Source organism: Mus caroli, unplaced genomic scaffold (assembly GCF_978045245.1).
Source record: "Mus caroli unplaced genomic scaffold, Mus_caroli_1 scaffold_16, whole genome shotgun sequence".
NCBI classification, from domain to species: domain Eukaryota; kingdom Metazoa; phylum Chordata; class Mammalia; order Rodentia; family Muridae; genus Mus; species Mus caroli.
Genome location: NW_028227271.1, coordinates 22,412,052 through 22,619,361, shown reverse-complemented (window position 1 = coordinate 22,619,361; position 207,310 = coordinate 22,412,052). Strand labels below are relative to the sequence as shown.

The following is a 207,310-nucleotide window of genomic DNA, read 5'->3' as shown; positions in this document are numbered from 1 at the left end:
TCCCCCCAGATACATACAATATATTTTTTAGAATTTTTGATTTTTATTTTTAGTTATGTGAATATGTGTTTTGAGGGAGTGGGTATGGGCATTTTGTATGGGTATGGTGCAGGTGCCCAACAGAAGCCAGAGGTATTAGATTCTCTGGAGCTGGAGTAAGAAGCAGTTGGGAGCTACCAGACATGGGTGTTGGAACCCCGGCTTGAGTTCTCTGGAAGAGGACTCTTAAACAAACAAACAAACAACATATGCTGGTCCTCTCAAATGGTAGTGGTAGCTGTGATTTTTTTTTTTTTTCTTCTCCTTTTTGGGAGGAGAGACAAATGAGGTGTTTGATTCAAGGTGGCTGTCCTGGAACTTGCAATAATACTACACACATCCCAAGCTGGCCTGGACTCTGATTTCTGGTCTCAGCATCCTCATTGCTAGAACTGCAGGTGTTCAAACAAACAATATACAAACAAACAAATAATCTGCTGGCTTTGAACTAACTCTCTTCCTGCTTCAGCCTCCTGAGTGCTGGGGTTACAGGAGGTGCCATCATGCCTGTCCTGGCTGTATCCTGTTTCTTCCCCTGCTAGCAAAACTGATTTTTTGTAAAGACCTTCCTGAACTAATCCACCCCCCACCTTTTTTTTTTTTTTTTTTTTTTTTTTTTTGCCTGACTGGTTTTCCCAAGCAGAGTGACTTCCGCTTTTTAATTTACATATGCATCCACGCAGCCATTGTGTGACTTGTCTTAAGCTCCTTTGTGTGCGTTGGCTCTGCCTTCCTTTGGGGTCTCATTCATCCCTGTACCTTCGCGCCTTCATTCATCCAACAATTCTATTTTTGAGTGCCTGTCTATCCCAAGCGTGGGAGCAACTCAGTCAGTGACTGCCGGAGGCATGAATGGAGTGGTGAGAGGTTGTTACCTCAGTAGATTCTGGGTTGCTAGGTTACAAACTCTAGAAGAGGGGGTGTGACTTTGTGTGTGTGTGTGTGTGATGTGTGTGTGTACAGCACCAGCACACATTTTCATGCAGGATCAGGGAAAGCAACTGGGTGGAAACATGTTTCATTTTGGCCATTTGATTGCTTTCATTTTGGTTTCAGCTTTGATGTGTGTGTGTGTGTGTGTGTGTGTGTGTGTGTGTGTGAGAGAGAGAGAGAGAGAGAGAGAGAGAGAGAGAGAGAGAGAGCCTAGGTATATAACTCCTGTCTATCCCCCTGCCTTAGTCTGACTTACCACACATGGTTTTTTGTTTCACTTTTCTTTGAGACTGGGTTTCGGGTTGTAACCAATATGTAATCCAAATCTGACTTCAAACTCATTGCAGTCCTCTCGCCTCAGCCTCATGAGTTCTGGACAGACTGTGTGAGCAACTATTCCAGGCCTCTGATTTTTTAGTGTTGAAAAAAATAAAGCAAGGGAACCATCAGGTTTTGGTGTTCTCCTGGCCCCAGGCTACTTCAAAGAGAGAAAACCTTTTATCAGGAATGTCTTCCTAGCTCCAAACAGCCCCTGGTGCAGGGTGGTTGAAGGCAGTCTCTACTGCTGACTCCCACTGTATGTCATTAGATTGCAGGATCACTGAGTTCGCCTCCTTTCTGTGGCAGCTTCTGGGTCCATAGTTGATAACAGACTTCTCTAGCCTGTGAGCATGCCAGGGACTCACTGAGCATGCCAGGTTCCCCAAGAACTGGAACTCAAAGGCTATCTGGATATGGACGTCTAAGAGGGTTGGTTCTGTTTGGGTTTAGTTGGATTTGGGTTTTTCCTCCTCTTTGTCTCTTTTTTGGTGCTGGGTGCTGACTCCAGAGTGTCAAGCATACTAGATAAAAGCTTTACCATTGGGTGGGACATGCCCTTAGCCTATAAGGTGGACTTGATTAGAGGAAATGAGTTTTCCATTACTGAGGTCTGGACATTTCATGAGAAGCTGCATGGGTGCTAGAGAGCCTGTGAGACCCATTGTGTGGTTCTATCACAGTCCAAAGGCCTCAGACTGATCAGGGAGACCAGTAGGGTAGTTCCCATTCTAAAGCTGAAGGCCTGAGAACCCCAGGGAGGAAATGCTAGTTTAAGTTCTGGAGTCCTGAAGTGAGATTTTTGTCCAAAGTCAAGAAGGGAATTCTGTCCCAGTTCCAGGAGAGGGAACAGGGTCCTTGTCCTTTTGTATTCGTCTTGTTTTCTTATAGTGTTTGTTCTCTTTGGCTCCAGCTGATTGGATGATGCACAGAGGGTGGCCTTTTTAGACCCACCCAGAAAAGAGGGCTTGTTCATTTCTTCAGGTTTTGTTAATCTCATCAACGTGGTGTGAAGAAGTAACCATCTCAGGGGGCAGTTAATACTGATGTTTAGTTTTTTAATTTTTAAATTGTGTTTATTAATCTGTATGTGCAGCTTTTTGGAAACAATCTGTTGCGTAGCCCCAATGCTCCTGCCTCAATGCCATAGGTACTGGGATTACTCGAGTGTGCCTCCGGCATGTTCCTTCAGATACATCCAGAAGGAAGCAACTTGGCGATGAGGTAGGTGATCCAGAGGGAGAAAATGAGTTCCGAATCCAAGAGATGTCAGGAGAGGAGAAAGCCTGACAATCACCAGAAGGTGAGGGAAGGAAGCTGTGCTGGGTGCTTGCTGTGGTAGACGGCAACCTACCACACCCTATAAACAAGGCAACTGTGTCTGCCATTTACCCTAAAGTGCTTCTTGGGTGATGGTATCAGCAAACTCTCAGAGAGCCCTTACTGGGCATTTGTTACTTTTTGGTGGCTGCAATAAAACCCCAGGACCAAAGCAACTTATAGAAGAAAGGGTTACATTTCCTTGGGGTTAGAATCCATGATGGAGGTGCCAACACGTGCCAGCAGGATGGGGAACTGAGGGCTCATGTTCTGGCCTGTGATGACAAAGCAGAAAGAGGTAACTCGAAATGGTATGATTCTTTAAATTCCCAATGCCTGCCCCCAGAGACATAGCTCCTCCATTAAAGCCATACCTCCTAAACCTCTCCAGTAGCCACCCACTGAGGACAAGGTAAGAGGCCTCCTCCATTAGGGCTCCGCCTGGTAGTCTGTACTTGTCTGATGGGGTGGAGGAATAACTGAAAGAACCAAGGTAGTCCAAGCCACTGAAACAGTTGTGTGGCCATCTTTGTGTTTGTGACCGAAATCAATGCTTCTCATGTGCTGGACAAGAAGTTTGTCATTGAACTTTAGGTGTGACCCTCACCTTCACCCTTCTTTTAAAAAAAAAAGCTGAAGAGGAGGTGGCTCATGTCTTTAATCCCAGCTTTCTGGAGGCAAAGGCAGGTGGGTCTCTGTGAGTTTGAGGTCCAGCCTGGTCTGCAAAGTGAGTTATAGAACAACTAAGTCTACACAGAGAAACTCTGTCTTGTAAAACCAAGCCAAACCAATAATAATAATAATAATAATAATAATAATAATAATAATAAAGATGTACAGCATGAGTACATACAGCCTGCATGTATGTATATGTATACATATATGTAAACCATATCTATGCAATGCCTGTGTGTATGCACATATATGTGCATCATATGTATGCAATATATCATATGTATCCTGTGTGTGTATATATATATATGTGCACATATGTGTGCATCATATGTATGCAGTGTGTCATATGTCATATGTATCATATGTGTATGTGTGTATACCATATGTATGCAGTACCTATGGAGGCCAGAAAAGAGCATCTTTGCTGCCTAGATTTATGTCAATTTGACACAAGCTAGAGTCATCAGAGAAGGGAAACTCAGTTGAAAAAAATGCTTCTATAAGACTGGGCTGTAGGACATTTTCTTAGTTAGTGCTAGATGTGGGATGGTCTAGCCAATTGGGGGCGGTGCCATCCCTGGACTAGTGGGCCTGGGAGCTATAAGAAAGCAGGCTGAGCAAGCCATGGAGTGGAGCAGAAGCTAGTAAGCAGCACCCCTCCATGGCTACCGCCTCAGCTCCTGCCTCCACGTTCCTGCCCTGATGTGGAAGTGTAAGCCAAATAAACCCTTTCCTTCCCAACTTGCTTTCTGGACATGATGTTTTATCACAGCAATAGAAACCCTAAGACAGCATCAAAATCCATGGAAATGGATTTTAAGATGCTGGGAACAAAATCTGGTTCCTCAACCACTGAACCATCTTTCCAGTCTCCTCTCACCCACTCACCCACTTTTTTGAGATAGGATCTCATTATGTAGCTCTAGCTGGCTTGTAACTCACTCTGTAGACCAGGCTGGAGTAGAACCACAGAGACCTGCCTGCATCTGCATCCCAAGTGATGGGATTAAAGATCTGTGCTACCATCTTCGGACTCTTGTTCATTTGTTTGTTTGTTTGGTTGGATTGTTTGTTTTGTTTTTAAGAAAAAGGATTCAGTGGCACAGAATTTTCAAAACCACCAAATAGGTCCTCAGACTCCTTGTCTCTGAGGCAGCCTAGATGGGTGGTTGCTTGGCAACCACATTTGTTAGAGAGAAAACCTCAGAACCACAACAAAGGAAAAGCTGAAACCTGTGCCCTGTTAGGGGTTTACCTAGTAAAATAAAGCCCTGGATCTGTCTCTGAGAGGATACCAGATCTCCAAAAGGAGGACCCAACCAAGCCTCTGCTCAGGACAGGGTGTGGGGGACCTACAGGATTTTGTCTGTACTTGGCTAGCCTCATGTAGGTGTGTCCAGAGGTAGGACTGCCTTATGCTAAAGTGAAGTGGGAATGCTGTGTGGCCCTGAACTGTCACAACAACCAGGATTTGTAGCATACTTAAGTTTCAAATCTAAGGCGTATTCATTCTTGTTGTTTTTGGTTTGTTTTTTTCAAGACCAGACTTTCTCTGTGTAGCCCTGGCTGTCCTAGCACTCGCTTCTCTAGATCAGGCTAGCCTAGATCCGCTTGCCTCTGCCTCCTGGAATGCTGGGTCTAAAGGCACACACAGTACAGAGCATAAACTTCCTGGGCTCAGAAACATGTATAAGGAGGGGTTGCATGTTGCATTCTGGAAGAATGTTACCAGACACCTCGAATTCATTCTGAGTTAGATTTTTAATTACTTTTGGGTGGTTTGGTTGTGAGTTCAGACGCCTTTTGCTTTGGCTATATTTTTCACCCAAAATGAGTTACATGATCCCATGTGGAGTCACAGTTCACAGTTTAAGAAGCTGGTCTCGGGCCGGGCGTGGTGGCGCACGCCTTTAATCCCAGCACTTGGGAGGCAGAGGCAGGCGGATTTCTGAGTTCGAGGCCAGCCTGGTCTACAAAGTGAGTGCCAGGACAGCCAGGGCTACACAGAGAAACCCTGTCTCGAAAAACCAAAAAAAAAAAAAAAAAAAAAAAAAAGAAGCTGGTCTCAGCCATGTGGTAATGGCCTGAGCCTTTCATCCCAGCACAGGGGAGGCAGAGGCATGTGGATCTCTGTGAGTTCGAGGCCAGCCTGGTCTACAAATCGAGTTTAGGACAGTCGGGGCTTGTTACACAGAGAAACACTGTCTCGAAAAAGTAAATAAATAAACAAAAACAAAAAAAAAAAGAGCCGGGCGGTGGTGGCGCAGGCCTTTAATCCCAGCACGTGGGAGGCAGAGAGGCAGGCGAATTTCTGAGTTAGAGGCCAGCCTGGTCTACAGAGTGAGTTCCAGGACAGCCAGGGATACACAGAGAAACCCTGTCTCAAACAAATAAACAAACAAAGAAAGAAAAAAACCATCAAGAAGACAGGCTGAGCAAGCCAGGGGAAGCAAGCCAGTAAGCAGCACCCCTCCATGGGCTCAGAGTCAGTTTTGGTCTCCAGGTTCCAGCCCTGCTTGAGTTCGTCCTGATTTCTTCCAATGATGGACTATGGTAAGCCAAATACGCCCTTTTCTTTCCAACTTGCTTTTTGGTCATAGAGTTTTGTCAAAGCAATAAAAACCTTAAGACAAGGAAATAAACATGGGGGAGGGGAAGAAAGCTATGCTGGACATTTTCTGTACACACTGAACATTCACACTCATTCCAGAGGAAAGCTTTGCACATTTGGGGTCCCTCTGAATGTCACCTGGGAAAGGCTTTGCCAATCTCCTGGGGCAGAGGCACTAGGGTTCTTGGCATGCTCACATCAACAATACACATTCACTCACAATTCACTCCTTGCAAAAGAGAAGGAGCAAGTTTCCTTTTTTTGTTTTTGTTTTTGTTTTTGGAGACAGGGTTTCTCTGTGCAGCCCTGGCTGTCCTGGAACTCACTCTGTAGACCAGGCTGGCCCCGAACTCAGAAATCCACCTGTTTGTGCCTCCCAAATGTTTCCTTTATTATAAGAGTATAACATAATAATTATTGCCCAGCGGTGGTGGCACACACCTTTAATCCCAGCACTCGGGAGGCAGAGGCAGGCGGATTTCTGAGTTCGAGGCCAGCCTGGTCTACAGGGTGAGTTCCAAGACAGCCAGGGTTACACAGAGAAACCCTGTCTCGAAAAAAACAAAAAAAAAAAACCAACAAAACAACAGCAACAAAAAACCCATAATAATTATTGTTAATTTGCTTGCTTATCTCCAAGTGTGCAGAGATTCTTTTGCTTTGTTGCAGTTTCATTTTTTTTTTTTTTTTTTTTTTTAGACAAGACCCTCAACCTGGGGCAGGCTAGCCATGGTACAATGTGTAGAAAACATAAGGTAAGTGGGGCATTATATTGCATGCCTATGATCCCAACACTTAGCATGTAGAGGTGAGAGAAATGAGTTCAAGGACAGCCTGAGTTACCTGAGATCCCTTTTCAAACAAACAAACAAAAGGACTGAGGGGATGGCTTTAGTGTGTAGGCACACATTCACAAATGCCAGCAATGGTGGAAGTGGAGACAGCCTTGCCTAACCATCAATTCCAGATTCAATGAGAGATTTTGCCTCAAAAGATAAGGTAGAGGGCAATAAGGGATGATGTCTGACAGCTAACCCTGGTCTTTGCAGGGTTTACACATAACACACACACAAAGTTAGAGGAAGAAAATTCTTGGTAAGTTGAATGAGTCTTTTCTGTTTCTGTGATGAAGCATCGCAACCGTGGCAGTCTATAGAAGGAAGGGTTTGCTTGCAGTTACAGTTCTAGAGTCCCTGCTGGCAGTGGGGCTCACCTCTAGAACCAGCAGCAACAAAACAGGGAAGGGCAAGTGGGCTTGAACACTTACCAGGCACTTTTCTATTTGTGATAAGGCACCAAGACCAAGCCAACACATAGACAAGTTTATGTGGGGCTTACAGTCTCAGAGGGTTTATTTCAAATCCACTACTATTGTGGTGGTGAGCATGACAGCAGGTAGGTCCGCATGGTGATGGCAGAGTTGCTGAAAACTCATATGTTAGTACATAAGCAAGCACAAGGAAGATGAGGATAATTGGGAATGCAGTGGGTTTTTTTTTGTTTTGTTTTTAAGATTTACTTATTATATGTAAGTACACTGTAGCTATCTTCAGACACTCCAAAAAAGGGAGTCAGATCTCATTACGGATGGTTGTGAGCCACCATGTGGTTGCTGGGATTTGAACTCTGGACCTTCGGAAGAGCAGTCAGGTGCTCTTACCCACTGAGCCATCTCACCAGCCCCTGCAGTGGGTTTTTGAAGCCTCAACACTCTTCCCTAGTGAGACATCCCCCTCCAACAAAGCCACACCTCCGATCCTTCCCAAACAGTTTCTCCAGCGGGGAAGAGGCAAGTTTTCCATTCCAGGCTCCTATAGGCTTGTGACAAATGCATTTAGTCCAACTTTGAATTTTTTTTTTGTTTGTTTGTTTTTTTTGTTTTTTGAGACAGGGTTTCTCTGTGTAGCCCTGGCTGTCCTGGAACTCATTTTGTAGACCAGGCTGGCCTCGAACTCAGAAATTCGCCTGCCTCTGCCTCCCGAGTGCTGGGATTAAAGGCGTGCGCCACCACGCCCGTATTTTATAGTCTCAGTCTCAACATAGTTTGAAAGTCCAAAGGCTCTTGGGAGACTCAAGGTAATCTCTTAATTGTAACCCCCTATTTTTAAAAAAAAAAAAAAAAGTGAAAATCACATACTTTTCATCACACTGTGGTATAGAACATAAATTACCATTCAACAAGGGAGGAAAGGGGATTTAGTGAGGAAAAACTGGTCCAAAGCCAGACCCAGCAGGACATACTCCAAGTCCTGTAGCCCGTGTCTGCTGTCAAAGGGTGTTTATAGCTCTGCCCTTCATTTATTGCAGAATGAAGCACACCTTCCCGGGTTAGTCCCACTCTCTAGTACAGTTCTTCTGTATTCTTGGCAGATACATCATGACTCTGGCACCTCTAACACAATCCAAGGCTCACTGTGACAGCTTCATGCAATGGCCTCATAGCCTCTATGCAGTGGCACCCCACCCCCACCCGTGCCACATGCCTGGCCTCAGTGGCTCCCCTTAACGTTGGAAGAAGATTCTACAAGCTCTTTACTTCAGTATCCTTCATGACTAAAGCTGGAAGCCTATGACCAACCTTACCAAGTTTGGCTGCCCACTCAGCTGTGAAACCAGGCCTTGAATAATACTTGAATATATGCATAAACTTTGTTTTGTTGCTGCTTTTTAGAAGCAGATAATTCCTATAGGAACAGAAAAAGCTTTTTTCTTTCCAATTTGCAAGACTAGCAATGTGTTTTTTTTCCCCTAAGGGTATCAATCCCCTTATTCCACTTTGCATCAAGCCTCTCCTTATCTCTGTCAGCACAGGCCTTGTCTCTAATATTACATTTCCTGGTGCTCTTTTTCTTCTCAATCTGTACATTTTATTTTGTTTTCGCCCCACTTGCTCTTTCTCTTTGTAGACCTGCAGAAGAGTAATCACTAATAACAACACTACAAAGTCAATATTAGGCTGTCTTGAAATCTCTTCTGCCAATGAAAATAGTCCCTTACTTCTTAGTTTAGCTTGAGGGAGATTCTTAAGATGGGAAGGGCCAGGCAGTGGTGGCGGGCACCTTTAATCCCAGCACTTGGGAGGCAGAAGCAGGCAGATTTCTAAGTTCAAGGCCCGTCAGGACTACACAGAGAAACCCTATCTCAAAAAAAAAAAAACAAAAAAAAAAAACCAAAAAAACCAAACCAAACCAATACAAACAAAAAACAAACAAACAAAAACAAGGGAAGAAAGCAGACACATTCTTTGCCAAAATACCACAAAAATTTAGCTCAGTTGTGACTGTTGTTATCCACATTACTCAGCGTCCAAGTTTAAACTCGATGGGTCTGTTAAGTCCCATTGACAACGTTCAAAAGTCAAATTCTCAAAATTCCTAGTCTAAATTCTCAAAAGTCTTCCATATTTCTCCACAAATCTTCCAGCCTAGTCAGTCCTGACATGGTAATAGCCCAATTCCCAGTACCAACTTCTATCTTAGTGATAAAACACCATGATCATGTCAACTTATAGAGAAAATAGTTTATTTTGGGTTTACAGTTTCAAAGGGTAAACGCATTACTATCCCGGTGGAGAGCAAAGCAGCAGTCAGGCCTTCATGGCACTGAAGCAGTCATTAAGAGCTCACATCTTAACCTGCAAGCACAAGGCAGAGTGAGCTAACTGGGAATGGCATGTGTTTTGGAAACCTCAAAGTCCATCCCCAATGACCCAGCCCCTGTAACAAGGTCACACCTCCTAATCCTTCCCAAAGAGTTCCACTAACTGAGGACCAACTATTCAAACACATAAGCCTCAGGAGGCCATTCTTATTCAAACAACCACAAAGCTCAAAGCCAACCCCCCAGTGACATATTTTCTCTAGTAAGACCACATCTAAAAACCCTCTCCCAAACAGTGCCACCCAACGGGGACTCACATTTTCACATTCCAGAGAATTTGGGAGACATTTCCATCCAAACTACCACAAAAGCCCAACATTTATGCACTGAATGGCCATCAAGTTCACTGTCTCCTAAGGTGTACTTGTCCAAGACAGATCCTGCTGTGCCAGACTCAGGCACTTCCATCTCATAGGAGGTGCTAACATGGGCACCTAATTCTTTGATGGATTTCATCTGTGCATTTAGGAGATGAATCTCTATGATGTTACACAATAGATGTTCCTTTTGCCAGTGGTCAGTTTGCAATTACAGTAGAGGCAGACTGTAATTTCCCCCTCAGTTTGGTGTACACTCATTGTACACAGCAGGCCTCCCAGGGGACATAGTCTGGTTCCTGATTCTGCTACCACAAGGGTCTGAAGGTTCATCAGTGTCTTTGCTCCTTTTCCTTCAGACTGGTTAAAAAGAAGTTTTAAAAAAGTATTTGATAGCTCAGTGTTGGGGAGGCAGAAGCACGTGGATCTCTTGAGTTCAAGGCCAGCCTGGTCTACAGAGCAAGTTACAGGACAGTCAGGGCTACACAGAGAAACCCTGTCTCAAAAAAATCCAAAGAAGAAGGAGAAGGAAAAGAAGAGGGAGAAAAAGAGGAAGAAGAAGAAGAAAGAAGGGGAAGAAGGAGGAGATGAAGAACAACAAGAATAAGAAGTAGTAGCAGTAGGAGTGGTATTTGGCAACCTTCAAAGCCACATTATTGGGGCTGGTAAGATGGCTCAGTGGTTAAGAGCGCTGACTGCTCTTCCAAAGGTCCTGAGTTCAAATCCCAGCAACCACATGGTGGCTCACAACCATCAGTAACAAAATCTGATGCCCTCTTCTGGAATGTCTGAAGATAGCTACAGTGTACTTACATGTAATAAATAAATAAATCTAAAAAAAAAAAAAGCCACATTATTGAGATTCAAACAGTAAGACAGAGAGAGGTGGCTGTAGGTTGATCTGACAATTATTGGTGGCATCTCAGTCCTGAGGACGGTTCTGCTATACTGGTAGAGAGGACCCTGTTGTCAGGGCCACAGCTTGGTGAAATGTGATAGTTAGTGTTGATAGGATCTAGAATCGCTGAGGAGATGGGCCTCTGGGTGTGCCTGTCTGGGATTACATTAATTAGTGTGTGAGGACCCATCTTGACTATGGGCAGGACTACAACCTGGGATTTGTGGACTGCATAAAGGAAGATGGGGAAGGGAGCAGCTTGCATGCATTGATCTCAGACTGATCTTCTGGCTGACAATGAAACACGGCTAGCTGCTTCAAGGACCTGCTACTGTAACTTCCCTGCCCTGATGGACTGCATCCTGAACTATGAGCTCAGAAAAGGCCCACTTTCCCTTAGGTTGCTATTGTAAGACAACAACAGGAAGAGAAACTAAGATGAGAGGCACGGTGGTGGGGTATTGACCCTGTGGGTAGTCCCAGGATGTTGGGAGTAGGTGGTGATGGTCTGCTGGCTCTGACTTGTCAGCTGGGATGTTTGAGTATTTTCTGTTCAAACACTACAGAAACAGGACGCCGCAGTAAGACTCTGTGAAGGTGTCTGGTTTTATTTCTGAGATGAGGCTCTTGTTATGTAAACCAGGGTGGCCCTGGACCCATGGTTCTCCATCCCTAGCCTCTCAGGTGCTGATCTGACTGGCCTGTGCTATGCTTTACATCTCTCTATGTATAGCACCAGCTAGCCTGAAGGTGGTCGACCAGGATGGTCTTGAATAATGATCCTCTTCCTGCCATCTGAGTCCAGGGAATACAGGACTCTCAACCACACTTTCTTCTTATCTCCCCACCAATTCCTTCTTGCATGCATGTGTGTATGTGTGTATACATGTTCATGTATGTGTGCATGCGTGTGTGTGCATGCATTTGAGGCTACAGGTTCATGTTGGGTATTTTCCTCAATCAGTCTCCACTTTATTTACTGATGAAGAAAGTATTTGGCGCCGGGCAGTGGTGGTGCATGCCTTTAATCCCAGCACTTGGGAGGTAGAGGCAGGCGGATTTCTGAGTTCGAGGCCAGCCTGGTCTACAGAGTGACTTCCAGGACAGCCAGGGCTATACAGAGAAACCCTGTCTCGAAAAACAAAACAAAACAAAACAAAAAACAAAAAAGGGAAGTATTTGGCAAACATCTTTGAAGCCATTTATTGGGATCCAGATAGTAACACAGACAGACAGACACACACACACACACACAGAGTCCACCATGACTCCAGCTTGTTGTAGCAATTGACAGCAGTATCTCAGTGGGGGATTGGTTTCTCTCTTTCTCTGTTTCAGGCAGGGTCTCTCACTGAACTAGGAGCTCACCCAGGCAGCTTTCCCTCCACTTTGTCTCTGCCACTTGATATCTAAGATTGACGTTGTGCACCATGCCTGGGACCCCAGTCCTTGCAGCCTTAAGTGTACTTGTCTGTGTAGCCCTGTCCTCAGCCTCTGCACTGGCTTCTTTTAGTAACACTGAGAAGCATGTTACACTAAGAAGTGCCTATTGGCTTAGTGATGTTTAGTTTTTGTTTTGGAGGTTGTGGGAGGTCACAGATGGAACAAGGTTGTAGAGAGCATGTTCTGCCATTGAGCTACGTCCCTAAGCCCAAATGAAACTCTTCTTCTGCAGGAAATCCAGTGTTATTGTTCTCTGTACTGAGAATTGTGGTTTCTTTAAACACACATACACACACACACACACACACAGAGAAATATATTTTCATTTTAATCCCAGGTGTGGGATATGGGGCTGCTTCAGATTATACACAGTAGCTGACTATGATTTGCCTCCTGCAGGTGTGTGATTTTTTTGCCAGATGCAGATAATTTCTGCAATTGTGTGATATCTGGAATACTGGAGACTTTTCAGAGGGTGTGTAAATGCTAGGGCTCCAAGAGGCAGGAAGTTTGTTGGTTGTTGTTGGTTGCCTTTGGTCACAGTTGGTTGCGGTTCATTAAGTGGTCATGCACAAAGAAGACAGAAGAAGAAGAAATTTAGAACTCTAGGTCCCCAATTAACAGTAAATCCACTAACAAGCCAAGCGTGGTGGCACACGCCTTTAATCCCAGCACTCAGGAGGCAGAGGCAAGCAGATTTCTGAGTTTGAGGCCAGCCTGGTCTACAGAGTGAGTTCCAGGACAGCCAGGGCTATACAAAGAAACCCTGTCTCAGGAAAAAAAAATCCACTAACAATAACATCACCTCTTTCCCCTCTAGCCTTTTTTTTTTTTTAAATTTGCTTTCTAGTGTTATGAAGTTGAAAGATTAGAAAAAGGGTGGAGAGGGTAGAAGAAAGAACCCACAAAGAAGCCAAAAATCAGCTACAGTTCTCCACCTCTAATTCTAAATCACAGATGAATGGGAAAGAAGTGGGGCAGGTGACTGTGGAATGCCGTCAAGGCACAGCACAGCCTCTGTCATCTCAGCAAATGTGCTTGTGATGACCTGCTAAGATTCAATAAGAAGAGACCTGCTGATGTTTCTTCATTGACTGAACCAGTAGGTCCTCAACTAAGAGTTCAACTACTTCTTCCTATTCTTGCTGACCAACTGTGTGGAGTTTTATCCCAGCTACACATAAGCTCAGAAGGTGCCAGAGAAACTGTGGGAAATAGCTCAGTAGGCGAGGATGCTTGCTACCAAGGTTGATAACTAGGTTTCATTCCTAGAATCTACACCGAGGAAAGACAGAACTGACCCCCAAAAGTTGTCTTCTGAGCCCAACTCATGGGCCCTAATGTATACACATATACATATATGCAAGCATGGGCACACACATGTAGATAATTGAATATAATTTTTCCAAAATGAAGGTGCTGGAACACAGGTGAGGTAGAATGCTGTCAGAAGCCATCTAGGAAAGGCTATGGCAAGCAAGTGAGTTTTCTGGAGATGGCCCACCATTTTAGATGGCTGCAATGGGTGTGCTCTGAGATGCAGCTTCCTCAGAGGCTTAATCCCAGAAATGCCTCTCACTGCTGTTATTCCTTTCCTGTCACTATTACATAACCTAATGATTCCTGGGCATTAGCCCACCCCATTGGGAAGATCTCCTGCAAAATCAATATGAAGATGTCCTTTAGTGTAGTAATGCTTTGTAGACAAATTGATGATTTCATAATTCCTGATAATGTTTGTATAGAATTCCTAAATTAATGTAAGTAATCTCAAGCCCCCAATAGAATAAAAGCTTCAAACAGAGCTCTGTAAACCTTCACGTGACACTGGATAATTGCACTAGGGAAAGAAAACAGGCTTGGAACAGATTTTTTTTTTTTAATATATTTTTTTTAAGATTTATTTATTTATTATATGTAAGTACACTGTAGCTGTCTTCAGACACTCCAGAAGAGGGCGCCAGATCTCGTTGCGGATGATTGTGAGCCACCATGTGGTTGCTGGGATTTGAACTCTGGACCTTCGGAAGAGCAGTCGGGTGCTCTTACCCACTGAGCCATCTCACCAGCCCTTGGAACAGATTTATGATCAAGTCCTAACCTCGTAGGTTAGGACTGAGGCCACTATCTGGTAACTAAAGGTCATAAACTGAAAATGAGCAATTTATTGTAGGTTCAGGACAGAAATTAAATGATGGACTATTTTATTTACAGATTTCAAAATAGTACCACACAAGGCAGAAGATTTGTCTCATGACAAAACCTTGCTAACTTGTGACATAAAAATTATTGCTTTAAGCTTATACTGAACTTGTGGAGCTTGTAACTGATAATGAATGTTTAGGTAGGTAGGAGTCTTAATGGAAAGACATAGAAACAATAATGTCTTAATAATGTCCTTAAGTCTTTTCAATCTATAACATGAACTGTTGCCTTAAACTTACCATGAACTTAGAAAAATGCTTAGAAACCCATGTGATCAATTATTCTGAAAAAGCATAAAAACTAAGAATAAAAATAAAATGGTAGTTCAGGCCTCCTCAGCTTCCTCCAGTATGCATGTTGTCTATGTGTGTCTTTCTTCCTTCCTTTCTTTTCTTTTCTCTCTGTCTTACTGAGAGTTAAGAAATTCCAAGCCTCTCACCTGGCCAGCCAGAGGCCTGAGTCAAAGAGAAAAATAATCAGGTAACCAAGTTTCTTTTTCTCTGCTATCAGGTTTTGGCCCTGCATTGCAAGAAAGAGCTAACTTGCCAGAAGCCAGTAGCTTTTTGGCCCCAGAATAACAAGAGAGATTAAATGGCCAAAAGGAAGCAGCTTTTGGCCCTGATCACCAGACTCTATACCCTACCTTGGTTTACCCTGTGATGTCAAGCTGGTCCTTGTCAATTGACTAAAGAGAGAATTCCATCTGTGCAGCTTTTGAGTGTTCATGTCATCTATGGTGGAGTAGGACTTTGCAGCTGTTTCAGGGTCACCCACATGCCAGTAAGTTCTCACCTATGCAGATGTAAGTAAGCTTAATAAAGTCACTGGACCACTAAGCTTGGCCTACACAGAATAACTGCTTTCAGCCGTCATTGGTGCCCTATCTAGCATGATTGGATGTTTGCTTACTGCCCCATAGAAAGTTTTCTCAACAGTGGTCTTCTATGACATGCATGTGTGTAACACACATTCCCTTCAAAGGGGTAATATCGAGCCAGGTGTGGTGGCTCACACCTTTAATCCCAGCACTCGGGAGGCAGAGGCAGAGGCAGGCAATTTCTGAGTTCGAGGCCAGCCTGGTCTACAGAGTGAGTTCCAGGACAGCCAAGGCTACAACAGAAAAACCCGATCTCAAAAAACAAACAAACAAACAACCCCCCCAAAGGGTTAATATCATATGCCATAAGGAAAGAGTTTTAATTACAATGACTGAATATTTATGCATATTTCAAAGATATTTCTTTTCTATTAAAGTACAATGTAGTTCATAATGTTTATATAAGCATCTATCTATCTTTCTATCTATGTTTGAGGCAGTGTGTTACTATGGAGCCCTGGCTGGCCTGAAGCTAGGATATGTAGACCAAGCAGGGCTAGAACTCACAGAGATCTGCCTTTCTCTGCCTCCCAAGTGCTGAGATTAAAGGCACAGGCCACTATTCCCTAAATATTTAAGATAGCCATGGTTTGTTGGCACAGTTGGCACACATACTATAATCCCAGCTTTTTAGAGATGGGGGCAGGAGGATCAGGCATTAAAAACCATCTTTGGGGGCTGGCAAGATGGCTCAGTGGGTAATAGCACTGACTGCTCTTCCGAAGGTCCTGAGTTGAAATCCCAGCAACCACATGATGGCTCACAACCACCTGTAACAAGATCTGGCGGCCTCTTCTGTTATGTCTGAAGACAGCTCCAGTGTATTTATTTATAATAATAAATGAATCTTTGGGCCAAAGCGAGCAGGGACTGAGCAAGCAGAGTTGACTAAAGCAAGTGGGGCCAACTGGAACGAGCAGGGTCAACCTGAGTGAGCAGAAGTTCTAAAATTCAAATCCCAACAACCACATGAAGGCTCACAACCATCTGTTCACCTACAGTGTACTCATATACATTAAATAAATAAATAAATAAATCTTAAAAAAACAAACCATCTTTGGCTGGGCCAGAGAGAAATGATGACTCAGTGGGTTAAGGCAATTGACAGTCTGAATTCAACCCCAGAGTCCACGTGGTGAACGGGAAGAACTTCTACCTTTCAAAAAAGGAACCCCTCCTTTGCAAGTTCAAAGCCAGCATGAGCTACATAGTAAGAATCAAATGAAAGTCCAGCATAGTGACACATGCCTTTAATCACAGCACTCTGAAGATAGAGGCAGGTGGATCTCTTTGAGTTCAAGGCCAGTCTGGTCTACATAGAGTTCTAGGACATCCAGAACTATCTTGGGAGGTCCTTTCCCAGAACAAAACAAAACAAGAAAAATAAAGTTAATCAAATTAGAAACAATAACAGCAAAGTAATTATAGGAGAGAGAACTAGTGGTTTATGCCTGTACCCAGCCCCTCAGTGTGGAAGCTGAAGCAGGAGAAACAGGTTCAAGGCCACCCTGGGAATGAAGCTTTCGTCCAGTATGTGTAAAGTATGAGGTTCAAATCTCATTATACATGCGCAGAAATTTGATGAGTTTTCTAATCAAAATTGTACAGTAATAGTAGATAAAAGCTACGGATTAGAGAAGGCTAATTATGATACCATTTCTTCTACCTCAGCAGAAAGGTAAGCAGCCATTGCAAATGAGACTAAGACAATGTTGCAGCGTGAATTGCTACACCTTAGGATGCTGTGTGAAAGGGCAGAACTGAAGATTCTAGCCTTTCCTGTAATTATTCCACTCAATGCCTAGTACCTAGGAGATAAGAGATAGTAGACACTCTTTTTAAAAATTAATTATATAGAACATGCTATAAATCATACATAGGAGTATATATTTCTTTCTTTCTTTTGTTTTTTTTTTTTTTTTGTTTGCTTGTTTGTTTGTTTTCGAAACAGGGTTTCTCTGTGTAGCCCTGGCTGTGCCTGGAACTCACTCTGTAGACCAGGCTGGCCTCGAACTCAAAAATCCGCCTGCCTCTGCCTCCCAAGTGCTGGGATTAAAGGCATGTGCCACCACGCCCAGCTGGAGTATATATTTCTATATTCTACTTTTTATTTTTGGTTTTTAAGAGAGGGCTTTATATACCCCAAGCTGGCCTTGAATTTCTGACCTTTTACTTATTTTTTTTTAAAGATTCATTTATTGTTATAGGTAAGTACACTGTAGCTGTCTTCAGACACACCAGAAGAGGGTATCAGATCTCATTACAGATGGCTGTGAGTCACCATGTGGTTCCTGGGACCTGAACTCAGGACCTTCAGAAGAGCAGTCAGTGCCCCTAACTGCTGAGCCATCTCTCCAGCCCCCCAGCCATTATTTATTTATTTATTTATTTTATGTTTTTTTCAAGACAGGGTTTCTCTGTGTTGCCCTATCTGTCCTAAACTTTACTCTATAGATCAGGCTGGCTTCGACTCACAGAGATCTACCTGCCTCTACCTCTTGAGTGCCAGGATTAAGGCATAAACCAGAACTCCGGCCTAATTAAAAAATTTGTATGTATTCATTTCATGTGTGCTTTTGCCTCATGTATGTCTGTGTACTACCTGACTGCCTGCTTCCCAATGAGGGTACTTTGATCTGAACTTTGGATTCTCAATAGAGTAGGAAGTTCTCATAACCACTGCCTCCTCTCTCCAGCACCTACTTTTTTTTTTTTTTTTTAAATTTGAGAGCTAAGCCAGGCAGTAGAATCAGAAATTCAAGGTCATCCCTGGATATAGGAAACCCTGTCTCCAAAAAAACAAACCAACAAAAATAACCTACTATGGAAGTGTCTGCCTGTCCTCCCAGCACTGGACACTGAAGCATGATCACTTGGTATAAATAAAGATGTAAAAAAATAAATAAATAAATAAATAAATAAAAAATAAAGATGTAGTACAACTTGGACTTTTTTTTGTGTGTGGTTTTTTAAGACAGGGTTTCTCTGCGTGCGCCACCACGCCTGGCAACTTGGACATTTTCTTAATTGGTGAAAAATGGAAAGCCTCTATATAATTCTAGCACTAGGGAGCATGAAGAAGAAGAAGGTGTGTTTGAGTTAGGGTCCAGCCTGGACTGTGAACCAAAACCAAGTCAGCAAAGTATCTTAAGACTAAACCTTGAAGCACACGCCTTTAATCCCAGCACTTGGGAGGCAGAGGCAGGCAGATTTCTGAGTTTGAGGCCAGCCTGGTCTACAGTGAGTTCCAGGACAGCCAGGGCTATACAGAGAAACCCTGTCTCAAAAAACCAAAAAATAAAATAATAATAATAATAATAATGCTGTCATTAGTAACCTCTCTGTGTGAATCAAACAGGAGCAAAATAAATGGCCTGGAACTCACTCTCTTCTGATAAAAGAAAAATCCATCCTCCTAGTGGCCTGCAGGGAATGTACCCTGGGGCTGCATTTACAATTCATCTGGGCTCCAGTTTCGCTGGTGGCTGAAGAGTGCTGGCTAAGGCTGGCGGTGCTGGTCTGAGCTCTGGGCTCCCAGCTCAAAGCATGAGTCTTTCCGATTAGTTGCTTCCGGTTCACACAAGCTTTCTCAGGAGGGTGTTGAGCAGATGGACACAGGAGAGGGCTTGCTGGTCTTCCTGTCCCCGTAGTATAACAAGAAGTGACATTGTTGCAGACACCCCCCTGCCATCTTTTAGCCCAGCCCTATGGTGCTCTGTTGTGCGGGCTAAAGACCCGTGGTTGTTGAGAAAAACATTTTCACAGCAAAGATTCAATGCTGCCCCTGGCTTTAACGCAATGGCTAACGTTGACAGGGGAGGTTCCGGGATCCAGAGCCTAGGTTTGTTCCCTGCCCCAGCCCAAGGAGCAGTGCCGAGTGGATCGTGCTGCTGTCATTAGTGATTTATGACACAGCTGTTGGTCTTGAATCACAGCTGCTCAAGGTTCAGCAGGTCCTGTGTGAGGGACGTGACAAGGAATGGCGCTATGCAGTTGCTCCCCTCTGGGCTACGGGGGCGATTACATCGACAGTTATTATATTACTCCTATCTTCAGCCCAGACAGGGTTTCTCTATATAGCTTCGTTTTGTACTCCAGACTGGCTTCGAACTCATGTAAATCTGCTTGCCTCTGCTTCCTGCGTGCTGGGCTGGGACTAAAGGTGTGCGCCACCATACCTGGCCAGCCAGTGCCATCTTGAGAATTTTAGTGTGCCCCGGTCCTCCACCCCCCACCACCAAGTGAAGACCTAAAGCTTTGCTCTTCCTCAGAATTCCCTGGCTGTAATTGCTGAAGGGGCTGTTCAGTAGACATGGTCCAATCGGGCTGAAACTTATGGGTTGTAAAGTTGCTCCCTAAACTGGGTGTAGTGATACATAGCCTGAAACCCCAGCACTGAGAAGGCAGAAGTAGGAAGATCAGGAGTTCAAGCTATCCTCAACTACATAAAGAGTTGGGAAAAACAAAGCAAAACAGAGAGAAAAAGATTGAGAGAAAAGGAGGGAGAGAGGGAGAGAGAGAGAGAGCGCAACATGGTGAGTTGGAGGCCAGCCTAGGCTATATAGGAAACTGTCTCAAAATATGAAAATCCAGCTGGGTGCTGGCACATCCTTTAGTCCCAGCACCTGAGAGGCAGAGGCAGACAGATATCTCTGAGTTGAAGGCCAATGTGGTTTATAGAGCAAGTTCTCAAACAGCCAGGGCTACACAGAGAAACTGTTTCAAAAAAAAAAAAAAAAAAAAGAAAAAAGAAAAAGAAAAGAAAATCCCGCTCCCGGCCCCCCAATCCCTGCTTATTATTCAGAAGAGGCAGGCACAGGCATCTGAGTAAGGACCAAGGAAGGCAGGAAGGGACCATCCAGTCCTTTTTTTTTTTTTTTTCCTGACTAGGTCTCACAAGGCACAGACTGGCCTCAAATTCACTCTCTAAGTGATGACCTTGGCCCTCTGGTCATCTCATCTCCACTCTCCACAGACATGTGCTACTCACTCAGTTTAATGGGGTGCTAAGGAAGGGAACCCAGGGCTTTGTTCCTGCTAGGAGAGCTTTCTACCCACTGAGCAGCATTTCCTATCCCAGGGACATCTGACTGCGGGGCCTTACGTGCTCCAAACCTTGTCCAAACCTTGTCTAAATGTTGTACTAGTAGTTTCTCTTCTAACTCTTGCCAATAAGCCTGTGAGAGAACCAGACTAGATTTTACCAATATTTTGTTAAATGGAAGGCTGGAGTAACACAGCTAGTTATCTGAGGAGCCAGAACCTTTTAACGATTACTGTGCCTGTTCTAGGTAGCTTGCATACACTGCAGTACTGTTCTCCCTGTATAAAGCTTACAGGGCCGTCAAGACTGGTCCTGTTGAGTAACAATGAATCAATGCAGGGCTGTTCCTAAAGTCACTGAGGCCATCGGCAGCAGAGCTGAGACTATCCCTGCTGTAGGTGACAAAATTCTCTTTTTCTGTATCTTTTAACTTGCCTAACACTGCTTCTGTAGGAGATTTCGGCTGGGCCCACTGCTCATTTTCTCTTAAAGGTGTAGGACAGCTTGAGATAGCCCATGTGTCACCCTGATAGCTACAGCTCACTCAGTATACTTGTGGCCTGTCCTTCTTCCCCATTTTCTCTTGGTTCCAGCCTATCTTGGCACTCAGGAGACAGAGGCAGATTAATCTTGAGTCCCAAGCCAGCCTGGTCTACAGAGTGAGCTGCAGGACAGCCAAGGCTACACAGAGAAACACTGTTTTGGAGGTAGGAGAAGGGATGATCAATGAAAGCAACAACAAAGAGAAATTAAAAACCTTTTCCTTGCTGGACATGGTGATGCATGCCTTTAATCCCAGCACTTGGGAGGCAGAGGCAGGCGAATTTCTGAGTTCGAGGCCAGCCTGGTCTACAAAGTGAGTTCCAGGACAGTCAGGGCTACACAGAGAAACCCTGTCTCAAAAACAAACAAACAAACAAACAAACAAAAAAACCCAAACCTTTTCCTTAAAAAATAGTTTTAACTCCCTGTGACCCCCAATTTCTCCATGTCCTTAGAATCATTAATCTGCTCTCTGTCTACATACATTATTCTGGATGCTCTATATGAATGAGATTATCAACTTGCACACTTTACAGATGCCTCCTTCTCTCCTCTTTCTTCCTTCCCCTTCTCTCCCATCACTGTTAGAGACAGGCTTTTGTGTAACCAAGGCTGGCCTGAAATTCAGTATATAACCCAGTGTGACCTTGAACTTCTGATCATCCTGCCTTTACCTTTCTGAGAGGGACGAGGTGATTTTCACATACCACGTCTTACCTATAGCCATCTGTAGGCGGAAAGGGCGTGAACTCAGCATCTTCTTGCCTCAGCATGTCCTGTGGCTATGACTACAAACCTGTCCCACCGGGGGCTCAGCTTTATATTTGTCCTGCTTCAGCTTCCGTGTGTGTGTGGTGTGTGTGTGTGTGTGTGTGTGTGTGTGTGTGTGATAGCCACCATAATTTTTTGGATAGAACTGCTAAGCTCTTTTCCATAGTGATATACCATTTTATACTTCTACCACTCAGTGATGAGATCCTGTCTTCCCTGTATCTCCAACATTTATCATTGTCTCTTTTAAAAAATATTTATTTCATTGTTTGTGTGTGTGTATGTGTGGGTGCCTGTGGAAGCCCACAGAAGTTCCCCAGGACATTTGGAGGTGCAGTTACAGTGGTTATGAGTTACCCACTGAAGATGCAGGGACCCAGACTTGGGTCTTTTAACCACTTAGCCATCTCTGCAGTTCCTGTTCAGTTTGTTGTTGTTGTTTGTTGTTTGAGGCAGGGTTCCACTATGTAGCCCTGACTTGCCTGTAACTCCCTATGTAGACCAGTCTGTTGGCTTTGAATTCACAGAACTGTGTCTGCCTCTGCCTCTGCCTCCCGAGTGCTATAGTAAAAGTGCTTGCCACTATGACGGAGCCCTGTTTAGATTGTATTTGATGTATACGAGTGTTTTTCTGCATGTATGATTGTGTATCATCTGCATGCCTAGTGTTCTTGAAGGCATCTGATACCCTGGGGCTAGAGTTACAGGTCGTGTCATTTGCTGTAATGGGTGCTGAAAATCAAACCTGGGTCTTCTGGAGGTGCAGCCAGTACTCTTGACTGCCAGGCCCCATATTTAGTCTTTTGTCGAAATCTGACTGTGTACTTCTTCCCTGACCTGGAACTCAGGATTTTTCTTTCCAAGGGGTGGTCTGAGCCACCAGTACTTAATTGTTGGTTTTGAGACAGAGCTTTCTGTAGCCCAAGATAGCCTCAGCCTCAGTATCTAGCCAAAGGTGACTGTGAAATCCCGATCCTCGGGCCTCTGCTGGGATTAGAGACATGCGCTTCCATGCCCAGCTCTTTTCATTCATTTTTTAGATTGTGTGTGTGTGTGTGTGTGTGTGTAGAATGTATAGCTTACCTGTGCATACTCATGAGGAGGCCAGGGGTGGATTTCTGGTTTCTTTTGTTGCTCTCTATTTGTTAAGATAGCATTATCTCTCACTGAATCTAGAACAGTGGGAACTGAATCATGACCCCTTAGTAACACAATTACGGTTATGAAGTAGTAACAGAAATAATGTTGGAAAAATAAATTAAAAAAAAAAAAAAAAGCCAGGCGTGGTGGCACACGCCTTTAGTCCCAGCACTCAGGAGGCAGAGGCAGGCGGGTTTCTGAGTTCGAGGCCAGCCTGGTCTACAAAGTGAGTTCCAGGACAGTCAGGGCTACACAGAGAAAACAAAAACAAAAAAACAAAAAACAAACAAACAAAAAGTTATAGCTGGTGGTCAGCACAACACAAGGAACTGTATGAACGGGTTGCAGCATTAGGAAGGTTGAGAACCACTAACATAGAGCTCATAGTTTCAGCTACAGTGGCTGCCCAGTAAGCCTCAGAATCTGCCTGTCTTGGTGGCCCCAGCCCCCAATCTGCCTCCCAAGTGCTGGGATTAAAGGCATGTGCCACCCTGCCCAGCCCCAACGTTATTTTTGTTACTACTTCATAACTGTAATTGTGTTACTAAGGGGTCATGATTCAGTTCCCACTGTTCTAGATTCAGTGAGAGATGATGCTACAGGCACTTGTTGCCTTGCCTGGCTTTTACGTGCTAGATCTGAGCTGAGGTCCTTAACATCTGCACAGACAGCAAGCGTATTCCACTGTGAGTCTTCTCCCAATGCTGTTTGGATTATTTTCCTTTGAGACAGAATTGCACTGCGGGGCTGAGACTGACCTAGACATCACTTTCTGAAGTGGCTCAAGATGGCCTTAAACTTATGCTGCTGCTGTTTCCTCAGCTTCCCAAGGGAGCCGTGTGTGTGTGTGTGTGTGTGTGTGTGTGTGTGTGTGTGTGTGAGGGCATCTGGCTTATAACTGCTCAATTCTTCACCTTACAGACTTTGTCACTGTATCAGAACCACCCAAATAAGCCAAATAAGCCAATGCAATCCCATTTGACATCTTTAACTACATTTATAAAATCCCCTTGGAGAAATGTGTGTGTGTGTGTGTGTGTGTGTGTGTGTGTGTATACAGTGGTTTATAGGTTAGAGCATTGATATATATATTTTTTCTTTTTGGGTTGGGCTGGTATGTAGTCTAGGCTTGTTAGAAGAAACATTGCTTCTGTAAGGCATTCCAAGGATTACAGACATGTACCATCTGCCTCTCAGGAGTCATTACTCCAACAGATGTCAGTAGTATAGTGATATTAACTGTCTCAATGCTAGATAGAGTTTTTTTTTTTTTTTTTTTTTTTTTTTTTTTTTTTGGTTTTTCGAGACAGGGTTTCTCTGTATAGCCCTGGCTGTCCTGGAACTCACTTTGTAGACCAGGCTGGCCTTGAACTCAGAAATCCACCTGCCTCTGCCTCCCGAGTGCTGGGATTAAAGGCGTGCGCCAGCACGCCAGGCTTAGATAGAGTTTTTCTATGTTAATGTATCAGTGATACAATGGTGAAGACATTGAAGGCTATTTCCTGAAGCCTGCACCTGTGGGAGGTGATTTTGTTTTTATTGTTGCTAATTTCGTTTTGTTTTGTTTTGAGATAGGTTCTCTCCCTATAGCCCTGGTTGGCCTGGAGTTCCGTATGAAGAGCAGGCTGGTCTCTAGCTCTGATATCTCTGCCTGCCTCTGCCTCCTGTGTGCTAGGATTAAAGGTCTATGCAACCATGCCCAACCAATTCAGATTATTTGATTCTTGAGACAGTCTTTTTTTTTTTTTTTTTTTTTGATTGATTGATTTATTTTTTTTCTTTTTTTTTTTTTTTTTTTTTTTTTTGGTTTTTCGAGACAGGGTTTCTCTGTGTAGCCCTGGCTGTCCTGGCACTCACTTTGTAGACCAGGCTGGCCTCGAACTCAGAAATCCGCCTGCCTCTGCCTCCGGAGTGCTGGGATTAAAGGCGTGCGCCACCACGCCCGGCCTTGATTTATTTATTATATGTAAGTACACTGTAGCTGTCTTCAGACACTCTGGAAGAGGGTGTCAGATCTCATTAGGGATGGTTGTGAGCCACCATGTGGTTGCTGGGATTTGAACTCAGGACCTCTGGAAGAGCAGTCAGTGCTCTTAACCGCTGAACCATCTCTCCAGCCCTGAGACACAGTTTTTGTTTTTGTTTTGTTTTTGTTTTTTCGAGACAGGGTTTCTCTGTATAGCTCTGGCTGTCCTGGAACTCACTTTGTAGACCAGGCTGGCCTCGAACTCAGAAATCCACCTGCCTCTGCCTCCCGAGTGCTGGGATTAAAGGCAAGCACCACCACGCCCGGCGACACAGTCTTAATATGTGGCCCAGACTAGCTTTAAATTTGTGGCAATCCATTTGCCTCAGCCTGATGAATTCTGGGATTATAGAATGAACCGCTCAGCTACACTCCCTTTTCTGAAAAGCCCTCACTGTCAAATATAGTGGAGTGAAGCTGGGCACAGTGGTACATGCCTTTATCCCAGTACTAGGGAGGCATCGATGCATAGATCTCCTTGAGTTCAGAACTAGACTTGTCTACTTGTCTACACAGGGACTTTCAGGACAACAGCTACATAGAGATACCCTGTCTCAGATACCTACATACATATATATCTACACCTACATATGTATATATGTGTGAGTATGTGTGAAAAGCTTTCTTTCCTATGATAGGTAGCTAGCCCGCCAATGACCAAAACCTCCCCTATCTTTCTTTCTTTTTTTCTTTTCCTTTTTTTTTTTTTATGTTTTGTTTTGTTTTTTCGAGACAGGGTTTCTCTGTGTAGCCCTGGCTGTCCTGGAACTCACTTTGTAGATCAGGCTGGCCTCGAACGCAGAAATCTACCTGCCTCTGCCTCCCAAGTGCTGGTATTAAAGGCGTGCACCACACACCCAGCTGCCCCCTATCTTTCAATGTGCCTCTTTGCCTAACATATGAACTATGACAGCCTTCTCCTTCACATTGAGTAGCTAGTGATTGTGAGGTCAAGCTCCTACCAATGGGATGAGATAGTTTCCTCTTGCCTTATAATAAAAACTAAGTGAAGCCAGGTGGTTCACATCCTTAATCCCAGCACTGGGGAAAGTAGAGGCAGGTGGATCTCTGTGAGTTCCAGGCCAGTCAAGTATACAGAGTTCCAGGACAGCCAGGGTCATACGAAGATACCTTGTCTCAAAACAAACTAACTAAAACTGTTGCACAGCCAGTGTGCCTGACAGGCAGGAATGTGTAGCCACATCCCCCACCCCACTCCCAAAGAAATTGCCTTGCCAGGTTACTTTCTTGTGTTTCCTTGTGCAACATTGAGAATCTTCTTTTCCAATAGTGGCAAAGCCCTAGATAGACCGAGTACTCAATGGTTAAGGGTCATGAGTTGAAGGGGAGCCTAGGCTACATAGGGACATCCTTCTAAACAGACAAACAAACAAACAAACAAACCAATAGACCAGGCATGGTGGTACACAGCCTCTGCCTCCCCAGGAGCTGAAATTCCTGTAATTCCTGACTAGTGCCAGGAATCCCGGGTCCTCAGAATGTATGTTTCCTGGGACTGCTTGGAGATATATATATATATATATATATATATATATATATATATATATATATATATATATATATATATATAGGCTTGGATCAAAGGTTAGGTGACAGTACTGGGAACTGGTCACTTTTCCCAGTCCTTTGCTTCATCTGGCTCCGTTCCTGGATTCCTATACTATTAGTTCTCACTGGAGTCAGCAAATTAAATTCTAAATTTAATGGAAATTTACCTGCTTTAGGTAGCCAGAGTCACATCATGAACTGTCTTGGGTTATTGTGTTTAGGAGGGCTGTGGCGGCACAAGTCTATATCCCTAACACGCAGGAGGCTCAGACAGAGGGGTCAAGAGTTTGAAATCAAGGTAGACATGGTGCTCATGTCTGTATTTGCAGCAGCTGGGAACCTGAGGCAGGTTTGCCATGCCATGTGTTTCAGAATCGGATCATGCATGTGTGTCGGGCAGGGAACCACTTTGTAGAGTCAGTTCTCTCATTTTTACCTTGAAGTGGTTTTGGGGATTGCACAGGATCTTAGTTAGATTTTTCTTGCTTGTTAAAAACCATGACCAAGAACACGCTGGGGAGGAAAGAGTTTATTTCAGCGCACAGCTTATAGTCCGTCTTGAGGGAAGTCAGGGCAGGAAGTCAGAGCAGGACCTGGAGGTAGGAGTTGAAATGTAGCCCATGGAGGAGCCTTACTGGCTTGATCCTCCCGGTTTGCTCTGTATGTTTTCTTCCTTCCTTCCTTTCATTTTATTTTATTTTAGTTTTTTTTTTCAGCCAGGGTTCTTCTGTGTAGCTTTGACTGTCCAGTAACTCTTTCTGTAAACCAGGCTGGCCTCGAACACAGAAATCCACCTGCCTCTGCCTCTGGAGGGCTGGGATTACAAATCTGAGTCTCTATGTTAGACCAGTGTGCTTTCTTACACAACCGAGGCTCCTCCTACCATGGGCTGGACCCTCCCACATCAATAATTAATCAAGAAAAAAAAAAATGCTCCGGCAGGCAGGCTTGCCTAAGGCAGTCCTTAGGGAGACATTTTCTCAGTTAACCTTTCTTCTCCCAGATCACTCTAGCTGGGGTCAAGAAGCACACATGACTAGTGCTTCACCCCCTGAGAGATCTTGCCGGCCTCACCCTGCTTCTCTACAGCACTGGCTCACTGGGATCACTGGAATCCTGGCCACTAGTCTCACGAGGTCAGCTACAGGGTCTGGTTTGTCTCTGTGCTCCTGGGCTTTGCCTGGGTTCCTTTATGGCTGTGGGGAGATGCCTGACACCTGAAAAAGAACAAAGATTGATTTTGCCTCATGGTTTCATTCCATTGTGGTGGGGAGAGTGCTGTAAAGCTGAACAGGTCACATAATTGGTACTGGGAGGTGGGGACAGGAGGGGAGGAAAGGAGAAAAAGAATAAAATGAGGGAGGGCAGGGGAGGAGGGAAGGGAGAATGAGGGAGGGGGGAAAGCAGAGGGAGGAGGAGGTAAAAGAAGAGAGGAGAGGAGGGGTGGAGGGGAGGGAGGGAAGGAGGATGATTGCTTCATCTGGTAAGGTCAGGGGTAGGTGCTGCTCATATTCTGGGTGAGTCCTCCCCTCCTTAGGTTTATCCTCTTTGGACCTTTGGTCCCAGACACATCCAAAGGTATGTTTTATTAATCATCTCTTAGTCATGATTCAATCCATTCAAGCTGAGAGTGAAGCTCGCAAGCAGGCTAGCAAGTTAGCTAGCAAGGTAGATAGACCCTGGCACACAATATTTGGCCATACCTGGCAGATTAGCATGCAAACATTGATTTTCTTTCCTTTCCCTCCCTCCTTTCTCCCTTCCCTCTTCCCTCCTCACTTTCTCCCTCCTTCCCTTCCTTTTTTATAGGTCTCACTACGTGGTCCTGGCTGTCTTGGAAACCCCCACATAGACCGAGCTGGCCTCCAATTCACAGAGATCCAGAGATCCCCTGCCCTCTGCCTCTGGAGCCCTGGGGTTAAAGAAATTCAAAGACATCCTCAAGCACTGGAGTTTCTCACCATCTGGTTTTCCAACAAAGCGTATAGATTGTTGCTGGATTTGTAGCTCCTACACACAGTAGTTCATTCCAAAAGCCACCTGCTTAAAAAACTATCTTAGGGCTAGGCCATTCTGGCACATGCCTTTAATCCAAGCACTCAGGAGGCAGAAACAAAACAGGTGGATCTCTGTGAGTTCTAGGCTATCTTGGTCTACTGAGCAAGTTCCAGGATAGCCAGGGCTGTTACACACACACCACACACACACACACACACACACACACACACACACACACACACACAAAACCCTGTGTAGAAAAAACAACCCAACTCAACCAAAGTAAAATAAAACAAACAGAAACCAAAATCCAAAAGCCTTTCTTAATTTCACTTTCCTCTTAGTTTCTCAGACTTCTGTTTCCTTCTTTGATTTCAGGCACAGTTGATATGCTAATGATGTTCCAATCACAGGTCTCAACTCAGAATAGTCTCCCCAGCTCCCCTCTCTCTCCCTCCCATGCACCCAGCAGTCCTTTATGGCACTCAATCACTTGGACTTCTGGCAAAGACTTTACATATTCAAATGCTCATCTGCCCTTTCAAACTTTTCTCCTTTCTCTTGATTAATAACATTTGGATAGGGGGATGGCTCAGCAGGAAAAGGGCTTGCAGCCCTGAAAGCTTGAAGACCAGTGTTCAGATCCCCAGAGCCCATGAAAACACCAAGGCACCGCTGCTTGTCATCCTAGTTCTTGGAAAGTAGAGATGACATCCGCAGAGCCAGCTGCCTGGGTAGGCTAGATACATCCTCACACTCAGGACTCAACGGAAAGAGCTTCCTTCAAGGAAGAAGGTGGAGAATATTCAATGAAGACACCTGATGTCAGTTTTGGGCCACTGCACGATCCAGAACACATATGTGGTCACACACTTATGGATACGTACACCCCCTCCCCCCAAACACATGAAAACTAAGATAATCAACTGTTAAGTTATTCAGACTTGACAGCTGTATAGCACCTAGGGCATCTTAGGCAATTATAAGCCTGAACTTGGCAGTTAGACAAATGGCTTTAAATACTATTTCTAAGTAAATAAATATTCTGGCTGGTAGTGGCACATACCTTTGATCCCAGCATTCAGGAGGAAGATTTAGAGGCCAGCCTGGTCTACAGAATGAGTTCCAGGATAGCCAGGACTACCCAGAGAAATCTGGTCTAGAAAAAACAACAACAAAAAAGAGAATATTATCTGCCACACAGCACAAGGAAGTTTCTTACCCTCCTTAGCTTCCTTATGTTTTAATATCACACTTGTTTGTTTGTTTCTTTCTTTCTTTGTTTCTGGCAGGGTCTTACTATGGAGCCTTAGCGGGCCTGGAACTCATTCTGTGGCAGACTGGCCCTGAGCTTATAGAGATCAACCTGTCTCTACCTTCCCAGTGCTGTTATTAAAAGTATATGCCACCATGCCTGGCTTGTTTGCCTGCTGTCATTTTATGACAGGGTTTCTCTGTGAAGTCCTGGCTTTCCTGAAACTGTTTGTGTACACAGGCTGGCCTCAAACTCACAGAACTCCTCTTATCTGTGCCTTCCAAGTGCTCGGATTATGCCCAACTATGCCTTTCTTTTTAAAAATTTTGTACTTTTACTCGTTTTGTTTTGTTTTAAGTCTATGTGTTTGTTGCACCGTGGTTGATGAGGTGGCAGAAAAGTTAGCTACAAATTCAAGAGAAATTCTTGTGTTACTACGGAGTTATTCCAGGTGGAAGCATGTGGGTGTGGGCCTGAACATAACCCTCTGAAGTTGGTTTTGGTGTCAGAGCTTGGTCTGCTGGAGTCTCTCAGGCTTGGGCCTCAATGTGTGAGCAGCGTAAAAAGCTGTACCATGATACCATCCCTGAGAAGACAGCAGCCCAGTGATCTTCTTCTGGTGGCCTCACCGCCTACTCTATGGCCTTCTGGCATCCATAAACATTTGAAAAATCTTACAAGCTCCCAGATGATGCCTGGTTCAGGAGTCCTGACAGGGTGCTGGTACTTCCGTGGTCTCCTCCTCGAGAGCCCCGAGTCCCAGCTCCTTCTTGAAAGTTGAGGTGCTGCCTAGCGTACATGGCAGAGATCAGCTGACAGAGTCTATATTTCTGGAAATGACACCAAGCTGTAAAGACCTGGGTACAGCATCTCCTGTCATTGACCAGGGCAGCTTCCAGACAGCACTTCATTGCTACAGGAACAAGAAGGAAAACGAGCTTGGGAAAACTCCAGAGTTTGGAGTGGTTAGGAGAATCCTGCAATCATGGAACACATCTTCTTTGTAGCATCCTTTCCATGTACTAACACTGACCTGGGGCATAGGCGGCCTGTAGTCACCTTTGAGTGCACGGGGTTTGTTGGTTTGTTTGTTTGTTTGTTTATTGGTTTTTCGAGACAGGGTTTCTCTGTATAGCCCTGACTGTCCTGGAACTCACTTTGTAGACCAGGCAGGCCTCGAACTCAGAAATCTGCCTGCCTCTGCCTCCCAAGTGCTGGGATCAAAGGCGTGCACCACCACGCCCGGCCAGGGTCTATTTATTTACTTAGGAACTCACTATGTAGCCCAGGGCTAGCCTGGAACTCACTATGTGGAACAGGCTGGCATCATACAGAGATCCACCTGCCTCTGCCTCCCAAGTACTGAGGTTAGAAAGTGTGATCATGTCTGGAAGGTTTGGTTTGTCTTGTTTTTTTTTGAGACAGGGTTTCTGTGTGTAGCCCTGGCTGTCCCAGAACTAGCTGAGTAGACCATGATGGGCAAACCCTCAGAGATCTGCCTGTCTCTGCCTCCCGAGTGCTGGGATTAACAGTATGTACTTTTCCACTGCCCAGCTCCTATGTTTCATTTTTTAAAGATTTGTTATATTTGAGACTAGAATAATGACTCAGAGGCTGTCTTAGTTGCTGTTCTGTTGCTGTGAAGAGGCACCATGACCAAAGCAACTCTTATAAAGGAAAACACTTAATTGCGACTGACTTACAATCATTCCCATTTAGTCCCTTCTCATGGCAGGTAGCATAGTGACCCGCAGGCAGACAGTGCTGGAGAAGGAGCTGGAGAGTTCTACAACTGGACCCACAGGTAGCAGGAAGAGAGAGACCGGGGACTAACTTAAACTTTTTTTTTTTTGGTTTTTTTTTTTTTTTTTTTGATTTTTCGAGACAGGGTTTCTCTGTATAGCTCTGGCTGTCCTTGAACTCACTTTGTAGACCAGGCTGGCCTCGAACTCAGAAATCCGCCTGCCTCTGCCTCCCAAGTGCTGGGATCAAAGGCGTGCGCCACCACCGCCCGGCTTTGTTTTGTTTTTTTACACTTATTTATTTAGTGGGGAGAAGGCAGTCATGCCAGAATGGGTATGTCAGAGGACTGTGAAGAGCCAATTCCCTCTCTCCATCATGTGGATTCCAGATTCCAGTTACTGACAGTTACAGCAAATCATCAGACTTGGTGTGAACAGCCTCTGTTCTTTATAATAAAGCTGCTGCTTCTCCTCCTCTTCCTCTTCCCTCCCCCCTCCTCCTCCCCTCCCTCCCTCCTAAAGCTGCTGCTGCTTCTCCTCCCCCTCCTTCCCCTTCTTCTTTCTTCCTTCTTGTTTTGATTTTGTTTGTTTTGAGGATAGAGACAGGGTTTCTCTGTGTAGTCTTGGCTGTCATGAAACTGTCCTGTAAACCAGGCTGTCCTCAAACTCCAGAGATCCACCTGCCTCTGTGTCCCGAGTGCTGGGATGGAGAGTGTGTCCCACCACCGCGGCCGGGCATAAGAAGCTTCTTAACTGATGTGTGTTCCCCCCCCCTCCCCCACCCCCCCACCCCCCCACCCCCCCGCTGAGACAGAGCCTCACTCTGTAGCACAAGCTACCCTGGAACTCACTGTAGAGCACAGACTCCTTTCAAAATTACCACAGTCCTCCTGCCTCTGTCTCCCACTGACTGGAATCACAGGCATACATGCGGCACCATACCCAGCTTGTCTTGTCCTTTCGTTTTTTTCCTCTGCATTATACCTGATTTCTCACACGGCTTCTAAACAGGCTCATGTCTATTTCTGGTTGCACAGAATTTCTTTCAGTTCCTCAAATGGACTTTGGTCTGTTCCCTCCAAAATGTTGTTTCCTCTAATGGAGCTTCAATTCCTTTAAAACCACTCCCACTGGCTCTCTCTCTCTCTCTCTCTCTCTCTCTCTCTCTCTCTCTCTCTCTCTCTCTCTCGGCTCCCAAATAAATCTTACGCCTCCTGCCCACCTACCAAGACCACTGGATGTCCCTGCTGCCTGTGTCTTTGTGTGTCCGGTCATCATGCTTATCACACGTAGCTGCTTTGCTGGATTCAGTGTGTGTCTCCATATAGACATATTTTCTGTTTCGTTCAGCACTGTACCTTCAGACCTTAGCACTGGCCCAGCCTATAATAAGAATTCAGCCAGGCAGTGCTGGCGCAACTTCAAACCCAGCAACTGGGAGGCAGAAGCAGGCTGATCTCTGAGTTTGAGGCCAGTCTGGTCTACGGAGCAAGTTCCAGGACAGCCAGGGCTACACAGAGAAACCCTGTTTCCAACCCTGCCTCCAACATAAAAAATAAAAATAAAGAATTCAATACATTTATTTTAGATTCATTTGTTTTAATTTTCTGTGATATGAATGCTTTGCCTGTGTCTATGGCTGGGCATCTTATGTGTACCTAGTGCCTAAGGAAGTTAGAAAAAGGTATTGAAACACCCTGGCATGGGCCATAGGCATGGCTGTGAGCAGTGTGGGTGCTGGCAACTGAACCTGGGGCCTCTGCAAGAGCAGCTAGTGTACTTAATGATGAGCCATCTCTCCAACCCCAGTGTTCTTTTCTGTCTGCCCAGTTTCTCTTTTTGTGGTACAGGGGATTGAACCTAAGATCTTACATATACTGCCCAAGGACTCTCCCACTGAGTTATACTACCAGTACAGTTCTCCCTACCCATATCATATATCTTGGGATATATTCCTTTTCTTATACGATTAATTTGTATGTAATAATGATGGCTGTTAGGTGGCAACAGGTGGACCTTGGTGCTACCAAGCCAACCAGTCTGATCAACCAGTGTGTTTCAGGCCAGTGTGAGGAACCCTTTCTCATAAATAAATAAAAAAGAAAAAAAAAAAAAAAAAGAAGGCAGAGGAAGACACCTGATGTAGAATGAGCAAGTGTAAGCAAGCATACTTGCACACACACACACACACACACACACACACAAACACATTCAACAAGTTTCCATAGTGTAGTGGTTATCACGTTCGCCTCACACAAACACATTCATCATTCACGACTGCCCTTCAAGCCAAGCAGCTACCATCTTGGAGACTCTACCCCCTTGCAAAAGATCCGGCTTGGCCTGTTAACTGTTTACACCCCCAATGGAGAGGGAGAAGGCTATGAGATCCTCACCCGAATATCCAGCTCCTCCCTACCATGGCTTATTTGAACCTGTGCCTTAACTGAACTTGGCATCAGGGTAGGCTAGAGAATGTAGTCCGGAGAAGACTAAAGAAAATTTTATCTGTTGGGTTAAGAAAAAGTCCTTGCGGGGGCTGGCGAGATGGCTCAGCGGGTAAGGGCACTGACTGCTCTTCCGAAGGTCCTGGGTTCAAATCCTAGCAACCACATGGTGGTTCACAACCACCCAATAATGAGATCTGACCCCTTCTCTGGTACATCTGACTATAGCTACAGTGTACTTATGTATAATAATAAATAAATCTTTAAAAAAAAAAAGAAATGTTTAAAAAAAAGGGGGGGGGGGCCTGGAGAGATGGCTTAGTGGTTAAGAGCACTGACTGCTCTTCCAAATGTACTGAGTTCAAATTTCAGCAACCACATGATGGCTCACAACCATCTATAACTAGATCTGACTCTCTCTTCTCGAGTGTCTGAAGACAGCTACAGTGTACTTACACATAATGAATAAATAAATCTTTTAAAAAAAGAAAAAGAAAAAGTCCTTGCTCTTGCTCTTCTTCCTTGTCTTGCTCCCGTTCTGTCCCCTCGCCCCTTCCCCATTCTCCCCCCACCCCATGTGCTCATGGCCAGCCTCTTTTCCTCTACTTCTCTCTCTGCCTTTCTCTGCCTCTACTACCCTCTTAACTCCCCTCCTCATATCCTGAATAAACTCTATTCTTTAATAAAAGAGGGAGAGAGGAGAGAGGAGAGAGGAGAGAGGAGAGAGGAGAGAGAGAGAGAGAGAGAGAGAGAGAGAGAGAGAGAGAGAGAGAGAGGAAGGAAGGAAGACAAAGTCCTCATCTCTTCTAGGTAATGGCTTCTCAGGTACAGCCTGTTGGGGGAGAGGCACCTACACTCCTCTAAGCAAACTCTCTGTAAGGAAGCCCAATAAACACATTGGCTTCCCAGAATGAACTTTGGCTGAATTGTGCCTTTGGCTTATCATTGGGACCTTAGGAGAAGGGGTAGTTGTCTCTTCGTTGCTTATATCTTCCTGTGAGAAGGAATGTTAGTAACACACACACACACCAAAAACAAACGAAAAACAATAATAAACTAATCTCTTGGTTTTGCTTCTATAAGTTTTTTGTTTTGAGTTTTGGTTTTTCAAGACAGGGTAGCCCTGGCTGTCCTGGAACTCACTCTGTAGACCAGACTGTCCTTAAACTTAGAGATCTGCCTGCCTCTGCCTCCCGAGTGCTGGGTTTAAAGCTGTACACCACTACTGCCACCACTGCCAGGCAGATTTTTTTTAAAAATATGTTTGGATGTTTTGTTTGTATGTACATACACACACCATATGCATGTGGAATGTTCATGGAGACCAGGAGACAGCATCAAATCCCCTGAAACTACGGTTGTCAGCAATTACGAGCCACCATATAGTTGTTTGGAATGGAACCTGAGTCCTCTAGAAAAGCATCTAGTGCTTTTAAATGCAAGTCTGATGACCTGAGTTCAGGCCCCAGAAAGAGAGAACCAAGTCCTGTTGGTTTTGTCTGTGTAGTCTTGGTGTAAATGAGGCACCATGCCTAGTGTGGTGAACCAACCCTTAAATGTTGTTTTCTGACCTCCACATGCATGTTGAAGTGTGTTGTCCCCATTCAAACATGACAATGATAACAATTTTTTAAAAAATATTTATTTATTTATTTATTTAATGTACACTGTACACTATAGCTGTACAGATTGTTGTGAGCCATCATGTGGTTGCTGGGAATTGAACTTAGGACCTCTGCTCGCTCCAGCCCACAGATTAATTTTTATATGTAAGTACACTGAAGCTGTCTTTAGACACACCAGAAGAGGGCGTCAGATCCCATTACAGATGGTTGTGAGCTACCATGTGGTTGCTGAGAATTGAACTCAGGACCTCTGGCCATCTCTCCAGCCCTACAAATGATTTTTAAAGGAATGATTAAAAACCTTCTCCTGCCAGGTGGTGGTGGCACATGCCTTTAATCTCCACATTTGGGAGGCAGAGGCAGGCGGATTTATGAGTTCAAGGCCAGCTTGGTCTACAAAGTGAGTTCCAGGAAAGACAGGGCTACACAGAGAAACCCTGTCTCAAAAAAACAAAAACAAACAAACAAAAAAACTCTTCTCCTTGCTGCTCCCTTTTAAAGAACACTAAGCTTAGCCATGTATGGTTCATGGCTTTAGTCATAGCATTAAAGAACTAAAGAGACAGTCAGATGTACGTTCAAAACCAACCTGGTCTACATAACAAGTTCTAGGCCTGCCAGGGTTACATGGTAAGAACTTCATGAAACAAACAAACAAAAAAAGGAATATTAATCTATGCTTAACCAGTCCTTGGTCATTGGGCACTTAAATTGTTATGCAGTCCTTACGGGCCTGGCTGGTTCAGAACTTACTATATAAATCATTTGGCCTTATATTCAGAGATCTGCCTGTCTCTGCGTCCCAGATACTTGGCTTAAAGGCATGTATCAAGCTGCGTAGTGGTGGCACATGCCTTTAATCCCAGCACTAGGGAGGCAAGGCAGGCAGATTTCTGAGTTTGAGGCCAGCCACAAAGAATTGACTTCTTCTAACCACCCACCTTTCATTTTTGTTGTTGGTTTTTAGTTTAGTTTAGTTTAGTTTAGTTTTGTTTTGTTTTGTTTTTTTCAGACAGGGTTTCTCTGTATAGCCCTGAAATGTCCTGGAATTCACCTTGTAGACCAGGCTGGCCTTGAAGTCAGAAATCCACCTGCCTCTGCCTCCCGAGTGCTGGGATTAAAGGTGTGTGCCACCATGCCCGGGCGCCCACCCACCTTTCATTACCTCCCAATATGTAGTATCTAATTATGAGTTCTCTAAGTCTGGTATTATTTTTTTTTAATTTTTTTTGATTTATTTATTTTATATTATATGTAAGTACACTCCAGAAGAGGGCACCAGATCTCGTTACGGATGGTTGTGAGCCACCATGTGGTTGCTGGGATTTGAACTCTGGACCTTCGGAAGAGCAGTCGGGTGCTCTTACCCTCTGAGCCATCTCACCAGCCCTAAGTCTGGTATTATAAAGGATATGTAATAAATATGTTTCTTATCCAAACTGTAGCACCATAGGAGGACAGGTTTAAGGATGGTCAAGAGGACCTTGTTCTTGGTGTATTGATACTTTTTTGTTGTTGTTGTTGTTCTGTTTTGTTTGTTTGTTTTTTATTTTTTGAGACAGGGTTTCTCATTTTTCATTGGGAGGTAATGAAAGGTGGGTGGTTAGAGGAAGAGAACGTTTTGTTTTGTTTTGTTTTGGAGACAGGGTTTCTCTGTGTAGCTCTGGCTGTCCTGGAACTCATTCTGTAGACCAGGCTGGCCTCAAACTCAGAAATCTGCCTGCCCTTGCCTCCCAAGTGCTGGGATTAAAGGTGTGTGTCACCACCACCCGGCTGAGAACATTTTTGAAGGGACCAATTTATTAAATTTCTTCCTTTTGTCTCCTGGCTGGGTAGTGGTGGTATATGTCTTTAATCATAACTCTCAGGAGGCAGAGGCAGGTGGATCTCTGAGTTGGGGGCCAACTGGGTCTACAGAATGAGCTCCAGGATAGCCAGGGCTACACAGAGAAACCTTGTTTCAAACAAATAAACAAACAAGCAAACAAACAACAAACAAGAACCCCAATCATTCAAAAAAGAACCAATGCTGGCTATGGGACTGAGGCTGTGACCAGCAACAGAGAGCTTGCTTCGGAGTTCAAGGCCCCAGGTTGTTTGGGAAGCACTAACACCTACAATCCCGGGGGGAGAGAGAGTCAGGAAGGAGGCTAGGAGGTTCCAGGTCATCCTTGGCATATATCAAGTTAGAGGCTAAAATTAAGAAATTTAACAACACCAAGCTGGGCAGGATGTCACACATCTTTATTTCCAGCCCTTGGAAGAAAGAGGCAGGTCCTCTGTGTGAGTTTGTGGCCAGCCTGGTTTATATGGTGAGTTCTAGGACAGCCAGGGCTACATTATTGCAGTTAAGGCTGCAAGAGATTTTCTGTTAAACAAACAAACAAACACACACACACATAAATAAAAACACAGGACAAACTAGTAACTACAACAAAAACTAAAAACACAACAAAAGCAGCAGTCCTTGTTCTCTGGAGTGGTTCAAATTAAGGAATTTGACAGCACCAGGTTGGATGTGATGCCATGCCTCTTTGACCCCAATACTCTCAAGAAAGAGGCAAATGGATCTCTCTGAGTTTGAGGGCAGCCTATATAGTCTCTAAGTGAGGTCCAGGATAGCCAGAGCTACACATAAAAGAGACCCTATCTCAAGAAAAAAGAAAAAGAAAAGAAAGGAAGAAAGAAAGAAAAAAGAAAAGACAAAGAAGAAAGAGAGGAAAAAGAAAGAGAAATTTGATAATAGCAACTCATGGGTTATTTTCTATGGTTTGAATTCATAAATACTGGGCGGGGCAGTGGTGGCACAGGCCTTTAATCCCAGCACTTGGGAGGCAGAGGCAGGCAGATTTCTGAGTCAAGGCCAGCCTGGTCTACAGGGTGAGTTCCAGGACAGCCAGGGCTACACAGAGAAACCTTGTCTTGCAAAAAACAAAACAAAACTGCACTGGGGTGTATGACTAACAACGATCGCTTAGCTTATCCCAGGGTGGATAGATCAGAGGATAGCCTCGGGTAACTGTTCTCCTTTCTACTTGCTTAAGGCACAATCTATTCCAGGTTTTTAACCGTGTAACCCTTGCTCCCAGTTTTTTGTTAGTTGTTGTCATAGAGATTTATTTATTTATTTATTTATTTATTTATTTATTTATTTAATGTGCATATATATATATATATGTGTGTGTGTGTGTGTGTGTGTATGTGTATGTGTGTGTGTGTGTGTGTGTGTGTTCTATCTGCATGTATGTCTGCACACCAGAAGAAGGAATCAGATCCCAGGGGAATATATAACTATCTATAACTACAGTTATGGATGGTGGTCAGCTGGTGCATGGGTGTTGGGAATTGAACTCAGGGCTTCTAAAAGAGCAGCCAGTGCTCTTAACCGCTGACCCATCTCTTAAGTCCATTTGTTGGTTTTTTAAAAGATTTATTTTATTTCTATTTATGTGTGGCTGTCTACCTTATCTGTCTGTGTGAGTATATTCTGTGTGTGTGCTGGGATGGGGTGGTACTTGCAGAGGCCAGGAGAGGGCTGTAATTTTGTCCCAGGCCTAATATGGCTCCTGGGAAAGTCAAGTCTTAATCACTGAGCCAACACTCCAGCTGCCTGTATGGTTTTGTTGATACAGGATCTTACGAATTCCAAGGTGGACTAGATTTAGCATGGAGGTCATGTGCCACCAGGACACAGTTACTGTCCTGCTGGGTAAGTATACTATAGACAGAGCTACATTCAGAGCTCTAAGACAGGATAGGATCCTGCTTTGTATCTCAAGCTAACCTGGACCCCTACATGGCCTGGGCTAGCCTCAAACTTGCATTAAACCTCCAACCTCAGCCTCACAAGTGTTGGAATTACCGATGTGTACGCTATGCCCGGTCTGTCAGATCTTCCTAGAAAGCCGGGACAGAGCACAGCTGAACAGAGGATCAATAGTTGGTGGCACACTCAGGATGCAGAGGCAGGCAGAGGCCACCCATGCTCTACACTGTGAGTTTCAAGCCCACCAAAAATACATCATTAGACCCTGTCTTAAAAGTAGACTGGGTGAGAGGTACCGGACAGAGAGATGGGTCAGCAGTTAAGAATCAGTGTGTTCTTGCTGAGGGCTGGAGTTCCCTTCCCAGCCACCATATTCAGTGGTTCATAAAGGCCATAACTGCAGCTCCAGGAGATCTGATACCTCTGGTCTTTGTGTGTACCTATATTCATGAGCACACACACAAACAGGAACACACACACACACTCACATACACACTTAAAAATAAATCTTGAGCCGGGCGTGGTGGCACACACTTTTAATCCCAGCACTTGGGAGGCAGAGGCAGGTGGATTTCTGAGTTCAAGGCCAGCCTGGTCTACAGAGTGAGTTCCAGGACAGCCAAGGCTACACAGAGAAACCCTGTCTCGAAAAACCAAAAAATAAAATAAAATAAATCTTGGATGTCACCTGGGGATAGTAGTGCACCCCTTTAATCCTAGCCCTAAGGAGGCAGAGGCAGGTGGATCTTTTGAGTTCCAGGCTAGCCCGGTCTATAGCGTGAACTCCAGGATAGCTAGGGACACACAGAGAAACCCAGTGTTGAAAACCAAATGAACCAACCAAACAAAAAGGATGGGAATGTTGATCCATTCTTGATTTGACTGTTTTCTGTTTTAAAAATGCTACATTATATTCATTCATTTATTTTTGTGTGTGCCTGGTGGGTGTGCATTTGTGTAAGTCAGAAGACAACTTGTAGGAGTCTCCCACCATCTGGGCCACAGGAAGTAAGATGGTAAGACTTGAGCCAACCATTTCTCCTCTCTCTCTCCTCCCCCTGCCCGCTCTCTCTATCTCTATTTCTATCTCTATCTCTATCTCTATCTCTATCTCTATCTCTATCTCTATCTCTATCTCTGTACAGGTATAGATTTAGAAATAGACATAGAGATATCCTGTGTATCCCAGGCTTGACTAGAACTAATATTCCTCCTGCCTTGGTCTCCGGATTTTTGCTGAGTTAAGAAGGTGTTTTAAAAGCTGGGCGTGGTGGCACCACCTTTAATCCCAGAACTCGGGAGGCAGAGGCTTTAATCCCAGCACTTGGGAGGCAGAGGCAGGCAGATTTCTGAGTTCAAGGCTTCAAGGCCAGCCTGGTCTACAGAGTTCCAGGACAGCCAGGGCTACACAAAGAAACCTTGTCTTGAAAAAAAACAAAACAAAACAGAACAAAACAAAACAAAAAAGAAAGTGGTTTAAAGGATTAGCTTGCAGTAAGCCTTATGGTTAGGACAATAAGTAGAGGTTCCTTTTGTGTCCCCTGGACTTGTACCTGATGTCACATGGTCTGGGGTGTTTGTCACATTGAAAGAGTGGATCCATGCAGCCTTGCTGTCCTGCTTGCTTCTAGTGAGCCTCAGGCCATACATTTACCTCCCTGGTAAGCCCCATCACCAATGCCCAGGGTTCAAACTCAGCCCCTTTGCCCACGTGGATCCAAAGAGGTACCTCATTATATCATACGAGGGTTTCCCAGGTTTAAATCAAATTTAATTTTAAAAACTATTATTTATTTTGTTTTTTGTCTTTTTTTTTTTTTTTCCAAGACAGGGTTTCTCTGTGTAGCCTTGGCTGTCTTGGAACTCCCTGTGTAGACCAGCCTGGCCTTGAACTCACAGAGATCCACCTTACCTCTGCCTCCCAAGAGCTAGGATTAAAGGCCTGTGCCACCACTACCTGGCAAAATGATCTATTTTTATTTTAAATTCCATGCATGTGTGTCTGTATGAGTATGTGCACTTGACTGCAGGTACCTGGGGGAGTTCAGAGGCATAGAATTCCCCCCGGAATTGGAATTACAGGTAGTCCTATAACAGAATTTCCAGGGCAGGCTCTTCAGTACATTGTCTTATTCTTTTCTCCAAAGTACTGTGTTTGGTGTATTGTGCTCAGACTTCTAGCTGGCTCTAGCAGATGTCTCAGTGTGTGGATTTCGTAATTTTACTCCTGGGTTGTCTGTGCCATGGCTGAATTCTACATGGATATCCAGCAATCATACCGCCATATCCAACGGTGAGCTCCTCTGAGGCGCTCCTCTTGAGAGAAACACATCTGGTCCGCACTGTACCCAATAAAGCCATTATTCTATCAACTGTCACATTTTACCGTCCCTCATTTGTGAGTTTGTCTCTCTCTAAATAGTTAGCAGAGGAAGATGGGAAACATATATGACTTTTCTTAACTTTGAATCCGGAGCCCAAGTTCCAAGTTAGACGGAAAACTAGATGTTTGTTTGGTTTTTCTAGATGAGGTTTCTCTGTGTAGCTCTGGCTCTCTCAGAACCCAGTAGACAGGGCTGACCTAGAACTCAGATATCTACCTCTGCCTGTGAATTGATGGGATTAAAAGAAATGGACCAGCACTGCCCAGCTAGAACTAAGTTTTTTGTTTGTTTGTTTGAATTTTTTTTATCTCCAGGATCATGTGCCCCCTGGTCCTCCAGTGGCTAAACACGAGATGCCTTCGGTTATAGCTCCTGCTGAGGACATTCTAGTTACCTTAGATTCTGGGAAAGACGCTTTTGCTAACGCGCTCTCTGCCCACCCTCCCTCTCTGGAGGCTGGGAATAAGATTGAGAGCCAATAGTTTGTCACATAGCAACAATAGTAAAGAATGAGCTATTCTGATTGGAGCAGAGGCGCACCTGCCACAGCAAGCTGAGCAGAGCTATTTTGAGATCTTTTAGTTAGCATCCCCTTCGGATAGGTCCACACATTGCAGTCATAGTTAACGCGCATGGCCTGAGCTAAGGGGCTACAAGGCAGCAGAAAGACACCTCATTTGCATATGTTTCGTTTACCATCGGTTGAAGAAGCTCTCTTTTGATTACCAAGTAACAATTTGTTGAGTCATGGTTTTGCTTGTTTCGAGAGGATCAGGATGTATTTGCAATACATCTAGTATGTATGTGTTGTGTGGTGAATGTGTGTGTGTGTATTCATTCATGTCTGTGGTGCATGAGCCCGGGGTGACTAGTTTTATGTCAGTTTGGATGCAAGCTAGTATCATTTAAAGAGGGAACCTTGGCTGAGAAAAGCACCCCCCTCCCCAGTTGGTCTGTGGGCAGCAAGCCTGTAACCTATTTTCTTGATTGATGGTTGATGTGGGAGGGTCCAGCTCCCTGTGGGCGGTGCCACTGCAGGGTGATAGAAGAAAGGAGGCTGAGGAATGAAGAAGAGAACTGCAGCACTCCTCCATGGTCTCTGTATCAGCTCCTACCTCCTGCCCTGACCTCTCTGGATGATGAACTGCAAGCTGTAACACAAGATAAACCCTCTCCTCCCCAAGCTGGTTTTGATCATGGTTTATTACAGTCGTAGAAACCCTGACGGAGACAGTGCCCCTGTATGGGGCGTGTGTGTAGGCCAAGGGTTGATGTTGGCTGTTTTTCTCTTTCACTTTCCGTCCTATTTTTTTCAAGACAGGCTCTCACTGGATGTAGGGTCCACCTATTGGCTAGACTGGTTGGCCAGCAACCCTCCTTCCTCTCCCTCCAGGCTCTGGGGTTACAGATAGGAGGTGTTTGTGCCACCTGGGTTTCCTTGTGGATACGAAGGGTCCAAACCCCGCTTCCCATGCCTGTGCAGTAGGCATTGCATCCACTGAGCCATCTTACTCCATCCACTGGTTTGTTTTTATTTTTTTTAAGATGTATTTATTATTTTTAAAGATTTATTCATTTATTTTATGTATATGAGTATACTGTAGCTGTACAGATGGTTGTGAGCCTTCATGTGGTTAGTGGGAATTGAACTCAGGACCTCTGCTAGCTCCAGCCCAAAGATTTATTTATTATTATTATAGGTAAGTATATTAGAGCTGTCTTCAGACACACCAGAAGAGGACATCAGGTCTCTTTACAGATGGTAGTGAGCCATCATGTGGTTGCTGGGATTTGAACTCAGGACCCTTAGAAGAGCAGTTAATGCTCTTAACCAGTGAGCCATCTCTCCAGCCCTAGACCCACTATTAATAATTTTTTTTTTTGAAGCCAGGTTTCCCTTTGTGGCCTTGAGTGTCCTTGAAATCACTATGTAGTCCAGGCTGGACTTGAACTCACAAAGATCTGTCTGCTTCTGCCTCTCAACAGCTGGGAATAAAGGTGTATGCTATTATGCCTCTTTCTTTCTTTTCTTTTCTCTTTCTTTCTTTCTTTCTTTCTTTCTTTCTTTCTTTTTTTTTTTTTTTCTGAGACAGGGTTTCTCTGTGCAGCCCTGGCTGTCCTGGAACTCACTTTGTAGACCAGGATGGCCTCGAACTCAGAAATCTGCCTGCCTCTGCTTCCCGAGTGCTGGGATTAAAGGCGTGCGCCACCATGCCTGGCTTCTTGCCTCTTCCTTCCTTCCTTTCTTTCTTTCTTTCTTTCTTTCTTTCTTTCTTTCTTTCTTTCTCTCTCTCTCTCTCTCTCTCTTTCTTTCTCTTTCTTTCCCTCTTTCTCTCTCTTTCTTCCTTTCTCTCCTTTCTCTTTCTTTCTTTCTTCCTCACTTTCTGTTTTTTTTTTTTTTGAGACAGAGTTTCTCTGGGTATCCCTGGCTGTCCTTGAACTCAAAAAAAAAAAAATTCCTGCCTCTGCCTCCCAAGTACTGGGATTAAAGCCATTTGCCACTGCCTGGCTCTTTCTTTTTTTAAAAATTTTGTGTTTATGGGCATTCTGACCGCGTGTGTGTTTGTGTACCACCACATATGTTGTTCCTGATACCCTCAGAGGCTGGAGGCCAAAAGAAGGTTTTGAATTCTTTAGAACTGCATTTACAAAGGGTTGTGAGGGCTCGTGTGGGGGTGTGTGCTGGAAATCAAACCCAGGTTCTCCCAGAGCAGCAAGTGCTCTTGAGTGCTGAGCCATCTCTTCAGTCTCGTAATTATACAGAATGTCTACTGTATATGTGTGTGTTTATGTACAAAAAAATTTTTTTTGCCTCTTTTCCTCTCTTTCCTCCTGGTTATTGTTTTTTTTTTCTGGTTATTATTATTTTTTTTCTGGTTATTGTTTTTGTTTTTGCAGATAGGTTTTTCTCCTTGTAGTCCTGGCTGTCCTGGAACTTTGTTCGAAGCTGGATTCGAACTTATAGAGATTTGATTACCTCTGCCTCTCAAGTGCTGGGATTAAAGTGAGTGTCACCAACACGCCTTACTTTAAATGTTATTTAGGTTTTTTGAGACAGGTTTTCTCTCATAACAGGTGTGGCTTACTACATAGACCAGGCTGGCCTTGAACTCAGAGATCTACCTGGCTTTGGCATTAAAAGTGTGGGCTACCACTGCTCTGTAAAAATCCTTGTTGTAAAGACAGCTGTATGTTTCCTAGGCTGGCTTTGTCCTTGCAGACTTTGAATCCTTTGCCTCTGCCTCCTTAGCGCTGGGGTTTACAGGTATGTGCTGCCATCCTCAGCTTCGGTTTTAAAATTCTTATTTCAGTGCTCTTACATGGATTGGTACCATCATCGGCATTTTATTTTCCCAAAACGACATTCCATATCTGATAAGAACTCTCCATAGTCTCTCTTCCTATGCCCTATCAAGGGCTGTTCTTTCTAGTGCTCCTGGGAATTTACTAATCCAGATATCCTTAAGTAGCAATTTCCTCTGAATTGACCAATTTCTTTCCAGAGGAGGTTTATTAAGACTATAGAAGTAAAGCCAGGTGGTGGTGTCACACATCTCTAATTCAGACATTCAGAAGTAGAGGCAGGCTGGTCTCTGTGAGTTCTAGGCCAACCTGGTCTACATATTGAGTTCCAGGATTGCCAGGGCTACAGAGAGAAGAAGCTCAGACTCAATAAGCCTAAGAAAGAGAGAGAGAGAGAGAGAGAGAGAGAGAGAGAGAGAGAGAGAGAGAAAAGAAAAGAAGAGAAGAGAAGAGAAAAGAAAAGAAAAGAAAAGAAAAGAAAAGAAAAGGAAGGAAGGAAAAAGGAAAGAAGGAAAGGAAGAAAGAACAAAGAAAGGAAGAAATAAAAACAAAGGAAGAAAGAATGAGAGAGAGAGAGGGAAAGAAAGGAAGAAAGAAAGGAAGGAAGGAAGGAAGGAAGGAAGAAAGAAAGAAAGAAAGAAAGAAAGAAAGAAAGAAAGAAAGGGAAAGAAAGTAAAGGGGGCAGAAGGGCTGGACAGAAATGAGATGACCCCATGCCTGTGACTCATGTGGTGACATCTTGGCCAAGTATAACTGATGTGAGCACATCGGAGGAGATTGTGTTCCCTCTTCTGTCTAGGGTTTGAATCTATGGCAATCATGGGGCACTTGGGAAGGTTCATGAAGAGGTTTCAGTGTTAACACACTCATACTGTTTCATTTTTCACCCTTCCAGTAGCTGGTGTCACATGTGCATATGTATCTGATCATGTGGACATGCATGTAGAGGCCAGAGTTGTGTTGGATGTCTTCCCCTATACCTGTGCACCTCATTATTATTTTGTTAGACTTTTCAAAGACCGGGTTTCTCTGTCTACCACCTTACTTTTTGAGACAGGGTCTCATTAAACTTGGAGCTCACCTATCTGCACAGTCGGCTGCGTAGTGAACAAACTCTGGGGTTCCTTTTGGGTCTCTGTCCTCCTCAGTGGTAGTGTTACAGATATGTGGGTCCCTTTCTGCCCTCCTCAGTGGTAGTGTTACAGATATATGGGTCCCTTTCTTGGAAGTTTTGTTTTAATATGGGTGATGGGGGGTCAAAGCTTGGGCCTCGTGTTTGTGTGGCAACCACTTTTCCCATTGGGCCATCTCCCTGGGGCACTAGTGCCTCCTTTGACTTATATACAATCCTTACCTTTTCACTGCTTTCCTATTCAGAGTTTGGAGTCTATCATCTAGGCTGCTCTTCGACTTGAGTATCCCCTGCCTCCATTCCTTCTGGACTCCATAGGATGGTATAAGGTGGTAAAGGTATAGTGAGCGGTTTCTATGCCACTACTCTTCCTCTACCCTGTAATACAGGTGGAGCCCAAGGCTTTGTGCAAACTAACTCTATGTTCTGCCTCTAAGACATGGAATAAAGTCGCCTGATGATGAAACCCACCTTACAGGAGATTAGGCGCTCCAAATCTTGAAGCTACTAGCTGATAAGATCCGACTTTCAGCCTGGTTCTTTTTGGTTTCAGTGTCCCAGTTCTTACCTGCTTGGTCCCCCAAATGACAACAGACAACTTCTTTTGCATAAATGTTTTCCTCCTTTTTTTTTTCCAGTGCTGAGGATAGATTCTAAAATTCACCTAAGCCATCTACTCTACCACCAAGCTATATCCCCAACCCAGTGATCAGTCTTTTTCTCTTTTGGGTGTCTCTATGTAGCCTTGGCTTTCCTGGAACTTTGAGTAGATCAGGCTGGCCCTGAACTCCCAGATACCTGACTGCCTCCATTTCTGGAGTATTGAGATTAAAGGCACGTCCCACCCTGACTACCACAATCTATACAGCTAAGCCTATGACTGATTAAATTTCCCGTGATTGCATTAGATATAATCCCATGTCAGGAGTGGTTTCTCTACCTCTATGTATGTGGGCCACATCTGGGGTCTTTGGAGGAGAGGGTATAGGGTCCCCTCAAACTGAGTTATAGGGCTAGAGAGATGGCTCAGTGGTTAAGAGCATTTACTGCTCTACTAGAGGTCCTGAGTTCAATTCCCTGCAACCACACAGTGGCTTATAACCATCTGTAAAGGGAGGATCGGTCGCATTCTTCTGGTGTCTGAAGACAGCTACAGTGTACTCATATAAATAAAAATAAATCTTTTAAAAAACTGAGTTACAGATGGTTGGAAGTTGCCATGTCAATGCTGGGAATCAAGTCTAGAGTCTTCTGGAAAGAGTGGTCTTTCCAGCCCCTGAAATCCCCCCCTTTTTTTTTTGAGATAGGGTTTCTCTGTGTAGTATGTAGTTCTGGCTGTCCTGTCATGTAGAGCAGGCAGGCCTCAAACTACAAGATCTTCCTGTCTCCTCCTCCCAAAAGGCATGATCCTAATTCTGATGTAGTACAGGCTAGTGTAAAGGTCCTGTTCTTGGCCTGCCTTCACCTCAACGTCTGTGCCCCCAATTTTCCTTTGCGGGGATTACAGGTGTGTGTAAGCCACGCCCAGTTATGATGCAGGAGTGTTGAGCCCAGGGTCTCACGCATGCTGTGAGAGCACTCTGACAACTGAGCTACATCCCCAGCCCTATATCTGAGTTTTTATTTTCTTTTTTTTGAAACAGGGTATCTCTGTGTAGCCCTGGCTGTCCTGGAACTCACTCTATAGACCAGGCTGGCCTCGAATTCAGAAACCTGCCTGCCTCTGCCTCCCAAGTGCTGGGATTAAAGGCATGCGCCACCGCTGCCCAGCTATCCTCTTGACAGTTTTAAGGAGGTACTTTCTGAGCCATTGTGGTGGTCTACACCTATAATTACAGCGTGTAGGGGGCTGAGACAGGTGGATTGCATGTCCAAAGACAAGCTGGGCAATTTAATGAGACATTGTCTCAAAGTAAAAATGAACCTGTCTCTCTAAGCCAAACCATGGCTTCAATTCTCAGTGCTGCATCTCCCCACTAGTTTGCCTGAACTAGGTTTGAAGATCACAAGACAGGACTCCTGTGGTGGCCAGCTAGCGTTGCTTCACAGGATCATTCCCATCAGTTTCAGATGCTTGTCATGTCTCAGAGCCAGTTCTCATCCTACCACCTAGTTCCTGGGGATGGAAACCTGGTCTTCAACTCACCAGCTCTCTATTTCTTCGAAAAATGGTTTGTCTGTGTAATCCTGAAACCTGCTCTGTATACCAGGCTGGTCTGGAATTCACAGAGTCCCACCTGCCTCCGACTCTCCAGTGCTGGAATTCAATGCATGCACCACCACCACCATTCAGCTAATTCTCAAGCTATACTCTTAGAAGTCAAAACAGCAAAAATGGAGGATGTCTGGCCACTAGCAAAACAGGTTAAGATATGAAATATGAGAAAATATGACCTGATGAGGGGGTTCAGCAAGCGTAGAACCAATTGCTCAGTCTGAGCTTTTTGGTTGGATCCTTGGAACCAAAACACGGGTACAGAAGATGAAATGACTCCTCTAGATTATCCTCTGACCTCCCCATGTGGGTCATGGGCATATATGTTCACACACTTATACATATCAACAGAGACACACAAGGTAAATGTAATTAAAAAATAGATCTGAGAAAAAAATTTATTTTCTTGATAGTACTGGTGACTGAACTGTTAAGGCCACAGGAATAGTAGGCAAACCTACCTATACAATAGGTAATGTCTTGAAGGTTTCCTTCAGTGTCACATAGATCCTTGGTACTTTCCCTATATTTGAGGATCCCAAACACAGAGAAGTCCTGTAATTTGAGAACCCTAAAAGCATGCTCCCTGCTTTCTGCTTCGAATTGGGCTGCCCTACACACTAGATTTAGGAGCATTTCCTCACATTTTTCTAGTGTTATAATTTTTTTTTTAGCACCGAACATTTTTTTGTCCTCTCCCATATTTATATTGAAGGCACTGCAGAAAGTGGTCTTTTATTAAGCTCATCTGCTAGAGATGGGTGGAAAATACCTTCAAAAGACCTTGGAAGTTTCAGGCAGGTAGGTTCACAAAAGTAGTTCTCAAGGATTCTTTTTTAAGAGTGGTAGCTGGTAAGGATGTGGACACCTGATGGGTAAAAATGTATGTAGGGTCTAGCCCTAAACAGCCTCCCACTGCTGTGGTCCTCCCCCTCCTAGTTATTCTAACTAACAATATCGTAGTCCAAATTTTTCATTCTTGAATCAGACATTTCAGAGAAAACTTAAAGGACTAGCAATATGACTTTGAGATATGAACTGCTCCTTTCGAGAAGGCGATGAAGAGGATGGAATGTGTTTCTACGCTGAAACACAGGTGCTTGGCGGATTTAATGGGGTTCCAAAGATCAAACCTGAGAGGGCAAACCCCGGGAGCTCTGCCCGTGGTTTTTCTTGTTTTCGCAGAGCAGCGCCTGAGCTCCAACTCCGTTCTGCGCAGAGACCCAGCCCAGGCACCTAACTGTCCACCGACCGAAAATACGTTCTAAGTTCACCCCGACCCCCCCCCCCCCCACTTCTTTCGAGACCTCCCCTTTAAAGGGAGCCACCGAGTGACGCCGGGGGAGTTTGCGGAAGCGCCTACCGCGTTGGGGCCCTTGGGCGGATCCCGTGATTGGAGCCGGCACCGCCCCCGGCGCCGCTTCCCCCATTGTGTGAGCTGCAAGGCAGCGGCCCCGCCCTCGCCCCGCCTCCCTGTTCCTCGGCCCCTCCCCCTCTCGCCTTCCCCCCCCCCCCCCCCCATCTTGGCTCATTTCCGGCCGCCGCCGCTGCTACCGCTATCCTGTAAGGAGGATTCGGCAGAGGCAAGAAACAACAGCCGCCATCTTGTTTGTGTGCTAGCCTGTGGGGGGGTGGGGGGGAGGAGGAGAGAGCGGAGAGGGACCGGGAGAGAGAGAGTGGGGCAAGCGGGACGCCCGGCTGAGTGCGAACTGCGCGAGCAGGGAGTGAGGAGGGTACCTGGCTGGAGAGCAGCGGCGGCGACCGAGACAGTGGTTGGGGGCCCCGGGGCGCAAAGGCTGAGGCGACCCTCAGTCCCCTCCTTGCCCGCACACACCCCCACCGCAGCCCGGGCCGGCGTCGACGCCTAAGGGGGGGAACCATTACATAAGCCCGCGCCCCGCGGCGCCTCTGCCCGCCGTCCGAGGCGGCCCCCGAGCCGAGCCCCCGGCAGGCACCTGGCTGCCGGGGGGTGAGGGCCAGGGAGGCGGCCGGACTGATTTCTCCTCCCCGGGCTTGCGAGTGGAGGCGGAGAAGCGCGGCGCGCGGAGAGGCCGCGTCGGTGGGCTCGGCGTCAGCGCGGGCTTGCGGGCGGGCGGGCGGACGGCCCGGCCCGGCCCCCCTGGCCCTCGGGGCCGGCGAGCTCCACGCTCGGCGTCGTCGCTGCTGCGCCTCCGCTTGTCCGCTGCGCGATGTGAGGCGGCCCCGGCGCCAGTCTGGCTCTCGGCTCGGCTGAGCTCAGTGTGGCCATTAGGGGCCGGTGCGGCAGCGGCGGCGCGGAGCGCAGCGGCAGGAGCAGGAGGAGGAGGGCGGCTCTCAGGGTGGGGGCGCAGGCCCGGGAGGGGGCACCGGGAGGAGGTGAGTGTCTCTGGTCGCCTCCTCCTCTCCCCCTTTTTCGCCCCCGCCTCCTTGTGGCGATGAGAAGGAGGAGGACAGCGCCGAGGAGGAAGAAGCTGATGGCGGCGGCGGAGCTCCGAGAGACCTCGGCTGGGCAGGGGCTCGCCGTGGCGGGCTGGGGACTGCGTCTGTAGAGCTGTGAGTTCCCGAGAATTCGCTGCAGCGGACGTGCTCGTGGGATCAGTGTTGCTGTACCCTCCTCCCGGCCTGGTTTAGGCCCGGCCCCTCGCACTTGCCCCTACCATTTCTGTTGAGTCCGCATCCCTCTCCGGCCACCGCAACCAGGCGAAGAGAAAAAGGAACTTCCCCCCACCCCTCTTGGGTGGCGGCGGAGCTCCGGAGCCCACCCTTTGGAGCGGGGCGGGGACCCCGTTTCGGAGAAGAGATTTCCTCAGGATTCTCGTTTTTTTCCTCCGCTGTATCTCCGAAAGAATTAAAAATGGCCGAGAATGTGGTGGAACCCGGGCCGCCTTCAGCCAAGCGGCCTAAACTCTCATCTCCGGCCCTCTCGGCGTCCGCCAGCGATGGCACAGGTTAGTCTCGGGACTCCCGGCCTTCCATAGTTCCCTTCGTCTTTTCTGCTCGTTGCACCTTCATTTCAGGGTGTTTCTGTGTATCTCTTCCCATTTCCCCGGCCGGTGTTTAATTTTAAAGGTTTTGAATGGACTAGTCGAAGACGTCCAGTAGCCCAACCATTTTCTTTGCCTTCTGATACATTCATTGCAACACTATGTCATGTCAGATCGTTGTGTGTTCTGGAATTAAGAGGTTAGAAGTGGGAGCTGCAGGGACCTTTATTGTTGGCTCCATGCAATTTAATTTGGGAAATGCCGGTACAATTGTGTGTGACGGCTTTTATGCACTTTTACTATTTTTGTTACTGGTGAATGAGGGATTTCAGCTCTTTCTCCCCTGTTACAATGAATTCTTTTTTCCTCTGCTTTCCCACCTTTAATGATTTTTGCTCTTGTGAGGCAGATTTTCTGTTGAGGAATGGGGGCGGAAGACAAATCGTGGTGTCTGCGATCCAAGGTTTTAAGTGTAACTAAAGTTCAACAAAATACTGTTCTTAGGTCCCCTCTCCCCATCCTTGCCTCAAGAGTCAGGATGGACCGCAGTTTATTTTATATCCATTTGCCATGAAACCAAAATGTCTCAAACTGCGTGTTGAGGTGTAGACCTGAGGCGTTTCCTTTGCAGTTTGTCACACTCTTACATAGAAGGGAAAGAAAAAAGATGAACCCTTTCTGGAATTAGGTCCTTAGAAATGGAGATAATAAGTTGAAAGACTCCCAGTCATGAACTTCCAACTAAAGTGATTGTACAAGTTTAAAAATGAACCTGAGGTTTTGTGCTTGTATGTTTGTTTTGTTTTGCTTTTTGGACCTTTGCAATTCCAGTTTACAAGATCAAGGAATTCTTTTCTCCAGTCAGCCCCTTTGTTAGGAGACCTGAAGGGAGGCTCTCCCTTGTCTGTTCTTTTTCCTGCTTACTGTTAGTTTAGTGTTATTCTGATGATCACCGACCTGGTCCTCTCTTGCTGTCTGACTTGTTTGAGAGGCCAAGATAATGAAGAAGAAGAAGAAAAAGAAGAAGAAGAATGGCTAGTCATCTGACAGTCCACTAGATGTTCCTCCTTACTGCAAGCATCCCTTTAACTCAGAGAAGAGGCTCCACATCCCTCCATCTGCCAATGAGAGTGTATAGTGGAGTTAAATGTACCCTGCAAGTTGTAGAGAACGTGTGGGCCATGTTTCTGAGTAATATTTCTATTAAGGCGTGAAAATAAGATAGAACTAGTGCTTTACTCTGCTTTTTTAGCAGCTGTATTTCAAACCATGAGTTTTGCTCACCTGCAACAGTTGGGAAAGATGAGTCTTGCAGTGTCCTAAGGCTCTAACTTTAGTTATATGTGAGCATTCAGCTGTAAAGTTTCCATAGTCTTAGAGAATTTTTTAAAAATTATGTCTTTGAAATTCATAAGCATAGATATTTTATAGACACATTTGCTTTGGATTTTTTGTTTCCTCCTCTGTCCCCATAATAAGTGTACTTCTGTAACATGTTCACAAGTTACCATATTTGACATAGCCAGTAACAAGAAATATTATGGAAAACTTTTAAAAAGTTTTTGGATGTTCTGATTTTGAGTGACTTAGTCATAAAGTCTGTTCATGCATTTCTGTTCAGGTGGACTACTGCATTTATCTGATCTATGTAATTTACTAAATTGTATAACTTTTTGCTAACTTTCATGGTTAAAAAAAGGCAAAACTTGCTTTGGGTGTCTTTGAATATCATTACTGGAGTCTTTGGGTGGTAGTGGTGGGGCTGGGGTTTTCTTTGTGTAGGCCTAGATGTCCTGGAATTCACATCACCAGCCTCTACCTCCCAAGTGCTGGGTTTAAAGGCAGGTGCCACCACTGACCACCAATTTCTAGAGTCTTAAATGTGAAAAAAATTTCAATACTGAGATTGGTTTATTCTTAGTAGTAAGGGTTATAGTAATATTAGTAACTTTTCTTCTCTTAACATTGTAGTGACGGTTAAATTTTTCCTCTTTTAAAATTTATATACTGTTAGGTCGGTTTTATTTTGTTTTGAGACAGGATTTTTGTAGCTCTGACTATCCTAGAACTCTCCATGTTGATAAGACTGGCCTTAAGCTCACAGAGCCGCCTGCTTCTGCCTCCTGTTTGCTGGGGTTAAAGGCCTGTGTCACAAGGACCTGCTTGTTTCTTTTCCTTTCTTTTCTTTTCTTTTTTTTTTTTTTAATTTGATACAGGGTATCACTACATAACCCTGACTGGCCTACAATCTAGAGAGAAATGATTGCCTCTGCCTCCCTTCCCCATGGTGGGATTAAAGGTGTGTGCCACCAAGACCAACAGGTGTATAATTTAAATTATACCTTCCTAGTTTTTTTTTGTCAGGGCTGGGCGAAATTTATCATGAGGGTGCCATTACATTTTGGTAGTTCTTTGGATCCAGAAACGTGATATTAATACATTTTTAGGCAACTTGTAAGGAAGCATTTTACATTTAAAACTTACAGTGTCAAGCCGGGCAGTGGTGGTGCACGCCTTTAATCCCAGCACTTAGGAGGCAGAGGCAGGTGGATTTCTGAGTTCCAGGTCAGCCTGGTCTACAGAGTGAGTTCCAGGACAGCCAGGGCTACACAGAGAAACCCTGTCTCACAAAACAAAACAAAAACAAAAACAAAAACCTTGGTGTCTTTATTTTGATCTTTTCCCTTCTCCCCCCAGGGTTGTAACCTTGGTTGTCCTGGAACTCATGTGGACTCATAATAAAATCTATCTGCCTCTGCCTGCAGTGTTGGGATTAAAGATCATTGATTAAAGACTTGCATTTTGATTTTTAAGATGTTCATTGGGTGTTTTATAAACCTGAAAGTTGGTTGTTGTGCCTGATTTTATCTAAAGCTGGCCAAAATTCTAAAAAAAAATTTTAAATGCACATTGGTGTTTTGCCTCTGTGTGTGTGTTATATATATACATATAATACACACATGCATATATATGAATGACAGTGCTGCATCTCCTGTGACTGTTGTCTGCTGTTACAGGCAGGGGTAAACTCCCATGTGGGTGCTGGGAATTGAACCCATGTCCTCTGGAAGAACAGCCGGTGTATTTATTGCTGAACCATCTCTCCAGCTGGACTCTACAAACTTTTAAAAAAGTACATTAGGCTTATAAAATGTGTAGTGTATGTATACCTATCAAATATTTGAATGTATTTTCTTTATAAAAAAGAAACTAAGTCTGTGAGATGGTAAGCTCTGAGGTATCACAAAACAGATGAGTATTTAACCCAACTTGTGAGCCCCCCACCCCTTTTTTCTTATTTTCTTTTTGGGGTTTTCAAGACAAAGTTTTTCTATGTAACAACCAGCTTGGCTGTCTTGGAACTTCAAATGTAGACCAAGCTGGCCTTGTGCTCATAGAGAGCTGTCTGCTTCTGCCTCCCAAGTACTTGGGATTAAAGGTTGAGCCACCAAACCCTGTCAACTTGGATTTAGGTGGCAATGCAGAATTAAGAGGACCCCAGGTACATTATGAATTTTCCAGGTTAAGTCCAGTGACTTGATTTAGGTTCACATTTTCTGTTGAAATGGGAAACAATAAAGCCTGCCTTCCCTTCCCTTCCTTCTTTCCTCTCTGTCTGTCTGTCTTTGTTTTTGTACTTCAGTGTTTGCATTTCAGTATTTCTTTTCTTTTTTTGAGTCTCATGTAGCTCTAGCAGCCTAGAACTCACCATGAAGACCATGCTCAAAGATTGTTTCTGCCTCTGATTGTCCTGCTGAAACTTAACTTTCTTCTATTCTTTCTCCCCTAGAAGACCATAAAAGCTATTTGTAAACTTTTTATATATATATATATAAAATTGTTCACAGAAGTTAATAGGTAAGTTTTTGAATACTTGTTGAATTAATTATATCTGCTGATCTTAAATGATGGCAGTGATGAGTGTGATCTTTTTCCTTCCTTGCTCAGTGAACATTTTGTCACTGCTTGGAAATCACTTAAAGAACTCTTAAGAGGCTGTGTAAAGATGGGTAACAGTTTTAGGACTTAGCACACAATTCAGTAGGGTATACATTTCCTTCTGTAGCCCTACTGTGTGGATAACTGAATTGGCTTGGATTTATGTCCCAAACCAATCTCTCTACCCCAGTTTCAAAGACACTAAGGAAACAGTGTATGAAGTCTACTATGAATTTTACTACTAGGTTAGTGTATACTAGTATATACTAGAGAACTGGTAAAGAGTGTATACTAGAGAACTGGTAAAGAGTGTATACTAGTGTATACTAGAGAACTGGTAAAGATTGTTTTGCTACAGCTTTTTTGCCCCTGCCTCCCCAGTGAGAGATTACAGGAGCAAGCCACACATTTTTTTTAAAATATGTTTTATTTTTCTCAAGATAACACTGTATAAAGGAAATGACTTACTGTCCTACTCAGAATCCGTCTGTGGAGTTGTGTTGTGTTTGTTTTTGCTCAGATCTTGGCATTATGCTTTAATTTTTTTGTTTTGTTTTTATTTTAGTTGCAAAATGTGTACAATAGAGTTGCTTTAAAATCTGATAGGTTGAACAGCCAACCTCATGGTTTAGGGAGGTGGTGCTGTGCTGACTGGTGAAATACAGCGGAACACTTTGCCCCACACCTTAAATTTCTCAAAGCCTTATAAATTAAGTGATAGGCCCTCAAGTAGATTGTCTGGTTGACAGTGACAGTTAAGTACGGGTTCTTTTCCCCATCAGGTGCTAGTGATGAGTGAATTGATGATCGATTGAGAAAGAGAAGAGGGCTAATGCCCTTTGGCATTTAGTTTCTACCCCTTCTTGAAGAAAATACTTTGAAATACTTTCAAGATGAATGCAGAGTGGTGTTCGTAGACATGCTAAATATTGCCTCATAAATGGGAGTATAAAGTAATTAATATATTGTGGTAAATTAAAAAAAAACCTCAGATGTTATTTTTTCCAGTTTATAATATCCAACAATTAATGAGAAATAGGAAGTAGTTTTCATTTTGTGGTCTTCATTCAGTTTCTTTTTTTTTTTTTTTAACTTTAAAGATGGGATCTTATTGTGTTGCTAGGTGGTCTGAAAACTCTAAGGTTCAACCAACCTTCCAGTTAAGCCTCCTTAGTAGCTAGGACTACAGGCACGCTGCACTATACCTGCTTGAAGCTATTGTAAGTGTGAGAAATTTTAGTGAAACAATTTATACCAAAGATTAAGATAAACCAAACATTTAATTTTGTGCTTGTTTTGGCCACACATAGACTAAGATTGAAATAATACATAGAAGATTAGCATGGTCACTGTATAAGGATGTCACAAAAGTGAGTTGGACATGGTCATTTTTGTACACCTATAATTCCAGCAGTTAAGAGGCGATGGCAAGAGGATTGAGTGTTTGAGCTCAGCCTTAGCTATAATGTAGCAAGGCCCTCCTACCTCAAAACAAAAATGAAGAAATCAAAATACAATAATGATTTTTTTTGGCAAATAACTATTTTTTCACATGATGGCTAGTAGTTTCTTTCTGAAATTTTAATTAATATTTTTTTGTTGCTCATTTCTTGAAAAGAGTATAAAATGGGGCTGTTAAGATGGCTGAGTGGGTAAAAATACTTACTTGTGCATTCCTGTATATTCGAGTTCAACCTGTAGAACCTAAATAAAAAGTAAAAAGGAGAGCCAATCTACAAATTTGTACTGACCACCATATGCATGCTGTGATGAGCATGTACATACAGACATAATGGAGAGCTAAGAGAATACTTATTAGTTAAGCCTCTTAGCAATTTGGTTTGTTTGTTTTTTTTTCACTTTTTTATTTTTAGATTTATTTTGCATATTAGTATTTTGCTTGTATGTGTATACCATGAGTGTACCTGGTGCTCTCAGATCAGAAGAGGGTGTGGATCCCCGAGACTGGAGCTGTCTGTCATATGTGTGCTTGGAACCGTACCCAGACTGTCTGTAAGAGCAGTAAGTGCTCTTAACCATTGTGCCATTTCTCCAGCTCCACATATAAAATTTGTTCTTAGATAACACAGTCTTTTAGATACTTCAAAGAACAACCGAAGTTTTATTGAGAAGATAATTTTAAAGCTAGCATGGTCTGTCTACATAGCAGGTTCTAGGTCACCCAAGGATATGTAGTGAGAGCCAATCTCAAAAAACAAAACAAAACAAACCCCTACTGAACAATAAAGCTGAGTGGTGACAGAGAATGGGCTTTGGAGTCAGACTTGTACAACTGAGAATCCCCTGCCTTTATTAACTGAACCAACTTAGAGTTCATCTTCCTTACCCAGTGTGCCCACTGTTAATAGGACTGTGGTAATGAATAAGTGGGAATGCTCTGTACAGTGCTTAGGAAAACTGCAGTCCTAAAACTCCAGGAGGGTGAGATTAATTATTTCTAGTTAGAGTCTAGCCTTGGCTACAAAGTGATATTACTACATAAATGACAATGAGACAAAAGAAATCTAAAGCCCAGGACAGCACTTGATATTGTGCAATGTGTACACACATGAAATGTGAAGAAGTTACTGCCAACTCCACCACAGGACATTAGTGGTAGACTTTTATTTTAATGGACATACAGATAAAATGGATAAAGACAAAGGAAAGAAGTGCAGAGAGGAGGTGATCACGTAAGTCTTGTAGCAGATTTTTATTATCACCCCCTAAAGATTAAATCTGCCAGTACTATAAGAAGAATAAGGGAGCAGAGAGGCAAACCTAAGAATGAGAGCACTCTTAAGCATGGTATACCTATAATCCCAGCATTTGCGAGTTGGGAGCATGAAACTGCAAGTTTTTTAGGCTAGACTGGATTAGAAGTGAGGGTTTGTTCTAAGAAAATCAACCAAAGCAATGTATGTACTTGCTACCACACAGTGTTTTGTATCTAAATAATTAAAAACTAGTTGGTATTTATTAGCAGTATGAGAAACAGATTCAAATTGTTCTTGGTTTTTGTTTTTGTATTTTTCAAGACAGGGTTTCTCTGTATTTGATCCTTTGGAACTAGAGTTATAGACAGTTAAGAGGTACCATGTGGGTGCCTGGAATTGAACCCTAGCAGTAACAAGTATTGACTGCTAAGCCATCTCTTCAATTACTGTTTTTGTTGTTTTGAGACAAAGTCTCATTCTGTCCTGGAACTCACTGTAATAGCAGAGTAGCTCAGACTCCTTTGAAATCTTTTTTTTTTTTTTTCCCCTGAGACAGGGTTTCTCTGTAAAGTCCTGGCTGTCCTGGAACTTACTTTGTAGACCAGGCTGGCCTCGAACTCAGAAATCCACCTACCTCTGCCTCCCAAGTGCTGGGATTAAAGGCCACCACCGCCTGGCTTGAAATCTTTTGAGATGCTTCTGCTTGTCCTGGTATCCTGAGGTAGAATCACTGTGCCTGTCCAAAAGATACTTCTTTTTATTTTTTTGAGACAGGATTTCTCTTTGTGTAGCCCTTGCCTTGCTGCCGTAGAACGCACTCTATAGACCAGGCTGGCCTAAGAACTTAAGAGATCTGCTTACTTCTGCTTCCTTAGTAGTCCACCACCATCCAGCCAAAAGATACTTTCCTAAAGAGGAAGAAAAATGTAGTGCTTTTTAGTTTAGTTTTATCGCATCAAGATTATATACATATGTGAATGACAGAATCTTATGCTATAACTCAGGCTAACTTCAAACTATGACAACCCTACCTGCTTCCTATGGGTCAGGGTCACAGGTCTGAGCCATCAACACTTACCTCAAGGATTAAGAACTACATTTAAATGTAGAGCCAGAAACCTTGGTCACAGTGTAAAACTTATTGTATGTGTATGTGTGTGTTTGTATGTTGGTGTATGTGTGTGGACCAGTGGGTGATTTTTTTTGTTGTTGTTGTTGGCTATCTTCTGTAATCACACTTCACCTAATTTTTTGAGATGGGGTCCCACTGAATATGAAGTGCATTGTTTAGGCTATATAGGCTGGGCAGCAAGGCTCAGGGATCCTTCTCTATCTACTTGCCCAGGGTTGGAAATAGGTGTCACTACCTGGCGTTTACATGGGCACTGGGGGCTCACTCAGGTCTTTATGCTGGAGTAGCAAGCACTTTATTCACAGAAGTCATCTTCCATCTCTACTGATGAGTGAATGATATTCCCTCCCTTCTGCCTTAGTGTCCTTGAGTGCTGGGATTACAGTGATGTGCCACTATTTTCAGGTATTTAGTTTTGGTTTTTCAAAGCACTGATTGCAATCCCCTTGAGGAATTTCATGGCCTATTGTTAGCTTGTGAACCACAATTTAAAGAGTATTAGAACAAAGAGTTTTAACGATGGCAGTAGTCTTTTGGTCTAATGTTTTTTATATACTTGTTTGCTGGGCATTTATGCTTTCTTGGTTTATGAAACACTCCATGTTCAAACAGACATGTTTTTGTTTTCCCTTCCCAGAATTTGCAGATACAGGTAAAAGACTGACACTGCAGAAGTCTGGTATGACCAGCATTTCTTTGGGAAGTATAGATAGGAACAGATGGGTGAATATGAAGCCTAGCTTCTGTAACCATACTTCACACTGGTCCGTGTCTGTGAGGGTTTTGTGTCTTGTTGTGGAATCTCATAACACATATGATGTGCCTTGGCTGAAATAGGGGAGTGCATGAGGCTAGAAAGTGGTCATTCCATTAACCTATAAATCCCACTTGCCTGGATAGTAAGAAGTTAGAGATGATGATGGAGGGGTTAAACATGTGGCTAACAATGCTTACAGAAGTTTAAACTGCACATTTTAGCCGTTTAAATGGATGTAAAATTATACTTAAGATATTAAAATGAGGTAAGACTTGGGAAGAGGCAGTAAGGGAAGAGAATTTTAAGAGTCTGGTTTTAGTAAAGGTGGTCTTTCTCACAGAAGATAGAAAAAAGTGGTAAGGTTTGAAAGTTAGGTGGCTGAGATATTATAACTGGGTATTGATTCCAGTATAAGTAGCCAGATGGAGAAATCTATGATTATTTTCAAGTTTCAAGTTGGGGAAAATGGGTGGGCAATTTAATTTACTAAGGGATTATAGTATGAGAAGTTTGTGTGTGGGTAGGTGGGGGGAGTGTATGTATGTGTTGTATGAACAGATAGATATACTAATGGATATACTAGGGAAGTGACTCAAACCTTGGACATTTGGAAGTTTCTTCTGAATTGAGAAAGGTAGTTTTCATTTGATGTCTGTTCCTTAGACATTTAGAATAATATAAAGAAGATGAACCAGGGTAGTTTCTGCTAAGGTGGTATACACAGACACAGTTTCCTTACAAACAGTGCACTAGGAGTCTTTAAAGGTATCTGATAGGGGCCAGTCAGTGGTGACACATGCCTTTGGGGAGGCAGAAGCAGGTGGATTTCTGTGAGTTGGAGGCCAGTCTAGTCTACAGACTGAGTTCCAGAACAGCCAGCCCTACACAAATCTATAGGCCTGATTGAACACTGCCTCCCCCCAAAAGATAGCTGATAAAGATATTTCAGATTTCAGACATAGGTCTTGGATATTGCTGGAAAATTCATATAGCAAAAGGTGCACGTTAACAAAAGTGATTAGGGCTGAAAGTACTTAGTTTTTGTTAGACATGGGGAAGGGATTTCACATAAATACAAATGATGTGGCTAGAATGTATGTTGTATGTTTGGATGTTTTCATTGAGACAGAAATGGATAAGACAAACATGGTAAGGAATTTATTTGCCATTATTGGGTTTTCTCAATAAAAACCGTAGGAGTAAGAAAATGGTTGGTGTAGACTGTTGTGATGGCTCGGAGTATCCAGAGTAAATTGCAGGGAGAGGACCTGAGAGCAGAATAGCTGTTCTAAGACTCCTTTGTAGACCAACCTGGTCTAGAACACAAGACATCTGCCTGAGTGCTAGTAGATTAAAGGCCACCATTGCCTGGCCAGAGGCTTTTTATTTATTTTATTGAGTGTACATTTGGTGTGTGGGCTAGAGAACTTTGTGGAGTTGTTTCCATTACTTTTATCTCTATTCTAGGATTTGAATTCAGGTGGTGAGGCTTTTGGAGCAAGTTTTTTTTTTTAACCTACCGAGCCATCTATTTTTCTGGCAACTCGAGATTTTAAGAATAAATGATTGGCTACTTTCTCTGTTTATCCTCTTCTATAGGTATTCCTTCTCAACAAACTCTGAAGTTTATTGATAAAGTCAAGACATCATACAGTGATAACATAGTTTGGGTTTAATGTGAATATACCATTCACTTGATTTACCAAAAAACCCTATTTTTGTTTGTGTAAATGAGTGCACATGTGTGTGTGCTTGTAAAGACCAGTAGAATGTGTAAAATCCCCTCTAGCTAGACTTACAGGCAGTTGTGAACTGACAATTTTGATGCTGGGAACTGAACTCAGTTCTGTTGCAAGAGCAGCAAGTGCTCGTAACCACTGAGCCTGTTGCTAGTCTGCTCAGCTGATTTTTATTTATTTTTTACATGTGAGTGTTGACCTGCACATGTCTGTGTGAACCGTGTATGCATGTAAGTTCTTTGAATAGAACTGGGTCTTCTGCAAGAGCAAGAAGTGCTTTCATCCTCTGCGCTGTCACTCCCACTCCCCTGAGCTCTTATTTTTTTATTATTTAATTATTTATGTAAAAGGTAAGGTTTTACTATGTAGCCCTGGCTGATCTGGAGCATCCTGTGTAGACCAGACCACTCTCAAATTGGAAGAGATCTGCCTACCTGCTGTCCCACTTATTTTTCTTTTGTGTGTATAGGCATTTTACCCCTATGCATGTCTGTACCGTGAGTGTGCAGTGCCAGAAGAGGGTATTGGATCCTCTGGAACTTTAATTACAGATGATTTTGAGCCACCATGTTGGTGCCATAAATTAAATTGGTTTTTCTGTAAGAACAGCCATTGCTTTTAACTTCTGGGCAATTTATTAATTTATTTTGTTTTTTTTTGAGAGAAGATCTCTCTGTCCTGGCTGGCCTTGGACTCACAGAAATCCATCTACCTCTGCCTCCTAAGAGCTGGGATTAAATGCCTGTGCTATGCACTTACATATAAGTAGGAAGCCTAAACTGGAATTGTGCAAGAGCAGTGTGTATTCTCTGCTGCAGAGCTATCTAGCACTCCCCCTCAAAACTAGGGTTTTTGGGGACGGGGAGGGGGGGAACCCACACATCCCGTGTTTTAAAAATCGTCCACTAACAACTGAGCTTTATTTCTACACCTTAGTTTTTTCTCCACATGTTATTTGTGTGTGCCATGACTGGACAACTTGTGTGACTCTGAGTTGTCTCTCTCTCCATCATGATGGTAGGGGATCAGCTCATTATCAAACTTGTTAGGAGTTGCCTGCCTTTATTACTAGCTGAGCCATCTTAGTGGACTGCTCCTGCTGTTTTTATTACTATGTTTATTTTGTGACTTTTCTCCATAATTTGTGACATGTATAAAAATAAGTAGTTGAAGGTTATCTTAGTTTCTTCACTATACTCAGTATGATGATAATAGACTATTTTCTATGATTTATTATATTCCAGTGGAAAGTAAAAAAAAATACTTAAAGTAATCTCAATTATGTAAATATCAAGGATGTAATGAAAAAAGTATATTAGGCAATTTTTGAATGGTAGCTTTCAATCACTTTCATTCAAAATTTATGTTCCAAATTATCCATGGGTTTTTTAATTAAATTTTTTTGGTTTTTGTTTTCATTATTTGTATATTTGTGTTTGTGTTTGTATACATGAATGTGTTGCTTTTGGAGGCCAGCAGAAGATATTAAGTCTCCTGGAACTGGAGTTAGAAATGGTTCTGAGCCTCATGAATTGGGGAGCTTCCATCCTCTGCAGTAGCTGTGCAGACTGTCCTCTGAGCATGGCTTATCTCTTGCATGTTTATGGTAGAAGGGTCGGTCAGGGTCTTTAAAAGAAGAAACGAAACGAGTGCTTCCACTGCCCGGCATTAATGCTTTCTTCGTGGAAACCTTAAAGGAAAGACAACTCAAACACTTAAGCATTAAAACAAGTCAGTAAGATGGTGATGTTTGTCTAATATAGTCTAGAATGACCTTGAACTCCTTATCTGGTCTCCATTTCTCAAGTGCTGGCATTATAGGAGTATGCTGTACCTATGGGCTAAAAGAATACTGGCGTCCGTGTCCATGTGTGGAAGTCTGTGCCACTTGAAATTTTGCAGTCAAACGCAGGGAAAAGTATCTAAGTGTGTTAAGAGCCATTAAGATATTCTCCCCTTGCCACACAATAAAGCATTGGCTGGTATAAAATGCGAAAGTGCCAATATTGAGCCAAAATCTGTAATATGTCTACAATTCGTGGTTGAGGTGTAGAGAGTGGCTGTTTGCAATTAAATGGTACCCAGAGGCATAACACGTTCTGGCTAGATTTTGGTTAAGGCAAACTTTTGTGTAGGGTACAAGTCATATGTAACCAAATCCACTTTCCTAGAAAAGGCTATACTAGTGATATGAAACGTGATCAACTGTGGTAGACAGTTGGTTCTGTTCTACTGCATCCAGACTTGTGTTGGTTGTGGATGTATTATAGTACTTAGTTTTCATTTTAACTTACTTTCTAAGGAACACTGGAACTGCCCAATTTAATTTTAAAAGTTGGAGGATTTTGTTTTGAGACAAGATTTCTCTGTAAGCCTGTTCTGTCCTCAGCTCCCAAGTGCTAATGCCATCATGCTGAATTTAGATTAGCATTTAAACAAATTATTAAAGCATTGGAAAGAAGTCTCAGTGGTTACAAGCATCTCCTACCTTTCCACAGGTCTAAGTTCAGCTTTCGGTGCCCAAGTTAGGCCGCTCACAACTACTTCTAATTCCATCTTCAAGGAAGATGCTCTTTTCTGATCTCTGTTGGCACACACATAAACACAAAGAAGTAACAATTGAAAACAAACATTTTAAATTAATTTGTCTGTGTACATGTCTTTGTGAGTCATCCCTGTGGGTGTGAAAGTCAAAGGACAGCTTATAGGAATCAGTTCTCTTCTTTATCCATGAGGTTTCTTGGCCATGAACTCCAGTTGTCAGGCTTAGCTGCAAGTGCAATTCTCTAGAGTCCTCTCTGACCCAGCATGCCTTCTAACAATTATTAGTACTAAGTTTTCAGCAATTCATTTAGTGGGTATTGTGCTAACATTCAGTCCTCTTTTAACTTGGTGTTATGCCTCGGTTCTTAGGTTTTGCATCGGGTTTTGTTTTTTGTTTCTGTTTGTTTTTTGTTGTTTTGGTTTGGTTTTGTTTTTCTTCTTTTCTTTTCTTCTCTTTTCTTCTTCTTTTTTTTTTTTTTTTTTTGGTTTGGTTTGGTTTTGGAGATAGGGTTTCTCTGTGTAGCCCTGGCTGTCTTGGAACTCACTTTGTAGACCAGGCTGGCCTCGAACTCAGAAATCCGCCTTGCCTCTGCCTTCTGAGTGCTGGGATTAAAGGCGTGTGCCACCACGCCCGGCTTGGTTTTTCAAGATAGGGTTTCTCTATATAATAAGCCCTGGCTGTCCTATACTCCCTTTGTAGACCAGGCTGGCCTCAAACTCACTGAAATCTGCCTGCCTTTGCTTTCTGGGTTCTGGGATTAAAGGCATGTGCCACCGTATGTGGCTAGTTCTTAAGTTTTGTAGCTTGTTTAGCTAGCCAAAATTAGCCTTTTAGAAAAGAATACAATACTAGTTTAGTATATTAAAAAGCTTCAATAAAATAAACATTTAGTTTTCTTTGGAGATTTGTAGATGTAATTAATTTATGCTTACCGAGAACTAAATTGTCTTAAGAGCTTCTGATTTTGGTTGTGTCACATTTAACCTTTATTTTTTCTATTTGTTTTTAGATTTTGGTTCACTGTTTGACCTGGAACATGACTTACCAGATGAATTAATCAACTCTACAGAATTGGGACTAACCAATGGTGGCGATATCAGTCAGCTTCAGACAAGTCTTGGAATAGTACAAGACGCAGCCTCGAAACATAAACAGCTGTCAGAACTGCTGAGGTCTGGTAGCTCCCCTAACCTCAACATGGGAGTCGGTGGCCCAGGCCAAGTGATGGCCAGCCAGGCCCAACAGAACAGCCCTGGATTAAGTTTGATAAATAGCATGGTCAAAAGCCCAATGGCGCAGACAGGCTTGACTTCTCCTAACATGGGGATTGGCAGTAGTGGACCAAATCCGGGTCCTACTCAGTCCCCAGCAGGTATGATGAACAGTCCAGTGAACCAGCCTGCCATGGGAATGAACACAGGGATGAATGCTGGCATGAATCCTGGAATGTTAGCTGCAGGCAATGGACAAGGGATAATGCCCAATCAAGTCATGAATGGTTCCATTGGAGCAGGCCGGGGACGGCCAAACATGCAGTACCCAAATGCAGGCATGGGCAATGCTGGCAGTTTATTGACTGAGCCACTACAGCAGGGCTCTCCTCAGATGGGAGGACAACCAGGATTGAGAGGCCCCCAACCACTTAAGGTGAGTCCTGTGTGTGTTTGTAACCTTTTGTCCATTTTAGTAATCAAGCTCGAGGTTATTTATTTTTGTATTTATGTGCCAAGGATCTAAGTTCAAGTCATAAGCTCTTAAAATTTATAGAAAATATTTTTTTTTTTTTGGTTTTTCGAGACAGGTTTTCTCTGTGTAGCCCTGGCTGTCCTGGCACTCAGTTTGTAGACCAGGCTGGCCTCGAACTCAGAAATCCGCCTGCCTCTGCCTCCCAAGTGCTGGGATTAAAGGCGTGTGCCACCACACCCGGCTTGAAAATATTTTTATACTTGACTGGTATCCTGTACCTTCATGATTCTTTTGAAATGGTAGCCTATGGATTCCTAATCTTTCTGGTCTCTAACTGTCCGAATATTTTTAACTCCTTTTAGAATCCACATTATCCTTGTAGTTTCCTCATAAAAGTACAATTTTAAGATAGCAGGTATTAACACTGTTTAGGCAGAGAATTCATTTGTTCTATTTCAGCTCCTTTATTCGTGAGGGTTCTAGGCCATGAACTCAGGTTAATCACTGTCCAGTGCAAAACAAAGATGCTCTGACCAAAGACCAAGGCTTACAGCAGCAGTAGTTTGTAGGTTTAAACAAAAACACTAAGAAGGTACTTGACACCATATTATTAATTTAGTTAGCAAATAACTATGGGCTACTACATGAATGAGACATGAATTTCCTCCTGTGGAGCAGACCTGAAATCCAATCAAGAAACCTATGGTTTACCCTCATTATAGTAAGGATACTATTGCAACCTTGGGAACATCTTAGCTTGCAGATGCATGGCTTGGTGAGACCATCAGTGGCTTCACTCCCTAGCAGCCTGCTACCTTTTACCTCCTAGCACGTGAAAGCTAGTCAGCAGGGAGGAATATTCCCGCTCCATTCCACCTCTCTTCTCCATGTTCTGTAACCAAAGTGTGTGGTTTCAAAAGTAATATTCTACCATCTAGATCAGGTGGACAATTGAAACAATGGCAATAGTCGATATTGGTGGCTTCTGGAGCATCTCCAACTGGCATTGAGAATTTTCATTTAGTAACCTATGGCTTTGGGAGCAGCGGTATGCATAAGCAGACTTATGCAGAATACTTCTGTTTAAATTTTTTTTTTCCTGACAGAGTGGTGGAACATCTTTAATCCCAGGACTTGGAAGGCAGAGGCAGGTGGATTTCAGTGAATTCTAAGCCAGCCATGAATCCAAAAAAAAAAAAAGGATGGGCACACTTGACACTTGTCCTCCTTACCATTTTACTGTTTAAGAATAGGGTGTTTTGTTTTGTTTTGTTTTTGTTTTTTTCTTTCTGCTTGGACTTGAAGCTTTAAGATATTCTCCTGGCTTTTACAGGAGTTCTCTGTATCCGAATTCAGGTTCTCAAGCTTGCATTTCATTAATTTTTTTACTCACTGAGCTATCTTTCTTCTCCTAAAGAGTATTTTTTCATTTTTTATTGTTATTTGTATGTGATGTGTTTGTGGACATTTCTGTTCTACTATGGGGATAGAACACAACTTAGTGAAGTTCTCTCTTTCCACCTTAATGTAGGTTTTGGGGATTAAACAGCATTGTCTTCAAGTTTAAACACCAAAATCTTTTACCTTATCTAAGCCATCCTGCCAGCCCTGAAATTGTATTTTTGTTTTTAAAGATTATTTTATTTATATGAGTACACTGTAGCTGTCTTCAGATACAACAGAAGAGGGAGTCAGATCCCATTACAAATGTTTGTGAGGCACCATGTGGTTGCTAGGAATTGAACTCAGGACCTCTTGAAGATCAGTCAGTGTTCTTAGCCGTCTCTCTAGCCCTCTAAAATTGTATTTTTTATTAATTTTTTTTTTGGTAGTTTTTCGAGACAGGGTTTCTCTGTGTAGACCTGGCTGTCCTGGATCTCACTTTGTAGACCAGGCTGGCCTCGAACTCAGAAATCCGCCTGCCTCTGCCTCCTGAGTGCTGGGATTAAAGGCATGCACCGCCACGCCCGGCTAAAATTGTATTTTTATTTAGCTAACAGAATAGCAGGTTTCTAGATGGGTTTTTAATATATTCTTAGATTTGACTAGTCTTTCCCCCAAGTCCAAAACTTGTCTACCCACAGTGTTCTTTGTTCTACCATTTCAAATGTATTAAGCTCTCTTCCCTCTCTCACATATCCTACTATGGTATCTTTGTGTTGTTCTCACCTCTGCACGTGCTCTGAAGTTAAACTTACAAATTTAAATATTTGAAGCTAAGATCTACATATGAGAGATTGTGTGGAATTTATCTTTCTGGGCCTGAGTTACCTCATGCTTTCATTTTCCTACAAATTTAATTTTTAGTTACAGCTGAATTTCATTGTGTATATGTATAAATTTTTGTAGCCATTTGTTAGTTGAGGGACATCTCGGCTGCTGCTTTTTCCTAGCTTTTTGTATAGAACAGCTGTCAACATGGAGATAATGTGGAACTTACCTAATTATGTCAGACAAGTGTTAGGAAGCAGAGAGAGATTCATTGCCTAAGTCAGTGTGTTAAAAATTTGTTACTTAGCTGGGCAGTGCTGTCACACGCCTTTGATCCCAGCACTTGGGAGGCAGAGGATTTGTGAGTTCGAAGACAGCCAGGACTATGCAGAGAAACCCTGTCTCAAAAAACCAAAAAAAAGTTGTTGTTTTTAAATTGTGTGTGTGTACATATGCATTACACATGGAAGCTGCAGACCAGAAGCACTGGATTTCCCCGTGTAGCTGTTATTACAGGCAGTTGTGGACCTCCTGTCTTGTCCCAGGACATCTCTCCAGTCTGTCCTTTCACAGATTATATTATATCACTGCCATACTACATGGCAGTGAGCAAAACTTTCATAGAGCTTACATTTTAATAGGGAAATTCACAACTTAAGATGCTTTTGTTATTTTGTTTTGTGTTTTGAGACAGAGTTTCTCTGAAGAGCCCTGGTTGTCCTGGGGCTAGCTCTGTAGATGAGGCTGGCTTCAAACTCAAAGACATTTGCTTGCCTCTGCTTCCAGAGTACCAGGTTTAAAGGTTTGCACAATCATTGGGCAAAAAAGATAAATCTTGAGCTGAGCATGGTAGCATACATTTTTGATCCCAGCACTTGGGAGCCAGAGCCACATGGATGGATCTCTGAATTAAAGGCCAGCCTTGTCTGCCAGAGTTTCAGGATAGCCAAAGCTACATAGTGAGATACTATCTGAAAAAACAGAAGGATGATGGGGGGGATGGATTTTGCCACATTTAGTATATAGTTCAGGGTTCAGTGTAGAAAGTGTGCTTAGTATGAACAAGAACCTAGGGTTGATCAGTCCCCCTAAAATATTTCTGAGCTTCATTCAAGTTAGTATTTACTTTAAGAGAGTAAATTCCATTCCCCAAATAGTGATAATATAATTTTTAGAATTTACTCTTGGCATCAATCTGTGATACATTTCTGTATATGTAATGTTAGAAGAGTTTTTTATTAAAGATAGGATCTCACTATCCCAGGCTGGCCTTCAACTTCCCGTGTAACACTGATCTTCCTTCCACTGCTTTCTAAATGCTGAGATTTCATGCAAGTAACCCACACTCAGTTTATGGGGTACAGATGGTCAAATCCAGGTCTTCATGGGTGTCAGGCAAGAACTATATTAACTGAGCTCTGTATCTCCAGCACTAGAGTTCTAGATCTTTAAAGTTTTACATTCACAGTGTGTCATAGAGATAAGATGGCTCAACAGTTAGAGAACTTGTACTGATGTTACATTGGATCTGAGATTTCAGGATCTATGATGATTGGTACCCAAACCCCTGTAAATACAGCTCTAGGGGGTCTAATGTCTTTGGCCTTCTGGGAGACTCATACTCATTTGCCAGCAAGTCTGGCTTTGTTTTGTTTTGCTATGTAGCCCACGTTGGTCTCAAACTCAAGAGCTATCAAATTCAGGTCTCTTGTCCTATCCTTCTGGATGCTGATATTACAAGCTTGTTTTTGTAACCCTTTATTTAATATGTATGAGTGTATTACTCACATGTATGTATGTTCGTCATGTACATGTATGCTTAGTGACACCAAATGCCAGGGAAGATTCCCTCAGTCTGGGATTACAGAACATGTGTTCTACCATGTGGATTCTTGGAAAATGAGTCATTTGCTAAAACAAGTGGTCTGAACTGCCTGAGCCATCTCTTTAGCCTGATATTTGATTTCTAATGTGTCTATATGTATCTTATTACATTCCTAGTTTTCTGCAGCAACAGAAATTAACAACAGGGTATTACTGGGTATTTAATATGTGCAAGGCTGCTTTTAGAATGATACTTTTTTTGGTTTTTTGAGACAGGGTTTCTCTGTATAGCCCTGGATGTCCTGGAACTCACTTTGTAGACCAGGCTGGCCTCCAACTCAGAAATCCGCCTGCCTCTGCCTCCCGAGTGCTGGGATTAAAGGCATGCACCACCACGCTTTCCCTGAGGAGACACAACACACAACACACAATGGCTACTACCCAAGTAGGGAATCACACAGAGACTAAAGCATAAATATCACCAGAATCTAATTTGGTGCAGCAGTGAGCTTTATTAGGGTGATTACCAGAGTATGAGTTGAAGGGTTACAAGAGAAGAAATTACTCAAAGACAACTGCATCACCAAAGCCCACACAGCATGGGTAATAAAGCTGGAAACCTAGACATTGCCCTGCAGGCAACTCTACAGCTTGAAAAAAATCCTTTCCACGTGCCTCATTTAGTCTAAACTTCTCCCAGGCAGCTTCCTACTTTCTGCTGCTCCTAAGTAGCTGGTCTGGCCTCAGAGTCCTCTTTGAAGCTTTTCTCCTCTGAGAGAAAAGCTGTAACTCAGCTTCTGTCTAGGGGAAACAGCTTTTTGCTGATTCTGGCAGTGAGGGATCTAGTGAATCTGATCAGTTTCAGGACCTTCCTGAATTGATTTTTAATTGACAGCTTCCTATATAAAGGAAGGAGTTCCCAGCAGGGTGGAATATTTCAATCTAGGATAACAACACGGGTCCTTCCTTTTCCTTTTCAGGTTAGGTCAGTGTCTGTATTATGGTGGGTAATTGGATATCAGGAATTATCAGCTATAAAGGGAAGTGAGATCAAATAACATCATTGTAGCAGACACAAATATAGTCCTATCTTACTTTATTCTGTTTGGTGGGGGAGAAAGAAAAGGCTTCAAGTGACAGAAAGTGTAATGAGACACTGCTAGTTTCAGTTTGTATTGAGATATATGTGAACACAGACATTATAATTATTTATAGACACTGAGGCAGCTTACAAATGTCTACATTTTATTTACTTCTGTGAACTTTTAGAAACATTGTTACTTGTTCTTTTATTGTGTCATTCAAAGTTCTGTGGTAAATTGGCTTTCATACTATGTCCCAATTTTCATTAAGGATACACTTATAAATATACCATAACTCAGTATAGGCATGGATATCATTATTATTTTAGAATAAATATTACTACTTTAAAATCTAAATAAGCAAAGATTTAGTAGTTAGGAGCCTGGTTCTCCTCCCCTTTCAGTGGACCCAGGCCCTATTCCCAGAATCTATGTTGTAGCCAAGCCTAACACCAGTTGTAGGGATCTGATGCCCTCTACTGTCCTTGAAAGCTACTGCATGTTAGTGGTACATACATACATCCAGACAGAACACTCACAAAATAAGCACAAAATGTACATGTTTATGATCCTGCCTTGGGAGGCTGAGCCAGGGGGATTGCACTTCCAAGTCAGCCTTGATTACATAGTGAGAGTGTACGTGGTACTACTTAAGAAAAACATTTGCATTATTGTGATCCTAATATTTCCTTTACTAGTTAATATTAGGTAGTCACATAAGAGTGGGAATGTGACTGCCATGGAACTGGTAATTCTGCTTCTCCTTCCTAAGTGCTAGGATTATAGGCCTCATAGAACCAAGCCTGGTATGAAATGCAGTTGGCGTGGGGGTTAAGAAAAATTATTTGATAAATGCTTGCCACACAAGCACAGGGACTTATAAGTCCTCAGCATCCAAGAAAAAAGCCGGCTCTGGTGACATATTAATCTTAACAATGGAGAGGCAAAGACCAGGCTCCTTGGCTCAATCAGCAAGATCCAAGTTTAGTGAGAGACTTGCTTGTGAGATGTCTTGGTAGGTAAAGACAATTGCCCAGGCCTAGTATCTTTGACTCAGATAGTCTTCTAACTTTTTTTTTTTTTTTTTGAGAGAGAGAGAGAGTTTCTCTGTGTAGCCTTGGCTGTCCTGGAACTCACTTTGTAGACCAGGCTGGCCTCAAACTCAGAAATCCACCTGCCTCTGCCTCTGCCTCCCGAGTGCTGGGATTAAAGGCATGCACCACCACGCCCAGCCTTTCTAACTTCTTTATATGCACTAGGGTAAGTGCATGCAAGTGTGTATATATGGGCACACATGAATGGAAAAACAAATTCAGTTTAAAATATTTAACATTCTTCATTGTATAGTGGAATGGCTCCAGATAAACTGAGCACAAAGAAGATAATGCTTTTAAAAGTTTTTTTTGTAGTCATGGCTCTATAGCTGAGGGTGACCTTGAAATTTCTGATCCTGTAGCCTCTACCTGTTGCTCAGCTTTTTCTTTTTTTTTTAAACCTTAATTTGTGATACATACTTAGGTAAGCATACACTTTTATTCAATGTGTTTTAGTTTTAAAATTTGTGTTGTATTTATTTTGATTGTATGTGAATTCTTTTTTTTTTTTTTTTTTTTAATTTTTTGGGACAGGGTTTCTCTGTGTAGCCCTGGCTGTCCTGGAACTCACTTTGTAGACCAGGCTGGCCTCAAACTCAGAAATCCACCTGCCTCTGCCTCTGCCTCCCGAGTGCTGGGATTAAAGGCATGCACCACCACGCCCAGCCTTTCTAACTTCTTTATATGCACTAGGGTAAGTGCATGCAAGTGTGTATATATGGGCACACATGAATGGAAAAACAAATTCAGTTTAAAATATTTAACATTCTTCATTGTATAGTGGAATGGCTCCAGATAAACTGAGCACAAAGAAGATAATGCTTTTAAAAGTTTTTTTTGTAGTCATGGCTCTATAGCTGAGGGTGACCTTGAAATTTCTGATCCTGTAGCCTCTACCTGTTGCTCAGCTTTTTCTTTTTTTTTTAAACCTTAATTTGTGATACATACTTAGGTAAGCATACACTTTTATTCAATGTGTTTTAGTTTTAAAATTTGTGTTGTATTTATTTTGATTGTATGTGAATTCTTTTTTTTTTTTTTTTTTTTTAATTTTTTGGGACAGGGTTTCTCTGTGTAGCCCTGGCTGTCCTGGAACTCACTTTGTAGACCAGGCTGGCCTGGAACTCAGAAATCCGCCTGCCTCTGCCTCCCAAGTGCTGGGATTAAAGATGTGCACCACCACGCCCAGCTCTGTATGTGAATTCTTAAGAAGAGTATATACCACCCGGGTGTAGAGGGTATAGAGGACAGCCTCATGGAGTTGGTCCTCTCCTTTCACTTTTACAAGTATAGGTGATCAAATTCAGCTTGATAGAATTTTGCAGTAAGCACCTTTACCTGCTAAGCCATGCTCCTGAGTTTTTCAATATGTTTTTTTAAAATACTCAAAGGATTTTATTTTAAATGGTTTTCTAATATAGAACATGAAGTATGGTCATGGTGATGTCTTAGTAATATAGAGAATGACACTTTTTTCTAATTTTATGTAGATGGGAATGATGAACAATCCCAGTCCTTATGGTTCACCATACACTCAAAATTCTGGACAGCAGATTGGAGCAAGTGGCCTTGGTCTCCAAATTCAGACAAAGACTGTTCTACCAAATAACTTATCTCCATTTGCAATGGACAAAAAGGCAGTTCCTGGTGGGGGAATGCCCAGTATGGTGAGTACTTGTCATTATTTTGTTAAGACTTTTTCTTGTCTTTTTGTTTTCTTTCTTTGTTTTTTGTTTTTTTTTCTTCTTCTTTCTTTCATTTTGGTTTTTGGAGACATGGTTTCTCTGTGTAGCCCTGGCTGTCCTGGAATTCTGGAGTCTGCCTGCCTCTGCCTCCACTTCTGCCTGGCTCTTTTCTCTTTTTAACATTTATGTGCATGCAGAATAGATGTGTGCACAATACCATTGTAAACTTGTGAATGTCAGAAGTCAGCTTGCAGAAGTTAGTTTTCTTCTAATGTGAATCTTGAACTGTATACTCAGGTCATTAGAATTACGTATTGAGCCACTTTGTGGGCATATTAGGTTGGCATTTGACACACTGGTATTATAAACACTAGGCACCTTAAGATACATGATGTATCTTACCCTTGTGCCCTGGAATGGAATTTCACTTTGTAAAAGTTCCACATGGCATTTTGTTTGCTGCCCTAACTGATGAGTTGGAAGACTAATCCACAATCAGAGTAAATGTGTGCTACAGTGAGTCCTTCAGCAGGCTCGCTGTTAGCCTTGTTACTGAAGAATAGGAAGGAGAACCTTTCTGCGCTTGCAGAAGATTCTTACTGCAAAGGATTCTCTCAAGGACTGTGAATACTAGTTTTATTTCTATTAGTGTAACATACTTTTCAATTAACAAAATAATTTTTTTGTTTTTCTCTTTTGGGATGAACCAACTGCATGAGTGGCTACGGTTAAGCTTCATTAAGTAGCATCTGTAATGGACAGTTTTCATGTTTCAAATTTCCAGTAAGGTGGTTCTCAGTAAGTTTAGGCCAGCCATATCTACATAGCAAGTTCCAGGCCATTCCAGACCTGAGATCAGACCTTAAAAGAAACCTAAGAAAGAGGACATGCTAGGCATGGTGGAGCACAACTTTAATCTTTGGAGATGGAGACTCACACCTGTGGAGGTGGATCTGATTTGGGTTCAAACAATTTCTACTTAGGAATTAAATGGTTTGTTTTTAGTTTTTGAGATTTGTCCTAGAGCAATTTTATTTTATTTTTTTATTTTTATGAGTTTTGGTATTTTGTGTGGTATTCATTGTATTTCAAAAAACATATAACAAAAATATGTCCTCACTGTCCTAAGGAATAACTTCTACTGGGAAAAGTTAATTTTTTTTTAGAGGTGTAAAAACTATTATTTGCTGTACATGGTAGCATGTTTTCAATTCCAATACTTGTTTTTTGTTTAATTTTAACATTTTTTTAAAGATTTCTTCTTGTGTTTTATGTGCACATGTGCATGCATGTAGGCTAGTGCGCCAGTATAGGCTAGATGAGCATCTTGGGTTCTCTAGAGCTGGAGTTACAGGAGTCTGAGTTCTGTATATGTATACTGTGAACTAAATGCAAGTACTTTCAACAACTGTGACCTCTCTCCAGTCCCTATGTGTTTTTTGAGGCAGGATCTGGTAACAATCTGGTAACAGACTTGCTCTATAGAAGATTGACCTTGAGTTCTGAGCCTCTAATACTGAGAACGTGGAATTTACCTGTTCTTCCTTTCCGTTTAGTTCTCTGTGTCTAATACATATGTACCATTTTTTATTTATATGACTACATTGTAGTTGTCTTCAGACACACCAGAAGAGGGCATCAGATCTCATTACAGATGGTTGTGAGCCACCATGTGGTTGCTGGGAATTGAACTCAGGACTTCTGGAAGAAGAGTCAGTGCTCTTAACTACTGAGCCATCTCTCCAGCCCCATAATTTATTTTCTTATTGCATTAATCTTTCGGATAATAAGAGCCATTTATCATGTATATATTGAATTCTTTCCATCCAAATTAAAGAATGAATTCTGACATACAGTAGGTCACCACCAAGTATTTAATTTGAAAATACCTAGTCCTTGTTAAAAGATGGCACACTGTAACACTGTTAAATGTATCTTTGCTACATTTGTTAGGGCCAGCAGCCTGCCCCATCCGTCCAGCAGCCAGGTCTGGTGACTCCAGTTGCCGCAGGGATGGGTTCTGGAGCACACACAGCTGATCCAGAGAAGCGCAAGCTCATCCAGCAGCAGCTTGTTCTCCTCTTACACGCTCACAAGTGCCAGCGCCGGGAGCAGGCTAATGGGGAAGTGAGACAGTGCAACCTTCCCCACTGCCGTACCATGAAAAATGTCCTAAACCATATGACACATTGCCAGTCAGGCAAATCCTGCCAAGGTGAGTAACTTAAGGATGATCTTTTTATTTGGTACTTTGATTATGTTGATGACATTTTAGACATAGACATGTTCTGACATTACATTTTGCCTTTCCCCTTTTATAAGTAAAGCAACTTTGTACACAAGGTGCATTCCTGACCAATAAAATACAACTTCTTGGGTGTATACTTGCTTGTTTGTATTGTTCCTGAAATTGAACCCTGAGCCTTGTACTTGGTAGAGGAGCACTCTATTGCTGAGCCATGCTTCTACCCCTAAATTTGCCAGAGGCTACTGATTAGGCTAGTCTAGCTGTCAGCTAGTTTGTTCTGAAGAGTTTAGCATCACCAGTTCCCAACCATTAGGGTTAACATGATATATTTCAGGTACTAGGGTCTGAACTCTGGTTCTCAAGCTTGCACCGCAAGCCCTTGACTGACTGAGCTGTCTTTAAAACTTGCACACTACCCATTAATACATGATAAATAGCTCTTATTATCAGAAAGATTTATGCAGTAAGAAAATAAATTATGGGGCTGGAGAGATGGCTCAGTGATAAGTAAGTAGTATATGGTTAGAAAGGAGGTTGTAATATATTCTGATAATTTATTCAGTGATTTGTTCCAGTTTAGCCTTGTGGGCAATTAATTACTCAACACAATACAGTTTTGCCCAACTGAATACTTTTATGTCTAGTGTCACTGTTTTATAGGCATGTATTCTGCACTACAGCTTAGAATATCTTTATATTATTTGGAGCACTTGTTAAGTTGTATGTCATTCCTGTAAATAAAAAGAATTAACAATTTTTTCTTGTTTGTTTTAGTGGCACATTGTGCATCTTCTCGACAAATCATTTCACACTGGAAAAATTGCACAAGGCATGATTGTCCTGTGTGTCTTCCTCTCAAAAATGCTGGGGATAAGCGAAATCAACAGTGTAAGTGATTAAATCTTGCTGATTTTTGCCAAGTTTTTGGAGCAGCATACTAGTGCCCTTTGACAGAGTGTAGACTACTGCTGGACTTTTTGAGACTCTGGTCCTGCCATACCATTCTGGATGAAAGGTTTTCTATTTCTCTCTTAATTAGTAAAACAAAAATAGAAGTATTTCTTATTCTTGGGATGGAGTTAAGAGCACCAACTGCTCTTTCAGAGGTCCTCAATTCCCAGCAACCACATCATATCTATAATGGGATCAGATGCCCTCTTGTGATGTGTATGAAGACAGCGACAATGTACTCACATATATAAAATAAGTAAATCTAAAAAAAGAAAATGAAAATAAGATTTTCGTATTCTTAAAACCATCAATAGATGACAATTTTTTTTTAAATTTTTTTTTGCCTTTAGAGATAGCCTTGCTATATATGTAGCCCAGGCTGGCACTGAACTTGCTATCTCTGTGTCAGCTACCTGAATGCTGCAATTGTAATTGTGTACTGTCGTGTATTCTTTAAATTTTCGAAACTGAAGCATTGAAGCATAGTTTTTTCTTTTCATCCATTTATTTATTTATTTATTTATTTATTTAAAATATATGAGTATACTATAGTTGTATAGATGGTTGTGAGCCTTCATATGGAATTGAATTTTTAGGACCTCTGCTCACTCTGGTCAACACCGCTTGCCCCACTTACTCCGGCCCAAAGATTTATTTATTATTTTTATTTATTACTATACATAAGTACACTCTAGCTGTCTTCAGGCGCACCAGAAGAGAGCGTCAGGTCTCATTATAGTTGGTTCACCGTGTGGTTGTTAGGATTTGAACTCAAGACCTTCCAAAGAGCAGTCAGTCAGTGTTCTTACCCACTAAGCCATCTCACCAGCCTGGCATTGTTGTTTTGGCATTGAGTGGGTAGATCAAATGAGAAATGTCGGATTGGGGTCTGCAGGGGTCTCTTTTTGATTGTCTTCAAAATATTCTCTGTGTGACAGCCTTGTCTGTTCTGGAACTTGCTTTGTAGATCTCCTGACCTTGAACTGACAGACATCTTCTACCTCTGCATTCCAAGTGCTGAGACTATTGGCTTGTGTCACTATCACCTAGCCTTTTTAAAACTCTGTGTGTGTGTGTCTGTCCGTGTGTCTTTGTGTGTGTGTGTCTGTTAGTGTATGTTTGAGTTTTATTTTATAAAATAAATTTAAAAATTGTTCTCATAGAAAAGTAATAAGTAAAAGTACTACATTCAAAAAGTGCAGCTACCATATTTTCTTAGAAAAAATATTAAGTATTAATTGTTAAGAGAAATTTGGAGCTATGTGTAGTGGTGGCACACATCTTTAATCTCAGCACTAGGAAGGCAGAGGCAAGCGGATCTGAACTTGAAGCAAGGTCCGACTCGGCCAGCTTTACCAGAGAATCCCTGACTGGAAGAAACAAAAATTTGCATGTGCATATAAAGCATGGATCTAGAAAGTTTTTCAAAAAATTATTTGGAGGGAGACACAGATTTCTACTACTCTGACACATCTTTATACTAAGACTTTTAAAAATGTCATTTAAACATTTTAATATTTTTTTCTTAGCAACTGTAGTGGTCTAATACTGTGTTTTTTTGTCTTCTCTAGCAATTTTGACTGGAGCACCAGTTGGGCTTGGAAACCCTAGCTCTCTAGGAGTGGGGCAGCAGTCCACTCCTAGTCTAAGCACTGTTAGTCAGATTGACCCCAGCTCTATAGAGCGAGCTTACGCTGCTCTTGGACTACCCTATCAAGTAAACCAGATTCCACCACAACCCCAGGTACAAGCAAAGAATCAACAAAGCCAGCCATCTGGACAGTCTCCCCAGGGCATGCGGTCTATGAACAACATGAGTAAGTGTGTCTTCTAGTCCAGACGTGATACTGGGTAAATGTGAACATAGCATGTATAAATAAAAATTAACCTCTCCCTTTCCCTGTTCCTGTTCTTCTATTTCTGTTTCTGCCTTTGTCCCTCCCTATATCTTCTGTCTCTCTTTGTTTTGTTTTTTACTAAATGATTTTTGGAGTTGAAATATTTTTAAGTTATAGCATGAAGAGCACCCTTATAGTCCATATGCTGAAATCAACTACTGCCAATGCTTCATACCTTTTTGATACCTTCCTCTTCCTTCTGTTCTTCATAGTTGAGTTTGAATTTCCAGAGATGCATCATGTGTCTCATGGACCTTTACCCCGAGTGATCTCATTGGCCAACCCTAGTTGTTCTTGTTGTACTTCTGTTCTTTCAAGACAGTATCTTTCTGTCGGGTCCTAGAGTTTGTTATGTAGACCAGGCTGACCTCTGCCTCCCAAGTGATGGCATTAAAGTCGTGCACCACCACACCTGGCTAAAGCTATTATTGTTTTTAAATTGTTAAATTTTGGTGTGCTGTAGTACCAGCAAGAAGTATTCCTTTTGGGTTTTGGTTGCTGTTGTTTGTGTGTCTTTGTGTGCTCACACATATATACATACACATACATATATATAAACACACTTTTTTTTTTTTTTTGGTTATTTTCAGAAAAGGTCTGTATATTTATGAGTTTTTTTCTTTTCTTGCTTGTATGTCATTGCACTACATGCGTAGAGTGCAGAAATGAGGTGGCAGTACCCTGGAACAAAGTTCCCGATGTTGGTGTTGGTAATCAAAACCAGATCCTAGTGTAGAGTAGTCAGTGTTCTTAGGCTCTCCAACTTCTGTTTTGTTTTTAAAGATGTTTTTACTTTCAGTATTTTTTAATTATCTTACTTTTATTATATGTGCATTGGTGTTTGCTTGCATATTTCCGTGTGAAGGGGTTGGATCTGTGGAACTGGGATTACAGACAGTTGTGAATTACCATGTGGGTGCTGGGAATTTAATCTGGGTCCTCTGGAAGAGCCTCCAGTGAATGCTCTTAAGTGCTGAGCCATCTCTCCAGCCCCTACTTTTCACAGTTTTTAATTGTGAGAGTGTGTGTGTTTGTGTGCGAGCATGCTCTAGCCTCCTCACCCATGTTTATGTGTGTTCATGTGCCCCTATCCATAAGTGCATGTGTCTTAACACTAAGCCATATCTCCAACCTATCTCGTTTGTTCTATAGTTTCTCACTGGGACCTTCAGCATGCCCTTTATGCTCTGCTGACTACCTACAGAGCCAGCCCCAGGACTGTGCTCTTTTCCTTCCCATCACTGAGATTACAAGTATACATACTCCATCGTAGCTGGTGTGGAATCTCAGCTCAAAGAGAACTCCTGTTAGCATGGCACGCATTCCATATCCTGTTCTCCAGTCCTTTTTGTTTGTTTTGGTTTTGGTTTTTGAGACAGGGTTTCTCTGTGTAGCCCTGGCTGTCCTGGAACTCACTTTGTAGACCAGGCTGGCCTCGAACTCAGAAATCCACCCGCCTCTGCCTCTAGAGTGCTGGGATTAAAGGCGTGCGCCACCACTCCCGGCTCCAGTTCTATTTTTGCTTTTTAATTTTTTATTTAATCTGGATTTTGCCCATTTCTGTTCACCACTGTACCACTGTAGAGCCTGTGATCAGAAGAGGTTGTTAACTTTCTTTGATTGGAAATTTGTATAGTTGTGGGCTGTCAAGTGAGTGTCAGGAACTGAGCCCAGATCCTCTTCAAAAACAGCGAGTGCTTTTTACCTCTGAACCGTCTTTCCAGCTTCAATTCTTGTTTGTTTTTGTTTTGAGAAAGGGTCTCTCGGTAACTCTGTCTATCCTGGAACTCACTTTGGTAGATCAGGTTGACCTTTGACTTAGAGATTAGCTTGCCTTTGCTTTCTAAGTGCTGGGATTAGAAATGTCATGCCTCCTACCCTCTTTTTTGAGACAAAGTTTATGTTTTCCTATTTCACTTTCTGCCTTATGTTTTGAGTCTCTGACTTTGTCTTTTTTTTTTTTGGTTTTTCGAGACAGGGTTTCTCTGTGGAGCCCTGGCTGTCCTGGAACTCATTCTGTAATCCAGGCTGGCCTCGAACTCAGAAATCCACCTGTCTCTGCCACCCGAGTGCTGGGATTAAAGGCTCAAGTCTCTGACTTCTTTATTAGCCTGGAGCTTCATCATTGGCTAGATTGGCTAACCAATGAGATCTGGAGATCATTCCTTTTGGCAGTAGGGTGACATTTGATATCACCACAGCCATGTTTTATGTATGTGTGTGAGATTTGGGCTCTGTCCTTGTGCTTGTATGCCAACACTTTACCAGTTGAGTCCTTTTTCCAACCTCTGTGTTTTTTTTACTTCATGTGTTATTAATTGCGTTTTCTTTGTTTACAGTGTTGTTTTATGGTGCCTATTTTCTTTTGTTGCTTTGTTTTGCTCTAGGTGCTAGTCCTATGGGTGTAAATGGAGGTGTTGGGGTTCAGACGCCAAATCTTCTTTCTGACTCCATGTTGCATTCAACTATAAATTCTCAAAAGTAAGTTTGTGCCCTGAGTCCCTTCAAATTCTTAAGAATTTCTTGTTTTATTTAGATTTTTTAATTTGCAGGTAGCTTTTAGGAAAGGAATGAGCAGGCTGTCCGTGTGTGTGTGTGTGTGTGTGTGTGTATGTGTGTATGTGTGTGTATATATATATATATATATATATATATATATATATATATAACCTTACTTGACATTTGAGTCACATACTTGGTTTAATCTATACCCCACCAAAGAAACAGGGAGTTGCAGTGTTGCACTTCTAGTGAATTCCTTAGAGATGGATATCATCAGAATGTACTGTGCACATGTATGAGGTTCTCAAAAAAAAAAAAGATTCTTCTATTGTGCTTTTCAGTTACTGCTTAATGGCTTTTGTGAAAGTTAACCATGTGTCCACATGGCAACACAGCCTAGTGACATGACTTGGATTTTTAAATAAAGAATTCACTCTCATCCTTCATAAGGAAATGTAACTCTTTTCTTTATTGAAGTATGTACACACACAGAAAATGTGTAGTCTCATACACTTGCCCCTTAAATAGACTCAGTCACCATTCATCAAAGTAATTACTGTGAGCTCTAAATAAGTGAAGTCTGTCTCCAATACTTTTTCACTAAACCTACTTTCTTTTTGATTTTTAAAGCCCAATGATGAGTGAAAATGCCAGTGTAGCCTCCCTGGGTCCTTTGCCAACAGCAGCTCAGCCATCTAGTACTGGAATTCGAAAACAGTGGCATGAAGATATTACTCAGGATCTTCGAAACCACCTTGTTCATAAACTGTAAGTAAGAATGTGGCATGTGCCGAGCATGGTGGCACACCCTTTTGATCCCAGCACTTGGTAGGCAGAGGCAGGTGGATTTCTGAGTTCCAGTTCAGCCTGGTCTACAGAGTGAGTTCCAGGACAGCTAGGGCTTTCCAAAAAACCCTGTCTTGAAAAAACAATAACAAAAAAGACTGTGGCATGTATCATTCATAAGAGCTGTATTGGATGGTGGTTGAAAACCCTTTAATCCCAGCACTTGGAGGCTGAGGTACACTACATACAGTATCCCTGTCTCGGGGGGCGGCGGGGGGGGGGGGTGTCATGAAAATGCTTCTAGCGGGCTGGAGAGATGGCTCAGTGATTAAGAGCTCTAAACATTCTTCCAGAGGTCCTGGGTTCCATTTTCAGCAACCACATGGTGGCACACAACCACCTGTAATGGGATCTAATGCTCTCTTCTCGTGTTTCTGAAGACAGCTACAGTGCTCTCATATAAATTTTTTTTTAATTATTCAAAAAAATTAATGTCTCCAGCCGGGCGTGGTGGTGCACGCCTTTAATTCCAGCACTCCAGAGGCAGAGGCAGGTGGATTTCTGAGTTCGAGGCCAGCCTGGTCTACAAAGTGAGTTCCAGGACAGTCAGGGCTATACAGAGAAACCCTGTCTCGAAAAAAACCAAAAAAAAAAAAAAATTAATGTCTCCAAAGTGTTGGACATATTATTAGCACCAATGAATATTACTATTTTTGTGTAGCCAGGCTAATGATAGTGTTGATAATTTACTTTTTATATCTTTCTCTTGTTTTGGGGGAAAAAAGGTTGTGAAAGCTTCTCTGTATATCCCAGGTTAACCTTGAATTTCTGATCCTCTTTTCTTCTCCTCCTGGGTACTTGGAGTTGCTGTGTGCATATATATGCCTGGCTTCTTAAATCTTTGTTGTTGTTGTTGTTGTTTTGTTTTGTTTTTCAGGACAGTGTTTCTCTGTATAATTCTGGCTGTCCTGGAACTCACTCTGTAGACCAGGCTGAACTCGAACTCAGAAATCGCCTGCCTTTGCCTCTGCTTCCCAATGCTGGAATTAAAGGCATGCACCACCACTGCCTGGCTGGCTTCTCAAATCTATTCTCTTAATTTTCTTAATTTTATTTTAAATGTATTTTTTCAGTACCGTATAAATTAATGTGCCTAGATTCCAGATTGATTAGATTATTTTTATTACTTTTAAATTTACTTTAAATTGTTTATCTGATGCTCATGAGATAGATCAGTGGGTAAAGGCTCTTAATGTCAAGTCCACCCCCCAGATTCACTTGGTAGAAAGGGGAGAATTGACTCCTGAAGGGGTGCTGTGCTCTGGCCTTCATACTCATTCCATAGACTGCACACATGAACAACAAGTTGAATAAAAATCGTTGATTTTTGGGTCTGGCAGTATGGCTCAGTTGGTTAGATTTTTTTAAATTTATTTTCTGTATGTGAGTACTCTATCTTTACTTACAACCTGCATATCAGAAAAGGGCATGAGAGCCCATCACAGATATTGTGAGAGACCACGACGTAGTTGCTAGGAATTGAACTCTAGAAGTACAGACAGTGCTCTTAATGACAGAGCCCTATCTCTAGCCCTTCTCACACTTTTTTTTGTTTTAGTTTTTTGTTTTTGAGACAGGGTTTTCTCTGTGTAGCCCTGACTGTCCTGGAACTCACTTTGTATACCAGGCTGGCCTCGAACTCAGAAATCTGCCTGTCTCTGCCTCCCAAGTGCTGGGATTAAAGGTGTGTGCCACCACTGCCTAGCTTCTCACACATTTTAAAGTCTTTTAAAAACTGCTGTTGCCATATATTTTACAGGGAATATAGTGGGGTTTTCGTGTTTTGTTTTGTTTTTGGGGGTTGGTTTTGGGGGGGTTGGTTTTTGGGTTTTATTTTTTTTTTTTTTTTTTTTGTATTTTGACGAAGGGTCTCTTTTTAGTCTTAGTTGTCTTGGTACTGGATATGTGGGCCAGGATAGCCTTGAATTTAGAGATTCTCCTGCCTCTCTACCTGCTGAGTACTGAAATTAAAGATGGTGGCCACCATACCCAATTTTACAATCGGAAAATTCTACAGTAGGAAATTTGCAATTTTTTGTTCTTTATGAGTTCTTAAACATGTTTGAGTCGTTATTGGGATGTTTTCTCTCTATTTCTTTACTTTACATCCCAATAATTGCTCCCACCTCTCAGTTCCCTCTCCGACTCTCTCCATTCCCCCTCTCTTCCTCCTCTGACAGGGTAGAGTCCTCCCTGGGTATCCCCTCACCCTGATATATCAAGTTTCTGCAGTAATAGGCACTTCCTCTCGTACTGAGGCTAGACAAGGCAGTCCGGGTAGATTTATGTATTCCACATACTAATAACAGACTTAAGCCCAAGCTGCAAATCTGCTACATATGTTGGGGTGGGGGTGCCTAGGTCCAGCCCTTGTATGCTCTTTGGTTGGTGATTCAGTCTCTCTGAAAGCCCCAAGAATCCAGGTTAGTTGATTTTGTTGGTCTTCCTGTGGAGTTCCTATTGCCTTACGGGCCACAATCTTTCCTCCTGTAAGAGTCACTAAACTCTGCCCAATGTTTGGCTGTAGGTCTCTGCATCCTTATGAGTTTTAGTAATACTGTCAGGGACTGGTGCTTTCCCACGGGATGGACCTCCAGGTGGACTGGTTATCGGTTCACCATTTTGTTTCTACTCCATCTTCCATCCCTCCATTTCTTGTAGACAGGATAAATCGTGGACTGAAATTTTTTGGGTGAGTTGATGTCCCTGTCGCTCCATTGAAGTTCCGGGGTTTTATTTTAATAAGGAAAATTCATTTAAAAGAACTAGAAATGTCTAAAGGCTCATTATACTGGAAGAAAAGTCAGATTTTTCTCAGTTTATGTAGCACCCCATACTATTTTACATAATCACAAAGACTAGAAAATAGTTAATTTTATTTACATGTATGTTTTTGTGTGAGCTTATCGTATGTGGATGTGAGTACAAGAGGGTGTCTGATCCACTGGAGCTCTCTGAGATTGGTACTAAAAACCAAGCTGGATTCCTCTAAAAGAAAGAGTCCAGAAAGTATTTTTATGAGGATACTTTTGATGATTACAAAACCTTTTATCTATCACTAATAAGTTTTTTTGGGTTTTTTTTTTTTTTTTCCGAGACAGGGTTTCTCTGTGTAGCCCTGGCTGTCCTGGAACTCACTTTGTAGACCAGGCTGGCCTCGAACTCAGAAATCCGCCTGCCTCTGCCTCCCGAGTGCTGGGATTAAATGCGTGCGCCACCTCGCCCGGCTTATAAGTTTTTAACATTGTAATATTAGTCTTTCTTTAAGAAAATGTTCCAGGGTTGTGATGCCCGACACCTTTAATCCTAGCACTTAGGATGTAGAACAGGCTGATCGCTGAATTTAATGCCAGCATTTTGTACATAAGAGTTGAAGGACAGCCAGGGCTATACAGAGAAACCCTATCTCCAAAAAAAGAAAAATATGTTCAAAATTAGGGATATCATTAGAGAAGAGTAAAACTGGGCATGCATTATTCTGTTGCTAATTTTGAAAAATAAGAGTATTTGTAGTCCTAAAGAGGTGGCTTACAAGGAACCAAGTCTAACCCAGCCCACCCACATGATACATCACAGCTGTAGGTAACTGAAGCCCTGGTATATCTAATCCCCTTTTCTGATCTTCTGGCCTCTGTTGGCCTTGCACACACATGGTGCACAGACATCCATGCATGTAAAGATGAGACTTAGTGAACAACTTCAAATTAAGTTCTTTGTTTTTTTTGGTTTATGTGGGTTTTTTTGTTTTTGAGACAGGGTTTCTAGGCTGTCCTGGAACTCACTCTGCAGAGCCAGGCTGGCCTGGAATTCAGAGGTCCACCTGCCTCTTCCTCTCAAGTTCTATGTAAAGATCTAGGCCACCATCACCCAGCCAAAAAAAGAATTTTATATTTTATGAATGAACAGTGTCCATGCTGGTTAAGGAAAAATGTCACAGTATTGTGTGGTTTTGTTTTGTGAATTTGGGTAAAGCTGACATGTTAGTACAATTGTTCTATTTTATGTTCTAGTGTTCAAGCCATATTTCCCACTCCGGATCCTGCTGCTTTAAAAGACCGACGGATGGAAAATCTTGTTGCATATGCTCGTAAAGTAGAAGGGGACATGTATGAATCTGCAAACAATAGAGTGAGCACATAATTTTTTTCTTTTCTGAAGTAGGACTGTTGAGTTTGAATTCCTTGTCTTGGGTGAGGCATGGTGGCAGACTCTCAGTACACTGTAAGCACAGGTGTGAGGACCACCTGTCTCAGAAAGACAAAACATACATTTACTTGTCTACTATAACATGACAACTTTGCTTTTCTCAGGAGGATTCTCTTTAGTTTTACCGACCCACCTTCCCAGTACTGAACAGTTAAAATAAAAAAGCAGTTTATCGATTTGAGACAAGTTCCCATGTAAAATTTTCTGGTCCTCCTGTCTCTGACTCCCAGGTGCTAATAAGATTTTGTGTGGCATTACTAAGCTTAGCCAACAAAGCAGTGTCTTTAAATGTATGTCAATTTTCTTGCCTTTTTTATTCTCATTCCCTCTCTCTTCCCTCTCCCCTTCTCCATGTTCGATGGCTGTCCTGCAAGTAACTCTGTAGATCAGGCTGCCCTCATCTACAGAGGTAGCTTACCTTTTTTTTTTTTTTTTTTTTTTTGATGTAAAAGCATGAGGTAGTTTAATGACGGAGCTCCGGGCTGACACGTGTCTCATGCAGGTAACAGAGGTATCGACCGTTTAATGGCGGAGCTATAATGGCAGAGCTCCGGGTCGAACCTTATCTCACACAGGAGACAGTGGATTTGACCCTGAGGCTTGGAAGCTAGCGGTGTTTATAGAAATGGGGTGAGGCTGGGGGAAGAATTGGCACGGTTTCACATGATTGGTTCATTTAAACATCAGCAGCCTGTTAACATTTAACTTAGGTCAGAAGGGGGGGAGATAGGGAGGCGCCGGGCCAGTCCAGCATGTCATTCTCTTTATCTTTATGGCTAAGCAGCCTCAGGAATGCCTTAACAATGGGCCTGCCCGGCCATGTCCTGGCCTGGCCTGTTATGTTCTCAGCCTGAGGTTTCAAAGCTCACAAACAACTCTTTGGGCTATTTGACATAAATTACATGATTCACAGGTCTCAAGTTTTATTTCCTTTCATTCCCCTCTTCTTCTACTAAGTAATTCTAATCTTAGAATTTCAGAAGTCTATATCTCTATGTGGAGAATAGAAATCAACAGAATAAGAAGGGATAATAAACAGAACTAGGCAGGGACCCTTCTAGTGAGGCTTGAGGGTATGGGCATGATGTAGGTGTACGTGGATCAGATCTCTGGCTGGAACTGGTGCGATGTCTTTTGGGGTACCCAGCTCATTTGCTGTAGCCAATTGTGACCAGCCTTCTTTCTGCACCACCTGCAAGTCTTTTAACTTAGCTACAGATTATTACTACAACAACATGTAGGTTTAGACACATCATTTAAGACAGTGATGGGCAGGGGGAAGGAGCACCAAGTCTGCACCAGTCTCTTTTAGAATTCTATTCATCTTTTCTACCTGTCCTGAGCTTCGGAGCCTGTATGCACAATGTAACTTCTAATCAATCTCTAATATCTTGGCCAGTCCCTGATTTACCTGGGCAACAAAGGCAGGCAGGTCCATTACCTCGGGAAGATTTCTTCTAGGATCTTCTTGGCTATCACATTGGCCGTCTTAAGCTTACCTTTTCTTACCATGCATTATGTGTGACTTACCTTGAAAAGTTGCTGTACTGTTAATAGTTCTGTGCTGTTTTCTATAATATGGGGTGAATTTATTTTGTAAGCTCATAGTAAAATTATTAATCACACATAAGTATGAGCTCATTTATTAATGTTTTTTTTGTTGTTGTTTTGGTTTTTAGTTTTTCAAGACAGGGTTTCTCTGAGACTTTTTCTGCAGACCATGTTATACTCAAACCCAGATGTGCCGACCTCTGCCTCTACAGCCAGCTTTAGTTTTTACCTACCGTTTAAATGAACCAATATTTGCTTAGTTCATTTTTTTTCTGTTACTCAATTTCTCTTTTCTCCTTTTTACTTAAAATTTCTTCAAGGCGGAATACTATCACCTCCTAGCCGAGAAGATCTATAAGATCCAGAAGGAACTAGAAGAGAAACGAAGGACTAGACTACAGAAACAGAACATGCTACCAAATGCTCCTGGCATGGGTCCAGTGCCTATGAATACTGGGTCGAACATGGGGCAGCAACCAACAGGAATGACTACCAGTAAGTACCTTTTATTATATGTAGTATAAGAAAATAATACATCCACTTTTAAAAAACAAGTGGAAAAATAGATAACCTACAATTATTTTTACTCCTCATGGGAGCCTTCCAAGTAGAAAATAGCAGCTTCCATATTTCCATTGGCTTTCTCTAGCATCCAGTGTCTTATATTTTACAGGTACCCAGTAGGTTTTGGTATACCAACCATCTTCAGGGCTCAATCCAAATTTAAATAATTGCATCTTATTATCCAAGGGGTGTTGTTGTTGTTTTGTTTCTTTGGTTGTTGTTTTTTAGTTTTTTGAGACAGGGTGTGTGTTCTTTTGCTATAAGAGATACTATGACCAAGACCAAGAAAACTCTTACAAAAGACAGCACAGAACTGGGGAATGCTTACAACTCTATAGGATTAGCCCGGGATCCTAGTGGGAACTAAACATTTGTAGTACGGGATCAGTAGTTGAGAGCTTTACATTCTGATCCGAAGAGGGAGAAAGATGGACAGACAGACAGAGACTGGGTGTAACTGTGCTTTTGAATCCTCAAAGCTAGTTACATACCTTCTTCAAGGACTATGCTCATTCCATAAAAGCCATAATTCCTATTCCTTCCCAAATAGCTCCACTCACTGGAAGCCAAAGCATTCAAATATGAGCCTATTGGGGCTGTTTTAATATAGATCACTACATGGGGTCTCACTATGTAGAGCAGGTTGCCCTTGAGCTCACAGAGTTCTGCTTGCCTCTGCCTTCCAAGTGATGGAATAGAGCTGTGTACCACCATACCTAGCCATATATTTTAGTATAAACAGCTTCACATTACAGTAACATTTTACTGTATATTCCAAGGCTAAAGACAATTCAAAAGGTATCATTTCATAATATGTATTAACTTCCATTTCTGACTTAACACCATTCTTGACCTTAAGTTAAAAAAAAAATATATATATATATATATATATATATACACACACATATATATGACTTATCAATTATTTAATTCATTTATTGACGTACTTGTAGATTCTAAGTACTAAAATACAGAAATACAGAATAAGAAGTAGTTGGGAATATTAGCTGAAGGTGCTGAAGGTGTGTGATATCAGTATCTGTTGTGTGAGGAAACCAACAGGGCAAGCAAGTGTGAATCTTAGCAGCTGTCTAGAAGAGGATGGTACAGAGGATAAAATGAAACCATGTCTTTTTCAATGGAGGTCAGCAGCAAAGACATGGCCAAAGTGCAGAGAAAGAACTCCAGCAAATAAGTGAAGAAATCCAAAGCACCTTGGGAAAGTGTGCTTTAGGCTTCAGTTTTTGGCTAGTAACAGAAGGAAAACTCTTGAAGTAGAAAAAGCTGCAGGCTGTATAATGGAGGGTCTGCCAGCAGCTCTGGTTTGTTTGTTTCTTTGAACTGGTTCTCAGATTGGACTTGAACTCACAGGAATCCTCCTTTTAGCTTCCTCAGTGCTTGGTCCATCTTACCTAGAACAGAAGAAACTGCTGATGGGGGTTCACTTGAAAATACCACACGGAGGTTGGAGGACAGTTTGCAATAGTCACTTCTCTACTTCTGACTTGTGGGTCCTGGGTGTCAGACTCAGGTTGTCTGATTCAAAAGAAAGCACCTTTATTCACAGACCTGTCTTAGTGGACCAGCACTCTACTCTGTGTACCTGGTTGAAAGTGTTTAACTAGGAGATGTAGAGATAATCTAACAAGATACCACACTTAAATGTTTTACTCTCGTTTTAAGTTTTATATTATAAAATGCTCTAGTATATTATGGAGGCCATTTCTTGAGATTCTTGTCCAGTTAGAGATTGTTTAAGCTATTAATAATGCTTGATGTAATTTTGTTGTTTTTAAGAAACAAAAGGATATTTAACTATTTGTGTTTTCCACTCCAGATGGTCCTGTACCTGACCCGTCTATGATCCGTGGCAGTGTGCCGAACCACATGATGCCTCGGATGACTCCACAGCCTGGTAACGTTTGAAAACGATACATGGTTGATTTTTTTTTTTTTTTAACATGGTTGATTTAATTTTAAGAGTCTCTGATGTAGAACAGAATGTTGCTTGCCACCTTAATTCCTGATTTAACCCAGCAGCAAGTCTTGTAATATTCTGCTTTGGAAATTTGAAAGTTTCTTGTAGTAGAAATCCACCAAGAGAGGGAGAATGAGAAATTAAGTTGTCTGACAGGTCCAGGAGTAGAATTCAGTAAGTAAGCAAGAATCTATTGAAAGCCAACTCACTGCCAGGAATAATGGTGCTCACCTCTAATCACAGCACTCTGTAGTCAGAGGCAGGAGGATGGCACTCTTGTGAATTCAAAGCCTATCAGATCTATATAGTGAATTTTAGACTAGGCAGAAATATATAGTGAAACCCTGCCTCAAAAATAAACTAAAATAATAATACCATTACCAATTTACTAGCTGGCAGTGAACATTTGGGAGGCAGGGTCATGTGGATGCTTATAAGTTCAAGCGTGAGTTCAGGCTAGCCAGCACTACACAGTGATACTCTCTTTCAAAAATTTAAAGTCACAAACAATTTAGCATATTGTAAAATTTAGATTAGAAACTATCAATAATAATCTTGCTCTGGACTAGAGAATTGGCACAAGGTTTAAGTACACTCACTGTCTGCTATTCCAGGGGAACGCCAACATGGTAGCTCACAAAAAAACTAATAAACAAAAAAGTGCCAAGTGGTGGTGCACTCAGGAGGCAGAGACAAGCAGATCTCTGAGTTCAAGGATAGCCAGGGTTACATAGTAAGATCCTGTCCAGAAAAACAAACACATGCATACATATATATGTACATGCATACACACAACAAATAATACCCTTGTTTATCTGGTGTGACTGAAAAAAATTGATTCAGAATATCAATATTACTTTGTTGGTCCTGAGAAAATGAGCAGAATCTCATACCAACTTATGTCTTATTCTTAAATTCAGCAAAAGTATTGAAATATTATATTTACATGTATTCACAGGTTTGAATCAATTTGGGCAGATGAATATGCCACAGCCCCCTATTGGACCTCGGCAACCCTCTCCTCTTCAGCACCATGGACAATTGGCTCAGTCTGGGTCACTCAATCCGGTTAGTTTTATCCTTTCTACCCTTTAAAAAAAATTCTTTTTTCTTTGTTATAACTTCAGGAAACACTAATGTCTAAGCAAAACACGTTTTAGTTCTTGCAATGTCTAATCCTTCCATGTGTGTTCAGTGATCAAAGTCAAGATTCTCAATCTTAGTTAAAAGTACCTTTTATTTCTGACACGTTGACCACCTGAGACCTTTTTTAATAGTGTAATTTTCTTATATTTGGCCTTTAATATTACATAGTATAGCTTAGAATGTATCTCAGTAATAGAGCACGTAGAAGACTTGCACCACAAAATAGCCTCCAATCCCAGTTAAGTAGACTGTGTTTCATAGATGAGGGTAAGTTTAGTTGTTAGTCATTTCACTATGTAGCTCTTAACTGTCCTAGAACTCTTCATGGAAACCAGTCTGACTGCAAAGTCAGAAATCGGGTTACTGCCCACTTCCAGAGTGCTAGTGATTAAAGATGTGTGCTATCATGCCTGGCTAAATACAAAATCTGAAAGAAGTGGAGGGGCAGGAATTAATATACAACACAATTGATTTGTGCTGGTGAGATGGTGTGAAAGCCTAAGCAACTGAATCTAGATCCCCATCAGCCCATAAAATCCAGGCTACGGTGGCATACACTTTGAACACGAGTGCTACAGTTGGAGATTTCTGAGAGCTCACTGGCTATCCATCCCAGCCTAAAATGTGAGCTCCAGGTTTAATGGGAGGCCCTGTCTCAGAAAATGAAGTGGAGGACCTGGGTGTTTGCTCAGGTGGTTGGAGAGTTGTTGCTTTTCTATAGCATTCTGACTCAGTTGGTCAGTGACGTTATATGGTGCTTCACCAACATCCAGAACTACAGATCTAGGGTTTATGTTAACATCATCTGACTTCCATGACTCCCTGGCATGTGTGTGATATACATATGTACATGTAAGTAAATCATACACATAAAATATATCATAAAGTAGTAATAATAATTCTTTAAAATCAAAATGAGGTGAGGGAAAGTAGAAGGGATGTTCCTATTGCTATGGTAGAATACCATGACAAAAAGCATCTTAAGGAACAGTTTTATTTTGGCAAATGATTCCGGGGACTAGACATGTATAGTGGCATATAAGGTATGGCAACAGGAGCACAAATCTTGAGATTTCAGGCACAAACAAGGACAGTGTTCCAGATAAAAGGGGATTAATAAGCCTATAAACTCAACACTCACTCACTGACATATTGTCCAAAAAGGCTATACTTGCTGAAGATTTCATAATAGTGCCCCTAGCTGGAGACGAAATTTTCAACTGACCACGACTGTGCAGAGAGGTTTCTCATTCATATTACTGGAATTTCTTAATTCTCCATACTTTCTTTTATTAAAGGTCTAGACTCATGTAAGGCAGTTTTAGAAGAGAAAAGTTGTTTGTTTCTTGTCAGAGTTCTAGATATTTTGGAGCCCTGTGTCCCTTCACCCTCTTCTTTCTTGAGGTTGTGTTTGGTACTTACAACCCTGTTCCTATAATTTTTACATGATTACAAGCTCTTTCACTTACACTTTAGGCTTCTCTTACCCAAGCTATTTATTTATTTTTCTCTATGCAAGGATCTGGATGGTAGGGCAAGAGTGATTGCTAATTACAGTTGGAAAATAATTGTAATGAAGCAGTTGGTGACCTATGGTTTGGTGTGTTTTTTTCTTTTTGTTCATTTGCAGCCTATGGGCTATGGACCTCGCATGCAGCAGGCTTCCGGCCAGAACCAGTTCCTCTCCCAGACTCAGTTTACATCCCAAGGAATGAATGTAACAAACATGCCTTTGGCTCCATCCAGCGGTCAAGTACCAGTGTCTCAAGTATGTTTATTTAAAATGATGCTTAATGTGCACATATAGCACACAGGGCACACATACAGGACAATAGTATGTACACGACTCCTTCTACCTTTATGTGGTGTCTGAGAGTGTATGCAGATTTCCAGGCTTGACAGGCAGAGACATTCTTTCCTGCTGATAACAATTTTCATGAAATGTGGTATAGTCTATATTTTGTTCTGTTTCAAAGACAGGTCTCATCATTTAACCTTGGCCTTTAACTCAGAGAACAAATCTTTACTTCTTAGAAATATTAATTTGAGCCGGGCGTGGTGGCGCACGCCTTTAATCCCAGCACTCGGGAGGCAGAGGCAGGCGGATTTCTGAGTTCGAGGCCAGCCTGGTCTACAAAGTGAGTGCCAGGACAGCCAGGGCTACACAGAGAAACCCTGTCTCGAAAAACCAAAAAAAAAAAAAATATTAATTTGGAGTTTTGAGACTAGATCTCATGTGGTTCAAGCTGAACCTCACGGTGTATCATAGGATAGCTCTGAATGTCATATACTCCTGCTCAGCCTCCCAACTGCTAGGATTCTAGGTTTGCTTTACCACACTTGCTCTGTTTTGTACTTATAGTGTCTTGAGCAAGAGACAGTGGCTTTGTAATATTAAGCTAAACATTTCAACCTTTCCGCCCCCCCACCCCTAAAAAAATTTGGTAGTATTAAGGATCCAATCTAGCACGTGCCTGTGCATTGACCATTTTGTACTGTATGAATGGGTCTTAGTATAGTAGCTCAGGGTAACACTGAGCTTTTTCCAGGTAGTCTAGGTTCGTCTCAGTTCACCATCCTCCTGCTTCCTCACAACTGGCTGTACTACCAGAACTGGCCAAGGACAAACACTTAAAAATAAAATGGTAGGGTTGTTAGAGATGACTTTGAAGTTAAGACCACTTGTTCTTCAGATAGACTCTGGTTCAGACTCCACCTTTGTATCAGGTGTCTCACAGGTGCCTGTGACTCCAATTCCAGTGGGTCTGATTGCTCTTGTGGCTGCTTTCTAATCAGGCATGCACAAATCCTAACACCGTAGGATTTTTCAATGTTCCCCCTTCTTTGAAAACTGATTGTGTTCAGGCATACATATTTTTAATTCTTGCTCTGGAGACAGAGGCAGGTGAATGGATCTCTCTTAGTTAAAGCTACCCAGGTCTATATAGCAAGACCCTGTCTCAGAATGAAAAATGTTAGATACTGTTTTTTATTTATACTCACCATGTGTACTAAGTACTATATGTCCTGCCTTTGTGATATCATATATTTTTCATTTTCACAGGCACAAATGTCCAGTTCTTCTTGCCCAGTGAACTCTCCTGTAATGCCTCCAGGGTCTCAAGGGAGCCACATTCACTGTCCTACTCTGCCTCAACAAGCTCATCAGAATTCACCTTCTCCTGTTCCTAGCCGCACCCCTACTCCTCATCATACCCCCCCAAGCATAGGGACTCAACCACCACCAGCAACAGCAATCCCACCACCTGTTCCTACACCTCCTGCCATACCACCTGGACCACAGCCCCCGTCTCTGCATCCCTCATCTAGACAAACACCTACACCACCAACACATCTGCCTCCCCAAGTGCAGCCTTCACTTCCTGCTGCTCCTTCTGCTGACCAGTCCCAGCAACAGCCTCGGTCACAGCAGAGCACAGCAGTTTCTGTTCCTACCCCAACAGCACCATTGCTGCCTCCTCAGCCTTCCACTCCGGTAAGTAGCTGTGTATTGGAGTGTCAGTAGAACAAGTTAAGTTCCAGCAATGTTTTTGGTTTTCTTTATCATGATTTTGTTTAGTTTTGCTCCCCGTTTTGCTTTATTCTATGTTCTAGGGTAAAAAAGTATGTCATCACAATATACTTTACTTACATAAAGACATTTTGAAACAGATTAAGTTGCAGTACTGAGAAATTAAACCAAAACATTACGGGACTAATTACACGTAAACACACAAGTCAGAGGACAACCTGTAGCAGTCAGTTCTCCTCTTCTACCAGGGATCAAATTCACATTGCCAGACTTGATAGCAGGTACCTTTACCCAGTGAACCATCATATTGTCCCTATTTTCATTTTTTAATACTATAATATACTTTAATACTTTAATACTTTAATACTTTCTCTGAGGAAGTCATCTTTGGAACTAACTCCAAAAACTTGGTAGCTGTTCAAGTAAAACCAACCAGCCAGCATTGGGGAGTCCCTTACCTCCCATTCTTCTTCTTCTTCTTCTTTCTTCTTCTTCTTCTTTCTTCTTCTTCTTCTTTTTTTTTTTTTGTTTGGTTTTTTCAAGACAGGGTTTCTCTGTATAGCTGTCTTGGAACTCACTTTGTAGACCAAGCTGGCCTTGAACTCAGAAATCCGCCTGCCTCTGCCTCCCGAGTGGTGGGATTAAAGTTGTGCAGCACCACGCCCAGCTCCGTACCTCCCATTCTTCAGATGAGCTGAATAAGAGGACACACCAGTGGGTCCAGTGACACTGCTCCCAACACAGATGGGCACTGCTGTGTGTAACTTAAAGTTAAACTCTGAGCAACTGGCAAGCTTTTGTGTGCTTTTCTTTTTGTCTCTCCAGCTTTCTCAGCCAGCTGTGAGCATTGAAGGCCAGGTATCAAACCCTCCATCTACTAGTAGCACAGAAGTGAATTCTCAGACTATTCCTGAGAAGCAGCCTTCACAGGAAGTGAAAATGGAGGCTAAAATGGAGGTGGAGCAGCCAGAACCAGCAGATACTCAACCTGATGATACAAAGGAGGTGAGGTTGTTATGAAAGGAGATTGGAGGATTGAGAGAGTAAATAAATAAGGTGATGGTAATGGACTTACTCTCAGGGGTATGTCTGTAAAATACTGAAAGTTCCTGTCTTGCCTTTCAGGCTAAAGCTGAGGATGTTAAAGTAGAACCTACAGAAATAGAGGAGAGAGGCCCTGAGTTAAAAACTGAAGGGAAAGAGGAGGAAGACCAGCCAAGCACCTCTGCTACCCAGTCCTCCCCAGCTCCTGGACAGTCGAAGAAGAAGAGTAAGTTAAGGCTCAGGAGGCCACCCATTTGGTAAAATGCTTGCCCCACAAACTCTCCAAGTCTGGATTTGTTTCCCACCAATTGTGTGCATGCTTCAGGTGTGCGAACATCTTTCTTTAATCCCAGTGCTTGGGAGCCAGAGGCAGAAAAATCTGTATTCAAGGCTAGCCTTGTTTACTACTTAGCAAATTCCAGGTAAAGATGAGGTAGACAGCGAGACCCTGTCTTATAGCTGAACATTGTGGTACACTTGTAATTTGACAACTAAGACTCCAATTTGGCAGGGGTTGGGGATAGAGGATGGAGAGACTTAAGAGGGCTTAACTGCTTTTACAGAGGACGCAGATTGGACTCACAGCAACTACCTGAAACTCCAATTCCAGGGACCATACCCACTTTTGTCGCCAGGCTTTAGTACATAAATTCACACAAACCTAGAAACACATGAAATGAAGTATTAAATGTGGAAAACAAGGTTATTTACCTGAATGGAAATACTCATCTAATGTTGACCCTTCGTCTACAAACACAGAGAGACACATACATACATATGCACATGGCAGCCATGCTGGAAAGACTCCTGCAAATTGTTCTTCGAATGCAAGTGCATTTGTGCACAGGTACACAAATGCTCACAGATAAATTAACTTAAAAATTTTAAAGCCGGGCGTGGTGGCGCACGCCTTTAATCCCAGCACTCGGGAGGCAGAGGCAGGTGGATTTCTGAGTTCAAGGCCAGCCTGGTCTACAGAGTGAGTTCCAGGACAACCAGGGCCACAGAAAAACCCTGTCTCGGAAAAAAAAAAAATTTTAAACTATCAATTTCTTTTTTCTTGAACTCTTCATGGCTTACATTCCATTATAGGGCCTTTATGTCTCTGTATCCCACAACCTTACCTCAAACATCTTCCTGCATTATTGTGCCTGGTGTTAGAAGTGCTGCCATGTGCAACTACCCCAGTTCAAAGAGGACATTGCCAGCTCCGCTTGACAGAACCCCTCTTTCCACACACAGCTTTTGGACTGTTTCTTTGAGAAGTCTCTTCTGTGTTTTTAGGAGCCTTTGATTTCTGTTTCTATTTGGCCAAGTTCATTCTCAATCAACCTGAAGCAGGGAAAGTAACTCCTCTCTGAGGGATGGAGGCTCTGTTGTTTTACAGGAAGTAGTTAAATCAGAGTGGGAATTAAAAATAGCAAGTGAGCCCTGAGTCAGGGTTCTCTGAGGAGCATGTCACCTCAGTGTCTGGGGTACTTGAGGCGCTTTAGACTTTGAACATGCTTTAGTCTTCACCCCCTTTGCTCAGTCAGTAACTGACTTCCATGGACTCTCCCTAAAGTGTTCAAACCAGAAGAGTTACGGCAGGCTCTGATGCCAACATTGGAGGCTCTTTACCGGCAGGACCCGGAGTCTCTTCCCTTTCGTCAGCCTGTGGACCCGCAGCTTCTAGGAATCCCTGTAAGTATTTGGTATTTTTCTATTTCCTTTTAGATAGAGAAACAACTTTATTAACATGATTGCTCTTACAGAAGTTAACCTATGTACAGAGTACAAGCTTTAGCATTTTCATTGTTATACAGCTATCACGATGGTTTTAATTCATTTTAATAACCTCCCCCAATAAACCCCACGTCCATTAAAATTGCTAGTTGCAGCACTCTTACTTTCCCAGCCTTAGGGCTGTCTAGCTCCTGGATTCTTCTAGTTTAAATCACACTCAGTGTGGAATGAAAGCTTAGCAAGTGCTTTGCACTGACCCCTGGTCACCAGTATAGCCTTTGAGGTTCTTCCATGTTATGTGACTGTGTCACCCAGTGCTTCCTTTAAATCATTTATATTTGGTTATGTTGATATTACTGCATTTTGTGTATGTATTTAATTGGGAAGTTATTTGCAGTTTTGGGCTATTGAGACTATGGCTGCTGTGAAGGTTGGTATACAAGTACTGCTTTGCCTATTATTGGTTAAGATTTTGAGAGAGTCTCTCTTTATACCTCACGTTATCCTTGAACTTGTAGGTCCTGCCTTGGCCTTCATGTACTGATACTACAGGAGTGTGCAAATTTTATGTTACAGACTGACTTTCTCTTTGGTGTGTTAGAGGTGCGCTTGTTGAGTCAACAATTCATTATCACCTCAACAGCTATGAGTCCCTTGGTTCTGAAGATTTAAGTGTATGATATCTCTCTCTCTCTCTCTCTCTCTCTCTCTCTCTCTGTGTGTGTGTGTGTGTGTGTGTGTGTGTGTGTGTGTGTGTGTGTATTTTGGGTGCCTGGTTCCTCTGCCAAAAGAGGGTGGTAAGTCCCCATAGAAGTGGGCTTGAAGATGGTTGTGATCTATCATGTAGGTGTATAAACCTGTAGCCTCTATAAGAGCAACAAATGCTTTTTAACTGCTGAGCCAGGGTCTCTTCTCTATTTCAACCCTCAAGTTTTGGGTTTTATTTTTGTTTTTTTGATATGAGGGTTGGGTTAGGGTGTGTATGTGTCCCTGGTTAGCCTGAGATTGACTCTGTAGACCAGACTGTCTTATCTACTTGCTTTGCCGAGTCAGCGTTGACATGTCTGACACTGCAATGCACCCAGGTTGCCTGCTGGATTCATAAATGATTTTCATAAGTGTTTATTTAGGGTTTTTTCCATGTTTTTCTGTTACCTTAGAACACTGATTCTCTAGGATTTGTATGCCCTTCTAGTACTTAATCCTCAAAAACCTCTTAAAAATTGGTAGATTAATATTTTAACGAATTGACAGACTTCAATCAACTGGTGGGAAGACATATCAAGACACATAACATTATGTGGAAAATTAATGACGATAATAGGAAGACACTCCCTCTTCCCTAAATACCCTGCTCATGAGTATGTGATGTGGTGTTGCTTACACTTTTAGGATTACTTTGATATTGTGAAGAGCCCCATGGATCTTTCTACAATCAAGAGGAAGTTAGATACTGGACAATACCAAGAGCCCTGGCAATATATAGATGATATTTGGCTTATGTTCAACAATGCCTGGTTATATAACCGTAAAACTTCAAGGGTATACAAATACTGCTCCAAACTTTCTGAAGTATTTGAACAAGAAATTGACCCTGTCATGCAAAGCCTTGGATACTGTTGTGGCAGAAAGGTAAGAACCTGTCTTTAACTTCTAAGATAACTAGAATCTAGTCGTGACTTGGGTTAAAAATACACTGCTTCTGAGTTTGACAGAGTCTGCCCATCTCTGTTCGTCTTCTCATGTGGCTGGAGATCAAAACAGATCATTGAATCACTTTACCAGTGTGCTACCAACCCCAACAAGCCCTTTCCTTAATACACAATGTTGTCTGCTTGGAATGTGCTTTCTGTGACGACCTTTTTTTTTTTTTCACATCTATGAGAGTTATGTGGCAGAGCTGAGCCTTGAGTGTATTGACTCATCAGACTAAGGTCATGTAGGAGCTTTATTATGTCCCTATAGATGGAGCTTGCTCCACAGGTGATGCTTTCTCATCCTCAGTATTACTCAGTGGTTACTCATTGTGCCTATAGGTATCTGCAAATAATGTGGACAGATAGGCCTGCTCAGCCTGATGTAAACTGCTGGTGGTTTTTAAAAGTTGTTATGGCTGACTATGATTGATCTGAGTGAGAGCTGAGTTGACACTGACTTGTCTGTGGTCTGCCTTTGTCATTACTCTGCCTTGGACTACAGGTCTTTGCACTCTTAAATAAATACTTTCTTTTGCAGTTGGAGTTTTCTCCACAGACTCTATGTTGCTATGGGAAACAATTATGCACAATCCCCCGTGATGCTACTTACTACAGTTACCAGAACAGGTAAGCTCAACCATGTGTGGACCATGGTCCATGTGTCCTTGTATATAGACCTATGTGCAATCCAGATGTATTGGCACATGTGTGCACTCTAGAGTGTAGGGACACACGCACACACATTGTGGTTCGTGTTACCTGCTTAAAAACATACGTATTACATACATTCCTTTCTATAGTATTTTCTAATTTAAAAAAAAAAAAAAGTTACAAGTTTTGTGAACCTTATCTCACCCTAATTTCTTATTCTTAGATTATGATTAAAAAGCATTCCAGAAGCCGGGTGTGGTGGCGCACGCCTTTGATCCCAGCACTTGGGAGGCAGAGGCAGGCAGATTTCTGAGTTCGAGGCCAGCCTGGTCAATAAAGTGAGCTCTAGGACAGCCAGGGCTACACAGAGAAGCCCAGGGGGGGGGGGGGGGGGACGCTCCAGAGTCTTTGCTTTGTTTGTGTCAGGCAGATTAGAAACAAAGCCATCTCCCAGAGCTGAGCTCTAGCTAATTTGTAGAGCCCTTGCCTGAGCTTGGCACCTTGTATACAGATTATAGTGGTTGAAAGCTATAATCCAAGTCCTAGAAGGGTAGAGGAGGTTCCGGGATCACTTCAAAGTTGTACTTGGCTGGCCAGCCTAGATGGCATAAGACCCTGTCTAAAAAAAAAGAAAATATAAAAAAATATATATACACACATTGTTTTAACTATGTAAACATGGGTATCCAATGTTCTCTGCCTTAGTCTTCACTTACCCAGTAGCTGTATACACTAATCTCTTGATTGTGTATAATTAATCTCTTATTGGTAGTAATCATACTTTATTAGAGATCATCTAGTGTTTGTTCTTGGATCTCTGCAACAGACCTGCACATCTAAGCAGTGATTGCCCTGGCCTGTTTAACACTGCCAACACTGGCTCAGAGGTTAAGAGCACTGGCTGTTCTTCCAAAGGACCTAGGTTCAATTCTCAGCAACCTCATGGCGGTTCACAACCATTTATAATGCAGTCATTTCCCTTTTCTGGTTTGCATGAGAACAGGACATTCACATACATTAAATAAATAAATCTTGCATGGTGGTGGCAGTGCACACCTTTTATATATATGTGTGTGTGTGTGTGTGTGTGTGTGTGGGGTGGCAGCAGCAGCACTGTGTAGTGACAGTTAAGCAGTATGGGTCTAAGTGAGAGGTCTTTTTTATTTGGTGTAATCATTTGCTGCCTGTGATCCCATTGAAATATTTAATGCTAATATGTGCTTTGCCTTGGCTTTCTGCTTTGTGTTGTCTTGTCTTGCTTTTGTTTTTTGTTGTCTTGCAATCCCTCATTTCTTCGTTTGTTTTGTTTTTTTTTCCTCCCTCATGCTTGTCGTTGTCTGCGCTTGGCTTTGATTGCAAAAACAAACAAAAAAAACCAAAAAACAAAACAATCAAAAAAAACAAAACAAACCCAAACTGTGGGGCCCATAAATCTGCATCATTGAATGTCCTTGTCGCCGTTGATGACCTGCTCTCTGCTCCCGTTCCCCTCCTTGGCCTGCTGTGATTGGTGGCTTCGTTGCTTGGCTTGGGCTGTGTTGTGTGAACGGAACAGTTCACCCCAGTATGGCCTTCTTGCCGACAGGTATCATTTCTGTGAGAAGTGTTTCAATGAAATCCAAGGGGAGAGCGTTTCTTTGGGTGATGACCCTTCCCAACCTCAGACGTAAGTAACTACATCATTTTAATGCTCTTCAATCTGCTCTTTTAATTCTCCATCTCACAGGATTGTCCTCAGGCTTAGAAGTGCTCTGAGACTGTTGTCTGTCCAATACTGTATCCCACCAATCATCGCTTACTGTTTAAATACAAATGATTTTGTGGTAAATTACATTAGATCTCCGTTGCCTTCTCACATAGAGGTACCTGTACTTTTATCTCTGGCTACTGGCTACTCAACTGGTTAACAAAGTTCTGTACTAAAAGTTATCTAAGCATTGAAAAGTCATCTTAGTCATAATAATAAGTACTTGTAAAAAGCATACCTTCTCTTCTAAAAATTGAAATTTTGTACAAAAGCATTTCATTATTAAGTATATTGAGTTTGAATGAGGTTGTACTCATAATGCACTATATCTTCTATTGTAGGTTAACAGAATACCCCCAGTTAGTAGATTTTACTATATAGCTTTAAGTATGCCTGCCTGGAACTTTGTAGTTTATTTTATACAGCAACACTTTCCTTTTCAGTTATTGTTGAAATACAGTGTAGTAGGCTCTGGTTGCCTGTGTAGGAGAACAGATGCTGAGAACCTACAAACAGGCATTTTGACTCTTAGCAGAACTAGAGAAGTACACACTAGGGAAGGCTTTCCTGCTGTGGAACCACAGAGTGGCCTGTGAGGTATTGTAAACTTTAAATCAGTAAGACTCTGAGGTTAGGAAGTATAGAGCTCCCAGCCTGCCTCTGCAATTCTATAATGAGCCTAAAAGACTACATTTAAAAGTTCCCATGTCATTCTGGATGCTCTTGGTCTTTGGGTCTTCTATCAAGGTCTAAGGACAAGCAGAAAGGTGAATGAATCTTAAGACTTTTATTTATTATGTAAGATATGCTTTTAAATTAGTTTTATAGGGGAGTTGGGGGTCCTAGGCAGTATGAGAAGTGATGGCATTAATACTATGAAATGAAACATTTTTGTCCATCAAATTTAGTCTAAGGTAACTGCAAGAACCTAAAGCATGCACCAGGCAGTGGTGGCACATGCATTTAATCCCAGCACTTGGGAGGCAGAGGCAGGCAGATTTCTGAGGTAGAGACCAACCTGTTCTACAAGTAAGTTCCAGGACAGCCTCTCAATATAAAAACAAAAACAGGGAGGCAGAGGCAGGCGGATTTCTGAGTTCGAGGCCAGCCTGGTCTACAAAGTGAGTTCCAGGACAGCCAGGGCTATACAGAGAAACCCTGTCTCGAAAAACCAAAAAAAAAAAAACAAAAACAAAAACAGGACTTGACCATCTTGTTCCTAAAACCAAACTTCCCTCAAATACAGAGGGATGGCCTTTTGTGTGTGTGTGTTTTCCCCTATCCCTGTAGGATCTCACTATGTAGCCCAGGTTGGTCTGTAATTTCAGATCTTCTAGCCTCTCAACACTGGGATTAGAGGTGCACATCACCATAGCTACCTGTCCTCTGGTTGATTCCTTTGTGCTTCTTGGAAGAGTGATAAGGGTAGGGTATTACTCTATTCTAGACTGCAGGCAGTTCTCCATCCTCAGCCTCCCAAATCCCAACTAAAACTATTCTTTTTGTTTTTGTTTTGTTTGGTTTTGTTCTTTTCCAAAACCAGAATCTCAACTACATACCTCTTGCAAAACTCACTATGTAAACCAAGCTGGCCTCTGCCTCTACAGTGAACATCATGTTTATAATCTGGGAACAGCAGATTATAAAAACTAGATACTACATAGAACCAGATTTCAAAATAGAACTATACATATAACATATTTAATCTGCACTGCAGAGGCAGAGGGAGGTAAGCTCTGTGAGCTCAAGGCCAATCATAGCTACATATGACCCTTTTTCAAATGGATTTGTGTGTCTTAATTATGACATCATACATTGCGTTATATACAACTGCATTTTCTATGACCCAAGAAATAGTCACAGAAAGTGAATTTTGTTCAAGGAGCATTGTATATTCAAGTAGTCATTATTTTTGTTTGTTTTCTCATTATGTCTATTTTCTTTCCTTAGTACAATAAATAAAGAACAGTTTTCCAAGAGAAAAAATGACACACTGGATCCTGAACTGTAAGTAGTTTCCCATGAATACTCTCTGCCCTTTTTTTTTTTTTTTTTTTTTTTCAAGATAACCTAATGTTCTTGGGCTAACATCTGCCTTTCATAAATGTTACAGAGCCTAAGGCTATCTATCACTTTACAGTTAGTGTTCATTTAATGTTCCCTGTCAAACAGCACCCTACTTCTGCCCCGTGCTGTGCTCTCCTCACTGCATTTCCTGTGCATCCTCAGAATCCCTTAGGCTACCTGTCAGCTTTCTGAGCCTCATGCCCTCAAGAGGACATGTTCCCTCTTCTAACTCTGAATGAATATGGGTAGGGTGACTCTTGGGTCTCAGAATTGAGAGCTGCCCTTCTGAATTGAAATTTTAGGTTGTTGGTAACATAGCTGTGCTTTACTGCTTCTGAAACTTGCCCTCCCTATAACATAAAAGCCGGAAAATCCTTCACTAACCTAATGTTTTAACTCTGGGCGGGACAGTTGTCTTTTCATAGAATTTACAGGAGATAGTGGACGTGTTCGTCAATGATGCTTCGGAATCTTAGAATTCATACTGTTCATTCCAGGTTTGTTGAGTGCACAGAGTGTGGAAGAAAGATGCACCAGATCTGTGTCCTTCACCACGAAATCATCTGGCCATCTGGGTGAGGCTTGAGACATTAGCAGATCTGTTTTCTTTTCTTTCCAAGAGCATTCTTTTCCATAACTGTTTTGTATGTTCAAGGTTACAGATTTTGTTAGGGCCTCACTATGTAGCACTGGCTGGCCGGGAACATTCTACCTCCTGAGTGCTGGGATCCAACGTGTACATTGCTATACCTGGATGAAGCAGTGTTCTTCTAAGTATTTTCTTTGGGATGAGTTTAGCTCATTTGTACAGCACATGCCTGTCACAGTTTGGCTCTGGGTTTTATCCTAACACTGCTAAAACTGTTTTTTCTTTGGATTGGAAAAGGATCAGTACAAACCCAGTTTTTTTTTTTTTTTTTTTTTAATTAGGCATTTTTCTCATTTACATTTCCAATACTATCCAAAAAGTCCCCAATATACGCCCCCCCCACTCCCCTACCCACCCACTCCCACTTTTTGGCCCTGGCGTTCCCCTGTACTGGGGCATATAAAGTTTGCGTGTCCAATGAGCCTCTCTTTCCAGTGATGGACGACTAGGCCATCTTTTGATACATATGCAGCTAGAGTCAAGAGCTCTGGGGTACTGGTTAGTTCATAATGTTGTTCCACCTATAGGGTTGCAGATCCCTTTAGCTCCTTGGGTACTTTCTCTAGCTCCTCCATTGGGAGCCCTGTGATCCATCCAATAGCTGACTGTGAGCATCCACTTCTGTGTTTGCTAGGCCCCGGACAGACCCAGTTTTAAACTATAAATAGCAGCTGAGGAGATGGCACACTCGCTACTTAATTGTTAAGATACTCAAAACATCTGTAATATCTCTATATGTGTGGTACCCGCCTATAATCTCTGCCTTTGGTAGGTAGATTCCCATATACATTTATCTATTTTTAGATAGATAGATAGATAGATAGATAGATAGATAGATAGATAGATAGAACCTATCTCCATAAAAGGAAGGAAATGTTATGTTGATATTAAAGCCAGTATTAGCTGTAACAGAATTTGCCAGATTTGAAAGTGTTTACTGATAACTACAGTCTTAAAAGGGAATAGGTATTGGTACAAAGTCAAGGAATACCTAGTTGTCCTTCCTGAAGCATCCTAATTGGAATGATATAATAATGACTCTTGGCCAGGCTGGGGGACCAGTAACTTATAGACTCATAGTATTTCAAATGAGAGTCAGAAATGATACTTTTCATTTAGAGAGAAAGGGGCTGCCTCTTTGGGTTTTTTTGAGACATTATTTTTCTCTGTAACCCTGGCTGTCCTGGAACTCAGAGATCTATCTGCCTCTGCCTCCCAAGTTCTGGGATTAAAGGCGTGTGCCACCACTGCCTGGCTAAAGGGCTAGTCTTTGTTCCCAAGGAAAACAAGTTAGAGTCAAGTTATATCATGGGGTAGAGTGTCCTTGCTGTCTAATGCTCCCCTTATTAGACTACTTTTTTAATAAAATTAAGAGTACCCACGGATAGCATCATTCATCTGGGAAAATGCCAATAAGTGATTGTCAGTGGCTACCTTTCAGTTTTCTGTTAGATTCCCCTTGGTGTATAAGAGACACGCTTGACACGCTTGACATGTTAAAAAGGCTTAAGAAGTTTCTTAAAATTCTTGTAATTCAGAATTTCAGACCAGTCTGCTAGTTAAAGATAATCATTGATAATGTATTGTGGCTGAAATAAATGGCTCTTGCAGAGACCCTGAGTTCAGTTCTCAGCCCTCAAGTCAGCAGCTCACAACTACTTGTAACCATTATTATGCCGAATCCATTAGCACCCACACGTAAGTGGCACATACCCAGAGACTTTTTTTGAGATAGGATTTCTCTTGTAGAACAGGCTGGCCTTGAACTCAGTGTTGGGATTGAAAGCGTGTGCCACCACTATCACTACATGACTAAATTATTTTTTTAAAAAACATATATTAAGCTTGCTTTGTTTTTTGTATTTTTTTTCTAATTAGAAGATGTTTTATTATAGTATTTGATGCCAGTACTTAATCGTCAAAGGGTGACACAGGAAAATTGGGAGTTGAAGACCAGCCTGGATATAATAGCTAGGGATACATACAGTTCAGTAGTAGGGAACTTGCCTAGTGTATACTTACAGAACTCTGTGTGTGTGTGTGTGTGTGTGTGTGTGTGTGTGTGTGTGTGTCTATGTGGTTGGTGTGAGGAAACGTGGATCTATCATCAAACTCGCTTTGAAATCTGTATATAGCCTTGAGCAACCCTTCCTCACATCCCTCTCAGGTTCTGGGATTATAATAACCATGTAGCACAGAAGCCTAAGGAGAAAGCAAAAGGCTTCTTCCTTGTTGGTGTCTTTGAGATGCCCTGACCGGCTGATCAGGACCTCCTCGATCTTCCTGTCTCCCATTCTCAGTTGTTATCTTGTTTCTCTCAGCTAGAAATCCTAGACCTGCCTTCTAAAAACTATACTGTTTATACCAGCTTTGTTATATATGTAGGAACTTGTGCCAAGTGTTTTTTGCGTTTACCTGGATTTGAATGATGGATTTTGTTACATGGTGCTTTAACTTGTATGTTATATAAGCAAAGTCCTGATTTACATTTTAGGTTTGTCTGTGATGGCTGTTTAAAGAAAACTGCACGAACTAGGAAAGAAAATAAGTTTTCTGCTAAAAGTAAGTCTCATTCTTAGAGGTAAACCTTACTTTAAACAATAACAAATAGCTGGGCGGTGGTGGCACACTCCTTTAATCCCAGCACTGGGGAGGAAGAGGCTGGCAGATTTCTGAGTTTGCAGCCAGCCTCTACACACACAAACACACACACACACACACACACACACACACACACACACACATATATATATATACCCAAAATTAATCTATTTTAGCAAGTGTTGTACATACCTCTAAGCCCTGTACTCAGGAGGCAGGCAGATCTCTTGAGTTTGAGGCCAGCCTCATCTACATAATGAGCCCCTCTTTCAAAAGAGAAAAAGAGATTTAGCTAAAATAAAATAATCCTATAGCATACTGAATATTGAACTATAAAAAAAAATCACTGAAGTTCTAATACATTTTCCCCTCTATTTCTTCCTGATTTGGCTCATGTCATAATGTGGTGCACATGTAAAAGTGATTGACTAGAATCAATGTAAAATTAATTTACAGGCACCTTCTGGCCTTACCTGATACTTTGTATTGAGAGATACAATATCATAGTTATCTTACTATGTTAAAAAAAAAAGAAAACAACCAAATACATCAGGTTAGTTGAACCTCAATATTGACAGTGAAATTTGAGCCACGGTAATGATCTTCCTACTCTAACATTTGGAATTGTGTACAAGACCTTAACTTGGTAACTTGTAACTTTTATGTTCCTAGGATTGCCATCTACCAGACTTGGGACCTTTCTGGAGAATCGAGTGAATGACTTTCTGAGGCGACAAAATCACCCTGAATCAGGAGAGGTCACTGTTCGGGTTGTTCATGCTTCTGACAAAACTGTGGAGGTGAAACCAGGCATGAAAGCAAGGTGTCTAATGATGTCTATTTTGTATTTATAGATCCACAATCGTGCTCACTCAGTTATTGTTGATTTCAACCTGAATGATTTGTGATTTCCTTTTCATCTTTAGGTTTGTAGATAGTGGAGAGATGGCAGAATCTTTTCCATACCGAACAAAGGCCCTGTTTGCCTTTGAAGAAATTGATGGTGTTGACTTGTGTTTCTTCGGCATGCACGTTCAGGAATATGGCTCTGACTGCCCCCCTCCCAACCAGAGGTAGGACTCAATGTGACCAGCTTCTCATGTTGTGGGAGGGAATGGCAAGGGGATTGGGTTCCTGTGATAACTGGCAGAAAAGCACACTGGGCAGAAACAGGATGGTGAGTATAGCAGGTGCCAGGTCAGTCCTACATGGAAACCAAGGCAGACCCAGGTCCCCGTAGTCACACCTGGGATTTCCCTATGATAATTACATGGAACAAGAGCACAGGAAGGAATGCTGATGTCTTTAGCCATATAAACAGTAATTTAATATGTAATGAAACCTTTTTCCTTCCTTGTCTTTGATATAGGAGGGTATACATATCTTACCTCGATAGTGTTCATTTCTTCCGTCCTAAATGCTTGCGGACTGCAGTCTATCATGAAATTCTAATTGGATATTTGGAATATGTCAAGAAATTAGGGTAAGCTTATTAAAAAGTGATATGTTGTAGAAAATGTATATGTATTTTTGCTTTCTCATGTTGGTTATGATACAGTGGAGCCATGACCTCAGTTTGTTAGATCCTCTGTGATATGAAGATGATATCACCATGCTTTAACTAATAAACCAATTCTTTAGTTCTGTTTTGTTGAAACCATTGATGTTATTCATTTGAAAATAAGATGTTTTCTTGATCCTGTTGTAATTTTGTATAAAGACTAACAACAGGCTGAATATGATACATACAATCCCAGCATACAAGAAACCTGGCTGTCACCATTGCATACACTAGCAAGTGTTTTCTGTAAGGACCCTGATATAGACTAGACCGGGGCCTAGCAAACACATAAGTGGATGCTCACAGTCAGCTATTGGATGGATCACAGGGCCCCCAATGGAAGAGCTAGAGAAAGTATCCAAGGAGCTAAAGAGATCTGCAATCCTGTAGGTGCAACAACGTTATGAACTAACCAGTACCCCAGAGCTCTTGACTCTAGCTGCATATGTATCAAAAGATGGCCTAGTCGTCCATCACTGGAAAGAGAGGCCCATTGGACATGCAAACTTTACATGCCCCAGTACAGGGGAACGCCAGGGCCAAAAAGTGGGAATGGGTGGGTAGGGGAGTGGGGGGAGGGTATGGGGGACTTTTGGGATAGCATTGGAAATGTAATTAAGGAAAATACGTAATAAAAAAATATTTTAATAAAAAAAAAAAGAAAGAAAAAAGAAGAAGCCTGGCAGTGTAGAGTACAAGTTCATTTATAGGTTAACATGTGCAGATAGTCCTTACCTAATCAATTCTGGAGAGTATTTGCCACCTAACTTGTAGCAGTTCCCCTTGCACTTAATTTTTAGGATGGGTTTCTTCCCTTTTTTGATCTTAAAATACAGACTTGAGGTTTTAGGATCAAGAACCAAGCCCCTCTGTAAATGAAATTCACAACATTCCTCAATGGCCTTTGAAAACAAGTAGTAGTATGAGAACTGTTAGTGCATCTGCTTTTGGGTCTTATTGAGAGTAAACATTTGTGTCATTGTTTTTTTGCCTTGTTGTTTACCATGTACTATGTACAGTGGTTTGCACCTGTAGCCTCCACTACTCTAGGAGGACTACTATAGCTTTCTCTAACACTAATGATATCTTGATGTCCTTCTCTTTGTGTTTTTAGATACACAACAGGCCACATCTGGGCCTGTCCACCCAGTGAAGGGGATGACTATATCTTCCATTGCCATCCACCTGATCAGAAGATACCAAAGCCCAAGCGCCTGCAAGAATGGTACAAAAAGATGCTTGACAAGGCTGTATCAGAACGTATTGTCCATGACTACAAGGTCAGTTGGAACATAGAAACATACTAGTCTACTATTTTCTGTCTTCTCTTTGACAAGTATTGTTCAGTCTTTTGTTTGTTTGTTTGTTTGTTTGTTTGTTTTCGAAACAGAGGTTCTCTGTGTAGCCCTGGCTGTCCTGGAACTCACTCTGTAGACCAGGCTGGCCTCGAACTCAGAAATCTGCCTGCCTCTGCCTCCCAAGTGCTGGGATTAAAGGCTTGTGCCACCACGCCTGGCTTTGTTCAGTCTTATAACGTGTAACTGTTATAATTATTTTAGCTTATTAAAGTTTATTTTTAATACATAAATTTTCAAATTTAGAAAGGCTGGGTGTTAGATGATTTACATATGAGCAAAGTAGTGTTTGCCTATAATCTCAATTTGGAAACTGAGGCAGGATAATTCAAAGTTCAAAAGTGTCTTGAGGGCTGGAGAAATGGATCAGTAGTTTAGAGCACTTGGACCCAGATTTGATTCCCAACACCCAGATGGTCACTCACATCCATCCTCGACTCTAATTCCAGGCTCCTCTGTGAGCACACATGTGCATGCGGTCAAACATGTATACATATAAAATAAATCTAGTTGTTTTTTTTTTTTTTTTTTTTTTAAGATTTATTTATTTATTATATATAAGTACACTGTAGCTGTCTGTCTTCGGACGCACCAGAAGAGGGCATCAGATCTCATTACGGGTGGTTGTGAGCCACCATGTGGTTGCTGGGATTTGAACTTCGGACCTTTGGATGAGCAGTCGGGTGCTCTTACCCACTGAGCCATCTCACCAGCCCATAAATCTAGTTTTTAATTAAGTCTGTCATAAGTAAGATGTGGTGGTACATGTCTTTACTCTAAGTGGATAGGCAAAGACAGGTAGATCTCTGAGTTTGAGGCCAGACTTGTTTATATAGGGAGTTGCCGGCCATCCTGGGCTAAGGGACACTTTGTCTCAAAAAAGAAAGAACTGGGTATGGTTCAGAATTCAGGAGACTGGAGTAGATGGATCTCTTGAGTTCTGAGGAGACCAGCCAGCCTGCTTTACATAGTGAGGTCTGTACATAGTGAGCCAAGGGTAGAGAGATAGTGAACCCTCTCCAAATGAAAGAAGGAAATAATAAATACATTGTTATAAATGAGTATTCTGACTAAATCTGGCCTGTGCCCTAGAGAACATTTTCATGTTTGTCATACAGTGAAAGCTTTTTAAAAACAGAGCCAGCCAGGTGGTTGTGGTACATGCACAGGCCTTCAATCCCAGCACTCGGGAGGGACAGGCAGATCTCTCTGAGTTTGAGGCCAGCCTGGTCTATAGAGTTCCAGGAAAGCCGGGGCTATACAGAGAAACCCTGTCTCGAAAAAAACAAAAAATAGACAGATAGATAGATAGATAGATAGATAGATAGATAGATAGATAGATAAGATAGATAGATATTTTAAAAAGAAAGCATAGAAATTCCTAATCAGGGGCTGGATAGATGGCTCAGTAGTTAAGAGCACTGACTGCTCATTTAGAGGTCCTGAGTTCAATTCCCAGCAACCATAGGGTGGCTCACAACCATCTGTAATGGGAGGATCTGATGCCTTCTTCTGGTTTCTGAAGACAGCTACAGTGTACTTACAGACATAAATAAACCTTTATAAAAGAAAAAATTTTAATCCTGGGGATTTTTTTACAGGATATTTTAAAACAAGCTACTGAAGATCGATTAACAAGTGCAAAGGAACTACCCTACTTTGAAGGTGATTTCTGGCCCAATGTTCTGGAAGAAAGCATCAAGGAGCTTGAACAGGAAGAGGAAGAGAGGAAACGGGAAGAGAATACCAGCAACGAGAGTACTGATGTAAGGGCTTTCTGTGTCTGCAGTGTCTACCTTGACACCTCACTGACAATACAGAAAGGAGTTTACACTTTCAATTTGGTGTAAAATTTAAATTCTGCTAAGTGTAATAGGCTTCATTTCATCACTTAGGGTCTCAGACTTCAAGGCCTACCTTGGCTTCATAGCAGCCAAACTACCTTAGAACAAAGAGTTTCTGTGTTTCTGAGTAGTATCCTGGATATTGAGTAATATAAGTTCCTGGAAAACTGTACAGAAAAATATATCTAATAGGCCAAATTATAGCTACTATAGGCTTTGCTGACTATATATGCTCTCTAGTTTATTTTTCCAGAAGTGCTGAGCATCACAGGCAGTCACAAGCCTGGAACAAAGTTAACTTGTCTCCTTCATAGTATCCTGGTCAGTTATTGACCAGACACATCTTGACTGTTCTCTGGATTTCAACTTAATAAAATGGGAGCATGTTAGACGGAGTGACACATACCTTTTTATTCCAGTACTCAGGAGGCAGAAGTAGAGAGATACACATTGAGTTCCAAGGCCAGACTTCTATATAGTGAATCCTTGTCCAAAAAGAAGGGGAAAAACAGGCTGGAGCACTTGGCCACCAAACCCAGAATTCATTCCCTAAACCCACATGGTTGAAGCAGAGAATCAGCTACCATAAGTTGTCCTTTGGCCTCTACAGGTGTGTGCCATGGTGTGCACAAATACAAGGGCCCTAGATGAATAAGTTTAGGCTCCAGTACCTTTTAAGGCAAGCATGGCAGTACCCATCCGTAATCTCAAGTTGTCTGTCTTCTCCCTCTCCCTTTCCCTCCCCCCACCCCACCCCACCCCTTATTTACCAGATTTATCCTTTGGTTAACTTCATGAATGAATAGGTGGTAGAGTTTGGCAGCTTGCTGGTTTCCCTCTTCCTTTCCTTGGTCACTGGCCATGGTGCCACTCATTCTTCAGTCTTGTCTGTATCTGACCTCTTAAGTCAATGGCTTCTGCACACTGGGGCTTTTCTTTCTGTTTTTTGTTTTGTTTTCTAAAGACTGTTTCCCTGTGTAGCCCTGGCTTTCCTGGGACTCACTCTATAGATCAGGCTGGCCTTTAACTCAGAGATCTTCCAGCCCCTGTTTCTTGAATGCTGGGATTAAATTCATAGGCCCCCAGCGCCCAGCAAATTGAGACTTCTTAAAATACAAGTTTACAAGCTTTCATTTCCATAATGAATCTTGGGGTCCTTGTTGGCAGGCAACTTAGAAAGGCTCCAGAGTACTTGATGTTCTTCAAAAGGCACCCAGTTCAGTTCTCTTCCCTGTACCCAAAGCAAACATCTCTTAACTTTCTGTAACTCCAGTTTTGTTATCAGAGAGAGAACCTGCACACAGATGGCATACATTCATCAAGCTACACAGATAAACAAAAAAAAAAAAATAGTTAAATATTTGCTTGCAAGTTAAAGAAAGAGGGAGAGGGAGAGAGAAAGAAAGGAAAAAAAGAGAAAGAAAGAAGAGGAAGAAAGAAACATTAAAAGGAAAATAGTGAGTGATGAGTAGCTGCAGAAAAAGAGTTAAAGAGAGAATTCAGTCTCATTTCCAGATCAGTCCTAACAACCTAGCATTTTCATTTCTCCTCTGTGCTGCCCTACAGGTAACAAAAGGAGACAGCAAAAATGCTAAGAAGAAGAATAACAAGAAAACCAGCAAAAACAAGAGCAGCCTGAGTAGGGGCAATAAGAAGAAGCCTGGTATGCCCAATGTGTCTAATGACCTTTCTCAGAAACTGTATGCCACCATGGAAAAGCATAAAGAGGTAAGAGGCAGCCACCAGGGTGGAAGGATGTGGCAGGCGGGGTTCTAAGCTGCTCACCCAACTGGCATGATGAGAACTCCAGGTTGCTGGAAATTCAGAGGGAAGAAATGGTTTGACTGGAAGAGGGTTGACTGAGATAAAGAGAGTATGCATGTAGAGAAACCTCTTCTGAGGCTATTCTAAATTTACATGGTGCTGCATTATGTCTTAAAGGATAACATGGTTTATCTCGTCCTGTTGATAAATTTGCTTGGGTTTCTGACATTTTTTTAAGACAGAGTCTTGTTCTGCAGCCCCCTGGGTGACCTTGAATTCATAGAGGTCCACCTGCCTCTGTCTTTCCCTGTTCCAACCGTTTTTCAGATTTGCCCTTCAAATGTATGTTTCTTAGAGCCCACTCTCATTCCAGTTTGTAAGTGCTTAGTGTTAGATTTAAGACTGACTCAGAAACATTCATAATCATATTCCCATATTTAAACCCCCTCTAAATGACAGGTTAATTACAGTGTTCCTCACATGGCTTACTTATTTATTAAGTTTTATGTGTATGGGTATTTTGCTTGCATGCAAGAAAAGGATGCCAAATACTCTGCAACTGGGGTTAAAGACAACCACTATGAAGGTATTGGGGATGGAACTTGGGTCCTCTACAAAAGCAACTAGTGACAAAGAGCAACACCTAAGCAAACCATGATTAGTAAGAAGGGAATAATTTGTTGTTTTTGAGATCATTTTATGATGTGGCTGGTCTTCGCTTACTGTGTAGCTAAGGACAGTCTTACATGCCTAGTCTAATCATACCAAGGACCAGGCTCCCAAGCTCAACTACATCCCCAGCCCATGTGGGGTTTTTTGTTGTGGTTGGGGGGGTGGGTATTTATTTATTTATTTTGGTTTTTGAGACAGGTTTTCTCTGTGTAGCCCTGGCTGTCCTGGAACTCACTCTGTAGATCAGGCTGGCCTCGAACTCAGAAACCCACCAGCTTCTGCCTCCCAAGTACTGGGATTAAAGGCATGCACCACCACGCCCGGCTCTGTGTTCTTTTTCTTTTTTTTTTTTTTTTTTTTTGGTTTTTCGAGACAGGGTTTCTCTGTATAGCCCTGGCTGTCCTGGAACTCACTCTGTAGACCAGGCTGGCCTCGAACTCAGAAATCCACCTGCCTCTGCCTCCCAAGTGCTGGGATTAAAGGTGTGCGCCACCACGCCCGGCGTGTTCTTTTTCTTATCACAGTTCAGCTCTATTCTAAGATGAAATCATAGCCAGTTTCTTTTTATTTTATGTAGTTTTTTTTTTTTTTCTTAAAAAGATTTATTTGCCGGGCGGTGGTGGCGCACGCCTTTAATCCCAGCACTTGGGAGGCAGAGGCAGGTGGATTTCTGAGTTCGAGGCCAGCCTGGTCTACAAAGTGAGTTCCAGGACAGCCAGGGCTATACAGAGAAACCCTGTCTCGAAAAACCAAAAAAAAAAAAAAAGATTTATTTATGTATATAAGTACACTGTAGCTATCTTCAGACACACCAGAAGAGGGCCTCAGATCCTATTGCAGATGGTAGTGAGCCACCATGTGGTTGCTGGGATTTGAACTCAGGACCTTTGGAAGAGCAATCAATGCTCCTAACCACTGAGCCATCTCTCCAGCCCTCTTTTTATTTTATATATTTATTTATTTTGCTTTACAAGATGTGGTTTCTCTGTCTTGTAACAGCCCTAGTTATCACTTTGTAGGTTACCAGAGATCCCTCTGCCTCCCAAGTAAAGGCATGAGCCATCACGCCCAGTTTCATAAGGAATTTCTTAAACAACAGTTCTGTTGTGAGAAGACTGATGACTTAATTTTTGTAATTAGGTTAGTTATCCATCTCTAGAAAAGACAACCAAAGCTAGATAGATGCCCAATGCCATCTCTTCAGCCATGCCCCTGGAATGGAAGGTCCTCCTGCATTCTAGTGGATACCACTATCAGAAAATATTACTAATAGCCTTGCCCATTGTTGAGAGTGTAGTACTGCTTGAAGAGCTAATAGTGATTGATTTGGTTTTTTATGTACATTTGGTGTTGGGCCTACATGAATGTCTGTATGAGAGTGACTGGTCCACTAGAATTTGAAATTTGAGCTACAGACTGTTCTGAGCTGCCATGTGTGTGCTGGGAATTGAACCCAGGTTCTCTGGAAGAGTAGCCAGTGCTCTGACAACCACTGTGTGTGTGTGTGTGTGTGTGTGTGTGTGAGAGAGAGAGAGAGAGAGAGAGAGAGAGAGAGAGAGAGAGAGAGAGAGAGAGAGAGAGAGGAGAGAGAGAGAGAAACCCTGCCTGCCCTACAGGAATATGTGTGTGTGCACCACATGCATCACATGCTCATAGTTCCAGCAGAGGGGATAGAGAACTAGTAACAAACATGGGAGGTTCATGTGGCTGTTGGGGCTTGACCTCTGGTTCTCTTAATCACTGAACCATCTCTCCAGCCCTTTACTTGACTTAATTTATCTAATCTTAGGCTATCCTGTGAAAGGAAAACCAATGGAGGATGTCCCATTTGCAAGCAGCTTAGGGTATCTATCTCAGACTATGGAGATGCATTTCAAGTTCATGACTAGAATTTTATGCCAATTCATACAAATTTTCAACCTCTCCAAAACTGGCCAAGAGTAGAGGGTCTGGGGAAAGGGGCACACACGTGGTGCAGACTCAAGTAAGCAAAGCACTCATGCACAGAAAGAGTAAAATACATACATATATATGGGAAAGGTATGTGGACTTTGTGTGCCATTTGCTTGTTGTCTGAGAAAAACATCCAAACTGATTATGATTTTGTTGCATGTGTTTGTTTACAGCAGACCTCTATACAGGTCTATACAGGATGTCTCCACTTAGATTAATTGTATACTTTCGAGTACTTAGATTCAGGTTAAGCCACAGACTACATCTTAAAGTACACTACTCACTGCACATGCTCTGTCCCTGAGCTGCTCTGTGCTTTGGTTTGGTTTGTTTTTTTCCTTGAAGTTTTACTGAAATAAAGTAACAGGATATGAATTTGGGGGGAAGGGGGCTTTGTTTATTTTTTCAAGATAGTGTTTCTTTATGTAGCAGCCATGGCTGTCCTGGAACTTTCTTCATAGACCAGGCTAGCCTCAATCTCCTGCTTCCTGAGTGCTGTGATCAAAGATGTGAGCCACTTACTATACCCGGCCTGAGTTTTAGATTTTTTTTAAAAAAGACTTTAAGATTTATTTATTTATTTTATGTATATGAGTACACTTTAGCTGTACAGATGGTTGTGAGCCATCATATGGTTGCTGGGAATTAAACTCAGGACCTCTGCTCGTTCTGGCCCTGCTCACTCTGACCCCTACTCTCTCTGGCCCAAAGATTTATTTATTACTGTATGTAAGTACACTGTAGCTGTCTCAGACACCAGAAGAGGGCATCAGATCTCATTACAGATGGTTGTGAGATCTTTAAAGTCTCAGAATGAACAAGGATGAAGGGCTTCAACTAACCCTTCTGTGCTCTCCTCTCTTCTCCTCTGGTGCCTTTCTATTGCAGTGACATTGCAGTTCCAAAGTCACAATAAGCTTTTCTTTTGGCAGGTCTTCTTTGTGATCCGCCTCATCGCTTGTCCTGCTCCCAATTCCCTGCCTCCCATTGTTGATCCTGACCCTCTCATCCCCTGTGACCTGATGGACGGCAGAGATGCATTCCTCACCCTTGCAAGGGACAAGCACCTGGAATTCTCTTCACTTCGAAGAGCCCAGTGGTCTACCATGTGCATGCTGGTGGAGCTCCATACACAGAGTCAGGATCGCTTTGTCTACACCTGCAACGAGTGCAAGCACCACGTGGAGACACGCTGGCATTGCACTGTGTGTGAGGTAGGCAATACATGTGAGAAGGACAGGACAGGCCACACTGGTCCCCGTTGTGTGAGCTGTGATGTAAACATGTGTTACAAACCTCTGCCCTCTTGTTGGGAAGGACAGAACTGAAGAGATTGGTTGTGTTTTATAAAGGGAGCTTTTATTTCACTTTTGCAGAGTTGACCTGCATCTTCTGTTTTTTTCTTCTCCTACAGGATTATGACCTGTGCATCACTTGTTATAACACTAAAAATCATGACCACAAAATGGAGAAACTAGGCCTCGGCTTGGATGATGAGAGCAATAACCAGCAAGCTGCAGCTACCCAGAGCCCAGGAGACTCCCGCCGCCTGAGCATCCAACGCTGCATCCAGTCTCTGGTGCATGCCTGTCAGTGCCGCAACGCCAACTGCTCCCTGCCTTCCTGCCAGAAGATGAAGAGGGTTGTGCAGCACACCAAAGGCTGCAAACGGAAAACCAATGGTGGATGCCCCATTTGCAAACAGCTTATTGCCCTCTGCTGCTATCATGCCAAGCACTGCCAGGAGAACAAGTGCCCAGTGCCATTCTGCCTCAACATCAAGCAAAAGCTCCGGCAGCAACAGCTGCAGCACCGGCTCCAACAGGCTCAGATGCTCCGCAGGAGGATGGCCAGCATGCAACGAACTGGTGTGGCAGGGCAGCAGCAGGGCCTGCCGTCCCCAACTCCTGCTACTCCAACTACCCCTACTGGCCAACAGCCAGCCACCCCACAGACACCCCAGCCCCAACCCACCTCTCAACCACAGCCCACTCCTCCCAACAACATGACACCCTACTTACCCAGGACTCAGACTACTGGCCCTGTGTCCCAGGGTAAGGCAGCAGGCCAGGTGACCCCACCCACCCCACCTCAGACTGCTCAGGCCCCCCTTCCAGGGCCTCCACCTGCAGCAGTAGAAATGGCAATGCAAATTCAGAGGGCAGCAGAGACACAGCGCCAGATGGCCCATGTACAGATTTTCCAAAGGCCAATCCAGCACCAGATACCCCAGATGACACCCATGGCCCCTATGGGCATGAACCCACCTCCTATGGCCAGAGGTCCTGGTGGGCATTTGGATCCAGGAATAGGTCCAGCAGGAATGCAGCAACAGCCGCCTTGGGCCCAAGGAGGAATGCCTCAGCCCCAGCAGATGCAGTCAGGGATGCCAAGGCCAGCCATGATGTCAGTGGCCCAGCATGGTCAGCCTTTGAACATGGCTCCACAACCAGGATTGGGCCAAGTGGGTGTGAGCCCTCTCAAGCCAGGCACTGTGTCTCAACAAGCCTTACAAAGCCTTTTGCGGACTCTCAGGTCTCCCAGTTCTCCCTTACAGCAGCAACAGGTGCTTAGTATCCTTCATGCCAACCCCCAACTGTTGGCTGCATTCATCAAGCAGCGGGCTGCCAAGTATGCCAACCCTAATTCACAGCCTCTCCCTGGACAGCCTGGCATGCCCCAGGGACAGCCAGGGCTGCAGCCACCTACCATGCCTGGCCAGCAAGGTGTCCACTCCAACCCAGCCTTGCAGAACATGAATCCTCTGCAGGCAGGTGTCCAGAGAGCTGGCCTGCCCCAGCAGCAGCCACAGCAGCAGCTCCAGACACCCATGGGAGCAATGAGTCCCCAAGCTCAGCAAATGAACATGAATCACAATACCATGCCTTCGCAGTTCAGAGACATCTTAAGACGGCAGATGATGCAACAGCAGGGAGCAGGGCCAGGAATCGGCCCTGGAATGGCCAACCACAACCAGTTCCAGCAGCCCCAAGGAATTGGCTATCCACCCCAGCAGCAGCAGCAACAGCAGCGAATGCAGCATCACATGCAGCAAATGCAGCAAGGAAATATGGGACAAATGGGTCAGCTTCCCCAGGCTCTGGGGGCTGAGGCAGGAGCCAGTCTACAGGCCTATCAGCAGCGACTTCTTCAACAACAGATGGGGTCTCCTGCTCAGCCCAATCCTATGAGCCCACAGCAGCACATGCTCCCAAATCAGGCACAGTCCCCACACCTACAAGGTCAACAAATCCCTAATTCTCTCTCCAATCAAGTGCGCTCTCCCCAACCTGTCCCTTCTCCTCGACCACAGTCTCAGCCCCCCCATTCCAGCCCATCTCCGAGGATGCAGCCTCAGCCTTCTCCACACCATGTTTCTCCACAGACCAGTTCCCCACATCCTGGACTGGTAGCTGCCCAGGCTGCCAACCCTATGGAACAAGGGCATTTTGCTAGCCCAGACCAGAATTCAATGCTTTCACAGCTCGCTAGCAATCCAGGCATGGCAAACCTCCACGGGGCAAGTGCCACGGACCTGGGACTGAGCAGCGATAATGCAGACTTGAATTCAAACCTCTCACAGAGTACACTAGACATACACTAGAGACACCTTGTAGTATTTTGGGAGCAAAAGATTATTTTCTCTTAACAAGACTTTTTGTACTGAAAACAATTTTTTTGAATCTTTCTTAGCCTAAAAGACCCATTTTCCTTGGAACATGTAAGAACTGTGCAGTAGCCATTTATGGTTTAAAGTAAACATGCCAGATGAACCTGAGGGATAATTACAAAGAATATATTTTTGTTATGGCTGGTTACCCCAGCACTTTCCCCTTGTGTGTGTGGTTCAAGTGTGCACTGGGAGGCAACTGAGGTCTGAAGCCAACCATATGCTCCTGCCTTGCACCTCCGATAGGTTTTATTATTTTTTTTAAATTAATGAAAATATGTAATATTAATAGTTATTATTTACTGGTGCAGATGGTTGACATTTTTCCCTATTTTCCTCACTTTATGAAAGAATTTAAATAAAAAAAAAGAACATTTCTAAAACCAGAGGACAAAAGGGGTTAATGTTACGTAAAATTACATTATATATATATATATATATAAGTATATATAAATATATTAAAATACCAATTTTTTTCTCTGGGTGCAAAGATGTTCATTCTTTTAAAAACATTTAAAAAATAAAATAAAAAGCCTCCTCTTTCCATCCCTCAAGTCAACTTTTGTGCTCCAGAAAATTTTCTATTCCGTAAGTCTAAGGGTAAAACTTCAAGTATTAAGATAATTTGTACATGTAGAGAAAAAAAAATGACTTTTTCATAATATACAGGGGCAGCTGCCAAATTGATGTATTATAATATTGTGGTTTCTGTTTCTTGAGAAAAATTTTTTGTTATTTTTACATCTAACAGAGGAAAAAAAATTAAAAAGAGGGTAAGAAATGACTCCAGTGGGGTGATTTTAACATGCAAATGTTTGAGGTTTCTTCACTTGCTTTCTTCCTTACTCTGCCCCACACACGTACACTTTCTGTAAAACTTGAAAATAGAAAGCAAAAACCCTCAACTGTTGTAAATCATGCAATTAAGGTTGATTACTTATAAATATGAACTTTGGATCACTGTATAGACTGTTAAATTTGATTTCTTATTACCTATTGTTAAATAAACTGTGTGAGACAGACCCCTGGGCTTTGTGTCACTTCTTTGGGGCTCATCTTCTTTCTTAGAGAACACAAGGCTAGGCCTGGAGATGAAGCTGGTGCAGGTTTGCCTGATGTGTACAAGTCAGACCCCAACCAGCCTTGGGAATGCCACAGTGGGCATCTACCTGCAGTCCCAGTCCTTACAAGGTAGAAGCAGGAAGATAAACACTGAGCTGGAGAGATGGCTCAGCAGTTAAGGGCACTGACTGCTCTTCCAGAGGTCCTGAGTTCAATTCCCAGCGACCACATGGTGGCTCAGCCATCTACAATGTGATCTGACACCCTCTTCTGATGTGTCTGAAGACTGTAGCTGTGTACTTTATTTATGTATACAGTGTACTTGCATACATAAATAAATCTTTAAAAAAACCTGGAAGTCATTGTCAACTGTGTAGCAAACTGGAGGACATGAAGCCTAGGTTTATGAAGACCCAGTTTAATGGATTTCAGCACAATAGAAAAAGAAAAACCTGCTACTTAGCAAGCCTACTATTTAGAGCAAGAGGAAAAGGGAAATGCATGCAGTAGTTTATTACATTTTGATGAGTTTTTCCAAGGTTCAGGTGATAGAGTCATCTCTACAAGCCAAATGTCAAAGTGTGGTTAGCTACCAGATGAGGAAGCCCCATGAGAAAAACCACTGCAAGTCCAAGCCAGCCTGGGTTACACAGTTGAGACAACCCTGGCCCACAGAAATGGTATTTATTAGCCTTTTGTGGTGGCACACATCTTTAATCCCTGCACTTAAGAGGCAAAGGCAGGCACAGACTTTGAGGCTAACCCAATCTAGTTCCCAAACAACCAGATCAACAGAGACTCTTATCTCTTGCCTTAACATTTTCCCACTTTGATTCAGGACTTCCTATACTGTAAAGGATACCCTTTAAAAACTATTACATTTGATTAATAATAAGAAATTGCGGGGTTGGTGAGATGACTCAGTGGTTAAGAACGCTGACTGCTCTTCCAAAGGTCCTGAGTTCAAATCCCAGCAACCACATGGTGGCTCACGACCATCTGTAACGAAATCTGATGTTGTCTTCTGGAATGTCTGAAGACAGCTACAGTGTATGATTGATAAATAAATAAATAAATAAATAAATAAATAAATAAATATTTTTTTAAAAAAATTGCATTACTGCAACTTGCCAGAGTCAGTTCTTCACTGATATTCAGGCAGCAAGTAAGGATCCACCAGGTCAGCGCTCTGACTCATGGATGACTTGAGAGTTTTCTGTTTTAGTGCAGGCACTCACTCATGTAATCCTGACCTCAGGGATTGCAGGCATTCTGACACTAATGACTCAAATTAGTTCTTCATACAATTTACGTCTTGAAATAGAAGAGCATTATTTTGATATGGGTTTGAACGCCGGGCAGTGGTGGCACACACCTTTAATGCCAGCACTTGGGAGGCAGAGACAGGAAGATTCCTGAGTTCGAGGCCAGCCTGGTCTATAGAGTGAGTTCCAGGACAGTCAGAGCTATACAAAGAAACCCTGTCTCTGGGGGCGGGGGGAGGGGGATGAACACAAAAAAAAGACTTATGTATACCTCTTGGACAGGCTGCAAGTCAGTATGTCAATTCAGCTGGTCTTAGACTCAAAACATATGTCTGCCTCCAGAGTGCTGGGATTAAGACAGTGTGCCACCGGCCTACCGACCCTTTAAAAAAAAAAAAAAGTATGTATATAGGTGTTCTGCCTGAATGTATATATGTGCCGCCACATGTGGTAGCATCAGATGACCTGGAATGGAAGTTATAGAAAGCTGTGAGTCACCATGTGGGTGCTCCTTATGTGACACACCTTTTCCTGGAGAGGGTAAATATTTATCCACTTGTTATGGGGTTTGCTTTGATCCAACTCAAACACCTAGCCAATGCAAATGACAAAAACTTATTGTAATCAAGCTGCTACTGATTGATCAGGGCCTCCAAAAATAGAGAACCCACATCAGACCAAAATAAAGATATCACCAAAGGTCCAACTTGGTGAACTAAGGAGTTTAGGAGTGGGGGATTACTTACAGGAGCAGGAATGACTCAGATACAGCTGCATCACCAAAGCCCACCAGCATGTGGGTTACACAGCTCAGAAAGCTGGAAACCTGAAGCTCTTCCCACTGCCTGCAGGCAGCTCAGCAGGTTGGAGAATATCCTTCCCAGGTGCCTCAGTTGGTCTAAGAGCAGCAGGTTGGCTGCTGCTCTTGTTCTGAGTCTTCTCTGCAGCTGGGCTCCCTGCTTACTCTGGCAGGGAGGAGCCTAGGGAATCTGCTCAGTTTCAGGGAGTTCCAGAGACTATTCTTGTTGTTATTTACCTCCCTGCTTAAGGAGCTTCCCTGCAAGATGGAATGTTTTAATCTTTGAGGAGACTGTTAACACTCCACACCTTCCATGGGCTTTTACATCCTTTGTGCTCCTTATTCTGCAATAATCCCTGAGCTTTGGGGATTGGGGGTGACTGTAGACATGGCTAAGTAATGGGCCACCATGCCACAGTAACAGCCACTTAAGTGTTAAGAGCTCTAGAAGTGGTTAGAATTGAGGCAGTAGCTTTATGGCTGGAGATGCCACAGGGGCTTCCCTGGGCAGCAACTCGGAGGGAGGTAGCCCACCCCTGGCACTGGGATTTTCCTTCAGTAATTATATAGCCTCCAGGAGTGTCCTTGTCCACCCATGTAAAGTACTTTTTAGAATTAAACTCTTTGGCTGTTGTTTTAGCAACCCATTTTTCTTTTTAATTAACCCAGCCCCAGTAGGATCATAAGATAGATGGAATATACTGGTTGCCTCTCCAATGGCTTACCAAATCTGCAAGCACTGTTTTAGTACGTGTGTGGGTGTGTGCACATGTGTACAGGAGGTGGGCAGGACAAGGCAACATCTTGAACCACCATACAACAAAGATAACGGTGAAGCGCTCTGAAGGTCTGCTGTCATCTGTTCTCCGCAGTGATGGGTGAGCCCAGAGGATTTCATCCTTTTTTCAATCAATTGCTTCCTCCACTAATGAAGGTACAAAGCCTGCATGGATAGATAGGAAACGCTAATGTAATTAGCTCCCTTGATCCTTAGCCATTCTCTCGGAACTATCAGGCTTCCCTATCCTGGAGCTCTTCCATGAAACATTCTCCACACCTGATGAACTGATGTGGGCCTTAGTTTTCTCATACCTATTCAGAGCCAAAAAGCAGAAGACACAGCTTTCCCAGCATTTCCTGGGTCAGAGTTGCCCTGGGTTGGCTCTGTGGATGTAGCAGTAACTGCTGAGACACCATCTACCATACCTGGTGGTTGGGGGAGTTCCTGATTGGGCAAACCAATTTCACTCCTAGTATAACCTTTTGCTGGAGGTAAATGTACCCTCCTTAGTCTGGGGGGATAATGACCTACTCCTAGGACAGTCTGGATCCTCTTCACCTGTATTGTTCTATCACAGATGTCTTCTGTTTACTGTTCCTTGGGGTTCTTTAGCACATAGCAAACAGGCTTTCTATCACATTGTTTTCCTTTAAATTCCAGCTCAACATAAATTTTGCTCAACATTTGTTTTCAAGTAATCCAGATAGACTTCTCTGGTGTTCCCTCATTACTGTCTCCTCTAGGCTATTCTCTCACTTTACAAACTCTCTTTACACGCTGGTTTAGCTAGGTCACTGAGATCTGCCAAAGCCTGCCTGCCTGCCTGCCTGCCTGCCTGCCTGCCTGCCTGCCTGCCTGCCTGCCTGCCTGCCTGCATTCCTTTCTCTTTTTCAGAGTTAAAGAACTGAACCCAGGGCCTTGAGCTTGCTAGGCAAGCACTCTACCACTGAGCTAAGGCACTGATCCCACGGACACTTGGGATCCTGATGGTTCGGCATTAGTTACCTGTCTCCCTACCCATAACAAGAACCATGCAAACGCTACCATACAGGAAAGGATGACTCTATCTGAATCTCTTCTTTTTTTTTTTTTCTTTGGGTTTTCGAGACAGGGTTTCTCTGTGTAGCCCTGGCTGTCCTGGAACTCACTCTGTAGACCAGGCTGGCCTCAAACTTAGAAATCCGCCTGCCTCTGCCTCCCAAGTGCTGGGATTAAAGGCACCACGCCTGGCTCCCTTGGATTCTACCCTCTCAGGCTTCTCGGCTTCAGCTGGATGCCTTGCTACCCACAAAGCTACACACTCTTCCCCAACTCATTTTTTGGTTCTGTTGCATCACTGTTTGGGTGACAATTATATTGGGTGCCAAAGCTTTTCCTGGAGAAGTCAAACACACTGCAGATAGGCAAACCACAAGAGACTGCAGTGCAGACACCATCCAAATTCAACCTGGTGAACTAAAGAGTTTTATTAGGGTTACAGGAGCAGGAATGACTCAGAGACAGCTGCATCACCAAAGCTCACCAGTATGTGGGTTACACAGCTCACAAAGCTGGAAACCTGAAGCTCTTCCCACTGCCTGCAGGCAGCTCAGCAGGTTGGAGAATATCCTTCCCAGGTGCCTCAGTTGGTCTAAATCTCTCGAAGGCTGCTGCTCTTGTTCTGAGTCCTCTCTGCAGCTGGGCTCCCTGCTCACTCTGGCAGGGAGGAGCCTAGGGAATCTGCTCAGTTTCAGGGAGTTCCTGAGATTATTCTTGTTGGTGGTGGTGTTGTTATTGTTGTTATTGTTTACCTCCCTGCTTAAGGAGCTCCTCTGCAGGATGAAATGAGTCTTCGGTTAGTTGATTGGTTAGTTGGTAGGTTTTGGTTTTTTGAGATAAGGTTTCTCTGTGTAAAAGCCCTGGCTATCCTAGACTGGCTTTGTAGACCTGGATAGTCTTGAATTCACAGGGATCTGCCTCCTTCTGCCTCTCAAGTACTGGGATTAAAGGCCAGGGCCACAGTGCCCAACTAAAATGGAATGTGTTAATCTTTGAAGAGGCTGTTCAACAACAGTACTGGGAATCACACCCAGGTCCCCATTAGCCAAGACATCATCTCTCCAGACCTGAGGTCAAGGGATTTAAGTCCTGTATGAAACTCCATTTTAAATGAAACTGGCAGGTCAGAAATCCCTGATGTTGTGTCAGTGACAGAGAGAAGGCAAGGCTTTGCGGAGGGGAGGGAATAGAGTCTGTGTAAAGGGCCAACTCAACTAGCATCTTGGGTGCAGCCCAACACAGGAGCTGCAGAGAAGGACTGAGAAGTCTCAACTCAATTCCTAATTCTTTTTTTGTTTTTGTTTTTTGTTTTTCGAGACAGGGTTTCTCTGTGTACCCCTTGCTGTCCTGGAACTCACTTTGTAGACAAGGCTGGCCTTGAACTCAGAAATCTACCTGCCTCTGCCTCCCAAGTGCTGGGATTAAAGGCGTGTGCCACCACACCCAGCTCCCAATTCATTTTAAATTAGGTAAGGGCTCCTGTTACTGGGGACCCAGCGCTTCTTTTCCATCCATGAAACTGGAAAGTTTGGGCTTCTGTTTTCAGGAAGTGGAGGATGAAACACATTATGGTTAGAAATTTAGGCTGCAGAGATGGCTCAGTGGGTAAGAGTGCTGCCTGCTCTTCCAGAGGTCCTGAGTTCATATTTCAGCAACCACATGGTGGCTCATGACCATCTGAATGGGATCTGATGTCCTCTTCTGGTCTGTCTGATGACAGCTACAGTGTAATAAAATGGGGTGATGGATTTTCTGATTCATTCAAACTCAATAAAAAGTGATAGAAGCTCCACGACGCCCACCCCCAGGTCTGGGTCCTATAGTCCCAGCTACCTTCTTGTCTTTGCTCTACTATAGCATAGGTTTCCACGACTAAGCACAATTCTTTTGTTGTTGCTTTTAGAGAGGGTCTCATGTAGCCCAGGCTGGTCTTGAATTTGCTATGTAGCTGTCTGTGGCTAGCCCTGAACCTTCTCATCCTTCAGTCTCAGCTGCCACACCCTAAGTTCAGAGGTTACAGTTTTGTGCCACCGCAATCAAACCCAGGTCTGGGTTCACAGTGCCAACTGAGCTACGTGTCCCGCTCCCCAGTTGTCCATTGTTTGCTGTTGTGTATGTGGGCTGCCACATGCCAAACTGCACATCTGGCAGTCAGAGGAAAACTTTGGGGGTTACAGGGATCAAACTCAGGTCTCCAGGCTTGCTCTGAAGGGTGCTCTTACCTGCTTACTAATCTTTACAGCCCCTTTCTATATTCCCCTCTTTCAAAAAACATTTTTATCATTATTTATCATATTAGTGTTAATAATATGATGAGACAGGATCTCACTTTGTAGCCCTTGCTGGTCTAGAACTTGTTATGTAAACCAGGCTGGCACTCAGATTGATCCTCCTGCCTCTGCCTCTGCCTCCTGGGTGCTGGGATTAAAGGCAAGCCTCACCATACCCATCTTGTTACTATTGTTATTATTTTTATTTATTTATTTTTTTTTTTTGTAATTTGTGTGTTTGTGTCGGTGTGCTACCTGAGCCTTTTGCCTGCAGTGGCCAGAAGAGAGTGTTAGAGCCCCTGAAGATGGAGCTCCAGGTTGTTGTGAGCTGTCCGATAAGAAGACTGAACATGCCAGGCAATGGTAGCGCTCGCCTTTAATCCCAGCACTTGGGAGGCAGAGGCAGGTGGATCTCTGAGTTCGAGGTCAGCCTGGTCTACAGAGTGAGTTCCAGGACAGCCAGGGCTACACAGAGAAACCCTGTCTCGAAAAAAAAAAAAAAAAAAAAAAAACCAAACAAAACAAAAGGAAACAAACAAACAAAAAAAAAGACTGAACATGGGTTCTCTGGAAGAGCAGCAACCACTTGTAATCATGGAACCATCTCTCCAGGTCCACATCCACTACCTTTTCTCTCTTCTGTTTGTAAACAAGGTCTTACACTGGAACACCCTATAGCCTAAAATCACTCTGGAGCCCAGGTTGACCTCAAACCCGGACAGCCCTCCCTCCTCAGTCTCCTGGGTGCTGAGATTTTTAGGCAAGAGTTGAAAGGTCTTTCAGTCCTGCTTGAGTTCACCCTCTAACTGTGATGTCATTTTCTCATGGTTCCCTCTGTTTCCCACCCAGACTCAGTTACTCTTCCTAAAGTTCTACTGTGCTTGACATAAGGGCTCAGGTAGTGCAAAGCCTGCCTCAACGCCTGTAATCCCCTTTCCATAGTGAGTTCAAAGACAGCCTGAAACACATGAGATCCTTCTCAAAAAATTCTCGGGGTTGGAGACATGGCTCAGCGGGTAAGAGCACTGACTGCCCTTCCAGAGGTCCTGAGTTCAAATCCCAGCAACCACATGGTAGCTCACAACCATCCGTAGTGACATATGACACCCTCTTCTGGTGTTTAAAGACAGCTACAATGTACTTACATATAATAAATAAATTCTAAAACAAACAGAGCACTGGCGGTTCTTCCAGAGGTCCTGAGTTGAATTCCCAGCAATCCCATGGTGGCTCACAACCATCTGTAATGGGATCTGATGCCTTCTTCTGGTGTGTCTAAAGACAGCTACAGTGTACTCATATAATAAATAAATCTTTAAAAAAAAAAAGAGAAGGGTTTAGAATGTAACTCAAAGTATGAATTCCTTTTTTTTTCTTAGATTTAAAGATTTATTTATTATTATACATAAGTACACTATAGCTGACTTCAGACTCACCAGAAGAGGTCATCAGATCTCATTACAGATGGTTGTGAGCCATCATGTGGTTGCTGGGATTTGAACTCAGAACCTTAGGAAGAGTTGTCTTACCCACTGAGCCATCTCTCCAGCCCCCGAAATTTGAATTCTTGCCTCAAGTCCTGTATTCTCTCCCATCACCAGAAAAAAAGGAAATCCCTTGTGTGGATTAAAGGTGAACACTCAGGGCTGGGATGACAGCCTAGTCAATAAAATCCTTTCCCTGCAAACACAAGGACCTGAGATGGCTCTTAGCACTTGTAAAGCTGTGTACTTACTACAGCATATCCTGTTATCCAGGGCCGGGCAGGATGAGACTTGCTGGCCACAGAGTCTCATCTGATGGTGAGGTCTAGTGAGAGACACTTTCTCTAAACAAAAGAAACTTCTGGGTCAGCCAGGGATATTAAATGAGTCCTTTCTCATACCCCCATACCCTCTCCTGCCAGAACAAAACAAACAAAAACCCTCACTGAAATCCAACAGTCACACTGCAGAGAGTGTTAATGGTGTGCTCAGCTTCGATTGGGACAAAACACAACCCCACCTCTCAGGCCTCAGGGACCCATAGACAAGAGGAGTTGGTAAAAACTTTAAGAGATAGAGCTAAGTGATGTCTGTGACACAGCAGGACCGTGGTACCTGTGAATTTACAGCAGCTGTGGTTGCCTGCGTGAGACCTGCACCAGATGAGGTAAGTCAACACCCAGCACAGGGTGGGAACGGGGTGGTAAGTTCCTCCCCCTAAATGAGGCTCTAGGACAGTAGACAGACTTTGGGGGAGAGTCAGTTTTCTTTAAGGTGTGGCTCCTGGTAGGTCAGCCACACTCCAGTCGATGGCTCCACACAGAGGAAGATGAGGGTGGCACAGACTGTATTCAAAGACTTTAAAGGAAAAAGAAAAAAAAAAAAAAAACAGTAACAAACTCAGGAATGAAGATGCCTGACTTTAATTCCAGCACTCACTTAGAAGGCAGAGGCAGGAGGATCTCTGTTGAGTTCAAAGCCAATCTAGCTACATAGTGAGAACCTGTCTCAAAAAAAAAAAAAATCAAAACAATAGAAACAATAAAAACAAGCTGGAGAGAGGGCTCAGTTTTTAAGCTCATTGGCTGCTCTTACAGAGAACCATGTTCAGTCCCAGCACTTTCATGGCAGCTCATAACCACCCTGTTACTCTAGTACCATGATATCCCACACTCTCTTCTGGCTTTTGTTGGCACTGGCCACACATATGGTGCACAGTCATACGTGCAAGCAAAACTCCTATAACATTAAACTCCTTTTTTACATTAAAAAAGTAAATAAAGCCGGGCGTGGTGGCGCACGCCTTTAATCCCAGCACTCGGGAGGCAGAGGCAGGCGGATTTCTGAGTTCGAGGCCGGCCTGGTCTACAAAGTGAGTTCCAGTACAGCCAGAGCTATACAGAGAAACCCTGTCTCGAAAAACCAAAAAAAAAAAAAAAAAAAAAAGTAAATAAATAAAAATTTAAAAATAAAAAGCGGGCTGGTGAGATGGCTCAGTGGGTAAGAGCACCCGACTGCTCCTCCAAAGGTCCAGAGTTCAAATCCCAGCAACCACATGGTGGCTCACAACCATCCGCAACGAGACCTGGCGCCCTCTTCTGGAGTGTCTGAAGACAGCTACAGTGTACTTACATATAATAAATAAATCTTAAAAAAATAAAAATAAAAATAAAAATAAAAAGCAACGCAGAGAGGCAGGGAGCTGGGAGTGGATCTGGGAGCCCTCACATAGGATAAGTAAACTAATCCAGACCTGTCTGAACTTTAGATGCTTGTAAGGCCACACAACAATTCCTGAGAACCCAGGATGGGGAGGAGTAGTTCCATAGGAGACTCAATCCACATGAATTCTCCAGTTGGCAAAAGCTTTGACTTCAGGTGTCTCCCTCAATCTCTTGCTCCCCACTGTAGTTCTGCTGGCTGGCCAGCAGGCCATAGGAATCCTCCTGTGTGTGCTTACCCAGTTCTGGGATTACAGGTCTGTTCTATCATGCACTGGGGGCAAAACTCAGCTTTCAATGCTCTGGCTGTACTCACCTTAGAGGCTGAGTCATCTCCCCTAGATTTAAGGTTATACCATCTATCAGTATAATTTATTTGTGGATATGGGGGTTTTGCTGAATGCATACATATGGACCATGTTAGTGCTTGGTGTCATCAGAGGTCAGAAGAGAAAGTAGGATCCACTATAACTGGGTTTATAGAATTTTGTGAGTTGTTGTGGGTTCTGGGGATCAAACCTAGTACCTCTCGAAAAGTGGCCAGTAACCACTGAACCATTTCTCCAGTCCAAGACTTTTTTTTTTTTCCATTTATTTATTTAGCTTGTGTGTTTGTTTTATGTGCGTGACAGACACAAAGGTCAGGACAACTTTGTGAGTGGCTTTTAGCCTTCCAGGTTTATGTTGTGGCTCAGAGATTTGAACTCAGGTAGAAAGGCTCACGGAACAAGATCCTTTACCTACTAAACCATCTCATCAGTCCCAGCGAGCAGACGGACATAGAGTTTAAGAATATTCCGGGCTGGTGAGATGGCTCAGTGGGTAAGAGCACCCGACTGCTCTTCCAAAGGTCCAGAGTTCAAATCCCAGCAACCACCCGTAACGAGATCTGGCGCCCTCTTCTGGAGTGTGTGAAGACAGCTACAGTGTACTTACATAAGAATATTCCTGTTCCTGTCTGAATTGAAAGAGGGGTTAGGCATTTCTGCTAGGCATTCCTGTACAAGGGCCCCTTTACTTCCTACCTGGGGAGAGTGCGAATTTTTGTCTGGGGGGGGGGGCCTGGGCGCGTCCATCCTAAGTGCTCAGATGGTTTGAAATTTGACTAAGAAAGGACAAAAACAAAAAACAAAAAAAAAACCGCCGGGCGTGGTAGAGCACGCCTTTAATTCCAGCACTTGGGAGGCAGAGGCAGGCGGATTTCTGAGTTCGAGGCCAGCCTGGTCTACAAAGTGAGTTCCAGGACAGCCAGGGCTACACAGAGAAAACCTGTCTCGAAAACACAACAACAAAACCCTAGAAGTACCCTCCAGGAGATTTCCGCGTTACTAAGGCAACGACCCTTCTCGTGCACCCCGGAGAAAACTACAACTCCCGTAATCCTCCGGGCTACCCAGCCCCTCCTTAATGGACTCCGGGTGCGGGCGAGCGCGGAACCGGCTTCCCATTTCCTGCGGCATGATTGGCCCGCAGCTCGGGCGCAGCAGCCAATGAGCACACTCTTGGAGAGCGGCGAGGGCAATATGGCTTCCTGCACCTGGTGACGGTTGAGGAAATTGAATTTGGTATCATGGAGAAACCGCGGGGCACTGAGGTAAGACGGAAAGGGCTCAGCCCAAGCGGGAAGGGGAGCCCCAAACGCCTCACTCGGCGGACGCGCCGTTTTATCGATGTCTTAGTGGTGGAGAGTTGCAGGATTGGTAAACTGAGGTACGGAGCTTAGCCTCGGCCAGAGGCCCCCGAGGTTCCTTTTGGTCTGGTGACGAAGGAAGGATGGCAACGCCTCCCTAGCCAGGGGCAGGGAAACTGGGCTCTCAACTTTGTCTTGGTTTCATGGTTCTGAGCTTTAGGATCGTGCGGCCTGGCCTGTCCCTTCCACGCGGGAAGTGAAGGGAGGAAGATGGGAGTTGATTCCTACTCCACGCTGGGAGCGTTCACGTGCTGGTCTCCCCGTACGCTCACAGCCATCTTCTTTAGGGAGGGATTAAAACAGCCCTCTGGGTCGACACAGCTGCAAAGTGCAAGAGGTTGTCACCAAGTTATGTCAGTTTCCAAAACTGCGTTATGCTTTGGTCCCGCAGCCGGTGACCCACCGCACCTTGCATTTGAAGTCTCTTGCCGTTTCCTAGCGGTAATAATTGCTAGGCTTTATTGAGCACTGTTGAGTGTTTTACGTTTATCATCCCTTCCCAAAATAATATTAAATAGCGGCGTTGTCTTTATTTGGTGGAAACCGAGGCAGTGCAGTTGACTCGCTGTGCATCGTACAGCTAGGAAGCACTAGAGATCGTATTTGAACCTTGGCCCAAAGCGTCATTCTCTTTACCTTTGTCTTGCCCAACCCCCCATTTTTCCTACTACAAGCTAGGTACGTTTTTATGTAGCATTTCATCGCTACCTCACGTTCTGTGACCCAACATTGTCGTGGATGAGAAAATTGTCCCACAGACCTGAAGTGACTTGCCCCAGGATCAGTAGCTGATTTCAATGGTCCATACCACCGTACAATTAGTCATCTGACTCAAAGCCTCCTTGGGATAGCCTGGGTCTCAATTTTCTCAGTCTTTTTTTCTTTTCCCTGTTTTCCTTTTAGGAAGAAAACAGGTTTATTGGATACATTGCAAGGAGCAGTGGTCTAGGCAGCAGCAAGAGGGCCCTGGCAGCCTTAAATTTGTTTCTGAGTTGAGATCATTTGGATGTACATATACGGAAGAGGGAAGAAAGAGTTTCAAATGCCGCCGGGTGTGGTGGCGCATGTCTTTAATCCCAGCACTCGGGAGGCAGAGGCAGGCGGATTTCTGAGTTCGAGGCCAGCCTGGTCTACAAAGTGAGTTCCAGGACAGCCAGGGCTACACAGAGAAACCCTGTCTCGAAAACCCCCCCCCCCCAAAAAAAAAAAAAGAGTTTCAAATGCCTTCTAGCCTAGAAAAATTTTTTTTGGAGGAAACAGTCCATTCTCTTTTCTTGTTTGTTTGTTTGTTTATGTGAGTACACTATAGCTGTACAGATGGTTGTGAGCCTTCATGTGGTTGTTGGGGATTTTAGGACCTCCGCTTGCTCCGGTCAACCCCACTCTCTGCAGTCACCCTTGCTTGCTCAGTCCCTGCTTGCTCCGGCCCAAAGATTTATTTATTATCATACATAAGTACACAGTAGCTGACTTCAGATGCATCAGAAGAGGGCATCAGATCTCATTATGGGTGGTTGCTGTGATTTGAACTCAGGACCTTCGGAAGAGCAGTCAGCGCTCTTACCCGCTGAGACATTTCTCCCGCTCTTTTCTTTCTTTTCCTGTTTTGGTTTTTGGAGAACTTGTTTTGTAGACCAGGCTGGCCTCAAACTCACATAGATCTCTCTGCCTCTGTTTCCTGAGTGCTGGGAATAAAGGCGTTCACTACCACACCTGCCTTTTCCTTTCTTCTTCTTCTTCTTCTTTTAAGAGGATCTATTAGCCAGATGGTGGTGGTGCAAACTTTTAATCCCAACACTTGGGAGGCAGAGGCAGGCAGATCACTGCATTCAAGGTTAACATGGTCTACAGAGCTAGTTCCAGGACAGCCAGGGCTACTGAGGGAAACCCTGTTTCAAAAAAAGAAAGAAAGAAACAAAGAAAAAGAAAAAAGAAAAGAGAGAGTGAAGAGAGAGGTGGGGGTGTTGGGGTCTACCATGCAGTCCGAGCTGACACCTGGAACTTGCTGTGTAGACCAGGATTGTTTCAAGCTCAGGGTTCTAGGATTAATGGTTTGCACCACGATTCCTAGCCTCTTATACCTAGTCTCCTAGATGTTTTAAATGAATGTTTAGCATGCATATATATGTGTGTGTGTGTGTGTGTGTGTGTATATATTGGTTTTTAGATTTATTTAATTATTATTATATCTAAGTACACTGTAGATGTCTTCAGACGCACCAGAAGAGGGTAGAGGGCATCAGATCTCATTATGGATGGTTGTGAGCCCCTATGTGGTTGCTGGGATTTGAACTCAGGACCTTCCAAAGATCAGTCAGTGCTCTTAACTGCCGTATATTGGTTTTTCATGCCATGATTTCTTTGTGTAGCCTTGGCTGTCCTAGACTGGGCTGGCCTCAAACTCATAGAGATCCACCTGCCTCTGCCTCCTCACTGCTGGGATTAAAGGGGTGCACCAGTCCCTCCCACCCTACCCCCCACCCCCACCCCCAGCTCAGTTAAGAGTTCTTACTGCTCTTTCAGAGGACCAACATTCAAATCCCCAAATCATGCTGGATGGATTAGCCAGTTTGTGGCTTCTCAGTCGTGTCGTTTGTTTTCCCACTAGGAGACGCCATCTTCAGAGCCAATGGAAGAGGAGGAGGACGAAGATGACTTGGACCTCTTTGGGGGCTACGACAGCTTCCGGAGTTACAACAGCAGCGCGGGCAGCGAGAGCAGCTCCTACTTGGAGGAGTCAAGTGAAGCAGAGAATGAGGACCGGGAAGCGGGGGAGCTGCGCACCTCACCTCTTCATCTGTTCAGCTCTGGGAACAACCGCTCCTTGGATGGAAGTGGTTCTGAGCCAGGTGCTCTCCCGGTGGCCTGAGATGGAGAGGAGGCAGGAGGAGGCTGTGGAAGAATTGGGGATGTGGGTGGAGACAGCCAGATGTCTAAGGCACTGTCCTTAAGGGTCATTTCCTCTCTGCAGTCTAGTTTTAAAGTCTTATTCTCCAAAACCTCTTGAGTTTATTTGGCACTTGTTCAGTTCTATTACATTTGTATGACTAGGCTGGGTGTGAAGACATTGAGACTCAGTGGTATGAGTGCTTTTGAACAAAGGGACAGGAAATAGCTTGTGGGCTGACAAGTGTGGGGTAGGAGGTGTATAGGATAAAGTGGTCTTCAGGTCAGAGGGAGGCACAGAGAGGGAGGCACGGAGGTGGGCAGAAGGGCGTGTCCCTGAATCATCTGGACGCCAGCTGACTTCAAAGAGGTAGCGCTTGGATGGCTGCTAGACCTTGTGTGAGGGCGGCCAGAGTGTGGGCTGTGTGTCCTTGAGAAGAGGCAGGCTTCAATCTTCGGACTGTCCCTCCCCCTCCCATCCCTTCACAAGTTCGGCCAGCTTTCCTTCCACCCATGTTGGCTTCTCCTTTTCGTGTCCTTTTCCCCTTTTTCCTCTTTCTTCCTCTGTCTTCTTCTCACCCTTCTCTCAGAATCTGAGAGCATCAAGACTAGCAGGAATCATTAGGGAGAGCAGCTGACCCCAGGGGCTGGTTTATAACCCGGGCTGTAGATTAGCGTCATCTGGGAAGCTGGAAAAGCCCTTCAGATGGCTGTGTTCCTAGAGCCCAGGGCTTGGCAGTCTCCAGCCACAGCAGTTTACAGAAGGCTCCTCAGGTGACCTAGTGTGAGGTCAGACAGCACACCTGCCCTCTGGTCACACTCCTCTCTCTAAAACTCGTTCATGTGGATTTCCAGCCCCTTAGCCTCAGCTCTAGGTACAGAGCCTAGGGAGGTGCCTAGGTGGAGGGGCACACACTTGGGGTTCTGCTGCTGGAGAGGCTGATGGTGGAGGGTCAGTTGAGCCTGCAAGTTTGAGGGCAGCACATACTGAGACTTGCTCTTGGAAGAGAACTCCATCCACTGTTCACGCCCTCCTCTCTGTCAGCCGCAGAGCCTAACACTGACGTGGTTGATGCAGTGCTCTGGAAGTTGAAGAGCCCGTGGTTTTGTTTGACTTAAAGCAGTTATGTCAGGAGTCACATGCTGAGTTCTCTTCCTAGCTGTCTGTGAGATGTGTGGGATCGTGGGCACAAGGGAAGCTTTCTTCTCAAAGACCAAGAGGTTCTGCAGCGTCTCGTGTTCCAGGAGCTACTCCTCCAACTCCAAGAAAGCCAGTATCCTGGCTAGACTGCAGGTGAGAACAGCCCCTGACACCCATCCTGGGGCCTGGTTGCTGGGCTGGAGCCATCATGTGACTGGAGGCGAACGGCTTAGCCAGCTTGGGGGACTCATTCCTAGAGGTCATCTGAAGTACATGAGACCCTCCCTCAATCAAAGAGTGGCTCTTATTTATTTATTTATTTATTTATTTAGGTTTTATCATTTTTGTGTGTATGAGTGTTTTGCCTGAATAAATAAATGCCTATGCACTACATGCATACTGTGTCTGAGAAGACCCAAAAGAGGGTGTCAAGTCCCCTGTCAGTTGGAGGCAGTTGTAAGCCACCATCTGGGTGCTAGGAACTGAGCTTGGATTGGCTGGAAGAGCAGCCAGTGCTCTAAGCAGTAGCCGTCTTACTAGGCCCTTTACATTATTTTTGAGACAAGGTTTCGCTGTGTGACTCTGGCTGGCCAGACTGGTCTCAAACTCAAAAAGATCTGGCTACCTGTGCCTCCTCACTGCTGGGTTAAAGGTGTGCCCTCCCACGCCCAGCAATTCCTGTTCTAAAAGGCCAAAGCTTTTGGTGTCTTTTAAGGCAGTGGTTCTCGAGTTTCCTAATGCTGTGACCCTTTAATACAGTTCCTCAGGCTGTGGTGGCCCCAGCCGTAAAATTATTCTCACTGCTGCTACTTCATTTCATAACTGTAATCCTACTACTGTTTTGAATCATAATGTAAGTATCTGATTCACAGGATATCCCATATATGACTTCTTTGAAAGGGTCCCACATCCAATCAAAAGGGTTGAGACCCACTTCCTTAAGGTCAGACTTTACGCAGCTGTGCCTCCACTTGGCTGGTGTGTTGCCTTGACTCCTGGCCTTGGCCTTGATCACTGGAGCTTAGTTGTCTGGTAGATGTGGACGTGAGCGTTCCCTGAGACGCCCGGAAGAGGCCCTCTGTATGTTCTCTCCAGAGCATTTACACGTACAGGATGTTGTCTCCGGCTCCCCCTCAGTCACTCAGCTAGCACTCCATGAGCCGTGAGCGTGGAGGGAGGTGACTGCAGTGAAATGCTAGGGAGAGCTCAGAGGCCTGAGTGACATGTGTCTGTCAGCTGCAGCTCTGCTGACCCCATCCCTCTGCAGCTGTCTCCTGAGTGTTCTCACTCATCATTACCTTTACAGAGGAAACTCAAGCCCAGAGCTTAGATGGCTGCACCAGGAGCTCACCCTCAGGAGTTCCTTACTTGGCATGGTGGCTCGTGCCTGGGACCCTAGCACTCAGGAGGCCAAGCACAGTAGCTGCAAATTTAGGCCAGCGTATCTCAAAAGAAATAACAAAGCAAAATAGAAACAGATCCAGGTTCATAGTCAACAGCTCTTTTTTTTTTTTCCCTTTCAGGGAAAGCCACCCACCAAGAAAGCCAAAGTCCTACACAAGGCAGCCTGGTCTGCCAAAATTGGAGCCTTTCTCCATGCCCAGGGGACAGGACAACTAGCAGATGGGACACCCACTGGACAAGATGGTGAGACAGAATCCAGGGATGGGAGACTAGGGTGGGGATGACCTGCTGGGAAGTTGGGGATCCAGGTCTACAGTGAACTGTCTCCACCTGCTGGCTTCTGTGGAAATGACCGTAGGCATTGCTTTGAGTGGCTCGATTGCCTGCTTCCTCCAGCACACAGAGACCAAGAGTTAGCCACTTTACTTCTCTTTGTATCTGTCTTCATGGTTTCTCTCTCCCTGGTGCAGAGCAAGGCCAGGGTGTGTGCAGCAGGTAGGAAGGGCTCTCAGGTTTCCAGGCATAGTGATCACTGAGCCCCAGAGAGGCTGAAACTGCACTGTGCAGCCAGGTTAGCAGTCGCTGCTGCTCCTGCCCTTGCTGAGTAGGCGTGGCCAATGACTGGGTGCAGTGGGATCAATTTCATCCTATATCTGATTTCCCTTTCTGTGGAGCAAAAAGGGAGAGAAGTTTGTGACTGCTTCACAGTCCTGGTGGCTATCCGTGGCCAGGGGCTTGTTCCTAGAGCCCCATGGGCCTCCGGCTTCACGCTCTAAGGTAGTCGCAGTGGGTGCTCTGCCTCAGCTCTCCATGGGCCCCTGGGTTCACGCTCTAGCGTAGTTGCTGTGGTAACGTGGTTGCTGTGCATGTCCTGCCTCAACTGTTCCTTTGTGCTCTGCAGCTCTGGTCCTGGGCTTCGACTGGGGCAAGTTCCTGAAGGATCATAGTTACAAGGCTGCTCCTGTCAGCTGCTTTAAACATGTGAGTGTCTGGCAACAGGGGAGGAACTGCCAGGGGACAGCACAACTCGGGCTGCCTGCCTCATTGCTTCCCATGCACCGTGCATGATGTGGAGTGAGGGTCAGAGGACAGTGGGCCCAGGCCCACGGGGCTCGCTTCTCTCAGCCCACCAATGCTCTTATCATCACAGGTACCCCTCTATGACCAGTGGGAAGACGTCATGAAGGGGATGAAGGTGGAAGTGCTCAACAGCGATGCTGTACTTCCCAGCCGGGTGTACTGGATCGCCACTGTCATCCAGGCAGCTGGTGAGTGCTGTTCTGACCACAGCAGGGTCTGAAATGTGTTTGCCATGTGTCGTATCTAGTAGGTGGATAGTGTTAGAGGGTGAAAAGGGTTTCATAAATCAAAATGTCACCCACGAGCTTTCTCTCCCCTTCTTAGGGATGCTCCTCCTTTAGATGAGAACACAGGGCTAAATCTTGAAAGTTAGTTTTGTTTTGTTACACATTTTAAATGTTTAGTTGGTGGTTTTGGTTTTTTGAGACAGGGTTTCTCTGTGTAGCCCTTGCTGTCCTGAAACTCACTGTCTAGACTAGGCTGGCCTCAGAGATCTGCCTGCCTATGCCTCCTGAGTGCTAGGATTAAAGGTGTGCACCACCACTGCCTAGATTTTTTTTTTTAAGATTTATTTATTTATTTATTATATGTAAGTACACTGTAGCTGTCTTCAGACACTCCAGAAGAGGGAGTCAGATCTCGTTACGGATGGTTGTGAGCCACCATGTGGTTGCTGGGATTTGAACTCTGGACCTTCGGAAGAGCAGTCGGGTTGCTCTTACCCACTGAGCCATCTCACCAGCCCCTAGATTTTTTTTTTTTTTTATATATATAAGGTTTATTCTGGGGATGATGAGGGCATAGAAGCAATCACCAGCTCAGGATGTTTTCTAAGAGTGCAGCATGGATATTGATTTGTTCTGTATGTCAGGGACCCCGCTAGTCTGGAAGGAGTTCCTGGATAGGAAGTAGGAAGTCTGGCTGGTGCTAGAGAAGGAAGAAAGTCTGAAAACGTGCCTTCCCCATGTCACAGGTCCCGTGCCTTCCCCACATCACAGGTCCCTTGTCCTTTCAGGGTACCGGGTGCTGCTCCGATATGAAGGCTTTGAAAATGACGCCAGTCATGACTTCTGGTGCAACCTGGGAACTGTGGATGTCCACCCCATTGGGTGGTGTGCCATCAACAGCAAGATCCTGGTACCTCCACGGAGTGAGTTCAGGATGGGTCCTGGCTCCTATAGGGCTCTGGGCAGAAGCCTTCACTACCCAGTCTAGAAGTCCCTGGACAGTTTGTATTTATAGAGCCTGTTTGTTGGTATTGTGTGTGTGTATATATATATATATATATACACACACACACACACACACATACATATACACACATACACACACACACACACATTGTGTGTGTGTGTGTGCCTGAGTAGTGAATGTCTGTTCACCGTGTGTGCTAGCGTGTCAGAAGAGTGTTAGACCCTCTGGGACTGGGCTTAGAGATGGTTGTGAATCACCATGTGGGTGCTGGGAACAGAACCCATGTCCTCTAGGAGAGCAGCCAGTGCATTTAACCAGGGAGTTGTCTCTCTGGCTCCCAGAGGTTGGTTTTATAAGATGATGTCATCACTGGCCTGAAGTTGCAGAACTTAATAGTTATGTCGGTGTAGCTGATCTCTGGGTTGGTGAAGGTGTGACCAGTCTGTGTCAACAGTCTCTGCCGGTGTCTCTGCAGCCATCCATGCCAAGTTTACTGACTGGAAGAGCTACCTCATGAAGCGGTTGGTGGGTTCCAGGACTCTTCCTGCAGACTTCCATATCAAGGTCTGGCTGGGTTCCAGCTCATTTCCCTCCCTCCCTCCCTCCCTCCTCCCGCTTCCATCCCTCAGTTTTTCCATCCTTCATATGATTCAGGCATTTGTTTTGTTTTTATGATTCTAGGGGGTGGGACCTAGGGATTTCCATACACTAGCACTGTGAGTACAGCCCCTAGTTCCCCATCATAATACTCTTCTGAGACCTCTTGGGCAGCCTTCAGCCCAGTGCTGCTGCAGTTGCTGGCCACCTGCCTCCCTGCCCAGACCCTCGTACACCATATGAATCATGTTGCTTTGTTGGCCTTTTGGATTTAACATCTCCCAGATTGCTGCCCTTGCTTCTAGCATTTTCAATCGTATCTGAGGTTTCCATTGCTGTGATAAAGCTCCCTAACCACAAAGCAACCTTGAGAGGAGACGGCTAACTTTGCTTATCCTTCCTTCCACATCCAAGAGATCAGGGCAGGAGTTCAGAGAAGGAACCCAGAGGCCTGAACTGAAGCCGAGGCCATGGAGGAGAACTCTGTGCTGGCTCACTCCTTACGGTTCTCTCAGTCTGATTGCTTACTTACTCGTTTGTTTGTTTGTTTGTCCAAGATAGGGTCTCTCTGTGTAGCCCTGACTGTCCTAGAACTTACTCTTTTGACCTCAGAACTGTAGATCTTTCTTCCTCTGCCTCCTGAGTGCTGGGATTAAAGAGATGTGCCACCACTGCACGACTTTAGCCTGCTTTCTTGTAGCATCCAGGAACACCAGCTCAGGGGTGGCACTGCTCATGACGGGCTGGGCCCTCCCATATCAATCATCAATAAAGAAAAACGCACCATAGACTTGCCCATAGTCTGCTGGGGCATTTTCCCCATTGAGTTTCCCTCCTCTAAATGCGTTTAGCTTGTATCCAGTTGACATAAAACAAACTGGGCAACACAGAGGAATCACTCAGAGATGGGATTATGTGCTGGTAAGAGACAGCACTATAAGCTGGCCGTGGTGGCGGCACAGGCCTTTAACCCCAGCACTCGAGAGGCCAAGGCAAGTGGATCTTACACTGAGTCTGTATTATGAGTCCAGGTCGGTTTGAGGATCCAAGTTCAGTTCCCAGCACACATCAGGCAGCTCAAAATTGTAACTCCAGCTTCAGAGGATCTAACACATCTTCTGACCTCCACAGGTACACACACACACATACACACACACAAACACACACACACACATACACACACATAAAAAGTTAAAAACAGCACTGTGGGAATACAAGGAAAGAATATATATATATATATACATTATATATATATATATATATATATATATATATATATATATATATATATATATATATATATATATATAATTTCCCCTCTGCCTAGATTCTCCAACCTGGCAGGAGAAGTAAGAGTCGTGCCTGCAAATAGTGATTAAAAACAGCCCCCATCTGAACTGGGGCTACTCAACCATCTGTATGGACATAGCAGTTCAGCCAGAGAAAGCTGCTTTGGCTGGCCATGGTGGCACAGGCCTTTAATTCCAGGACTTGAAATGTAGAGGCAGATGGATCTCTGTGTTTAAGGCCAGTGTGGTCTACATAACGAGTTGTAAGCAGGCAGGGACTCTGTAGTGAGATCCTCTTTCATAAAACAGCAAAAGCTTAGAAAGCTGCTTTACCTGACTGAGGGTGTGTTCGTAGTCACCGTAGACGAGATGATCTGAGGCTTACAGACCACTGTCTCCCACCTCAATGGGCCATGTCCCTGATGGTACCTGGGACACCTTGAGGTCTCTTGCACGAGGCATTCATGGTGTCCTTAGGTTGTGTAGGCGTCCCAGCAGGATGCCTGTTCTCAGAGGGGCAGCTTTCCAACTGGTTTCCCAGAGAGCGGCTTTTGAATTGTTCCTGCATGGATTCTGTGCAAGCCGACTTTGAAACAAAGATGGAGTCACAGACAAGGCCCTGGGTGTGGGTCGCCTGAACTGGTAGAAAACCAGCCTCTCCCACGCTGTGCTCAGTGCACTTCACAGGAGCATTCCTTTTTTTTTTCAAAGTGGAGATGGTTTTTCCTTTGAACTTTTTGGGTTTGTGTGTCTTTGGCTGTTTGTGTCTCCTTTTGGCTTTCCCCATGCTCCATATTCAGCCAAGTGGGGCTTTGTCTCCTGTTTACCCCTCGTTGCATAGTTGGCATATGTAGTGATTGGGGCAACTGGCTTCTTGCTCAGCCAGCACTCTTATAGACAGATGATGGCAGGTGGTGCGGCCACCAGGGTTAGCACACTCACGAGAATATGGGCGTGTACCACGTGGACCAGTCTGCAAGCCTGTAAGGATTGCTCCCAGCTCATCCTGCTTTGCACTCTGGAGGGACAGAGGGTAGAACTGGACTACCAGTCCCCGGTTGGGGTTAGAAAAAGAGAACGAGGTGCTGTCAGACAATAGAAGGTTCCAGACAGGCTCATTGGGAGGGCACTGCCTCAGAGAAGACTTGAAGTACTGGGCTTTGACAGGGTGATCACAGCTTAGGTGTCCCCAGTGGGAAGCACTGGACTGTCTCTTTGTCAGACGCCTCTGAAAGCAAGGGTGGTAGGGCAGAATTGGGTGGGCTTGTAGAGAGTGCCCCAGACAGTAAGTGCACAGCATGTGTGTGGGTTCTTGTCGGTTTTGTTTTCTGAGACAGTCTCATACAGGGCAAGGTGGCTTCAAACTTGTGATGTAGGTGAGGGGTGCCCTGGAACTTTTGACATTTTATTACAGTGCGTGGGTAGAAGTGTCAAGACAGCTGGGCGTGGTGGCGCACGCCTGTAATCCCAGCACTCAGGAGGCAGAGGCAGGCGGATTTCTGAGTTTGAGGCCAGCCTGGTCTACAGAGTCTCAAAAAAACAAAAAACAAAAAACCAAAAAAAAAAAAAAAAGAAGTGTCAAGACAACCGTGAGCGTCCCAGGGATTGACCTCAGGCCTTCAGGCTTGGCAGCAAAGTTCTTTTACCCACTGAACCATTTAACCACTTAGCAAGCCTAACCTTGAACACCTTGAACTTCTTTTTTTTTTTTTTTTTGGTTTTGGTTTTGGTTTTGGTTTTGGTTTTTTTGAAACAGGGTTTCTCTGTACAGCCTGGCTGACCTGGAACTCACTTTGTAGACCAGGCTGGCCTCAAACTCAGAAATCCGCCTGCCTCTGCCTCCTGGGTGCTGGGATTAAAGGCGTGCGCCACCACGCCCGGCTGAACCTTGAACTTCTAATCCTTCAGCCTCTGGCTTTGAAGTGCTGAAATTACAGACAGAATCCATCAAACCCAGTGCTATAATGTTTTAGGGGTTTTGTTGTTTGAGACAGGGTTTCTTTACGTAGTACTGTCTTTCCTGGAATTTAGTATGTAGCTCAGACTGGCCTTGAACTCACAGAGGTCTGCCTGCCTCTGCCTCCTGAGCGCTGGGACAACTAAAGGTGTGCACTCTCATGCCCAGCCCACAGTACTGTCTTTTCCTCACTGGGTCAGGCATGCCTGCATGCAGTCATTCATTCATTCTCTTGCAAACCAGACTGAATGTGGCTCTGAGCTGAGAATGAGCCTTAAAAGGACTGTGTTAGAGAAGGCCAGGTAGAGGAAGTGGCTTAAGCCTTACAAGCCCAGGACTTCGTCATGACAGGCCTAGGCCTGTTACTCTCCTAGATGAGCTGCTGTTACCTGTGGTTGGTGGCAGGAGGTAGTCTAGCCATGAGCTTTGGAAAGGCAAGGTCTGTCTGGTTTAGGATACTGGGTTAGCTCTTGTGTTTCTGGGTTGTAACCTCTGAGTTTGCCCCTCCAGCACGTTTAGCAACAACCCCGCTCAGCATCAGCATCTCGAGGCCCGAGCTGCAATTTAGTCAGCTGTGTCCTGATGCTAGAAAGCCAGACAGCCTACCTTAGAGACAGACATCCTGCTTTCTTGCACTTCGTAGACTGCTGTTCAAGTGTGCTAAGCCCTAGGAGTCACATTTGCAAACTGTTTCATGTATGTATGTGTATGCTACATACCACTGGACAAAAATCTTGCATGTGCCGCCCACAGAGGGCCAGAGGTAGAAGAAAGAGTTAGGTGCCAAGGGATCAGTGCAGAGCTTGTGAAAAGCCCGGAACGGACACCAGAACTAAGTCTGCCTGTACTTTTCTAGGTCACTTGAGTTTCCTTGGTCTGAAGTAGGTTCTGGGATTTCCATTATCCTGACTGAGAACTCTAGGTCTGCCCACTGTGCTGTTCTGAGGGACTGGGGCTCAGGCACCCTGAGATTTCACCACCCTTCCCTGTCCTGACCCTTAAAAAAAAGATTTATGTGTATAGGTGTTTTGACTGCATGTATATCTGTGTCATATGCATGCTGTCCCTTGAAGGCCAGAAGAGGGCATTGGGTCCCCAGGAACTGGAGTTATAGAAGGCTGTGAGCTGCCATATAAGCCTGGAATCAAATCTGGATCCTTAGCCGGGCGTGGTGGCGCACGCCTTTAGTCCCAGCACTCGGGAGGCAGAGGCAGGCGGATTTCTGAGTTCGAGGCCATCCTGGTCTACAAAGTGAGTGCCAGGACAGCCAGGGCTACACAGAGAAACCCTGTCTCGAAAAAACCAAAAAAAAAAAAAAAAAAAAAAATCTGGATCCTTAGGAAGGGACATGTTTTAACTGCTGAGTCATCTCTGCATCCCTCCTTTGCTGACCTTTTGTTTAGTTTGCTTTGGTTTTTCTTTTTTTTTTTTTAAAGATTTATTTATTTATTATATGTAAGTACACTGTAGCTGTCTTCAGATATTCCAGAAGAGGGCGCCAGATCTTGTTGCAGATGGTTGTGAGCCACCATGTGGTTGCTGGGATTTGAACTCTGGACCTTCGGAAGAGCAGTCGGGTGCTCTTACCCACTGAGCCATCTCACCAGCCCTGCTTTGGTTTTTCAAGACCAGGTTTCTCTGTATAGCCTTGGCTGTCCTGGAACTTATTCTGTAGAGCAGGCTGGCCTCAGACTCAGATCCGCCTGCCTCTGCCTCTCTGGTGCTGGGATTAAAGGCCTGTGCCAGCACACTCAGCTTTTGCTCACAGCAGGGATGTGGGGTTGGTGACTGACGCACTGCTTTCCTGTGCCCTTGCAGATGGTAGAAAGCATGAAGTACCCTTTCCGACAGGGCATGCGCTTAGAGGTTGTTGACAAGACCCAGGTGTCACGTACCCGCATGGCCGTGGTGGACACAGTAATCGGGGGTCGCCTCCGGCTCCTCTATGAGGATGGTGACAGTGATGACGACTTCTGGTGCCATATGTGGAGTCCCCTGATCCACCCAGTGGGTTGGTCCCGGCGTGTTGGCCACGGCATCAAGATGTCAGGTCAGTAGAACCCCTGGCTGTTGCGACTCCAGGCTCAGCCTCCCCCTAAAGACCAGCAGGGCCTTTGCTGTGCCTCACAGTAGTGCAGTGAAGTGGCCTGTCATTGCTACCCTGCAAGTGACAATGTTGAAGATCAGAGAGGCCGGTGAGTCAGGTCACTCAGCTCAGTCTGAAGAGCAAAATCAAGATGTAACACAGATGGCATTGCCACTGGCCAGAGCCAAAGAGCCTGGGTCCCCGTGCTGCCGAGTCCACACTACTGCTCCAGGGTCCTCTGTTTTCCCATTTAGGGAAGCAGCTGGGGCACAGCTGAGAACAAAGGTAGCCTGCCTGGTCACATACTTCTGGGAGAAGCATGGGATAACCAGGGGCTGCCTTCACCTCCCTTTTCCTCCATCTTCTCCGTCATCTCCCTAGACAGACGATGTGACATGTCTCATCACCCCACCTTCCGGAAAATCTACTGTGATGCTGTACCTTACCTCTTCAAGAAGGTGAGGTACCGCCTGTGGACGCTTTCCCCCGGCCCTACTCCTTCATTGGCTTCTCTGTGGGACTGTCCCTTGCCTCTTTTGTAAGAGATTGTCCCACCGTCCTTAACATGCTGAGAACCTTTAGGAGAGTAGACTGAAGCAAGGTCCCATTGGAGCCTGGTTTGGCTGGTCACGGCCTCCTAAGTTCTGGCACCACCACACCCGGTGGGACTGTCCTTTGCCCTCTGTTGCCAGCCCAGGCCTGCAGTATCGGCAAGATTGTCCTTACCTTCTCCTGAATCCACAATTGCATCATCCCTTTAAGGTCCGAGCTGTCTACACGGAAGGTGGCTGGTTCGAGGAAGGAATGAAACTAGAGGCCATTGACCCTCTGAATCTGGGCAGTATCTGTGTAGCAACCATCTGCAAGGTGAGCCTCTTCCGGCCTCCAGCATGGCTGCCTGAGGGTCAGATGGCACAGGGCTCTGCTCCCACTGTATGGTCATGGGCCTCTCACACTGGCTGCTTGTTGCCCGTAACTTCTGTATGGTAAAGGGAGACTATTCACTCCTGCTTTTTATCAGAACCTTCTTGTTAGGGTTTAGACTAAATCTTTTAAGCGTTGTCCTATGTCAGGTATCAGCTAAATACTGCCCCCTCAAGTAGGCCTTTCTGCCACTAGCCCGACCTTTGCATGCCCAGAGCCTCAGCCCAGCTTCTTGCTCCTACCTGCTGCCATTGCTGAGCCTAAGGACACTCTTAATTGTCCACCTAGCCTGCTCTGTCCTGCCACATGCTAGCTCCATACTCAGAGCCTGGGGGCAGTAAGGCAGGTGCAGTCCTGACTGCCACCCACGGGCTGGCTCTCTGCTGGAGAGGGTCCACTATCCTCCATTCCTCAGTAGTCTGCCAAACACCAAAACTGGGGTATTCTGGCAGAAGGCCGAATTCCACGATCTGGTTGGATCCATGTCTCATGTCCAGTCGTAGCCACCTTGTTGGATTTGCAGTTAATGACACATGCCATCCATTTCTTTGTACCCTACCCTAGGGCTGCTTTGGTTTTGTTTTTAATTGCATTCATTTATATGTGCATAGAAGTCAGGACAGTTTTGTGGTAGCTGGTGTGTCCTTCCACTGTATGGGTTCTAGGGATCAAACACAGATCATGCTGGGCAGTTTTTACCCTTTGAGCCATCTTGCTGACCCCTCCTAGGTGCTCTTGGATGGTTACCTGATGATCTGCGTGGATGGGGGGCCCTCCACGGATGGTTCTGATTGGTTCTGCTACCACGCCTCCTCCCATGCCATCTTCCCAGCTACCTTCTGCCAAAAGAATGAAATTGAGCTCACACCCCCAAAAGGTGAGGCCACAGCCCGGATCCCTGATGTGTGGCACCTTGGGCCTCTCTGGCCACCACTACCTTTACACTGCCTGGGCTGACCCAGCCAATCCATGTGTAGCTGGTGAACAGGACCACTCCTGTGTGTTAGGGCCGTCCAGGAACTGAGCAGCAGGACTGTTGTAGAGCAGGTGTCATGCTGGAAAGAAGGGTTGCTGCAGACTACGCTGGGACTCAGCTGCAGGGTCCCTGCAGTGTGCTGCTCTGCCCTTAACCCCCTTCCTCATTCTTCATCATGCTCTCCCACGCAGGGTATGAGACACAGCCTTTTACCTGGGAGACCTACTTAGCGAAGACCAAGTCAAAAGCTGCTCCAGCACGACTCTTTAACATGGTGAGGAGACTCCAGATTCTAGTGCTGGGGTCAGGGAGTTTGAGGCGGCCAGGGGCAATTTCAACCCCCTTCTTTAAGTCTTTATTGCTGGGATCAGTAAAGCGGCTTCTAGAAAACTCTGTTAATGTGGATACTTGCTGGGCCACAGTGTGGACTTGTCCCTTCTCCACAGAGGGGTTGGCACTTGAGAGTTTAATGGGATTGCTGCCTGAAGGAACCTCTCCCAATGGCCCTTCTCCCTACTCCATTCCGCCAGCAGCTTCCTGCCTACCTGGACACTTGCTAAGGCCTAGAACTGGCCAGCTGGGCAACTGCTTTCTTCTCCCATCCAGGACTGCCCCAACCATGGCTTCAAGGTGGGCATGAAGCTGGAGGCTGTGGACCTGATGGAGCCCCGGCTCATCTGTGTGGCCACCGTGAAGCGAGTGGTGCATCGGCTCCTCAGCATCCACTTCGATGGCTGGGACAACGAGTATGATCAGTGGGTGGACTGCGAATCCCCGGACATCTACCCTGTCGGCTGGTGTGAGCTCACCGGCTACCAGCTCCAGCCACCTGTGTCCGCAGGTGGGACCGGGTTGCCCAGCTCAGACAGCTCTTGAGCATGCTTCTCCGGGCTTTTCTCTACCTGCCAGCTGCTCCTCCACATGCCCAGCATCCTCTGGCATGAGACGGAGAAGGCTCCAGGTTGCACTGAGCAGAGTGTGTGCCCTGCCTCTCATCTTGCTCCTGGCCTCTCCCCTGCCCTGCAGAGCACCTTCCTTCATCTTGCCCGCTCTGTCCTATGCCTGGGACCTTGTGTACCCACCCACACCCCTCCAGCAGCCCTGGTGACGGGGGCGGATGGAATAGCTGCTCTCCCGCCACTTCCCCATCCTGTTTCAGTGTCTGGCTTCTCTCATATATGAGGGCCAGTGCCCTCTGATGGGGGTGCCCTGTGACCTTACAGAACTCTCTTCTCATCTTTAGAACCAAACACACCTCAGAAAGGCAAAGACGCCACAAAGAAGAAGAAGAAACAGTTTGGGAAGAAAAGTAAGTAAAACTGCAAAGCCCTGAGCCCAGCCTGGGCACTGCCCACACAGTGCCCCACGAGGACCCTGTGTCTTAGGGGATCCAGAACATAGTAATGGGATAGGAATGTAGTGTGTGCTGAAGAAGAGAGAAGGGGGTCCCATCCCGTCCCTGCTGCTGCTTTTGCGAAGCAACCTGTAGATGCTTGTTCTGGGGAAAGGCAGAGAGAAAGGAACCCTCCCCCTCCCAACATTCATTCCTGGACAGGAGAGGAGGGCAGGGGACAAAGTCATTCCCAACTGTCCAGTGTGAAAAGTAGTGACACAGTGCGGGCATCAGACCGAGAAGAGGATGTTCTGCAGTGAGACAGAGCCACCGCAGAACTGGGTGTCCCTGGGTAGGAGTGGCATTTGAATTGAGCCTGTGCTGTTCAAAGTGGGGACCTGCACACGCCATGTTCCTTCTAAGAAATCAAGCATCGCCAGGCAGTGACGCGCACACCTTTAGTCCCAGCACTCGGGAGCAGAGGCAGGGGCCTCTCTGTAAGTGTGAGGCCAGCCTGGCCTGCCAAGCAAGTTCCAGGACAGCCAGGGCTATACAGAGAAACCCTGTCTGGAAAAAAGAAGGAAAAGAAAGCAACACACAAGCTAGCTAGCATCCACACTACTTTGACCTCGGGCACCTGGCTGATAAGGGAAGGGATATTGAAAATTGGGGTCCAGGTCCACTGTGCCGGTTCCACACTGCTGGCTAGCACTAATGCTAGGTATTTTGTTTGTTTGTTTGTTTTTAAATTTTTATTCATAGGGAAAAGAATCCCATCAGCCAAGACTCGGCCCCTCAGACAGGGCTCCAAGAAACCCTTACTGGAGGACAACCTTGAGGCTTTGGGGGTCTCGGAACCAGTTCCTGATGACAGTAAGAGCCGGTGGGCTGGGTAGGGTCAGCCGGTCAGGGGCAAGCTGCTCCACTCTCAGATGTGGTCTCTTTGTTTCTCTACCTGGACACAGAAAAACAGAGTCAAGCTTAAAGGATATTTTCCAGGCACGGAATAGTTTTCAAACCACTGGACTGGAAAAAATCTCCTAACCACCCCATCCAGCTCTGAACTGAGAAGTCTCTCTCTCCAGCCATGTGTCCTGGCTTTCCCTTCCTCCCCTGCCTCTAAATACCCCCATGCTCACTAAAGGGTGTAACAGGGCCAGGATTTGCCTGGGGTCCTCGTTCTTACTGCGGTGTATTTGGGGGATCACATGCCATAGGACATGTAGCATCAGCAATAATTTCAGGAGTTGGTTCTCCCTCCATAGGGTCTCCCGCAGGCTGTCAGCTTGGCTGCAAGTGCTGGTTTCTCACCGGCTGTGCCTGCAGCCTTGAACCTTCTCTGTGGCTCCCAGCGACCTCCAAAGTCCTCTCTGAAGGAAGCTAACTTCCTCAGCAGCCTTTCATCCTACCCACAGGCACCTTCACACCTTCACATGCTCATTCCCACCTTTCTGCCTCCCTCCCTCCCTCCCTCTCCACAGTTATCGCTGTGTGTGTGAAGGAGGAGCACCAGGACATGCCCTCGCCTGACAGGTCGCCCAGTCCACAGCTGCCTCTCCCCATTGAGAGCATCAAGCAGGAAAGGGACAACTGAGACTTCCCTGGCATCAGCCTGGACCCTAACTGAAGCCAAGCCTGGTCATGGAGCAGAGAGGAGGCCCGGCTTTACTGCTGTGCAGTAAATGGACAGCCTGGTGTTCCGGGGCTGCCTCTGCCCTCTGGCTGACACTCATTGCACCCTCAGCACACTGGAAAACTAGACTGGTCCCCATGGTCTACCCAGGCAAGTGGTGGAAGGAAGGTTATGGAGCAGCCGATGCTGGGTGAGAACAGAGCCACCTCCACCCAAAATAAATTGAGGGTCATGTACCTCCTGGGGGCACCCTGCTCCACCTGATGTCCCAGGAGCCCCACTGTGGCAGGGAATTGACCAAGTAGTGGGCTCAAGAGATTTGGGTTTGGGCCTTGACCTCAGGGATGACAAGAACACTGACTTCCTTTCTGAGAGGGAACAGCTGGGAAGATGTGCGGGGACGTGAGCCCCTAAGGGAGACTCAGGCCAGGCTACTTGCTGTCAGGTAACAGGATCAGACAGTAGTTTGGTCCATGTAGTCGGGGGCCTGCCTGAGACCGTCCTTCTCCAGAGTGGGGCTTGGGCTGACTAACATTCCCTCTCCCTGCCTGGTTAGCCCAGCCACTGCTCAGCTCAGCCTCTTTACAGCATCTGGCCTTTGGTTTTCCCACTTGGACACATTTTTGTTTTATTTTTGAGACAGGGTCTATGTAGTACTTGCTGTTCTGGGGCTTGGTATGCAGCCCATGCAGATTCTAAACCGGTAGGGATCCCCTGGCCTCTGCCTTCCGAGGCCTGGGATTAAAGCTGTGCACCCAGCCCCCGGCTAGACAGTTTGGCCCGGCCCTCCAGGGTCATCCTGAACAGCCCTGGGTCTCCTGCAGTGCCCCTGTGTCTGACTGGGATTTAGACAGAAGCAGTGAGGCCAGTGGCTCCCTACGGCTGTGGCTGTGCTGTGTGGCCATCTATGGGCCTACGCCAGTCAAGTCTTGTTCATCCCTGAGGGGAGATGTGAGTGGCCAGTCATCATGGACTGGGCAGGTTCTGAGAGAAGTTGGTCTTGATCTATCTGCTAAAGATAGCCCACCCTGTGCAGAATCTAGGCCATGAAAGAGGCCTTTGCCTGCCTGCTCTCCTCAAAGGGAAGAAGATGAAAGTCCACAATAAAAGGCAGGTTCAATTCCCAGCAGCCACCCACAGCACCTGTATCGTGAGCTCCAAGGGAGCCTGGGTCTCTGGTTTCCGTGGATACAAATGTGCACATCCTTAAACGTAATTAAAAATAAAATCTTTGAAGAAAACAATGTGATGATATCAGATGAGTGGGCCTCGGCCTCTAGGAGCAGACATTGTGGGGAAGGTGGCCCAGGTGTGCCTTTAGATAGACCTGACAAAAGAGGGTGCAGCTGGATGTTTGCCCTTCATTCCAGGCCTGCCTGGCCCCAGACTCCCCATCCTTTCACAGATGAGCGGAGGGAGGCTGTGGGTCCATTGATAAAACTTGAGAGCTGGGGCTGGCTGGGCTTAGGCTGACTGACTGCAGATTCTTGTTCAGTTAGAACGACAGAAACGAAACGAGCTCTCATACAGCCTAAGCCAACCTCAATTTCTGATCTCCCGCTTCCTGAATTCGGGGGTTAGAGATGTGCGCTACCACACCTCTCTGAGACAAGTCCCTTCTAAAGTCAAACCCACAGGGTATATATATTCTGACATGCCACTTCAGGGTCGAGTGTGAAGACAGTTACTATGCGAAGGGAACAACAAAGACCGGCCTCTGTCTCCATAACCGTATCTGTATTGTAATTAGTGGTTCTTGGAGCTCACCTGTCCCGAGTTCCAACCCTGGCACCAAGTTGGAGTAGCAGTGTTGGTGAATTAAGAAATGCACATAACTGATGTTGCTGATGTTAAGGGGTCAGATTTGTCTGACTAGGTAGCTCAGGCCGGCCTTGAGCTCAACCTTCCCTCAGTTATAAGAGTTGTGGGAGAGCCGGGCGTGGTGGCGCACGCCTTTAATCCCAGCACTTGGGAGGCAGAGGCAGGCAGATTTCTGAGTTCAAGGCCAGCCTGGTCTACAGAGTGAGTTCCAGGACAGCCAGGGCTACACAAAGAAACCCTGTCTCAAAAACAAAGAAAGAAAGGAAAAAAACAGTTGTAGGACAAGGCCTCATGCTGTGCGTTCTGAGAATCAAGACTGGTCTTTAGAAGCCAGTACCCAGCTTGCCCTTGGATGGGAGCCAAAGGTCTTGGAGTCTTAGCATTTGAGTTGCTAGCTGGCATCATTCTTCCTTCCACATACCCTACTTCCTCCACTGGAGGCTTTCGGTGATCATTAGACCAAATCTCAGCACTTCAAGGAGCCCACTCATTGCTTCTCAGCCTTCTGCAGACCCAGTCTCAACGAACCTTTTATGCTAGGTTCTAGCCTACTACACACTGGGATGATAATTCTTTAAGAGCTATTTATATGAGTATTCTTGCTGTCTTCAAACACCTTAAGAGGGCATCAGATCTCATTACTCATGGTTGTGAGCCACCATGCGGTTGCTGGGAATTGAACTCAGGACCTCTGGAAGATCAGTCAGTGCTCTTAACCACTGAGCCATCTCTCCAGCCCACTACTTCATTTCAGATCTTGGTTTCATTCACAGATGTGAAAAAGGAAGGCTGAGGATATAAATTGTTTGCTTAGCTGCACAGGATAAGTGACAGCGGTGGTACTGAGCCTGGGTTGATCTGCAGTCACCACGGTTGCTGGGACACTCCTTAGTATACCGTTCATGGACCACACAGCAAGCTTGCTGGGCTTCATGCAAAGTGCCAGAACACAGCGAGTGTGGCCTGGCCTCCCTCCAGGCACTGGTGCTAGGGAACAGCCCTGAGTACCTAAGTTTGATCCCTGGAACCCTCATAGGAGGTGGAGAAAACAACTCCCTTGGGCTATGTTCAGACCTCAAGCACACCATGACACATACACTGGCACGCACACACAGATAAATGTGAAAATATATGTAAATAGGAAGAGCAAGGGGACGGGAGAGACGGCTCAGTGGTTAAGAGCACTGGCTGCTCTTCCAGAGGATCCGGGTTCACATTCCAGCAACCACATGGTGGCTCAAGGCTGTCTGTAATCCCAGTTCCAGGGGATTTGAAACCCTCACACAGACTTAGATGGAGGCAGAACACCAAAGTAAATAAAACTTTAAAAGGTGAAGGGGGGGTATGGTGGCTTTAAGAGGAGAGAGGGGACCTCTTAGGCTGTATATGGAGATAGCCTCATATGGCCTGGGGTGACCGTGAATTTATCCTGCCTCCCAAGTACAAGGATTACAATGGTTTCTCACTAGTGCTGGCACCTGTGGCTGTAACTGTTGCCTAGAGCAAGCCTGGAGGGAGGGTGCTACCACTGAGTACCAATTACGTCATTCAAGAAGGGTTTCTCTGTGTAGGTCTGGCTGTCCTGGAACTCACTCTGTAGACCAGGCTGGCCTTGAACTCAGAGATCTGCCTGCCACTGCTAGGAGGTCTAGAATTAAAGGTGTGCCACAGCCTCCACCTGGCCCGAAGGAGGATTTGTATCCTGTAGCTCAGAGATCTTTTCTTGTGTGCACATGCATTCATCCATGTGTGTGAACATGCGTGTGTGGGAATCAGAGAACTGCACGGGTGCCAGTTCCTGCCTTCTACCTTAAGACTGTCTCTGCCTGTCTCACCACCACCTCACCTCTGTCTCTCACACAGCTCTACCTCTCCTGTGAGTGCTGGTGGAAGCCAAAGCTGTTGTCCCCTGAAGCTGGGGTTACAAGCATTTGTGAGCCACCTGCCCTACATGGGTGATGGGAATCAAACTTGGGTCCTCTGCAGGAGCAGTGCATGCACTCAGACATCCCAGCCCCTGATGGGGGTCTCTGTTGTTTGCTGTGAGCCCAGGGTGGCTGGCACATGGGCTTCTGAGAGTCTCCCATCTCAGCTTCCCACTTCCCTGTAGGAGCGCTAGGATTGTAGACGGTCCTGCTGTGTGTCTGGCTTTTATGGGGGCTCAGGCCCTCATGCTTGTGTGGCAGGTGTTATACCCCAGATCCACAGTGAGGTATTCCTTCCCCACTCTAAACCTGCCTCCACTAGGAACAGTTTGTGGCTTAAATTGTGTTTCTGTAGAAGATAGTTAAACTCCCAGTAACTCAGAACGTGACCTCTTGGAATTAGGGTCTTCTATTAAATGGCAGTGATAGATTAAAGGTCACTATATGTTGAGCTGCCATCCTTATGAAAAGGAGAAGTGTACAGACTGATAAATGGAAGGATGGAGAGTATCACACTGAAAGGCAGGTTAGAAAATGGCACAGGCCACCACCGGCCAGCAACAGCAAGATGGGGTCCTTTATTCCATGATTTCCAACCTCAAACCTCCAAGGACAGCCAGGCACATTGTGCTGTACCCAGTTCACAGTTTAGTCTCATGGCAACCTCGAGGAACTAATATAAACACCACTTGATTGCCTCAAGTCTTCAAACCCAGAGTTGGGGGAGGGGCACAGCCTTCTCCACACCTTTCTCTTTGCTCTTTTCCTCTATGACATGGTCTCCTCCCTTTGGACTCCACACTTGGTCTTACGTGTCTGCATCGGGGCCTCCTGCATCTGGGAGCTCACCCTGCAGCAGCCTGCTCAGCCCTCAGAGCTACATCAAGGCACATTGAGAGTTGAAGCTGGGTCAGGACCTGACTGTCAACATCAAGTGACATCTCAGCCTGTGACTTGCAGTGGTTGGGAGGCAGAGCCAACCTGAACTCCCCCTCCCCTCCCTGAGAAGAGCCAGGTCTATGAGGTCAGCATGGGAAAGGGCGGGGTCCACACGGATCGAGTAAAAACAGAAATGGGATGACTAGATTGTGGCGTCCACAAAAGCATCAAGTCATCTCCTTAAAGTATGAGGGGAAGGGATGTTACTGCATCATGCAAGGAGACCATGGGTCACTGCCCAGCTCAGGAATCACAAGGCAGGACTGGGAAAAGTTGGGGCTCAGCTTCCCAGGGCTAACCTTGTCTGTTCCTCAATGTCGGCTGTGGGTGGGAGTTCTCCTGGCACTGCCCCTGGAGGTTGGTGTCCTCTTGGCCTTCCTGGCAGTCCAGCCTGGGCAGGCTTCAAAGACAGGAGCTACAACCTTCACCTTCTGGCCACGGACACTGGGAGGGGTAGCACAGGTGGCACCCACCCGCAGGTTCAGCCCAGTGAGCCACCTGAGGAAGAGAGGGAGATGGGGCGCCCACTCTAGATGAGTGTGGGCGAGAGTAGCCCCGAGGGAGCATGAGGAGAGCTCAAGAGCTTGGAGGCAATGTACCGGAGGAACAGTCTACTGCGTGCTGGCTGGGTGGCTCGCCTCCATGTCACTTCAAGCCTCTGATCCCTTCTGCATAGAAAGGAAATCAGTGCTCTCATGTCCCAGGCACAGTCTGCCTCACTGATTCTCCAGCAGCCACAACCACGTGGCTGGGCTGCTCCCCTCTCTTCACAGGACTCATATCGTAAGACTTCAGAGCCTAAACTTACTAAAGTAGTCGGCTCGCTTGCCCACTGATGCTTGTTCTATTAGAACAACAAGGACTGGGTCTCACGAAGCTCAGGCCAACTTCTGAGATTTGAACTCGGGACCTTTGGAAGACCAGTTGCCACTCTTAACTGCTGAGCCATCGCTCCAGGTCTCCAACCTCAACTTCTGGTCTTCTAATCCTTAGAAGTGCTATGTTACAGATGTGCGCTACCACACCTGTATTTATGAAGCACTAGAAACTGAACCCAGAGCTTTGTGCATACCAGGCAAGCCCTCTACAGACTGAGCTTCATCCCTAACCGTTGCTTTTGTGTTTTGAGGCAGAGTCTCATATTGCCCGTGCTGACTTCATACTCCGGCGTCCTACCTCTGCTTCCCAGGTGCTGGGATTATAGGCATGTTTGTGTTTCTCAGGTCCCAACACTCCAAGCAAGGACAACACCATCCTGATTTATGAAGGAATTAAACCTTAGTTTTGTGGTACCTGTGCCAGGCATGTCTATCTTGATTAATAATGGATGTGGGAGGGTCCAGTTCATTGCAGGCAGTGCCAGCCCAGGTAGGTGGTCCTGGGTTATATAGGAAAGCAAGCTGAGCACACCCGCAAGCAGTGTTCCTCCCTCCTCATCTCTGCCTCCGGCAAGTTCCTGCCTGGAGCCCCCATCCTGGCTTTCCTTGCTGAACTATAAGTAACCTGTAAGCTAAACACCATCCCAAGTCTCATGGCGCACAGCCACAGTCCCTCCGAGGAGATAGCTGGGCTTGACTGGCGACAGCTGGTCCTGACCGGGGGTGGGGGGGGGTGGGGGGGGCTGTACCTGTGCAGCGGGAGCAGCTGGCAGTCACAGTGGAAAGGATTACCGCTGAGGTCGACGAGCTCCAGCCCGCTGAGCCCCAGCGGGGCAGGCAGGGACTGAAGTTGGTTCTTGTGCAGGTACAAGCTCCTCAGCCCTTTGCCCAGGCCTGAGAAGGCCCTGGGAGAAATCTGCAAGGAAGAACCCAGTCCTGTTGTGAGCCTCCACCGCCGGGTGGGCTGTGCCAGGTCTGCGGGGCGCTCCATTCCTCCCTCCTCCAGGAGAGAGACGGAAGGCCCAAGGTGGTCTACGGTGGAGGGGCAGTCCGGAGGTTAGAACCCAGGTTCATCGTATTCCGAGTCACACAATGCCCACGTTCTTTCAGTTAGGCCGGAACCCCACCCTTATGATGGCCAAGACTCTTAAGAGCAGGTAACTGCTCAGACTCAAGTTCTCCCATGCCTCTAGCTGCACCTGAGCTCCTTAAGGGCGGAGGGGGACGTTTGGATTATTGTAGCGTTCTCATGCCCTGCCTAAAATGCCTCCTAGGGACGCGTGCTTGCTGCCTGCACATCAGCCAGCACCCACCTGCTCCAGATCACTGCTATTCAGGAAGAGCTGCTGCAGCGACCGCCCCACGGGCTGAAAGGCGCCGTCTGGCAGAGCCCGGAGCGGGTTCCCCGAGAGCTGCAGCTCCTTGAGCGCCGGCAGCCCCTCCAAGGCTCCCGTCGGCACCTCTCGCAGCCGATTCCTGTCGAGGTGCAGCTTCTCCAGCTCCCGCGCTGGACCGAGCGCCCCGGGTGACACCTGGGTGATGTGATTGCCACTCAGGTAAAGGCAGCGCAAAGCCCGCGCTCCTGCCAGATCCCCGGGCGCCAGGCGGTCCACCGCGTTGTCCTGGAGGTGTAGCGAGACGAGGGCGGGTAGGGCCCGCAGAGAGGTCCCCGGGATCCTCAGGAAGCGGTTGTGCTCCAGGTACAGGTAGCCCAGGTTGGGGGCCCCTTCGAGGGCGGCGGCGCTCAGGCCGGAGAGCTGGTTGTGGGAGAGGTAGAGATAGAGCAGGCGGTCCAGGCCCGCCAAGGCGCCGGGCTCCAGCTCCGCGACGCCGCAGTGCTGTAGGTGCAGCGACACCAAGTGGCGCAAGCCCGGGAAGGCCGAGCGGGGCACCGAGGGGAAGTGGTTGCGCCTCAGGTCCAGGAGCTGGGTGTCGTTGGGGAAGCCGCGGGGCACAGCCTGCAGGCCGCGGCCGTCGCAAGTGCTGTGCCGGGTCTCGGCGACGCACGCGCAGGCCGGAGGGCAGGGCGTGCCCCACGCGGCCTCTCCGTGCGGGGAGCGAAGAGGAGGAGCGCGGGGACCGGCCGGTCGGTCCTCGTCCTCGTCCCCGTCCTCCGCCGCCGCGTCGCCCGGGCAGCGCAGGTCCGAGGGCCGCAGCGTATCCAGGGCCTCACCTCGCAGGCGCCGCGGGCCCCGGCACGCGCCATCCGAGCGCACCCGCGCGCGCACCAGCCACTCGAGCAGGGGCCGCGCGTGGCAGGCGCACCACAGCGGGTTGCCCTGCAGCCGCAGGCGGCGCAGCTGGCCGGGGACCTGCAGCGGGGGCAGGGTGGTGAGCTGGTTCCCGCGGAGGTCGAGGGTGTGCAGGCGCGGGCAGTGGGCGAAGGCCCGGGGCCCCAGGGCCTGCAGGGACCCGTGGTCCAGGGCGAGCTCCCGCAGGCCGGGCAGCGCCAGGCCGTCCTCCTCTCCCGTGTAGGTGAGCGGGTTGTGACCCAGCTCCAGCCGCGCCAGGCTGCGGGCCTGGGACAGGGCGGCCCCGGGCAGGGCCTGCAGCTCGTTGTGGTGCAGGCTGAGACGGCGCAGCGCCGGCAGGCCGGCCAGAGCCTCGGGGGCCAGGACGCTGAGCGCGTTATGAGACAGCTGCAGCCAGCGGGCACGCAGCAGCCCCTGGAAGGCCATGGCGGGCAGGTAGACCAGGGCGTTGTGGGCCAAGTTGAGAGTGGCCAGCGAGCCCAGGGCGCCGAAGGTCCCCGGGCGTAGCTCCTCCAACATGTTCCCCTCCAGCTCCAGGCGCCTCAGCGAGCCCAGCCCGTCCAGCGCCTCCTGGGGCAGGGTGCTCAGGCGGTTGGAAGCCAGGTTGAGAAGGAGCAGGCGGCCCAGGCCACGGAAGGCGCCCTCGGCCACCAGCTCCACTTGACAGTGCCGCAGGTCCAGATGCGTGAGGTGGGGCAGGTCCTGGAAGGCAGCTGCAGGGAGGACCTTCAGTATATTGCCCTGGAGGTCCAGCTTCTGGGTCAGCTGGGGACAGGAGAGGGGAAGGGAGAATGAGCTACATGGGCACTCGAGCCTTGGCCTCTCCCCATCATCTTTCCGAGTCTCTTTAGCCACAGAGCAGCCCTTACTGTGATCTGTTCCTTCTTGGCTTACTTACCCATTAGTTCATAACACCACGGGGCAAAAAAGAGTTTCTTATCCAGACAACACCCCCCCCCCCCAGCTCACCCCAGGACCTGACATAAATACATTATTATTTGCAGGTCACCTAGGTATCTCAGCCACATGAAAAGGATTTTAAATAAATTACACTGCTATTGGCTTGTTTAGTTTATTTTTGTTGTTGCTATTTGTTGTAAACCTGGGTCTGGTTAGCTTGGACCTCACTCTGTAGATCAGGCTGGTCTTGAACTCAGAGACCTGCTTGCCTCTGCCTCCTGAGTCCTGGGGTTAAAGGTGTGTGTGTGTCATTGGATTTGGCTCTCACTGGTTATTTTTCTTCCCATTCAGACCTAGATAACCTAGGCTCAAGGAGCAGTAACCAGCTAGCCAGTGGTAGAGCCATTGGTGTAGCCCAGGCTCCTGCCACTCTTCCTTCTTGCCACACTGCCAACCCATGCCAGGATTTTCCCTCTCCTGACCTCAGGGATGGCGTTTGGCACCTCAGTGAGGTTCTGGTGCCTGCAGGTAACATGCCGTCTAGAGTTGTCACAGACACAGGTCTGTGGGCATCGCTGGGCTGCTACGTGCCAGGCTGGGCTTGGGAGCAACACCATGAGCAGCAACAGCGTGAAGACCCAGGTGGAGCTCTGGGGCCTGGGAGAGAAGGGAGGAGGGGGGGCGGGAGAGACAGAGAGACAGAGAGAAACAGACAGAGCGCTGCTGTCCATGGGAAACATCAATGCTAGTGGGCACTGAACTCCTGACCCAGGACAGCTAACTCCTGCCTCAGAACTCCTCCAGGCCTTCATTATCTGGGCACAGGTTCTCTTCCGTCATGTCATATGGGGGGAGGGAAGAAGAGCTTCTGTTATCAGCCCTGGTATGGCAGCAGGAGGGAAGGCCCAGACCTAGCCCAGGTTTTAGGGTGGACTGGGAGGTCCAGATGCTGAAGGGCCTGAGAGACGCTGTCACGGTAAGCAGGCAGCTCAAGCCTCTGTGCCTGCTTCCCCTTTGTCCTCGTGTTACCTGAGTCCACATAGCTGACTGGCCTGCGACAGGGGAATTGAGGGCCTGGGTTATGTACTACAGGGGTGGGGGGCAGGATAGGTCTCACTTGTCTATTTATTGATGCACCCACCTACCTGTCCATCTCTCCACCTTGCAACTCCAGCCACTTGCCCATTTCTTCTTAGGGATGATTGTTGCCGCCATGGCTCTCCTGGCCTCCCCCCACCCCTGTTCCACCCAACAAGCCAGAGGGAATTTTCCAGAAACCTCCCTAGTGTCTCGCTGTCCCCGTGAGTAAAAAGTCCCAAATTCCTGGTGCCTCAAGAAGAATGTCTGGATTCTCCATCCATACACCTTGAGTGGCACCACTGTTCAAACCGAGCAGCAGTGAATTCACTCAGCTCCCCCTGGTAAATGCTTGGGTCGCAGGTAAGTTCTGAGCTGCCTTCCCTGATGTGGGGCTGGAACACCATCCCACGGACCTCCCTGTAGTTGCTCTCAGGATTGTTACTGCCTGACTTTGTCTCCTTTTAGTCCCAGAAGTCACCCCTTTCTCAGCGCTGATGTCCTTCTCTAGATTCTGGCTTGAGGGTCAGGGTAGGAGGAGGCCTATTAGGCTGATAACTAAAGAGGAGAAAGGTTCAGGGCATAGAAGGCTGCCACAGATCCCACTTCATAAAGCTTCAAAGGATGCACAGGCACAGCCACCTCTGGGGAACCTGAGGTACAGGAGGATCCCGTGGCTCTGTAGCTGGCCTCAGAGGCACGAGCAGATAACTGATCCTCTTTAGCCATCTAGTTCTAAATCCCTGGGCTCCAAAACTCACCTCTCCATGCCGACTGGAACTGCCAGCCTTGTCTGGAGGCCCCGCACAAGGGAAAGACCAGGGACAGTCCTTGCCTGGCCACCGGCAGTACCCACCCCCCTTTGCCCATGGGCTTGGCAGCCGGGACAGAGCTGAATGGGAAGCATTGTTAGCAGCCCAGCCGAGCTGGGGCTTCCCCGGGCTGTGGGCAGGGGGTGGGAGCAGAGGCTGGAGTTACAGTCTGCCTGTGCAGCACAGGCTTAACAACATGTCTCAGGCCTGAGTCCTTGGACTGGCCGGTGGGCACGGGTGGTGATGGAGATGGGGGGTGGTGTCTGGAGGAGCCTTCCGGTGGGTCAGCATCACTGGGCTCCTGTGGACTCCGAGGGACCCTAGGAAGAACTATTCAGCAACTGAAAGTTAAAAGCTAGGTCAGGAGGTTGCTGCAGGAGTTAAGGTAGGAGCCTGGAACCCAGGCACGGGGGAGCCCTTAACTCCTTCCTTTCCGTGAGCTTATGCACTCACACACACTGAAGCTACTGCACACACACATATCTGTATCCTGCAACTAGTTTCCTTCTCACTTGAACGTATTATTGAGGATATCCAAATTGGTACCTAGAGTTATATCCACTTTCTAATGGATTATAGGGTGCTTCATTCTATAAACAGACCTAAGGCGTAACCAGGTGGTTGTGTACACCTCAGGAGATGGAACTAGAAGGGTTAAAGAACATACCAGACTTACCAGTTCATCTGAGATATTTTAAATTTTTTTAGGTTTTTTTTTTTTTTTAACTTTATATGTGAGTGGTCTACATGTGTAGTACATTGAAGCATGGCTGTTACCCATAGAGACCAGAAGAGGGCGCCAGAGCCTCCAAAGTAGAATCACAGATCTGTCAACCTCCATGTGAGGGATTTGAACCCAGGTCCTCTACAATGAGCCACCTGTCTAGTCTTGTCCTAGATATTTTTACTGCTCCTCTGCTCCCCTCCCCCTTTTTTTCTGTTAGTGGAGTTAGAAATTCAAGGCAAGACTTAGGCTACATAGTAAGTTAAAGGCCAGCCTGGGATCACTGAAACCTTGTCCTGAAAATAAAAGGTAGCCGGGCATGGTGGCACACGCCTTTAATCCCAGCACTCGGGAGGCAGAGGCAGGCAGATTTCTGAGTTTGAGGCCAGCCTGGTCTACAAAGTGAGTTCCAGACAGCCAGGGCTACACAGAGAAACCCTGTCTCGAAGAAGAAAAAGAAAAAGAAAAGGTGCATTTAAGCATGCATCTCGGGAGGATATATATGTATATATTTCAAAACTTCCAAGGCTGGATATGGTAGTGCACACCTTTAGTTCCAGGAACTAACAGCCAGACATGGCTACATAGTATGACACTGTCTAAAAAACAAACCAACCCACAGACACTCTGCATGGAGAGACAGCACAGCTGGATCCCAGCAGACACTCACATACGTTTCAGACCCATGGTTCTGGTGTGTGGCAGCTTTCAGTTTTCAGTGTTGTGTAATCCTGGTGTTGTGTAATGCTGGGTGGATTCAAAGTTGCTATGTATCTGAGACAGGCTCTTGTCTCTGGCTCCAGCTTTGAAGTGCTGGGACAAAGGTATGTGCCATCACCACTGAGATACATAGTTGTTTGTTTATTTATTTATTTAGGTTTTTTTCGAGACAGGGTTTCTCTGTGTAGCCCTGGCTGTCCTGGAACTCACTCTTGAACTCAGAAATCGGCCTGCCTCTGCCTCCCGAGTGCTGGGATTAAAGGCGTGCGCCACCACTGCCCAGCATGCTTGGTTGTATTTTAAGAATGTCTCAAGCCGGGCGTGGTGGCGCACGCCTTTAATCCCAGCACTCCGGAGGCAGAGGCAGGCGGATTTCTGAGTTCGAGGCCAGCCTGGTCTACAAAGTGAGTGCCAGGACAGCCAGGGCTACACAGAGAAACCCAGTCTCGAAAAACAAAAAAAACAAACAAAAACAAAACAAAACAAAAAAAAAGAATGTCTCACATAGCCCAGGATAGCCTTCAATACACTGTAGCCAAGGAGGACTCAGAACACAAGATCCAGCCGGGCGTGGTGGCGCACGCCTTTAATCCCAGCACTTGGGAGGCAGAGGCAGGTGGATTTCTGAGTTCGAGGCCAGCCTGGTCTACAGAGTGAGTTCCAGGACAGCCAGGGCTATACAGAGAAACCCTGTCTCGAAAAACCTAAAAAAAAAAAAAAAAAAAAAAAAAAAAAAACACAAGATCCTCTTCCTTTTACTCACAACTACTGGGATAAAAGGTGTCTGCCTATCTCAAGGCCAGGGGGCGGGGATGTAAAAAAAACCGAAACCTTAAAAAAACAAACAAACTAAGCCTTTCTTATTACTACAAAATCTCCAATGTATGGATGAATATACCACAAAAATACTAAATGTAAGTGAGCTTAATTACTCATCTCCTCGGGTCTATGGCAGAGTCCCTCCCTTGTATAAGCAGGTTTTACTTTGTTCAACTTAGTCCTCTGGCGGATGAGACGCTGGGTTGCTTCTACCTCTTTTCTTTTTTTTTGTTTTCTGAGACAGGGTTTCTCTGTGTAGCTCTGGCTGTCCTGGAACTCACTCTGTAGACCAGACTGGCCTGGAACTCAGAAATCCACCTGCCTCTGCCTCCCGAGTGCGCTTCTACCTCTTGATTCTATCCTGAGACTAGATCTAAAGAACAGTAATAGCACAGTGTTCATTTGTATCTTTGCTTTCATTTCTATGGGGTATAGGCCAGTAGTACAGCTGTTGATGAAGGGCAATCCTACAGCAATTCATTATAATAGCTTAAAATTCATATCTCTTGGAAAGTATGTGTGCTCTCTGGTCCAAACTATGAGTACCATTCCACTCTTCTCTCTTCCCCCTCCTCTTCCTCCTCCTCCTCTTCTCCTTCCTCCTCCTCCTTCTCTTCCTCCTCCTCCTCCTCCTCTCTTTTCAGATGGCATCTCTATTGCATAAACTGGCTTTAAATTCCAGAGCTCAAATCCAGGCAGTGATGGCACACCTTTACGCAGTACTCAGGAGGCACAGACAGGAGGGTCTCCGAGTTCAAGGCCAAGCCTGGTCTACAGAGTGAATACTACAGGGCTACACAGAGAAACCCTATTCAAAATTATGTGTGTGGGTATGTGCATGAATGTAGGTACCCAAGGAGTTCAGAAGAGGGCACTGGATTCTCTGGAGCTAGAGTTACAGGAAGTTGTGAGTTACCTGACATGGGTGCTAGTAATGGAACTCAGGTCCTCTGTTAGAGCAGTGTGTGCTTTTATTTTCTGTTTGAGAAAGGGTTTCTTCTTTGTGTAGCCCTGGCTGTCCTGGATTCACTTTGTAGACCAGGCAGGCCTTGAACTGGATATCTGCCTCCCAAAGTGTGGGGATTAAAGGTATGCACCACTTGTAAGTGGACATCTTTGTTTTGTAAAGTTTTGCCTCCACCCCCACCCCCATCCTCCAGATGAAATCTTACTCTGAAAGCTGCAGTCTAGGCTGTTCTCAAACTCACAGCAATCTTTCTGCCTCATTTCCCAACCATGCAGATCACCACACCCAAGCAGATCCGGTTTTCTCCTTTAGGGTGTGAGCTGTGGACCTTCTCTGGCTTTTACAACAATAAAGTAATTTTATCCCTTTCCTAAGCTTGAGTATATGCAGATCAAGTGCTTTCACGAACCCATGGAGGGCAGAAGAGTGAGTTGAACCCTCTGAAATGTGACTTAAAGGCTATTGTGAGCTCCTAGGTGGGTTCTGAACCTATGCCCTCTGCAAGAGCAGTATCTATGCTTAAGTTCTGAGCCATCTCCCCAGCCCCAAATCATGTTTTTGTGTTGTCAGCTTTTGAGCTGTAGGAGGCACAGAGGTTTCACAGATCAGCATTAGAACCTAGAATATTAAACACTCTTGGGTTGTTCCTTCAAAGGAAAGGATGCATAACCTTTTATCCATCCAGAAAGCTGGTTAATAGTGCGGTGACCTTTACACTTATCTGTGTGCCCAAGATCACGTGGGATCCTCCCCCAGACGGCTGGGAACTTGTTTTTCTCAGCCTCTAGAACGGATCTTCTGAGCGTGTCACATGTACTTTACAGATTGCTTCCATACAGCCTCACCTTTACCTACATTACTTTGTTTTATTGTACACAATTGTTGTTATCAGGAAAGTCTTCACCAAACTGTGTTGTCATTAAGTAAAACAAACTGCCCAGGCTCAGACCCCAAAGCTGAATCCATAACTGCTTAGTTGTTTGAAGCAAACTGCCTTCTCGCCTCTTGCAGATTGCTTCTCTGCGGAACAGCCACAGGGGTGCTGGAAACTGAACTTGGCTTCTCTGTAAGGATAACCAGTGTGGCTATTAACTAACCATTTAGCCATCTCTCCAAAAGTGCATTTAAAAAAAAAAAAATAGTTTCCAGCCAGGCGTGGTGGCGCACGCCTTTAATCCCAGCACTTGGGAGGCAGAGGCAGGCGGATTTCTGAGTTCGAGGCCACCCTGGTCTACAGAGTGAGTTCCAGGACAGCCAGGGCTACACAGAGAAACCCTGTCTTAAAAAACAAAACAAAACAAAAAAAAAACAAAACAAAAAAAAAAGTTTTCAAGACCTGGTTTCTCTGTGTAAGCCCTGGCTGCCCTGCAACTTGAGATCCACCTGCTTCTGTATCCTGAGTGCTGGGATTAAAGGTGTGAGCTAGCACCCCATATATATATTTTTTTAGATTTATTTATTCATTATATGTATGTACACTGTAGGTATCTTCAGACACTCGAGGAGAGTCAGATCTCGTTATGGATGGTTGTGAGCCATCATGTGGTTGCTGGGATTTGAACTCAGTACCTTTGGAAGAGCAGTCAGTGCTCTTAACCGCTAAGCCATCTCTCCAGCCCCTCATATATATATTTTTTAAGATTTTATGTATGAGTACACCATTGCTGTCTTCAGAAAAGGGCACTAGATTCCATTACAGGTGGTTGTGAGCCACCATGTGTTTGCTGGGATTTGAACTCAGGACCTCTGGAAGAGCAGTCAGTGCTCTTAATCACTGAGCCATCACTCTAGCCCTCCCATATATATATATTTTAAGTATTTTTATGGATGAATACACTGTAGCTGTCTTCTCACACACAGCATTAGAGGGCATTGGTTCCCATTACAGATGGTTGTGAGCCACCATGTGGGTGCTGGGATTTGAACTCAGACCTCTGGGAAAGTAGTCAGTGCTCTTAACCGCTGAGCCATCTCTCCAGCCCTCCCATACTTTTTTAAGTTTATTATTATATCTAACTACACTAGCTGTCTTCAGACTTACCAGAAGAGGGCATCAGATCTCATTACAGATGGTTGTGAGACACCACGTGGTTGTTGGGATTTGAACTCAGGACTTTCAGAAGAGCAGTCGGTGCTCTTAACCGCTGAGCCATCTCTCCAGGTCCCCCCCCCCCATATTCTTATATGCAGCCTATTACCTTTTTATTTGAAAGTAGGTGTCCCTGTGTGCTATAGTCCATAAATGCTAACTACCTCAGAGGCCAGATATTAGATCTTTGATCTTCTGGAGCTACCATGTGTGGGTGCTGGGAACTGAACTCAGGGTCCTCTGCAAGAGCACTATACAAACTTAACCATCTTTCAGTCCTTGTTTTGTTTTTTAGTCTCAAAGGCAGCCCTGCCTGGCCTAGAGTTGAACCATGTAAGCCAGGCTAGGCTGGCCGTGAGCCTAAGCAAGCTTCCTGCCTTCCAAGTGTGCCTTTGAGACAAAATATCAACCATGTGGCTTGGTACCAGCTTTTCTTCTTTAGATTTATGTAATTTTGTTAAGTGTATGAATGTTTTGCATGCATGTGTACCTGTGCAACATGTGTGTGCCTGGTCCCTGCAGAGGTCAAAGGGCTTAGGATCCCCTTGGACTAGAATTGCGAACTGCCATGAGGGTGCCCAGAAACACACCAGATCCTTTGTAGAACAGCAAATACCATGGAGCCTACATTGCAGCCCTGGCTTCAAACCTCCGCTGTTTCTGCTCCAGCTTTGTGGTTATTAGAATGCTGTGAGCTATCCTGCACCTCCATGAAACACCTTATCTTGGTCATACTCTATGATCCTTCCAGCTTTTATTTGTTGAGTTTTTTTTGAGATAGGATCTCATGTAGCCCAGACTTGAACTCAATATGCAACTGAAAGAACCTTGTAAATTCGGATCCTTCTGCCTCCACTTGTGTGCAGTGTGTTTATGCCCAGGCTTCATGCATGTTAGGCAAGCACTGACTGAATGACATCTTTGTTCCCTTTTGGACTTTTGTCTTGCTTTTTTTTCCCCAGATGGGGTTTTCCTATGTAAGCCTAGACTGTCCTGGAACTTGATCTTTAGATCAGGCTGGCCAAAACTGCCTGCCTCTGCATCACCACCACCCAGCTCATCTTGTAATGTGAAATGTTTACTGGGTGTGTATGTGTATAGGAGTGTGCACAGCTGTGGAGATTAGAACATAAAGAGCAGGAGCGCTCCTCCCACTACATGGGCCTCAGGGACTGGATTCTGGTTGGGCTTAGAGATAAGTGACCTCACCTGCTGAACCATCCCCCAGCCCCTCAGGCTTTATGTGTGTACACTGCTGATATCTTTTTTTATACTTCGTGTGGTGGCGCAGGCCTTTAATCCCAGCACTTGAAAGGCAGGGGCAGATGGATGTCTGGATTAGAGGGCAGCCTGGTCTACAGAGTTTCAGTACAGCCGAGGCTATACAGAAAAACCCTATCCTGAGAAACAAAACTAGAAGCTTTGTGACTGGAGAGATGGCTTAGTGGTTAAGAGCACGGATAGCTTTTCCAGAGGACCTGGGTTCAAACCCCAGTATCTACATGGTGGCTCATAACTCTAATCCCAAGATCTGATACCCTCACATAAGCACACATGTAGCCAAGATGATAATGCACAGGACAAAATTTATTGCCCTTGCAGTTCAGTTCCCAGGACCCACATGGCTACTCACAATAGCCTATAGCTCTAGCTTCAGGGGCTTCAACTCTCTGGAACTGGAGATATGGATGGTTAATGAGTAAACTACCATGTGAGTGTTGGGAACTCAACTGTGAATATTTCAGAGCAGCAAGTGTGCTCAACCATTATAAATATAAAATTACATGGGAGGAGAATCAGCCTCATGTCACCTACTGGAAGGGAAGCAGGCCTCTCACCCCATCTTCTCTGTCACATGCCATCCTGCTGGCTTCCCATCTCAACCTCAAGAGTCTTCAGTCTTGGTTTCCCTCCCCACTGCCCACTGTCCACACATGGTGACACTACTGTGAAGTCTCCAGGCTAGACTGGGAGTTCAAGTGCAGGTTTATAGAACTTAGCTTAACTAGCTTAGCACTGCAGCTCACAGGGAGATGCTTGCCCCACACCATCCAGAGCAGAGGAAGTACTGAGGGCCCAGGTGGAGACATCGGCTGCCCCTCTGACTGAGGCAGGACCCCGCCCTAAGGCCTCCATTCCTATGACACACATGGTCCTTCCACATGGCTCATGAGATGTGAGCTCAGGTTCCCCTGCTCAGTCGCTCTGTCCTAACCTGCCTGGGTCATCCCCACTTTTGATGAAAGAAGCTTCCGGGCCTCTGCAGCTACACAGATCACGTTTATTTGTGAAGCTCCCAGGCACAGCCCAGACACACAACACAACGGGAAGTGGGAGGTGGCCAAGCAGCCACTTGGGAAGTCACAGAGCATCTCTTACCTGGCTCCATCCCCATTACACACTCCTGTCTTAGAAAACCCCCAGAGAGTAGGCCCAACATGTGGTTCAGGCATTAGGGGACCTGCCCTTCCCTCCCCAGGATGAAGAACAGGGCTGGGCCAGCCAAGGTGCTTTTTCCACTGGGTCCAAGAGCCAGGGTACCCAGACAGCTCCCACTCTCCTGGCTGCTCCTCCAAGTCACATGGTTAAGGCCAGAGGGTTTTTTTGTTTTTTGAGACAGGGTTCCTCTGTATAGCCCTGGCTGTCCTGGAACTCACTCTGTAGACCAGGCTGGCCTCGAACTCAGAAATCCGCCTGCCTCTGCCTCCCAAGTGCTGGGATTAAAGGCGTGTGCCACCATGCCCGGCTGAGTTTCACTTTCTAATGATAGCCCATCTCTGACAGCCTGTTATTTAGGCACGGTGGACACAGCACAGACAGAATTCCCCAGGCTTTGGTGGGACAGGAAGGCAGGGCAGACAGGACAGCCAACGGGGCCTATGGCTAAGTTGGCCTATGTTTAATAACAAAGCAGCTTTCTACCCTTCCCCTAGGCATCAATTCCCCACAGTGGACCTGGGTTAGTCCAGCAGGGAGATGAAGATCTGCAATCCAGACAGGAAGTACATACCCACACACACACACACCAAACCAACATGTCACAGGAGACAAGACCCTCCCCTGCCTCTGGTCAAAATATTCAATGGAGATGCTGGCTGAGCTCAGTCCATCCAAGACCCCCAGTCACTAGGGTAGGGCGAGGGACAAGAAGCAGCTGCCTTTAAATCTAGATGTTGTATAGCGTCTGCAGCAGATTGTGGCGGGCAAAGGAGCAGGTTTCCAGTGCACCATTGGGCCTGTGGAGAAGACAGCTCAGTGAGTGGCACGGACACCTTAGGATCCCGAGAGCTCTGTTGTCAGAAAGGTCCACGTCCTGGTGGGGGTGAGTTGTCCTCAGTTGGGAAGTGAGGACTTCTGGCCTTTGCATGGGGCTGGCCTGGGACTCTTGGGACTGACCCCACCCACGAGCCTTAGCTCAGGCAGATGGGAACACAAGGCCTCACTACTTACTTTGTCACAAATGCCAAGAGCAGGGGTGCAAGGGCCTTGGGGAAATAGTCCTGTTTCACCACGTGGTTCAACACCATCAGGGGGCCATGCAGGCTGGGTATGGCCTTGATCTTGTCTTCACTCTGCAAATAAAGGGGGGAAGCGCCAAGGTCGCCTGGGAGCCCTGCTTCCTCCCTCAGTGACGCACAGAGCGGGCGAGAAGCCTCACCTTGAGCAGGCCCATGTGGATGAGCAGCCTGGTAAGGAAGGTGTTGGAATTGAAAGAGGAGGAGCTGAAGGCCTTCTTCATGAGGGCATCTATGGGGCAGAGACAGAGCGTGGTGGTAAGCAGGCAGGAGAGGTTTAGATATACGGGTGTCTGGAACCCCTGACTCTGGCCCTCTCAAGAGGTAGAAACTGAAGGGGGCGCAGGTACAGCTGACTGGGGTCAGAATATGGGAACCAAGGGAAGACTCAGTTTACCCGCTGGAACACCTTCCCCACCCGGCCTCTTATAAAATGGTGTGACAGTACCACTCTGTACTGCCTGCACATGGGGCCAAGGTGGTGGAAACCACAAGGGGAGGTTTTGGATATTAGTGGAGAAAAGAACATAAGCCTCTATGTGTAAATGTCCCCAGAGAACAGCCTAGGAAGAGGCGTATGTCTCTGCTCCTTTTCTCTCACCAGGACCTAGTCCTTCCCCAGGCCAAACCTGACATACCCGGAGGCTCTAACGGATGTGATGGGTAGAAGGTGACAAGAGTTGGATTGGAAACAGAATGACACAGATGTCACAAAGATTCCAGAAAATGGTATGCTTTTGTGACCACATGTGTAGAGTCTCCCACAGGCGCACAAAGGCCTCCCTGACAGGAGAACTCACTGGATCTTAAAGATTTTGACTATCTGGCTTTTTAAGATAGGCGGTGACCTGCCCTGACCCTACCTGGCCTAAGTTCTAACTATATACAACCTTAGGCTTTGGGAGGTTTCCCAGTGCAGAACTCAGGAGAGCATCTAGGTCCACCGGCCCCGCCCCTCTCCCCTTACCAATGGCATCCAGCACTGCGGTCTTTACTGAGGCTTCGTCCCTGAACACAGATGCCACCTTCAGGAAGGCTGAAACAACCTTCTCTGGGTCGGAGGTATCAGTCTGAGGACAACAAAACGGCTGGTTAGACACCAGAGCCCTGCCCGAAGCTCTGACTTCATACATTTGGCTGCAGAAGGCCCTGGCAATCTAGGGGAGTGGGGTGGCGGGCAGCAGGGATAGGCAAGCTAGGTTCCGCAGATGATGCCCTAGAGCCTGGAGAAAACCTAGCCGCGCAGGTATGAGCAGTGAGTGAGTTAAATACCATATCCCTGGTGCTGGGGATTTCTGTATACTATGTGAAGGTGTGTCTGTCTCCTGCCTCACCTGCCTAAGGCCTTCTCTGAAAGAGCTGATGGCACACAGCCAGAGAAATGAACCCTGGGAAAGAACCAGGCTCGGAGAGGACTGACATGGTTAGGGTTAATTAACTTACACAATCTAGTTAGGAAACAGCATAAGCTAAGGCCAGGACTATACAGAGAAACCCTGTCTTGAAAAACCAAAGGGAAAAAATAGATTAGAATGTCAGAGGGCACTTGGACTCTGTATAATTTTGTTTCCATTATCAGCATGCAGATATATTTCCAGTAATGGTTGCAATTGTGTGTGTGTATTTTAAGAAAGATCAGGGGCTGGTGAGATGGCTCAGTGGGTAAGAGCACCCGACTGCTCTTCCGAAGGTCCGGAGTTCAAATCCCAGCAACCACACGGTGGCTCACAACCACCCGTAACGAGATCTGACTCCCTCTTCTGGAGTGTCTGAAGACAGCTACAGTGTACTTACATATAATCAATAAGTAAAATAAAATAAAAAGAATCAAGAAAGTCTTTAAAAAAAAAAAAGAAAGATCAGTTTAAAGCAGACTTAGATAAGAGATGAGGAGGCTGGAGAGATGGCTCAGCATTAAAGAGCACTGTCTGCTCTTCCAGAGGTCCTGAGTTCAATTCCCAGCAACCACATGGAGGCTCACAACCATCTGTAATGGGATCTGATGCCCTCTTCTGGTGTGCATGGAAACAAAGCACACAAAATCTTAAAAGAAAAAAGGGCTAAAGAAATTCATGTTAAGTTACAAACAACAAAATAAAAATTAGACAGTCCTTTAAACCAAAATAAATCTTCGGAGGAATCCAATCTAAAGCCCCTCAGGCCACTTTGAAGGAGAAATCAGAATGGCTGACCAGAGACGCTTCACACTGAATGAATACAGATTCTGTTGGATGGCAGCATGTTAGGGCAATATCATACAATAACTGATGTTTCATTTTCTAAAAGCACGTACATGTGTTAATACATTATACAATTGATACCTATTCAAAATCTCAAAGGTCTGCCTGGAGTTCTGAAAAGGCTGACTGTAATTACATTTATTGCAAAAGATGGCTCAACGAGAGATGCCTTTTCAGAGTGAAGCTGATGCTTCGCATGACAGTGAGACAGCAGTACCCCCACGTCATACTAATTAGCTTCAAACGTGACAAAGCTAGCCACCAGGCACAAACTGCCCTCGCCTCGACTGCAGAGGGCATGCTGTAGGCAGAAGGACCAACGCAGCAGCCAGGGTAGGACAATACTTCCTATCTCCTGCTTCACAGAAAGGCCTGTCAGACATTCTGGGCCGGTAGGCTGCGCCCTAGCTAAGAGGTTGCAGAGGACCAGCACAGACTGAGCTGATTAGGGTGAGAAAGAGCCTGAGCTCTGATACATCTCTGTGTCTTTCCTGGGAATGGGTGGGCCAAGACAGTCTGACCATATGCAGGGAGTGGCCATCATCTGTCGCTAAAACTACAAATCAGCCCGAGGGAAGGGCTGGCTGCCATCTTAAAATCTGACACTACACACCAAGCCTAAGACCTAAGGTTACAAGTTGTCCTCTAATCTCCACAGACATACAAAAAAAAAAAAAAAAGTTTTTTTTTGTTTGGTTGTTTGTTTGGTTTATTTATTTATTTATTTTTATTTATTTATTACATGTAAGTACACTGTAGCTGTCTTCAGACACTCCAGAAGAGGGCGCCAGATCTCGTTACGGATGGTTGTGAGCCACCATGTGGTTGCTGGGATTAGAACTCTGGACCTTCGGAAGAGCAGTCGGGTGCTCTTACCCGCTCAGCCATCTCACCAGCCCCCTGGTTTACTTTTTTGTGTGTTGTTTTTTTTAAATAAATTTACTGACCAGCATCTCAATCTATTTATAGCTGACCTGGAAATCTTTTCTTTTTTTTTTTTTTTAAGATTTATTTATTTATATGTAAGTACACTGTAGCTGTCTTCAGACACTCCAGAAGAGGGCGCCAGATCTCGTTACAGATGGTTGTGAGCCACCATGTGGTTGCTGGGATTTGAACTCTGGACCTTCGGAAGAGCAGTCGGGTGCTCTTACCCACTGAGCCATCTCACCAGCCCCTGTTTTTTGTTTTTAAACAACTAAGGACACATGTGATCTCCTTTTCAGGTTGCCAGGGTAACAGAAACCATGCTTCAGTACAATGTTAAAGACTGCTCCTCTCTGAATGACATCATGTGAGGCTGGATGGCACCTGAGCTACACAGATAACCGGGAAAGGGGGTTTGCTCTAGAAGCAGGGAGGCAGCAGAAGCTCACAGCACACACATTGTGAGCACGCACAAGTGAATCTGGCAAAACCTCAAGTTCTCCAACTTGAGCTTTTGCTAGGACGTGGCAGGGACCCTTTTGACATTACAGCTCACTGACCAACCTAATTTTTAAAAAAGCGGTGGGAGGCTGGGAGCTCTTACCTGCTGGACTATCAGCACTGAGACCTTGGGACCCAGACGCAGCAGCTTCTCTGGGGAGGGGAATGACAGGAAGGTGGAGAGGTCTGTGGGAGTCGGGGAGGACAGCACGGGAGCTGGCTCCTGAGAAACAGGTGACACAGGGGCTCTGTAGATTCCAAACCCCAGACTCCTCAACCTGGCTGTGCCCGTTCCCGTGCCAATAACATCCTTACTCCAGCCAGCTCTAGAGCCTAGGTCCAGAACTAGCTCTCAGTCACAGGTCCCCAAGTGTATGGGTTCTATGGGGGCTCACCCCAGGTGTTCTGAGGTTTGGGTAACAGGCAGGATAGCTTTAGCACTCAGAGTGGAGCTTTGCCATGCAAACAAGACAGGTGCCTGGGTCAGCGCTTGCCAGGGAAACCTAACCCTGAGAGGCACTTTGTCAGTCAGCTGCTCCACAAGAGCAGAACCAGAGACACACATGAACAAAGTGGCACTGGGCTCAACCAACTAACCCAAGTCAGTCAGCCCCAGCCACAGTTCTGGACTGCCTCAGAAGCCACCGGGATAACCCACAGCAGGGAAGAGAAAGACTAACTATGTAGCCCAGGGTCGTCCCAAAACTTTTTGACAGACAATCCTCCTATATCACTCTTCTAAGGCTGGGGTGACAGGCACGAATCATGTTCAGCTCTGCGTAATTTTTGGTGTTATAATTTATTTTTACACGTAATAAACATAAGCATATAAAGACACTTACATTCTGACAAAACACTCAAAAAAGTCCCTCCTGGAATGACGCTCTGAAAACCAGCTGGCCTTTGCATTACTGGACGTAAACAGATGCTAGCTATGCCCCAGGCCTCTTTCCCAGCAAACAACAAACTCACCCCACTGTTAGGGTCCAGGATCTTCCTCGGGGGTGTAGTCGGTTCCTCCCCTGACCCTCGCTGCGGAGGCTCTTCCTCTTCCTCCTGCTCCTCCTCCTCCTCATCATCTTCTTCTTCTTCATCCTCTTCATCTTCATCCTCCTCCTCATCCTCTTCTCCTTCTTCCTCATCTTCATCCTCTCCCTCATCATCACTGCAGAGAGAAGCCAGCTAAAGCCCAGCAGCCCACGTTGACTCAGAGGTCTGAGGTCTGAACTCTGGTTAGACCAAGCAGCACTGCACACAGGATGGCAAGCAGAGCCACCAGAGTCTTCACTAAGGATGGCACCTATGCTACAGACACAGACTCAGAAATGGTCACTGTCCCAAAGAGCCGCAAGTCCCCCAGGGAAGCAAGTAAAGGAGCCTGGGGTGACACCATCTGGATCTCATGTGACCACAGAAGGCTCTGAGTGTGGGAGAACCATGTCCTCTCCCCCTGAAGCTCTCTCTGCCTTACACTGAGTCCCCAGGCCCAGCCCTGAGAACACACACAAAGTGCCAACACGAGAATAAAGCCTCCCTAGGAATGACTGAGGTGGGGCAGATGACGCTGCAAAACTAACTTTCCAGTGCTGCCCCTGAGAACTGAGTCCATCCCCTGCAGTGCCTGCTCCTCCCACACGTTCCTCTACTTGCTGCTTCTGCCAAAGACCTGCTGGGAGGGAAGAGCAGCAGCCCTTCAGGGCCTCCCCACAGACAGGTCTTTAAGATGGTCCTTTACTGAACACACAAAAGGTCTCCTCCATCCCTTTCTCCAACACCCAGCGCAAGGTGCCAGCTACTAGGCTGGCAGGTAGCAGGAGACAAACCAAAGAGAAATAAATGAAGAACAGGCCTATGCCACGCAGTGGTGGTGCACGCCTTTAATCCCAGCACTTGGGAGGCAGAGGCGGGCGGATTTCTGAGTTCGAGGCCAGCCTGGTCTACAAAGTGAGTTCCAGGACAGCCAGGGCTCCACAGAGAAACCCTGTCTCGAAAAAACCAAAAAACAAAACACACACAAATAGAAGAGCAGGCCTGACCTTTGGTCTCTGGAGTCACCTTCCCAGAGTTGCCTACCTGAGGGATGCCAGCACCTTGGCCATATTGAAGCTGTCCAGCACCTCCTGAAGTTGCTCACAGCCCTCTTCTCCGAGGGCATTGCCTGATCCAGGAAGGAAAGGAGGGTGAGGGAGGACAGTGCGGGCCCAGGCCCAGAGCTGAGCTGAGCTGAGGCTCACCCCACAGCCTACCATTGAGGTCCAGCTTCTCCAGCTCAGCCTTGTCAGCCACAGCCTCGGCAACAACCAGGGCAGCATCTCTCTTGATTTCGCAGAACGACAGGTTCAGCTCCTAAAAGCAAGTGGAACAGTAGAAAGGCATATCAAACCTGAGCCAGGAGACCAGCCCTGCTCTCGTTAACTTCTCCTTGAGCAGTGAAAACAGGCTTGGTCTCTCACCTTTGGCATTGGGGGTTGAAGAAAAACAATACCATGAACCCAGTGCAAAGTACTTGACGTGTTCATACCAAAGAGAGAAGGCTGAGACCTGGCCCACCCTCCTTCACACCAGACCCCTTATGAACTCATACTCCCCCCACCCCCACCCCCCAGACAAGGGGAAAAGCTAGCACCTTTAGCTTGGGCAGGCCCCCACGGACAGCATCTGCGATGGCAAGGGCACCCTTAGAGCGCACCAGGCAGTCTCCAAAATTGATCACTTCCACTTGTCGCAGAGTCTTCAGAGTCTGAGGCGGGAGTGAGGGTCTAGGTGATGCGATCATTCTTACACACAATGGCCTGGCCTCAGCATCGCCACACTTCTCATCACTGCCCACTGGCTTCTGAAGCCCTGGCTAACCCGCAACCTCCCCGCTCCCAAGGTAGAGGTCTCCCCAAAGCATGACTCAAATCTAATCGCATCCCATCACATCAGGGCTCGGAACCCTCCATGCCTTCCTATTACTTACAGGTAGTTTCAGACTGGGCAATACTACAAGGTCTCAAATTCCTTTTCCCTTCATTTTTCCAATACCCCTGAAGCCCAGTCATTTCAAATAAGAACCAACTTAGGAAGGCTCCTTGCTAGTCTGTAGACTTCTCCCATTCCACTGCTCACAGTGCTTGAACCACCCATCCCCATCATTTGTCAGAATCAACCAGTCTTCTATCCTTAGTCAAAACAAGCAAGCTCAAGTCTGAGGTCCAATGCCTCCTCCCCCTGGTGCTAACACCTGCGTTTGTGACATTTATAACTTACTCTTCACAACCCCTTCCCACCCAGAGGACACTCAACGTTAGGTTGCAGGGACCTTGTAGCATGAAATCCTATTCTGTGCAAATGAGAGAGGCTTTGGGTATTCATCATGAAAGGATGGAAAGGTAGGGCAGAGTCATGCTTGCCAATGAGCCCCCAGAGGCCCATACAGCCTGAAACATCCGCCTCACCTCAGCCATGGCCACTCCACCCTTCTCAGTGAAGGTGTTGTCATTTAGGTTGATGACTCGCAACAGGGGGTTGATGGCAAATGCCTGGGCCAGGGCTGTGACACCAGGATGGTTAATTCCGTTCTGTGGCATATGCACCTCTTCCAGAGTCCCGATGATCTGTGGGCAAAAGAGAGTTGAGAAGTGTGGCCTGGCGCTCCACCGACACACAGTGGGAGATGCTGCCAGTGTCCAGGCACAGATCTCCAAGCAAGCTTGTGAACACGGCTACATCAGACCCAGGGAGAAGACAAGGGGTCAGAGATGCCGAAGACTGGCCAGGTTCACATTCAGAATGAAGGCTTCTTATTGGTTTCCTTGGTGTGGTGGCGGAGGCTTCGTCAGGCGGTCGGGGCTCTTCTCTGGATGGGCAGGGCCACTCATCCTTCCCAGCTACAGTCTCACTTGGAGGGCAGACACGTCCTTTCTAGGACTCTGGCACCTTATCCTCTCTGCTTTGGAGTACCACCACTTCCCCATTTGTTGACATTTTAATTTGTCTCACAGACTAGAGCCTTGAATGTGCTTATGTTGGGCTACACTTCCACCAGCATTTTCTTTCTTTCTTTTTTTTTTTTTTTCGAGACAGGGTTTCTCTGTGGAGCCCTGGCTGTCCTGGAACTCACTCTGTAGACCAGGCTGACCTCGAACTCAGAAATCTGCCTGCCTCTGCCTCCCAAATGCTGGGATTAAAGGCGTGTGCCACCACACCCAACTGTTTTTTGTTTTTTGGTTTTTTTTTAAATGAAGGTACAGAGCCACAGTCCTTTTCTGAGTTCTGTTAAATGTATTCAGTCCCCTTTGTTCTTCGTTCCAGCACAAGCTGCATCAGGAGCAAACACCTGTCTTCGTCAGAGCTGCAGGAGAAGCACCGAAGGAAATGGAAAACCGGGACACCCTGGCTCAGGGTGCAGCCAACATGTCTGTCCCTGACCAGCAAGCAGCAGAAATGGGAGAGATTCAAGTGTGTGTGTGGGAGGGGGGAAGAGGGTTTTATTCTATTTTTGTTTACAACTCCAAGTCAAAGTCGGTATTTGAGGAAGTCGAAGGCAACAGCTGAAGAACCTGCCAGCCGCATCATCTCCCGGTCAGGGCAGAGAATGAAAACCCTGCTCACGTGTGTCTTGCTCTGTTACTTTTCTTCACTAAGACAACAGCCAGGAAATGGTTCAGGGTAGGACTTTCCACTTTAAATAACAATGACCCCAACACACTCACACACCACACAGACATGTCCACCCTTCTAGTCTAGACTAGCTCCTCACTAAGACTCTACCGTGAGGCTGAAGAAGACTAGCCCAGGTCTCACTCCCAGCGCCTACACCCCAGCCTCACTGTGCACACGCAGGTGAAACATACAAACTCAAAAGAAACACAGACGAAGAAATGGCTTAGCCACTGTGGCTCAGTGGCTAAGAGCACACACTGCTCTTGTAGAAACGCTGACAGTTCCTAACATCCATGTTGGGCAGCTCCCAACTGCTGTGAAGTACAGTGCCAGGGTGAGCGAAGGCCTCTGCCTCTGTAGGCACCTGCACGCACATGCACGCCCTCAAACCGTCTTCCCTTGTAGTTCTAGGTCCTATCAATCTGACCAAAACTAGCCTGTACTTGGGAAGACTTTTGGGGTCCTCCTAGGTGCACAAGGGCTGCACCTTGTTACCTTCCAATTCTCAAGAAAAGGTCCCATGTTTAGGCACGGTAGAGTACCTCACACAAAGACACCCTCAGCACTTACTAAAATGTACGGAGCCTGGGTTTAAGACCCAGCACCCACAAAGTCCAAACTGTAGGCTCAGTCAGCAAGCACTTGCCTTGCAAATATGAGGACCTGAGTTCAACCTGTAGGATCCACATGAAGACGTCAGGGCAGTGGGGAGCACCTGCAATGCTAGTGCCAGAGGCAAGAGCGCTGGCTGCTGTCCCGAAAGGTCCTGAGTTCAATTCCTAGCAACCACACAGTGGCTCACAACCAGCTGTAACGGGATCTGATGCATTCTTCTGGTGTGTCTGAAGACAGCTGCAGTGTACTCAGATAAATCATTAATAAATAAATAAATAATATTTTTTAAACAAAGAAAAGAAAAGCCTGACAGTAGTGGCTCACGCCTTTAATCCCAGCACTTGGGAGGCAGAGGCAGGCGGATTTCTGAGTTCGAGGCCAGCCTGGTCTACAGAGTAAGTTCCAGGACAGCCAGGGCTACACAGAGAAACCCCGTCTCGAAAAACCAAAAACCACAAAACAACAAAAAAAGAGAAATTGCCAATTGCCCATGGCAAGGATCCCTAAACCTGAGTACAAATGACACTGTTCAGCTACCTTAGAAATAACAGCCTTCCATCTATATTGGCCATCACAGACTCAGGGCAGAACCCGTTCTCACAGCTGGAGCACCACCCAGGTGTAATGTGTCCTAGAACACGGAGGCAGGAGAGAAGGGGATGGGGGCAGAGTTGGCAAAGATGCTGCAGGGGCCAGCGAGATGGTACAGTGGTGAAGATCCTTGCTTTGCAAGTCTGACAACCAGGCATTCAGTCTCTGGAACTCACAAAGAGGAGAGAGAGAACCAACCCGCCAAGTTGTCTCTGACCTCTACATGTCTACTATGGTATGGCACCCACATACACCTATAATAAACAGAGTTTTGACAAATAGCCAGACAGTGGTGGAGCACACCTTTAAACCTAGCACCTGGGAAGCAAAGACAGGCCTTAAGTTCAAGGCCAGCCTGGTCTATAGAAGGAGTTCCAGGACAGCCATGGCTACATAAGAAAACCATACAGAAAGAAGCTAGGTATGGTGACACCTTTAGTCCCAGCACTCAGGAGGAGATAGAGGCAAGTATCTGAGTTTGAAGCTAGCCTGGTGTAGAGTTCCAGGCCAGCCAGGACTAGAGACACACCCCATCTCAACTAACAAACTCTGGCTGTCAACTTGTTATGACCCCTTCTGTCTGGCACAGCAGGGTAAAAGAAAGGACTCACCCCAAAAGCTTCTGCCAGTGCAGTGGCTCCGTCATTCTCCAGGCGATTTCTGCCAGCCACAAACACCTTCAGGGCCAGGGGCTTGCCTTGGGCACTGGACTTTCGGTGACACTCAGTCAGAGCGGCTGCCAGAATCTGTAGGGAAAGGCACAGCTGTGTGCATGCATATCTTGGCCAGGTCCTGATCTACCTGCCCCTCGACTGTTCCCCAGTGAACCACACCTCCTCCAGGGGTAGATGGGGGATACTGCTAAAGCGCAATGGACACACAACTTCACAATGTCCATAGAACTTTCATACTTTGTGGTGTTTTCCTACTTGTTGGGGTTAGCTGCAGAGGTCTGGCAATGTAGAGGCAGACAGACCAGCTGGATTTTAACCTAACTGTGGTATGGATTCCCAGTTATCTCAGAGTTCTGCTAGGTTAAAACTGTCATGATTTGAACCTTCCAGATGAAAGAATTAGACTGTGAGAGGCCAGATCCTTGAGGGTGGTGCTGAACTCACTCTCTAACTCAGTCATCCAAGTGCCTCCTGTCTTGCTATGTTGTCCAGGATGGTGATCTTCCTGCCTCAACCTCCAGAATAATTAACAACCAACATGGGCCACAGCAACCAGCAGACTGTGAATCAGAATGGAGTCTCGACCGTCTCCCCTGTACTCTGAGGGAGTTCTTGTCAGATCATGGACCTCTTGCACCATCTGATATCTAACAGTACTTCTTCTGCCTAAGTCACCTTTATTTATGAAGAGCCCCAAGTACAAAATGGATGATGTAAGCCATTTCAATATGCCAAACAGAAGAGGTTAACTACTTTCTGGTTAAGGATGTAGCTCGGCTGGTACAGTGCTTACAGGCACAAAGCCCTGGGTTTGATCTCTAACAACAGGGAAAGAGGGCATCATGCAGCATGCCTGCCATCCCAGTACTTAGGAGGAAGAGACAGAAAGACTCAAGTTCAGCTAGATGCTGAGTCTGAGATAAGGCTGTGATACAAGATACTGTCTCAAAAACAAAACACAGGACCAAGAGAGATGGCTCAGAGGTTAAGAGCACTGACTGCTCTTCCAGAGGTGCTGAGTTCAATTCCCAGCAACCACACGGTGGCTCACAACCATCTGTAATGGGATCGGATCCCTCTTCTGGTGTGTCAACAGCTATAGTGTGCTCATATAAATAAAATAAATAAATCTTTTAAAAAACAAAACATAGCCAGGCGGTAGTGGCACAAGCCTTTAATCCCAGCTTGAGGGAGGCAGAGGCAAATAGCTTTCTGTCTACAGCCTGGTCTACACGGAGAAACCCTACCTTGAAAAACCAGAACCAAAACACAAATATATAAGCAGCTTCCTTTAAGTGATAGGTGTTAGACAGGGAAGGACTGGAACCTGCCACCACTCTCCCTTCACAACACAGGACAACCTCTACAGAGATGGTCACTTGTTCCTTAGCCTGGGACAATTCAAGGTCCATTCTAGGTTTTCTGATCTGACTGGAGCCTGTGAGGTTTTGCTCAGTGGTAAAGCCCTAGGTTCTGGGTTCAATCCTCACTGTCATAGTAAGAGGCCGAAAAAAAGGAACGGAACCCTGGTGAAGGCTCAAACTCTCTACTGGCCCCACCCCCACACTGCTGTTTACTCGGACAGGAAAATGGAGGTGGTACCAGCAATGCACAGAAAGCCATCTTCATAAATACGCCCCACCCCCCTAGCTGTGTCCCAGCTCTGGGCCTAATGGAACCTCAAAAAGAGGGAAAGAGGCGGGCAGTCTCCATCACTGCATGGCTGGTAGTCACAGGGTGGGTGAACTTAAGGCACAGCCCTGCCCAGACATAAGCCAATTGTGACTGGGGCTGTGCCTGCTGTTCTGAGTAACACGAGGTTTGGTACAGGGATATTTCAACCCTGAATTCTGCACAGCAAGCAGGTCAGAGCAAGTGATGCAGCAGCGCTGCCTCTGTGTTGCCAAGGCAACTCAAGAACTTGGAATGGTTGCTTAGCAACCTAACCTTCTGGACTGCTTTCCTCACTGGCTGCAGGCTGCTGTCTTGGGGCTTTGCTCCTCTCTTCTGAAGTGACAGACAATAGCCCTTGCCCCCAAAGGTGGTCTGAAGGGCCAGAACACACACCCCAGTGTGGCTGCAGGAAGGGAGCGCCCAGGGCTGCCACCCACCTTGCCACCCCCGATGCCCATGCCACAGTTGTTAAGCTTGAGTTCCTGTAGGGTGAAGCAGGCTGGGCTCTTGAGGAGGGCCTCGAAGCCTCGTACTCCATCGGGTCCAAATGCGTTGTCACTGAGGTCCAGTTCCACCAGCTGTGCTCCTGCAGTGATGAGTCCCTCCCCTAGTGAGATCTGGACAGAGAGAGACTCACTCAGACTCGTAGGCATGTACCAGGTGCCACTTCTTTGCCAGCCCCAAGCCCTGTCCACAGGTGATACCCACGTCAGTGGGAATGTAGCACAGTAACTGCCTTTAAAATTATATATTATCTGAGTGCAGGCACATGTGTGCTTATATGCAAGGAGTTCTGAGAGCTGGTTCTCTCCCTTCACCAGGGCATTTACTGCCTGAATTGAACTGAGGTGTGCACAGTTCACACTCAAACGCAAGCCCCTTTACCCACTGAGCCACCTTGCTGGCCCGGATGCTGGCTACAGCAGATTTTCCTTACTATGTTCCTACACTGAATGGCAGTGAGGGGAGCCTGCGAGTAGGAAAATCTGGGAAGGCTGCCTGTAGGAGGTGCCACTGAGCTCACTGAAGATGAGATTTCACACAGCAAGAGAAACCAGAGCAGAGTTACAGAAAGATGACAGCCTCCTAAGCTGGGCCCCCTGGATTCGCAGGAAGGCCTCATCAACACCTCAAGCTTCAGGGCTGAGTGAGCAGGGTGATGTTAGAAACAGGGAGTGGTACAGAAGACAACCCCAGCTGGGCCAGGAAAAATGACCAGAGGTGGCTCTGCCAGAGAAGGGATGGGGGAAAGGGGCAGACATAAGAGTGGGCAAATAGCCCACAATGGCAAGACTTCAAGAGGGGACACCTTGCCTTTGCCCATACTACCCAAAGTTATCCCATTATCCTATCACTCAACAAAGACAATGGCTGCATTGCCATCTTAAGGTCTGGCCCCAGCTGTGCCCTGAGTCTACTTCTCCTTGGCCCAGTACTGTCACATGCCCCAAGGCTCGCTTGCTTTCTCTCCCTTACATGCCTAGAGATGCATTCTCATGACTGGGAATGTGGAGATAACACATCTCCAATGTCGGAACTGAATGATTGTGAGAGACCACGAGAAAGCTGCTGTGCTTTCTGTTCCGCCCTGGCTAGTTTACTCAGCCTGCGTTCTAAATCCTGCTTACCCTTCCAGGATGAACACTAAGTCCATCGCTCAGGAGCCTGCCCCACACAGTGGACCAGAATCCCTTGCCATGGCTCTTAAGGAGGCAGGATGGTAAGAAGGCTTTTCTGAAACCCCACTGTGCTCTACGGAAGGTCTGAGGGTGAGACGGGACAGTCACCACCACTGATCCCTTTGTCTTGAGGCCCTGTGCTAGACAGAGAGACCTAGAGCAGCCCACTGACGGTCTGTGCTAAGACCCGCCTGCTTCTCCCTCCTCTCCCTCTCTACAGCTCAAATGCTGGGAACCTGGTCCCGACAATCTGGAACTGCAGCCACTTGAGTATCACAGAAAGCAAAGAAAGGAACTCGGTAACAAAGAAAGGTGGAACAGTCACAGGATACTACTGTACAGAGATGGGATCCTAAGGAAACTGGCCCCTGGGGCACCAGGACTTTGGGAATGCCTGCTCTGAGCAGCATCTCCTCCATCAAGACTTGGCCCTGTGGGCTCCTTCACATCCTCACCTGCTCCCATCACCTGCTGGGACACAGGGCAGGAGCTGGGCTAGTCTTGTTTTCACCTGTGAGGCTGGACTGATTCTCCAGAGGAAGCAGATGTGAGGGGGTGTCTGTGTCTGCAGGAGAGCACAACTTGGTCCTTACCAGAGCTGGTGGGATCTCAGACCGAAGCCTTCCGGTGAACATGTCACTCCAGTGGCATCGCTGTGCAGGAAGAAGTCAAATAAATGTTAGCTGCAGAACCCAGGAGCAGCCTCAGGTGAAGTCTCACACCAGCAATGCCTCCTTGCGAGCTTGGGCACCCAAGAGAAACTAGATTTCCTAGTTTCGGTTTTCTCAGCAGTTAGATCAATTTTGGCCATAGCCAGAGGGACCCAGAAGCAAAGAGTATTCTCTCTGATCTGTCCACCCTTTGATGGACTGTGAAGATTCGGGTGACAAAATACCACAGAAGTAAACAGAGGCGTTACCATGGAGAAGCACCTTTTCCAGCTCTCCCCATTTCCATTGCTTGCCCCTTTGTTGTTCTCCACACAAGAGTGTCATGGAGCCCAAGCTAGCCTCAAGCTATCTAAGTGACGTCCACCTTGAACCCCTAATCCTTTCCCAACCTCCCAAATCTGGGAGTTCAGATTTGCACCACCGTGCCCACCAACTAACTTGCTTTTTAGCAAATGGAGAAGCGACGTAGAGCCGTTAGGTGGCACTAGTGTCAAGCTGACGCCCAGACTGTTTGGTTTTATTTTCTTGTGTATTATGTCTGGTGACTTTCTTTGAAAGGCTAGTTAGTTTCGGGGCTGGGGAGACAGCTCAGCACTCAGGAGCCCTGGCTGCTCTTCAAGGACCCTGGTTCAAGCCGGGCGTGGTGGCGCACGCCTTTAATCCCAGCACTCGGGAGGCAGAGGCAGGCGGATTTCTGAGTTCGAGGCCAGCCTGGTCTACAAAGTGAGTTCCAGGACAGCCAGGGCTACACAGAGAAACCCTGTCTCGAAAAACCAAAAAAAAAAAAAAAAAAAAAAAAAAAAAAAGGACCCTGGTTCAGTTCTCCGCACACAACTTCCTAGAGCTTCAGCTCCAGGAGACCCTATGCCCTCTTCTGTCCTCTGCCAGGGACCAGGTGCATGTGTCCTGCACAGACACACGCAAGCAAAACACCCACACACATTTTTTTTCCTAAAATACACAAAAAGTTCATTAAAAATTATCAGATAAGTGCCACAAAGGCAGGAGTCATTAGAACTTGGTTGCAGACGCCACCTCCCCAGCTCTGGTTACAACAGGAGAGCTTGGTAAAGTGGTCTACCGGAAGCATGTGCTGGCTCATGTTCATGCTCCTTGGGAAACCAGGACAGCACTGTGACCAGAAGACTCTCTTGAGTTTGCCTTTCATGGGCGCCACCTCCAATTAAGACCCCTGTACTCCGAATGCTACCTGAAGATTGCCTTAATTCAGAAAAAAGGGTAAAGCTCAAGGGTGTTCTCAAGTAGTCAAAGGGAGAGGACTATGTGGTATCAGCCACCAGGACACGCCGTGGCAAGTTCGAGATCTAAGTGGCAGTTGTGGCAATGTGAGGGAATCTTATCTAGTGCAAGCCTCCTCTGCTGTGCCCTCACCTTCAGCTCGGCCTTCTTCTCTAAGGCCTTGGCGATGACTCTGGCTGCTTCCACGCCCACCGTGTTGCCCTCCAACCGTAGAGCTTCGAGGCCATCAAACTCTTCAATCTCCTTAATCACATCTTTAGCTATGTAAACAGAAGACACCTCAGGCTTAGGCAGCCACGAACCCAGCAGGACGACTCAAGCAGCATTTACTCTCTTACTCCAAGGGCTTTGGAGAAAGGAGAACTGGACAGGCTCACAGCTTCCGAAGGAGCAGAGCTGTGCACACTACTCCTCTATGTTCAAGCAAGCACAGGCCTATTCACTGGGGTGCTAATCAGTTAACACTAGTGACATTATGAATCAGGGCTTTCGTTAAGGATGGAGTACAGTCAGGCTTGGAAGTTTTCTATACAGTCAAGAATGACCTTGAAATTCTGATTTTTCTTGCTGTCATATGGCTCAGCTCTCCTCTCTAGGGGTCCTGAGAGGACTACGGCTAGGACTGATCTCTTGGCCTTTTGCAAATCTTGCTCCAAAAGGTAGCCACCTCTAATGTCAGGAGACTGGATTCCCCAGAGGCTGTGCAAGGAAACATATGCCTTAAAGGAAAGCAGGGCAGGACCAGGCCTTTAATCCCAGTACACCAGAGGCATCATTGAGAGGATCTCTGTGACTTCAAGGCCAGCCTGGTCTACACAGCGAGTTCCAGGACAACCAGAATTACAAAGAGAGACCAGACCCTGTCTTACCAAATAAATTCTTGGGTCCTTTGTTCAAATCTCTCAAAGATGCTCACATTCTGCCTCCCAAATACCTTGTTTCCCTTTAACATTAAAAGTTCCTGAGGGGGGGCTGGTGAGATGGCTCAGTGGGTAAGAGCACCCGACTGCTCTTCCGAAGGTCCGGAGTTCAAATTCCAGCAACCACATGGTGGCTCATAACCATCCGTAACGAGATCTGACTCCCTCTTCTGGTGTGTTTGAAGACAGCTACAGTGTACTTACATATAATAAATAAATAAATCTTGAAAAAAAAAAAAAAAAAAAAGTTCCTGAGGGCTAGTGAGATGGCTCAGTGGGTACCCAACTGCTCTTCCAAAGGTCCGGAGTTCAAATCCCAGCAACCACATGGTGGCTCACAACCATCCGTAATGAGATCTGACGCCCTCTTCTGGTGTGTCTGAAGACAGCTACAGTGTACTTACATATAATAAATAAATAAATCTTAAAAAAAAAAAAAGTTCCTGAAAGCCGGGCATGGTAGGGCACGCCTTTAATCCCAGCACTCCGGAGGTAGAGGCAGGTGGATTTCTGAGTTCAAGGCCAGCCTGGTCTACAAAATGAGTTCCAGGACAGCCAGGGCTATACAGAGAAACCCTGTCTCGAAAAACAACAAACAAACAAACAAAAAGTTCCTGAAAGGCTAGGGTAAGCTAGGCATTCCTAGTGATCTAATACAATGCTAATTACACGGAAAAATTAGCCACTGCAATTTCAAAGCCAATCTCAGGGCCTGTGTCTGCTTTCTGCAGTGCTGGGTTTGTACAACACAAGCATTAAATCTCCAGCACTGATGACTGTGCCCTTAGGGAGTTGATCATGTTCTCAGTCAGTCTTCAAATCTGCAAAATGGAAATAAAGCCTCGGAAAAGAAACAAACAGCATACATTTATTTATTTACACACAAATGTGGAGGTCAGAGAACAACTTGCAGGGGTCAGTTCTTTCCTACCACATGGTCTATCGACTGAACTCAGATCATCAGGCTAACCTGCCTTTAGCAATCTGTATTTATTAAATTAAGCTCGGTGTCTTCAGAAGCACGGGAATAGGGAATTGAGCTGGACCTTGCAGTGTGTGAAATCTGTGACCTTGAATGAGTCTCACTTATAGAACAGCAGTGTTTCTACCCACTTCCCACAGAGACGATAATACAAACCCAGCACTTGAGGGTTGTAGAGGCAGGAGGATTAAGAGTTCAAGGCCATTCTCTGCCACATAGCCAGTTTGAGGCCAGCCTGGTCAACAGAGTAAATCCCAAAGAGCCAAGGCTGCACAAGGAAACCCTGCCTGGAAAACAAAACCCCAACCAAATCAAAACAACAACAGAACAAAACCCAGGTATAGTGGGGTGTGCCTTAATCTTAGCAATCAAGAGGCATGAAGATCTTTATGAGTTTTACTACATAGACAGCCTCGTCTACATAGCCAGACCGTTTCAAAATAAAACAACACGAGTAAGGAACCAACCAGACCAAACAGAGCCGGTGAAGTTGAGGGGCTGAGTGTCCAGTGAGAAATCTGTCCATTTCAAAGTACCGCAGAGCTGTTAGGGACAGACATCTGCACCATCCTAAGGCTCAAAGGTTCCCTTTGGGAGGGGAGTAATTTACAGGTGCATGAGATAATCTAGCAAGTCCAAACCAGTTTCTCTGGTTGGGCCAAAACCCCAACAGGCCTCGAAAGGTCTGAAGGCAGACACCTTTATTTCTAGGAAGTGGCAAGGAATTCAGCGTTCTCTGTGCTGGCTAAGCCTTGACCACGAACGGGAAGACATGAACCTGATTCCATCTCCCAAGGATGCCTGGTTGCAGGAACGGAAACTCCCACGAGGGCACTGTTGTTTTACTGCAGTTCCCTCAGGGCCTCTGCCACAAGGAAGACAGATGCCCTGGGATGGGAAGGGGTGGGAAGAGCCCAGCCATGAAGCCAGGGGCTGAGCTACAAGGACAGGTTAAGGCTAGTCTGAGGCACACATTAATGAAACCCTGTCAGAAGAAAAAGAATCCCCTTCCCCAGTAGTCAGAGACTAGGACACTGGGTTTGGTTTTTGAGTTTTTCCAGACTGGGTTTCTCTGTGTTCCCCTGACTGTCCTGGAACTCACTCTGTAGACCAGGCTGACCTCGAACTCAGAAATCCACCTGCCTCTGTCTCCTCAGTGCTGGGATTAAAGGCGTGCGCCACCACTGCCTGGCTAGGGCACTGTTAAAATGGACTGCCAGGACAAATGATAACGATGAGGTAGCTCAGAAAGCCTGAGGGCTAGCAAGCCTGCGCGCGCAAGCAGACACACACACACCACCCCCACACCCCCAACCAGCCCAGGAACTTACCATCTTCTGCAGTATTTAGTTTGAGACCCTTGCCCTTAAAACTCAGCTGTCCTCCAGCTACCTGAGTTTTAGCCAGGGTCTCTGCCAGTTTGGCAATGTCTTCAGAGGCCATGACTGCAACGGTGGGCTCCCCTGCAGGTCTGTAAACTGAAGAAGAAACTGCATTTAAAAAAGATTCTTGGGCAGGGCATGGTGGTGCACGCCTTTAATCCCAGCACTCAGGAGGCAGAAGCAGGCGGATTTCTGAGTTCGAGGCCAGCCTGGTCTACAAAGTGAGTTCCAGACAGCCAGGGCTATACAGAGAAACCCTGTCTCGAAAAAAAACCAAAAAACCAGAACCAAAAACCAAAAACCAAAAAAAAAAAAAAAGATTCTTGGGAGAGAAGGGAAGGGAGACTGAAGAGAACCTACATTTGATTGCCATCACCCACAAATGCCTGTTATGTTCAGCTCCAGACACTGCCGACCTATCAGCACACACACACCAGTGCTCACACACACCAGTGCTCACACATGCATCAAGCACACAGTTACGGGGCTAGGAAGAAGGCTCAATGGTTGAGAGGCTGCTCTTGATGAGAGCTAGAGTTTGATTCCCAGCATCCTTATGTTGGCTAGGGCCTCCGTGGGCACTGTAGACAAATGGTGCAGACATATATGCAAGGCAACATACTCAACACATTTAAAAAAATAGTGGTTCAGCTGGAGATATGGCTCAGTAGTTAAGAGCACTGGCGTTCAATTCCCAGCAACCACATGGCACTCACAACTATGTGTAATTCCTGTTCCAGGGTATCCAACATGTAGGCAAAATACTATGTACACAAAATTTTAAAAATTATTTTAAAATAGTGTTTTATGACTTTCATCCCAGCACATGGGAGGCAGAAGCAGGTTGATTTCTGTGAGTTCAAGTCCAGCCTAGTCTGCAAAGTGAAACCCTGTCTCAAAAACAAACAAACAAACAAAAAACAAAGGGGAAAAAAACCCAACTTTGTAAAAAGGATTCTTTTTGAAAGTTAAGGCCCTGGTTTTGATATCCCAAGGATAACCTCAAAGTGTGTGTGGAGTGTCCCCTTGAGTTCTCTAGTCAGGGCTGTGGATTCACCCCCTTCCTGCCATGGAGAACCCAAGAGCTAACCCACCAAGAGAAAGAAATGAATATGTCATTAGAAAACTAACAATCTGGAAAGGTGGCAGAGAGCTCAAGTCCTGCAAGCCCCTCTCCAAACTGCCCCAGCAGGGACACCCAGTGCAGGGCAGTCAAGCCCCAAGCAGCGGCTGCCCTGAGAGTCACACACCTGCCGGATCATCTTGGCAGCACTCTGTCTGAGGGTCCCACTCCTCAAACAGGCCACAGATGGCTATGGGATCCAGGTCATCCATCCCAAGGAATAGCCCACTGCCCATGCTGACATGACTAGGGGAGGCACACAAGGCTAAGGCCACTGCATGTCTGGTTTCAACCCTGGCCAGAGACTGCACTTGCCACAGTGGCCCCTCAGAGGTTCCTAGGAGACCAGAAGTACCTACATCACAAGAGCCGCCATCACAATAGATCAGTGTGTGAAAACATCCCAGCTTCTCCAATGTTTCATGGCACACTTCTAACAGCGACCACATCAAGCAAGCAACTAACGACTGCAGGGCACTGCACGCGCCTCCAATTCAGTTTGGACACTCGGATCCCAGGAGCTGAGAGCCCAGTCTACAACGCTACCCCACATGTGATGATCCATGAACCCCAGTGTGTATACCTGTGCTTCTGATCTACTGGTTAGGAACTAGGGTTGCCATGACTCTCCCCATGGGGTCAATTAATTTGCTAGAACTCACAGAACTCAGGGAAAACAGGTATTTTTTTTTTAAAGTAAAGTTATTTACTGGTTTATTGTAAAGGACGGGTGCATGTGTGGGTATGTACTGGGGACAGTACCCCAGACTTCTCACATTTAACTATACCTTTAATCCCCAACAAATAACTTCATTCATGCATTCATTCATTCATATACAGGCTCTCAATGTGTATCTCTGGCTGGCTTGAATTCAGTCAGTAGATCAAAATGGCCTCAAAGTCAGAAAGGCATCAGCTTCTGCCGTCCCAGTGCTGGGCTTAAAGGTGTGTACCGCCGGGCGTGGTGGCGCACGCCTTTAATCCCAGCACTCGGGAGGCAGAGGCAGGCGGATTTCTGAGTTCGAGGCCAGCCTGGTCTACAAAGTGAGCTCTAGGACAGCCAGAGCTATAAAGAGAAACCCTGTCTCGAAAAAAAAAAAAAAAAAAAAGGTGTGTACCATCATGCCAGCAAACGGTATTTAAAGATTACAAATGAACAGCCAGATAAACAAAGAATGCACCAAGGAAAGTCTGGGAAAAGAGCCCAGAGCATCCACGCACTCTAAAAGCCCAGCATCCTCCAAGACTCTCCTGTGTACAGATAGCTGGGAGCCTTCTGAGCCCTGTCCTTTCAGAGGTTTATAGACTTTGTTACATAAGCATGATTGGTTAAATCACAGGTGTTGATGATAAATCTGAGAATACCACTCTAATTCTGTTAAGGTTTTTCTAATGACTTCCTCCACCTACCCTAGTACTAACCAAGGGACTCTGAGCCAGCAGCCAGCATTAGAATAGGTATTTTCTATGCCAGGAAGTAGGACTATAACCAAATATATATTTCATAATGTCACCACCAGAGACAAAGTTGCCCACAGCTGGGAGCTTAACAAATTAGCAGAATGGGAAAGTAGGGCTGGCATACAGCTAAGTGAAGGGTCCTATCAGGCATAGGGGGCTGTAGGTTCAAGCCCCAGCACTACCAGAGAGAGGAGAGAATGGATAACATTACCAAAAGAATGTGGCAGGTACGCAGGATGTGATGGTTTGAATCAGAACAGTACCATGGGCTCATATACTTGAATTCTCTCTCTGCCTTTAGATTGAGTTATAGCTCTCAGCCACTGCTCCAGTGTCATGCATGCCACCAATGCCCCTCCAATGTCCTGAGCCTCAAGACCGACTGCCCATATGAGACTTTCTCTGGGCTTGGCCAGCTGTCCATCATCTTTACTTATTTTACCCCCAAACACCCTGATTTATTAATCAATGAGCATAAATTACAACTCAGGATTAAAGCACTCAGCAAAACACTGTATTGAGCACCATGTACCAGATACTGTTTGAAATACCAGGAGAACTACAGTAAATATCACACACCCCTTGAAGCTTAGTCTAAAATCAAAATATTTTGCATGTTACTGAAAAAGTACACGGAACTGAGGGAGGGGCAATTCAGTGGTAGAACTCTTGCCCAGTATTTGTGAAGGGCTAGTTTCAATCTCTAGCACCACAAAAAATAAAATAATAAAAAAAGGCCAGGTGCTGTGGCACACCTATGATCTAGTATTTGGGAAGGGAGTCACAAGGATCAGGAATTCAAGGCCATTCTCAACTACTAGAGGAGCTAAGGTCAGCCTAGACCATAGGAGACCCTGTCTGAAAAAAACAAACAAAAAAACCCAAAACACACAAACCACCAGGAAAGGGGCAAAGAAGAAGGTGGTTTTTGCCAGTTTTCTTTTGGGGGCAGAGGGTAGGGTTTACAATAGAATGCCTAAAGGTGTTATATGTAAAGAAACTAAAGATATCACCGACCGAGCCAAGCAAAAATCACGGGAAGAGCATTCCTACAAAGGGAACAGAATATGCAAAGGCTCATGGGAGACAGGAGGGGCTATGGTCAGAGCAGAGGAAAAAAGATAACAAGAGAGTCCAGTCACAAAGGACATTCTAATTACTGTATCAGCATGAGTGACCAGGAGGGTCCCTGGAAGGTTTCTACAACTAAGCTTAGTACACCAAGCTGTTTTTGACAGGAACAGGGTCCCAGTATAAGGCCTGATATTTGAGGGCTCAAAGAATGACAACACTGAGAGGTATTCTCCTCAGACCAAATAAGCTAGTTCAAGCCAAATTAAAGTATAAAGGCAGGTTTATTGGGGACAGCGCTCTAGTGGGTTCACTGGTCCCAAGGAAGGAAAGTCGCCTTGCAAACAGGGAGACAGAGGGGTGGGGGAAGAGAAGGAAAAACGAGCTCACCTATGCAGAGAGTGAGAGAAATGCAGACAGAGGAATGGAAGGGTAAGTGAGAAGACCAAAATGTCTGGATTATATAGTGAAGAGCTTCAGAGGAGAGAGGCAGCCCAGCCCCGGGACTGGAAACTTCAAGTAGTGACTGAGGGATTCTGGGAGAACCTGGAGGCCATGTCCGCTTTGGTAGGTTAAATAGGCACCTTAGCCAGCTGTCACGGGCCAGAAATCCAACAAACACGAAGATGAGTAAAGATCTATCTGGAATTCAGCCACCTCTTACAGTTCCACGACGGGACAATGAGATTAAAAACGTGGTGGTGGTAGGTAGGGCTCCAGGGGGAAGGGAGGCACAACCTCAGTCCGTGGGTCCGGGACACACAGACACACACACAAGCCCTCCCCCATTCACTTTAAAGAATGACTAACCAAAGCAAAACAGGGATGGTACTGAGCTATCCAAGGTCAGCAGACGGCCTGCGAGGGAGCAGACACAAACGGTCAATACACAAACGCCCTCTCCTCCTGGGCGGCCGCGTGGGGGACGTCCTCAGGTGCACAGCCATCCATCGACCCAGCCAAGCGTCAGCAGTGACTCATGCCAGGCTTCCCGCGCGGACGTGGGCCGACTGGGTAGGCAGCGATGGACTGCGTAGCCCCACCCGGCACTCCATCCGGCTTCCCACCGCCTCCAGGTGAGATAGATGGCAACGGGAGGCGCCACCGCCGAGAGGCAGCTGTGGCTAATGTCCACTCTAGGCCTCAGTTTCCCCAAACGTACAAGGGGCAGCGCCGCCCAGGGTCCCATCCCCCAAAGCCGGGCGCAGCGTGATCAAAAGGGTAGAAGCGAGGCGATCGCTTCGCCCCACCCAGACCCTGGTGGCCCAGGCAAGTGACAGGAAGAGCGTGAGGGCCCCGACTCACCACAAATTAGCGGCACCGCCGCGTGGGGGGACGAAACGCGCGCGTCGGTCACTGCTTGAGAGTCCGCGTGAGGGCCAGGCCCAATGACCAGTCTGCTTGTCTCTCCTTGTTGCCCCGGCTCCTCGTTTGGCTCGTGCACACCACCTGCTCCACGATCCCCAGCGATTATGGCGGCGGAGGAGGATTTTTGAAAGCCGGCAGTTTCTTTCCTTCGATTTGATTTGTTCAAGCCGGAGCGGGGATTTGCCAGGCCGGCTTGCGGAGCCTAATGGGAAAGGAAGTCCAGTCCTCCGGCGCTGGCATGACCGGACGCGCGCGATAAACTACAAGTCCCATGATGCAGAGCGCTCGGACTTCGCAACCCTCCTCTCCGCCCGCCCTCTCGGCTTCTGGCTCTTTCTCTACAGGACTCTGTGGGATGGTACTTGACCGGAGCGCCCGCAGACTACAAATCCCGACAGACCATGCAGCGAAGTAGCCGCACCCTTCCGTAGAGGTTAGCGCTCTCATTCATGCAACTTTATTGACAAAGGCGATACGGTGAAAGGCAAATTCCTGGATCATTTCAGCATTGATAGGGATCTACTTGCAAAAAGAAATGACTTTAAAAACAAATTCTAATTCCCCTGAAATTGAAAGGAAACTCCAAAGATAATTTTTAAAAATGGAGAAAGTCATTTTGTAATAGAGACAAGCTCCAGGCATCACCTTAACCAACTGGTTCATATTAACATCAATATGAACACAGCATGGCGCACTGATGACACAGCATGGCTGTCCATTCTTCAAATGGATAAAATTAATCAAATCAGAGAGAAAGAGACGGAGAAACAGAGAGACGGGGAGGGTGGGGAGAAAGAGAGAGAGAAAGGAGAGAAACAAAAGCCAAAACCATCTTCGAGAATAACTGGTCTGTATTGTTCCAAATTCTCCTGTGCCATTCAAGTTGAAGAATGTTACTGCTTAAAGCCTATGGAAGCCAGACAGTGGTGGCGCACGCCTTTAATCCCAACACTTGGGAGGCAGAGGCAGGTGGATTTCTGAGTTTGAGGCCAGCCTGGTCTACAAAGTGAGTTCCAGGACATCCAGGGCTGTACAGAGAAACCCTGTCTCCAAAAAAAAACCAAAAAAAAAAAAAAAAAGACTATGGAAAACGGTTGCTCTGGGGCACAGCTCAATGATAAGTGTATGCATTGAGTTCATCCCCAGCCCTAAAAATTAAACAAATAAATATGAAACAGACATGTTTAATAAGTAAAATACCCGGGCCTGGGTTTCATCTTTCACTGGGCAACAGAGATTTGCTATAAAGGACAATACTAAAATAATTAGCAAAATGTTTCTGTATAGTAAGTGTTACTATCAATATAAGGTGGTTTTTTTTTTTTTTTAATTGTACTGTGGAGTATGTGTGATAGTGTGAAATAAAGTAAGAGAAGTCTTTTTACTCTCTTTCTGGCATGTACTTCTAAAGTCCTTGGCAGACACCCAACCATTGTATGCTGCAAAAATCAGTGAATGCTGGGTGTATGGGAAAATACACTATATGGAATCATTGTCTGTCTGATTGTTGAATGAGAGATTGGGGTGACATGTATTTTCTTCTATATTTTCTTTCTTCTTGGAGAAAACTGCTGAAATGATTAGAGATAAAGAGAGATGATGTTTAAAACTTATCCTCAAAGAGTATTTTTTTTTTTAATGTGTGGAGTAGGGCTGGAGCGTTGTCTCAGCAGGTAAGTCACACATCCAGAAGAAGTAGGTTCAATTCCCAGCACCCACAGGGCAGTTCACAGAAAGCTGGAACTACAGTTCCAGGAGATCCAAAGCCTTCTTTTGGCCTCAGCATGCATTGCATACATGTAGGGCACAAACATACTTGCAGGCAGAAACATATTATATATATATATATATATATATATATATATATATATATATATATACTTTTGTTGTTGTTGTTGTTTTGTTTTTTGAGACAGGGTTTCTCTGTATAGCCTTGGCTGTCCTGGAACTCACTTTGTAGACCAGACTGGCTTCGAACTCAGAAATCCGCCTGCCTCTGCCTCCCAAGTGCTGGGATTAAAGGTGTGCACCACCACTGCCTGGCTTATACTTTTTTTTTTTCTCTCCAGCCCCCAATCTATATACTTGAAAATAGGTTTTCCCCATGTATCCCTGGCTGAACTTGCTCTGTAGTCCACGTTGGCCTAGAACTTGGATATTCACCTGCATTTGCCTCCTGAGTGCTGGGATTAAAAGTGTGCACCACCACCACCACCAGGGTAACTTTTTTGACCATTATATAAAGAAAATGTTAGTTATAATTGCTTCAGGTCCTCTCCAAGAGCAGCATGTGCTCTTAATGTCAGCGCTGTCTCTCCAGTATGCATGAAGTTTTTTGGGTTTTTTGGATGGAAGGTTTGCACATTGTTTACTTTTAGACAAGATCAGTCTTACTACATAGCCCAAGCTGGCCTAGAACTTAGGATCTCTTGACTTGGCCTCCCAAGTGCGGGGATGAACACTCTGCAATACCTTGAGAATTGGAGCGGTGATTAATGCCTTCCTTTATTGACTGTGTTACGGTCGTCTGTCTGTCACTAGCTGATCTTGTGCTTGAAGTCACGAGCCTCTCTTTTACAAGGTTTGTGATTTCATGTGTACGGGTGTTTTGGCTGCACGGATATCTGTCCACTATGTATGTGTGGTGCACTCTTGGTGTGAGCTGCCACACCGGCGCAGGGAGTTGAACCCTGGTCCCTCTGGAAGAGCAGCAAGTTCTCCTAAATGCTGAATGCTATATTCAGCCTCTTCAAAAAAATTAAATTGTATTGTTTTATGTCTTTTAGTGTACTGCTTTCATGTCTATCTGTGTGTTTCTCATACCTTGTGCCCATGGAAACCAGAGAATGTCAAATCCTCTGGAAATGGAGCTATCGACAGGCACAAACCACCATGTGGGTGCTGGAAATCAAAACCAGGTTCTCTGGAGGAGCATCCAGTGTTCTTCAGCACTCAGCCATCTCTCCAGCCCTCCTCCACTACTTCAAGTGAGGAAAACTTTTTACATTTAGTGTGTGTGTGTGTGTGTATGCATGTGTGTGTGTGTGCACCCGTGCTTCAGGCTTGGCAGCTGGCAGCTTTTCCCAGTGACTTACCTCAATGGCCTACGACGTTCTTTCTTTCTTTTTTTCCACTCTCACATTTGAGAATCTAAATTCAAGGATGAGTTCGAACTCCTGATCCTCTGCCCTCTGCTCTTAAATATTAAAATTACAGAAGTGCCCTATAATGTGTGTGTGTGTGTGTGTGTGTGTGTGTGTGTGGTTTTTTTTGTGTGTGTGTTTTTGTTTTTTGTTTTTTTGGTTTTTTTGTTTGTTTCTCTGTTTGTTTTGAGACAGGGTTTCTCTGTGTAGCCTTGAACCAAAGCAAGACTGAAAACCAGCAGTGCAAACTTGGAATATTATAGCTGTCTGGAGCTTTTTTTTTTTTCCCTAAAAAACAATTTAGCTGTCATTTATTTATTTCTAGTTTATGTGCAAGAATATTTTGCTCAAACGTAGCTGGGCATGGTGGTACACGCCTTTAATCCCAGCACTTGGGAGGCAGAGGCAGGCGGATTTCTGAGTTCAAGGTCAGCCTGGTCTACAAAGTGAGTTCCAGGACAGCCAGGGCTATACAGAGAAACCCTGTCTCGAAAAACCAAAAAAAAAAAAAAAGAATATTTTGCTCAAACGTTTGTGTATCATGTGTATGCCTGGTGCCAACAGGGTCAGAACAGGGTTTCAGATCCCCTGGAACTGGAGTCAATGATGATTTTTGAGCTACTGTGTGGGTGCTGGGAATTGACCCAGGTCCTCTGTAAGAGCAACAAGTACTCTTAACTGCTGAGTCATCTCTCCACTCCTGATAATCTAGATACCTCACTTCCAAAGATCTTAAATGGCTCTGCCCTTCCAGCTTTATTACTTTCAATCTCTTGCAATCTCTCTCTCTCTCTTTCTCTACCTCCCTTCTTTTTTTCTTTTCTTTTCTTTTTTTTTTTTCTTTTTTTTTCAAGACAGGGTTGGTCTGTGTAGCCCTGGCTGTCCTGGAACTCACTTTGTAGACCAGGCTGGCCTCGAACTCAGAAATCTGCCTGCCTCTGCCTCCCAAGTGCTGGGATTAAAGGGGTGCGCCACCACTACCTGGCTCCTTCCCTCCTTTTCTGTCTTTCCTTCCCTAGCGCTATCTCTCCCTTCCCTCTCTTTCTCTCTCTGAGTAGCCCCCATCCCCTGCTGGTTCTATTTCCAGTGTGGTGTGCATCTCTTCTTGACAGTTATGCCACGTCTTTAGCATCTGCAGGATCTTGGGGGGCTCCAGTGCACCCTGACTTCACTTCCACAGCTTCATTGAACAGCCTTTCAGGTCTTCCTGCTTCTCACAGCCTTCATGCGCCTTCAGATCCACGCACTGCCTGGGCTCAGTGGCGATCTGAAACCTCAGAGGATGAGCTCTAACACCTCCAGTCTTGTATCCTTCCTGGGTCCAAGGCCAGAACCAAATGATGACACTGCCAAGATCTGCCATCAGCTTGAGATGGAGACCCCTTGAACTACATTACTTGCAGCTTTTGTTTGCAGTTGCTTTCTAGGACTAGAGAACCCCTTAGGTCTTTCCCTTCCACAGGCTGGGACGCTTCGGAGAGTGAGGTGCCCCCGAGGGCAGCATGCCTTTCCTTAACGGAGCTGATCCCATCTCTTGCAGCACAGCCCTTGGCTGCAACGTTATATTTAGTGGTGCCCTTTTTTCTTTTAAAAATGTATATGTTGTACTTTTTCCTGCGGAACTTGTTCTTTTGTCATTGTAGAACTGTGTAACAGTTGTTAATAAGACTTTGTGCCAGGTAGAGTGACTCTTGCCAGCCTTTAACCCTGGTGCCCGGGAGGAAGAGTCAGAAGGATCAAGGATAGCCTTCTCTACACAGTAAGTTCCAGGCCAGCCAAAGCTACATAGTGAGACCCTGTCTCAACAAAACATGCTACCTAAGTCATCTTGAAATCGTCTCTGCCCAAAGAATTAGAATTAGTCCACTGCCTTTTAAGCAAATTCTCAGGTCAAAGGCAAAAAAAAAAAAAAAGCAGGAATGGCCTCCAGCCCCATGGCTAGCTAGTATTGTTCTCTTCTGAAACCTCTGGAGCCTGCCCTCCACAGCCCACATTGCTGTCAGCACTCATCTTCCCGGTTCTCACGATGCCATGCCATTAAGCTTTGCTTAGAGCATTCAACTGCTTTTCTAGTCCCACGTTCCAAAGTCGTCTTCCATTCCTTCAAGAAACAATATGACGGGTTCTCTCCAGCAATAGCCCACCCACGCTCAGGACCTACTATTCCTGTACTAATTAATTTTCTGTTGTTGTGGTAAAGCACCATGACCAAAGAAACTTCAGGAAGGAGTTTATTTGGCCTTACAGTTTGAGAGGTGCAGGAGTCTGTTATGGCAAGAAAGCCTCGGGCCTGGCAACCGGAACTCAATGCGCCACAAGCATGAGATTAAACTAGAAACAAACTCCCATAGCCCACCCCCAGGGACATACTTCCTTTACCAAGACCACCCCTCTGAAACCTCCTCACAGGACACAGCACCACCACCAGCAGAGGACCAAGTAACCAAATATCCAGGACTTTGGGGGATATCTCTTTCAAACCACACTAACCATGTAACCGTGTCTGGCCTGGAACAGGTGATCGGCCTGCTTAGTGCTGGGGCTAAAGACACTATGCCTGCCCCATTGTCTTATTTTCAAATTAACAATTATGCAGACATCAATGCTTTACTTATCCTTGTGGTGAGCCTGCATCAGGGTTCTCTGATAGATTATTTCTTCACCGGTGAGATGAGTCAATTCAAGCCAGATTAGATTATATTAAAGACAGGTTTATTGGGAAGCTCCTCTGGTAAGTTCACTGGTCTCCAGGAGAGTCACCGTGGGGAGAGAAGTAGGTGGGAGAGAAAGGAGAAAGGGCGTGTGTGCAGAGAGAGAAGAGAAGGAGATGTGAAGAGGTAGAAAGAGAGCGAGCAAAATGCCTGAATTATATATGGAGGACCCTCTAGGGGAAGAGCAGCCCAACCCCTGGGATGAAAAGTTCAAGCTTGGGGCCTGGATATGCCAGGTAGGGACTGAGGGATGCTGGGAGAACTTGGAGGCCAGGTCTGCTTTGATAGGTAAAATAATGTGTTTCAGCCCCAAACCAAACATTCTCCAGTGACAGAGAACTAACTGAAGTGATGGATGGATAGATCGTTTGTAAAGAACTGGTGCACATGAATATGGAGACTGACAATCCCCACTCCAACCCCCATGCTCTGATGAGGATGGAGCCCAGGGCCTTGCAAGTGTTCTGAATTAATTAAGCTCTGTACCCAACTCTGTGACAAGTTCCAAGGTTTGCATTTACCAAGTTGGAGACTCAAGAAAGTTGACGGTTTCATTGCAGTCTGATGGGTAGGCTCAGGGAAGAAGTAATGTTTCAACTGGAGACCAAAGTCGGTAAACAAAATCCTATGTTCCAGCTGGAAGACCGTGGAGGCTTTCCTCTCTGCTTTGATGTACTGGCTAGACCTCCCTCTGATTGGCCAAGACCCCTCCTCCTTACAGAGGGCAATCTGTTTTACACAGTCTGTCAATTTCAATGTTAAACTCATCTAGAAAATATCCTCATTGAAATGCCCAGGACAGGGCTGGTGAGATGGCTCAGTGGGTAAGAGCACCCGACTGCTCTTCCGAAGGTCCAGAGTTCAAATCCCAGCAACCACATGGTGGCTCACAACCATCCTTAACGAGATCTGGTGCCCTCTTCTGGAGTGTCTGAAGACAGCTACAGTGTACTTACATATAATAAATAAATAAATCTTAAAAAAAAAAAAAAAAAAAAAGAAATGCCCAGGACAATGTTTGGCATTGTAAATGTCTGGGCACCTTCCAACCTGTTCATATTATACATAAAATTCCCCACCCGGGGACAGAGGATTTGGTTCAGCAGTACTGTATGCTTCCTGTGTGTAAGGGCCTGTTTTGTTTTTAATCCCCCAAACCACAATAAAACATATAAATAATAAAAGTAGTCATCAGGTGGGGCTGGCGAGATGGCTCAGCGGTTAAGAGCACTGACTGCTCTTCTGAAGGTCTTGAGTTCAAATCCCATCAACTACATGGTGGCTCACAACCATCCGTAATGAGATCTGATGCCCTCTTCTGGAGTGTCTGAAGACGGCTACAGTGTACTTACATATAATAAATAAATACATCTTTAAAAAAAAAAGTAATCATCAAGGGTCTGGAGAGATGGCTCAGTGGTTAAGAGCACTGACTGTTCTTCCAGAGGTCCTGAGTTCAAATCCCAGCAACCACATGGTAGCTCACAACCATCTGTAATGAGATTTGATGCCCTCTTCTGGCCTGCAGACAGAACACTGTATAATAAATAAATAAATAAATCCCTTTAAAAACAACAACAACAACAACAAAAAGTAACCATCAAGCCAGATGTGGTGATACAAGCCTTTAATTGCAGCACTTAGGGGTAGAGGCAGGCAGATCTCTGTAAGTTCGAGGCTAGCCGAGGTTATATAGTGTGACTCTATCTCAAAAAAGAAAAAAAAATTAATCATCACAGGAGGAGAACAATCGCTAGAATGAGGTTTCCAATAACAATGAACAACGAACAACATACATGACAGCATATACCATGTAGCCTAGGTATGGTGTAGGCTCTCTCTTCTAGGTTTGTGTAAGTACACTCACTCCTTAATGTTTGCAAGATGATAAAAATCACCTAGCAATGCATTTCTCAAAGTTGTGTCCCGCGTTACTAAGCAATGAGGGACTATGCATTATCTTATCTTAGGATTTCCCCCATGCTAACTCAGGTTGTGTTAACAAAGTACCATAGGCTGGGGGTCTTTAGTGACATAAAGCATTTATTCAGATCTGGAGTGCTGAAAATCCAGGATCAGCACGGACAGACTTTCAGTATACTGACAGCCTTCTTCCTTGTTTAGAGAGGCTTCCTCCCTCCCCTGCCCTCTTCCCTGGTGTCTCCTCTTATAAGGGCACCGATCCTATTCATGAGAACTCCACCCACATGGCCTGATTGTTGCCCAAAGATCTCAGTGTTTGGGTTTAGTCCAACACACACCCAATTTACAGATGAAGAAGGCACTTAAGGCTACATTTATGAATACATCTTGGGTTCTTCCCTAAGTGTCATCAAGTTAAGACCTCTTGTGGGAGGTCATGGACCTGGGACTGTGCTAGAGCTGTGGAGACTTAGCAGCTTCTTAAATGTGTAAACAAACCTGAACAGGACTTCAACCAAGGATGGCATGTGTGGCATGTGTGGCATGTGTTGGAGCTCTCCCTGGAGATAACCGTGACAAAGCCTGGCACAGAAGGCGCTCGCTGAAAGGGTACATGAACGATATACTTGTCAATTTCTCAAGGCCAAGCCTTGGCTTCCTAGCTCTTGTGACTTACTCATGTGACAAGTCCTTGGGGGTAATGAGTGACAGACCCAGAATACGATGATCCCCATCATGGTACAGTGGTCGTGGCTTATGGGACAGGTATCAAGTCTTCGACTGAATTGTGCCCGAATTGTCCTTAGATGTATGACCTTGACCCAATCACTAAGTGCTTGTATTTGTTCCTCACCTCCTCACCAGAAAGTCGTGAGAGGACTGAGTTAGCCAGAGCCATGCTGACTCCATGACACGCTGCAAACTGATAGTTTGGGAGACTAGGCTACAAGTTTCTGTTTGCCAGAAATGGTAACTTGCATCCAGGAGCCAGTGATCAGGCAACCACAGCCTCGGGCAGCCAATCCGAAGACATCTTGTCATCTGGAACAGCTAGAATGAATAAACAAACCCCCAGGAAGGTCTCCAAAGTCTTAACCAATTGTCGAATTAGTCAGACCCCTAGAGATAGAGCTAACCAATCAAGGTAAAAGAGCACATACCCCTGGAAGTCTGCGAATAAAAGCTGGGCCAGCATGCCCACTAGGTGTCTCTATTCCCAATGGGGAGACCCTTGAATCCAAGAAATTCAGTTGAATAAATGCTTTTTGCTTTTGCATAAGATTTGAATGTGGGGTATCATTCTTTTTTTTTTAAAGATTTATTTATTTATTATATGTAAGTACACTGTAGCTGTCTTCAGACACTCTATAAGAGTCATATCTCGTTACGGATGGTTGTGAACCACCATGTGGTTGTTGGGATTTGAACTCTGGACCTTTAGGAAGAGCAGTCGGGTGCTCTTACCCACTGAGCCATCTCACCAGCCCGTGGGGTATCATTCTTTGGCAATTTGTGGACCCTAACATCCCTAACAGTAGATAAAAAGCAATCCCTGTCTTATAGAGCTTTTACGATGGTAAGAGACTTAATATATTGATGCTGGAAAGATGGCTCAGCTGTTAAGAGCATGGGCAGTTCTTCCAAAGGATCTGGGTTCAATTTCCAGCATCCACATGACAGTTCACAACTGTCTATAACTCCAGTTCCTGGGGATCTGATACCCTCACACACAGAGACAGTGTCAGGGGATCTAACACCCTCATGCAGACAGACAGACATACAGGCAAAACACCAATGCACATTAAACAAACAAACAAACACAGACTTGATATATGCTTATCTTTGCTCAGGATAAATAGGTGGTGGCTGTTAAGACTCTCTGAACTTGCCGGGCAGTGGTGGTGCACGCCTTTAATCCCAGCACTTGGGAGGCAGAGGCAGGCAGATTTCTGAGTTCAAGGCCAGCCTGGTCTACAGAGTGAGTTCCAGGACAGCAAGGGCCACACAGAGAAACCCTGTCTCGAAAAAAACAAAATAAACAAACAAACAAGACTCTCCATGCTTTGATGTGAGGACATGCAGGCTCACAGGGAAACGTCAGGACTCCTCTAAAACCAATCTCCTGGTGCGAGATTCTTGGTACTTATCTTCATAGCACCCCACCTCTGGTTGGGGTGTCTCTGACAGTCCAGTTTAAAAAACTGACATCATATTGGAAGCTAGCATCCAGCCAAATCTTCCTTAATTGACAGACATTCCTCTTTGAAGGCTATCTGGTATTTCATTGGCAGCTTGGGATGGCAGAATCTTCAGGCCTCTTGCCAGCTAATTCATTTGAGGCAGGATATAGTAATCCAACTGGCTTCTGTAGCCTTATCCCCGAAATGAGTGCTATTAGCAACGCTGCCTGATGTAGTAAGCTGTCAGGAATACTTCAACGTAAATTGCACAGGAGGTTTGGGAACTGGCATTGTTCAGTCTTTATTGTGGGCTAGAATTTAGACTAGTTGAGGCTGGCCTTAAATGCCTATTCTCTTGCTTCCTACCTCCATACATAACAGGTGCACACCACACTGTTTTTTGTTTGTTTTTTTTTTAAATCTTGGTTTTGGATATGAGGTAACTGGTACTGTGTGATTGTTCGGTGTGCTTTGGGGTGTGTGTGACAGCTACTGAACAAGGGCAGAGCAAGAAACCTTAAGTATTCCTAATGTTAGCCACGTGATTCTCACCGCTTCACCCAGAAGCCCCCAGCTCCCACGTGCACACTAAAGTTGCTACACTCAGACTGCCTCTTCTTTTTTTTTTTTTTTTAAAGATTTATTTATTTATTATATGTAAGTACACTGTAGCTGTCTTCAGACACTCCAGAAGAGGGCGCCAGATCTCCTTACGGATGGTTGTGAGCCACCACGTGGTTGCTGGGATTTGAACACTGGACCTTTGGAAGAGCAGTCGGGTGCTCTTACCCACTGAGCCATCTCACCAGCCCCCAGACTGCCTCTTCTTTGAGCCCATAATCTTGAGTCTATCTCAAGCAACCCAATGCTTGTTTGCATAGAAACGCCAGTGACATATGAGAGAGAGCAACTGCACTCTGGTTCTGCTTCTGAGACTGCTCTCTCGCCTCCTCATCCCAGGCCTCACAAGGTAGTGAGGAGGGAGGAGGTGGTCACACTGGTAAGAGCTGAAGAGCTTTTGAAAGTAGGGGAGCAGGCAGGGCAGGGTTAACACACCTTTAATTCTTTGGGAGGCAACTGGATGTCTGTGGGTTCAAGAGCAAGTTCCAGGACAGCCAGGGCTACACAGAGAAACCCTGTCTTAAAAAAGAAAAGAAGGGGGCTAGAGAGATGGCTCAGCCTTTAAGAGCACCGACTGCTCTTCCAGAGGCTCTGAGTTTAATTCCCAGCAACCAAATGGTGACCCACAACCATCTGTAATGGGATCTGATGCCCTCTTCTGGTGTGTCTGAAGAGAGCAATGGTGTACTCATGTACCTAAAATAAATAAATAAATCTTTTAAAAAAATCTTTAAAAAAAAAGAAAAGAAAAAGAAAAGGAAAGGAAAGAAAAGAAAAGGGCTGGGCTGGAGAGATGGCTCAGCAGTTAAGAGCACTGATTGCCCTTCCAGAGGTCCCGAGTTCAAGTCCCAGCAACTACATGGTGGCTCATAACCATCTGTAATGAGATCTGATGCCCTCTTCTGATGTGCCTGAAGACAGCTACAGTGTACTTACATATAATACATAAATAAATCTTAAAAAAGAAGAAAGAGAGAGAGAAAGAAAGAGAGAGAGAGAGAGAGAGAGAGAGAGAGAGAGAAGGAAAGAAAAGAAAGGACTGGAGAGGTGGTTCAGTGGTTAAGAGCACTGTCTGCTCTTCCAGAGGTCCTGAGTTCAATTCCCAGCAACCACATGGTGGCTCACAACCATCTGTAATGAGATCTGATGCCCTCTTCTGGTGTGTCTGAAGACAGCTACATGTACTAATGTACATACAATAAATAAATCTTAAAACAAAAAGAAAAGAGGCTGGGCAGAGGATGACTTTAATCCCAGCACTGGTGAGGCAGAGGCAGGCTGACCTCTGTGAATTCAAGACCAGCCTGCTCTATAGAGTGAGCTCCCAGACAGCCAGGGCTACACAGAGAAACCCTGTCTCTCTGTACAGGGGGTGGAGGGTTGGAAAGAAAGAAAAGACAAGCGTATGAGCATTTGTTCCCTTTCCAACGTGCCCTGAAAGAACAGTTACTAGGAACCCAGAGGCCATGTGGGACACAGACTCTGGAGTCAGACCTCCCCTCTTGGATAGTTTCACCCCTGAGCTCTAGTTACCCACCTATGAAATGGGCACGCTAAGACCTGCGTTCCAGGATTCTTTTGTGGATTGAATAAGCTAACACAGCCCTAGATTCGTGTCCCTCTTGAGTACCTGCCGTAGCGGATTTAAGCCAAAGCTCCCAAGGGTTTGTCTAGCACAACAAGTGTCTGTTGAAGAGATAACATTTGTAAAGATGAAGTCTGCCAGGCTCACAGCTGATTTGCAATAGATTAAATATACATACACACTCGTGTGTGTAAGATAGAGAGGAGGAAAAGGAGAAACTGCATCCTGGGATCAGGCACTTCAGGAATCAATAGAGCAGGTACTTACTGTGTACGATAAACGCCGTGTGGAGTCAAAAGATCTGGATTCAAATCCAGCCTGTCTATTGGCAGTTCTGTGGCTGCACCATGGACACTCACAGATGCTCTGTTTGTTTAGTCTCTCTTGTATCTTGGTCCTTTTTAGCAACCTTAAATACTACCTTCTAGAAAGATCTCCAAAAAAGTGGCTTTCTATGATAAAATTCTACTTAGGCTCTTCTGAACTTTCCAAATAAGCCCGAACTTTTGGGTTTGTTTATTTATCTCTGGATTATTTTAATTTTATTGTAATTTTGCTGGGCAGTGGAGGCTCACACCTTTAATCCCAGCACTCGGGAGGCAGAGGCAGGCGGATTTCTGAGTTCTAAGCCAGCCTGGTCTACAGAGTGAGTTCCAGGACAGCCAGGGCTACACAGAGAAACCCTGTCTCGAAAATAAATAAATAAATAAATAAATAAATAAATAATTTATTTTAATTTATTATCATTATTTTCTTTGAGATAATGTCTCTCTATGTAGTTGACTGCTCTGGCTAGGTAGACCAGGCCTGCCTCTGCCTTCCAAGTGCTGGTGTTGAAGGTGTGCTTCACCAAGCCTGGCCCAATCAATTGTCCAAATTTTAGCAAGCATTTTGCTAAGCTGGCTTAACTAGCATCCCTTACCTTCCATCTGGGAACACCACCAATATCCACTCAGGATCCTCCTCTTCCGTTATACCCCAAGGTGATGTTCCAGTACCTAACCTATCTTGAAGAGATGGCTCAGCCATTAAGAGCACCTGCTGCTCTTCCAGAGGACCCATGTTACATTCCCAGCAACCACACAGTGCTCACAACCATCTGTGACTCTAGTTTCAGGAACTCCGATCCCCTCTTCTAACCTTTGCAAGGCACTAGGGACATACATGATGCCCATGCATACCTGCAGCCAAAACACTGGTACACACAAAATAAAAACCCGACTTTAAAAACACTTAAGAACCCTGTTGGGTGGGGCTAACA

General features: G+C 45.3%; 4 protein-coding genes, 1 long non-coding RNA gene and 1 other non-coding gene across 12 annotated transcripts; 3 read left to right on the top strand and 3 right to left on the bottom strand.

Annotated features, from left to right (window-relative positions):
* Window positions 1-26,908: 26,908 nt before the first annotated feature.
* LOC147000732 (uncharacterized) lies at window positions 26,909-32,424 on the bottom strand. Of its 2 annotated transcripts, none has more exons than XR_015045579.1 (4): window positions 32,369-32,424; window positions 30,321-30,555; window positions 29,454-29,546; window positions 26,909-27,606 (listed from the first exon to the last, which is right to left on the bottom strand). It is a non-coding gene; the product is annotated as an uncharacterized LOC147000732 (long non-coding RNA). The 2 variants fall into 2 exon arrangements; XR_015045580.1 differs by having other exon boundaries at window positions 32,236-32,391.
* An 18,435-nt stretch (window positions 32,425-50,859) lies between these two features.
* Ep300 (EP300 lysine acetyltransferase) lies at window positions 50,860-121,075 on the top strand. Of its 2 annotated transcripts, none has more exons than XM_085831710.1 (31): window positions 50,860-51,183; window positions 65,058-65,695; window positions 73,436-73,612; window positions 75,584-75,845; window positions 76,653-76,766; window positions 78,401-78,646; window positions 81,115-81,208; window positions 81,860-81,997; window positions 86,086-86,203; window positions 88,153-88,327; window positions 90,234-90,311; window positions 91,333-91,442; window positions 93,151-93,288; window positions 94,585-95,016; window positions 95,878-96,057; window positions 96,178-96,322; window positions 97,661-97,779; window positions 99,235-99,453; window positions 100,057-100,145; window positions 101,755-101,835; window positions 103,867-103,923; window positions 104,481-104,558; window positions 107,127-107,194; window positions 107,906-108,056; window positions 108,160-108,306; window positions 108,603-108,716; window positions 109,909-110,074; window positions 111,751-111,915; window positions 113,560-113,721; window positions 117,315-117,596; window positions 117,797-121,075. In XM_085831710.1, exons 1-31 carry the CDS (start codon window positions 51,090-51,092, stop codon window positions 119,984-119,986), a joined length of 7,227 nt encoding a protein of 2,408 aa, XP_085687836.1. In that variant the 5' UTR covers window positions 50,860-51,089; the 3' UTR covers window positions 119,987-121,075. The 2 variants fall into 2 exon arrangements, with proteins under 2 accessions (XP_085687836.1, XP_085687835.1); XM_085831709.1 differs by having other exon boundaries at window positions 99,214-99,453.
* Window positions 56,446-56,552, top strand: LOC115029539 (U6 spliceosomal RNA). Its single transcript, XR_003835098.2, has one exon. It is a non-coding gene; the product is annotated as a U6 spliceosomal RNA (small nuclear RNA).
* A 10,897-nt stretch (window positions 121,076-131,972) lies between the features above and the next one.
* Window positions 131,973-151,906, top strand: L3mbtl2 (L3MBTL histone methyl-lysine binding protein 2). 2 transcript variants are annotated; one of them, XM_021182863.2, is made up of 17 exons: window positions 131,973-132,066; window positions 134,771-135,011; window positions 136,209-136,342; window positions 137,713-137,836; window positions 138,495-138,574; window positions 138,744-138,861; window positions 139,689-139,823; window positions 140,343-140,431; window positions 145,529-145,760; window positions 146,178-146,254; window positions 146,559-146,663; window positions 147,450-147,597; window positions 147,888-147,970; window positions 148,303-148,537; window positions 148,940-149,005; window positions 149,792-149,902; window positions 150,563-151,906. In XM_021182863.2, the coding sequence occupies exons 1-17, from the start codon at window positions 132,043-132,045 to the stop codon at window positions 150,709-150,711; spliced, it is 2,151 nt and encodes a 716-aa protein (XP_021038522.1). In that variant the 5' UTR covers window positions 131,973-132,042; the 3' UTR covers window positions 150,712-151,906. The 2 variants fall into 2 exon arrangements, with proteins under 2 accessions (XP_021038522.1, XP_021038521.1); XM_021182862.2 differs by having other exon boundaries at window positions 150,511-151,906.
* Window positions 149,846-161,383, bottom strand: Chadl (chondroadherin like). The gene is made up of 6 exons (XM_021182861.3): window positions 161,216-161,383; window positions 159,860-160,034; window positions 157,539-159,242; window positions 156,975-157,141; window positions 155,647-155,845; window positions 149,846-149,984 (listed from the first exon to the last, which is right to left on the bottom strand). The coding sequence occupies exons 1-5, from the start codon at window positions 161,359-161,361 to the stop codon at window positions 155,659-155,661; spliced, it is 2,379 nt and encodes a 792-aa protein (XP_021038520.2). The 5' UTR covers window positions 161,362-161,383; the 3' UTR covers window positions 149,846-149,984; window positions 155,647-155,658.
* Window positions 161,384-168,846: 7,463 nt separating this feature from the next.
* Rangap1 (Ran GTPase activating protein 1) lies at window positions 168,847-194,030 on the bottom strand. Of its 4 annotated transcripts, none has more exons than XM_021183050.3 (16): window positions 193,824-194,030; window positions 188,813-188,959; window positions 185,712-185,839; window positions 184,242-184,301; window positions 182,407-182,586; window positions 180,233-180,367; window positions 177,209-177,367; window positions 176,395-176,508; window positions 176,015-176,114; window positions 175,842-175,926; window positions 174,741-174,933; window positions 173,872-173,991; window positions 171,068-171,170; window positions 170,244-170,332; window positions 170,036-170,157; window positions 168,847-169,821 (listed from the first exon to the last, which is right to left on the bottom strand). In XM_021183050.3, exons 2-16 carry the CDS (start codon window positions 188,922-188,924, stop codon window positions 169,752-169,754), a joined length of 1,770 nt encoding a protein of 589 aa, XP_021038709.1. In that variant the 5' UTR covers window positions 188,925-188,959; window positions 193,824-194,030; the 3' UTR covers window positions 168,847-169,751. The 4 variants fall into 4 exon arrangements, with proteins under 4 accessions (XP_021038709.1, XP_085687492.1, XP_021038707.1 ...); XM_085831366.1 differs by lacking the exon at window positions 193,824-194,030 and adding an exon at window positions 193,329-193,348; XM_021183048.3 differs by lacking the exon at window positions 193,824-194,030 and adding an exon at window positions 190,114-190,289.
* Window positions 194,031-207,310: the final 13,280 nt, after the last annotated feature.

What these genes read in the sequence shown, in the direction of transcription:
- Ep300 (XM_085831709.1), top strand. Translation starts at nt 51,090, where the DNA reads ATGGCCGAGAATGTGGTGGAACCCGGGCCGCCTTCAGCCAAGCGGCCT. An exon ending in AGTCTGGGTCACTCAATCCG is followed by an intron (nt 91,443 to 93,150) that starts GTTAGTTTTATC and finishes GTTCATTTGCAG; the next exon opens with CCTATGGGCTATGGACCTCG. An exon ending in GAATATGTCAAGAAATTAGG is followed by an intron (nt 108,717 to 109,908) that starts GTAAGCTTATTA and finishes TTGTGTTTTTAG; the next exon opens with ATACACAACAGGCCACATCT.
- L3mbtl2 (XM_021182863.2), top strand. Translation starts at nt 132,043, where the DNA reads ATGGAGAAACCGCGGGGCACTGAG. An exon ending in GTATCCTGGCTAGACTGCAG is followed by an intron (nt 136,343 to 137,712) that starts GTGAGAACAGCC and finishes TTTCCCTTTCAG; the next exon opens with GGAAAGCCACCCACCAAGAA. An exon ending in GAAACAGTTTGGGAAGAAAA is followed by an intron (nt 149,006 to 149,791) that starts GTAAGTAAAACT and finishes TTTTATTCATAG; the next exon opens with GGAAAAGAATCCCATCAGCC.
- Chadl (XM_021182861.3), bottom strand. Translation starts at nt 161,361, where the DNA reads ATGCTTCCCATTCAGCTCTGTCCCGGCTGCCAAGCCCATGGGCAAAGG. An exon ending in ATAGCAGTGATCTGGAGCAG is followed by an intron (nt 157,142 to 157,538) that starts GTGGGTGCTGGC and finishes TCTTCCTTGCAG; the next exon opens with ATTTCTCCCAGGGCCTTCTC. An exon ending in CAGCTGCTCCCGCTGCACAG is followed by an intron (nt 155,846 to 156,974) that starts GTACAGCCCCCC and finishes TCTCTTCCTCAG; the next exon opens with GTGGCTCACTGGGCTGAACC.
- Rangap1 (XM_021183048.3), bottom strand. Translation starts at nt 190,222, where the DNA reads ATGGGCAGTGGGCTATTCCTTGGGATGGATGACCTGGATCCCATAGCC. An exon ending in TCCTGGACCCTAACAGTGGG is followed by an intron (nt 173,992 to 174,740) that starts GTGAGTTTGTTG and finishes CCTGTTTCTCAG; the next exon opens with GAGCCAGCTCCCGTGCTGTC. An exon ending in CGCAGTGCTGGATGCCATTG is followed by an intron (nt 170,333 to 171,067) that starts GTAAGGGGAGAG and finishes TCTGCCCCATAG; the next exon opens with ATGCCCTCATGAAGAAGGCC.